The following is a 288,358-nucleotide window of genomic DNA, read 5'->3' as shown; positions in this document are numbered from 1 at the left end:
CTACAATGCCTTCGGTAGTTTTATGTGAAGTGCTTTCCTTATTTCTTTTAACTTACAACACCTCTGCTCTCTCACTCCACTGGCCTGAGAGGCAAAGCAGAGTGGCTGATACCATGCAGTGCTGAAAGCTGCCTTCTCTTCAGAAGCCTTGGTTCAGAGACTTGGTTCCTGTGTCAGGTTCATCACACCTCCCTCCCCTTTGTTACAGGATCTCCCAGAAGGCTTCAAAACCCCACAAGCAAATCGATGCCTGCTTGGTTCAAAGTTCTACTCATAGACGTGATCAAACACATCTGAACACCAGGGATGGGTCCGGTTTAAGCTCACGCTGGAACCCTCCCTCCATGCTGCCACTGATGACCCGAGTGTCATGGATCACTTTGTAGGAGGAGGTGGAAAGGAAAGACAACTGAAAAATGGATGGCATCCCGGTGGTGTCTTTACCCAGCTGGGTGACAGGGCCCTTCATTTTTGTCTATACAATGAAGATATTGAACAAGATGTTCTTTCAGGGGGGACCCACAGTATCTTATTTCCCCAACCAGAGATTAAACCTACACCCTTTGCACTGGAAGAGTGAAGTCTTACCACAGGACCACCGGAGAAGCCCCTGAACAGTTATGTGCCTTTTCAACACTAACATTTCCTGATTCTGAAGAATAGCCCCGAGAGGGGACAGCTCATATATCCTTGAGAAAAATATATATTCTGTACTGACAGGGTACATTTTTGAGGACCGTAATTGTGCTTTTCCATTGTTGAAGACATTCTGCATTCCTTCCTCCATCTACTGATGTTGAGAAATCTCAAGACATTCTGATTTTTGATGCTTTGCATGGAAATGTTCTTCCTTAAGAAACTTTTCTTTGCAACTCATGAGAAGTGCTTTATTGTCTCTTTCTGCTTTGCTTCATTTTCAGTCTGCATGCTTGGCATTCTGTGGACAGTTTCAACCTAAAATCTCACATCACAGAATTCTAGGAGATTTTCTGATATTAGTTGTTGGAAAATCTCTTCTTCTTCATTTTTTTGTCTCTTTTTATGAAACTACCATTATTTGGATGTTGCTTTTCCTAGACCTGTCTTCAAATTATCTTCTTTTGTTTCCATCCTATTTTCTGTATCTCTAAGTCCTTATCATCATCCTTCAAGTGTTCCAGAAGCTAATTGTAAAGATAAGCAGATAGAAAATAGAAAATAAAAATGAAAAGGCCAACAACATTTTAAAGCAATTATTCTCCAATTAAAAATTTTAAAAGAGGTGAATGAACCTAGAGCCTATTATACAGAGTGAAGTAAGTCAGAAAGAGAAAAGCAAATATATTAATGCATGTATATGGAATCTAGAAAGATGGTACTGTTAAACCTATTTGCAGGGCAGCAATGGAGATGCAGACACAGAGAACAGACTTAGGGACACAGTGAGGGAAGGAGAGGGGGGGATGAACTGAGAATAATATGGAAATATATACATGTAAAATAGACAGCCAGTGGGAATTTGCTGTATGACAACAGGGAACTCAAACTGGGGCTCTGTGACAACCGAGAGGGGTGGGATGGGGTGGGAGGTGGGAGGGAGGTATGAGAAGGAGGGGACGTATGTATACCTATGGCTGATTCATGTTGATGTATGGCAGAAACCAACACAATATTGTAAACCAATTATCCTCCAATTAAAAACAAACTAGTTTAAAAATAAAGGGAAAACCCATATATTCATATAGAAGTCCCTGATTTTGTAAATGTTCCATGTGTTTTGGAGAAGGATGCATATCATGCATTGGGATATTGTTTTTAAAGTATAAAAACGCTTCTTCCTTCTGCCCGTCTCCCCCAGCACCTTCTCCAGTTCTGCCGTGGGCACGCCTCTGCTAAGCAGTAACGCTAGGTGGCAGTGATTTCATGACTTACAAGGTTTCAAATTGGACTGACTGACAGCTTCATCCCTCAGAGAGATCCAAGGCTAAAGTGAAAAACCTGTGAGGCCCAGAGACACTTCCCCATTCCTGTATCCAGCACCACTGTGCCTCTGAGTGCTGTGTTCACGTCCCTCTACTTGTGGACAGATAAGTCAGTTCCAGGCTTCTGCCATAGGAACTGTAAGGAAATGCAGTAGAGGATATCACTGATCAGGCACCCTCTGTGCCCATATTCTGATTTATGCATGATTCTCAGAGTGATACGTAAAATATATACTCTGTTAAAAAAAAAATCACCCTAATTACTCCCGTTTGAGAACCGATCATAATGCCAGAGAGTCATGTTATGATAAGAACAACCGCAAGGACCTACTGTCTAGTACAGGGAACTATATTCAATATCTTGTAATAATCTATAATGGACAAGAATCTGAAAATGAAGATAGATAGATGATAGATGTATAGAATTTAACACTTTGTTGCACACCTGATATTAACACAACACAAATCAAGTCTACTTCCAAAAAAAAGAGTAATCACAAATTCACTTTAATCTTGTAAATAAAAATCATTGTAAACCATTCCCCAGTACTAAGAATTTGATGATCAGTTACAAATGACTTGCAACACACCATGCACAGGTGATCTTGAAATGCCAGGAGGAGCCTGGACTCCATCTCACCCACCTGCCGGGGTGAAGGCAGGCATTCACGATGCTCTGGGCATGGTACAACAGGAGAGGTCTGCAGAGATGAGCCGCTGGAAGACTGGCTAATAAGAGCAGAGCATCGGTATCGAACACATGAGGTACCAAGTAAAGTCATAGCTGGGGAGCATGAAGGAGACCCAGACACTGAAAAACATACCACATGGGACCTGATCACAACAGCTAGGTCTGATTTCTAAAGCTAGAGGATAAGATTAAGCTGAGCTGTTCTGCAGCTGAATCCCCAATCTAAACATTCACCAAACCCTTCGACTTAGCCAGACTACCCCCAAAGTCTGGGGCAAAGAGGACCACATGGGTGACGATTAAGTTACCCTGGACCAGGCAATGGGTGGTGGAGGAGGCTGCCCATGTAGGACAATACAGTGACACAGGCTAGACATTTACTAGAGGCTCTGCCTTCGTCAAATGGATGAGTCCATTCACATAGCTCAAATTCCCCCAATTTTTTCCCGGTAGTCCCAGTGGTTAAGAATCTGCCTGCCAATACTGGGGACATGGAATCGATCCCTGGTCTGAGAACTAAGAGTCCACATCCATGAGGCAACTAATCCCATGTGCCACAACTACCGAAGCCTGGGTGCCCTAAAGCTCGTTCTCTGCAACAAGAGAAGCCATCTCAGTGAGAAGCCTGAGAGCCGCAACTAGAAAGCAGCGCTTGCTCAATGCATCTAGAGAAAGCCCACATATAGCAATAAAGATCCAGTAGAACAACAACAAGAATACTTGGTCTTCTCTGATAATAAAGTATAATAGAAGCGAAACAATAAATGTTTGCAAACTTTGATATATTCTGCAAAAATGAAGTGCTATTTATTAAAGTATTACCCTAAATAATATTATTTAGGATATAAACACAAAGATAGAGCTATGAGCATGCCTTGCCTGAAAGAATTAATAGGAGAAATAAATTCGGTAGCTGTAAAACAGTCTTAAGTATATGCTATGTGCTTCCACATTGCTCATTAAATGTCACGGAAGTCATATAATAAATCAGTTATTTCATTAACATCCCAGATTCTCAGATGATTTATATAGACACTACTGCAATCTGCCACTCATGCATTAAATAAATCTCCATCATTCTCTCCTTGAAGTTGTAAAAAGGCCCTCTCAGTTGGGTTCCCCGGTGAAGAGAAGGAAGGCTTTTTCATCCTACTGTACATTAGTCCACACAGCTCTGATGAACCGAGGAAGGAACACCAGGTGTACAGGCTTTGGATCTTATAACTGTGGGATTTCTTCTCCTCTGCTGCCCAGATAGTCAATGAGAAGAGCTTTCCTCCTCCACACTTCTCTTCCCCTGATTGTCTTCAAAAAATCGGAGGGCAACGATTTCTCTGGTCATCATGGTGGACCCAAAGCACAGTGCAGTTTGTTTCAAAGACTTAAGGAAGGAAAGAAAAAGATCCTAAAACCTCAAACAAGCAGAATCTGGAAGTTGATTTCCTTCCTACACAGACAAGCCAAGAAAAAATGGGAAGTACTTTAAGGATAAAAAAGACATTCTGGAGAAGACAGCAATCTTGGGCACATACGGAGGAGTTTCGGGGAGAACACATTTGCAAACAGCATCCGTTCATATATATCCTCTCCCTGTTTATATTTCCAGTGTCTTTAGAAGGAAAACTGATCAGAGGTAGTTTCAGAAGGGCGTGTTAAGCTTACTCACCAGTCCCCTTGGGACACGCTGGGACCTGGGACCCTCAGCTGCAGTGCTGCAAAGTTTGCACCTGACACACCTCTCCTCCAGCGACAAAATACAAAGAGACTATATGGGACTAAAAATAACCCTGTGCATGCGCATTTGGGGCAAATTCTGGACCAAAAGATACAAAGACAAAAAAACATCCAACTGCCATTTCTGAAGAGCGGGGAGCAAAAAACTGGATGTCGGGAACGAAAGTCCCCCTGTACTAAACACCACAAAGGGGTGGGCAAACCACCTAAGCCACCCCTAAAGCAAGACCTCTGGACACACCCATCCCCTCATCCCGTGTAAGGAACGAGCTCCCCCACCTTGGGAAGTGAGCAAGGCAACCTGTTTCTTGTTTTTGCTCCCTCCTGAAGCCAACATAGTAGCCCCAATAAAGCTTTGCCTGAATTTCTTGCCTTGTGTGCAATCAATTTCTATTGATTGGGAAAGGCCGAGAACCCTGGTCGGTATCACTCTCTGTTGAGGGTGATCAGCATCTCAGATTGTCCTCCTGTCTAGCATGGCTGCTCTGAATGGAATTCTATCCCCCAGAGTTGAAGCCCTTCACGCCCAGTGCTTCTGTATTTGGAGTAAGCTGCCCTGGAGTCTGTCATCCAGAAATGGGTGGAGCAGATGGTCAGTGGTGACTGAGGTGATATCTTCACATGTGAGAGCGTGAGTGTGGGGTGTGCAACAGTGACCCAGTAACACTGGCTCTCATAGAACAGACGTGTCTTTGTTTTTCCTTCAAAATCCTGGCTGACGCCAGGAGAAGCTCTGAGAAGGGCTCCAAAGACCCTGATCCCTCCCCTTCAATCGCTCATTCATCTGTGTCTTCACCACCCTCATGGCCACAGCCCCATGTCAGCTCCTAGGGAGAAGAAAAGGATAAAGTGGGTGGGGGATAAACAAGAGCTTGGGATTACTCGTACACACAAAACAGATCATCAACAAGGACCTGCTGTCTAGCCCAGGGAGCTCTACTCAATACTCTGATAAAAACTATAATGAAAAGAATCTGAAAAAGAATAGGCACACTTATGTATATAACGGATTCACTTTTCAACTATACTCCAGTATAAAATCAAAGCTTTTTAAAAAGAAAGTGAGTGGAATTTTTAAATTTTATTACTGGAGTATAACTGCCTTACACTGTTGTGTTAGGTTCTGCAGCACAGAGAATTGAATCAGCTATATGTATATATATATCCCCTCCCTCTCAAACCTCCCTTCCCCATCTCACCCCTCTGGGTCATCACAGAGTACCAAGCTGTGCAAATATATGTATATATATATAAGTATATATATATACATATATATATATGTATATATATATAAACACAAAAACACATCGTTAAAGAATATATGTTGATATATGTGTAAAATGTTTAACTTCTATATGGCAAAAAACTTCATAAATAAATAATAAAAATCTAAGTGACTGACCAAAAAAAAAGAAAGAAAGTAGGTGGTAAAGCATGGATCTTCCCCTTAAGAACCAGACATTATATCTATCACGTAACTTCCCAACCAGAGTTAAATTACAGGGCTGCACGCAGCTGAGAAGAAGCTGAGAAATGTCTGTTCCGGATGCCTTGTGCCCCCTAAAAGTCCTAATCCCAAGGAAGATGGTGAAAATGCCCCCTGCAGGGCAGCTAGCCTCCCCTCCCCTCCCCCCACCCCACACTTAGTGAGCATACAAGAAAAACCCCAAGGACTCTCAGAGAGAGCTTACAGGAACTTTAAAAAAGTGGATTCATATTCAGAAAATACTGTTCTGTGACCTTGTTTCTCACCCAGACTTTGCAAGTAGTTCAAAACAAGCACAAAGAGGATTGGTGGTGTTACCAAGTTGATTTATTTTCTGGAAACATAAGATCTTTCCAGAACTTCTTTATTAATTGACATGAGTAAATTTTTCCCCCTTTCCTGTCCATCAGACAGACACACTCACACCTCAGGATGACTAAGTGTTTTTGTAAGCAACCTCAGAAGATTATAGCTTCGAGGAGATAACTGGGGCCCCTCTCTGTGCACCATGAATGTCTGATGTGGATTTGGATGCTTTCAATACCAAGTCCAGCGTTTGATCTCCAGTTCCCGTATGTTTCTCAGAGGTAAAAACAGTAATCAAATAGTCCATCAATTCAGACTTTGGAAAATAGTATTTATGTTCAAAGTTCTTGCCACACTGGTCTTTCCAAACACCCATAATGAAAATGAGAGGTAAACTGACAGTTATCTGGGAAAGTTGTTAAAAGCACAGATTTCTGGTCCCACTTTTCCAATGAGTCATCAGTGAGTCTGGATTAGATTCCAGGGACCTATATTTTTCAAAAACATTTAATTCTTTTTTAAATTAAAAATGTTAAACATGGTCAGATTTGAAGTTCACAAGCTAGTCAAGAGACATTATTCCATGTTGCAAATAATTGTACTTTGATTTGTTGTTGTTGTTTGGGCTTCCCCAGTGGTTCAGATGATAAAAAATCCGCCTGCAATGTAGGAAACACAGGAAACTGGGAATCGATCCCTGGGTCAGGAAGATTCCTGGAGGAGGGAATGGCAACCCACTCCAGTATTCTTGCCTGGAGATCCCAAGGACAGAGGAGCCTGGAGGGCTACAGTCCATGGGGTTGAAAAGAGTCAGACACAACTGAAGTGACTTAGCACATATGCAATGGAAAGTCTGTTGACATGGGCCTGAGAAACATGTCCTGCTGAGGTCAAGAATTGATGGGGTGAGAAATCGTTCTTCAGGTAACACATAGAGGACTGTCATAGCCTTGGAGATGCTGTGAGGATAAGGACATTGGTGATGAGGGGTGTGAAGGGAGAGGAAACATGGTTCAAAACAAAGAAGATCCCCAAGATCAATCATGGGGTTTAGTAGCTAAGTTGTGTCCAACTCTTTTCAACCCCATGGACTATAGCACACCAGGCTCCTCTGTCCTTGGGATTTTCCAGGCAAGAGTGCTAGAGTGGGTTGCTATTTCCTTCTCCAGGGGATCTTCCCTATCCAGGGATTATTCTTGGCTCTTTTGCATTGCAGGTGGATTCTTTACCAACTGACCCTCCAGGGAAACCCCAGATTAATCACAGAAGAGACAGTGCTTGATAATGAAGTTCAAAATAGAACCACAGGTAGAGATTGGGCTTTCTGCTTCTGGTATGAATTAGGCCCCCAAGTCTAAAAAAGTATTTGAAAATGCAATACATTACATAAGAATATAGCATGTGTCAAAAGTCATACTGATGTGATGTTTATTAAAAAACTGATCTTTATTCTTTTAAAACATCTCATGACTATCATCTTTCAGAAAGTCCTGGGTCACCTAGATAACTGACCACCCAAGTGATCCTACTTCTCCCTTCTCAAACCCTAATTCTCACTCTTACATTCTAAAATAGCCAATAAAGAATGAACTCCCACATCCTAGACACTCCATTTTTCACCCTAATAAAGGCAGAGCCCCAGGTCACACACTGTCTCTGCCTGTGACCTCACTCTATGGTCTCTCCAGCATGACCTATATCCTCCAGGACTGGTGAGTGGTAAAATCTTGTTGCTCAAAGTCCCCTATGGTTTCTTGCTGAAGTTCATCCTTTGCTCATAAGACCCAAAGCATTGCTCAGCCATATGTAGTGGCCCCAGTGGGTGAAATGTCTGTGCAACTCCCTGTTAGTGATGTGTGCTGGCTGGCCACCATAGACCCTCCTAATCAAGGGCACTATCATCAATAGGCTCAGGACAGATGAAGAGTGGGTCTTTTAACAAATGGTGATGGAGCAATTGGGTATCCTTATGCAATACAATGTGTCTTGATGCCTACCTCACTCTGGATGCAAAAATTCATCTAAGGTAGATTAGAGAACTAACTGTAAAAGTTACAACTATAAAACTTCTAAAAGAGTCGTCAGTATACAGAAATTACTAGTATCAGAAAAAAGGTTCATGTATTGCTGAATTTTAAGCATATTAGCATGTGAGATGAGTGTAATTGTGTGGTAGTTTGAGAATTCTTTGACATTGCTTTTCTTTGGGACTGGAATGAAAACTGACCTTTTCCAGTCCTGTGGCCACTGCTGAGTTTTCCAAATTTGCTGGCATATTGAGTGCAGCACTTTCACAGCATCATCTTTCAGGATTTGAAATAGCTCAACTGGAATTCCATCACCTCCACTAGCTTTGTTTGTAGTGATGCTTCCTAAGGCCCATTTGACTTCACATTCCGGGATGTTGGTGATGCCATCCAACCATCTCATCCTCTGTCGGCCCCTTCTCCTCCTGCCCTCAATCTTTCCCAGCATCAGGGTTTTTTCAAATGAGTCAGTTCTTCACATCAGGTGGCCAAAGTATTGGAGTTTCAGCTTCAGCATCAATCCTTCCAATGAATATTCAGGACTGATTTCCTTTAGGATGGTCTGGTTAGATCTCCTTGCAGTAAAAGGGACTCTCAAGAGTCTTCTCCAACACCACAGTTCAAAAGCATCAATTCTTCTGCGCTCAGCTTTCTTTATAGTCCAACTCTCACATCCATACATGACCAACTCAATGGACATGGGTTTGGGTGGACTCCAGAAGTTGGTGATGGACAGGGAGGCCTGGCGTGCTGCGGTTCATGGGGTCACAAAGAGTCAGACACAACTGAGCGACTGAACTGAACTGAACTGAAATAAAAGGTTGATTAATTATATTTAATCAAAATTAAAAACTCATTAGAAACACAGTTAAGCATATAAAGGAACAAACCACAGGCTGGGATAAACTATTTGTAATACTTATATCTGAAAAAAGAGCCTGGAGATTTTATATATATATATCTCCAGAATATATAAACAGTATATCCAATTCAATTATTAAAAGATAATAAATAAAAACACAGGCAAAGCAATATGAAGAGACACTTCACAAAGGAATTTGTATGAATAGCCAGTAAGCATATGAAAAATGCCCATTTTGTTGTCATTCATGCATGCATGCTAAGTTGCTTCAGTTGTGTCCGACTCTTTTGCAACGCAATGGACCGTAGCCCGCCAGGCTCCTCTGTCCATGGAGTTCTCCAGGCAAGAATATTGGAGTGGGTAGCCATGCCCTCCTCCAGGGATTCTTCCTGACCCAGGGATCGAACTTGCTTCTCTTACATCTCCTGCTTTGGCAGGCTGATTCTTTACTGCTGAGCCACCGGGGAAGCCCCATGTTGTCACTGGGGAAATTCAAATTAAAGTCACAAAGAGGTATTACTACCCACCCATTTAATGGCTAAAATTAAAAATACTGGGCAATCAGAAACTGCATGTATTGCTGGTAGGTATATAAAATGATACAACATTTTGGGGAAATGTTTAGCAGTTTCTTGTAATGTTTCTATCCTATTACCCAGCAATTCTGCTCCTAAGTATTTACTTGAGAGAAATGAAAGCATATGCCCACACAAAGACTTGTAAATAAGTGTTTATAGAAGCTTTATTCATAATAGCCTCTGAACTGTAAACAACTCAAATGTCCATCAGCTGATGAGGGAATAAACCTCAAAAAGACAAAAAGTTTAGCGTATTCAATCACACAAAGGGTCCTTTCAAGAGACCAGGTGTGCTTCCATCAAACCAGAGGGTCTCTAGTGTATTCTAGGGAGATGTCCTTCTGCCATCTCACCAGCCTCCTAAGAGACAGAAATGATGATCCTGGAAACATCGGTAGGTGTGGCTTTATCAAATGGAATGAAATCCAGTAAAGTTCACTGAAGATTCACAGAACTTCTTAAGAAAACTGTTTCATCAGAAACGTTGCCAGCTTGGGTTAAGAGGGAGGAAGACAAGAGAGAATAAAAAGAGACTGCTGGCTTCCCCAGATTTTCTGGCAGGAAGCAGGCTAATAAAACTACTCAACTGCAGATGGGAGCCACTTTTCACGAAAAAGGAAAGAGGATTCAGGGGGTGGAACCAAGAGCCCAGAAGATGAATCCATGAGCCAGGAAAAATTATTCCCAGTCCTTGAAATCTAATCAGGAAATGCCCGTTTGCTCAGTTGGATTTCGGAACTGCCTTTAACAGATAGGTAGGTTCTCATCTTCCATTTTCTCATCTTTTGAACCATGATATCTGCATCTGTTACTCTGTGCCTGTCCCACCAATATACATTGGGAGCCAATGATTTGTGTCATTCATGTCGCATATCCACAGATGGAAAGAAATTGGGGCCCAGCAGTTATGCTCAATGGATTACATCTAGTGACCTTATTTCCACCTGGCACTGATTTAGATTCTGGATTTGAGCTGATGATGTTTAGATGAGATTTGGGACTTTGAATTGATGCCTTGGTGGGATAAGACTCTTAGGAACTTACGGATAATTTTACATTTGGGAGGGATATAAATGATGGAGAGACAGAGGGTGGGCTATGATAAGCAGAAATCTGACATGGTCCCCAAGATTCCATCCTGTGCTGTACACACCTTGTGTAATGCCCTCTGCTTGCCTATGGGCTTGAATTGCAAATATGGAATATGAGCTGACACACTCCCATGACGGGGTTACAGGTCATCTCACTTTGAGTGCAACAAAAAGGAAATCATCTTAGGTGGGTTTAATCTAATCAGGGAAGCCCTTACAGAGAAAGGAAGCAATAGTAGCCAGACTCCTGCTGGCCTGGAGGAAGCAAACCAATGTCCATGTTGTAAGCTAGAATAATCTATGGTGGCAACATGACCAGGAACTGTGGGTGACCTCTGGGAGCTGAGAGGAGTCCCTGGAAACAGCTATCAGGGAAAGAGAACCTCAGTCATACAATCACGAGGAAAGGACTTTTTCCAACAACCAGTGAGCCAATCAGAGCACTTTGAACCTCAGATGAGAGTAGACGCCCCAGTCAATAGTTTCATTTCAGCCTGGTGGGACCCTAAGCAAAGAGCTCAGTTAAGCTGTACCCATTCTCATGATCCAGGAACATTGTGAGACAATATATTTGTGCTGTTTTAAGCTACTAAGTTGTATAGCAATTTGTTACACAGCATAGAAAACTAGTATATTTTCTTTAAAAGATGATCTTTAAAAAATAAATATGGAACTACTTCCTTCTTCTTCCCTGAAATCACACCAAACATGCAACTGAGACTCAGACTAAGACAGAGATGAATGAGGTTCTTTACCAGCATCAGTTCATTACTGAGAATGGTGAACATGCAGAGTTACCTTTTACCATATTTTGAAATTCTAATATTTTAAGATAAATGGATGAAGAAATGGACAGGTAAGGGAGGTACAAAGGTCTTCCAAGAGCTCTCCCCCAGATTGAACTAATGTACTGCTACCATACTATTTTCATGGTTATTCTCTACTTCAGACCTCTCAGATTATCTATTTCATTCTTTATGAATTTTCCCTTGGAAGTGAATTGAACAGAACTGCTTCCTATGCAGCTCAGTTGGTAAAGAATCTGCCTGCAATGCTGGAAACCTGAGTTCAATTCCTGGGTCAGGAAGATCCCCTGCAGAAAGAAATGGCAACCCACTCTAGCATTCTTGCTTGGAAAATCCCAAGGACAGAAGAGCCTGGCAGGCTACAGTCCATAGGGTTGCAAGAGTTGGACATGACTTAGCACTATCTTTCTTTTTTTTCTTTCTTTGGAAGTGATGCATTCTTTGACAACATTCAGGGAATGGAAATGGTGAAGTAATAGCATTTCAAAAAGTGTCACCACTGGGGCAATCCCATTTCCTATGATATATCTGGGCTTTGACTATTCTTTGGACCAAAATATCATCATTTTAGTGCCTGGCTTCATCTACAGGGACTATTATCATGGGTTTGTGGTACCTTGATTAAAACATGATTCCAGACACCAATATTTTAATTGACCATTTGATTGAAGGCATAAAAGTTTTTGGATCTCAGGGGAACACATCACAGTAAGATCCCAGGTTAGTGAGAGATCTGTCTTTGATAAAGTCAGAGAAGGAGAATTGTGAAGGTGAGAAGGCCAAGGAGAAGAGTTTGACAAACACATTGTCATACAGATCATTTTTAGGGAAACAAATACATGGAAGTCAAGTATTTGGAAATTGATTTTTTAAAAACTGGTCTGTATATCACCTGCAAAGTTTTCATGGAGCCTTATTACTTAGTTCGGAAATTGCAAATTTAAATATTCCTGAATAAAAAGTCTAGGAATGTAATTTCTTAAGTATGGACCAGGACAAAATGTGCCTTATCCAGTGTTCTTGACTTAAAAGAGACATTTTTTAAAAATTACTGGAAATTACTACAATAAAACTTGATTCAAAACAACCAAGGTCTTTTAGTTTCATTTTAGCTGCACACCAGAAAGCCGTGTGGGGTGTGTATGTGTGTGCTTTTTTCAGTATGTCTCTATAAGACATATTCTGAAAAATTAGCAACTTAAACGGAACTGGTAATACAACTTTGAATATTTCTGCATTAGTCAAGTCTTATCTAATATGGTGGCTACACTGTCTTATCCAGGCACTAACACCAAGCTCAGGGTTGGTGTCCAGTCAAAATATCCCATTGCCCCTTAGTAAAAATCTGAGCATGAGGTTAAATATTACTTTATGGCTCAAAATATCATCATCCAAAAAGACAAATGAATCCAACGAGATGATCTCTATTTTGATAAGATCTTTAAAAGTAACAGTTAACATCTTCGTCCTTTTCATTCTGCTCTTTGACCTACAGTGTGATCAAAGTCAGGTTTTAGTGACTGTCAATAGAAAGGCAACATATTTTCAGGACCCAAAGTGAAGTTATAAATCTACTCTTTGTGGTGGTACAGATGGAAAGAAGTGTTCACTGCACAAAAACTCTGTGAGCAATTCAGTAACCTTCAGGGAGCTGCCATTTATTTTATCCAAAACTGAGAAAATCAAAACTTAATCCATCTCAAGGGAAGCCAAGGTAATGAAGACGGGCCAATAATATTTTCTTGATTCTGACATAACATTTTAGCTCTTTGATACAATAGCATGGCTGATTGAGTGAAATGTAGCAAGGAGTATCCTCCATATATATTATTATGACTTTCCCTTAGTTTTACTTGCTTGAGATGACCCACTTTTCAGTAAGCAACTGGCAAGTCTGTTTAATTTAGAAAGAGTCATGACCAGGAATTTTTAGAGCAAATTTCAAAAGCCATTTTGGGGAACAGAAATAAGCCTTAAATTTGGAAGATGTTACAAGTCAGGGTTGATCAATTGAGACCAGGATTCCATCTTCAGATGTGGATTGGAGCAGATAGGAAATTATTTTTGCAGTCTTGAGCTTTCCCAGACACTCTGGGTTTTTGCTTTCCTATTGCTTTCAATTAAAACCATCCAAACTGTAATGTAAATTTGAATATGATCTCTTGAGGGAAAAGAGTACAAACACCATCAGAGTATAAGCTCTTCATTTGAGTTCAAAGGAACTGCTACTAGATATAATAACTGTATATGTGCTCAGTCATGCCTGACTCTTTACAACTCCATGGACTTTAGCCCTCCAGGCTCCTCTGTCCATGGGATTCTCCAGGCAAGAATCCTGGAGTGGATTACCAGGCCCTCCTTCAGGGGATCTTCCTGACCCAGAGATCGAACCTGGGTCTCCTGCATTGGCAGGCAGATTCTTTACCAATTCACCACCTGGGAAGACCAGATCTAATAAATATGGAATTGTTTTTGCCATTTAGTGGTTTGGTGTTTCACATGGATGAAGAGTGACATTCTCAAGCCTATTACTCCATGGGGAAAGATGGTAAGTAAGTAGACACTTAGGAGTGGTCACAGACCTCATCCTTCGTTCTCAGTGCATTTGCTCCCTGGACACCTTTATTTATGCCCTGGTATCAATAACTGGTTACTTCTAAGTATATGCTAGGCTTCTCAGGTGGCACTAGTGGTAAAGAACCCACCTGCCAATGCAGGAGACACAGGAGACTCGGATTTGATCTCTGGTTGGGAAGATCCCCTGCAGAAGGGCCTGGCAACCCACTCCAGTATTCTTGCCTGGAGAATCCCATGGACAGAGGGGCCTGGTGGGCTACAGTCCATGGGGTCGCAGAGTCAGATGGTACTGAAGCAACTTAGCATGAGCATGTGTGAAAGCACATGTTAAAATACAGTTAGTGAGTGGTGACCCCTTTTAAATTCATGTTCCATAATGATGTCAATTTATTTGAACAGTTAGCTTAAAAAGCCATCATACTGAACTAGGCATAAGCACATTGACATGTAGGTGCCTTTTATAGCCCTGTTCCCTCTACACTCTCATCTATCACCTCCTCCTTAAACAGCAAAGGTTCCCTGGAAATGCCCCAGTTAGACATAATTACTAAGCATTTTGCCGTCATCTTCTAGATTAATTGACTAATTATACAACCTGCAGCAATGAGTCAAGATCTTGGTGAAACACCTGAAATGAGGTGTACAAATCCTTTTGTAAATTGCTTGAAATCAAAGCAAGCTCATCCCTATTGATAGATGAGATTACAGTTAAGTCAATCTCTCTCTTTTTGTCCCAGTTGTCGCCTTCTAAAAGGTGAGTGGGTGACTCATAGCTCTTGGGAATTAACTCTCTGAGACAGCATTGGACCCATTTTCAGCTTTACAGCAGTGGGCGTTTGGTCTGGTTCGGAACACTGGATATTATGTCTTCTCCTGGCATAGATTAGAAGAAGAAACATAAGCAAAATGTACCTCTTATGGTTGACAGCCATCCATGTCTAAAAGGATTAGAAAGACTTAGTAGTTTAAAAGGTGGGCTCCAAGGATAAATCACCAGCATTTAGATCCTGGTTCTTCTCCTTCTCAGTTGCATAACCTTAGGAAAATTATTTGACCCTTAAAATTTTTTTTTCTTTTTTAATATTGAGGTGTAGTAGATTTATAATATGTTAATATTTTCAGGTTTGCAGCATAGTGAATCACTAATTTTGTAAATTACACTCCACTTAAAGTTACTACCAAATAATGGCTATTTTTCACTGTGCTGTACAATGTTATCTGTGCCGCTTCTTTATTTTATACATAGTAGTTTGTACCTGTTAATCCTCTACCCCTATCTCCCCTCTCCCCCTTCCTTCTCCCTACTGGTAACCACTAGTTTCTTCTCTATATCTGTGAGTCTATTTCTGTTTTTTTTTATTATATATATGCTTGTTTGTCTTATTTTTTGGCTTAAGATACAAATGATAACGTAGAGATTTGTCTTTCTCTTTTTGACTCATTTCACTAAGAATAATACTCTAGGTCTATTCACATTGTTGCAGGTGGCAGAATTTCATTCTGTACAATGACTGAGTCATATTCCATTGTGCCACACTTTCTTTATTCATTTATCTGCAGTAAAGGAAGCTATCGACAAAACAAAAAGACAGCCTACTGGATGGGAGAAAATATTTGCAGATGATATGACTTTGTTATTGTTCAGTCGCTCAGCTGTGTCCTACTGTTTGCACCCCCATGGACTGCAGCATGCCAGGCTTCCCTGACCTTCACTATCTCCTGGAGTTTGCTCAAACTCATATCCATTGAATTGGTGATGCCATCCAACCATCTCACCCTCTGTAGCCCCCTTCTCCTTTGTCATAACCTCAATCTTTCCCAGCATCAAGGTCTTTTCCAATAAGTCAGCTCCTTACATCAGGTGGCCAAAAAAAATGATATGACTGATAAAGGGTTAATATCCAAAATTTATAAATAGCTCATAATAAAACAATATTAAGAAAATAAAGAAACCAATTTAAAAATAGAAGACATGAATAGACATTTTTCCAAAGAGATGACCCACAGGCATATGAAAAAATGTTCAACATTGTTATCATCAGAAAAATAAAAATCAAAACTACCAAGAGATATTGCCTCACATCTGCCAGAATGACTACCATCAAAAAGTCTACAAAAAACAAATGTCAGCAAGGATGTGGAGAAAAGGGAACCCTCCTACCTTGTTGGTGGGAATGTAAATTGGTGTAGCCACTATGGAAAACAGTATGGACATTCCTCAAAAAACTAAAGATAGAGCTTCCATATGACTCAGCAATTCCAATCCTGGGTATATACTAGAAAAAAATGAAAACACTAATTCAAAAAGACATGTATTCCAATGTTCATAGCAGCACTATTTACAATAGCCAAGATATGGAAGCAAACTAAGTACCCATCCCCAGATGAATGAATATTGATCATTTTAAGCTTTATCTTCCCATTCTGAAAAATGGGTGTAGTAATAGTACCTATCACAGAATGCTGTTTTGAGAACTCGTTGCTTATAAAGTGCTCAGCTGCAATGTTTACTAATGGTCAAAAACATTTAGCTTAAAGGGACTTCCCTGGTGATCCAGTGGTTGAGACTCTGTGCTTCCATTGCTGGGGACATGGGTTCGATCCCTGGTTGGGGAACTAAGATCCCACATGCCCCATAGTGTGGCCAATATTTAATTAACATTAATTAATTACATTTTTTAAAGGGGCAGGTAACGCATCTACTCAGCAGAGGGAAGGGAAAGTTTGCAACCTGAAAGCAGAGAGGAGGAATGAGAGGATGGGGTATCCCAAAATGACACACAGCTTGTCCCTTTTCTTCTTGGTTTTCACTGGCCCGTTCCTAACTACCTCCAAGCAAATCATTTCCGTTACAAGATTAATCTCTACTAACACATTTCACCAGATTACATGGGAAATTCATCATTTATAATGGGACTGGCTTCATGGACCCCAGGCTCAGGAGGACAACACAAGTGACAGAAAGTTCTCCTGTCTCTATCCTGCAGTTCAAATAATTTTTGAAGAAAGGATCCTGCTTTCTTATTCTGCCCTAGACTCTGCAAATTATGAAGACAGTCTTGCTCCTAGTATAAGTTCTGGGTCATGTTATACTAAAATGATATCCATTTCTTTCCAATCCTGAGTTTCATTGGAAACCTTATTTTACTATTATAAATTTAGAAAGTGCTGAGTCCAGCCAATCTTCTCAAATCCTGAAATTTCCACCCCTGCGCTTCACTATAGATGATGTCAGGACCAGTACACAATAAGCATGGATGGGAGGTCACACCAGCTTGAATTCCCCAAGATAAAGCTCACAAACTAGTAAGTCTGCTAACATAGTGATTCCCCAGCCTCTTTGGCACCAGAAATGGGTTTCATGGAGAGGGAAATGGCAACCCACTCCTGTGTTCTTGCCTGGAGAATCCCGTGGACAGGGGAGCCTGGTGGGCTGCTGTCCATGTGGTCGCACAGAGTTAGACACGACTGAAGCGACTTAGCATACATGCATGCATTGGAGAAGGAAATGGCAACCCACTCCAGTATTCTTGGCTGGAGAATCCCAGGGACAGAGGAGCCTGGTGGGCTGCCGTCTATGGGGTCGCACAGAGTCGGACACGACTGAAACGACTTAGCAGGAGCAGGAGCAGGATTGGGCTTCATAGAAGACGGTTTTTCCACAGACTGGGCTTTGAGGGGATGGTTTGGGGATGATTCAAGTGCATTATATTTATTGTTCACTGTATTTCTATTATTATTACATCAGCTCCACCTCAGATAACCAGGCATTAGATCCTGGAGGTTGAAAACCCCTGCTCTAAAGCTGATTTTGCATGTAAGTGGAGGAGAGCAGGGGTACCCTCTGTTTTCATGGGAGTTGCCTCCTTCCTTTCTCTACTATCTCAGATCCCTGGCCTCGTACCAGCTGGAAACACAGTTTAAATTATCAGTGCAGGGCTTCCCTGGTGGCCCAGGGGCAAAGAATTCATCTCCCCAAGCTGGAAACAAGGGTTCGGTCCCTGACCCAGGAAGATCCCACATGCCGAGGGGCAAATAAGCACAAATAAGCGTGAGGGGCACATGCACAACTATTGAGCCTGTGCTCTAGAGCCCAGGAGCCGCAACTGCTGAGCTCACGAGCCCTCGAGTCCGCGCTCCACCATGAGAGAAGCCACCGCCATGGGAAGCAAGTCACAGCTAGAGAGGAGCCCCCACTCACTGCAACCAGAGAAAAGCCCATGCAGCAACGAAGGCCCAGCACAGTCAAAAATAAATAGAAAGAATTATTTTTTTAAGAAATTATCAATGCATTGTCACGAACTGTAGTTTTCTTTTTAAAGGTTTGTACAGTCCTAGTTCTCCAAATGTTTCCACCCACAGTGGATCACTGGATCATCATGATATCCGTGCAGTAGGCAGGTTGGATCTTATAATGTCATGTGGCAATAATCTAAAGAACACATATGAGAAGCCAGGCAAATCAGAGTCTAATCTTGTCTGAACTATTTCCTTGTCTACAAAATAGAGTTCTGTAGAGACTGAACGCGGATATGTGTAAACTCTAAGTACGATGCCTGGTGTGTAATAGGTACTTGGTAGACAGGAGCTTGTACTGTATGCATGCTTCCCTGGGGGGATTGAGGACAAGCTTGGTCCTGATGAGGACCCATCTTGCATCATCTGGACCGAGACCTGGCTGTGGCAGTTCCCAGAATGCGCCATGCTCTCTCATAGCCCCTTGGTTTCTTATCTGTTGCTCTGCCCAAAATCACTGCTGCCATGTTCCACTGGCCACCTCCCACTTATCCTTCAGGCTCATTCTGTGTGGCCTTTTTTCTGAACCTTTCCCAGAACAGCCCTCCTGCGCTAGGTGATCCTTCTTGGGTTTCCATCTTCCTCTCTTCTTATCTCCATGGTTACACTATGTTGGGCTATAACTGTCTGTTCCTACTTTGTCACCTCTGTTGTCTCTAAACTGACCTGTGGGGCAGGAGCTTTGTCTTTAATCTCTGTTTCTGTAGCCTCTGAGTAGATACTCAATAAATATTTGCTCTTTATATGAATAAATACATAAATGAGTTTTAAAAGGTAAGGAGGAATTAATTAACTTGCTTTGTGTATGTGTCCCCTGGTAACAGACGTGAGGTGCAAACCAGCCTTTCTAACATCCTGGAGATAAGCCAGCATTCCTTTTTGAAGCTGAAAGCAGCAGGACACAATTTCTCTAAAGAAAAATGTTTCTTGACTTTGTTGAAATCTGGCCTGTGGCCCTGGTATAGAAATGGTAGAGGGATGAATCTGGGTTTGGGGAAGGAGCCTCCCTTGATTGCGAAGATCATTTTCCCTGGCACTAGTCAAAGCAGAGGGCAGAGGCAGCTGCGTGTCTCAATGACATCACTTGGCCCTGCCTTGCACAACAGAGGAAAAAACTGGCAGGGCAAGCTTCCAGATTATATACACACGACTGGGTCACAGTCACGATTTTCCACCCCTCTCTCCATCCCTACTGATCCCAACACTGAAAATGGCTCTTGGAACCCCGGATAAAACTGTCTGGAGGGACTTCCCTGGTGGGTCCAGTGGTTAAGACTTCACCTTCCAAGGCAGGGAATGCCGGTTTGATCCCTGATCATGGAGCTGGAATCCAACATGCCTCCTATCCGGAAACCCAAAACATAAAACAGAAGCAATGTTGCAATATTAAAGACCTTAAAAATGATCCACATAAAAAAAAAATCTTAAAAAAAAACAAGCCAAACTCTACATCAGATTTCCAGCCATGAATTCAAGGCACTGTTTCATTTCTATCTTATCCCTTTATGCATTCATTCCTCCCACCCAGCGTCCACCCAAGACACCCACACTTTTCAATTTGAGGATTATCATCTCTAGGCATTTCTTTATACTTAAACTATAGAGGTTCTTAAAGCTCTACAGCATTGCTTTACATTTTTTGACTTTATATGTTATATCATGATGTACGGATTCACCTTTAACTCTCTTCTGTTTTTCCAATATGATATTGTCAGACTTATACACATGGATATTTGCAGCTCTGAATGAGCAGCAAATCTCTTGGGTTAGCATCACACAGCACGGATGCTGGCTTGCGACATGCTATGTAGGCCTGGTAGACTGGGAAACAGGGGCATGTCACATCACTCACGGGGTTTTGCTGCTTCTCATCTCCAGGTAAACACATATCCAGGTGTCACCGGGCTGGGGCTAGCTGTGGTCTGTTTTATTACACATAAACTGTTGGAATATATAATCCAACAGTCTGTTGTTGCCAGAATAACAGGAGACTGGAAGTCAGAAACCTTGACTCTCATCTCACTCCTGTCATAAGAACCCAGGGGATCTCTGGCAAGTCGTTTCAGCTTCCCAAGCCTCAGTTCTTACGTGGAGCATTACTTGATTTCCAGAAGCCGTACAGGACTGCAGGAAACATTTATAAGGTAGAATGTGGTACAGTGGTTGAACTTTGTACAGAAGGACAGAGTGATAGTCACTTCCCAGGTGGGAGTGACCAGACAAAGCACCTAATTTTCTGAGCCTCACTTACCTCCTCCCCACAAACTGAGAAAATAATGATTCAATTAAGGAGCTTAGTCCAGGCTGACACATGAAAAGTCACCATTATCATGTGCTGGTCATTATATTTCTCTGGGCATCATCTCGTCTCATTCTTTAGTGTAATCTCGGCCCTTCTGAAAGTCTGCCCTGTACCAGTTTCTATGAGTCTTCAGAGCCTGTCTTCCATCTCCTGCTATGGAGTAAAGTATCAATATGATGATGCTTCCACCAGCCACCACTGGCATTCTGCTGATTCCGACACCACAGATAGGTATGCGCTACTTTTCTCATCACATTTCCCTGAATTAAAACAACAAAAGACATAACAAGAAAAAGAGGGGACTTCCTTGGCAGTCTGGTGGTTGTGACTCCACACTTCCACTGCATGCCACGTGGTGCAGCCAAAAACAAACAAACAAAACAACAACAAAAACAAACCCTCTCCCAGTTATTTTTTTTTGTTTTTTCAATTGGTTGTTAATGTTTATTTTCAACTCCTTTTCTTCTGAGCACTCAATAAAGTTGGGCTGGGAAATAAGAACCTTGCCTCTCCATCTCCAGCAAAGACTATTTTTGTTTCTAGATCTTCTGTTCCTTCCTTTCATCTCTTAAGATGAGCACTTTCCCAGGGAAGAGAAGCTGGTTTGATTCCTCAACAGCATCTGGTAGCCCTGCCTGCCTTGGCTCTGGCCAATGAGGAGCTGCCTCTAAGCTCTACCTGCCCTGCAGATGCCTGGGAGCGCTTTTCAGAAGTGCCTGTCTGTCTCCAGCCTCCTGAGGCCTGACCTTCAGTGCTTTTAAAAGAGACTTCTCAGTGCTTTGGGGACGGACAAAATTTCTGGCCTCGCTTCTATGCCCCTGGACATAGTTGGTGGGATGGTAGAATCTTTGCCAACAGAAATGTCTCCATCTTAATCCCTAGACCATGTGAACATGCTAACTTGCCAAAGGGGATTTTGCAGGTGTGATCAACTTGAGGATTTTGAGATGGGGAGATGGTTCTGGATGGTCAGGTGGGTCCAATGTAATCACAAGCGTCCTTGTAGAGAGAGACTAGTCAGGGTTAGGGAAGGAGTTGTGATGATGAGAGCAGAGACGTGGGTGGGTGTGAGGTGGATTTGAAGACATAATGCTGCTGGTGCAGGAAGGAGATGTGAATCAAGGAATACGGTGGCCTCTAGAAGATGGAAAAGGTACGGGCACATTCCCCCCCTGAGCCTCCAGAAGGAGCACAGCCCCACCATCACCTTGATTTTAGGACTTCTGACTTCCAGAACCATGGCACGATACATTTGTATTGTTTCAACCACTAAGTTTGGGGCAGTTTGTTGCAGCAGCAATGAGTCACGAATACAGAGTCACTAGCACGTTTTACATCTTAAACCCACTGCAGCATTTCTGTCTCCTTAAATCTTTTGATTCCTTCATCTGCCATGAGCCAAGGCGTTCTGGTATCTCAAAGTCCTTTCGTCCCATGTCTGTTTCAGTCAGCCCTCCACGCAAACCGTTTGCAGCTTTTGAACTCACACACTGAATCCAGAACTTTAGTAAGTGCTCCTGTTTGATAAATGCAGCCTAATCTAAAATGGTACTCCGTCCTTCCTGCACTATGCCCTTCAGAATCCACTCCTACCCTCTCTTCCCTGGTTACGCTGATATTAATTAGCACATCTTGCAATTCCTTAAGTGTGTGAGACTTTTCCCAGGTCAGGCTTGAAATTCCCTCCCTGAGTCTTGCTAGGGAGCCTGACGGCAGCCTTGTCAGAGTAGAGAAACCAGGACCCTGGAGGCAATGAGAGGACAGTCATCCCCCTCTTAGCTCATCACCCCAAGTGAGCGCATCCTGTGGAGTAACAGGGCGGGAAGGTCTTCTGCAGGTGAGGGCACTTCATTAAGGCTGTACACGTGTGCTCAGTCGTGTCCGACTCTTTGTGGGCACCTGGACTTTGGCCCACCCGGCTCCTCTGTCCATGGGATTCTCCAGGCAAGAATACTGGAGTGGGTTGCCATTTCCTTCTCCAGGGGATCTTCCTGACCCGGGGATGGAACCCATGTGTCCTGCATTGGGAAGTGGATTCTTTACCACTAGTGCCACCTAGGAAGCCCTCGTTATAGTTGGAATCTGCCTAAATATCCTCCTTCCACTCCGCTCTCTCAGCATTATCCTATTTCCACAAAATAAAAAAAAAAAGACAATATGGAGCTGGAAATGGACAATCTCTGATATAATTCAGCGACCCATGTAGGTAGGCCACATCTGATTTCTAGATGCATCAGCCTGTGACTACAAGACTTGAGATGTTTTCAGAGCATCCATACAATTTCCTTGGTTGTCTTTTTCTTAAAAATAGATTTTGAACCCTGAACTTACTATACATTTATTTATTTTTTTCCACTGAGCTTTCTGGCAGAATAAAAAAACAAAACAAAACAGCTTGTATTCTGTAGGTAGGACATCCTTGTAGCTTTCAAATTCAACCAGATAAAATCACATCTCCACATTTCCCAACTCTCCTGGGAGTACTAAGTAGTATTAGGGTAAAAGTTCAGTTGCAAAGAATAGACTCCATCCATGCTAGCTGGTTTAAGTAAGACCTTTATCATAGGCTACTGAACACATTCCAAAGTCATAGGGAAACTGCAGAAACAAATTCCGGACTGTACTTCCTTCTAGGAACAACTTTTAAATTACACAGCAGGATCTGGCAGCCATGAGAACTGTTGCTTCTGCCATGACTCAGCATCAGGAGGCTGCCAGCCCAGGGACAAAAGTGGCCTGCATGCTCTCTGGACCCAGAATCACACTAGCTCTGTTATGACCCAAACAGAAAGGAGGCTCCTTGCTCATCTCACATTCAAATCCCAAGCAAATGTTTCTGCTCAGCAGACCTACATCATATCCAGAAAACCCAAGGGCAAGGGAGTTCTAAGAGATGTGATCTTTAGCATCCCAATCTTTGCTCTAGGAAGGCAGGTAAAGAAACCCATCCACAGTGTTGGCTCACTTCCCTTGAGGATTCCTAGGTGAATTACTGTCAAGGAAAATGGTGCAGTGCTGGTAATCTGAACCAAGGGTCTGCTCTGGTGAATTTAAGACATCCAGGAACCTCTTGGCAAATCAGCTGGAAGTCAGAGCAAATTCTGAGAAGGAGGACCAGTGGTCTTGCAAGTGAGGAAGGAAATTCAACCTCAGTTCACCTAGGACTCGGTTCAGAAATTTGAACTCTGAATTGTGTTCCACTGTTATCATTTTGTGTTTTGGGTTTCTCTTCATAGTTTCTCTTATCTTCTTTTTTTTTTTTTTAAGTTCTCGAACTGCACTTTAGAAGGAAAGAGAAAAAAAGATTACTCTATTCAAGATAGCTGAAGCAATAGTGAGAAAGGAATGGGTCCTACCAGAGGGGAATTCCCTCCCCATAAGCTTCTCACTTTAAGAATTCTCAGCTTCTGTTGAATTTGGCAAAGGCGAGCATTGTTTTTGTTTTGAAATTTGGATCTATACGATTTGCTATGTGAAAGCCAGCGTGTTGCATAAATGCTAATTAATTACTCCTTATTTAAATAACAACAATCAAGCCATTGTTCAAGCTGTACTAATTTGCATATGCAAATAGTGTTTTTCTCTGCTACTCGAAACTCACCGATCACAGCTGCATGAAAAATGTCTACTTTATGAAGTTTCCATCGATCTTCACATGATAATGCTTAGTTATGCAGAACTGACTAGCATTTGCAAATGAAGAGATTCTGACTTTCATTTATGTCTACCTTTAGCTCCTAAAATTGCACAATTAATCCCTAAGAGGACTTATGAAGAGTAATCATTTAATAGGGAATCAAATAATAATACATTTAAACTGGGGTGCACATATGTGAATGAGCTTGAGAATGTGTGTGCTTCTGATGAGTTTGATTTCTGTAAGAGCAATAATCCCTGAGAGCCTGGAGCAGCTCACATGGGCAGGAGTCTTCCCGTGACTAAGACTGTTCTTCTCTTCTCTGCATCTTTTTCCACTTAACCAGAAGCATTTTTAAACTACTGTTTTGGGGACTTCCCTGGTGGTTCATTAGTTAAGACTCTATTCTTTCACTGCAGGGGATACAGGTTCCATCCCTGGTCAGGGAACAAAGATCCCACATGCCGGGTGGTCTAGCCAAATAAAATAAATTATACTGTTTTTCTACATTGAAACCATCAAATTACCCCAGAATTTTGCAATAAAGTCAGAGAAAGGCCATTATTTAATCATAGTTGAAGTGGCTACATAAGCTGTTTCAATATCTCCCACCAGAAACCATTGGCTCAAGGTTTTCTCAACACGTACCAAGACTGATTTGCTATCAGTATTTGAATGTATATTGCAGGTCTGCATATCTTAAAGAGAAACTGGCTCTAGGCCTCCAAACCCAAATCCTTAGTCATAAGAAACAGTTTTCCCCTCAACTGGTCCAGAAGCCAAATATGCTCTGAAGGTAAATTTGGGCATTTGTAAAAATCCAACATGAATAATTCTGTTAAAAAATAAAATCCAAGTTTTCTCTTAATTATGCAGGTCCAGTCACAAAACACATGGATCCTCTGGATCTTAAAAACTGTGTGATTGACCTGAGACTTTCTGAGAATTTCAAGATTAGCATGTGTGGTTGAATATGCAACTATCTCCAATTAAAACTTCCTTCTTCAGTATGGGCTATTAATTAATTTGTGATCGGTTAGCACATTTTCCCATGTTTCCTATCTAAGACACAGTCTCAGAGAGGAATTCTCCATGAAACATCTCGTCAATGATAATTTAAAGTACAACAGTGCATTTTAACTATTTCTTAGAGAACAGATGTGATTCTGAATTATCAGTTTTATTATTTATCTGCTTCTCTCTTCTGTCTTGTGCAGACAATATTTATCAACTGGATAGCTTCTCTCATATGATCAAGGAAGTAGTCACATATGCTTGTAGTGTGTAACTGGTAGAAAAATCCTAAGACTAAGGGGAGTTGATATATATTGTGACTGGCTAGATAAACCAAATATTTTATTGATTCTCATAAACTGTTAAAACTCATTCAGATGTTTCATGTTCTCAGATGGTTATCATTTAGAGACTCCCGGAAAATATATCAAAGGGCTCCTGGGGACATCAAAAACTTTAGTTGCAAATAACATCTATCTTCACAACAAAAAACACCTTCCTTGGCCTGGCTTCCTTACCTGGTCCTGTAAGGAGGGCGATGTTTCTCTATCTTCCTAGAATAAGAACTGACTCCAGTGAGAACCCACATAGGAAATCTACATATTTTTAGATTTTACCAGATTAATCAACCATGTTTGGTAACTTTCATGTACGTGCGCTAAGTCACTTCAGTCGTGTCCAACTCTGTGCAACCCTTTGGACTGTAGCCTGCCAGGCTCCTCCATCCATGGGATGCTCCTGGCAAGAATACTGGAGTGGTTGCCATGCCCTCCTCTTGGGGGTCTTCCGACCCAGGAGTCGAACCTGCGTCTTACATCTCCTGCATTGGCAGATGGGTTGTTTACCACTAGTGCCAACTTTCATATAGGCACATGTGAAAACTTGCTCCCACGTAGTTTTGGTTTATAAATTTCTTTATTACTTTATTTTTGGCTGTTCTGGATCTTTGTTGCTGCATGAGAGCTTTCTTTAGTTGTGGCAAGCGGGGGGCAGGGGGCTTACTCTCTAGTTGTGATGCGTGGCCTTCTCATTGCAGTGGCTTCTCTTGTTGTAGAGCATGGGTTCCAGGGCACACAGGCTCAGTAGTTACAGTGCATGGCTTAGTTGCTCCTTAGCACGTAGGATCTTCCCAGATCAGGGGTTGAACCTGTGTCCCCCGCATTGGCAGGCAGATTCCTAACTCCTGGACCACCAGAGAAGTCCCCACATTGTGAATCTTTCGTCTTTTGTCCAGGGGTGCCTTTGCCCATTTGATGGGGGAAGTCTGCGGGGCACTAGCCCTCTTGCCAGTGGGTGAATCGCTGGGACAACCCTTGACCTTGCGCTGGGAGCTGGCGACTAAGAACTCCATTTCTGTCTTGGATAGGCAATTCCAAGGAACATCCTGCAACCGTTCCTCGGGTGGTCCTTAGAGTTGAGCCTGAGCTGCCTACACAGTGACCGACTCTGTGATGCACCCTTCCGTTGCCTTTTCCACCCTCTCTCTCACTTTCTCCTCTGCTCCCCATTCCTAGACTCCAAAAGCACTTCTCAAGGTAAATTATTTCCATAAGGATTCTTATTTCTAGTCCTGCTTTTGGGAGGAAAACCAAGCTGAGGAAAAATGCCATGCTAAATTATTGAGTTAGACATGAATGAAGGATTCATGTAAAGTAAAGTTAAACTCTAAGACACGTACTTGCCACACCTGCTCTCCTCCACCCTTTGTAATGATTTAACCTCTAATCAGTAACTCCACTGAGCAACTCCACTGAGATGACTGGTCAGTCAGAAGTTGTTGTCATTATGTATGGTTTGAAACCAACAATGTACTTTACCTTGAAGTTCAGTCTATGGCTTATTCTCTCTAAAACTCAAGACAAATGCTCATTCTCATCATCTTCCATCATATCAACAAACTTATCTGAGTGTTTCTTCTGCATGTATGCATTTTCAAAATATGATCTAAGTCTTGGGATCAAGCTTACAATACTAAAATGTAAATGATAAAAAAAAGACCTAAGGGCAAAAGTTAATAATATGAAGTAGCATATTTCTACAACCTAAATAAACGGCATAAAAGATTGTTAGCTTTAGAGTGGCTGCTCAGGGAAGAGGTGGAATGTCTTCCACCTCTTGTTTGGATGTCCAAGGACTGAACAGGCAGAGGACTGAACAGAGAATTCCAGGCTGAAGATTTGTTTAAGCAAGAGTGCAGCATGGGATGTACATGGTGTGGTCAAGAAATAATTAGTCAGCTGGTGTAGGGGAGAGAACTTTTATGGAAGTTAATGAAGAAATTTGGAGACATAGGTTGGTTCTAAACTATAGGAAAACATAAAGATTAGAATGAGAAATCTGGATGCTTATTCCACAAACAGTAGAGTCTTTTTGACTACTTGGTTGAAAATGCTGCCAATAATGCTCGAAACTTTTAGACCAGGAGCCATGAGAAAATAACTCAGGTCTAACAGTAGAACACACACAAAAAAAAGAGATCATAGCCTATTCTAGAACCACACAACTCTCCCCTCAAATATTGGGAAGAGTAAGAAATGAGTGTGGGAACTTAGAATAACGCTTGAACAAAACAAGGAGAAGTGAAAGGCAAGACTTTATCATCTGAGTCCTAGTCTTCCAGGTATCTCAGGTATCTCAATGATAGCGGTGGTTTTTCTGAGCAAATTCACTACTTTTTACAGAAATCATTACCCCTAGATTCTAAGACTTAGAAGGTGCTTCTAAAAAAATGTAACCACATAATATATTCAAGATTTTATTTTTTTACTTGAAAACAATAGCTTTTTATTGATTTAAATTTATTTTTAATTGGGGGAAAATTGCTTTACAATGTTGTGTTGGTTTTTCTGCTGTACGACAACTCAAATCTGCCATAATCATAATATATCGCCTCCCCCCACCCCACCCCACCCCTCTAGGTCATCACAGAGCACCAGGCTGGGCTCCCTTTGCTATATAGCAACTTCTTACCAGCTATCTGTTTTACACAGGGCAGTGTATACATGTCAATACTACTTTCTCCATTCCTCCCACTCTCCCCTTCTGCCATTGTGTCCACAAGTCCATTCTCTATATCTTAGTCTCCATTCCTTCCCTGCAAATTGGTTCATCAATGCCATTTTTCTAGATTCCAAAGATACGCATTAATATACAATATTTGTTTTTCTGACTTCACTCTGCATAAAAAGCTATAGGTTCATCCACCTCACTAGAACTGACTCAAATCCATTCTTTTTATGGCTGAGTAATATTCCACTGCATATATGTATATTTAAGACTTTAAATGATAAAATAATTAGGCAGAATGGAGCAGGAAAGGGGATTTAAAATTCACAATAAGAGGATGGACTAAGCTGCCTCTTTCAAAATTTATTTTATTATTACTTCTTTTTATTTTACATTCTACTAAATTCGAAAAACTAAGATCATGGCATCTGGTCCCATCATATCATGGCAAATAGATGGGGAAACAATGGAAACAGTGACAGACTTTATTTTCTTGGGCTCCAAAATCACTACAGATGGTGACTGCAGCCACAAAATTAAAAGATGTTTGCTCCTTGGAAGAAAAGCTATGACAAGCTATGACAGCGTATTAAAAAGCAGAGACGTTACTTTGCCAACAAAGGTCTGTATAATCAAAGCTATGGTTTTTCCAGTAGTTATCTATGGATGTGAGCGTTGGACCATGAACAAGGCTGAATGCCAAAGAATTGATGCTTTTGAGCTGTGGTGTTGGAGAAGACTATTGAGAGTCCCTTGGACTGCAAGATCTAACCAGTCAATCTTAAAGGAAATCAGTCCTGAATATTCATTAGAGAGTATGATGCTGAAACTAAAGCTCCAATACTTTGGCCACCTGATGCAAAGAGCTGACTCATTAGAAAAGACCCTGATGCTGGGAAAGGTTGAAGGCAGAGGGAGAAAAGGATGACAGAGGACAAGATGGTTTGATGGCATCACCGACTCAATGGACATGAGTCTGGGCAAGTTCCAGGAGATGGTGAAGGATGGGGAAACCTGGCATGCTGCAGTCCATAGAGTTGCAAAAGGTCATACAACAGAGTGACCGAACAACAGCTAAATTCTACTAAAAAATTCATTCACTCAACAAGTATTCTTTGTACCCTGGAAGGTTTTCAGAACACAAGCTTCATTTCAAAGCTGGATCCAAGGTCATTTGCTGACCTTGGGATTTTGGCAAATTGTACACATTTTCTGGCTCTTAATTTCTCTTTATGTAATGATAAAAAGGGAGAAATAATATTCAACTCATAGTCTATTGTAAGAATTATGGTTATAAAATGACTATAGTAAGTGACCAATTAAAGGAATCTTAAAATTTTTAAAGTTTCACTTTCCATATTATCCAAAAAATATCCAAGTTTCATACTGTGCGATAGGGCATTAGGTAATCTTCTAGCTATAATTCAGCAATTGTGGTAGGCTCTGCCTATAAAAGTAAACTTGGCAAGAATTTCAATAGCTCTATTAAATATTTAAATTTCTGTAGGATACATAAATTCTAACTTATTGTACATTTGGGGGTGGCCAAGTCAGTCTCCATGGATTTGGTTCCATTGCTCCCCTCTTATTCAAAAAGAAGATAAACAGAAAACTATTTGTTTCTTGTAATTCTACTCAAATCACTTGGAATGTCTGCTTTCTAGTTTTTCACTGATTTAAAAATTCTTTCAAGCATTTTGAAACAAACAACAACCTTTATCTTTTCCCATTCTTCAAGATTCAGTTATTTAAGCTTTTAGTAAATGATCATTATGATTTTATTACACCAGTAACTCAGCCTAACATTTTCTACAACTAATTTTTGAGAAAAACGTTTCAATATTTAGGTTTCATTGGTGTTGTTTAGTCCCAAAGTTCTGTCCAACTCTTTTGCAACCCCATGGACCATAGCCCCCCAGGCTCCTCTGTTTGTGGGATTTCCCAGGTAAGAATACTGGAGTGAGCTGCCGTTTTCTCCTCCAGGGTATCTATGCAACCCAGGGATCGAATCTGTGTCTCCTGTATCAGCAGGTGGATTTTTTACCACTGACCCACCTGGAAAGTCTTTTAGGCAGAGATAATACAATTGATAAAGATTCCAAAAATTAGCAAAGACCTCAATGCTGATTAATACGCCTGTTTATTTTGACAGTATTATGGTTATATTTCTATTGATTTAAAAGCTTTGTACAATTGGAAAAATTGCACTTCAGAGTGACATTATCAGGTGTGACTTTTTTTTTTAGATAAAAAAAGCAACAAGAAAGCACATTAGAAAAATGATAGCCTTAGGTTCAAGAGCTGTTTTAGTCCAGAAATGGAAGAAATTCTACCATATTTACAGATAGTTGACATGTCTCCATCAGTTAGAAAGGAGGGCAAAGGTACATAGCAAAATGTGATTTCAATCAGTGGCTTGAGGTATCCAACAAAAAGATTTTGACCTTACAGTGTCTCCTTCCAAGGATGCTGTGCAAGCAGCTATTTTCTTCACAAAAAGCAAAAGCAGTCACTGTTCAAAACCAACATGGCTAGGTTGAAAAATATCAGCAACATCTGTGAATTTCTCTGCAAACCCATCAGCAGGAGCCAAGAGGTAATTTAACAACCAAGTGAGCAAAGTAAATGACTCTATAGAGTGCTCCTTTATACAGGAAGGACTTTGGGTGCTGATGCAATCAATCTCTCAGGATGTCCCACTGAATTTGCAGTTTCTTCCCCAAATGTCAGGCCAAGTATTGCTACTGCTGCTGTTACCACCTGGGTCTGAATGTCCCCTGCTTCCTACCAACCCATCCGCTACTCCATTCAAAGAGGATATCTCCACATTTCCCAAGCACATTGTCAACTTTCCCAGCTTCTTGTCTTTTTTTGTGCTATTGCCTCTTCCTAGAATGACTTGCGTTTATTTCTCCCCTTGGAGGAAGCCTACTTCGTCTCCCAGATGTTGTTCACAGCATCATCTCCCCTTGGAAGGATTTCTACTCACTCTGCCTGCCAGAGGCACATTAGAGTGGGATAATTAGAGTGTTAGTCACTCAGTCATGTCCAGCTCTTTGGAACACCATGGACTGCAGCCCACCAGGCTCCTCTGTCCATGGGATTTCCCCGGCAAGAATGCTGGGATGGGTTGCTGCTTCCTTCTCCATGGGCTCTTCCTGACCCAGAAATTGAACCCAGTCTCCTGCATTGCAGGCAGATTCTATGCCATCTGAGCTACCGGGGAGCACATTATAGGATAGTAATTTATCTTGTGTTATAGACTTCATTGTGTCTCCCCTCCCCATAATTCATATGTTGAAGTCCCAGCTTGCCAGGGTCTCAGAATGTAATTGCACTTGGAGACAGAGATGATTAAGTCAAATGAAGTCAGCAAGGTGGGCTCTAATCCCATACTGGAGTCCTTATGAGAAGAGATTAGCTGTGAAGGCACAGGGATAAAGCAGCCACCTACAAGCCAAGGAGAGAAACCAGCCCTGCTGACACCATGATCTTGGACTTTGTCGCCACAACTGTGACGGATACATTTCTGTTGTTTAAGGTGCCCTATGTGTGGTACATTGGTACCCCTCGTGAGAAATGGAATATTTCCTGCCATATCAGTAAAAAAACTCCTCACAGTCATCAGCACTTGAAACCCCCAAAGATGGTGAGCTGGTGAGCCCTGAGGGCACTCAGGATATGAAAACATAGCCCCAGATAGCTGAGGTGCATAGCAAAGGAATGATTTCCAGAAGCCCAGATTCTCGCATCTTCCTGTACTTAGAAAAGCACTAAATTCCTTAACTTGGGGTATCTGGTTTTAATTAACAATAATCTTTTGATGTTCAGACTACCTGCCCTTTGTTGCAAAACTTCTATATAACCTGGCTCCCCCCTCGTCTCCTTGGAGGAGTTCTTTCAGAGTTACTTGAGAGACTATCTCCTGGGCTTGAAGTTTCCACCAAATAAAACATAAAGCTCAACTTTTAGGTTGTGATTATTTTTCTTTTAGGTTGTGATTATTTTTAAAGTCCACTCTAGCAACCTACTTGTTTCTAGCTCCTCCCACTAGAATTTAAGTCCCAAGGGTCAGGGACTATGCTCATCCCCACAATATATACTCTGTAAGTATTGGTGATTTTAGTTAAAGTTCATTATAGAGAAAAATTACACGTGATATGGTTGGAAGGGAAGTGAGAGTTGGATTGTGAAGGCTGCTAACTGTTGAAGGAATTCCCGGAGGCTTTATCTGAGATATGATCACATGTATTTTTAGACCAATAAGTCAAGTGTCAAAGAACTGGGTTGTTCACTCAGTCATGTTTGACTCTTCGGGACCCCATGGACTGCAGGTACTGAGGTCTAGGTAGGTGTTAGTTTTGAGATGTCTACAGGTGTTCAGATGGGCCATTCCAGTAAAGAGCTAGACACTTAGAAACCAATAATGAGCTTTTCCAAACTCTACAGCATCTAGAGGATAAGAATGTGAAACCATCTGGGTATCATTTGGGGGGCTCTGAAGAGCTCTGGTACCAGAGTTCTTTGTGTCTCAATCCAGAAAAGAATTCAGTGAGGGGTGAAGTGATGTATTAGAATAGGACACTTGTGAAGTTTGCAAGGGGAAGGTGAGAAACGCTATGCCTGAGAACTGAGTGGGATACAGTTTTATAATCAAAGGAAAAATGGGGAGGGGGAAAAGAACTTTTTCTTGAATAGACATGCTTCTAACATCAGTTCCTCCTCCAGGTTGAGTAGGTGAGTTTTCTTGTTCCCACATGGTAAAGCTAGGTCCACAAATTATTGTTTTGTAAGGTGTGCAGAGAGCGTGCCTGAGGAATCATTAATTTAGCTCACTGGGCAGGATGTGGGTCTCATGCCACCATTGTTTTATTGTTTTGGGGGCCTGTCTCTTGTTTCTGTTGCATGATTTTGTTGCTAAGCAAGCCTGCTTGGTTTTGTGGTTAAGCAAACCTGCTTTCTTGAGTAATCATTAACTTACAGGGGTCTCCCATATTTTTCTACTTACAATCCCCTAGTGGGATTAACTATTTAATCATCTACTTGGTCCCTTTACTCTGTCCCTATCAAAGCTACGCATCAGACACTCTTGCAGGGCACTTAGATCTGCAAGAAAGAGAACAGAAGAAATCACCTTGCAGAATCTGTTCTGGTGACAGTGATAGCATCAGCTCTATGTTCATATGCTTGGTGGGAGGGTACTTAATTTCCACTCCTTGTGTTTCATTCCAAGTGCGGTTAATATTCATACTTCCAGGTTCTCTGCCCCTTCACTGTTATGACTTTAAAAACAGTCACAACCTTAAAGTTGAGAGTTATGTTTTATTCGGTGGGAATTTTTAGGACTTCAAGCAGGAGAGAGAGCATCTCAAGTCACCCTTGGGAGAACTGCTCTGAGGAGATGGGAGTCCAGAGGGAAAGAGTGAGGTGATACAGAAGTCTGCAGCAAAGGGGAGGTAGTGTGAACATCAAAAGTATTTTGTGAGTTAAAGAAAACCAGATATCCTAAGTTAAGGAATTTAGCACTTTTTTATGTATGGGAAGATGCAAAAGTCTGGGCTCGCTGAAATCATTCCTTTGATATACACCTCAGCTATTTGGGGCTGGTATCCTGGGTTTTCACCTTCTGAGTTTCCTCAGGGCTCACCTTTGGTGTCACTGCAATTGCCAGTGAGTGTGACATCCTTTGTTTACTGATATGGGTGGCAGTATTCCATTTCTCACTACTTATTTGTCTTATTTGTTGAGAACTCAGATGAAAGAAGGCAGTAATATTTATCAGGCCACCTTAAGATTCCCTCAGCAGATTCCTGGGCACAGGGTAAGCAGTGGGTTTGTGTACCAGGGCCTCTAGTCCTAAAGGATAATGTGTACATTCTTCCTGGCTACATGCTTGATTACACAGCCTTCCTAGAAAATACATGAGCTAAAAAGAAAAAAAAAATCCTTCAATAAATGTCTTTTCTACTTAAATTAGCTCTAATTAATTTTGTAATTGAGAACCCTATGCCAAATGATACGGTAATTTGGAGTTCCAGAAATATGGTCACCCTGGCTAGAACAGATAAATGGTGAGTAGTGTTGATTCTAGAAAAAATAATGGAGGATTTTAAGTGGTAAAGACAGAGCCAACGAGTAGTCAATGTCCTGTCTTAGGGAGAGAGTGCATACAGTAACAACAGAAGCTTTTTAGTTCTCTACAGAGGCATGTGCTTATAAAGAATGGGTATAGCATTGACCATGCTTGTGGTGCAGTTTGTTGTTGCTGCTGTTTTGTTTCATAAGTGGACCATTTTTTTTTTTTAATTTATTTCTTTTAGTTGGGGGCTAATTACTTTACAATATTGTTGTGGTTTTTGCCATACATTGACATGAATCAGCCATGGGTTTACATGTGTTCCCCATCCTGAACCCCCCTCCCACCTCCCTCCCCATCCCATCCCTCTGGGTCATCCCATTGCCCCAGCCCTGAGCATTTGTCTCATGCATCGAACCTGGACTGGCGATCTGTTTCACATATGATAATATACATGTTTCAATGCTATTCTCTCAGATCGTCCCACCCTCACCTTCTCCCTCAGAGTCCACAAGACTGTTCTATGCATCTGTGTCTCTTTTTCTGTCTCACATATAGGGTTATCATTACCATCTTTCAAATTTCATATATATGCATTAGTATACTGTATTGGTGTTTTTCTTTCTGGCTTACTTCACTCTGTATAATAGGCTCCAGTTTCATCCATCTCAATAGAACTGATTCAAATGTATTCTTTTTAATAGCTGAGTAATATTCCATTGTGTATATGTACCACAGCTTCCTTTTCCATTCGTCTGATGATGGACATCGAGGTTGCTTCCATGTCCTGGCTATTATAAACAGTGCTGTGATGAACATTGGGGTACACGTGTCTCTTTCAGTTTTGGTTTCCTTGGTGTGTATGCCCAGCAGTGGGATTGCTGGGTCATATGACAGTTCTATTTCCAGTTTTTTAAGGAATCTTCACACTGTTCTCCATAGTGGCTGTACTAGTTTGCATTCCCACCAACAGTGTAAGAGGGTTCCCTTTTCTCCACGCCCTCTCCAGCATTTATTGCTTGTAGACTTTTGGATAGCAGCCATTCTGACGGGCATGAAATGATACCTCATTGTGTTTTGATTTGCATTTCTCTAATAATGAGTGATGTTAAGCATCTTTTCATGTGTTTGTTGGTTATCTGTATGTCTTCTTTGGAGAAATGTCTGTTTAGTTCTTTGGCCCATTTTTTGATTGAGTCGTTTATTTTTCTGGAATTGAGCTGCAGGAGTTGCTTGTATATTTTTGAGATTAATTCTTTGTCCATTGCTTCGTTTGCTATTATTTTCTCCCATTCTGAAGGCTGTCTTTTCACCTTGCTTATAGTTTCCTTTGTTGTGCAAAAGCTTTTAAGTTTAATTAGGCCCCATTTGTTCATTTTTGCTTTTATTTCCAATATTCTGGGAGGTGGGTCATAGGGGATCCTGCTGTGATTTATGTCGAAGAGTGTTTTGCCTATGTTTTCCTCTAAGAGTTTTATAGTTTCTGGTCTTATGTTTAGATCTTTAATCCATTTTGAGTTTATTTTTGTGTATGGTGTTAGAAAGTGTTCTAGTTTCATTCTTCTACAAGTGGTTGACTAGTTTTCCCAGCACCACTTGTTAAAGAGATTGTCTTTTCTCCATTGTATATTCTTGCCTTCTTTGTCGAAGAAAAGATGTCCATAGGTGCATGGATTTATCTCTGGGCTTTATTTTGTTCCATTGATCTATATTTCTGTCTTTGTGCAAGTACCATACTGTCTTGATGACTGTGGCTTTGTAGTAGAGCCTGAGGTCAGGCAGGTTGATTCCTCTAGTTCCATTCTTCTTTCTCAAGATTGCTTTGGCCATTCAAGGTTTTTTATATTTCCATACAAATTGTGAAGTTATTTGTTCTAGTTCTGTGGAAAATACCGTTGGTAGCTTGATAGGGATTACATTGAATCTATAGATTGCTTTGGGTAGTATACTCATTTTCACTATATCAATTATTCCAATCCATGAACACAGTATATTTCTCCATCTATTTGTGAAGTGGACCATTTTTAAAGTCTTTTAGTTGTTACAATATTGCTTCCATTTTATGTTTTGGTTTTTTGACCATGAGGCACGTGGGATCTTAGTTCCCTGACCAGGAATTGAACCTGCACCTTCTGCATTAGAAGGCAAAATCTTAACCACTGGACCACCAGGGACATCCCTGTGGTTCAGTTTTATGAATTCTTTCCCAAAACGCTTTAGACAGATACTTCAGAATCCAAATTTTCTTTTTTCAGTTTTAGGAAAGCTACTATGGTACATATGCCATATGTTATACTGTGCCCGCCCTGTGCCGCACCCCCCACCCCCCCGTGAGGTCTGGGGAAAAATTCTATAATTGAATATTCACACTAAGTGGAATTGAGGCTACAAATAGATTCATGTCAACCTACTGAATGAGTAAAAACTCATTGATTTGGCATCAAACTTATGAAAAATACTGGCAGCTTTCTGAGGTTTGGGGATTTCTTAAATTGTGGTTACTTATCTATCCCTGTACTAAATTTACTCTCACCTCCACTCACTCATAGCTGACCTGGACTGCGTTTCCCAAGAAACTTTTATACTGGTAAGAGGATGAGATAACCAGCTGATGACACTAATCCCAACGGTCTTGGCGATAATATTTCCCAGAGTAAGTTTATATTCTTAAGCCTTGCCTTGACATTAAAGAATAAATCTATCCAACTGCCCATTTGACCATTACAAGTGTATATCTAAGGCTTCTCCAATGTAATGTGACCAAAATAGAGCCCTGAATTTCATTCCCATCACAGTCAAGGGGTAGCATCATTCATCCAATTGAGGAAGCAAAATCCACAAGACTCACCTTCATCCTGCCATTCTTTCGTTCCCTACGTTAAATGCATAAGCCCCGTATGTGGGTTTGAGTTATACATTGACATGTATTTCCCTTTCCAAGATTATTATTATTTTTAATGGGAGTATAGTTACCTTACAGTGTTAATTTCTGCTACACGGCAAAGTGAATCAGCCACACAGTATACACATATCCTCTCTTCCTTGGATTCATCTCCCATTTAGGTCACCCAGAGCACTGAGTAGAGTTTCCTGTGCTATTCAGTCTGTGGTCATTAGTTCTCTATTTCATACCTAGTATCAATAATGTATATATGTCAATTCTTACTCCCAATCCATGCCACCCACTCTTTCCCTTTGGGTACCCATATGTTTGTTCACTACATCTGTGTCTCTGTTTCTACTTTGCAAATAAATTCATCTATACCATCCAAGATTATTTTTAAACCTCTCCCACTCCAAGGCTTCCCTAAATTGGGTCCACTGGAACTCCAGTCAATCATGAGAAAGTTCCCTTCACTCCTTGACCACTTCTGTGCATGTGTTTTTCACTTCCTTGGATGGCTTCTGAGGACCCGTCTCACTGGAATTCTTCTCAAGCAGTAGTTGTGTTTTCCTCTTTGATATCCTTCATGCCATGGGGTCTTGAGCCTGGTAGATACTCTACTTATTCCGCACGTTGTCTTCCAAACAACCCTCTCTTCTGCCTCCCCAAAACTCCCTCTGTTTGAATTTTATGCCAGCAGATATTACCCTGACCCAATTTCCCCTCCTTGCCTTTATCCATCATTGTCCCTGGGACACTCTCCCAAACCATTTGGATCTTTTAGGGCCTCTCTCGCTGTCATTTCTCTAACAATATTTCTGTCTTTATTCCGCATCCATGTAAGTGATCCTTCTACTGTGCTCTCAGCTCCTTGGCCTTCTCCTCCTGTTTTCTCATCCTTTAAACTAACTCATCCCATGGCCCTCACCTTGACCTTGTCATTACAAATAACTTCAAGCCAGCCTTCAGTCCTTGACCATCAGTGTCTGACTTTCTAGATCACTCCTTCTAGTATTCTTGCTCCAACCAACCTTGCAAATCTTGCCAATGTAGGACCTTCAATCCACCTGTCATTCCACTGTCGTCTTCCATTCTTCTTCCCCTCACATCCCAACATTGACTTATTACTGGTTTTTATGGAGGTGATTGGATTCCAATTTTCTGAGGGAAAACATTCCATTTAAAATAGATGCTCTTTGTTTGTATCTGTAAACATATTAAATATTTCTTAAAATCACTGCAGATGGTGACTGCAGCAATGAAATTAAAAGACGCTTACTCCTTGGAAGGAAAGTTATGACCAACCTAGACAGCATATTAAAAAGTACAGACATTACTTTGCCAACAAAGGTCCGTATAGTCAAGGCTATGGTTTTTCCAGTGGTCATGTATGGATGTGAGAGTTGGATGGTGAAGAAAGCTGAGCGCTGAAGAATTGATGCTTTTGAACCATGGTATTGGAGAAGACTCTTGAGAGTCCCTTGGACTGCAAGCAGATCCAGCCAGTCCATCCTAAAGGAGATCAGTCCTGGGTGTTCATTGGAAGGACTGATGTTGAAGCTGAAACTCCAATACTTTGGCCACCTCATGCGAAGAGCTGACTCATTTGAAAAGACCCTGATGCTGGGAAAGATTGAGAGCAGGAAGAGAAGGGGATGACAGAGGATGAGATGGCTAGATGGCATCACCAACTCGATGGACATGGGTTTGGGTGGACTCAGGGAGTTGGTGATAGACAGGCTGCGGTTCAAGGGGTCGCAAAGAGTCGGACACGACTGAGCAACTGAACTGAACTGACAATGAGAAAGGACTAATTCAATCTAGTGTTTTCAGATCTGGTATACAACAATGTGACGATCATTAACAACATGATATTGTAGGGACTTCCCTGGTGGTCCAGTGGTTAAGAATCTGCCTTCCAATTCATGGAACACAGATTCCATCCCTGGTCTGGGAACTAAGATCCCATATGCTATGGGGTAATTAAGTCCAGGCATCACAACTAGAGAAGCCCTTGTGCCTCATCAAAGACCCAGCAGAGCCAGAAAAATAAAAAAAACCAATAGAGTATTGTATATATATATCAAGCCATCATATAGTATACCTTCAGTTCAGCTCAGTTGCTCAGTCATGTCCGACTCTTCGCCACCCCGTGGACTGCAGCCCACCAGGCTTCCCTGTCCACCACAATCTCCTGGAGCTTGCTCAAATTCATCTCCACTGAGTCAGTGATGTCATCCAACCGTCTCATGGTTAATGTATGTACTTTAAATATACACAATTTTTAATTGTCAACTCCACCTCAATAAAGTGGTGGGGATAGGAAATACATACATAAAAAATAAAGCATTTGCTCTTTTTTATTTGTAAATGGATTAACTGCTTCTTATGATAGGAAAGGACTTGTTAAATCTACAGCCATTCCATTCTTTCACATAAATATATGTGAATATATTTCATATGGGCACAATGTATTGTGATTAGCTACCTTTAATTAATTCATCTATATAACAAATTTTGTTTGAATGACTTCCATGTGCCACGTTGTCGGAGATACGATAGAACACAAAACAGAAACAAGAATCCTTGCTGGCTTGGGGTTTATATTCCAGAAAGATGAGCCTGAGAAGGGGACTAGGGAGAGGTGAAGGGCAGAGGGACACACAGCAATAGTGTGGGTGGGTGGATGGATGCAGGGGTGGGGAGGGTGCTCTTAGGGCTGTGATTTTAAACAGGGCCATCAGGGAAATGCTCGTTGAGAAAGTGATGACGAGACCAAAACCCGAAGGAAGTCTTGTGCAGATGTCCAGAGCTGAGGGTTGTCTGGTATGGGAGGAAACGCTCTGAGGCCAGTGTGGCCAGGCTGAGTGGTGAAGATGACTCAGAGAGGGGCCTGGATAGCAGGGCTGGGGCAGATGTCAGAAAAAGGCACCCATAGAAGGATGGGGTGAAGGAGTTTTATATGTGATGTGGGTGGCAAGGGGGTCCTTCTGGCCACCATGCAGAGGACAGGCTGCAGGGGCCCCTGGCGGCCCCACATTGACACAGATGCAGGTCTCATCACACGCATCTGTGCTCCTGTCTAAACATATACGTGCTGATACCATCTTGCTCTGTGGCAGATAAGAGCCTGACAGAGGTGGAACAGCCCACTCTGCCTTTCTTGTTCTCCTGTGTCTCTGTTCCCTCTAAGGCTGAATGCGCATGTGAAAATCACTTCTGTGTGTTCCTCTTGACACACTACAGAGCTGCACATACCATATTCTTCTTTGATTGTGATGGGTAAGGCAACCAGAAGAAAAACATTTAAATTATGTACTTCTTCCTCCGTTTATGCATCTTTCTCTGACAGCTTTCAGTTCAGGTCAGTCGCTCATTCGTGTCCAACTCTTTGTGACCCCATGGCAGCTTTAGCAGATGGCTTCTTGAAACAGTGCATGAGACTTAGTCAAGAGTGGTTTCCCCTCACTGCTAGGTCACGCGAACATCTGAAAAGCGGATTTCCAAGGTCAAAATGACAGTGTCTTGCGAAAGTGTCCTATGAAAACAGAATCTGCACAAGGCTTACTTGCATCTCTAATAGTTTTTGATGGTTCCACTTCAGAAAATCCAGACGGGGTTTTGGTTTGTTTGTTTGTAGTTTTTTTGTTTGGTGTTTTGGTTGTTTACTGCTTGCATTTCCTTCTGATACACTGTGAAATAAAGACATGGGCTCACATCATAAACTTAGCTGATGTTCTTCACATGTTTACTGAAGAATTCATTCATTTCAGATTAAACTCAGCTGATCACAGGGGAAGGTGGAACCCTTGTTGAAAACAACCGTGAAGATAAAATGCTAGATCGAGGAAGAGCTACTGGGAGCAGATCAACTTGCTTCAAGATGGGCTCTGAAAAGAACCACTCAGAGCTACCTGGGAAATGGGAAGGGCCACCTAGAAAGATATTTTCTCCCAATTTCCCAGAATTTGAATTTAAAAAGTGGCTGCTTGAAAACACACTGGAGGATGGAAAATGCCCAGGACACTGACACCTCTGCCATTCTGTGTCTACAACTCTATTTTCATGACAACAGATGTCGTCAGGCGCCATTTTCCAATAGCTTCTAAATGTGCAATGACTAACTGTGCTCTTCTCAAGAAAAAACTCTTCTAACACAAGTTTTCACTGTTAAAGGAACTCCTCACAAACACTCTGAGCTACACTTTTTCTATTTTCTAGTGGAAATTATAACCACAGGTTACCATGTTTTCTTTCCTGTGTTTGAAAACCACATGTGTTTGAGTGAAAACATGAAGGTGAATAATGAAATGGAAGACTTAAATATACCAGATACCTGTCACTGGAGACGAAAACATCTTTTTTCTAAGGGCTTCATCTGATGCAAGAAATCCTAGTATGTTGAAAATGGAACTTTGAGTCTGTCAATCTCAGCCAAATACAAATCACAGTTAATCATCCGGAGCAAAAAAATAAAAATAAAAAACAGTGACAGAATTTATTTTCTTGGGCTCGAAAATCACTGTAGATTGTGACTGCAGCCAGCAAATAAAAAGATACTTGCTCCTTGGAAGAAAAGCTATGACAAATCTAGACAGTGTATTAAAAACCAGAGACATCACTTCACCAACAAAGGTCCATCTAGTCAAAGCTATGGTTTTTCCAGTAGTCATGTGTGGATGTGAGAGTTGGACCATAAAGAAGGCTGAGCACTGAAGAATTGATGCTTTTGAACTGTGATATTGGAGAAGACAGTTGAGAGTCCCTTGAACAGCCTGGAGATCAAACCAGTCAACTCTAAAGGAAATCAATCCTGAATATTCATTGGAAGGACTGATATGAAGCTCCAACACTTTGGCCACCTAACTGGAAGAGCTGAAACTCGTTGGAAAAGACCCTGACACTAGGCAAGATTAAGGGCAGGAGGAGAAAGGGGTGGCAGAGGATGAGATGATTGGATGGCATCACCACCTCGATGGATATGAGTCTGAGCAAACTCCTGGAGATGGAGAAGGACGGAGACTTAACACTGACCACCAACAATGAAGAAAAACAAAATAGTTATTTGTCAGAATTAGGTTATTTTGTAGCTTACAGATGTTTTTAATTGAAAGGCACATTATGTAGTCCATCACTGCATTTTAGAGCTGGGGAAATTGAGCCCCAGAGAGGTGGTGGGACACCCCCTTATCCACTGGCTTACCAATGGTGAAGCCTAGGCATGCATCTGGAGTTTTATTTCTCTGAAATCCATAAGCTTTGCACACACCACCCTGTCTCTCTTTCTAATATAGGAGATGCTATTAGAAAGGTTTGGGAATGTATTGAGTGCTTACTGGGGAACTTTCACATGCTTTATTGAAATGAACTCATCCCTATAAGGTAGGCAAATGAAACAGAGAAATGTTGTAAAATGTACTGAGTCCTATGTGAGTGGGAAGTTTCAATGTCCTGGGAAGACTTTGATATCAGGATTTAGCTGCTATTGAAGGTAAAGAAGGGGCTTCCCTGGTGGCTCAGACAGTAAAGAATCTGCCTGCAAAGCAGAGACCTGGTCTCTGGGTCAGGAAGATCCCCTGGAGAAGGAAATGGCTTCCCACTCCAGTATTCAAGGGTGGTGATGCTTCTTGAAGGCTGAAAGTCAGAAACCAAATATGTTGACATTTACATTTTTCTAAATGCATGGCTTGAAAATTCTATTTCTCTGGCTTCCTCAGCAACACCAGGAATGCTCCCCAGGACCTCAATGACCCACTGTCACAGGAGGCATCCTGATAGAGGTTTGCATGAGGGGTGAAGACTGAAGGTAGGTTGGCCAACCAGGAGCCTGCAGTCCCTTTGAACCTGGACCGCAGGGACCTGCCTCCTGCCCTGTGCGCTTTCTCAAACCACACCCCTCACTGTTCTCAGCCCGGCTGGTGCCTCAGGCTGGCCGCTCCTTGAAAGATTCCATTTCTGCACTGATCCTGGATTTGGCCGTTGAGGAAACACAACGGACTGTCTGAGTAATGTGTACCTGGTGAAAAAGCACGGAGGGGCCAGTCCGTGAGATAACTAGTATCCAAATAACAAACCACAGATGAAACTCGTTCCTCATGAGCAAAGAAATATTTGAAAAAATGATAATATAACAAAGTGGGTGTTTCCCAAAGGATGTAAAAGCCTATCTGTCTTCAGTCTAGCAACACATCTTTCGAAAGAAACATTTTCTGCTGCTTAAATTAAAAGGCATGATTCAGTACAGTTGAACAATTCAGAAGCCAAGCAGATAAATTTTTAGTATCCAGTCCTCCTATGTCATTTTCTTTATTAACTCTCAGGATCTCCATCATTAGAAACCTTATCTTCAATTACCTCAAGTAGAGGTTATCCAAATGATTCTTTATTGCCTTTTTAAATATTTTACGCCAGTTATTTCATGATGCTTTAATTTCATACACATGCTACCTCCAAAAAGCAATGCTGATAGGCCACAGTGTTCAGCTGGACTAGAATTTCTGAGACACATGTACACACAGAGACAGAAAGAGAGAGAGACTACTGTGAGATCAAAAGGTCAGAGAAGCCTCACAGAGGAAGAGAAGCCTAGAATCAGAGCAGTGAGGGTCCAAAAGCATTCATCTTGTCTAACTCCCTCCATCATCAAACAAGAAAAAAGGACTCGGAAAATAATCAGTGACTTGTTTGACGTCACAGTGTCCTTGAGCTTAACTTGTTGGCATGTTGGACAGTTTAGAGAGAGACAGAGACAGAGAGGGATAGAGAGAGAGTGACAGAGACAGAGAAACATACAGACAAGAAAAACAGTCAGAGAGAGAAAGAACTAAGACATCTGCCACATGGTTTGCATTCACAGGGCTGGTGAATTCTCCATCACCTGGGACACCAAACCTATTTCTGGCTACAAAGGACTTTATGAATATGATAATAATATGTTCTGCTTTTAAAAACCCTATTTACATTCAGGTTTTATAAACTGAAAACAACAACAACAACAAAAAAAACCAGTTTAACATTTCTTCCTCTACCCCCTGTACTGTCAGTCTGTATCTATGCGCTTAGTATTTTTTGTTTTTCAGGTTCCACATAGAGAGATCATATGGTATTTGTCTTTCTCTGACTTACATCACTTAGCATACGCCTTTGAAGTTGTCCAGCCATGTTGTCACAAATAGCAAGATTTCATTCTTTTTTATGGTTGAATAATAGTCCATATATATTCCATTATACACACACACACACACACACACATATATATGTATGTATGTATATATATATGTATAGGCTTTCCAGGTGGTGCTAGTGGTAAAGAACCTGCCTGCCAATGCAGGAGACATAAGAGGACTGGTTTCATCCCTGGGTTGGGAAGATCCCCTGGAGGAGGGCATGGAAACCGACTCCAATATTCCTGTCTGGAGAATCCCATGGACTGAAGAGCCTGGTGGGCCACAGCCCATAGGGTTGCAGAGTCAGGCACACACACACACACACACGTATATATAAATCACCCACTTCACCAAATGTAAGAACTATGTAATAACTACTATCCTGACTTGTCATGGTATGAATTTCTTTTACTCATTTTTGAGCTTCTTGTAAATTAAGTCACACAGTATGAATTCTTCTAGACCTGGCTTCTTTCACTCAACATGACAATTATAAGAGTTGTTCATGCTACAGCTTGTTTGTTACAGTTTGTTAAACTTCACTGTGGCATTGTGAAATGTGATACATTGTGATTAATGTACAATTTAATTATGCATTCTACAGCTGATGGACACTTGGGCTGTTTCAAACATGGGGTGATAAACATGCTGTACACATCTTTTAGTGCAGGTATATATACATGTCTATGGGGCTTCCCTAGTGGCTCAGACAGTAAAGAATCTGCCTGCAATGCAGGAGACCCAGGTTCAGTTCCTGAGTTGCAAAGATCCCCTGGAGAAGGGAATGGCTACCCACTCCAGTACCTTTGCCTGGAGAATTCCAAGGAGCCTAGCAGGCTACAGTCCATGGAGTCACAAAGATTCGGACACGACTGAGTGACTAACACTCCATTATATCTATGGGTTGTATACTATATACTCCTAGAATGCCTGGGTCATGGAGTCTGTGAATGTTCAGCTTTTGTTAATACTGCCAAACAGTTTCCCAAAATTGTACTAATTTGTGTGAGAATTCCACTTTCTCCACATTCTCCCCATGATGTACATAATGGAGTCACTATGTTCAGAGTTACAAAGTAGACATAGCATTTTTGGAATTTTCTTTCTTAGCTGAGAAATAAAAGGAAGAATTGAAGTTTGGAACCATGCAAGAGGTCTCGATTCTATCTGAATGAAATCACAAGGAAAAAAGAAAGTGTGACTCTGCAAAAGGTAAGTAGAGTTTTGGGAAAACAAAAACATGTACAATAATTATTTTTTAATTCTTTTTCATGCTTTTATACTCTATGGAACATGGAAAGGGTTATAAAAACCTCAAGAACCTATGTTTAAAGACTTGCAGTTGATTATTTGGTTTCCTTGTCTCTGGTCCTCACTAAGCTCTGGCAGAAGTGGAAACTTGATAATATTGTAGCAGCTGGAATGTGGGGGCACCTCTTGCTGTTTCACTCAGAACCCTCTTTAAGTTCTTAATTTTTTAAGTCTTTGTAAGTTCCCTTGGCAGCTCAGGTCACATGACATGTTCTCAAGCAACGGTTTTCTTGTTTTTTGCTTGTAGAGAAACTTTTTTTAGTGTGATTACAATTTAATCCGATTTTCTGCGGCCCTTCATTATTTATTTAATCTGGCAATTCAGTCTCAATTGCCTTCTCCTGACCAGAAGTTTTTCCTTATGGTTAGAAGTGCATGATCCAATTAGTAAACTGGGAGTTGATGGTTTTCTTTCCTGCCAGTGAAAACTACTTAAAACAAGTTACATTTGAAAAAAAAAAAAAAAGCCATTCAGTGGAGTTACAAGGGCAGATTCAAACAATATCGTTTTTCTTTTTTCAAGGCAGGGGTCCCCAACCTCTGGGATCTGATGCCTGATGATCTGAGGTGGAGCTTACTTCATAATGATAGAAGTAAAGTGCACAATAAATATAATGCGTGTAAGTCATCCCCAAACCACCCCCCCACCCGTCTGTTGAAAAATTGTCTTCCACAAAACCAGTCCCTGGAACCAAAAAGGTTGGGGACTGCTGCTTTAAGGTACTTGGGGCAGGGGGATGGGTGTAATTTTTGTCATTTAGGAGAAACCCAAGCAGCTGGTCCTTTTTAGAGCAACAAGAGCGTTCCAGGGTCACCTGCCTAAAAGTCCTATTTGCAATTCTTTGACAAAACATCAGCAAATCAAGTAAAAATCAAACCAGCAACTTTAAAAAAGATCCTGTGGACTGTGAACTACCAACAGTGTGACACACAGAGTTTCAGCTTAAGTCTCAGAATTTCTGCTCTCAGTCTTGACTAGGATCAGATACCAAAGGGTGAACAGTCATCTTTATATTCTGAGATTAGGAGGACTTTAAAAGTTCTTTTATATACATTTTAATATTTTTAAAATTTTCCATAATGAATATTCACTGTTCCTAATTACTTTGTAATTAGGCAACATGTAGAAGTTATTCTTAAAACAATCCCCTAAATTATAGATAAAAGCATATAAGGAAATATACCAAAATGTTTATTGTGTTTGGATTGTGGAATTATGGGTAATCTTTTTTCTCTCTTTTCTTTTCTCTAATGTCTTGATCTGTGTGTACATGCAAATATATGCATAACTTTATCACAGGAAAACTAATAAACATTTTTCAAAATGGCATGCAGAATATGACCCCTATTTCTAGACTTTTTGGTGGTTGGAATTCTCTAGATACCAGAATTCTCTAGGGTTGGTACAGGTCCAAATGAGCACTGCCTGTGTCCTGATTCTGGCTCTTCCACTCACTTGCTGTGTGATCTTGGATAAGTTTCTTACCCTCTCTGAGGCTCAATGGTCTCATCTGTAAATTGTAAATAACACTATCCATTTTATAGGATCGTTACAAGGGTTAAACAAGATGATATATGTAAAATGGTACAGTGTGTTTTAGTCGCTCAGTTGTGTCCGACTTTTTGTGACCCCATGGACTGCAGCCCACCAGGCTCCTCTGTCGACTGAATTCTCCAGGCAAGAATACTGGACTGGGTAGCCATTCCCTTTCCCAGAGGATCTTCTCGACCCAGGGATCAAACCCTGGTCTCCTGCATTGCAGGCAGATTCTTTACCATCTGAGCCACCAGGAAGCCCAAGGACTTTAGAGATTTGACCTACTCAATCTTCCTTGTGAAACTGTCAAGATGTAATATCAATACCTCTCCTTTATTTAATTTTAAAGCAAAGAGAAGACTGTGAAATAATGCATGACATTTGTAGTCTATTTAGAAAGAAAAGCTTATCTTCCAATTTAAAACACCACATTTATTAGATTTTTGAGCAAATCTTCATCAAGTTCTAATATGACTAGTAGAACGATTAATTTATTTTTCATTATTTTTAATGTTGCATAAATGTACAAATATAACCTATTGATATGATTATTTAAATATTACAGATTTTCTTTTTGTCATCAGAGTACATTTTATTTGTGTCCTGGGCAATTCAGGTGTAAGGTTCACGCTTGTGTGTGTGTGTGTTTTATGTGTAAAATGGAGATAAAGCATCTGCTCTCTGGATGAATGCTGAATCCTAAATGTAGGGCTTTAGTTCTTTTTTGTTTGCTGACTCTGCCTAGTAACATGCAGGAAAAGAAAAGAAAGGTAAAAAGAAAGGGAGGGAGGGAGAGGGAGAGAAGGAAGGAGGGAAGAAAGAAGGGGAGGAAGAAAGAAAGGAAATATCAGTTTGGATCTACTTAGCACATACAAGCAAATACAACTTTAAAGAAATAACCGGTCTTGAGCATCACTATTTGGGGCTAAAAACAAACACTGTAGGGTTGAGATGCCTGCGTTGAGGGATAACATAGAAGCACGCAGCACACACATCTGACTCCCAGCACAGCCAAATATGGTCAATTTCACCTCATTAGACCACTGTTCTAACCACTGAGAAAAAAAAATTACATTTTCATTTCATGAAATATTTACTTTAAATTGAATAGTTGAAACTAGAGTGTAGTCAGAAGAGGAGAAACTCTTGATTGTCAGTGTTTTCCTGTGCCATAAGGGTATGATTTCCTTGAGAATATTAGAAATATTTGTGCCTGTGACTATATTAAATCAGCAAGAAGTACTAGAAGCAAGTTATATTAAATTTCCCCATCCCTAACAATTAGAACTTTTTTTTAATTGGCATTTATTCTCAGCCTTTTACAGCTCAAAAAAGAAAAAAATCTGACATGATACTCCATGTAGTCCAAAATAAATCCCTCGTCCCATTTGTGTGTGTGTGTGAATGGTGAAATAAAACCATGAATAATGTGTTTGAGAGGTGTGAATTGAAGGAGAAGAGAGTAATGAGGGGCAGGTGTGTAATTTGCTTTGCTCAAACCAGGAGACTGAGAGACAAGGTACTTTACTCTAAAGCAATGTGCCTTCATTGCTAGATTTTCAGATCTGAAGGCCACTGTACTATGTCCACTTGTAGAATTATAATGATCAAATTTATAAATATGACCAAAGTTTCATCTTCATTTCCTCCTCCCGGATTCACAGATTAATTCTCAGTTTTATTAATCCTTCCCGGGGAGGATTTCTCATCAAAACGTATGGTCTGCTGGACTTTCAGTTTGCTGCTGTTTTTCCACTGATGGAAGAGAATCATTAAAACAGTGCTCTGAATAGATGACTCTGTCTAGTCAATATCCCTTTAATTTCAGGGAAAGTTTTACATCCACTTGGGCTGTACTTATTTTGCTAATACAGCTGACCTCACCAAATCCAAAACGTATCTGTGGAACTGATCTTTCCTTTCACCCTAATTCTATCCTCAGATCTTACAAACACACCATAAGTTTCACATCTGTACCCATGTGAAAACAACACTGAAAATGCTACCATTCATTATCTGATCTGATACTTATGCTACAGTTAGAGTCTCTTTATGGCCAGGGATGACTTTGCTGTTGTTGTTGTTGCACTGGGTCTTCGGTTGCTTTCTCTAGTTGTGGTGTACAGGCTTCTCACTGCATTGGCTTCTCTTATTGCAGAGCACAGGCTCTAGGTGCTTGAGCTTCAGTAACAGGAGCACACAGGCTCAGTAGCTGTGGCTCTTGGGCTCTAGAGCACAGACTCAAAAGTTGTGGCGCAGGGGTTAGTTGCTCCATTGCATGTAGAATCTTCCTAAGGGACTGAACCCATGTCCCCTGCATTGGGAGGCAGATTCTTATCCACTGTGCCACTAGAGAAGTCCCAGGGATGACTTAAAAAAAAAAAAAATGGTGCCTAAAGATTTCAGAGGGCTTCCCTGGTGGCCCAGTGGTAAAGAATCCAGTTCCCAATGCAGAAGGCATGGGTTTGATCCCTGGGTCAGGGATATCCTGTGGAAAAGGCAATGGCAACCTACTCCAGTATTCTTGCCTGGGAAATCCCATGGACAGAGGAGCCTGGCGGGCTACAGTCAATGGAGTTGCAAATAGTCAGACACAACTTAGTGCTTAAACAACAACAATCAACAAGGATTTCAGAAGCCAAAATCAAAACATGTTAGCAATATTGTATCTTTATAACTCTTTACCTTTAAAAAAAAGAAGCACTTTCATGCTCAGTTCATTTTTTATGATATAATAATAATTGATGCTCAAGAAAAATGATTTGCTCTAGACATTTACTGCATCATAACAGATTAAAATTTTTACTTGTTTTATTTTATATGTCCGTATTACTAAGTGGGCATTTTGATACATTCTAATTCACAAATTGGCCATCTACACACGTGTTAACTCTTTTTAGAATGCTGTATTTATCAGGACATCCATAAACATACAGAATTCTTTACTGTTTGGAATCAGGCTATAATTTCAGCTCTTGTCTCTGTGTATGATGACAAAAATTAAGGCTCTGGGGGTCAAGAGACTGTAAGTCAAACCATACCCCACCCAATGAGTCTGGTAAGTCATTTATTTGCCCTATGAGGTTCATCTGTCATTTCTGTGAAATGAAGAGGATATTACTCATCTTGAGGGATTTGTTGTAAGAATCAAATTAAATAATTGAAGCAAAGTGCTGGATACTATGCCCAGACACATGCCATAAATGCACAGTAAGTGTTAGGTTCTCTCATAGTCTCTTTCTTTAAAAAAAAAAAAAAAGTATTTATTTATTTGGCTGCTCTAGGTCTTACTTGAGGCACACAGGATCTAGTTGTCTAACCAGAGTTTGAACCCAGGCCCCCTGCACTGGGAGTGCAGAGTCCGAACCACTGGACAACCACGGAAGTCCCCATCTCTTTCTTTAAATAGAGACATTACACCTACCTCCCCTACCTTGCCAAAGATTTTAAAATGCGCTTAACATGACTAAGCATGTGTGAACATTGTTCCTTTTCTAATTCAGGGTAAATTTTGCATTCTCCTTTCACCACTCCCCTCATGGTTTGGAAGAGTGGCTATCAATCTTATTATCAACAGTAATCAAGGTTTACTTACTCCGCAAGGGCAGGACCAATTTTTGCTTCAGGGTTTAGAGCTCTCATGTGGCAATAAAAATTTTCTAATGTTTAATTATCCTTTTTTTCCCCCACTTGCATGGCTAAATTTGGATTGAAAGGGGAAAAACAAATCTCCCTTTCCCTTGTCCAAGCTGTGGATTTAAAATACCTGTTTAGGGGACTTCTCTGGTGGTCCAAAGGTTAAGACTTCCCCTTCCAGTGTAGGGGACACAAGTTCAATCCTGGGTCGGGGAACTAAGATCCCATGTGCCACATGGCATGGCCGAAAAAAAAAAAAAACACACTTAAAAAACTACTACTACTACACTTTTCATTAGTAGCAGTGTTATTTTTATCGAGGTATAGTTGCTTTATAATATTATTTTCAGGTGTTATTGTTCAGTTGTTAAGTCATGTCTGACTCTTTGTGATCCCGTGGACTGCAGCACGCCAGGCTTCCCTGTCCTTCACTATCTCCCAGAGTTTGCTCAAACTCATGTGCATGGAGTTGGTGATGCCATCCAATAATCTCATCCTCTGTTGACCCCTTCTCCTCCTGCCCTCAGTCTTTCCCAGCATCAAGGTCTTTTCCAATGAGTTGGCTCTTTTTCAGGTGTCCAACATAGTGACTCAAAATTTTTATATATTATACTCCATTTATAACTATTATAAAATAATGGTTATATTCCCTGTACAATAAAATAGCTGTTTTTGCATATACCTCTTTTACCCATGGAGCTTCCCAGGGAGTGCTAGTGATAAAGAATCCGATTGCCAATGCTGGAGACATAAGCGACGTGGGTTCGATCCCTGCATCAGGAAGATCCCCTGGAGGAGGGCATGGCAACCCACTCCAGTATTCTTGCCTGGAGAATCCCCATGGACAGAGGATCCTGGCAGGCTATAGTCCAGAGGGTCACAAAGGGTTGGACACACTGAAACAGCATTTGGTCCTATCACTTCACGGGAAATAGATGGAGAAACAGTGGAAACAGTGTCAGACTTTATTTTTTGGAGCTCCAAAATCACTGCTGATGGTGATTGCAGCCATGAAATTAAAAGACACTTACACCTTGGAAGGAAGGTTATGACCAACCTAGATAGCATATTTAAAAGCAGAGACATTACTTTGCCAACAAAGGTCCGTATAGTCAAGGCTATGGTTTTTCCAGTGGTCATGTATGGATGTGAGAGTTGGACGGTGAAGAAAGCTGAGCACCGCAGAATTGATGCTTTTGAACCGTGGCGTTGGAGAAGACTCTTGAGAGTCCCTTGGACTGCAAGGAGATCCAACCAGTCCATCCTAAAGGAGCTCAGTCCTGGGTGTCCATTGGAAGGACTGATGTTGAAGCTGAAACTCCAATACTTTGGCCACTTCATGCAAAGAGTTGACTCATTGGAAAAGACCCTAATGCTGGGAAGGATTGGGGGCAGGAGGAGAAGGGGACGACAGAGGATGAGATGGTTGGATGGCATCACTGACTCGATGGATATGGGTTTGGGTAAATGCTGGGGGTTGGTGATGGATAGGGAGCCCTGAAGTGCTGCGATTCATGGGGTCGCAAAGAGTCAGACACGACTGAGCAACTGAACTGAACTGAACTGAAATGACTTTTCATAGCACACTTTTACCCATAGCTTAACTTTGACATTTTCTGAGCAAATTTACCCTAGACTCAATATGTTTATCAAATCTTCCATTAAGGTAGATCATTGTCTTCCAGCTCCATGCTGATTCTTCTGGGGATTCAGGTGGATCACTTTACAAACTCCTTAAGAAACTGTCCAATCTGGTTTCCTCCAAGTGGTGACTTTCTGCAGAGGCAGGAGGGTCCTTGTGAAATTATCCTTTGTTCAAACTGCGTGGTCATATCCTTCTTTTCCCTAATACTATCTTTCTCCAAATTAAGGCTCATAATAAGAATGCTTTCTCTTTTCAAAATTTACTGATCTATGTATCGTTCTTGGCTATGCTGGGTCTTTGTTGCTGGGCGGGCTTTCCTCTAGCTGTGGCAAACGGGCTACTCTCTAGCTGTGGTGTGCAGGCTTTTCATTGTGGTGGCTTCTCTTGTTGTGGAGCGCAGGCTCAGTAGTTGTGGTCCCCAGGCTTAGTTGCTTCAAGGCGTGCTGGGATATTCCCAGACCAGGGGTCGAACCTGTATCTCCTGCACTGGCAGGCTGATTCTTTACCAGGGAAGCCGCAGAACATTTTCTTTTTACAGATGGTCAACTTCACAGAAGAATGCCAGAGGTGGTCTCCTCTGGAGATAGACTATAATCACCCACTAGGTCCAAATTAAAAACAAAGATATGTCTCAGGTTCCCTATCACAAATCCTAAGTTGAAGGAAGATGGAACGCGGTGTCTCCAGAGATGAGACTCAGGAGCTAGGTTATTCATTCCTTAGCTCTGAATCCAGAGCAGGAGTCCCCCTCTTTCCCAACTAAAAAGAATGGAAGCAGCTGCTGCTCAGTTTATTCTCAGCGTGATTCCAGGAAAGCTGAGAGCAGAAGCTGAAGTGGGGAAAGAAGCAGAGAACCAACCGAAAGCTTGAGTGTGTTTAATGTAACGAGTGGAACCTCACCACCCATGTGTAAGCCCCCCAGGAAACGCCATTTCCTCTTCCAGGAAATAAAGGTGTGGAGAACTTCTGAGCAGCAGCCATTTATGAAACGATGAGACAGAGTCTGATACAAAACAGAAATGCCTTGTAGCCTAGGGAAGGAGAGGCCGGCTCTAGGCTACTGGGGTCAGAAATGTCTACAGGTATCTCTAACACCTACATGGAATGAGAACAAAGAGGGATGTTTTTCCTTTTAGTTGATATTCAAGACAAAACAGAACAAAAACAAATAAAACTCTTTCTAGACACATGATGAATATTGTTTTAAAAGATAGTCTTCAGATGAATGGGTTTCTAATTGTAGGACTATATGTTTATATAGTAGAGTAGCACGCGTCTCCAGGGACCAATTGTCCCAAACAGAGAGAAGGAGAAAGTGGAGCATATGGTCAAGGAATAGAGGCAGTATTCAACAGTGCCTAATGGGCTGCTTCCAAACGGCCTGAGTTGCAGTCCTGGTTATGGTATTTTATTAACTGTGTGGACACAGGCAAGCTGCCTAATCCTTCTAAGCTGCGTTATTCTCATCCATAACATAGAGATAATGATGATGACAGTGAGGATTTAATATCTATATCTTAAGATTTTTTACGAGGATTATGTGAGTAGTGCGTCAAAAGTGCTCATCACAAAAATAATGAAAAAAAGTGAAAAGTGCTCATCACAGTGACTGATAGCATATGGTGATGATTATCATCATTATTGTTTGAAACATCATTTATTTTGGCTGTGTGGGGTCTTCATTGCTTCTCAAAGGCTTTCTCTAGTTGCCATGAGCGGGTGTGGGCTTCTCACTGCAGTGGCTTCTCTTGTCGTGGAGCACAGGCTCTAGGGAGCGCTGGCTTCAGTAGCTGCCATGCATGGGCTCAGGCGAGTGTGCTCTCGAGCACAGGCTCAACATCTGTGGTGCTAGGGCTTAGCTGCCCTACGGCATGTGGCATCTTCCTGGACCAAGGATTAAGCCTGTGTCCCTGCATTGGCTGGCAGATTCTTAACCACTGGACCACTAGGGAAGTCCTGTTTGAAACTTTTTAAAAGTCACTGACTATTGACTAAATTAAGAGGACATAAGACTTTCCCTTGAGTGCCTACTTGAATTGGGTTGACCAGGAAGCTTGATCAAGCTTTTCTATACCATATTATGGAACTTTCTGGCCAACCTAATACTTAACCCCTTTCTCAAACGGTCAGTGAAAACTCCAGCCATGAAGAATGGATGGGTTTGCTGTCTCCTAGGCCCCGGAGCCTCTGGTGGCCTGCCGTCTCTCTTCTGTGTAACAAGTTGTGTTGAAGAATGGCTGGGAGAGAACCAAGGGGAAGGTGTCTTGAACCAGGAGGTTTCCCTTTGGCAGTCTGCAGAGAGAAGCCCGGCCGCTTTCTGGTTCTGTCACCTTGTTCTCAGCCATAGATACATTTTCCTACTAAATCTCAATAGCAAATATACAATGAGCACCTACTGTGTGCCAGGCTCTGGTGACATCAACACAGCTGAGGTTCTTCCATCATCACACCTCTTGACTATGACCTTCCAGGGGTGGCAGCCTCTCTGTTGGATGATCCTGGCCTGAGGGTCTGTTCAATGCTGTTAGATACTGATAAATGTCAGAGAGGGCCTACTCCTCGGGGAAAGTCTTTTTATCGTTAAAAGGTGTGTGTGTTTGCCCTGCAGAGTTCATGCAGATTAGGAGAACAAGCCAGCATATCTGACTTCCCAGCACAGGCCTGCCACAATGCAGCAATGGGAACTAAGCCACCAGATCCTTCTGGGCCTCAGGTTTTCTTCATCTTTAAAAGTATGGAACTAGCTGTAGTCTGAGGTCTTTTTCAGCTGATAGTTTATACTTCCGTGATCAGAAGCCAGCTGATCCAAGCTGAGGCTCTTCCATACCTTTTTAATCTCCCTCTCAAAAAAAAAAGGGGAAGAAGAAAAGGACTATTGTTCTATTTCTTAAGCTAATCTGGGTTTAGTATATTAGAGCAACAAGCACTTTAACCAAGTACATTTTAATCATTTTGCGTAATAATTCAGAGGGAACGGGCCTGCAGTGCTGGTAATCAGTAGTCTATCCTGAGTGAAAAATTAATTCTCTAGAGCACAGAACAAAAGCACCCCACTTATCCTCAGCAGGACCATCAGGACCACCAGTCAGGCGTGAAAGTCTTCCAATGACGGCACGGGTAACATGTTACACTGCAGCTTCAAGGGCTGTCAAGTTTAAAGCAATGCAACCTAGTACATTATACAAAAAAACAACGGTGCAGAAACAAAGTCGGAGGTAGGGTTATCCAGCACCAAATCTTTCTCGGGTGGGGCATTTTAAAAGAACAGGGCTCACCAGCCCTTTCTAGTGGAAAGGCTGGCAAACAGCTGAAGGTTTTTGTTTTTTTTCAACCTGATGACCTTGATCCTTTCCGTGGGAAGGCTCGTTTCACTTTTCGGTTGGGTTAGATGGAGAGTCACGTGGTCTCGGGGGCCTCCGCCCGCGCGCAGCTCAGCATCCCCGGCGCGGGGATGGGACCAGGTCTCGGGGCCGGAGCCGCCGCGAGCGGAAGCGCGGGGCGGGCCCAGGAGGAGAGCGGCGCGCGGCGGGCGGTGCGCGGGCCGCGGCTCCGGGGCGCGCGTCCGGGCAGCCGGCTCGGCGGCAGGGCCTCGGGGTGACGAGCGCCCCCTGGCCCGCGCCGCCCGTGCCCGCGCCGCCGCCCAGCCGCGCGCTCTGACCGCCGCCACAGGCAGGTAGGTCCCCGCGCGGGTCGACGACCGACCGGGAGGGCAGGGTGCCCTGCGAGGGGCGCGGGGAGGGGGGCTGCCACCCTTCTCGGGCTCCGAGCCAGTTCAGGACGGGGCGAGCGGCAGGACGGTGAGCTCGGAAAGGGCGACAAGCGCCGCAAACTTTGGGTCTAGTTTCCGCGGTTTGTGGCGCGCGGGACGCCCGGGATGCGCGGACCTTGGCCGGGCAGAGGCCGTTGGGGCTAGAGGCTGGGGCGCCTCCGCTTCCTTGTGGGCTTTTCTCTCACCTAAACTGCAGGGTGGGAGGCAGGGGAGGAAGAAGGTGGCGGAAAGTTTACTGTCGCCGGCACACCCTGGGAAGGAGAGCTGTGTGATGCGGTGGCAGCCTGTCCACGGAGGAAAATAAAGTTTTCTTGGCGTTTGCTCGAGAAGCAGACGGGGCTGCTAGCACTCACTTCTAAACGAAGCCAAGTTTCTTTCCAGGGCCCTGGGGCAAGGCGAGGTCGGTTTTGATAGATGTCAGAAAACAAAACAAAAACTGGTGCTCAATCCTGTAATCTTGGGGTGAGAGTGTTTTTCAGCTTTTGGGGCCACATGTTAAGAAACTAGAGCTAGTGCCTTTATTTTATTCGGTTCTCAAGAGCTCGGGTTATCTGTGAAATGGGCCTTTCATGCTAACGACTCAGCGTTCCCTGCGGGCGGCGGGCGCGCCTGGATGAAGACAGGCTCCGAGACGGGCTCACCTGGGAGATGCTGGGGTTTCTGCAAGGAGAAAGCTTTGTCCCTGGGCTTGTCCTGCTCAGAGTGGTGCTGATAAAAGGTGATTCAGTGGTGGACCGAGCTGACCAGGAGGGGGCTGGTGACACGGGGAGGAGAATGAGAAGGCGCCGCTCTGTCCTTGTCCGTGGAATGGTCCATCCCCAGGTATGGACAGCGTGCAGGTCCCCTAGGTGCCCTGCTCTTTCTCAACACAGGTCTGGTTGTTGCTTCCTTTACGTTGTTCTCTAGAAGATGTGACCACCACCGTCCTTTCCTGGTGGGGAAATTTGATAGACAAGCCCTTTTGGTAAAATGGTGGTGCCCCACTCCCACCCCACACCCCAACCCCGTGAATCACCATCTTCATTTCCCCCCGAACTTATCTTTTAACTCTTGTAAAATGGCAGTCTCACCGCCAGTGCTTTAATCTTTTTTTAAAAATGCTGTGTCTCCTGGGAAGGAGGGTGACATTTACTAATTTGGTTGCAAATTACTTCTGAAGTTTGTGTGCGGGCTATTTAGAATCCCTCGGAGATCAGCACCATTGTTTGAAGCAGATGTCTGCGGCAGGCTCTTCTTCTTAGCCTTTCTCATGTTGATTGAACGTACATACATTTAAAGATGCGGCATAGGAAGAGCTTCTAAAACCTTCAAAGCCTCAGCTGTGAAACTCCTCCAAGTTAGCAATTAAGTCTAAATTAAGTTGTTTTGTTTGGGGTTCCCCCCCCCACATAAACTTTTTCTCTGATTTCAAAAGCGACCTGTCCCCATCTCCCGCCTTTGTTTCAGCCCTCAGTGATTTTTCTTGTAAGCTTTTAAAATGTAAACTTCCAGGGAGGACTCTTGTCACCACCCTCCACCTTGTTGTGTTCACTTCCGCCACCGTCTTGTGCAGCGGTGGCTTGGGATGGCAGGTGGCTCATGGGCAAGCTTCTTTGTCCTCCCAGATCCTTCTCCCTTCTGCAGAAATTCGCTATTGTCTATTTGAAAGATACATAGACCAGTGACTAGAAATTTCTTTTGTTGAGGTACCCCTGGCCTTTCATTTATGCAGAGATATTGTTCAGTTAGTCACACCTTGGTCCTTCTTCAGATCTCAAAGGTGCCTTTCAACACTGAAATGAGCTTTCTCTTGTTAGTAGCAGGTCCTGGGATGGGCTCCCTGGAATAGCCCATTCGTCTCTGGCCATTTCTATAAAGGTCCCTCTTGCAGTTGTAATATATTCCCTCTCTTCTATGGAAAAGAGGAAATAATTCTGTGTAGTGAGTCTGGTGTTTTATCTGAAATTCCATGTGGACTGGGTCCAGGATTTTTTTCAAGAGTGTGGGCTTATAGTACGAATCTGTAACTGGCATTCAGGAGTAAAGCTCCACAAAATCTCCTTATAATGTGGAATTTGATGACAGGACATTTGCCTTCCTTTTAAAATAGGAATTGAAATTGGTACTACCTGTTCTAAATGGATTTGTTTTGGAGTTACTGATTGTGTTGCTTGCCCCTAAAAGTATTGTTGATGTAGAAATCTAATATAACTGTTAATAAGGATATTTTTGATTTCAGATGGCATCCTTTTTATAGAGTTCAATCTTTTATCATTTTCCCAAGTAATTTTCACAAATCATTTCATTAAAATAAAAAAATGGTTATATGATTAAAAGGCCCAGAGAACACAGATGTGTCATGTGAGTTCATATTTATATAAGTTTGTTGCCCCAAATCAGTTTGTAATTATAAGCAAGGGAATTAGTCTTGTGACAACATACATATGTTAAACTCATTCTTTCTGTTTCTGTCCATTAGTTTGGAAGTTTAAGTTTCTCGTTTTCAAGCAGTCATGCATCCAGCTTTGCTTTTTAATACCTATTCTAGCTGTCAAGGCAGAAATCAGGAGCAAATCCTAGAAAAACATGATGTTGAGGCAAAAAGATTAATTATGAAGTGTTTGCAATAATGGAAACCTCTTTCAGTATTTTAACCTGTCAACCATTTGTACACGATTATTCACATTGCTCGTCATCTGAGGATATCCTTGAGACAAAATGAGAACCAGAAGTTACTGAAATTAGGAATAGCACAGCCAAAGCCTGGAATCATAGATTTCTGCTCTGGGATTAAATTAGCAGATATTCAAAGCCACTCACTCTGGCAGTACATACTCTATAGGCCGATGTTACCTTTTGATTTTTTTTTCTTTGTTTGGTTTAAAAAATTGTTTTATTGGTGTATTGTTCATTTATAGTGTTGTGCTAGTTTCAGGTGTATAGCAAAGTGGTGCAGTTATACATGTACATGTATCTATCCTTTTTCAGATTCTTTTCCCATATAGGTAATACAGAGTATTGAATCTAGTTCCCTGTGTTATACAGTAGGTCCTTGTTGATTATCTATTTTTTATATATTAGTGTGTGTATGTTAATCCCAAGCTCCTAATATATCCCTCCACCCCACCCCCAGCATTTCCCCTTTGGTAACCATAAGTTTGTTTTCGAAATCTGTGAGTCTGTTTCTGTTTTGTAAATAAACTCGTTTATATAACTTTTTAAAAAATTATAACTTTTGAATTTAGCTAATCCTATTCATGGTAATCAGAGCCAACAGAAGCAGTAAGACATGATTTATTGATGTATTAGTATTTATAATTTATGTGCCAGATATTATATGGCACATAATTTTACTTATGTTAGGTAAACAGTCTCATTTAATCTTTGCAAAGTTTTTATAAATTTCATATCACCATCATTATCACCATCGTTGTCATTATCCTTGTTAGCATTCACATTTTGCAGTTGGGGACATGGAGGCTGAGGGAGGTTGAGTCACTTGCCCAGCTCTTAGCAGCTGATAACTGGTAGAATCAGGCATGTGTGATTGCCAAGCCGTGCCAAAAACCACAGAGCTGTGTAAACTACCAATTAAATTTTGTAAAGTGTGATAAAAATACACCTGACAAAATCTGCCATCTTAATCATTTTTAAATTTTAAGCAGGTCAGTGGCACTGAGTACATTCACACTGTCATGCAACCATCACCACCATCCGTCTACAGAGCTCTTTTCATCTTGCAATACTGAAACTATCTACCCATTAAACAAATAACTCCCCATTCCCCCTTCCTCCAGGCCTTGGAACCTCTGTTCTACCTTCTGTCTCTGAATTTGGCTACTCTAGGTCCCTTGTGTAAATGGAATCATACAGTATTTGTCTTTTTGTGAGTTGCTTATTTTACTAAGCTTAATGTCCTTCAGATTCATCTGTGTTGTAGCCTGTGTCAGAATTTCCTTTCTTCTTAAAGGCTGAATAATATTCCATGATATCTACCATCAGTTCAATGGACATGAGTTTGAGCAAACTCCAGGAGATGGTGAAGGTCAGGGAACCCTGGCGTGCTGCAATCCATGGGGCCACAGAGTCGGACACGATTGAGAAACTGAGCAACAACAGTATCTACCACAATGTATCTACCACATTTTGTTTATCCATTCATCTGTTCATAGTTGTTTGGGTTGCTTCCACATTTTGGCTTACGAATAAGGCTACTGTGAATATGAGTGTAAAAATACCCCTTCAGATCTCTGCCTTAAATACTTTTGGCTGTATACCCAGAAGTGGAATTGCTGGATTAGACAATAATTCTGTGTTTGGTTTATTGAGGAAGCCCCCACACTGTTTTCCATGGTGACTGTACCATGTTACATTTCTACCCACAGTGCCGGAGGGTTCAGTGTCCCCCATCCACGCCCATGCTCATTACTTTGTTGATTGTTGCCATCCTAATGGGTATGAGATGGTAACCAATTAACATTTTACCAAATCATTTGGTGCCCAACCTCAGGGGTTCATGGGTTGATGCTGCTTCTGAATTCTTTATTTTTTTTTTCCTATCTCATCCTGTACTTACGTCCCTTTTTATTTTTTTTTCTCTATTTCTTTTAACCTTGAAACATCCCAGACTTACAGAAAAGCTGTAATTACAGTACAAAGGGGAAAATCCTTTTACCCTTTTAACCCTACTGATGATGTCTGAGTAAGTAGCTGACCGGATGCCCTAGTACCTTATCAGTTCTTCCATGAGTATTTCCTACAAGCAGGAACATTCTCCCCCAGAAGCAGAGAATAGCCACAAAATTAGGAAATGAAGTTAATATGTTGCCTTTTTTAGTGCTGAATAATTGGAGGACTTATGACTCCAGCATCTCCTGCAGGACTAGGGAACCCACGGGCAGAAGGGCTTCTGCCCTCTAGAGAGAGCTGCCCCTGCTTACATAAAGTACCTTGTGGTTTAGCAATGAGCAGTTGTCGAGAATCAGGTAAGCATGGCATTCACTGTAATGATGCTAAATGTGTAGAACAGACACTTTGCAGACAATTAAAGGTTATCTTCTTGCATGTGGCCAAAACAAGGCAAATTCCCAGGACAGTGGAGAAAACCAGAAAGTTGATGGTTGTGCTTTCATCCACCAAGTTTTTGTTGGGAGCCTCAGAGCCATACACTGTGCTGTGTAACCATGGGCGAGATGCAACCAGGTAAAGGGGAAATTCTGAGTGTGATGATTTCATCATGTGTTATGTCAGTTTATAATATTACCGTGCACAACAAGATTACAGATTCATTTGTTTCCTCTTTGCTAGTATAAACTCCAAAAAGGTTGGCATTTGCCTGTAGCCCTTTTCCCAGCACCTACAGCAGGACTGGTGCCCAGTGAGCCTCCAGTGAACCCCCAGTGCAGAATGAGTATGCACGTGCTGACCTGGGCACACACATGGTGCCAAGGGAACACTAGATCTGGGGTGTCTGGGAAGACATCTGGAGAAAGTGGCAGCTCACCTGAGACCTGCAGTGCAGGTGAGGATGTTTTGGAAGGTGGGATTGCATTTTAGGATGGCCTGTGAGCATGACATCCTAGTAAGGCAAAGAGCAAACCCTGTCTGGTCTGAGCAGAGCAGTGAAGGAGGAGAGTGGGGTGAGCCCAGATGCTTCCCTCTCAAAGTGTATTGCTCACTACCACATCAACTACTGCTCTTTCGTTGAAAGTACGAAGAGTGGACCCTTAATCACTCTTGGCTACCATCTCCAGCCCTCTGCATTGTTCACACTGGGCATATGCTAAAATAAGCATCTAGCCGGTAGAGTCTTGTTGCCAAGATATAGGTGAGTTTCCAAAGCAAGCCAGGCACTGAGAATTCACCGTCAGATGACTCTTCACAGCCCAGGTGAGCAGGAGGCCGAGTCTTTCATGAAAGTCAGCTGACATGTCTCTCTTGCAGTTTGCGGAGAAATTCATGTCAGCTGTGTGGTAGCGTTTTTAAAGCGGTAGTTTTCAACTTTTTCCATTCTGTGGTCTGTTAATGTACTGCTTACAGTGATATAGAGATGGGCCTCTCATCTAGTGTTTTTTAAACTGCAAAGCACAATCATTATTGGATTGTGAGATTTGCGTTGCGTTGCAACAAGCAAATCTTTAAACATGAAATGGAACAGAAAAGGCTAGCATGCATTTCACATAGCAAGAGTAAATAATTCATGAAATTTGGGATCATGGAGTTTGGGACATGTGTCTTATGATCATCATAGACCTATGACCTTTAGTTTTCTATAATGTTCCTTTAAGTTGTAGAATCATACATGCTCTGGCCTGGAGGGAGGCAGAGGAGAGTGATATTGGTTGAGTGGGCATCATGCCAGGTATCTGGAGTACATGAGACCATTTTCTCCTAAAGTCCTGCCTGTTGAGTAGATCATCCACAGTTTACAGAGATGCTGAGGTGGGTAGAGGTCAAGAAGCTTCATCAAGGGTCCCACAACAAGTGACTAGCTGTGAACTCTGGTCTCTTGGCTCCCAATTTAAGCTCCTTTTACTGCCTCCCTGGTTTATATTCCCAAAGTTTGTTCATCAGTTGGCTGTTTGGGGAAGATGTCATCTCAAGGGGAGAGTCTTATAATCAGATTCCACGTTTGTTAAGAGGAATACCGACTTTGGGGTGTGCCCTGTCAGCTTCTTAAGGGAAAAAAAATCACTTAGAAAAAAATAGTATTGATTCAACAGACCAGAGATTGTGGGGCCTGAAGTCAACAAAGATGAAAGCAGCCCCTCCGCCCTCCCCTTGAAGCTTCCCCCCACCTCACCCCAGGCTGGGAGCAGCAGCTTGGGTGGGGCCACATGAGGTGATGTGCTTTTCTTTACAAAGCTGGGATCCCGGGGTCCACAGCTGAGTCCCCCTGTCTCCTTCTTCTGGTTCGTAGCCAGAGGCTGCTGCGCTTCTACTGGACAGAATCATATAACTGCAAATTCGTGGCGTCGGGGCTCTATGATTTCCAGCGTCAGCCAGGCCCTCCCTCAGACTTTGCCTAGTCAACTCCCTGCCCTTGTAGAATACAGCAGCCGTTTCAGACCATCCTGTCTGAAACCACTATCCCCTCAGCCTGCTTCACTGAGAAAATGGAAGTTTTCCTGATGAAAACAACCTAACCCTGTGATGACAGGGCTCCATGCCCAGCTCTGTCTGGATCTACCCTCCCACCCTTCCCGTCTTTTATGATTAAAAACAGAAGCCTCACCTTCTAAGGTTCATCCTCCACTGATGCTCTGGATTCCATTTATTCCTCCTCCGTGGAAGGAGGAGGAATCTCATTCTCTTGATTATCTCGTTCTGCATCTGTATTTTTCTTACCGCCCCCCCCCTCCCCATGCCTGGTCCCACCTCACTGCACAAGCATGCTGAAACCCCTTCCTTCTCGGAAGAAGAAGGCCATCCTTCTTCACCTTCCTCCAGCCACGTCCTTCTCTTTCCTCCTTTTCACAACCAGCCTCCTTAAATTGTCCTCTGCCCTCACTCCGTGTCCTGGCCACAGACATCTACCTATGTTGCCTCTGGGAATCTTAACACATTCATGCTCCCTTTTGCTTTATTGTTGTTCAGCCGCTAAGTTGTGTATTACCCTTTGCAGCCCCACGGACTGTAGCCCACCAGGCTCCCCTGTCCATGGCTTTTTCTAGGCAAGAATACTGGAGTGGGTTGCCATTTCCTCCTCCAAGGGATCTTCCTGGACCAGAGATTAACAGGCAGATTCTTTACCACTGAGCCACCAGGGAAGCCCTCCCTTTTGCTGACTCTTGCTAAATTCCACTCCTTTCTTCCTTGACTTCTCTGCAGCAGATGGAATACTGAGCACCTCTGCATTCTCGGAGCAACACCTTCATCCCACCCCTGCTTCCCATCCTTCTTCCTTCCCCTCTTCTGCTTTGCAAGCTCCTGCTCTCCTTCCTTTCCCATGGAAAGCTGATGTTCCTCGGGATTCTCACTCCGTGGGTAACCTCATGCCTCACTGACCTGAACAGCCATCCCCTTGCTGACCAATCCCTAACGGTGACCTCTCCAGAGTCCTTTTGTGGCTGCTAAACGGGTGCATCTACTACCACATGCCTCAGACTGCATGCATGGTCTTCCCCTTTCCCTTCCCACAAGATAACCTCCTTCCTGTTCTTTTCTGTCTCTGGCGCTGTGTCACCTGTTCTTGCATGAGCAGAAATCTGGGTGTTTTCCTTGACTCCTCACCTTTCAAGACTTTCAAGAGTCTTCTCCAATACCACAGTTTGAAAGCATCAGTTCTGTGGTACTCAGCCTTCTTTATGGTCCAATTCTCAGGTCCATACATGACTACTGGAAAAACCATAGCTTTGAGTATTCGGACCTTTGTCAGCAGTGATGTCTCTGCTTTTTCATATGCTGTCTAGGTTTGTCACAGCTTTCCTTCCAAGGAGAAAGCGTCTTTTAATTTCATGGCTGCAGTCACCATCTGCAATGATTTTGGAGCAGAAAATCATTTGGTGTAGAAAATAAAAACACAAGTGGGATCTGCACAAGTGGGATCATCAACTCAGTAGGTTTTGCCTGTGGGTCTCTGGAATTACCTAGATACATTCTACTGGAAGTTCAGAGTTGAAGGTGATGGAAAACATTTTACATGCTTAGAGACAACTTCTTACAAGGGAGAAAGTCTATCTCCCCATCCCTGTGGTGGACTTTTCTCCCCCTATCATCCTCCTCATTTCTCACCTTGCTGAGAAATGCCAGTAATGAAAGGAAAAGAGACTGAGTTAAGCATTATAAGGAAATAAAAAGTGGTACTGAGATATTCCAAAATTTCCCCCTACAAGCAAATGGATGAGGCAGGGGGTAAACATTGAATGCAGATATACAGAGAGCTTAAAATTATTTTAGTAAAAAGAAAATATCAAAGGATAAAAGAGGTTAAAATTTAATAGAAACGATATTTTTAAGGATCTTTCAGAACAAAATCATCATGATCTTAAACTTCATTAAGAAAGATAAAAAGATCAAAAGTGAAGGACGAAGTTCAAGAGTTAGGATGATCAAGGCCTGCCAAAGATTAAATAATTGAGAGCATTCAAAGAAAAATGTCTTAAAAGTAAAGAGTAAGAAATTCGTTTTAAAAAATACTTGTATTGGAGTATAGTTGCTTTACAGTGTTGTATTAGTCTCTGCTGTACAGCAAGTGATTCAGCTACACATACACATATATCCCCTCTTTTTGGGGTTTCTGTCCCATTTAGGTCACCAAGTTGAGTAGAGTTCCCTGTACTATACAGTAGATTCCCAGTAGTTGTCTGTTTTATACATAGTAGTGTGTATATATGTCAAAGAGTCTGACACAACTCAGCAACTGAACAACAATATATGTCAATCCCAGTCTCTCAGTTCACCCCACCCCTACTCCCCCTTGGTATCCTCACATTTCTTCCCTTCATCTGTGTCTCTACTTCTGCTTTGCAAATAAGATCATCTAAGAGTCATAAATTCTGTAGGACAGCGGTCCGCAACCATTTTGGCACCAGTGATCGGTTTTGTGGAAGACACTTTTTCCATGGACCGGGAAGTCAGGTGGTTGGTTTCAGGATGATTCAAGCGCATTACATTTTTTGTGTCCTTGGTTTCTAATCTAATGCCACTGATCTGACAGAGGTACTGGTCTGTGGCCCAGAGGTTGGGGGCCCTTGCTTTAGGGGACTTACTGAAAGGTAGAATAACCAAAAACATGAAACCAGAGGAGAAAAACACATACTCTTTTAAAGAAGATTAAAAATAAATCCCAGCAATAATAAAATGAGCACTCGCATGGGTTCCCAACTGCTAGTAAGCCATGGCTAAAACAATGTTAAGATGGGAGCTTAGGGTTTGGGCTTATACCTCAAAAGCCCGTGTCACCTCAGTGGGGTTTTAGAGGCAATTTTTAGAGTGCACGTCTGCGTGGATGCCATCAGGTTTGGGGGGAAATGCCCTGTGTGTTCCACTGGGACATTTCCATCCTGAGGGGGTGGTCACACCAGGGCAACCAAGGATTTACGCTCATCTTTGTCTGCCGAACAAGGGAGATGCTTTTAACTCTGTGAGGCTCATCATCCTTGCCCTCCAGAGCTCAACAGAGCCTCCACCCCAAGCATTCTGCTTTCCTCTGGGAAGTGGGAAGATCAGGTGGTACCTGGGTGCATTCCTCACCTTGTTCATGGAGCCTCTTCTCTGCCAGGGTCCACTTAGCAATTATCCAGGAGAGAGTCCTTTTCTGTTACATCTTTTCTGTGTAGCCTGTGATGTGTTTCCTCTCCTTCTTCTGCTTTCTCATGTCTCTGGGGATTTGTGATTCTATCTGGGTCATAAAAAGAGCTCAATAACAATATTTTTTCTAATTTTTATATATTTGGCTACACTGGGTGTTAGTTGTGGCATGTGGAATCTTTAGTTGCAGCATTTAGACTCATAGTTGAGGTAGGTGGGATTTAGTTCCCTGACCAGGGATTGAACCCAGATCCCCTGAATCGGGAGCAGGGAGTCTTAGCCACTGGACCGCCAGGGAAGTCCCGATGATGATACTGTAATTCAGTTATTATCTCCCAAGAAAGCTTGGTCAATGACCTTGTTGTTTATCATTTGCTAAGTTGTGTCCTACTCTTTGCAACCCCATAGACTGTAGCACACCAGGCTTCCCTGTCCTTCATTATCTCCCAGAGTTTGCTCAAACTCATGTCCATTGAATCAGTAATGCCCTCCAACCATTTCATCCTCTGTTGCCCCCTTCTCCTCCTACCCTCAATCTTTCCCAGCATTAGGATCTTTTCCAGTGAGTCAGCTCTTTGCATTAGGTGGCCAAAGTATTGGAGCTTCAATTTCAGCATCAGTCCTTCCAATGAATATTAAGGGTTAATTTCCCTTAGGATTGACATACACCAAGGACATGCACCCGGTCTTCTATTTCCTTCTCTTTCTTAAATTCTCAGCACAGAGCTCAGACTGCATCTTCACTTGCAGAAGCTGGGCCATCTCCTCATCAGAGAATAGATTTTATTTTTCTCTCATTGCCAGCATGAAGGAGTCTAATTACAAATGTCATGTTTTTCAGGACCTGCTCATTAGTACTAAGAGCTCTGAGCACTGTAACATTTGCCCGTGTGCTTAAGGTGAATGTTAAGAGTCTGAGAAGTGGTGCATGGGGCCAAGTGCATTATTACACTTCGGTGCATTGACTTCTGTTTGGCCAGACCCTGTACCGTGTTACCTGCTGCCCCCCTCCCCTCCCCAGCCCTGTTGTGTGTTACCAGTCCCTCCACCTTGCTTCCTAGGTCCCTTGCAATAAATGAAGACACATGGCAATTGGCATGCAAGGATATTAAGAATTCAGATTAGATCGTCCTTTTCCATAGCAGAGACTGGAGAGAGGCTATAGGATCTTGGAGCAACTTCCCCCTGCCTTGGTCCAGCTTTTCCATGGTCATGCAGTCTTCCTGAGCTGTCTGACAATGAAGGCAGATGGAAAGATCATAGAATTGGGGGTAGGAGACCAGTGTTCTCTGACCTGCTTGGCCATGTTGACCATAAGATGAGTGAGTTGGGTGAGGGGGTCTCTAGAATTCCTCCTGATCCTAATATTTTGTAGCTGTTCAGGGAGGTTGTCTGTTGAGATCTACACATTCCATTCACATCAGGATTTCCCCCAGGCACCTGGGTGGTGCAGTATCAAATTCATGTCATGGCTCCCAGGCTATAGTTAACCCATTCATTAGCCTGGGTGTTGAATATAGAGTACAATATGTCCCCTACATATGAATGAGTTCTGTTCTGAGAGTGCATTCATAAATCTAATTTGTTTGTAAGTCCAACAAAGTTAGCTTAGGCACCCAAATAACACAATTGGCTGTATGTTGTTGTTCAGTTGTTAAATCCTATCCAACTCTTTGTGACCCCATGGACCGAAGTGTACCAGTCTCCTCTGTCCTTCACTATCTCCTGGAGTTTGCTCAAACTCACGTCCATTGAGTCAGTGATGACATCCAACATCTCATCCTCTATCACCTCCTTCTCCTCTTGCCCTCAGTCTTTCCCAGCATCAGGGTCTTTTCTAATGAGTCAGCTCTTTGCATCAGGTGGCCAGAATATTGGAGCTTCAGCATTAGTCCTTCCAATGCATATTCAGGGTTGATTTCCTTTAGGATTGACTGGTTTGATCTCCTTGCAGTCCAAGGGACTCTTGAGAGTCTTCCCCCACACCACAGTTCAAAAGCATCAATTCTTTGGCGCCCAACCTTCTTTATCGGCTCTATAGTAACTGTACTGTAATAGTTTATAATACTTTTCACACAAATGATACATAGATAACAAATACAAAAAAAAAAAAAAACATTTTAAATCTTACAGTACAGTACCTTGAAAAGTATGCCAGACATGTGAACTAACTTACATGACTGGACATGTGAATGCATGTTTGCATCTTTGAAAGTTTGCAACTTGAAGGTTTGTATGTGGGGAACTTACTGTATTACTGATGGTTGGAACATGTACCTCTCACCAGTAAACGAAAGCGCAGTCACCCAAACACTGAAATCATTCTGTTCTCATTTAAAATTTTGCAGATTAAAGCTACCTGTGAAAACAAGGGCAACAGCACATTTTTCCTTCTCCTGTGTTAGTGGTGATGATAGCACAAGAAGTCTGGTAACAGCCAGTTCTCAAAATGCTGATTCTTCAAAAAGAACACCTTGATTTCCTCAGTGGACTTTGTTTCTGGAAGATAAGCTCATGAGGAATAGCAGCCAGATAGCATCTTCTCCGCTTTAAGAGTGGAAACTCTTTGTTCTTCTGCATCAGTCATTGGAGAAGAAAAATAAATTATCATGTATGTTTAAATGATTGAATTGCATCACTTCTTTTTTTTTAATATTTATTTGCTTATTTATCTTTGGCTACACTGAGTCTTCATTGCTGCGTGCAGGCTTTCTCTAGTTGGTGGCTAGTGAGGGCTACTCTTTGTCGCAGAACTTGGGCTTATTGCATTGGTTTCTCTTGTTGCAGAGCACAGGCTCTACCTTATGGGCTTCAGTAGTACGGTGCATGGGCTAGGGTACCACAGCAATCCTAGATAGTTTTTTTGAAGTCCTTATGATTTTGAAATAATTCAGGGAGAAATCACTTGCGTAATTCCAAGTTCTGACGCAGAAGCAGCTTAAATATTTGCCAAAAGTGCAGCACAAGTTACTCTCACCTTCCTCTGTTCCAGTAAAAAGAAGGAGTTTACTGCTGGGATTCTTTTTAAGTTCCTGGGCCCTGAGATGTGTTGTTATTTATAATACACTTGGGGTATTTGATGAAAGCGCTTTTGGAAAGAAAGCCATGTGAGCAGTAGGAAAGGCTTTGCATTACTTATTAAAATGAATACAACATTGTTGTTGCTGTTCAGTCACCCAGTGGTGTCTGACTCTCTGTGACCCAATGGCCTGCAACACGCTGGGGGTCCTTGTCCCCCACCATCTCCCAGAGTTTTCCCAAGGTCATGTTCATTGCGTCGGTGATGCCATCCAGCCTCTGATCCCTCTTCTGCCCTCAATCTTTCCCAGCATCAGGGACTTTGCCAATGAGTCATCTATTCACATCAGATCACCAAAATACTGGAACTTCAGCAACTTGCTTGACCCCAAATTGCCAGTATTGCTAAGCATAAGCTAGCACATAATTTTAGAAATTTTAATGAAGGCAAACTTAATCCATTAATAGTGTCCCATAGGTGAAACTGGTAGAGAGAAATGCCAATTCAATATTTGAATTTTATTATTTCCATTGAAAGGAAGAAGGGCAAGCCCTTCTCTTTTGAGAACAGGTTAGAGGTACTCAGAATAGAGAGAATATATCTTCATTAAATATACAAAATCAGGGGACTTCCTAGGCCATCCAGTGGTTAAGACTTCACTTTCCAATGCAGGAGGTGCAGATTCCATCCCTGGTCAGGGACCTAAGATCCCACATGCCTCATGGCCAAAAAAACCAAAGCATAAAATGGAAGCAGTAATGTAACAAATTCAGTAAAAACTTTAAAAATGGTCCACATTAAAAAAATCTTTTAAAACATAGTAATATGAAAAAAATAAATATACAAAATCATTTCCTCCTGGAAAAATATGGAAGATATTTTCTGGTGGAAAAAAATAACATAGACCTCTGGGTCTAAATATCTAGACCCCGAGAGAGATCACACCATTTATTCAACTACTGGTTTGTCTCAAGACACTTAGCAGTACAGCTAAGAAAGCAAAATAGAAAGAAGCATCAAACATTGTGCAAGTCCAAAAAGTAAGACACATGTTTGTTTGGATGTTTGTCTGAAAACTATCAATAGGAAAGTTCAGGCTGAATCCCAGGGAATTTTAATCCACACCCTGCATTCTCTTAGTTTTTTGCAAGATGGAAACAGAAGATTACATTTTCTAAGAACCAATTTTTTAAAAGCTTGAGCGCTAATCAGTTAAGTGTGACATAGGTTTGAAATTAGAGTTGGTGATAAGTAAGTAAGTGAAGTACAACTTAACACATGTTGGCAGTGAGCGGATCAGTGCTGTTGTCCTGAACTTGTTCAGGCTGCAGTGTACTATTAATATTTATTTGAACTAGAATATTGCTTTGGATATCAGTTGCTGTGTAGCAAATGTCCACAATACTTCGTGGCTTAAAACAGCACCATTTGATTTGCTCTTGATTCTGTGGCTCAGCAATTTGGGCTGGCTCTGCTGTTCATGGATTCACCTGCGGTCTCTCCTGAAGCTGTGCACAGATCTGAGATGGGATCGCTCACATTGGGTTGGCCAAAAAACTTGTTTAGGTTTCTCCATAATATCTTACAGAAAAACCCAAACGAACTTTTTGACCAACGTAGTGTACCATATGGACTTCCCTGGTGGCTCAGTGGTAAAGAATCTACCTGCCAATGCAGGAGACGTGGGTTTGATCCCTGGCTCAGGAGGATCCACTGGAGAAGAAAATAGCAACTCACTCTTAATATTTTTGAGTGACATGGGGCAAGGTAGAGAATGGCAATTCTTAGAATACTGACTCTAATATTCTTGCCTGGGAAATCCCATGGACAGAGGACCCTGGTGGGCTACATTCCACGGGGTTGCAAAGAGTTGGACATGACTGAGCGACTAAGCAGCAATAGATGACACTTGGCTGGTATGGCTGGAAGACTGAAACTCTCCAGCTCCTTCTCTTTCTCTCTATGCAGCCACGTTGGACTTCTTTTCATGGTGATTAGATCCTAACAGCGGAGAAGGCGCTGGCAACCCACTCCAGTACTCTTGCCTGGAAAATCCCATGGACGGAGGAGCCTGATGGGCTGCCGTCTATGGGGTCTCACAGAGTTGGACATGACTGACGCGACTTAGCAGCAGCAGCAGATCCTAACAGTGAATATTCTCAACAAAGGCTCAAACCTCTTAAGGGCCAAACTAAGAAGCCATGGAGCATCACTTCTGCCGAGATCTGGTCAAAGCCAGTCCCAAGTCGGCCATGATGACGGAGAAGGGGCTGGGCTGAGGAGCATCACTCGAGAGCTTTGGAATGGGAGGTGCTCTGGCAGCTACCCTTGGAAACACACGCATTTAGGCCATGAAAGGATAATATTTCACCACCTCACATTTCTTTTCTGAGATGGAACCTCTAGCCTCACTAGTGGCAGGAGAGTCTTGACGCAAACAAAAATCGGATGCCATTCTCTCCCTTGCCCCATGTCACCTATAGAATAAGATCCAGGCCCTTGATACAGCTCGCAGGTCCTTCCCTGTCTGTCCCCTGCCCACCTCTCCAGCCTCCCTCTCCCAAGGCCCTGAGCACCATCTTTTCCTTCCATGCCTCTTGGTTAGCACAGCTCCATGGGGGACCATACGCTAGAGATGCCCTTCTCCCCCTCGCATCCTCACTCGGCTGACCCCTCAGACATCACCGCCTCTGCGAAGGTGCCCTCACCCCCTGCTCTAATTAAAACATCCTTTCCCCCCTGAGTGAGTGCCCTGGCTTCCTGTACCGGAAGCCACCTTGGCAGTAACAACACCCCCTCCTCCCCGACCACACCGTGAGCTCCTTGAGGGCAGGGATCCGGATCTCTCTCCCCAGTCCAGCCCTGGGCTCGTCCCCCACTCAACAGGTGCTCAGTACATAGCTAGGACGTCGGTGTGATCTCTGCACAGGGTAGAGCAGTGGGGTGCTGGAGGGAAGACCAGAAAACCCCAAACAGGAAGACGGCGGGTGTGATGAGGAGGAGGTCAGAGCTGTGAAAGTAAGCCGTGTGACGGAACCAAAGGGGTGGATGCAGAACTGCCACCGTGCAGAGAGAGAAGGAGAACAGGCCAGACACACAGCGTGAGACATGAGCTTAGCAGCTGAAACCGAATGTTCAGCTAGAGCTCAGTGTCATGATCAAGAAGGAAGAAGCAGGGAGGAAGCTGCCATTGGACCTGGCCATGTGCATTACGGAGATACAGGAGCAGCACCCCATAAGGGCATCCCAGACCTGCCATGAAAAGGCGGGGCACCCCGATGCCAAACAGTACAGAACCTCGGTCCTCCGCCGCACACCTTCTCCAAAGGTGACTGCCTGGCCAAGAGGGCAGGGGAGAGGTTGGGCAAAGCGAAGACGAGGTGGTGCTTACTTCACTTAGGTGACTATTAAGTGACTAGCTCTCCTCCCCAGCCACACTGACTGACTGCATAACGTGAAAGTGAAACTGACTGTTGCACTCGACGCTGGTGACGAGGTTCAGGGGAAGTGGTGTGACTCGGGGGAGGGAGCGGGAAGGCCCACCTTGAAAGAGCAGAGCTGCTTTTTGACAAAACAACTCTAAAGGAAGTAATCATTGTGAGAAAATGTTTTCTGCTAAGTGGTGGAAGAAGCAAACACGATCGTCATTCCTTTGACTCTGTTGAATGGATAAACTCAAGACTAATAGTTACAACTAACTTGGATCGAGCTTTTTCTGCATCCAGGTACTGCTCTAATCAGCTTACATCTGTTAACCTACTTGAGTGGGTCCTGTTATTGTCCCCATTTTGCAGATGAGGAAAGAGTTAAACAGCTTGTTCAAAGTCACAGAGCTGCTAAACGGCAGAGCTAAGATTTGAACCTGGGCAGCTTGATGCTGTAATCTGTGTTCCTGATGCTCCACTTGGCTTAGTCTGAGATAGGCAATATACTGTATCTACTGACTCATTTTTTTAAAAAAATATTACCGGACAGTAGTGTTAATTCTAAGAAATGAGTTATGAGACTTCCTTCCCTCCTTATATCAGTTATGGTTTGGGGCACATTTTAAAATGGCAAAGTCTATCATCTGTGGACACACACACACACATATGTATGTGCTGACTACTGTAACTTGCAAAGAGCTGTTCAGAAGAAAGTGTGTTTAATTAAAAATGAGTGAGAAATGCAGCCAGATTAATCTCCTTTGGTAATAACTTTGAAGTTTGAAATTTGACTTTCTAAGGCAATTCTGGAAATGAGAGGAATGATATATTATGCTATGAGACATATTTATATTCTTTCTCAATATATGCCTGAGGTAACTTTGTAATCTGCTTTTAAGTCAGTGTGTTCGCGTATCTATGAAATCATTGGTAAGATTCAAATTATGTTTCTGATCCCTTTTATGTCTGTTATTTATTGTTGTTATTTGACAAGTTCTGAAGCCAAAGATTCCAGAAAGTTCAAAGCGATATCCTTATTCAACAAAACAATTTGTTTTGCCAGTATTTTCCAAAGAATAATTTTTTTAAATCTCAAAGTTCTGTACTTTATTATTTTTCTGGTTGGCTTGCAAAATAACATCTAGAAATATCATAGGTGTTTCATAGTTGAGCAAAGGGCAGTTTTCAGAGGTGGAATATAAATGTTAATCCTGAAAATGAGTTAACAGAAAAAATTGAAATAACCACTGAGATGCAGATGCCCATGATGCATTGTCTTTGGGGCAGAAACAAAGCGTATCTATGCTTTCTGGGGCTTCTGTTTTAGCCTTATCTTTCTGACCCTTATGCTTCTGACCCTGTGCAACCCTCCTGGGCCAGCACTTGGAGAAGATTTACGAGTTCACCCATGGAGGGAAGGAGGAGTCTGTGAACAGTACAGAGGGATTTGTTTATTATTGGAGCAGGCATTCTAGCAAATCAGAAGGTGGCAGCCTTTGGAGTGCTCCTTCCCACCTGATCTCAAAATACCCTCCAGTAACCACCTGAAAGTCCTCATTTCTTCCCGGTACCAGAAATTCTGCCAGCTAGAAATTTAAGACACACAGATCCTCTGAAAAATGCAAGTACCACTGAGATTGCCTGCACACGTTAGAGTGGCTTAATCAGTAACTTAGAGAAAGGGGGAACTTTTATGACTGGGAACAAGCAGGGAATTATTCAGTCCACAGGTAGTAACTGATCAAGCCCTTCATTGATCATTGTCAGTGATGGATGGGGTGTTGGGAATACAGGGGAGAAAGGAGAGCCGAAGTCCTAACCCTCATGGAGGAGAAAGGCAGTAAAAAATAAAAACAAACAAACAAAACCACAAAAAACAATATATAAGATCATCTAGCTCACGACAGTGCTGTGAAGTTACAGTAAAAAGAATGAAGAATTAGAAATTTCTGGAACCTGGCCTGTTCTTAGATTACTAAGTGCTTTCTTTCTATAGAGTGGGAGGGAGAGGAAAAATATCTGCTATGCACTCACTACCATAAAATCATGGGTAGGCATATGACACAGCAATCCCACTACTGGGCATATGCCCTGAGAAAACCATAACTGAAAGAGACACATGTACCCCAATGTCCACTGCAGCTCTTTTTTGCATTAGCTGGGACATGGAAATAGCCTAGATGTCCATCGACAGATAAATGGATACAGAAATTGTGGTACACATATACAGTGGACTGTTACTCAGCCAGATGAATTGATACAGAAATTGTGGTACATATATACGATGGACTGTTACTCAGCTTTAAAAAAGAACACATTTGAGTCAGTCCTGATGAGGCAAATGAACCTAGAGCCTATGGTACAAAGTGAAGTAAGTCAGAAAGAGAAGGACAAATATTGTGTATTAATGCATGTGTATGGCATCTAGAAAGATGGCACTGGTGAACCTATTTGCAGGGCAGCAGTGGAGACACAGACATAGAGAACAGACTTGCAGAAACAGTGTAGGAGGGAGAGGGTGGGACGAATTGAGAGAGTAGCATGGAAACTTATACATTATGGTATGTAAAATACATAGCCAGTGGGAATTGGCTGTGCAACACAGGGAGCTCAACCCAGTGCTCTGTGACAACCTAGAGGGGTGGGAGATGGGAGAGAGGTTCAGGAGGGAGGGGACACAGGTATATCTGTGGCTGACTCATGTGGATATAAGGCAGAAACCAGCACAATATTGCAAAGCAATTATCTTCCAATAAAAAGTTACCCAAAACACCCCCAAAAAACATGGTATAAAGAAAAAGAAGGTGCAGACAAGTCACCGGTGATGCAGAAACGTCCTGTCCTTCCCTAGTCCCAGGTGATGCAGAACCTTTATCTTCTCTGTTCATCCATGAGGCCTGCCCCGCCCCCTTTGTCACCACTGTTTTTTTTTTCTTTTATTTTTTTTGCTGTTACATGCCTGGGGTTAGGTTGTCATTATATATTTGTTATCTAAATAGATATATGGATTCTGACTATTATGATTCTGATTAGTAAAGAGGGTCTGTACCTTTCCAAGACATCCAGAACTTTTTAATGCCTCTTGCTGCTGTTTTAGCCCACAGGCAAATGAGTAGAAGGAAACTAAAGGGCTGTCTTAATTATTTCCCACCCCTGCAGCCCAAGCCCTCAGTCTGTCACTTCCTTTCCTTATTTTAATATCCACCTATTGGAGGGAACATGCTTCACTGTGCCTGAGAAAGCACGTGTTTGTGTGGGTGTGTGTTAGTTGCTCAGTAGTGTCTGACTCTTTGTGACCCCATGGACTGTAGCCTGCCAGGCTCCTCTGTCCATGGAATTTTCCAGGTGAGAATACTGGAGTGAGTAGCCATGCCCTTCTCCTGGTGATCTTCCTGACCCAAGGATCGAATCCAGGTCTCCTGCATTGCAGGCAGATTCTTTACCATCTGAGCCACCAGGGAAGCCCTGAGAATGCACTTGGTACTGTCTAAATAGTTTACTGGAAAAGGAATACCACTAGTCAATTTGAAAATAGTCTTTCCTCTCTTCTTTCCCCTAAGGATAAATACTCTTAGCGTTTTCTGATCTTAGTAATATTGACATAAAAATAGTGAAGTACAGAATTTTAGCAAGGACAGATGTTTTTCTCTTTAGATTCTTCATTTTTTAAATTTATTTTTAATTTTAATTGGAGGATAAGTGCTTTACAATGTTGTGTTAGCTTCTGCTGTGCAACAGTTTGAATCCACTATAAGTATATACATAGATCCCCTCCCTCTTGAGCCTACCTCTGACCCTCACCCCCACCCCACCCCTTTAGGTCATCATAGAGCATTGAGCTGAGCTACGTGTGTTATACAGCAGTTTCCCACTAGCTAGCTATTTTACACACGGTAATGTATACATGTTAATGGTACTCTCTCAATCTGTCCCTCCCTCCCCTTCCCCTGCTGTGTCTACAAATCTGTTCTGTATATCTAGACGCTTCTTTTTAAAGGCAAGGAAACTGGGGCTTAGATGAGATATTCAGGGTATCGCAGCTGGTTGGTGGGGGAGTCGAGACTACACTGAAGCTTTCATGACTTCCACTGCTTAATTCTGGCTGCAGAGGAGCCTTAATAAATACCAGTGGTCTCCCACCCCAACCTCAAAAATTGAACATCAACCTATAAAAGCTTATTTTTTCTCCTGAAACTAAGTGACCATATCATCACAAATGAAAGGGACGTGGTCCAAGAAATGATGCTCTTCCAGAAAGCAGGGGTTCCCCTAAGAACTTCTGCTCCCAGGGGCTCCCTGGAGTCAACCCATCACCTTTCTTTGTCCAAAGCGCTTTCTCAGATGTTCATGCTATACATCCCTGACACTTGCTTGCTAAATCATCAGGTTAATTTATTTACCCCATTTCTTTTATCTCAGTTTTCTGGTTGTATTTTATCTAAGTCATCTTTACTTTAGTTGAGCTAAAGCTGTGGTTTTGCAAATTAAATCAGTTGTGGGTTTCTGCATATATCTCCTCTCTATGTTTACTAAGCTTTTTTTTTTTTTTTTTTTAACTAACATTATAGGTTCTGTTTTCATCTTAGTAGTTGTGTGACGGAAGATTTGTTTTGCTTAAGTTTCTTTGAGACAAAACTATTTAGAGGAACACATTTTAAGAAACCAAAATATTTTTAACTGCCTGGTTTAATCGATATCTTTAGCCAAAGTTCAGTTTCTTTAAAGTTTGGAAGTTCATCCATAATGAAGAAATTGTGTGGTTTTTGAGTCTGGACTTCATACTGTAGGCAGAGAGAAGTTTTGTCTTTTTCAACATTGAACAGATTTTGGAAAGGCAGCTTTCATGGCTAAGGTGGACGAATAGACCGCATGCAAAGACAAGGAGGTCGGTAGTAATTAGGGAACTACTGTAATAATCTAGGGAAAAGGTCTGAAGTTGTCAAGCTAAAGGATTGGAGAAAGAAAGAAAGAAAGAAAGTGAAGTTGCTCAGTTGTGTCTGACTCTTTGTGACCCCATGGTCTGTAACCTACCATGCTCCTCCCTCCATGGGATTTTCCAGGCAAGAGTACTGGAGTGGGTTGCTGTTTCCTTCTCCAGAGGATCTTCCCGACCCAGGAATCGAACGTGGGTCTCCCACATTGCAGGCAGATGCTTTACAGTCTGAGCTACCAGGGAAGTCAAAAGCAATGGAGAGTAAAAGTCAAATACAAAAGAAACAATTGGATAAAACTGGTAGGTCTTGTTGCACAGTTGGATGTAAGAGGTAAAAATCAAGGAGTACTTATAGTTGATTCCAATATTTCTAGCTTGGAAGAGTCAGTGGATGGTAATTCCATTGAGCAGGACAGCAGAGAGAAGAGAGGCATGAGCATTGAAGAAAAGGTAGAACTCATATTTATTTTGGCTGTGCTTGAGCTGGCAGAAAGACACGTGGAGTGATCCAGTGTGAAGCTGAAACTATAAGACTGAAGGGCGTGCAAGTGTAGTTCAAGAAGAATGTCTTTTTGAAGTTATCACTAAGTAGAAGATCACTGAAGCCATCAATGTGGGTGTGATTAGCCAGAAAGGACTCAAGTCGAAACCTGGATGTGTTTCAGAAGTTTAGGTGAAGAAAGCTGAACTAACAGTAGTTGAAAGAGTGACCGGAGAGATATTAAGGGGAGGCAGAGGGGGAAGGACTGTGAGCAGTGCTGTGTAATATGGAGGAAGAAGATTAAGAATGAGCCACTGGATCTGGAAATTGGCGTCATCAGTGCCCTTGGGGAGAGCCGAGTCAGCAGAGTGGTGGTACAGAAGACAAAGGGAGAAGGTAGAGAAGCTGCCGGATGGTGAGAAGGGATGCTTGCTGCTAGGGGAGGGGAGACGTAACCACATCTGAAGAAGCAAAGTCACAGGTTGTCAGGCATGGGGAACACGAGCACATTTGTGAGTAAGGGTCAGTTGTTATTGTTCAGTCACTCAGTCTTGTCCGAATCTTTGTGACCCCGTGGACTGCAGCATGCCAGGCTTCCCTCCACTGTCTTTGAGGAGTTTGCTCAAACTCATGTCCATTGAGTCAATGATGCCATCCAACCATCTCATCCTCTGTCGCTCCTGGGTTGGAGAGGGGGTGAGATCACAAGGATGGTAGGAGTTGGGGGTCAAGGAAAAGAAGAGTTCCAGGGATGTGGCCCTGGAATGTGATCATACATAGGACACACCTGGGGGAGAACAGGTGGAGAAGAGGTAGGTTGAACGAGAGGGAAGGAAGTTGAGCAAGTTTATGCCTTGAGGCTTCCGTCTTCTCGTGAAATAGTTTCATCTCCTGAAGGTGGAGAACACAGAATTATGGTTTTGGAGAATAAGGAGAAAAAGTATGGGACAGCCTACTTAGCAAACAGGAAATGAAATGGACCAGGAATGAAATTTTATTAAAATATTGTTAGTGAATTCAGTAATAAATGCTTACATTATTTGTTGCTTTTTATTATGCTAAAAGTACACATAGCTTAATTTTTACCATTTTAACCATTTTTAAGTGTAGAATTAGTGGCATTCATTAGCCTTATCATGTTATGCAGCCATCACTCCAGTTATCCATTTCCAGAACTTTCTCATCACCCCAGCCGAGATTCTGGACAAAATTCCTCCCCTCAGCCACTGGTAATCACCACCCTATCTTCTGTCTCTGAATTTGCTTGTTTTATCTGTTTCAAATTATTTGTTGCTTTTAAAGCATAATCCATAAAATAAGAAGGAATAACAGGAAAGTAATAATTCTAACTGTAATGTTCCATAGATGGAGGTCGTTCTTAAACCATTCTCTGTTTTTAAAATCCACTTATAAAACATTAATGTTATAAAATTTGCATAATGCATTATCCTTAAAGTAACTCAAATTTACTTGGGAACCCCATAAATTCTACTTTGATTTTTTTTGACATGCACAAAACCGAATGTCTTTTTCTCCCATCTAAATGATAGCATAGAATTGCTGTTTGGTAAATATTTTCTGTTTAGCAATCTGTTTCAGAGGATTGCTTTATTCATCTGAATTTATATTGTCTGCAATAGGAGTTCCTAAAAATAGCTAATATATGCATCACTTAGACAAATCAGAGGTTTTCATACTAAGATATGCAAATAAATAACCACCCTGCTTTATATGTCAGTTAGAGGTGACAGGAACTGATTTTCACTTCTCAAGAGGCGGCTCAAGTAAATCATGATAGCTTTGGAGTCAGTTATTTTTAGTGGAAATAATCTTTCTTCCCAGTAAAAGTAAATTTGAATGTGATGCGTTACAAGAAATATCTTATATAGCAATCATCTTCCAGCAAAAGTTGACAAAATCCCAGGTGTTCCTCTCCCCATAGCAGTACATAGTGGATGTGGCTTTAGCATGTTCCTTCTAAATTTAGGGCTCTCAAGGGAAGTGGCATCAGCCACAGCATTTCCCCAGGCCCTGAAGCTAGCCACTGCCTCTAAATATTGCTGACCAGGCTATCAAAAAGGGGAACTATTTTCATATAATTTGCCTACCCCCATCTCACCTTCTCTCATCCAATCCCAACATCCTTTAATTCCTGGCTCAGAGCTTCACTTCCGTCCTAAAGCTGCTGGTGTGGACTTTTTCCTCTTCAGAAATTGTGGTGGTGGTGTTTTTCAGTGGCTAAGTCGTGTCTGACTCTTTGCAACCCCATGGACTGCAGCACACCAAGCTTCCCTGTCCTTCACCATCTTCTGAAATTTGCTCAAACTCATGTCCATTGAGTTGGTGATGCCATCAACCGTCTCATCCTCTGTCACCCCCTTCTCCTCCTGCCCCCAGTCTTTCCCAGCATCAGGGTCTTTCCTAATGGATTAGCTCTTCGCATCAGGCCTACTGGCTTGTGTTGCTTTATGTGTAAATCACATATCCCAGGCACACTGTCATCCTCTTAAAGTTAATGTGTTTTAATACATAGAATCATGGATGATCACCATTTTACAGATGAGGACTTTGGCTGCAAGGAGATAAAGTAACTTGGCCTGAGGTCACACAGCTGAATTCAACAACAAATGGTTGAACTGGGCGTTGAAGAGAGGAAAGTGAAATAGGTGTGTTTTTTCCCTAGAATTACTTGAAGGAGCTCTGCCAGAGTTTGTCTTTGAGGCTGTTGTTTTTGCTAATTCTATCTCTAACAAACACCTGTTTGTTCTGGAGGCCTTCTCCAGATATAGGATACAGTTCCATACTATTAGTTATCTCTCAGATTTTTAAAAATTATCATCATATTTCCTGCCTCCCAGAGATAATCTTGGTTACAGTTTTAGGTGCTGGAAGCTAGTAACTCATTTACAGATTGTACATTTGAGAGAGCAATTTGACAATAACTATGCTATAGTCAAAGATGTGTATACACCAAAATGCTGTGGTTCTGCTACTTTGCGCATATTTTGTAGAAACCTGTGGCAAAGCAGATATCTGCAAGAATGTTCACAACAATATGATTAAGAAAAGCCAAAAAAATTGAACACTGGCAGAAGAATAGATAAAAAGATTGCAGTATGTTTATTTCAGTGAAATTCTAAGGAGCAGTGATTTTCAGTTGTGGTCCAGAGATCCCTGGAGATCCTGTTGACTTCTTTCAGGGTATTTCCAGATCAAAACTCATTTCACAGCATGACTATGACCTTTTTCACCTTTTCGCTCTCATTCTATACGGTGGAGTTTTCCAGAGGCCATATGTTATGATAGCAACAGACTGAATGAAGAAATAAGAATAAGAAGCCAGCTGCCTTCTATTAAGCCAGACATGAAGGAGATTTACAAAAGTGTAAAACAGAACCACTTTTCTCATTGCCTTTTGTGTTGAAAAAGTATGATTATTTAATCATAAAATATGTTATGTTAACATTATATAATGGGTTTTATTATTTTAAATTGTTGTTCTTCATTGTTCAGTTGTCAAGTCATGTCTGACCCTTTGCGACCTCATGGACTGCAGCATATCAGGCTTCTCCATCCTTCAGTATCTCCCTGAGTTTGCTCAAACTCATGTCCATTGAATCGGTGATGCCATCCAACCACCTCATCCTCTGTCATCCCCTTCTCCTGCCTTCAGTCTTTCCCAGCATCAGGGTCTTTTCCAATGAGTTGTCTCTTTGCATCAGATGGCCAGAGTATCGGAGCTTCAGCTTCAGTATCGGTCCTTCCAATGAATATTCAAGGTTGATTTCCTCTAGGATTGATTGGTTTGATCTCCTTGCTGTCCAAGGGACTCTCAAGAGTCTCTCCAGCACCACAATTGGAAAGCATCAATTCTTCAGTGCTCAGCCTTATTTATGGTCTTAACTCACATTCATACATGACTACTGGAAAAACCATAGCTTTGACTAGACAGACCTTTGTCAGCAAAGTGATTTCTCTGCTTTTAAATACACTATCTAGGTTTGTCATAGCTTTTCTTCCAAGGAGCAAGTGTCTTTTAATTTCGTGGCTGCAGTCACTGTCCAAAGTGATTTTGGAGGCCAAGAAAATAAAATCTGTCACTGTTTCCATTGTTTCCTCATCTGTTTGCCATGAAGCGATGGGACTAGATGCCATGATCTTCATTTTCTGAATGTTGAGTTTTAAGCCAGCTTTTTTATTCTCCTCTTTCACTTTCATCAAGAGGCTCTTTAGTTCCTCTTCACTTTCTACCGTAAGGGTGGTCTCATCTGCATATCTGAAGTTGTTGATATTTCTTCCAGCAGTCTTGATTCCAGCTTGTGTTTCGCTCACCCCAGCATTTCACATGATGTACTCTGCATAGAAGTTAAATAAGCAGGGTGACAATATACAGCCTTGATGTACTCCTTTCTCAATTTTGAAGCAGTCTGTTGTTCCATGTCCAGTTTTAACTGTTGCTTCTTGTCCTGCATACAGATTTCTCAGGAGGCAGGTAAGGTGATCTGGTGTTCCCATCTCTTAAAGAATTTTCCACTTTGTTGTGGTCCACACAGTCAAATGCTTTAGCATAGTCAATGAAGCAGAAGTAGATTATTTTTTAATTCCCTTGCTTTTTCTATGATACAATAGTTGTTGGCGATTTGATCTCTGGTTCCTCTGTCTTTTCTAAATCCAGCTTGTACCTCCGGAAATTCTTGGTTCATGTACTGCTGAAGCCTAGCTTGAAGGATTTTGAGCCTAATTTTGCTAGTGTGTGAAATGAGTTCAATTGTATGGTGATTTAAACATTCATAGACATTGCCTTTCTTTAGGATTAGAATGAAAACTGACCTTTTCCAGCCCTATGGCCACTGCTGATTTTTTTCAGCATTATTTTCTGATATGGCAAGTATTGATTAACTGAATCCACTTAAACCAAAGCTCTTCAGTAGCCTCAGTAATTTTTTAAAAGGTAAAGGAATCCTAAGACCAAAAAGTTTGAGAACCACCTCTATAGAGTGAATAAAATGACTAGTTGAGATTACATGTACCAAGAAAAATGAATCTCACAAATATAAATGGAGTTGCAGAAGAATGTAAATAACAGTTTATATATTGAGTTTTAAAGTCAGTTAAATAGGCAATAGTAGAATAGAAATAGATATATAGATATTTATTACATGTATAAAAATGGAGGGAATAATGAACTCTGGAGTCTGGATAGTAGTTCTCTTGGTGAGAGTGTGAAAGGGAATTCAGTCAGGAGAAGGATATTGGAAGCTTCAAATATATTGGTTAGGTTTTCTGTTTTAGGTTGGATTATAGATATTGGGTATTCATCAAGTTATTTTTTATATTTTATACACCTGAAATGTTTTATAGTACAATTTTAAAACTAATAGCTATATACAACACAACAACAAAAAACAGAGTCCAACTTAAAAAATCAACGAAGGACATGAATAGACATTTTTCCAAAGATGATATACAAATGACCAAGAAGTATGTGGAAAGATACTCAATATCATTGCAAATTAATACCACAATGAGATATCACCTCACACCCATTAGGATGGCTACTTCGAAAAAACCAAGTTTTGGTGAGGATGTGGAGAAGTTAGAACCCTTGTCCTTTGTTGTTGAGACTGGCACAGCCACGATGGAAAACAATACAACAGGTCCTCAAAACAAGTAAGACTAGAATTACAGTGTGATCCAATAGTCATCTTTGTGGATATTCATTCAAAAGAATTGAATGCAGCATCTTAAAAAGATATTTGCTCACCAAATCTCGTAGCAGCATTATTTGCAATATCCAACAGGTGGAAACAACTGTTTCTATTCATCATGCAACTGACAGGTGAAAGGATAAACATAATGTGACATGTACGAAGAGTATTATTTGGCCTTAAAAAGGAAGGAAATACTTCAATAAAAAAGGAAGAATATTCTGACATATGCTATGACATGGGGTTGAATAATATTCTACTTTAACCTTTTTAGGCTTCAACTTTCTTTTCTGTAAAATGGGATCAGTAGCCCATTCTTCAAAGGTTGATGTGCGGATTTAATGAGAACGTGAAAAATGATGGCCAGTGCCTAGCACAGAGCTTTGGCCCATGCATAGTCATTTCCTTCTCTTCCCTTTCTAAATTATAAATGTCATGAGGATCAGGTAGAAGAAATACACTTTTCTCATTTCCCTAGTTCCTTGTGTCACACATTAGTGACAGCATAGTCATTATTATCATGTTTAATTGAGTTGGAGAAGCTCCTGCTTCAGTAATTTAGGGATCTGTTCCCAGCATCGTAAAAGTGATTGTCTGTTTCACTCTCTCCTGCTCCTCTCCCCTAACAACCCCTACCACCAATACATCAATAACGTGAGTGAAAGAGTAGCAGACCCTGTCACTCAGGAAAACAAAGCTGATTTGATATGTTAGTTGGATTGGATCTCTATTAGGTGAGAGAGAATGTTGAATAGTTATCTGATCAATGCAGGTATTGAGGACGAGCAGAAAGAATCAAATTGCAAGTCAAGACCTAGTTTCCAGTTATCTTAATTTGTAATCCTCCTTTGGCCTGAGTCGATAAGAATTAATCACTAGGGAGTTAATTATAGTGTCACTGGTTGCTGTTACCAGTGTGTTGTGGTCCTTGATTAGATGGGCAAATTGGTACTTAAGCTGACTATGTCATTAGAGAGGCAAGTCTGAGGGAGAATCTTGAGTGGAGTTGATTTCGGGATGGAGACATCCGGCCATCCACAATCTTTCTGGAATAGATCTCAAATAGGTGCAGGAGTGAAGCTTAAAACTGGGACTATGACAATCAGTTTAACTTCTTTCAGATTGATTTACCCCCATGGTTTGCTCCAACCCTCTCTCTCTGAAGCTCTCCCCAAATAGTAACTTAACACATAAATTGTTTGTCCTGAGAATGTTTTTCTTTAATATGAGTTAATGACTCTACCCTCAATTCATAATAGAAGTATGCTCAGGGAGAAAAGTGAAATTTTTGGAAATCTGTCCTTAAAAGAATCTTGCCTGTCTAGACTGAGAAAGCAATGAATATAAGTTTATTATGTAGAAAATGTCTATTGTATTGTCTCTTAAGAAAAATTAGGTAACTGGTTAAAGTTTGTGAGTATTTTACTAGGCACCTGAAATAATATAGCTTTCCCAGTTTTCTGAAAGTAAAGGTGTCATCTGTGTCACAGACTAGGCCTCTGCCTGTTTGATTGATAGACTCAAGCACAATAGAGCTCAGGGAGACCAACCCCATAATTGACTGGAAAAGAAAGAAATGCTTTGTTTATGCTAAACTAAACCCAGAAAGCAAAGTAATTTTAGGACGTACAGACTTGGGGGTCTGTCTGAAAATAAAGGGTGAAACATAATATTATACAAACAAACACATTCTTCCTTTTCTTCCTGGGATCTCATCCTCAGCAGTTACACAGGATCTTCCCAGAGGATAGAGTAGGTTAGCAATTAATTAGGCAGCTTTGGAGACAAACAGAGCAATGCTAGGTGCCCCGGTCATGGGTGGGGCAGGTAGGGGCCCAGAAGTGCCTCACATCTTTAGATCTGTCCTGCACATGTTGATAAAGATAGATATTAACATGACACTGACATTTTTGCGGTCACCGTTTCTTCCAAAACATACAGACATTGTGACTCCTTTGTACTTTTAACTGGAAGGAAAGTAAGTGTAAAGTAGTGAAGTGTTAGTCACTCAGTCATGTCCAACTCTTTGTGAGCCCATAGACTGTAGCCCGCCAAGCTCCTCTGTCCATGCAAGAATACCTCCAGGCAAGAATACTGGAGTGGGTTGCCATTCCCTTCTCAGGGGATCTTCCTGATCCAGGAATCGAATCTGGATCTCCCACATTGCTGGCAGATTCTTTACCATCTGAACCATGAGAGAAACCAAAGTAGTGAAATGTCAGAATAAATAATTTGTTTTAAGCACATTTGATAAATTGGAGGGTACATAAAATAATTTAAATAGTTAAAAATATGTTGTCTAGGGGCACTCACCTTTAAGAATAGACCCTCTGGCTGCCTGGGGCATGTGGATGCTGAATCCTGGCTCCTTTTCTTTTTCAGCTGCAAATCCTCATGTGAGATGTTTAACCTTGTAACCCAAGCCCACTTTTTTTCATCTGTAAAGTAGAGATGATGATTTCTATCTTGCAGAGCTGCTGTGGGCATTTTTTTTTTTTGAATTTCACATATTATTTGTATTTACTTATTTTTATTGGAATATAGTTGTTTTACAGTGTTGTGTTAGTTTCTGCTGTATAGCAAAGTAAATCAGCTATATGTGTACCTGTATACCTTCTTTTTTGGATTTCCTTCCCATTTAGGTCACCACAGAGCACTGAATAGAGTTCCCTGAACAATACATAGGTTCTCGTTATCTATTATAACAGATATAATAAATAGTTATTTATACATAACATCAGGAGTGTTTACATATCAGTCCCAATCTCCCAGTTCATCCTGCCCCTTGGTAACCATAAGTTTGTTCTCTACATCTGTGACTTTATTTCTGCTTTGCAAATAAGATCATCTGTACCATTTTTCTAGATCCCATATATATGTGTTGATATACAATATTTGTTTTTCTCTTTCTGACTTCACTCTGTGTGACAGTCTCTAGGTTCATCCACGTCTCTGCAAATGGCACCATTTTGTTCCTTTTTATGCTATGGGCATTCTTTTAGGTGGTTATAAAGCACTCAATCTAGCACACAATGAATAGTAACTAGTCCTAATATGTCTAACTCACATTTCCATTGTAAAAATCTGTCACACACTTAACACATCCATTTAAGGCTTAAAATAGTCTCAACATATAGCAAACATTTCACCAAAATATATTTTCCCAAGGTAAATTTCTATCTCTTACTTCCTTATGGAATTTTCCATACATTCCAGGCTAATCAAGGATGAAGGGTAGACTGTATTAATGAGGTGTTTGATTTACTGTAGGAACGTAAAGTAATAAATGGTATAATCAGTTTTACTCACCTAAGGGAAAAATGGAAACTTGCTCTGAAACTACACACAAACCGTTTGAAAAATGGTAGCCCTTAGGGCTAGAGATGACTCCCCTTCCCATAATGGGGAGGACTGGCATGCTGGTTTCCAGTCTTGACAGCCGCCTACACAAAGCATAAGACAACCAAGATCTCTCTCCTCTGTCAGGAAGGATGCACTTGAAGCTAACTAATCAGGACCTAGTGTATAGCGCAGGGAACTGTACTCAGTGCTCTGTAATGGCCTACATGGGGAAAGAATCTAAGGTAGATTGGTATATGTGTATGGATAACTGATGCACTTTGTTGTACAGGTGAAACTAACGCAATATTGTAAATCAACTACACTCCAGTAAAAGTTTCTTTTAAAAAAATGAGTCAGGAGGGCCATGAGTGGAAAGACCCTGGCACCTCCCAGGTTTGGTCTTCATTCCACCACTGGTGTGTGTTTCTCTGGAGAGCAGCCCTGCTGGGCACACGGTGGCCTTGTCAGAAACCTGCTCCGTTAGGAGTGAGTTTATTTCATCATCAATGACAGTGTTTTAAGTTTCTGGAGGTGTGTGTTTGCTTTCTTATGTAACCACAAAACAGCGGTTAGTTTCTCTCTAATAGATAAGAGTGACAGAAGCTGCTGTTGCCTTTAACATGATGTGTGCTGTCTTATTCTGAGAATGAACTCGGTGAGTTTAGTCATGGCAGACCCAGTCGTGACTTCTTCCTCTCTCCCCTTTACCCAGCACTGGCCTACCCCGTGTCATTTTCCTCCTCCGTTTGGGAAGAGAAAGACAGGATGGAGGGCTTAGCAGAAAGTGGCAGGAAGCATGTGCCAGGCTGACAAGCCTCTTAGATGCCTGGGCTCCTCCTGTGTGACTTTTTCTTCTTTTCTTTTTAAAACCAAACACAGCAGGATGTGTGCACACCAATTACTGAGCACACAGAAACGTGGGCACTGCTATATTGGAAGAACAACTTTCAAAGGACCGAGCCAGCAACTGGCTGCCTCCCTGCCGGGTGTTTAAAGGGCTGTGCTCTCCTGGGGAGAAGAACTGACTTCTTAACCCAAGACTTTCTCAGCGCACCACAGATGGAACTCCGCATAGGGAAAGAACATGTCGGTAGTGGGTTTCCTACTAACTTTGGGACCTTCTGCACCAAGGCTAAAAACCTTAAAAAATTTTTATTTTATTGTTTTTGGCAGTAACAATGAAAAGAATGTGAATTTGACTTTGAATACCTTACACCTTATGGGTTATGTATTTTTCCAGCGGTATCTTAGGAATCCCTCAGTAAGCTATGAAATAGGTAGCCTTCATCACCTCCATTATTTTTACATGAGGAATTTGAAGCACAAAGCAGGCAAGTGACCTTGTAACATCAAATTCTTCGACATTAAGCTGATCTCCTGACGTTTTCTTTTATAAAAAATTTTATTGAAGTGGAGTAGATTTACAATGTTGTGTTAATTTCCTCTGCAAAGCAGTTCAGTTATACATATATATTAATATGTACACGTATGTATATTCTTTTTTAATTAATTTATTTTAATTGGAGGTTAATTGCTTTACAGTATTATCATGGTTTTTGCCATATATCAACATGAATTGGCCACAGGTATGTTCTTTTTCATATTCTTTTCCATTATGGTTTGTCACAGGATACTGAGTACAGTTCCCTGTGCTATACAGTAGGACCTTGTGGTTTATCCATCCTGTATATAACAGATTGCCTCTGCTAATCCCAGACTCCCAATTTTTCCCTCCCCACCCCTCCCTTGGCAACCATAAGTCTGTCCTCTGTATCTGTGAGTCTGTTTTTGTTCCATTGACATGTTGATCTGTATCATATTTTGGATTCCACATACAGCTGATATGGTATTTGTCTTTCCCTGTCTGACTTACTTCGCTTAGTATGGTAGTCTCTAGGTCCACCCATGTTGCTGCAAATGTTATTTCACTGTTTTTGATGGCTGAGTAACATTACATTGTGTATTTAGGGCTTCCCTGGTGGCTTGGTGGTAAAGAGCTTGCTGAAACAGGAGACTCAGGTTTGATCCCTGGGTCAGGAAGATTCCCTGGAGAAGGAAATGGCAACCCGCTCCAGTGTTCTTCCCTAGGGAATCCCATGGACAGAGGAGCCTGGTGGGCTACAGTCCATGGGGTTGCCAAAAAGTTGGACATGACTTAGTGTCTAAACAACAATGTGTGTGTGTGTGTATCTTTATCCATTCATGTTCTTTATCCATTCATCTGCCAATGGACACCTAGGTTGTTTCCATATCTTGGCTATTGTGAATAGTACTGCCATGAACATAGAGTACATGTATATTTTGAATTGTAGTTTCAGCTGGGTATATGCCCAGGGGTGGGATTGCTGGATCATACGGCAACTTTCTCACATGTGCCCCTATATGCTACAGTTGAATGTCTAAAAATGGGTGGAAAGCATACCAGACAATCCCGTTGCCAACTTACACTCAGATGCTGCTCTTGTCCTAGAGTGAGAGCTGTTAACCCTGAAGTTAGAGATGCCAGGTTATTGATCCCATGGTTTCTATCAGGGGTCAATATTCTATATTGGCTCAATATTCAATATCTCTATATTCACATTTTATTGCTTCCACTAAAATGCAAGTATTTTGAGGATGAAGTACTATGATCCATGCTCCATGAGTACTGATTGTGTGAATGTAATGATTGAACAGATCATACAGATTGTAGGTTATTCCCATAATATCAGACTGCAGGGGATATTTCTCCAGGATGACAGGTGTCTGTCTGTAAATGCACTGGCTTCAGCAGGACGGTGAGTGCAGCTAGCAAACTGGGAAGCCATCACACACTCTAGGGTGTTGGGCTCCCAAGTAGACCAGAGAGCTGAATCTGCTCCCTCATTTTATAGGCAGAGAAGCTGAGACCCACAGAAAGGAAGAGATTTCCTCTGAGTTTATCCCCTTAAGCTTTGCACTGGCCTCTTCATTCTTAGGGAGAACCCAAGAGCTGGCCACAGTTAGAACTGTGGTCCACTTGCATGGTCCAATCTCCTGGCTCTGATTGGGAGTCAAGAATATGAACATGTTGAAAAGATGTAGTATCTTTGCTGGGCCTTAAACTTAGTCATTCAGAAATGCCCTTGAGTTCAGCATTTTCATAAGTTCATATAGAAATCAGATGTTCTTTAAAGAGTAGGGGAAATCATTCGAATATGACTATTTTGGGGGAAAGAATGAAGAGAAGCTGTTATTTCACATGGAAAAGAGAAAGCTTAGAGGTTATTTTAATATGTAGATCAGTATAAGAAGGATCATTGAAAAGAGTCCTAACTAGCAATTTTCTAATCTCCATTTAAAAGAGAGAAAGAAGCTGGTAATAAAGCAGGACATTTTCTATTTAGTTGTTTAAAAAAAGTAGTAATCAGAAGGACTTAGCATAAACTTACTAAACTTCATGCCAAACTCACCTAATTCCGTTTTTATAGAGTTACCAGGCAGGAGAAATACTCAGAAAGCGAGAGAACATTTTTATGTCAATAAAATATTAACAGGATGTCTCATAACACTCCTGTTAAAGATATGAAAAACAACTAAGAAACAGCAATTCATTTCAAATTCAAGAAAGAGGCACCTTAACTGGCAGGTCATACAAGTCTTCTGTCCTAATCAACAGTATTTGTAGCAATAAATGACCTTAGTGAAGACTTGGAAGAGTCAATGTATATAAATTTTGAAAACTCAACATCCTCCAAGTTCTAATGTATGTTACTTTTATTCACTGATGAGGCCCGAAGTTACAGTGAAACAAAATAATTTGGATCAACAGAAAGGAAACTGGGGCTCTAATGATTAAATTCACTAATATTTCTTCCCCAGTACTAGAGGACCATAGCTAGATACTTAGCCATATCACTTTAATAACTGAAATCATTAAAAATAACCTAAAAGTACTTCCCTTGAAGGCAGAGGAGAAGAGGGCAACAGAGGATGAGATGGTTGGATGGCATCACCGATTCAATGGACGTGAACTTGGGCAAACTCTAGGAGATGGTGAGGGACAGGGAAGCCTGGTGTGCTGTAGTCCATGGGGTCATGAGGAGCTGGACGCGACTTGGCGACTGAACAACAACAACTTACCTTTCAAGTCATTTGGAAATAGTTGAAAGTCGGCAACTTAGAACCTGAACTAGGAGAATCTGAACCTGACTCCAACTCAGACTTTGCATAGTGGTGGGGAGAGAACTGTATTTTTGGACCATGTCAACTCAGCAACATCACCATGACATCACTGCTAACTAAGCAAGGACATTCCTAGCTGTTTCAGTGCCACCTGGGTTTTTCTGAAAGCAGAAGGAACCACTTCCTGTGCTCTTCAAACCCAGTCATGCAAACTGTAGACAGTGTTGATTTTTGAAAAATTGCATGACATGAGAGTTGTGAGTCAATTTTTATTTGGAACAAAATGAGAGCTATAGCCTGGGAGACAGCATCTCATATAGATCTATGAAACTGCTCTAGAGAGGCAAGGGGAAGGTCAGTATAAATGTGATTTTGGTGAAAGAGGAATACATGCAATCAAGCATATATATTTTTGCAGAAGGTTTCTGCTAGTCACGAGGAGCAGTCATCACCATGAAGGATTTTAGTGCTTTTCTAGATCTGAGGAGATACAAGATAGTCTTAAAAACTCAGCTTCTGAAAACGTCTAGCTATCTGAAGACCTCTCATGCTAGTTTTCCCCCGAGCACAGTGTCTCATTTTTGCTCTCCATTCTACTCTTTTCAGGGGGTGTTGAAAATCAGCCTCTGCAACAGCACATGATTTAATACTTGTAGAGGTGGCTGTTGTTGTGTTTAGTTGCTCAGTCATGCCCAACTCTTTACAACCCCATGGACTGTAGCCCACCAAGCTCCTCTTGCCTGAAAAATCTATTTCAGACAAGAATACTGGGCTGGATTGCCATGTCTTCCTCCAGGGGATCGTCCCAACCCGGGGATTGGAACCTGTGTCTCCTGTGTTGTCAGGTGGATTATTTTACCACTGGGCCAGCAGGGAAGCCAATGTGCCAATTTGTAATTGGCAACCGGAAACTCAAAACTTGTTAATATTTCCTAATGGAGCAGCTTTTATAAGATGTTTCCTCTCTCTCTGCTAAGAGATAATTCCTGTTAGAATGCCTTCTATCTCCCATCAGAGCCAGCCTGGCTTCTTTAATTTACTGAAAGCCTAGCAAGGAATCAGTGGAGACAGGCTGGGCTAGGCTTGCATGTCCATTTCCTGTAGCCCCAAAGTCATCCATCCCAAGGCCCCAGTCATAGCAGTCCCAGAGTTTGGATGCTGGCGTGTAGCACAGTGGACCATCACCCTAGAGAAACATCTCTCGCTTCAGAGTGTTAGCACCAGGGCGAGACGAGGGGCAATTCAGGCAGGAACTGAAGGCAGACCTCCGGGGAGGCTGCTAGAGCCGTGATCCATCCTCTCTGCTCTTGGAGGCAATGTGTCCTTCCCTCCCCTAGAGAGATGTGGCAGGAAAACCAAACCCCCTCCTTCCTCTCATCCTTCCTCTTTGCCCAGAGGCCAGATGTCCTGTTCCATGACTTGGCTTTTATTCCTGTTCCATCAGCAGCGAGGAAGTCCTGAATGGCAGAGGGCAAGGAGGGGTGGCATCGTGGACAAGGAACCAAAAAAGCAGTGTTCCTCCAGCCTTCCCTGACCCGGGTCTGCAAAGACAAGAAGGGTAGCTTTATTGTGGAGAGAAACTGAGGTGCAAGTATCTTTTGACAGCCCTAGAGAAGCATGGGATGAATAGTACCTTTTAATAATTGTGTAACAGAGAAGGCAATGGCACCCCACTCCAGTACTCTTGCCTGGGAAATCCCATGGATGGAGGAGCCTGGTAGGCTGCAGTCCATGGGGTTGCTAAGAGTCGGACACGACTGAGTGACTTCACTTTCACTTTTCACTTTCACGCATTGGAGAAGGAAATGACAACCCACTCCAGTGTTCTTGCCTGGAGAATCCCAGGGACGGGGGAGCCTGGTGAGCTACCGTCTATGGGGTCGCACAGAGTCAGACACGACTGAGGTGACTTAGCAGTAGCAGTCTTCAATAAAGACTAGCTGCAGAGAACCCAGTGGAAACCCAACTCATTATTTTTTTAAGCACTAGATTTTAAAAAAATTTTTTTAATGTTCATTTATTTGGCTGCACCTGGTCTAAGTTGTGGCATTCAGGATCTTTAATTGTGGCACATGAATTTAGTTGCAGCAGGTGGCATCTAGTTCCCTGATCAGGGATTGAACCTGGGCCCCCTGCAGTAGGAAGCAAGGAGTCTAAGCTGCTGGACCAAAAGAGAAGTCCCCCCAAAGGGTTCTTGTGTCAACGTAACTCATCTAATTCAATTTCAATTCAGTTGCTCAGTCATCTCCGACTCTTTGTGACACCATGGACTGCAGCATGCCAGGCTTCCCTGTCCTTCACCAACTCCTGGAGCTTACTGAAACTCATGTCCATTGAGTCAGTGATCCCATCCAACCACCTCATCCTCTGTCGTCCCCTTCTCCTCCTGCCTTCAATCTTTCCCAGCATCAGGGTCTTTTCCAGTGAGTAAGTTCTTTGCATCAGATGGCCAAAGTATTGGAGTTTCAGCTTTAGCATTAGTCCCTCCAATGAATATTCAGGACTGATTTCCTTTAGGATTGACTGGTTAGATCTCCTTGCAGTCCAAGGGACTCTCAAGAGTCTTCTCCAGCACCACAGTTCAAAAACATCAATTCTTCAGTGCTCAGCTTTCTTTATGGTCCAACTCTCACATCCATACATGACTACTGGAAAAACCATAGCCTTGACTAGATGGACGTTTGTCAGCAAAGTAATGTCTGCTTTTTAATATGCTGTCTAGGTTGGTCATAGCTTTTCTTCCAAGGAGCAAATCTTTTAATTTCATGACTGCAGTCACCATCTGTAGGGATTTTGGAGCCCATAAAAATAAAGTCTGTCACTGTTTCCATTGTTTCCCCATCTATTTGCCATGAAATTATGGGACCAGATGCCGTGATCTTAGTTTTTTGAATGTTGAGTTTTAAGCCTACTTTTTTACTCTCCTCTTTCACTTTCATCAAGAGGCTCTTTAGTTCCTCTTCACTTTCTACCATAACAGTGGTCTCATCTGCATATCTGAAGTTGTTGATATTTCTCCCAGCAATCTTGATCCCAGCTTGTGCTTCATCCAGCCCAGCATTTCACATGATGTACTCTGCATAGAAGTTAAATAAGCAGGGTGACAATATACAGCCTTGATGTACTCCTTTTCCTATTTGGAACCAGTCTGTTGTTCCATGTCCAGTTCTAACTGTTGCTTCTTGACCTGCATACAGATTTCTCCGGAGGCAGGTAAGGTGGTCTGGTATACCAATCTCTTGAAGAATTTTCCACAATTTTTTGTGATCCACACAGTCAAGGACTTTGGTGTAGTCAATAAAGCAGAAGTAGATGTTTTTCTGGAACTCTCTTGCTTTTTTGATGATCCAACGGATGTTGGCAATTTGATCTCTGGTTCTTTTGCCTTTTCTAAATCCAGCTTGAATATCTGGAAGTTCTCAGTTCACATACTGTTGAAGCCTCACTTGGAGAATTTTGAGCGTTACTTTGCTCATTTGTGAGCTGAGTGCACTTGTGCGGTAGCTTGAACATTCTTTGGCATTGCCTTTTTTGGGGATTGGAATGAAAACTGACCTTTTCCCATCCTGTGGCCACTGCTGAGTTTTACAAATTTGCTGACATATTGGCACTTTAACAGCATCATCATTTAGGATTTGAAATAGCTCAACTGGAATTCCATCACCTCCACTAGCTTTGTTCATAGTGATGCTTCCTAAGGCCCACTTGACTTCACATTCCAGGATATCTGGCTCTAGGTGAGTGATCACACCATCGTGATTATCTGGGTCATGAAGATCTTTTCTGTACAGTTCTTCTGTGTATTCTTGCCACCTGTTCTTAATATCTTCTGCTTCTGTTAGGTCCATACCATTTCTGTCCTTTATTGTGCCCATCTTTGCATGCAATGTTCCCTTGGTATATCTAATTTTCTTGAAGAGATCTCTAGTGTTTCTCATTCTATTGCTTTCCTCTATTTCTTTGCATTGATCACTGAGGAAGGTTTTCTTATCTCTCCTTGCTATTTTTTGGAACTCTGCATTGAAATGGTTATATCTTTTCCTTTTCTCCTTTGCCTTTAGCTTCTCTTCTTTTCTTAACTACTTGTAAGGCCTCCTCAGACAACTATTTTGCCTTTTGAATTTTTCTTTCTTGGGGATGGTCTTGATCACTGCCTCCTATACAGTGTTATGAACCTCTGTCCACCTTGAATCTATTTGTTACTTCCACTCTATAATCGTAAGGGATTTGATTTAGGTCATATCTGAATGGTCTAGTGGTTTTCCCTTTCTTCAATTTAATTCTGAATCTGGCAATAAGGAGTTCATGATCTGAGCCACAGTCAGTTCCCGCTTTTGTTTTTGCTGACTGTATAGAGCTTCTCCATCTTTGGCTGCAAAGAATATAATCAATCTGATTTGGTATTGACCATCTGGTGATGTCTATGTGTAGAGTCTTCTCTTGTGTTGTTGGAAGAGGGTGTTTGCTATGACCAGTGCATTCTCTTGGCAAAACTCTGTTATCCTTTGCCCTGCTTTATTTTGTATTGCAAGGCCAAATTTGCCTGTTATTCCAGGTATCTCTTGACTTTCTACTTTTGCATTCCAGTCCCCTGTAATGAAAAGGACTTCTTTGTTGGGTATTAGTTCTAGAAGGTCTTGTAGGTCTTCAGAGAACTGTTCAACTTCAGCTTCTTCAGCATTACTGATTGGGGCATAGACTTAGATTACCGTGATATTGAATGGTTTGCCTTGGAAACGAACAGAGATCATTCTGTCGTTTTTGAGATTCCACCCAAGAACTGCATTTGACATAATTAAAAATAATTAATTAAAGGACAGAACTTATCATACAGGAGATCAAAGAGCTCCATGTGCTTTCAGGACAGACCCTAGAAAGGAAGAGAACGCCTCAGTAGTGAGCTCTCAGGGTAGCATTGTGGTGCTGGAGTCTGGTCCCTGCTTCCCCACCATTAGCTGTGCAACCTTGGATGCATGTCCTTGCCTCTCTGAGCCTGTTTCACTCTCTGTAAAATATGGATGAGGGTACCACCTTGGATGGGTCACAAGACCATGGCATGAAGCACATGTAAAAAGGACTTCTAATTATGGTCAGATTTTGCTATTCCTTCTTCTCACTAATTTCCCTGAGAGGGAAACTGAGGCACCAGCTAACAAAACAGCTTATTCTCCGTTCTCTTTAGAACAAAATGAAATGTTAGTTTTAAACAGGAGCAAAAGTAAGAAAAGAATCTCCCACTTTCTCCAGCCAATCCCGTGCCCACAGCGAAGATCAGGGAGAGGACTAGGTCATCTTCTTATACTTCCACTGTTCCACACCCAGGAACCCGCGCACGTCAGCCCTTGCCTTGCTGTGTCTCTTAGGCCTCACTGACTTGTTCCCACCACAACCTGACCAGGACTCACTTCACTCTGAGAGGTCAGGTTGGGAGATGCCGAGAATTAGGGGCCGTATGTTTTTCCAATATAGCGTAGGTTTTGTCTCGAGGAGGGAAAGTTGGTGCCCTGGGTTCAGCCTTTTCCCTCATGTGGCCCAAGGGCAGGACAGAGGGACCGGGGGACCTGACACATTTCCTTCTGCTTTCTCTCCCAGACTTGCTGACTTGTTACCCAGACAAATACATCTGATTTTCAGATTTTTAAACCTCAGGAAAATATGTGTCCGGAGGATGGTTCTGGCGCATTCTGCACTGTCACAGGTGGGATGAGAGCAGGACATTGAGGCCAGATGCACAGTTTGGTTACCATTGTCAACATCCTCTCTTTTGCCCCTTGTTAGCAGGACAGGGAGACTTGACTGGTCCATGTGGGGAGGAGAAGTTTTTAGAGTAGAATAAGACAATTCTCTTTTGTTATGAGGACAGTCCTCTCATCATTCAGGAAACTCTCATCAGTTATTTATTCATTTCTTACTCATCTCGTGAAGTGTGGTGTCTAGTAGTCTGTGTGTCTGGCTGCTGTTACAGGCCTCCAGTTCTCTCCCACAGGAGCCTCCAGGCTCAGGTGATCAAAGGCATTGTCCGGGTGATTCAGCACCACCACCTCCAGGTTCTAACTAGTGGCAGGAGGCAGGTGGGCCCAACCTGGAAGCTGTTCATCAGTTAAGCTCACTGGCTCTTGACCACATCCAACTGCAAGAAATTATGCAGGTGGTGAGGTGGTGCCATAGGCTGCCCCCACCTTCAGATGCCCTCTGTGGGAGACCACCAAGTTGCATGCTTCCTCTTCTTCCCCTCATCCTCCTTTTTCTCCTGGGTCACCTTCCCTGGCATCACTCTCCAGCCGCACCTGCGTCTCCACCCCCCAGTGCCTTCTGTTGCCATCTGTCATGTTTTCCTGCTTCACCCCTGCTCTCCATGCTCAGCATCACCTGCGGGTGCAGCTACCCCACTCCTGCCCACCTGCCCAGAGCCCTTCCCCCTAGGTCTTACTTCTCACTGCCTTGGCCATGGGAGCCCTGCAAGTGACCTGGAGCTGGAAGAGGAATTGATCCGATCCCACTACTCCATAGGAAGAGGGACCTCTGAGTCTTCTGTCCTGGGGTGTGTTCCTGAAACCCCAAATGGAACTTTAGGGGGCAGTTGCTAGGAAACCTGTTACACTGAAGGTGGTTTCATAGTACCGTTCGGTACTTTCAAACATGTGCATATGTCCATTCAACATCATGAGTAACATTTCTATGGAAAAATAATATATACTCACCTAAACTACCTAGGAGGAAAAAAGGATGACAGAGGATGAGATGATTGGATGGCATCATTGATTCAATGACATGAATTTGAGCAAACTCTGAGAGATAGTGAAGGACAGGGAAGCCTGGTATGCTGCAGTCCATGGTGTCACAATGAGTCAGATACGACTGAGTGACTGAACAACAAAACTACCTATTAATGAAGTCGTGGACCGCTCCTGTTTCCTAAATTGGGAATCTCCTCTGATAAGGATTGGAGGGTTCTTTAAATCAAAAGGCTTCGGTTTCTAAGAACTGCCCCCCAGCACTTTCCGCATGCAAACCTCCCCATTGAATTGGTATTAACAAGAGTGACTTGTTAAAATCCCAAATGTTATTGAAGCTCAGGATCTGAATGTGTGCCAGGTGGTACCCTGGGGCCGGGCGTCCAGTGGTCTTGCAGTGGAAGGAAACTGGATTTGGAATCAGAGGGCTTAGGCCCTGTCACTCACAAGTTCTACAGCCTTGATAAAAGTCTCCACTTCTCTGATTCTTCCTTCTCTGTAATGGGAACTGTCCATCCTATGGCACAAAATTGTTAGGTGTAGAAAATGAGTTGATTTATGAAAAGCATTTTCCCCTTTTTGTTATACAGGATCATTTTTTAAAATTAGTATTGCAAACCTCTCAAAAATAACCATTTAGAATCACCTAAAATTCAATCCACCTAGAGAGTGTGTTTTGGTCCAAAGTTTTTCCCATTAAAATTTATGCATGCAAATGTATTTTTTTTTAAATGAAAGTCTATAATTATACACTAAGGTTAGCATATCTCTATTTTAATTGTAGCCTGTAAATTGAGTGAATAACTGTCTACTGATTGTAAAATATTCCACTGTATTTATTTGTCATAATATATTTAAATAATAGCTAATTTTTTTGACAGGCTGTTCCCGGTTTTAGTAGGCCATGCCGCAGTAGGCATTCTTGTTTATATACCTTCATATACTTGCCTTATTATTTCAGTCATTTAATACATATTTTCTTCTGTAAAGATTGTACAGGTCCCTTATCCAAACTATTATAGCTAAATCTGTTTTACAATTTGTATTTTATAAAAGTAATAAATTATACTGTTTAGTACAAAATATTCCCAGTAGGCTTTGTGTGTGTGTGAGTGGGGGGAGGGGGATAAGGTATTAACAGTTATGTTCAATGGTATTAAATAGACCATGAGTAGTCCACATCAGATTTTGCTACAAAATTAGTTTGCACTAGGTTGGCAAATTGATGATTTCATATTTTCTTTTCTCCTTGTACATTCAATGATTAAAATTTTACTGTAAGGAAGAAAAAAATTAGTTTTCACTGTAGAAGCATTTTTTCCTATTTCCAGAGCTTTTTGTATTTTGGAATTGCAGAGAAAAGATTATTATGGAACTGACTAATTTACATTTCTTTACTTTCTAGTAAAATTGAACTTTCTTCATGGTTTTCTTTTGCCTTTATAATCATTTTGCAAAATGTATGCTCTTAGCCTTTGCCTATTTAATTGGGCAAATAGTATTTAATTATTAGGCTTTACCTTTTATTGATATTTAAGATCTTTCATGTATTTGTTTGTCAAATATTTCACTACATATTTTATAATCATGTCTCCCATGTTGTGATTTGTCTTTAATGTTTAACACTTGTACCTTTTTAGCTAAAAGAGGATAGAAGTGTGTTTCTGTATGAAGCTTGTCTGTGGTATCATATTTGAGAATCCTTTCTAGTTCTAAAAGGATATAATCATTAATCTACATATCTAGTACCTTTAGTAGTTTTAGAGGTTTTTATTTCTACATTAATGTCATCAGTCTATCTGAATTTTATTTTGATGTCAGCTTTCATGAAGGTTTAGCTGAGGGGCACAGCCCATTTATTAAACAATCTTTCCTTTTCCCCAGATTTTTCTGCCATCATTGTACACATACTTTCATAAATATTTGGACCTATTTCAAGACATCCTGTTTCATTCTGATGATCTGCCCAACTCTTCTGCTCCCAGCGCCGTGCTGTTTCTATTACTGCATCTTTATTGTAATGTCTGTCAGGCCTGGAGGGGGAGGACAAATGGGTGGAGCACAGAATCTTTAGAAGAGGCAAACCATTTAGTCTGATACAAGAATGATGGATACATGTCATTATATATTTGTCCAAATGCATAGTATGATAGCACCAAGAGTGAACCCTCATGTAAACTCAGGACTGTGGGTGATGGTGGCATATCCATGTACGTAACAAGTGTACCATCTAGGTGGGGGGATGTTGGTCATGTGGGAGGCTGTGCACAGGGCGGGCAGCAGGTATCTGGGAAATCTCTGTCCTCTCTTCTGAATTTTGCTATGAATATAAGGCTGCTCTTAAAAAAAAATAAAACAACTGAAGGCTATTAAAAACAAATACTGGACATTACTCCTAAAATCACAGAGCTTATATTCAAAGGGGGAATATAAAAAAGATAAATAGAAAACTAAAGGAGATTGCATTTTCACAGGTTACAGAGAGCAGAGAGCTATGCTTCTCAAACTGGGATGAAGGACCAATTTAAAAAAAAAAATGAAAACAGTTTCCAGTATCTTTCAAGACCAGCAACCTCTCTCTTAACTTCATCTTTGAAAAGCTCTGTATAAGCTATCAGTGCTATATGCATATATTATTTGCCACTAATCTGTAGTGGATTCTTTGTCAAAATGAAGATACTTATTCACTCCACCTGCCTTCTGCTCTGGAGAACAATGATAGTCATGAACTGCTGTGCTGTTCTCTTAAGACTGTTGTCTGTAAGAACAGGCTGAAATGCATTTCTCACAATAGCTCTGATCACAAAATAATCTTGATAGCTCACTGAAGATTCACCAAGGAAAGTCAGAGCTTGGCATCTGCAAGAACTCTGTCCCATAATCAAGTGCTGCTTTTACTTCTTACCATTTTTTTTTCTTCAAAGAAACAAAGCTTTTGATCTCTTCCTATTTTCTTTGTGTATGATGAATACAGGAAAGCCCCCCCCACCCCCCGCCAGACTTTGGAATATGAATAATCAGCAGTTAGCTAGGTTCACTCATTAACTGAATGCTTGGCTACTGCACATGAAGCTGCTATACTGTCCAAAGTCAGCAAAATTAGGGTACATCCCAGATATTAAGACTGAGGGTCTGACATTTGGTGGTGTAAACAGTCTTTAAATTAAGAATTACTAATGTTTTGTGCAGGAGAAAATCCAATCATTTGTTCAAATCCATTTTTCTTGGAGTGATATCTGCAATAAAAGCACAGTGGAAAGATGAATAAATAATGATCTAGGAGACCTGGACCCTAGTAATACTTCTTCCACTAATCAGGTAGATTTGATCACTTGCCTTAATTTTTCTGAGACTCAATTTCCTCATCTTTTATAGGAGTGGGTGGACTGCTTGACTACCAAGAGTGCTTTCAGCTCTCAAAAAGAAAAAAAAAAAGGACAGATCCACTGATTTGTTTACAGATTGATTCATTTTCATTCATAACCATTGTATCCATTTATGTATTTGAAACACTTGTAGAGAGTTGTATTACATGTCAGTTACTGTGTTACTAGTGGCCACAAAGGAGAAGGTGTTGTGGGATAGAGACAGACCCATTCTCCCAAGTCATCATAGTCTCTTCTTGTGGGGCTAGAATTCACTCAATATGAGGGAGGGATGAGAGGCAGGGAGGAATGAAGAGAGAGGATTCTCTTGGCATCTCCACATTTAATATATTTATTTAATACGTAGAACAGAGCTTTTCACCCTCAGCACCATTGATGTGTTTGTTGTGGGCAGCTGTCCTATGTGTAGGTTTGTTTGCAGTGTCTCTGGCCTCAACCTACCAGTTGCCAGTCCCACCCTCTCCAACCATATGTGACAACCAACGATGTCCCCAGACATTGCCAAATGTCCCCTAGAGGCAAGGTTGCCCTGATTGAGAGTCATTGATTTAGAATCGCTGTGCTAGACACCAAGCAAATAGAGATGAGAAAGACACAGCCTGGCCTGGAGGCATTTGCTCCAGGGTGGTGCTTCCAGAAGCTAAATGTGCAGTGGGTCAGTAGAGGGCTTCATGGAGGAACCCACTCCCCAAATTTCTAATTTGATGAGTCCAGGTGGGGATGGAGGGTTTGCATTTCTAAAGCCTGCCCCGCCCCCTTGCTAGTTTGGATGCTGAGGGTCTTCCAGGATCACACTTTGAGAACTGCTGGGCTCGGGGGTTCCCATCTCCCAGGTGGTGGGTGTCCACTGCAGTTGTGGCCAAGAATACAGATGTTCCCACCCAGTCAACTAGTGTCTTCTGAGAATCAGAGTACCCTGTGGTTTTTAAATTTTTTAAACCCCATATGGGGCTGTTTAACCCACAGTAAATCTGAGAGGTAGCAGGAGGAAAAACCAGGGGCAGACCTCCTAAGCCAGGACAGTAACAGAAGGGTGCTTAGTGTCAGAATCTTGACTTCATTCTGAATGAACAGATGAATAGGTGGATCATGGGCTTGTCTTGGCACCTAAATAGTATCTGATTTCAGTTTCCATGGAGTCTAAGCTCCGATCACAAACATGCTTTTACAACCCAGTCATTTCTAAGGTGGGGACATTTGTGGGCCACAAGAAGGGGTGGGTGGCTCACACATCCACCCTCCATCATCTGAGCCCCACCCTGCCTCCTCTTCCTGGTCCCGCCCTTGGCCATCCTGTCTCCTGGTCTGTGGCAGTTACTCCCCCAGCAGTACCTGTCCTGCTGGCACACACAGGGCTCTCTGGGTAGGTTATTCTTTACAGAACTGCTAGTTCATCTTTGGACTGAACATCGCCTGCTGTGGTGATACTAACAAGTACTGTATTTTCTTTGAAAAATTGTCACACACCCAGGGAAGGAAGTGGGGTGTGGTGTTTGAGTACTACTGGGGAGACAGGGGTGTTTTGCCTCTGCTGTGCCCAGGAGCAACAGCCCACTTTGCCATCTCTTGTTTTGTTTTTTGATGCTGAGACTGCATTAACCGGCCACATCATTTTACTCACAGGATGAACGGCAAGAAAGTGGAGTCCAGTCCCTTCTTTAATCCCTCTAGGCAGGAGTGGGCTACCCCATGCTGAGGTCCCAAGACTCATTTAGACCCTGTTATGTCTATCCAGCACAGGGCTTTATACCTAGTAGGCAGGTTTGCAAATATTGATGGCAAAAAAAAAAAAGCGGCCAGTAGTTTAGGTGAGTTCTAGGCCAGGTCAGATAATTCACTGAATTATCATCAGTCATTAATTTCATCAGGGAGAATTTCCAAGGATGCTTTGGGAAAGTTCTATATGATATAATAGCTACCTTTTTCATCACTGTTGTAAGCATTTCACTTAATGGTTAATTCATTTAATCTTCATGATAACTCTCTGAAGCAAGTCTGCTATTTTCTCCATGTTGCAAAAATGGTAACATTGTTGCCCAGAGATGAGGTCCCTTGTGTAAGACTGTGTGGTTGAGGAAAGTTGGATTTTGTACCATGGCTGTCTTGTTGACACACCGGTGGGCTCCTACCTGTGTCCCTCCTCCCTCATGGCACACAGTCATGTCAAGGGAAAGGGACAGTGTGGCCAGGGCTTCACCTTGACCATCTCAGTTGAGATGTCCTTTGACCAAGGCCTGGACCCTGGCTCTGACTGGATGTCCTGCATTCAGGTGGGATGTTTTTCCTGCCTGAGTATCCAACAGGCAGAAGAACTCTTCATCTGGTGCACTAGGAAGATCCCAAAGCATTCCGTATGTGTCATTAAAGCTACTGGGTTGATAAGATGGTAGAATCACTGAGAAACTCATCTCTCTTCTTCCAGCTTTACTGAGGTATAATTAACAATTAAAAATTGGATATATATTTAAGATGTATGACATGATAAACTTGATATAGTGAAATAATCACCGCTATCAATTTAATTCACATATCCTTCACTTCCCATCATTACCTTTTTCTGTGTGGTAAAGTGTCTTTGTTCTTTTTAAATTTTGGGCTGCACCACTCAGTATGCAGGATCTTAGTTCCCTGAGCAGTAATTGAACCTGTGCCCCCTGCAGTAGAAGCAGTCTTAGTCATTGGACCACTTGGGAAGTCCCGAGAGTGTCTTTTAAGAGGAAAATTTGACATAAATTAACAGACCCATCCTTAAACCCTCTTTCTGTATGAGGCAGCATCTTTAGGCTCAGTAAGTGGTCACCCTACAATGGATAGGAAGGAACGCCGAGGAGACCAACTTTATATGAAGCAGTGAGTTTTGCTCTGGACTCTGGCTCCAGGAATCATAACTGGTATCAGCCAGCCACCAGTAACAGCAGGAATGAAGAAGACGCAGAGGTGGACAGTACACATGTATTACCCCCTGGGAAAAATCACCCAGGTCAGCAGCTTTGACCTCACTTCCAAAAGAGAGCTTAAGTTCTGACAAGAAACTTCAACTCATTTATATTGTTTGTGTGCGTGCTAAGTTGCTTCAGACGTGTTTGACTCTTTGCGACCCTATGGACTGTAGCCCACCAGGCTCCTCTGTCCATGGGATTCTCCAGGCAAGAATACTGGAGTGGGTTGCCATGCCCTCCTTCAGGGGATCTTCCTGACCCAAGGATTAAACCCACATCTCTTGCATTTCCTGCATTGGCAGGAGGGTTCTTTACTGCTAGCGCCACGTTACCCACCCTTTAACTCTTCAAGTTATGGCCAAGTAGTAGAGGACAGATCATTAAACCACAGGTTCCAACAAAATGAAATGTCAAGTTAGTAACCGAGGTAACTGAGCAAGTAGGCAGCCAGGAGGCTACTGGGAAAGCCTGTCTGACAGCTGTTGTGGGTCCTTTCTAATTAAGGGCTGGTTGAGCAGATGGAAACAATCTATGGGGAACTCTTCAGGCTTTCACTTCCTCCCTGACCTAACCTTGAAGTGGTTTTCTAACAAGGAATCGTTGACTAATTTGGGTGGAGGCACTGAGCAAGCAAAGCTGGAATCCAGGTTCTGTTGCTCACAAAATATCTGACCTTCAGCTTACCCACTCAGGCCTCAGCTTTCTAATCTGTAGAATGGAGCTAATTATACCTACCTTGTGGGCTTGGTGAGAAGGTTGAATAACACAAGCTGTGGAAAGCTTCAGGCAAAATTTTGTGAATTGTAGAAGATCCAATAAATAACCCTCGAGGCTATGCCTGTGCTTGTACCAAATAGATCAGAAGAATGAGAGATGGAGAAGAAAAAAAAAATCAACTTGATAAGTGATAAAAGGCTGGATTAGTAGATATGGCCAAAGCATCCAAGCAAATAGGTTGGTGGTTGTTCACAGGGTCATAGGCAGTGCTGGGCGATGGCTGGCCTCCCAGGATTGGCGGGATAGCTCTGCCCCGCTTATGGTACAGCAGAGGAGAGTAGAGAAACACAGTCTCTGAAAATTGGCAGATCCCTGAAAAGAGTGGAGGGGGCTGGACTGGGCAAGCATAGGTTATTCTTCTATAGTTCATCCTTTGGGTAAATCACTCCTCTTCTTGTGGAAAACAGGAAGGGATCTCTGGATGAGGTGGGGCAGAGGTGAGGTCCTTGAAAGATGAGAAAGGTTGAAGGATGTGCCTGAGTGTAGGTGGTGGAGCACACACATGGAAGGAAGGTATAAACAGAGCCAATGAGATGGATCGCTGGGGTGTGTTCAGAAAACAGGCTGAGTCGATTGGACAGAGACGATTGAGTATTTGTGCAATTTGGTCAGAGCTGGGCTTTCATGGGACTGTCTGTTCATGTCACACATTCAAACTAGTGTCAGAATAGTAATAATGCCACACAGGTGCTTTTTTCTAAATTTCACTATTTGTTTTATTTCTACATTTTTTGGCAGGAGAAGGGATGTGTTCTGTTTGCTCAGGCTGCCTCTCTGTCTCATAAAGAAATGTGAGAGCTGTAGATGTATCTTCATTTGCCAGAATTTGCCTGATATTTACCAAATTTCAGCTGAGCTGATGGATTGGGAGCCCACTGAATTTTTTTCTCATTCTCAAGCTTACGATTGATTTGCTTGTGTTTTCTCTTCTGTTGATACATGTTAAGGTTTTGGTGTTTCTGTGAGACTCTCCCTGTCCTTAAGGCTCCTCCAGCTAAATTATAACAATACAACCGCTGTCCAGATTTTTGTAAAATAAAGAAGTATGTTCATTCTTACTTGACTTGCTGCAGAGGAAGTGAAGTCTCGACATGTTTTTGCTGACGAGCATTTAGAGAACTTCTCCTGCTTCCTATTCCATGGAATTTCCCCCCAGCTGCTTTCGTTATGTAGTGGCAATCCTTCAGGTCACCATGAAAGTATTTGGTGGGTTTGAATGGTGGCGAGTGAGTCATTCTAGGTAAGTAGGTCAGTCAGCACCAGGCAGTCAAGAGACCAGAATTCTCCATTTGATCTTTGATGGTGTATGACCTCGAGCACACCACTGAGCAGTGAGCCTTGCCCATCTACCTGCCTAGGAGGAAAAATGAGACCATAGTTAAAGGGGAAAACAGTGAGCTGTAAGAGTAAAGACCCTGCACAAGTTTAAAGTACGCGTTATGACGATATTTCACAGCTGGGCTAGCTAAAGCGCAGAGGGCTGAATGGACACACTGCTAGGTCATCACGACGGTGCTGGCATCATGATTACTCCATTAGGGGAAAATAAGTGCTTTAGAAGAGATACCCGAAGGGCTTTATGAGAGCTCAGTGGCGGAGTGCAGAAGAAGATCACATAATTCAGCCCAGATAACACTCCTAAAAGACCATTTCCATTCACTTTCTACCCTTTTCTGGTACACACTAATAGTGCTCATAAAGTACACGAGGAAATATATCAGAGTTGCAATAATAATAACTTTTTTTGAGAGTTGACTGTGTGCCAGCCCTGCTCTCAGTGCCTCCCTGTGTTTTCTCATTTCATCCTCTTCACCCTTTGAAACAAGTAACAACATTATCACCATTTTCCAAAGGAGAAGACAGACTTAGAAAAGTTAAATAGCTCTTGACGTTGAGCTCATAATGGCATCGATTCTCTGCCTGTAACAACTCCTGGCATGTTTCCTTTGTATTGATTTCCTCTGTAACTGTCTGCCACCTAATCAGACCATAGAATACCCTTGCAGGTAAAAGAAATGCATGAAGATTAAGAGGGGATGTAAAATGTTGCTTTGGAAAATTAAATTCCTTAGCAAGGAGTCAGTGAGCATCTGCTCAGTATCAGAGAGAAGGATTAATCCTCGGAGGTATGTAGATGATTAATTAGGACCTGGTCTCCGCCCTCAGAGCCCGAAGTCTTGTTTGGGAAGACAAACGTGAATGAATCAATCAAATAAAGCATTATGGGGCAGTATGACCGTGTGAGCACTGGTCTTCTGAACCCCGCATTCCCCAAAGGAATGTGGTAATAGAGGAAACCCTTTATCACAGCTGGGGTCTAGTGAGGAAGGCATCCACATGCACTCTTTCTGGAAGGCTTTTGCTAGATATACTGCATTAAACCAGAGAGACTTCTGTAGATTGAGTCCCACGCCTCTTCTGAGGATATAAGTATACCCCACCCTCTCTGAGGATTATGTTGGAGAAATCCTGGTGTGGCCCTTCTATGTCCCCAAGATTTGGAGGCTGAGAGCTGAAGGCAAAGAGAATGGGAGTTACAGGATTGACACCATTCAGACTTTTGAAATGGCAGAGGAGAGGCGAACCACTATGACAGGTGTGTCTCACATGGTACCCAGGGACCATGGGAGGCTGAGTAAATTCCACCAAGATGTGAGGGTGGGGGCAGTGATGGAGGTGAGGGAAGAAGGGCTTTTCAGAGGAGGTAGAGACTGAGCAGGAACTTGAAAGATGAGAAAGTGGGGGAGGAGCAGGTGGAGGACAGAGGGGACTAGGAAAGCGGTCCAGGGAGAGGGGCAGTATTGTGAGGCACCTAGAGCCAGGAAACAGGATGACACATGGGAGAAGTGGCAGGAGCTCTGCGTCATCTTAAGGAAGGTCCTTGGGGCTGCAGTGTGGAGATCCGACTGGAAGTGAGAGGTGACTGGGCTGGAGAGAGACAGTAAGCTGCTACGTTGGGTCTAATGAGGGATGATGCAGAATGGAGGTCCCAGGGAAGGAGGGAGAGGAGGAGGGGAAGGAGAAGAGAAAGTTGGTTGTGGCAGATGAGAGAAAGGGTGATGTCTAGGCGGGGTGCTAGGCCAGGAGTCCTGGCACCAGTCACTGGGCAGATTCCAAAGGCAAGGCAGTGAGTCCCCTGAAGACCTGGCAGGTCAAGGGTCCCTGGGAGCTGTCCAGGGGAGTCCTCAGATGAATGGTCTGTAGAGTGCCCTGCCCTGTGCTACCAGGACAGCCTGGGCTGGCCAGTCACTTTTTTTATTTAATTTTATCATTTATTTTTGGCTGCTCTGGGTCTTCATTGCTCTGCGTGGGCTTTCTCTGGTTGTGGCACACAGGCTTCTCATGGAGGTGGCCTCTCTTGTTGCAGAGCATGGGCTCCAGGTCATGCAGACTCAGTAGTTGTGGTGCACGGGCTTAGTTGCTTTGTGGCATGTGGAGTCTACTCAGACCAGGGATTGAACCCATGTCCCCTGCACTGGTAGGCAGGTTCTTAACCATTGGACCACCAGGGAAGTCATGGCCAGTCACTCTCATGCACACATTGTTGTAAAAAGCAAGGTCACAGTGACTGGCAGTAAAGAGATTATAAAATGTACACTCTGCAGAGAGACTGGGGGAGGACAACCCTGATGGATGAGATTCCAATGCCTGTATTTCTGTACAAGAATAATTCTCCCTTCTATTTTAACCCAGGGGAATCCCCTTTCTCCCTTACTGTCCGCTCTGAGCACAAGAATGTTTCATGTTAATTTCATCTTCATGTCCTAATTACACATCTTCTTGGCTCTTGAGATTTGCATATATACATATACATACATGCTTGTGTGTATGTGTGTTCAACAGGACTGTGGAAATTTACGCTCACAACAGCTTTGTAAGATAGCGTACGATGCATGTTGTCCTTGCCAGTGTTAGGTAAGACCATGTCAAAAATGTTTGCTAATTGCCCAGGTGAAGTAATGTTATTGTTTTGTTTTATATTTTAAGCATTTTACATATTTTATTATTATAGTTTGAAATGAATTTTAATATACCTTAAAGAAAATGCATTGTTAAATGCTAATGTTACTTTTTTTCAGTTATTTGCACCAAAATTTCAGGAGCATTTAAATGCTACAGAGTGACAGATGTTCTTTTTTTTTTTTTTTTAAAGACTCTGACCATCTCCCTTTAGTAAATTGAGGCTATTCTTGTTTACTTCAGATTTTAATTCAGTATTTTATTATATGGATTCTCCATTTCCTAATATATATTCTTTATATAACCTCTGAATTTATAGTCTATGCCTTGAAATGCCAGTAGCATATTTCTTTATTTTGGTTCTTAAATTACCATGTGGAAAAATTGACATTTATTTTGGGTGAATCATTCTGTGTATTTACATCTAGATTTCTGTGACTGCCACCACAACCAGGCTATAAAACAGTTAGACCTTCCCCCCAACCTACACATGCCATTCCTTTATAATCACATCCTGTCCTCTAACCAAACCACTGCTAACCACTGATTTTTTTCTCCATGTAGCTTATCTTTTCAAGAATGTCACATAAATGCAATTATATAGTATCTTGCTTTGTTTTTGCATTTCTTAAATTGCTCACAAGGCTGGAAATTTTCCTACAAACTAGCTACAACTATGTTTTTTGTATTTTATACATTTGTGTCATTGTCACTTATTTAGTTGGGTCATGGGTAGTGGTTTGGGGTATTTTTTCCTACACATTTGTGTATACTTATTATAAAAGAATGATGATCACTTATTTTCTGTTGCATTTACTATAGATATTTTCCCTTTTTGTTATTTTCTTTAAATAGTAATCTCTTACAAATAGTAATACCATTTGATCTAGTAATATTGGAGTTCTCTAGTGACCTAGTCTGATGCAATCTTCCTAAATTAAAAAAAAGATTGTAAAAGGTGCTTATCAGCTAATTTCTATTATGGAATAACTGGACACAACCTCAGTATATAACTATAAGACTTTAATAAAGCAAATAATGGAGCCGTCCCTCGATGGGATATCATGCAAGAATTAAAGGATGCCTAGGAAGATGGCATAGTAACTTGGACAGTCTTCGTGGTAAAATGTTAAATTAAAAGTCAGATATAATCTCATATACACAGTATGAGCATGAAATATAAAACAAAAACACAAACCCATTAATTAAAATAGACTAGAGAAAATCCATCAAAATAATGAATGCAATTTGCCTCAGGTAAGGAGAGTTTTACTAACTTAGTGTATTTTCTTCATTTCATGATAATTGCCTATTACTGTTTTTTTAATCAATTTTTATTGGGGTATAGTTGCTTTAAAATGTTGTGTTAGTTTCTACTGTACAGCAAAATGAAACAGCTATACATATACATGTATCCCCTCCCTTTTGGGTTTCCTTTCCATTCAGAGCACCACAGAGCACTGAGTAGTGTTCCCTGTGCTACACAGTAGCTTCTCATCAGTTACCTGTTTTATACAGAGTGTCAGTAGTATATGTTAATCACGATCTTCTAGTTCCTCCCACCCTCCCTTCCCCCTTACTATCCATATATTAATTCTCTACGTTTGTGTCATTATTTCTGCTTTGCAAATAAGATCATCTATACCATTTTTCTGGGGATTCCCTGTTAACTCAGTTGGTAAAGAATCCACCTGCAAAGATGGCAGAGGAATAGGATGGGGAGACTACTTTCTCTCCCGCAAATTCATTGAAACAACATTTGAATGCTGAGCAGACTCCACAAAACAACTTCTGAACACTGGCAGAGGACATCAGGCACCCAGAAAAGCAGCCCATTGTCTTTGAAAGGAGGTAGGACAAAAGATAAAAAGAGAGACAAAAAAGTTAGGGACAGAGACCCATCCCGGGGAGGGAGTCGTAGAAGAGGAGAAGTTTCCGAACACCAGGAAACCCTCTCACCAGTGGGTCTGGGGGAAGTTTTTGAATCTCGGAAGGCAACATAACCAGGAGGAAAAATAAATAAATAAAACCCACAGATTACGTGCCTAAAGGCAACTCTCAGCAGAGAAGTACCCCAGACGTTCACATCTGCCACCAGCAAGTGGGGGCTGAACGGAGAGGAGTGGGCAGCATTGCTTAGGGTAAGGACCAGGCCTGAATGCCCTGAGGGCGATCTGAGGGAGCTAATGTGAGATAGCAACCTAAACTGTGGGATAGCCAGAGAGAGAGAGAGAACTATCCCACAAAAAGCCCTAACCTAAGGCACTGCCGCCCCGCTCACAGAACAAAGGACTGAGCAATACCAGAGAAGAGCTAGCCGGCTGCGGGCCAGCCCATCCCCCGCCAGATGCAGCGGGCAGGCGGGTGCCAGCCAGAGCTGGAAAGGGGCAAACTCGGCCCCAGAGAGGGCATCCCCTACCAAACTGCGAACCGGCTTCCAGTTTCTAAGCAAAGACTTCCTGAGACCCCGAATGGTTGACATCCACTGGGAGGGTCGCAGCCAGAGATCAGCCCCCCAGAAGAGACACATGGCACGCCGGAGACAGGTGCACCCGGAAACTGAGCGACTGGGACTGGAGAGGTGATAAGATGCATCGCACCTGGGGAGAGTGTGCTCACCAAGCACCTGGTTGCCTGAGCTGCTCGGACGGGGGAACGGCACAAAACACAGGCCCAACCAAGTCTGCGTCTTTGTGGAGTACCTGAGAACCTGAACCTGAGCAGCTTAGACCTTGGCAGTGCACGCAACTCAGGGCCTGCAACCTGCAGAGCAACCTGAAGTCTGAGCAGTGTAGACTGGGAAAGCACACACGCCATGAGCGGGGGCAAACCCAGTGTGGCCAAGACACTCCGAGTACTCCCCACACATGCCAGTGGTATTTGTTTGCAGTGTTCCTCCGTCCCCAAAGCACGACTAAACAAGCAAACCTAAACAAGAGACCACCTCTGCCCCCTTGTGTCAGGGTGGAAATTAGACACTGAAGAGACCTGCAAACAGAAGAAGCCAAATAAACAGAGGGAACCGCTTTGGAAGTGACAGGTGCAACAGATTAAAATCCCTGTAGTTAAAACCGACTACATTGGAAGGGGCCTATAGATATTGAGAAGTATAAGCTAGAACAAGGAACTATCTGAAAATGAACTGACCCCACACTGCCCGCAACAGCTCCAGAGAAATTCCCAGATATAATTTTACTATTATCATTCTTTTTTTTTAATTTTTAAAATTTTTTTCTTTTTTATTAAGTCATCTATTACTCCTTTAATTTTCATTTTTATAACCCCCTATTACCTTGCAAAAAAAAAAAAGACCTTATTTTTTGAAGCAAACTTCATATATATTTCTTATACCTTTTGTGATTTTGTTTTTTTTTAATATTGTATTTTTAAGAGTCTAACATCTACTCTAGATTTTTAATCTTTGCTTTATAGTATTTGATATCAATTTTGTACATTTAAGAATCCAGTCTTCAGTACCCAGTTTTACTCAGGAGTGTGATTACTGGCTTGATTACTCGCTCCCCCTTTTGACTCTCCTTTTTCTTCCCAGGTCACCTGTATCTCCTCCCTTCCCCTTCTCTTCTCAACCCAATTCTGTGAATCTCTGTGGGTGTTCTGGGCTGTGGAAAACACTTAGGGAACAGAGTACTGCCTAGATCTATCTCTCTCCTCTTGATTCCCCCTTTTCTCCTCTTGCTCACCTCTATCTCCTTCCTCCCTCTTCTCTCCTCTATGTAACTCCGTGAACCGCTCTGAGGGTTCCAGACTGTGGAGAGCACATAGGAAATTGTTTACTGGCTAGATTGCTCTCGCCCCTTTTGATTCCCCCTCTTCTCCTCCTGGTCACCTGTATCTCCCTCCTCCCTCTTCTCTTCTCCATGTAACTCTGTGAACCTCTCTAGGGGGTCTCTCCCTGTGGAGAATCTTTTCACCATTAACCTAGAAGTTTTATTATCAGCGGTGTATAGATGGAGAAGTCTGGAGGCTACTGTAAGACTAAGACTGAAAACCAGAGGCAGGAGGCTTAAGCCCAAAGCCGGAGAACATCAGAGAATTCCTGACTCCAGGGAACACTAATTGATAAGAGATCATCCAAAAGCCTCCATACCTACACTGAAAGCAAGCACCACCCAAGAGCCAGTAAGTTCCAGAGCAAGACATACCATGCAAATTCTCCAGCAATGCAGGAACATAGCCCTGAACATCAATATACAGGCTGCCCAAAGTCACACCAAACACATAGACATCTCAAAACTCACTACTGGACACTTCATTGCACTCCAGAGAGAAGAAATCCAGCTACACACACCAGAACACCGATGCAAGCTTCCCTAACCAGGAAGCCTTGACAAGCCACTCATTCAGTCCCACCCACAGGGAGGAACCTCCACAATAAAGAGGAACCACAAACTGCCAGAATACAGAAAGGCCACCCCAAACACAGCAATCTAAACAAAATGAAAAGGCAGAGAAATACTCAGCAGGTAAAGGAACATGATAAATGCCCACAAAACCAAACAAAAGAGGAGAACATAGGGAGTCTACCTGAAAAAGAATTTAGAATAATGATAATAAAAGTGATCCAAAATCTTGAAAACGAAGTGGAGTTACAGATAAACAGCCTGGACACGAGGATTGAGAAGATGCAAGAAATGTTTAACAGGGACCTAGAAGAAATAAAAAAGTCAATTAATAATGAATGATGCAATAAATGAGATCAAAAACACTCTGGAGGGAACCAAGAGTAGAATAATGGAAGCAGAAGATAGGATAAGTGAGGTAGAAGATAGAATGGTGGAAATAAATGAAGCAGAGAGGAAAAAAGAAAAAAGAATCAAAAGAAATGAGGACAACCTCAGGGACCTCTGGGACAATGTGAAACGCCCCAACATTCGAATCATAGGAGTCCCAGAAGAAGAAGACAGAAAGGCCATGAGAAAATACTCGAGGAGATAATAGTTGAAAACTTCCCTAAAATGGGGAAGGAAATAGCCACCCAAGCCCAAGAAACCCAGAGAGTCCCAAACGAGATCAACCCAAGGCAAAACACCCCAAGACACATATTAATCAAATTAACAAAGATCAAACACAAAGAACAAATATTAAAAGCAGCAAGGGAAAAACAACAAATAACACAAAAGGGGATTCCCATAAGGGTAACAGCTGATCTTTCAATAGAAACTCTTCAGGCCAGAAGGGAATGGAAGGACGTACTTAAAGTAATGAAAGAGAAGAATCTACAACCCAGATTACTGTACCCAGCAAGGATCTCATTCAGATATGAAGGAGAATTCAAAAGCTTTACAGACAAGCAAAAGCTGAGAGAATTAAGCTCCAGCAAACCAGCTCTTCAACAAATGCTAAAGGATCTTCTCTAGACAGGAAACACAGAAAGGGTGTATAAACTTGAACCCAAAACAACAAAGTAAATGGCAACAGGACCATACTTATCAATAATTACCTTAAATGTAAATGGGTTGAATGCCCCAACCAAAAGACAAAGACTGGATACAAAAACAAGACCCCTATATATGCTGTCTACAAGAGACCCACCTCAAAACAAGGGACACATACAGACTGAAAGTGAAGGGCTGGGAAAAGATATTTCACACAAATGGAGACCAAAAAAAAGCAGGAGTAGCAATACTCATATCAGATAAAATAGACTTTAAAATAAAGGCTGTGAAAGGAGACAAAGAAGGACACTACATAATGATCAAAGGATCAATCCAAGAAGAAAATATACAATTATAAATATACATGCACCCAACATAGGAGCTCTGCAATATGTAAGGCAAAAGCTAACAAGTATGAAAGGGGAAATTAACAGTAACACAATAATAGTGGGAGACTTTAATACCCCACTCACACCTATGGATAGATCAACAAACAGAAAATTAACAAGGAAACACAAACTTTAAATGACACAATGGACCAGCTTGACCTAATTGATATCTATAGGACATTTCACTCAAAAACAATCAATTTCACCTTTTTCTCAAGTGCACATGGAACCTTCTCCAGGATAGATCACATCCTGGGCCATAAATCTAGCCTTCGTAAATTCAAAAAAATTGAAATCATTCCAATCATCTTTTCTGACCACAATACAGTAAGATTAGATCTCAGTTACAGGGGAAAAAAATACTAAAAATTCCAGCATATGGAGGCTAAACAACACGCTTCTGAATAACCAACAAATCATAGAAGAAATAAAAAAAGAAATCAAAATATGCATAGAAACGAATGAAAATGAAAACATAACAACCCAAAACCTATGGGACACGGTAAAAGCAGTGCTAAGGGGAAGGTTCATAGCAATACAGGCTTACCTCAAGACACAAGAAAAAAGTCAAATAAATAACCTAACTCTACACCTAAAGCAACTAGAGAAGGAAGAAATGAAGAACCCCAGGGTTAGTAAAAGGAAAGAAATCTTAAAAAAATAAGGGCAGAAATAAATGCAAAAGAAACAAGAGAGACCATAGCAAAAATCAACAAAGCCAAAAGCTGGTTCTTTGAGAAGATAAATAAAATTGACAAGTCATTAGCCAGACTCATCAAGAAACAAAGGGAGAAGAATCAAATCAACAAAATTAGAAATGAAAATGGGGAGATCACAACAGACAACACAGAAATACAAAGGATCATAAGAGACTGCTATCAGCAACTATATGCAAATAAAAGGGACAACTTGGAAGAAATGGACAAATTCTCTGAAAAGTATAACTTTCCAAAACTGAACCAGGAAGAAATGGAATATCTTAACAGACCCATCACAAACATGGAAATTGAAACTATAATCAGAAATCTTCCAGCAAACAAAAGCCCACGACCAGACAGCTTCAGAGCTGAATTCTACCAAAAATTGAGAGAAGAGCTAACACCTATCTTACTCAAACTCTTGCAGAAAATTTCAGAAGAAGGTAAACTTCCAAACTCATTCTATGAGGCCACCATCATGCTAATGCCAAAACCAGAGAAGGATGCCACAAAAAAGAAAACTACAGGCCAATATCACTGATGAACATAGATGCAAAAATTCGTAACAAAATTCTAGCAAACAGAATCCAACAACAAATTAAAAAGATCATACATCATGACCAAGTGGACTTTATCCCAGGAATGCAAGGATTCTTTAATATCTGCAAATCAAGCAGTGTGATACACCACATTAACAAATTGAAAGATGAAAACCATGGGATTATCTCAATAGATGCAGAGAAAGCCTTTGACAAAATTCAACACCCATTTATGATAAAAACTCTCCAGAAAGCAGGAATAGAAGGAACATACCTCAACATAATAAAAGCTATATATGACAAACCCACAGGAAACATTATCCTCAATGGTGAAAAATTGAAAGCATTTCCCCTAAAGTCAGGAACACGGCAAGGGTGCCCACTCTCACCACTACTATTCAACACAGTTTTGGAAGTTTTGGCCACAGCAGTCAGAGCAGAAAAAGAAAAAAAGGAATCCAGATGGAAAAGAAGAAGTAAAACTCTCACTGTTTGCAGATGACATGATCCTCTACATAGAAAAGCCTAAAGATTCTACTAGAAAATTACTAGAGCTAATCAATGGATATAGTAAAGTTGCAGGATATAAAATTAACACACAGAAATCCCTTGCATTCCTATGCACTAACAATGAGAAAACAGAAAGAGAAATTAAGGAAACAATACCATTCACCATTGCAACAAAAAGAATAAAATACTTAGGAATATATCTACCTAAAGAAACAAAAGACCTATATATAGAAAACTATAAAACACTGGTGAAAGAAATCAAAGAGGACACAAATAGATGGAGAAATATACCGTGTTCATGGATTGGAAGAATCAATACAGTGTAAATGAGCATACTACCCAAAGCAATCTATAGATTCAGTGCAATCCCTATCAAGCTACCAACAGTATTTTTCACAGAACCAGAACGAATAATTTCACAATTTGTATGGAAATACAAAAAACCTTGAATAGCCAAAGCAATCTTGAGAAAGAAGAATGGAACTGGAGGAATCAACCTGCCTGACTTCAGGCTCTACTGCAGAGCCACAGTCATCAAGACAGTATGGTACTGGCACAAAAATAGAAATATAGATCGATGGAATAAAATAGAAATCCCAGAGATAAATCCACATACCTATGGACAAGTTATCTTCGACAAAGGAAGCAAGAATATACAACAGAGAAAAGACAATCTCTTTAACAAGTGGTGCTGGGAAAACTGGTCAACCACTTGTAAAAGAATAAAACTAGAACACGTTCTAACACCATACACAAAAATAAACTCAAAATAGATTAAAGATCTAAATGTAAGACCAGAAACTATAAAACTCCTAGAGGGAAAACATAGGCAAAACACTCTCCGACACAAACCACAGCAGGATCCTCTATGACCTACCTCCCAGAATATTGGAAATAAAAGCAAAAATAAACAAATGGGACCTAATTAAACTTAAAACCTTTTTCACAACAAAGGAAAGTATAAGCAAGGTGAAAAGATAGCCTTCAGAATGGGAAAAAATAATAGCAACTGACAAAGAATTAATCTCAAAAATATACAAGCAATCCTGCAGCTCAATTCCAGAAAAATAAACGACCCAATCAAAAAATGGGCCAAAGAACTAAACAGACATTTCTCCAAAGAAGACATACAGATAGCCAACAAACACATGAAAAGATGCTCAACATCACTCATTATCAGAGAAATGCAAATCAAAACCACAGTGAGGTACCATTTCACGCCAGTCAGAATGGCTGCTATCCAAAAGTCTACAAACAATAAATGCTGGAGAGGGTGTGGAGAAAAGGGAACCCTCTTACACTGTTGGTGGGAATGCAAACTAGTACAGCCACTATGGAGAACAGTGTGGAGATTCCTTAAAAAACTGGGAATAGAACTGCCATATGACCCAGCAATCCCACTGCTGGGCATACACACCGAGGAAACCAGAATTGAAAGAGACACATGTATCCCAATGTTCATTGCAGCACTGTTTATAATAGCCAGGACATGGAAGCAACCTAGATGTCCACAGGCAGACAAATGGATAAGAAAGCTGTGTTATATATACACAATGGAATATTACTTAGCTATTAAAAAGAATACATTTGAATCAGTTCTAATGATGTAGATGAAACTGGAGCCTATTATACAGCGTGAAGTAAGCCAGAAAGAAAAACACCAATACAGTATACTAACACATATATGTGGAATTTAGAAAGATGGTAATGATAATCCTATATGCAAGACAGAAAAAGAGACACAAATGTATAGAACAGTCTTTTGGACTCTGTGGGAGAAGGCGAGAGTGGGATGATCTGAGAGAATAGCATTGAAACATGTATGTTATCATATGTGAAACAGATCGCCAGTCCAGGTTTGATGCCTGAGACAGGATGCTCAGGGCTGGTGCACTGGGATGACCCAGAAGGATGGGATAGGGAGGGAGATGGGAGGGGGGTTCAGGATGGGGAACACATGTAAACCCATGGCTGATTCATATCAATGTATGGCAAAAACCACTACAATATTGTAAAGTAATTAGCCTCCAACTAAAAAAAAAAAAAAAAAAAAGAATCCACCTGCAATGCAGGAAACCCCGGTTTGATTCCTGGGTCGGGAAGATCCCCTGGAGAAGGAACGGCTACCCACTCCAGTACTCTGACCTGAAGAATTCCATGGGGTCACAAAGAATCGGACATGACTGAGCAACTTTCACTTTCACATACCATTTTTCTAGATTTCATATATCTATACATTGTATTTGTTTTTCTGACTTCACTCTGTGTAACACCCTAGGTCCCCATTGTTCGTAGCAGCACCATTTACAATAGCCAGGACATGATCCCCTAATGCCAATACAGAAGGAGGGAAGATCCTGAGTAGCTCAGGAATAAAATGCTACTTTTTGCCTTAAAAAGGCACCCCTGAGCTTGAGGCTTTATTGAACGATGTGTGAGGTGAAGCACACAAATTCCAGTTCTGCTTTCTAAATGTCAAAATGTCAGATACCGTCCCTGGGACCAGGCCTTTAGAATGAGAGGCATTGGCTTTGCTACCAGATAGATGGATGTAGTGGGCAGATGGTCAAAACGCCCATGTGTGAGGGGATAGGGCAGGCAGACTGGTGAGGGAGCCTGGATTGCTTGTGGATAGGACGTCGGGTGATGTCTACACCAGCCCTGCGGGAGGAGGGGATTTCACTGCAACTCACTTCCTTACTGTGATAGAACTACTTGGGACCCTACAGCCTTCTGTCTGTTCCCCAGACAGATTTCCCCAGGTGCTCATTGAGCGCTGTTGCCTAATTCTGAGCCCAGCCTGGAAATAGCAAAGTGACACGTTGTCAGTAAAGGTCAGAGTGCTTGTAACTCAGACATTATGAGTCAGTGATCCCTCCGGGCTCAAGTCAGAATGAATTGCTTACCTTCAGCTTGTTTTGAGGAAATCTTCAAAGAAAAGTCCACACGTGGTAAATAGTCCCATAAATGATGCTAGTTCTTGGTGATTGGCCTGATCAGTGGAAGAATATAAATTTGTCTGAATGATCTTCATGACCCAGGAACCCCAGGGGGAGAGGCAAAGGGGGTGTCAAGTTTTCTCTGGAGAATTCTCAGTTCTTAGACAGGCTTCTACCCCAGAGTTCTAAGCTCAGAGGGTAAGGGGGCTCCCTAAAGACAAACCTGGAAGTCATCTCACTGCTAATCCATTGGAATGTGTTTCAGAGGCTAGGAACATGAGAAAAATCGTGATGATTCTGTGACCATCTCTTTTACTTAAACGTGCTGAACTGCAGGAAATTGGGACTCTCTTAATCGTGAAATTAACAGCAGTTTTCAAGGGCCCCTGATATGTCTCGCTGTTGGTTCAAAAGAAAAAAACAAACAAACCCTAAAACCAGCAGCATTCCAGAGGGCTGGTGATCTTTCATGGCTCTGCTGGCTTCAGATGATGGATTCAAGATTTCCAGTTGTGTCATCAATTCTGGCATCTGGGAGCCTGTTACTTTGAGTAGTTTTGTTCTTTTACACAAAGATAGGAGAGATGGCCAATGCTTTCTTCTTGATACTGGGTTGGTCAAAAAGTTCCTATAACCTCTTACAGAAAAACCCAAATGAACTTTTTGGCCAATGCACATTCCCTTTGGCTTCCTTAAGAATGTTTTGGAAAATTCATGAGGTGAAATCTGCTCAAGAGACAGGAAGCAAGAATGTAATTTTATCACTAATTATTGATACCAGGTAATAGTTTCAGATTCATGGAACCTCATGGAAAAGTAGGTAAAAAGGGGGGGAGCTTTAGTTGAAGTAAATGGTCAAACAAAGGAAAGAACAGTAGATGAAAAATCGGACTAGAATCCCTGACTCTGTAGCCAACACTAAGATGATTTTCGCCAACATCTCCCGGAAAGTGCAATTATTAGATATTTGACTTTTACAAAGTCCTTTGTTTCTCTTTCCACAATGAAGTTGCTATTTTATGGGGTCAGTGATTTACGGTTTTTAAGTGGTTCAAACTGTTCAAAAGCTCTTTAAATACATACATACATACACACACACACACACACACACACACACACACACACACAGAGAGATATATATCTCTGTGTGTGTCTAAAGTAAACAGATCAGCTGCTAAATAAATGCCCAGAGCCCATTCCATCACACACACAAATAGCCCATGTAAGAATTTCACAGTGTCATATTTAACTACTGTGACTAAAATAGAGTCACTGTTTATAAACTCATTTTCTTATTACTGTGTTGTTTCCTGGGTACCTACTTGACTAATAGAAGAAATGAAGTGTTGGAATGCTTTTGTGTCTCTCTGCAACTATTAAATATAACTCCATTCAGTTAGGAATGGGACTTAGGTCTAACTGACAGGGTTAAATAACCTTCGTCCAGGACGCCACTTTCTCTGGCACGTCAGCTTGTGGTTTGGGGTGAGCCCAATAATGCACCATGCAGAAGGGGAAGTAAAACATTTGTTTGGATGGATAGTTGAGCCACTCGACGCTCTGGCTTTCAGAGATGACGCACTGGTTAAGAGGGATGCAACACCCAAAATAATATATTTTACAGTCTTCAAACAGCTGTTGTCTTCTGTCGCTTTGCAGGGAGTGACCATCATGTCACCGTTTCTCCGAATTGGTTTGTCCAACTTCGACTGTGGGTCCTGCCAGTCGTGCCAGGGTGAGGCGGTTAACCCTTACTGCGCTGTGCTTGTCAAAGAGTATGTTGAATCAGGTAAGCTTGAGTGGGTGTTGGACGTGGAGGGTGGGGGAAGAGGAAGACCCTGCAGTGAACTGGGAAGCAAGGCCTTCCAGGATCTTCAAGGTCACCTGACTCAACCTAACTTTCCAGCTCAGGAAGCGAATGCCCAGAGAAGCCAAGTGCTTTCTCACGGGCACATGGGCTTAGTAACAGCCTCTGAACTAGACCTGGTTGCCTGCCTTATGTTCTAGGTCATGGTCCCATTTTCCAAATAAACAAAGGGAAGGAGAATTGAGTTGAGGACATTATGTGAGGAGTTAACGAAGGAAAAAAAATCTACCCAATGAGCTAAAGTAGAACATGGTACAGTATTGTCTGATTGTTTTCTATGATTATAGACAAAGTCTGCATCGTCTTGCATTTTGAAAAATTTTAGTTGGAGAATACTTACTTTAGAATGTTGTGTTGGCTGCTGCTATACAACAACGTGAGTCAGTCTTAAGTATACATATGTCCCCTTCCTCTAGACCTCCCTCCCACCCCTCCAGGCTGTCTCAGAGCACCAAGCTGAGCTCCCTGTGTTATACAGCAGATTCCCACTAGCTATCTGTTTTACATATGGTAACGTATATGTTTCAATGCCACTCTCTCAATTTGCCCTCTCCTTCCCCTACTGTGTCCAAAGTCTGTTCTCTGTATCTGCGTGTTTATTCCTGCCCTGAAAATAAGTTCATCAGTACCATTTTTCTAGATTCCATATATATGTGGGATAACATATAACAAATATATGACACAAAAACAAATATATGGTATTTCTTTTTTTCTTTCTGACTGACTTCAGTCTGTATAACAGGGTCTAGGTTCATCCACCTCACTAAAACTGACTCAAATGCATTCCTTTTATGGCTGAGTAATATTACATTGTCTTAGAATTAATGCCAAGATATTTTACTGCTTCTTTGATCAAGTTCAGATAAATAGTACAAAAAATATAGGATTAGCCATTAGAGTTCATATTTCAGAAGACTTCCTTTACTGAGACCCCGGGTGAGTTACAGAATTTTGTCAGATTTAAATATTCATGAAAATTTCATGGGGAGGAGGAAAGCATGACAGTCTTTCAAGATTCCTTCACGGGTTTAGATCTTTCCATTAAAATCATCCTACTCTGGCTTGTCTAATTTACTGGTACAGCAATTTAACTAGTGTGACCATTTGAGCATGGTAGTACCATGGAGTCAAGGAATTTTTCTAAATGAAATAGTAATTAACATCAGTGTACACTGTAATAAGTGAACAGACAAAATGAGTATTGAATGGACATTTGGAATACCGTCTTCCACTTGGAATGCTGTCTTCCATTTGGAAGAATGAATGAGCATAAAGCTAAATTGTTTAATGAACTGACTGCTAAAATATTTTAAAGAAATTTGATAATATTTTAACCAATTTATTTCCTAAAGCACATTAGAAATGATAATGTGAGTAAACAATGTCACTCAGGAAAAATAAGATAATCCTATTCTGTCTAGAATATTTTCATGATCACTTAAACTGCTCCTACCCTCTCTGATCCCTGCCTCTGTATTTTAAAGTTCTCATGGACTTTCTAAAACCAGAAAGAAAAGGAAAAGAAAAAAAAAAAAAAAGCAGGAGGAAGTTTACATCCCATGGTTTTCCCCTCCTCCCTGCCTTTCCCTACCTCCCTACACACCTTTCTGGTTTTAGCAGACAGACACTTGGTAGGGAAGTCTGATTGCCACCGATGCAGTCACAGGAATGATAAGAAGCCACTACAGTGCATTTACAGAGAAGATATTTATGGAGCACGTACTGTATACTGGGCCAGAAGACATGCCTTTCCTTCAGAATTCCTCTCCTAGCAGAAGATAAGCAAAAAACAGAAAGATCACATAGTAAGTCATGTGCAGTGAATACATCAAAGCAGGGTCATGGGGGGAGAGAAGAATTGGGGCTGGAGAGAAAGATGGAGAGAGAAGGTAGTCTTGAAAAAGAAAAATTGAGTGACATTCCCGGGTGCAGGAGGAACCTGATTTTGCAATTGACGACCTCCAGCTGGATGTGTCCAGCTCAGAACCCTGGGGTTTCCAATCCTGGACGCTGGCTCTTCTTTCCCTTAAAAGACTTCTCCGCGCTCAACTGGCTTCCGCCTTCCAGCCCGTGAGCACATCAAAGCGGAGGAGACTGACTGATCATCTCAACAGTTCCCTTCTGCCCAGAAATCTCTCCTGTTTAGTTAACAGTGAGAATGGCACTTGCTCCCAATCTAAAACCTTTCAAATGTCACCGAAATCTTTGAAGTGTGCAATGTCTGAGTTTTTCAAAGCTGCTTTTTGACTTAATGGGTCCCTTGGATCTGGGTCCCTTTACATTCACAGGTCTCACTGACATTTGCCTCCTGGGAGCCTTTTTTTAAGTATGTATTTCTTCTTTTTGCCTTGCCTTTGAACTTGGTCTAATCAGCCACATGAATCAAGAGGACATGTTGGAAAAGAAGTTTGTTTTTCTGAAAGATTAGCCTGTGGAGCACAGAGGTTTTTGTTTTTTCATTTTGTTTTAGTTTTGTCCTGAAAAGAAATCTCTCTGAACATGGTATTTAAAACATTACTTCTGTAGAGTTTTAGCAGTTTTCCGTGTTCAGGATGTTAAGGCTGCATTTTACGTAAAGCAAAGAACAGGGGCAAATAGGACACAGTGCTGTCAGTCTGGGAGCCTTTGAAAATAGTAAACCCCACTGTAAATAGACAGGCTCTTGAGTTCTCATTCTCTTTGTAAACGATGACAATCTTTACTGAATGAAAATGTGAAAAATGCTGTGGGAACTTCTGTCCTCTTTCTGAGTGTGCTGAATGATAATGGTTGAAAGAAGTTAAAGGAATTTTGAGAGGTAGCTTGAAGCCTGTGGAAGTAAAACATTACTCTGATTGCTAATATTGCCATGGCTTTTTTTTTTTTAAGTCCAATCCTGAGTTAAATTTCTATTCAGTTCAGTTCAGTTCAGTCGCTCAGTCGTGTCCGACTCTCTGTGACCCCATGAACCGCAGCACGCCAGGCCACCCTGTCCATCACCAACTCTCGGAGTCTACCCAAACCCGTGTTCATCGAGTTGGTGATGCCATCCAACCATCTCATCCTCTGTCGTCCTCTTCTCCTCCTGCCCCCAATCCTACCCAGCATTAAGGTCTTTTCCAATGAGTCAACCCTTCGCATGAGGTGCCCAAAGTACTGGAGTTTCAGCTTCAACATCAGACCTTCCAATGAACACCCAGGATTGATCTCTTTTAGAATGGATTGATTGGATCTCCTTGCAGTCCAAGGGACTCTCAAGAGTCTTCTCCAACACCACAGTTCAAAAGCATCAATTCTTCGGCGCTCAGCTTTCTTCACCGTCCAATTCTCACATCCATACATGACCACTGGAAAAACCATAGCCTTGACTAGACGGACTTTTGTTGGCAAAGTAATGTCTCTGCTTTTAAATATGCTATCTAGGTTGGCCATAACCTTCCTTGCAAGGAGTAAGCGTCTTTTAATTTCATGGCTGCAATCACCATCAGCAGTGATTCTGGAGCCCCAAAAAATAAAGTCTGACACTGTTTGCACTGTTTCCCCATCTATTTCCCATGGAGTGATGGGACCAGATGCCATGATCTTGGTTTTCTGAACGTTGAGCTTTAAGCCAACTTTTTCACTCTCCTCCTTCACCTTCATCAAGAGGCTCTTTAGTTCTTCTTCACTCTCTGCCATAAGGGTGGTGTCATCCGCATATCTGAGGTTATTGATATTTCTTCCAGCAATCTTGATTCCAGCTTGTGTTTCTTCCAGCCCAGCGTTTCTCATGATGTACTCTGCATAGAAGTTAAATAAGCAGGGTGACAATACACAGCCTTGACGGACTCCTTTTCCTATTTGGAACCACTCTGTTGTTCCATGTCCAGTTCTAACTGTTGCTTCCTGACCTGCATACAGGTTTTTCAAGAGACAGGTCAGATGGTCTGGTATTCCCATCTCTTTCAGAATTTTCCACAGTTTATTGTGATCCACACAGTCAAAGGCTTTGGCATAGTCAATAAAGCAGAAATAGATATTTTTCTGGAACTCTCTTGCTTTTTCGATGATCCAGTGGATATTGGCAATTTGATCTCTGGTTCCTCTGCCTTTTCTAAAACCAGCTTGAACATCTGGAAGTTCACGGTTCACGTATTGCTGAAGCCTGGCTTGGAGAATTTTGAGCATTACTTTACTAGCAAAATTTCTATTAAACAAACCATAAAAATATTCCCCTTCCAATTCCATGCTCAACATTGTTAGAGTTTATACCTCTCACAGCCAGGTTTACCTAAAATGTGAAGTTTCAGCTTATTCAAATCCTTGTATACCTCCCAAAGAATAATTTAGCAAGTGTCTGATGCCTGTTCTCTTTTAGCATCGTGCGTCAAGAGTTAGAACTGCTTTGTTTCGCTGCTTTCAGTGACGTTTTCTTTTTGCTTTATCAACATGTCTGATAAATCTTTGCTCAAACTGCCGCTTCGTGTGCTTATGATCACAAGAATCAAACCCTGAAATACAGCTGCAGTTTTCTGCTCCTGCGACGACTAAAGAATAAATACTACAGAGAATCCAATATGGATGGAGGATAGGACAACACTGCTGTATCCCACTAGTAATCACTTTCCCTGGTGGTTCTGGGATGAGTCCCTTAAACTTTATCATCCTGCCCTTGGTTCTTGTCACCAACCATTTGCAGGCCCCCCACTCCCCTGCAGGTCTGCAGCCTGCTTCACTGACTCCGGGGATGACAACCTCTATCTCTTTGAGATACTTGTTACTTTTTGCTTAGGGTGCATGGTTTATGTTAAAATGTATTCTCATTTTGAGAAGAAAATAATGGTTCATGATATTTTAAAGGTTTTGCCTATTAAAGGTATTTATGTTGAGCAGAAATTTAAAAAATATCTTTCTAAAAGAGCACTCAGTATAAGCCTGAAATTAAGTCACTGTCTTTTTCAAATCAACACACAGTAGTTTTATATATTTTTTTTTACTAGATACCAGTGAAATTGAACAGTCATGTGTTCACCCTTAATACATTAACACAGAAGGATCCCCAAAGGCATAAAAGTATAAAACCTGTTAAAAAAAAACAAAGAAAAAAACAAAAAAAAGGGGGAATCTAGGTCACTGTCCTCTACCAAACGTACCAGGCTTAGCTGCTGGGTTCTTTATATTTGCTCAGGTGTTCAGACTTCAAAAGTAGCAACTGATGAATAGAAAAAGAGTATTGCCAGTGCAAGATGCCAGATTTTTTTGCATAAATTATCCAGGTTGACTTCCAAGTTTTAGTACATTACCTTGCATGTAGATCTTGGAACCATCTCATTTTGTCCTATTTTATCTCTAATTCTTTTTTTTTTTTTAACTATTTTTTTATTGGAGTATAGTCGATTAACAACGTTGTGATAGTTTCAGGTGCACACCAGAGTGATTCAATCATGCATGTATACATATCCATTCTCCCCCAAATCCCTCTTCCATCCATGCGGCTACATAATACTGAGCAGAGTTTCCTGTGCTATACAGTAAGACCTTGTTGGTTATCCATTTTAGATATAGCAGTGTGTGCATGTCCATCCCCAACTCCCTAACTATCCCTTCCCCCCATCCTTCCTCCCTGGTAACCATTAGTTCATTCTCTGAGTGTCTCTAATTCTTGTATGTGTTATTGTTGTTCTCTCAAAAGACTTATATAGTCCTCGAGAGCAGAGAGAATGGGTGAATTATTTCCCAGAATGGGCTGAAAGCATAATGAGAACGTATCTTTCTGTTCCTAGAGAATGGGCAGATGTACATCCAGAAAAAGCCAACCATGTACCCACCCTGGGACAGCACTTTTGACGCCCACATCAACAAGGGAAGAGTGATGCAGATCATCGTGAAGGGCAAAAACGTGGACCTGATATCCGAGACTACCGTGGAGCTCTACTCCCTGGCTGAGAGATGCAGGAAAAACAATGGGAAGACAGAAATATGGGTAAATAGCCAAGGCATGAGCTTCATTTATGTGTATATTCCATTAAGTGATAGGTACCATCATAGCTGAAGACTGGTACAAAATTTCAATGTCATCCTGAAGGTTGACATCCCGAAGGCCTTGAGGAAACTGACTCCCTACCACTGACTCATTGGTGGCTCGATTGTGACAATGAGTATTCATTGTGGACTATAGAACATAGCTCAGACAGTAAAGCATCTGCCTACAACATGGGAGATCCGGGTTCGATCCCTGGGTCGGGAAGATGCCCTGGAGAAGGAAATGGCAACCCACTCCAGTACTCTTGCCTAGAAAATCCCATGGACGGAGGAGCCTGACAGGCTACAGTCCATGAGTCGCAAAGAGTCAGACACGACTGAGCGACTTCACTTCACTTCATAGAACATACTAGCATACTCAAATTTCTTTGATTCTTGTGTAAAGGAAATAAGGTCTCTTAGGGTGTGAAGAACTGTTATTGATCTATAACTGTTAAAGTCAGCTTGGAGATACCACAAAATTTTCATAGCGTGGGAACCTACCTGTGATCTGTGTATCAAGATATCACGTGCATATCAAGATATCTAGATACCTACATGATATCTTGATAAACTATCTTATATAAGATGCTGGATAGATAAGTGAGAAGAGAGCAAAGATCCATTTAATATCTCAACCCCTGTAATTTTTTTTAGTCATAACGTGTTTGCTTAGCTTGTTGTTGTTCAGTGCTCAGTCGTATTTGACTCTTTGTGATCCCATGGACTGCAGCCTGCCAGGCTCCCCTGTCCTCCACTGTCTCCCAGAGTTTGCTGAAATTCATGTCCATTGAGTCAGTGATGTTATCCAACCATCTTATCCTCTGCCACCCCCTTCTCCTTTTGCCTTCAATGTTTCCCAGCATCAGGGTCTTTCCCAGTGAGTTGGCTCTTCGCATCGGGTGACCAAAGTATTGGAGCTTCAGCTTCAGTCCTTCCAATGAATATTCAGGATTAGCTTACTTTGCTCTAAAAAGTACATTATACACAATTCATGTTACCACACAGATTTTTGAAAACTTTGATTCTAAACATTTCTTACCAAAATAGTTATAAAGTTAAAGGGAGAAGTAAACTATGAAAGCATAAAAAATTCTTATGAAAATTTCTGGGGTTCAAAAATTAAAGAAAACATATGAGTAAAAGCTACTTTTGTATGATCTGAAACCCACAAAGTGTTTTCAAATGTCTGCATCCTTTATGCAAAGGAGGAGACTCTTACCTTTCAGCTTCATACTTCCTATAACTCAGATTCTTAAGAACTCCAGCCAAAAGATTTTCAAATGCCAGTTTTCAAAATGGGAATGGTATAAGCCTAAAACCTAGTTTTTTGTGTCAATTGTATATTTTTTGCCTTAAAAAAAAAAGAGGTACTTTTTAAGAAAGTAGATCTATCTTTGTTTGCATCGCTAAAGTAATCTTTAAAGATAACAATATGTCAAGATTTTTTTTCTTAAAGTCCCCCATGCTTAGATGTATTTAGATGATTTAGTTCAGGGTGTCTGTGAACTCATTCAGCATGGTGAGAGATCACAGAAACAGAATTCCTCTTAGGTAGCTGGTTTTGCAAATAGGAAGCAGATAAATAAGTGGGTAATGTCACAGGTATGTGATTTAGTGGTAAAGGTTTACACAGACCTGTTGGGGGAGAGGGTGAGGCTGCAGATACCGCTGAGTCATGCAGCATTTGACCAGACTCAGAGAAAGAAGAGAGAAACTAGAGAAAATCTTCCTGTTTTTCCCCCATTCCCATTTATTTTCCACTTTCTGCCACATTTTTTTTAAAGGGAAGAGTCACCAAATCTCTTATTTTTAAAGTAGCATACTATTGATTTCCTTTTCAATGAATAAAGGGATAATTATTTTTTGAATTCGTTTATTAAGCATCCTTGACAAACAAGTTGTTTTTCTATTTATACCTCTTAAAGTTGCATTTGCTTTCTTGCCTAGACATTTTTCTTTAACTTTATTCTTGTCAGACTTTCCATGTTTTTTGCATATTGGGATTACTGAAACATGAGCCCTCGGATCCACATTTAACTACTAGCAACCTTCTTATATTTTCCACCTTTGTTATGTTCAAGGTTATTTCCAAGTTCACTTTTATTTATCATGTTTAAGGGCCAACAGATTGCTTTGGACTTAGTTTCCCTTGCTTCTGTTGAAATCTGCTTCCTTAAAATTAGTTTCTCTATTAAAAAAAAAAAAAGATTTTCTCAGAGTTGCCTCTTACCTCCAGAGTCACCATCCAGTTTCCAAACATCGATATTTTCTTTCTGCTTTCCCAAGGTTGTCCCTGCTGGTGTGGTTATCCCCTACTCACTCGTAAATGTGACAGGATCTGACTTTCTGTGGATGTTGTTTTTTCAGCAGCTCACTGATTTCATTTCCTCTGTCACCACTAATTCCTGAATATTGATAACATTGTAGTCATCTGGTACCAGTTTTTCCTACTTCCTCTGGGAATGAGACCCTATCCCTTGCTCTTCTAGTTTTATTTTTGCCTCCATTATTTATTATTCCATAAACCAGAGAATAATGGTATATGTACTTGATGTCAAAAGCCCTTCTCTTTTCACTAATCTATTTAAGCCATTTAAGAGTCAGACGCAATATGAAAGTAATTAAAATAGTAAATATGTGGATAAATGTAAATAAACATTTGATGTAGAAAAAAAAAAAGAGTCAGACGCAACTTAGCAACTGAATAAGAACAAATTTAAGCTTTCATGGGAATGTGTGGTTAACCAAGTGGTACAAGCTTGTCACATCTTGCTGTACCATTGGCATTGCTATTATGTCAGTTTCTCCAGTATCTTTAAAGTTCTGTTGGAAGGTACAAGGTCACCATGACTTTGAATTATTTAACCATGATTCATATTCAGTCCTGAGTTCAACCAGACCCTTCTTGCTATTTTTCAGTTATTCTAGTTGCCCATAGATGTAATGATCAGCAATGGCCTTCAGTTCATCTTTTTTTTTTTTTCTTTTTAGCATGTGAACAATGCTGTGTTACAGTTTAGTTATATTATTAGTGGTTAGTCAGGTCTTCTCAATTTGCCATTTGCCCCTTATGTCACATCACGTAATCCACATCATCCCTTAACAGGTCACTTTGTCTGGTCCCTTCTACATAATGATACTGAAATGTATATATTTTTAATCCCTTCCTTGACCAATCTAATTAAAATTTCCCTTAGTAGACTGTCCAGCACTTTCCAAAGAAAGCACGTTCTCCGTGTGAAAGTAAAAGGTCACTCCCATTTAATACCCCCATTAACCTACAGACCCTGGTGGCTCAGCAGTCAAGAATCACCTGAAACTCAGGAGATGCAGGGTCAGGAAGATGTCCTGGAGGAGGAAATGGCAACCCCCTCTGGTATTCTTGCTTGGGAAATTCCATGGACAGAGGAGCCTGGCAGGCGGCAGTCCATCAGGCCACAGAAAGTTGGACATGGCCTTAAGGAAGTTTTGATCTCCAAATCAAATTCATGAGCTGCTGAAGTGTTTTGATAAAAGAAAGGTTATATTTGTGGATGCTGTGCTATTTTGACGATGGCATGAGTGAGCAAGATGAAAAGGAACAGGGCTGTGCTGGAAATCTCCTGCCTCATCCAGCGCGCCAGTGGGGATGTTGTCCAGCTCAGCACTGTCTCACGCTCTGACCTGTGTTTCCTTTCTTCCTTCCACCAGTTAGAGCTGAAACCTCAAGGCCGAATGTTGATGAATGCAAGATACTTTCTGGAAATGAGTGGCAAGTGGCATTTCTTATTCCTATTTGGGGATGAGGTGGGCATGTCTCTTCTCCTTTGCAACTTATTTCACTTTTTCGAAAGCAAAGAAAATGGAATCACAAGGAATTTCCTTAAAATTTCCAATAATGCTTGAGCATGAGTTGAATATACATTCTGTGGGACCAGATACACGTGGCAATATAAAACATTTATAGCATTTACTTTTGAAAAACTTTTTTTGTTTATTTTTGGCTGCACTGGGTCTTCATGGCGGTGCTCAGGCTTTCTCTTGGGGACGTATGCAGGCTTCTCATTGAGGTGGCTCCCCTCGCTGCAGAGCCCCGGCTCTAGGGCACATGGGCTCAGTAGCTGTGGCCCACAGGCTTTAGAGTGTGGGCTCAGTAGTTGTGGTGCATGGGCTTAGTTGCCCTGCTGCATGTGAAATATTCCCAGACCAGGGATCAAACCTTTTCCCTGCATTGGCAGGCAAATTCTTAACCACTGGACCACCAGGGAAATCCAGCATTTATTTTTACATAGTGTAAATGCATATGCCCAGTGATTTTCTAGTCTGTCTATATTTTCATTTGGGAATTTACTATAAACACCAGAGGTTCTACTAATGTGTTGCTCTGTGTGTACACACTGTGTATAAATAGTGTGATGTGACACGTAGTCACTCCATCAGAATACAAAATGAATAAGAAGCTGATAAATACTTTCCTTAGCCCTAGAAGAACAGAGTACTAATGCTTCAAGTTAGTCATCTCAAATGCTTTTAGGAACAAGCAAGGAAAACAATGTGTCACTGAAGACTTTCATTTGCATCTCACACACAGACACCGTTCATAGAAGTTACATTTATAAGCCATGTGTGTGATGTCTCAGACAGCCTGTCAGTTCTGCCTGTTGCATTTATATCCTGTTGTCAAAATGCTGACTAAACGAATCAAATGCTACTACTCTTAAATCTTTTTTTAAGTATAGTTGATTTACAATGTTGTGCTAGCATCAGGTGTAGAGCAAAGCGATTCAGATATGTCTGAATGTCTGAATATATATATATACACACCCTGCACACACATATGTATATATACTTTCACATCCTTTTCTCTTATAGGTTATTACAAAATATTGGGTATAGTTCCCTGTGCTGCACAGTAGGTCCTTGTTGAGTGTCTATCTGTGTGCATACATTAAGCCCATTCCTATTTTATGCCTCCATGCCCTTCTCCTTTGGTAACTATAAATTTGTTTTCTAAGTCTGTGAGTCTATTTCTGTTCTATAAATAAGTTCATTTGTATCATTTTTTTAGTGTGGTGTCATATAATGTTTGTCATTCTCTGTCTGACGTACTTCACTTAGTATGATCATCTCTAGGTCCGTCTATGTTGCTGAAGATGGCATTACTTCATTCATTTTCCTGTTTCACTGAGTACTTAGGAGGTGCTCAGTGAATGTGTGTTGAACTATTGAGTTGGGCTCACTCTGGCATTTAGAAATGCCTTTTTTTTTTGCCTTTGGTTCCCACTCAATGACTGTCTCAAATATTCCCATAGTCCTTGGTTGCTGAGGGAGCTTGTTCTCTTCCTCTTTGAGGGCGGCGTTACCAGTGTGGTAGAACTGGGAGAGACCGTGTCTTCTGTGTGTGTCTGCACTCTGGGGCGCAGCTGCTTTTTCCTGCTCCTCGGCCGCTGAGGAAGCCCCTCCCTCTCTCGGTGTCCTGGCTGTCGTCACTGGAGGTGCTGTAATGCCAGTTGTGCTTCCTCTCTGGCGTCTTCAGCTTTTCCTTCTCTCTTTGGTTTCCACCTCATTGCCAAGACATGCGTAATTATGCTATCTTCTCCAACGTGAAATAGATACGGTTTAAAATGTTTTTTATTGTGATAAAAGTCACATAATATATACTATTTTTGCCATATTCAACGGTACAGTTCAGTGACACCAAGTCCGTTCACATTGTTGTGCAGCTCTCCCATCATCCACCCTCCTGAGTTTTTCACCTTCCTAAACTGAAGCTCTGTTCCCATGAAACATGAACTCCCCATCCCCATCTCCCCACCCATCCACCCCACAGCCCCCGGCATCTACCAGTGTGCTTTCTGACTCTATGAATTTGACTACTCTAAAGTACCTTGTATAAGTGCAATCAAAAAGCATTTGTATTTTAGAATGCATTTTAAATTTTATTTATTTTTAATTGAAGGATTATTGCTTTACAGTATTGGTTTCTGCAAACACAAACATGAATCAACCACAGGTATACACATATGTCCCCTCCCTCTTGAACCTCCCTCCCCATCCCACCCTTCTAGGTTGTTACAGAGCCCCGGTTTTAGCTCCCTGTGTCACACAGCAGAAGGTTAATTTAACGTATGTCCTAGGGCTTCCCTGGTGGCTCAGATGGTAAAGAATCTGCCTGTAATGTAGGAGACCTGGGTTCGATCCCTGGATTAGGAAGATCCCCTGGAAAACGGAATGTCAACCCACTTCAGTATTCTTGTCTGGAGAATTCCATGGACAGAGGAGCCTTGCAGGCTATAGTCCATGGGGTCGTAAAGAGTCTGACACAACTAAGCAACTAATACTAACAAATGTCCTACATACAGATTACCTTCTTTTTTTTCCCCCTCTGTGCTATACAGTAGGCTCTCATTAGTTACCTGTTTTACACCTAGTACTGTGTCAGTCCCAGTCTCTCAGTTTAAAGGTATTTTTTTAAACCTTTTTTCCTCCATAAGGCTTTCTTTCCTTTCATTCCCTGACACATTTCTTGAGAAATTAGTTTAATATATTACTCCTTTTTCCTTCACTACTCTATCAGCCCTTAAACCCAAAGAATCTGGCTTATATTTCAATCCATCTGCTAAATGGCTTTCTCCAAAAGAATGAATCCTCAAAACAAATGTTTGTTTCTTAAGCTTCAATTCCTTTGACATCTTTCTATCTGTCAACGCTGAGAAACCTTTTCTTTCTTGGATTGCTTGATGTAATATTATTCAAGTTTTCCTCTTAATTTTTCAGCTGCCTCTTCATGGCCTCTTTTGTAATTTCTTTTCCTACCTCCTAAAAATACGGGAGTTCTTGTCTCCAAGTCTGTTCTTTGTGTGAGTGCCATCTCTTCCTGACTTACCCATTCAAACTTAGGGGTAACATCTCATAATTCTTTATAATATCCTGGATAGCAATTTGCTTATAGCTCCCCAGGAAATGTGTGACTTAATTGACTACAAACAAGTGATAGGTTAAACTAAACAAATAGATTAGGCACCATTACTACAAAATAAATAACCAAATATATAAAAATCAGTGAGCTTATTCAAGCCAGTGAACAAACAGAAGGCCAAATTACTTCAGAAATAAACAGTAATTACAAGGAGAAGTTTTAAAATTCTGCGCTTTTATACATTTACTTTCTTATAAGGATTGAAATGGTCAGAGGATAAAGGAATTATAGCAAGGAGCAAGGGAATGAATTCCTTATCTGTACTCTCTGACATATTTTTAAATGTACAGTGTTCTAATACACAGACTATTTTATATTTATAAACATACAGTTGTATATAGTCCGGACTATTATTTATAATAGTTTGTTAGACTGTTCAGTCAGTAAAGAATCTGCCTGGGTTCGATTCCTGGATTGGGAAGATCCCCTGGAGAAGGAAATGGCAACCCACGCCAGTATTCTTGCCTGGAGAATCCCATGAACAGAGGAGCCTGGCGGTCTGCAGTCTTTGGGGTCGCAAGAGTTGGACACAACTTAGCAACTAAACCACCACCATATAATTTTTACATGATTATATTTGTATATTTTTCACAGTAATATGGATAGGGTTCCCAGAATAATTCACCTCCCTCCCTGAGTTCAAAAGTAATTTTGTGCTTTATTTCTTTTTATTTCATCAGCACCAAAATAGAAATGAGTCAGAGCTTCCTGACAAATGGCCTCCTGTGCCAGTCCTGAGTTGTAAATAGATCTCTACACTTAGACCAGAACCTATGGGAGAAGGCAGTTGCCTCAGTGACCCTAAATCTAACCCCTAATTAACAGAGGCTAATTTATTTCCAGCCCAGTTCCTGAACAAAAGACCTAAATCACCTAACCTTGAAGTATCAGGCAAAGTACTAAACCCTATAAGGAACTCTTTTTCAGGAATGCTTTATTATTATTTTCTTTAGAATATAGTTGATTTGCAGTGCTGTGTTAGTTTCAGGTATACAGCAAAGTGACTTTTTTTCTGAGAGTTTGGGGTTTCCATAAAACAGGCCTGTGGACTCTTGAGGAGAAGACTTCAGTCTTGAAATGAGTGCTGGCACTAGGCTGGATCGTGGAGGAGGGTCTCCACCTCCGTGACCCTCCCCCTGCCCCGTTGTTTACCCAGTGTGTTTCCAGCCTGACCATGAAAAGGGGTGGAGAAGTTAAGATCCTCTGGCAGGATCGTTTGCCTCAGGTGTGTTGTCCAGCCACTGCCATGGCTTAGCCTGAAGGGAAACAATTTGGTTTAAACATTGTTAGCTCTCTTCATTTGTGAAACATGAGCCCCTTATTCTTGCCAAACCTCCATTTTTTGTATTTTAAAAAATAAGTAGAATAAGTAATCCAAGAATCTACTTAAAATTGCAGTTGTAGGAACTAGAATCATTAAATTCATTACCCTTATTTTAGTGATGATGACAGTTTTGTTCATTCTGTCACCTTTACCATGTCACTCTCTCATGCATGCTGGAGGTTCCATTGCACTGTTTAATCATAACTACCTTGCTATTGTGTATTTTGGTTTGGGGACCTGGGCTTCAGCCAGGGCTAATATTCTCACTGGTATTTCTCAGAATTCTTCCAGCCTTTTGGGAAGCTGTGGGTACTGTGGACAGTTACTACCCAGAGTACCTTCACCAGCATCCAGAGCCCAGGGTAAACTGAAGAAATGTGAATGTGATGATTTGATGTAGATGACTAGGTAACATCCAGGATTATCTAGACATTTTTTAGTTGCAGTCATCTGTTCATTTCTGGCGCTTTCCACATTGATCTGTATAGTTTATGGCTGCTGCATCTGATTCCCATGGGCTTCAGGAACCAAAGCATAAATAACTTCCCAAAGCTCTTCTGCCTTCAGAAATCTGGCCAGCTCCTGCCTGTCTACTTTTTTTTTTGTCCATAAACAACCAGATATAAAATTTCCTGGGACCTAAAAATATATATATATATTGTTTCCAACTTACTGTTAGTACCACATCATTCTTTAGAATTACAGGCAAAGTATTTGCCACTTCCTGCCTTTTCTGGCTGACTCATCACTGACAGTGACGAGGAGAGGTCAATAAATACCTTAAATGTTCCAACTTCTGGTTTTAAAAATTGAGAGAGGATGGAAGGATCGAGCCAAGAATCCAGGCTCGTTGCTCCAATCCTGTAACAGTATACCCTCTGATAACTCTGTTATGGGACTAAGGAAAGACACTTTGTTTTTACCAAACTTTAGAAGTACTGGGTTGGCCAAAATGTCCATAACATCTTTTGGAAAAACTCAAATAGGCTTTTTGCCCAACCCAGTACTTGGGGTGTTAATGGTCTCAATGCTTGTCTAGTTCCTCATCCATCTCTGCCCCTTCCCCACTTACCCCCACCCTGGTCGCCCCCAGCTGTGACAGCCATATCACAGAAGGTCACTGTCACTGCCCTCTTCCTGCAGACACAAAGGACATGAACGAATTCGAGACCGACGGCTTCTTCGCTCTGCATCACCGCCGAGGAGCCATCAAACAGGCCAAAGTCCACCACGTCAAGTGCCATGAATTCACAGCCACCTTCTTCCCACAGCCCACGTTTTGCTCCGTCTGCCATGAATTTGTCTGGTATGGTAACTCGCATGTGATGCCAAGCTTCAGGTTATGCCTTGTGTCACATCTTTTTTTTAATTTGTTTGTTTATTTGGCTGTGTTGGGTCTTAGTTATGGCACACAGGCTTCAGAGTGCCAGCTTAGTTGTTCTGAGGCCTGTGGGATCTTAGACCCCTGAGCAAGGACTGAACCCCCATCCCCTGCATTGCATGGCAGATTCTTAAACACTGGACCACTGGGGAAGTCCCACGATGCAGCTTCTTAACCCACCAGGCCTGGCATGTTCCACCTTGGGGGAGTGTATGGGAATAGGTACTACCTGAGAGTTTCCAGTGGCCTCACCGGGATTGAGAAGGCTCAAACGGTGTGATTCTAGAGAATATTTTCATAGTAGAGCTCCTGTAGAGCGAGGAATCCAGCTCCCTTAGGAAAGATTTCAAGGAAACTTTGGTTTCCAATTAAATGGGAAGCTTCTGGGGGTGAGTGGGGAGGGACAGAAGAGGGAGAGATCTTTATTGTAAGCACAGTTTTATAGTCAAAACTGCCACCAGCTCAACAGCCCAACTGTGCTGCTAACTAAATGTCTGCAGAAGGCAACACTTGCCCACTGGAGCTGATGAGTTTCTATGTTTACAAGGCTCTTGGGTGTCTTAACAGCCCTCGAACAGAGATTGGTTCAAGCCTCAGTAACCACACAGTGAAGGCTACGGTAGACTGGAGACTCAAAATGACTCCTATCTCTTGTTTCAGCCTCCCCCACTCTTTTGGGGTCTTCTCTCTTTTGGGTTCTTGCAGGATCTGTTAATGCACAACCTCTGGCTTCACCAGGGTATCCAAAGGTCAGGTAGACTTTTGGTGGATTTCCATCAACTGTCTTTATCTAATGACTTGAACGCCTTTCTTTCTAATAGTGAATGTTCACAGAATCAGTCTGAAGGTTGAGAATTTATTAGCTGCAAATGTTCTCAGATACTCAGAAAGAGGAAATAAAGCGTTATATGGATATGTTTGCTTATCTGTACTGAACTTAGTAAGACAGTGAAAATTTTTAAGTGTAGACATGGAAATTTGCTACTAGGAGCCTGTGATCCATTTTTTGGTTGGGCATTTTTTGGTCTGCATGTTTGTTTGGAAAATATGCAAATGAAAGGGAAATGAACAACTCCTCATTTATTGAATGTTTAGACTTTTCACAAAGCAGGTCAAAATAAGAGCGCACATAAACACTCTTGGCTAATAATAGACCAGGGCTGTTGATCAGAAAATGCTATGTGAGAGTAGGAAGCTATGAGAGCTTGTTCATCTTTTAAATGTTTTTGTTTTTGGTACTACAGTTGACTCTAAAGTCCATATACATATTCAAACATGTGCTTTATTGCAGGGGTCTGAACAAACAAGGCTACCAGTGTCAACGTAAGTAAGAAGGATTTCTGTTGTACTAGCATCGTTCCTTTTGTTTAGTTGTCCCTTAACTTCTGAAAATCTCAAGCTGTAGTTATTTCTTTTCAGAATGTAATGCAGCAATTCACAAGAAGTGTATCGATAAAGTAATAGCAAAGTGCACAGGATCAGCTATCAACAGCCGAGAAACTATGGTACGGACCTAGATTCGCCTTTGTCTGAAATATGATGATTTCATCCTGACATTACCTTTAACAGGCCACTAATTCTTTTTTAAAGGACTTTTTAAAAAATTCTGTTGCTGTGTGTGGGCTTTCTCTTATTTCAGAGAGCAGGGGCTACTCTCTAGTTGCGGTGCTTGGGGCTTCTCGTTGTGGTGGCTTTTCTTATTGCAGAGTATGGTCTCTAGGCTTGCAGGCTTCAGTGGTTGGAGTGCATGGGCTTTGTTGCTCCACAGCATGTGGAATCTCCCCAGACCAGGGATCAAACCCATGTTCCCTGCACTAGCAGGTGGATTTTTATTCACTGTACCACCAGGGAAGCCCAACAATGCCCTAATTCTTGTTCATAATGCACAATTCTTAAATTTTTCCATGCACGTCAATATCCCTGAAATGCTTTCCTCTTTAGTAATGATTGTTACTGAGACCCAAAACTAGTGTCTCGCCCTCTCCATGTTTAATCTCCCCATAGATCAAATCAGAATCCTAACAGAGGCTGCTTCAAATTTTGAGGATTATATGAGGTATTACACATGTAAAAGACAACACAGGTGACATATTTGTCACAGCACATGGCAGGACTGTTCTCTATGCCTGTCTCTTCTGTTCACATATAACAAGTGTGAAAAGTCTTCCCACTTCTCACACTAATAAACCGATGCCTCTAGAGGAGGCATTATATAATATCTTCCAAAGGTGAAAGCACTAGTTCTAGGTTGAAAGGGAAAAGGAAATATTTATGTTAAATAGGAATGGAAGTCCATTGACATAACTCCCATTTAAACAAATAACTCTGGTCTCCTTCCTGAAATATTAGCCCATCTAATATTGGCAGCAGACTCTGAAGGCAGCAGACTTCAGCTATCTCCAGGTTACCTGATAAGAGTATCTCGTGCCCTTGACCTAGGACAGCTAATATCTTCCTGTCTTCATTGGATATGACTATAAGGCTTGACAAGTAAAAATCATGACTTCCAATACACATCATTGCAATGTTTTTATTATTCTGTTCATTCTGCAAAAGTCTCTGCTAAAGAAATGAAAAGTGGGGAACCCAGGACACATGAACCATCGTACTCTCTTGTTCCCTTTCAGTTCCACAAGGAGAGATTCAAAATCGACATGCCGCACAGATTTAAGGTCTACAATTACAAGAGCCCAACCTTCTGTGAGCACTGTGGGACCCTGCTGTGGGGCCTGGCCAGGCAAGGACTCAAGTGTGACGGTGAGTCCCACGCAAAAGGTGCTTGGGGTACCCACCGACAGAACCTCCAGGAGGTGGATTTGCAGCTTTGATAAGAGGATGAGGGATGGAGGGAAGGTGGAGATGACTTGCTTGTTCAGCCAGCCCAGAAGAGCCCTGTGGTCCTGAACAAGAAGTTCCCGGATAACAAGCCACTGCTGTTCTTTTCCTTCCACCTGCCACCACCCCGTGTCTTATTTCCCAGAGAAGTGCACAGTCATTCAGGTCCCGTGTCCAGGCCCCTGGCCTGATGCCTTCCTTGGCCCCAGTCCTGGGGAGCAAGGAGGCGGCATGCTCCTCTGACTGGTCCCCTGCCCTGACCCGTCCCTTCCTGACTCTGGTGGCTCTGGCCATGCCCCTGCCACTCTCCCTGGAACCAGCGACGACCATTCTGTCTGTGACCCCATTGAGGAATGAACCTGGCACATCTGCCGGGCTGCTAAAAAGTCCTGTATGGAAAAAGTCCCTGGCTTAATTAATCTGGCACACCTGTCCCCAAAGCATGCTGTGAATTCCAGCTGCACAGTTTAAGTGTTGGAAGTGTTAGTCACTGAGTCAGGTCCAGCTCTTTGCGACCCCATGGACTGTAGCCCACCAGGCTCTTCTGTCCATGGAATTCTCCAAGGCAAGAAGAGTGGAGTGGGTTGCCATTCCCTTCTCCAGGGGATCTTCCTGACGCAGGGGTTGAACCCAGGTCTCCTGCATTGTAGGCAGATTGTTTACCATCTGAGCCACTGGGAAAGCCCGCACAGGGAGAGGCCCAGGATTGCTCCTCCAGGTGACCTGATCACAGAGCCTGAGCTCACTCCCCTTTACCCGTCCAGTTATTCAGCCTGACCCAGAGGAAAAGCCAGACAGCTTTCTTGCTCTAAAAGCCCAGGTTGCTAAGGCAATAACCTTTAGAAACTGAGATGCCATTTCACCAGGATTAGGGGGTAGGGAGGGAAAATTCCAACAAAAACTATCAAAGCCCTTCTGCCTTTGGAGTGGGGACTGAGAGGGGACAGAGCCTAGATAACGTGTTCAAAACAAAGGTGCCCCACTCAGCAGGGAGCATTTTATTCTCAATTAAAAAATTTTTTATTGGAGTATAGTTGATGTACAGTGTTTTGTTAATTACTGCTATACAGCAAGATGATTCAATTATATATATATATATACACATTATATAATGTGTATACATTTATATGCATTTTTTAACATACTCTTTTCCATTATGGTTTATCCTAGGATATTGATTAAACATGCGTTTGCTAAGTCACTTTAGTCGTGTCTGACTCTTTGCAACCCCATGGACTGGCGTGTGCCAGGCTCCTCTGTCCTTGGGATTCTCTAGGCAAGAATACTACAGTGGGTTGCTCTGCCCTCCTCCAGGAGATCTTCCCAACTCAGGGATAGAACCCGTGTCTCTTAAATCTCTTGCATTGGCAGGCAGGTTCTTTACCACTAGTGCCACCTGGGAAGCCCACTGATTAAACATAGAAACCACTTTATTTTTTGTGGATCACCCCATTTTAACTTATGCCACTGGCTACTGTGTGTTGGATCTTTTAAGTGATAAAGAGGGCTGACCTAAGCAGGAAGGTCACCCTTAGCTGCCTCCTTATCCACATCCCAGGTGTATCTGCAGGTCTGGTAGAGCCTGGAGTGACATCTTAAAGAAGGCAGGAGATGTTAGGTTTTTCAACTCATTGCTGAAGGCAAACCCACAGGTAGTCAAAATTCAACTGAACCACCCTTCCACCGCCCAGGGGACCACCACACACTTTCCTGTCTACATCTGCTCAATGGTCCGAGGGTGGGTGGCCTGGCATTGTGTAGACTGTCTCTAGGAGTTCACAGGCAACAGGTAACTTGGAGGGTTTCTGAGTGGACAAACAGGACAGGAATAATCAAATCCACACGTGATGGCACCTCTATTCTGATGGTCTTGGACATCAGGGTTTTCTTCCCTGGAGCCCATCACCCCACCTGCAGAGGCTGTGCTCATCCCCGCAGTAGCTTGTGCCTCTGAGCTCAGAACTTCCACTAGGACTCCTTGGCATTATTCTGTGGCTTCCACGCCCTCCTCTGTTCCATCCTTTCCTAACATTCTTTCTTCTCTGTTCCATTCTTTCTTTCATTTCCCATCCTCTGGCCTTCCTTACTTTCCCTCCCTCTCCCCCTCCCCCATTTTCTCCCACTCTTTTCCTTCCCCCACCCCGAGTCATTCTCTGTTCTTGCTGAAACCCCGCTAGGCGGGGTACTGTCTGCTCCTTCCTCATGCCCTTGTCTGCGTCTCCACCTCCCACTCTCTGTCTCACTCTCTCTTCTTGCTCTCCTGTAAGCCTCCTGCCTAAGTGTGGTCCCCTCTTATCCTGATCCTGTCCCCTTCCTCTGGCTGCTGAAATTCACATGAAATTAGTCATCAGAAGGAACTGTTTGCATTCACAGAGGTTCAGTTATCACCTACTAGGTTAGTAACAGGCTTCTGACATTTTGATCCTGGTGGGCAGGGAGCTTTTGTTCATGGCACATCAGAGAGGAGCTTAGATCTGGTACAATTTTAAACAGTAAGATGCTCAATCCCTGCTAACTGCCTCCCTCTGCCTTGCTGCCGTGGGTAGGAAATGGGAGCTGAGGCTGCCCAGCATAAAACCTGCATCTGGGAGCCCAGGAAGAGTCAAGTAAATCAGGCAGTATTCAGAGGACAGAGGCCATTATAAGGAGCATAAAGGTTTCACTTCAGATGGGTTTTTTACAACTATCTATGGTTTATACTTACTTACATAGAAAATGCTATTTTGTTTTATTGTGAACGGTCTGTTTACCTAGTGAAAACTAAACGTAAAGACAGCTATAGTATCATCTAAATATTTCAATAATATTTTTAAAGATGCAAGAAAAGTTGTATTTGGTGAGCACCTTTTGAAGGCCAATCACTGTGCTAAGTTTGTGCACACAAATGGGCTAATAATAAAGTAAGAGGATGAAAACAGCATGATTTTATAGCGTCTCCTGCCTAGTTCCATTGTAACAATCCCTATTGAAAGACCTTTATAGAATCTAGCAGGATGTGAGATCACAGTTCTACATGCAGGTGTTGGAACATTTTGTTTTTTTGTTGGGTTTTTTTTTTTTTTTTGGCATAATGGTGATGTTTCATAAGCAGAAGTTGAATTTTCTAAGACTGATAACATGAAGCAATAATTGTCTTTACACAGCCATACAGACACATGGCCCACAATACAAGAAGGCTCCCACAGTCACAGCTGTCTTTAGACTAATGAATCCAGAATTGTAGGCCTCAAAGTTGGAAGCCTGTATTTAGCCTGGTGAAGTAGCCCACCTCTCCCATGTGGTGCGAACCTGGTCTCTGGACACCTCCACTCCTTTACCCCCACCTCTCACACCTGCATAGCCCACTCCACCTTCTCAGTTTCAATTTAGGCTGAGGCTGCACCCTGGGCTTCAGCCTAGAGGGTGGAAAAGCCCCTTGCAGCTCATCTGGCAAAGGGGATCCTCAGCTCCAGTCTAGAGTGGGAGTGAATGACCTTCCACCCAGCAATTCACATCACCACCAACTGATTCTCCCCTAGAATGAGAGCCAACATCAGTTTTTATTCTCAGCAGCAGCCCAGTTTAAATGCATTTTTAAAGAGGAAAGAAAAGTTGTATTTGGTGAGCACCTTTTGGAGTCCAGTCACTGTGCTAAGTTTGTGCACACAAATGGGCGGCAGCCTTCCTTGTCATCAACAAGGCTCTGGCTATGCCTCGAGCAGGAGTCATATCCAAGCATCATGCCAAAAAGCACCTGCTGTGTGCATGAGTATCTCAGTGAAGCGGAGGTGGATGCTGGCATCATCAAAGCACCGCCCTAATATCTGTCTTCATTGTCTCCCTCTGCGGGGAAGATGGAGCTGGGGATTTGCCAATTGTCTGTTGCACGTACATGCACCCAAAACAGATCGTGTTCAGACTGCCTGGAAGTTGGTTCTGTCGCCCTTGCTCATGGTGTTGCTTCTTCCTTTCAGCATGTGGCATGAATGTGCATCACAGATGCCAGACAAAGGTGGCCAACCTTTGTGGTATAAACCAGAAGCTGATGGCCGAAGCACTGGCAATGATTGAGAGCACTCAGCAGGTAGGAATGGCTTTTAGGGGACAAGTCCCCACAGTTTCAACTCAACAAGGACTATTTCAGTCCCTTCACTCTTGGATTTGTAGCAACTGTATGGGGCAACATGGAATCTGTTTCCAAGCACTTGCCTTGACCCTGGCTTTCATCTTCATGTCCACATCCCCACTTTGAGATGTTTATTTAATGCATTTCACTTGTGTGGATCTTTGTAAGAGCTTAAATTTTTCATGGAATGAGCAGGGGTGAAAACAAATGTATTCATTAAAATTATTAAAGATTCATTGCTAGCTTTATACCTGTATAAGATGACTATGTAATAGTTTGTGGGAAAAACATTTGCTGGAATCATTTCCAAAATGTCCCCAAAACACTGAATCTGAGGCAGCTTTGCCTTTCTGCCCAGTAGCATGCTGAATCCTCACATCCATGAGCAAACCCTCTCTGAGACTTGGCTTTGGAACTTCCCTGGTTGTCCAGTGGTTAAGACTTCACCTTCCAATGCAGGAAGTGTGAGTTTGATCCCTGTTCAGGGAGCTAGGATCCCACATGCCTCGCACCAAAAAACCAAAATATAAAACGGAAGCAGTATTATAACAACTTCAAGAAAGACTTTAAAAATGGTCCACTCTAAAAAAAGAAAAAATCTTAAAGACTTGGCTTTGCCTAGTTGAGCTATTTTTCCATCCATTGGTCTTTGATTCCTATTTGTGACTGAGTGCTGTGGGTAATGGCACCCCACTCCAGTACTCTTGCCTGGAAAATCCCATGGACGGAGGAGCCTGGTGGGCTACAGTCTATGGGGTTGCTGAGAGTCGGACACGACTGAGTGACTTCACTTTCACTTTTCCCTTTCATGCGCTGGAGAAGGAAATGGCAACCCACTCCAGTATTCTTGCCTGGAGAATCCCAGGGATGGCGGAGCTTGGTGGGCTGCCGTCTATGGGGTCGCACAGAGTCGGACACGACTGAAGCGACTTAGCAGCAGCAGCAGCAGCTGTGGGTAGTGTGGGAAAAAACAGTGAGCCCCCAGAAAATATGAAGGAAGTGAGCATGCTTTGCTGGTGCATAAATATAATAGATGTTCACAGGGTATGGGATCCTAAGAGAGTGCCGAGGAGGAGGAGAGTTTCAGTTATCCTACATGTTCAGGGATCTGAAATGGCTTCGTGACCATGGACAGCAGCACGCATGGTCCTGTCCGTGGTGGGTGGATAGGTGGGTGGTCTGACTCTTTGTTTGTAACCCAGGCTCGCTGCTTAAGAGATTCTGAGCACATCTTCAGAGAAGGTCCGGTTGAAATTGGTCTCCCATGCTCCATAAAAGGTGAAGCAAAGCCGCCGTATGTACCAGGACCCGGGAAAAAAGGTAGCTATCTCTATTCACAGTGGAATTTTCGTCAGTAATTCATCTTGATTAACCTTAACCTGAGTCCAGGACTTTCCTGGTGGCTCAGAAGGTAAAGAATCTGCCTGCAATGCAGAAGACCCAGGTTTGATCCCTATGTTGGGAAGGTTCCTTGGAGAAGGGAATGGCTACCCACTCCAAGTGGATACCCACTTGCCTGGAGAATTCCATGGACAGAGGAGCCTGGCAGGCTACAGTCCATGGGGTCACAAAGAGTCGGACACAACTGAGCAACTAACACTTTCACTAAGACTTTCTGGGTTAAAGTCTCCCTTTACCTGGCCTGATAAATGATTCTTTTCTAGTTAGAAATTACCAACATAACCACCCTCAAAGAAGCTTCTACTTCTAAAAGTAAAACCAAAATACACCCACTAGAAAACCTTTGTAAGTGGACAGGGGTTGTTGGAAGTTGAAGTGGGGGTAGAATATGGGGTATCTCTGGAAGAAATAATTGCGAACTTTTCCTTAGAAATTTAGAATGTTACTCCCTGCCATGGTCCGACAGTTTTACAAAACTAAATCCTCCATAGAGCCAACCAGTCCATCCTAAAGGAGATCAGTCCTGGGTGTTCGTTGGAAGGACTGATGTTGAAGCTGAAACTCCAATACTTTGACCACCTGATGCAAAGAGTTGACTCATTGGAAAAGACCCTGATGCTGGGAAGGATTAGGGGCAGGAGGAGAAGGGGACAACAGAGGATGAGATGGCTGGATGGCATCACCGACTCGATGGACATGGGTTTGGGTGGACTCCAGGAGTTGGTGATGGACAGGGAGGCCCGGCGTGCTATGATTCATGGGGTCACAAAGAGTCGGACACGACTGAGCAACTGAACTGAACTGAACTCCCTGCCATGGTCCGACAGTTTTACAAAACTAAATCCTCCATAGAGCACTATGGTAGAAATACCACAAACCATCTTATTCTGTACTTTGAGACTTTACTGGGAAGTTTAAGATTAGAATGGGGAAGAATAGCCAACATCCTTAACATTTATGACATTATGGAAGTTCATCCAGCCTCCGGTTGGAAGGTGCTTTTTGACAGGATGTGATTGTGTGATTCTTTTTCTTTTTTAATTTTTATTTTTTTAACACCAAAAACATTTTGTATTGAGGTATAGCCAATTAATTAATGTTCTGGTAGTTTCAGGTGAACAGCAGAGGGACTCAGCCATGCATATACATGTGATTCTGAATAGTTTCAACATATATTATAAGATCCTTATTTTCTTTGGACTTAGAATATGAAAGACAAACCTAGAGTGGTAAAGAATCTTCCTGCCAATGCAGGAAATGAAAGAGATGCAGCTTCAATCCCTGGATGGGAAAGATCCCCTGGAGTAGGAAGTGGTAATCCGCTCCAGTATTCTTGCCTGGAAAATTCCATGGACAGAGAAGCCTGGCAGGCTACAATCCATGGGGCTGCAAAGAGTTGGACAAGACTGAGCACACACACAATTCCAACGGCAAAAATGATAGGATAATTATGTGCTATGAGGTGCCATCATGTGATATCCCAGTAGATAAATGTGTCAATCAACATGTTATGCATGTTAAATTAGCACAATGTAATATATTAAGTATATTTCAGTTTTAAGAAATGTTATAAGAAGGTTCCAGAAAAGTTGGTCTACACCTTCTCTGGCATGGGGTGAGGAATAAATTGTCTGTAAACTTTTTTAAAGAAGTGTTTGGATTAGATTTGGGAAAGGTCTCTGGGTAGACCATGTCTCAGAGACAGTCAAAGTAGGCAGCATCTTGACCTGAAGACTGTAGCGAATGATTCCATTCGGGTCTTTAATGATCTGCTATCCAGCTCTTCTTCCCTACATGGTAGGCCACAGAAATTGATGCCATTATGCCTGCAAGCCACACAAGCAATGGGGAGTCATTTTCCCTCCAGTTCAGCTAAAATCCCTATATGTCCGTGATTCAGCATTATCCAAAATGCTTGTTCCTACTCTTGTGCTGGTTGGAATCTTTCTTAACCTGACATTTTCCCCAGTCTGTCCCATAAAGAGACACGGTCCACCCCCCAGATGCCAGGCTTCCAGGCAGGAGGTGCTCCTTTTGCCCTGCAGGAACCCCTTTCTGAACTGTGGCAGATGAAGCTTCAGAACAGGATATGGAAAAGAAAGCAGGTTCTCAGAATAGCTAGGATGACCCTCCACTGTTCCTTATTTCCTTTTAACCACTGGCTCGTCATTTTCAGAGCCTCAGGGGATCTCCTGGGAGTCTCCCTTGGAAGAGATGGAGAAAGTATGCCATCGTCAAGAACCTGAGCCAAACAAAGAAAGAACTTCTCTACATATGAAACTCAAAATCGAGGATTTCACCTTGCACAAAATGTTGGGGAAAGGAAGTTTTGGCAAGGTACGATACTGTATGTAGGATTCTGTGGGCCAGATGAGAGAAACTGAGAAGCAAAGTTCTGGCCAGCGGAACTGAGCTGGTGGGACCAAACCCAGGCATGGGTGTGCAGAGAGAGCCTTCCTGGGCAGGAACTGTGATGTGATGTGATGTGATATATGTTAGAGGGCAGAGAGATGTCTGAATAGTAGGGACCCAGGGGCTTCCTTGGTGGCTCAGACGGTAAAGAATCTGCCTGTAAAGCAAGAGTCCTGGGTTCAGTTCCTGGGTTGGGAAGATCCCCTGGAGGAGGGCGTGGCAACCCACTCCAGTATTCTTGCCTGGAGAATGCCCGTGGACAGAGGAGCCTGGCGGGCTACAGTCCATGGGGTTGCAAAGAGTCGGACACAACTGAGCGACTAAGCACAGGGAGCTCTTGGGAGCAGCAGCCTCTACTCCCTGGGGAAAAACAGTTCCAGCCATCTCACTTTAAAGGTGTTCATCCCACCAGCATATGAGTGTGGTATCTTCAGACACCAATGAAGCGGGAAGGTGCCCCAGCCAGTTCCTGTCTCAGATATTTTTGTTTCATTGGTGGTTTTGTTGTTGTTTTGCTCCTTTCTTAAACCCAGAGTGTGGTTTTACTTTCCTTATGATTTTTTTCTCAGTCTTGTCTTCGCTTAGGGCTACTGTAGTAAAACACCACAGGGGGGCAGCTTCAACAGCAGAAGTGTATCTCCCCCAGTTCTGGAGGCTGGACATCCAGGATCAAGGTGTGGCCAAGGCTGTTCCTCCTGAGGCCTCCCACTTTCCCAGATGTAGTCGCTGTCTTCTTCCTGTGTCCTCACATGGCCATTCCTCTGTGTCCCGATTCCCTCTTCTTATGAGGATGCCACTTCTATGGCATCAGGGCCCACCCTAATGACCTCATTTTAACGTAATTATCTCTGTAAAGACCCTGTCTCCAAATAAGGTCACACTCTCAGGTGCTGGGGGTTTAGGACTACAGCACGTGAATTATTAAGGCTCCCCTGGTGGCTCAGATGGTAAAGAATCTGCCTGCAATGCGAGAGACTTGGGTTTGATCCCTGGGTCAGGAAGATACCAGAGGAGCCTGTCCATGGAATTATTTGGAAGGGACACAGTACAGCCCACAAATATAGCCATAACTTGAGTGTCTTAGGAAAAGTTTCTCCTCTCAATTATTCCTGCCACTCACTCAACGTATGGGCTATCTGTCATGGAGCGCGAGGAGGAAGAAGAGGAAAACATAATCTAAGAAATTATAATCAACTATCAGTGACGAGAAGATTTTCAAGTCAGTGATTGTAGAGGGATGTCGTGGAATACAGGTTTTTAGGTTATCTTGGATATTAAGGATATCTCATGTATTAATGAAATTCTCAGCTGTTTTTAATTATATTGAATGTGACTTCTGAGAAAATTTTAGCCAGAGACTACTGTCCCATGAATTTGTGCAACCAAGGCCAGCATTATGCTCAGCACCTGCTCACCAGACTTGGGCTATAAAACTTACCCAGTTTAATAATAAACAAGCTGAAATGCAACTAGGTCTTGCCATAGCTGAATGACTTTGTGCTGCTAGTAGGGGTTGGGTTTAATACCAAGGAATCACCTTTGGCAAAACCTACTCTGCCCTGCCAACTGTAGCCAATAGCTATTAATTCATTTCAACAATAGCACGAACCATCACAGGCTCACATGGTGTTATTCTGAGTGCAATAGGCAGTTTTACAGCCAATCTTCATTAAAATGTAGCATCAATTAATGTGCAATGATAACCTGTTACCAAAAATTGGAAGGACATTATAGAGATGGAGATTGCTTTTTCGACTTCTTAGTTTAAGGCTGGTCTGGGGAATGTTTTATTGAAAAAAGCAGTTACCAAAACAGAATTTCTAATTGTTATAGAAATGGTTTTCTTTGTTCTCTGGGTAGATGTCTACTTTTCAACAAGGTTAACACAGCTTTAAGTTAAACCTACCTGCCTTAGTAAATAACCCAATGGATAGCTGAGAGCTTCAGCAGCCTTGGCTCTGTGACCAGAGCACTAAGCTCCTCCCCATCAGAATCCCAGATCCCTGCACCCCGAGGGGACTGCACTGTGGGGGCCCAACAAGGAGGGGAAGCCCCAAAGCAGAATATATTTCCTCTTCTTGAACTCCAAACTTGTTCTTGTTTTTCTATTTTTTCACTCTGTATAGATATGTTTCCTCACCAAAATGGTAGCCTCTCTATTTTGGTTCTCCATTGATTTTAGGCCCAGGAGAATAAATGGCATGTTTTCTGGGGTTATGCACGTTATTTCTGTGATGGCTCAGACGGTAAAGAATCTGTCTGCCGTGCAGGAGACATGGGTTCAATACCTGGGTTGGGAAGATTGCCTGGAGAAGGGAATGGCTACCAAGTCTGGTATTCTCACCTGGAGAATTCCGTGGACAGAGGAGCCTAGCAAGCTACAGTCCGCGGGGTCGCAAAGAGCTGGACACAACTGAGTGACTCACACTTTCACCTTCGTGCCTGAATTCTCATCTAAGCTCTACCCTCTCTATCAAGCCAGCTACACCCAAAGCTATGTGTCTGCACTGTATTATTTTAAACATAGACACATGCATTTTCACTATTGGTGTGTCATCATTAACTTCAGCATCCCTTAAAAGTCACTAAAAGAAACAAATGATGAGTGGGTTTTTTGAAGTATAGTTGATTTACAATATTATATTAGCTTCAGATGTGTAACATAGTGATTCAGTAGTTTTATAGATTCTAAGTTATTACAAAATAACGGCTATGTTTCGCTGTGAGATTCAATATATTCCTGTTGCTTATTTATTTTACACAGAGTAGTTTGTACCTCTTAATCCCATGCCCTTGTCTTGGCCCTTCCCCCGACTGGTAACCACTGGTTTGTTCTCTCCGTGAGTCTGTTTCTGTTTTGTTACACACATTCATTTTGGTTTTAGATTCCAATAACTCATTCAGAAAGCATTTTATAGTTCACAAGTCACTTTCCCCCTGGTGTTTGATTTTCACAACAGCCCTGTAAGTCAGCAGTGTGGTGATAGTTATGGCTTTTCCACATTAGGGAACCAAAGCCCAGGGAGGTTCATCTGTGTGCCCACATTCCCACAGCTGGTAAATGTCTGCGAAATGAGGCCGGAGCTGCGGCTTTCTGTCTCCACGTGCCGTATCCTCACTACTATCAGTTGTCTGTGGCTGCATCATCTGCAAGAATGCAAGTTGGAGAAACTCTCCATTCTATGCCATCTGGTGTCCTGTCTTATGCCAGAAATTGAGTGGAAAAAGTCAGCTTTGGAGTCAGATTTTCCACTGAGTAGCTCCGTGAGTTTGAGAAAGTTACCCTTTGACCCTAGGTTTCTTTTATTGTTACTATCTGTATTGCAGAGTGTTCTGAACCAAGAATTAAATAGGTACTAAAATTAGATAGCATGCATAAAGCCTGTAGCAGGATGTCTGACACATAGTAGGTCTTGAAGATAATGTTAGTGTCTGTGCTGTCAGAGGAAATCCTGTGAATTCTTTAAGTACTTCAGGACAGTTGTATTTCTCACATATGCTTTTTGGCCTTGAAAAAGTGGGTAAAACATGGAGTAAGGTTTTATGCTCATCTTCATTGATTATTTCAAAAGCAGTCAAGTCTTCCTCTTCATTACTCGCTGCTATTTCCTCAATACACATTCTTCTCTGATATTTTTTTATAAACTTAGGTCTCTGGGCAGACAGGATACTTTTTAAAAAATTTTATTGGAGTATAGCTGATTTACAGTGTTGTATATCTGTTGTACAGTAAAGTGAATCAGCTGTACATATACATATATCCCCTCTTCTCTAGATTTCCTTCCCGTTTCGGTCCGAGCACTGGGTAGCGTTCCCCCAGCTATATAGTGTGTTCTCATTCCTTATCAGTTTTATCCATAGTAGTGTGTGTGTATCAATCCCAACTTCCTAATCCATCCCCCTTGATGTCCATGCATTTGTTCTCTACATCTGTGTCTCTGTTTCTGCTTTGCAAATAGGTTCATCTGTACGATTTTTCTAGATTCCACTTTTCTAAATAGAATCTTTCCAGGGGCTGAGAATAACCCATCTGATTTTGTGAAACCCTTTGAAAGGTAGAGTGGATGAAGCTGTTAATAGCATCCCACGCCAGTAAAACTCAGTTTGTCTCCATAAAGGGGATAGAGGAGGATTGGAGAATTAATTGTTTCCTCCCCCAATACATCTCTCTCAGCCCGTCATGACTCTTCTTTATCGAGTGTCCATCCAAATTCTAAAAGAACACTGCTGCTTCTCCTTCCTTCCAGGTCTTCCTAGCAGAGTTCAAGAAAACCAATCAATTTTTCGCGATAAAAGCCTTAAAGAAAGATGTGGTTTTGATGGACGACGACGTGGAGTGCACAATGGTAGAGAAGAGGGTCCTCTCCTTGGCGTGGGAGCATCCGTTCTTAACGCACATGTTCTGCACATTCCAGACCAAGGTGAGGTTTCTGCCCAGATAGCCATTCATCTCTACATCCTCAGCCAGTAAGTCTGGGCTCCTGCAGAGCAGGAGACATGGGGTGCTCCCTCCATGTATTTCTTCTTTATCTTTGAGTCCACCTTCCATCCATCCAAATAAGTTTCTTCCCCTCTAAACAACCGTGGAAGGCTTGCTTAGAATTTTCTAATGCGGTTGACTGGGAAAAGGGCCTTGCTTCTGGTTTTGTTTGCTTGCTTTTTAGAATTCAGTTTAACTTCTATAACAAGGATTCTAAGCAGTGTGTGACTTGCTTAACAAAGCAGTGCTTTGTGAAAGGGAAAAGGCGTGACATCTGTTCATCTATCATATATATGTTTCAGGGGACAAAATTTGGAAAAATAGATCAAAATGTGTGTGTACTGTTATTTCCCTTTATAAGGCCAGTAGAAGATCATCCTTTAGAGCATGCTTTACCAGGCACTGAGCAGTCAGGTAAAACTGATTTTTTTCAAAAGTGCCTCTTATTTTGGGAGAATGTTCCTCCTGATCTTCTTTTTCTTTAAAATTAAAAAAAAAACAAAACTTTTTTTCTAACTCAAAAGTTGTTCAGGATCACTTTAGAAAATTTGCTTATATGCTCAAAGAAAATCGTATATATCCCATTACTTGGGTATACTCGCCGTTACTATGTCAAAGTTTATCCTTCCAGATTTTCCCCCCATTGGGTTTATAAAAATAAAAATAACCAGCTAGTGTAATAACTCCTGCTCTGTAACTTGCACTTTAACACTCTGTACATTTCCTGACATCTGTAGATATCTTCTGCAATGTGATTTATCTCATTAGGCTATTTCTAAGGAGAAGGCAATGGCACCCTACTCCAGTACTTTTGCCTGGAAAATCCCATGGATGGAGGAACCTGGTAGGCCGCAGTCCATGGGGTTGCGAAGAGTCAGACACGACTGAGCGACTTCACTTTCACTTTTCACTTTCATGCATTGGAGAATGAAATGGCAACCCACTCCAGTGTTCTTGCCTGGAGAATCCCAGAGACGGGGGAGCCTGGTGGGCTGCCGTCTATGGGGTCGCGCAGAGTCGGACACGACTGAAGCGACTTAGCAGCAGCAGCAGCAGCTATTTCTAAATTTTGTTCTGATTTAAATAACACTGAAATGAACATCCCTGTAGATCAGTCATCTGATCTACATATAAACATAATGGTTTTCTATTTTTCTACTGTACTTGACCCCGTCCCCGTGTGTGTAGCCTAGAATTGTGTTGTATGTAGCCAAGAATAATAAGCAGACCCATGGGGAGCTGTGTGGTTAAGATCCAAAGAAAATGAGGAAGTTTTTCTCTTGTTCTATTTCAAGCCTTGATGATAATGTACTACCTTAGTATAAGTAGCATCCTCTGCCTCCAGCCACAAAAGTGTTAGTGGGGAAACTGGGAATCAGCCAGTAAATGTGGACAGTCACTTAGGGATTTCATCACCACTTCTCCAGCTCCCAACAGACTCTCAAGTGTTTAATTAGGGAATAGATGAATAAATGTACTTAGCTAAAATGGAAACCCAGACCATGAGAAAGCACTCAGTGATCACATACTATACTTGAAGCATTGTGAAGGACGTACAAATAATACAGTCCCTGACCTAGAGAATTTCATACTCTGCAGAGCTGAAATAGCTCAGTTGGGAGAGTGTTAGACTGAAGATCTAAAGGTCCCTGGTTCAATCCCGGGTTTTGGCAGGCAAGCACTTCTTTTGTGGCTTCCCTGGTGGCTCAGATGGTAAAGCGTCTGCCTGCAATGCGAGAGACCCAGGTTCGATCCCTGGGTTGGGAAGATCCCCTGGAAAAGGAAATGGCAACCCACTCCAGTACCCTTGTCTGGAAAATTCCATGGACATAGGAGCCTGGTAGGCTACAGTCCATGGGGTTGCAAAGGGTCAGACATGACTGAGCAACTTCACTTTCACTTTCAAAGAGGTAACAATGATACTTCTAGCCGTGGTAAGTAATATTAATTGCAGAATGCTGACTTTTAAGTACCAGAGCTGAGAAAAACTAGAAATTAGAATTTGAATAGGCAGTAAAGGTCTTGGGCAAGAGAAGTGTAGAGGCTATAAGAAGGCATGAAGGAAGAAAGGGATTGTGATAAGCTGTTTAAGTAGGCTTATGTTTTACAGCAGGAAGGAGTTTGGGATTCCTGGTAATGAGGGTTACAGAGATTTCCTGCTAGACGGTTCCTCCTGGAGATCATAACTATCTGTTGGTCTGGGATGGTGCAGATATTTTACTGAAAGACAAAATAAGGAACTCTGCCCAGCTCTCTTGGTCTGTGTTCTAGATTTGCTGTGGACCCTGGGGGTTACTTAGTCTCACTTTTCCTCTTGAAATATTGTGAGGCTTTTATCAAAATGCTAAATGCACCTCAGACCAAGCTTCTAGGAAATCAAATTTCTCTTGGCACCTTTCCCTGCTGTTGTTTTTTATTGGAATATAATTGCTTTACAACGTTGTGTTAGTTTCGGCTGTACAATGAAGTGAATCAGCCATATGTATCCATATATCCCCCTCCCACCCCTCTAGGTCATCACAGAGCACGGAGCGGAGCTCCCTGTGCCGTACAGCAGCTTCCCCCTAGCTGTTTTTATGTATTTGTTTGATTGTTGTTTTCATATCTTACAGAGAAGGCTACCATGAAGTCCATCTCATAGAAAATAGGCATATTTCTGTCTCTGATTGTCAGTTCTCAGGGGTTATTTACACTTTTCCTTGTTATAGGAAATGCTCTTAAAATTCCAAGCCTATGGAATGCTTTACCAAAACCAGAGCAGTAAATGCACGAGAAAAAACATTAGAGAGTGTACATGTAAAATGTAAAAATCACTGTCTCACTAGATTTCAAGGAGTTAAGTTCTTTTAGAGATAAGAGGTGGTGGGGAGGGGGAGGCAAAGCTTACATTACACTTTCTGAAGGACCCGCAGTTGTTTTGAAACACCTTGATTTTTAATTTTAGTTGGTGTATAGTTGCTGTGCAGCACTATAAGTTATAGGTGTACAATTCAGTGATTCACAATTTTCACAGATTATACTCTATTGATAGTTATTTATAGTTATTATAAAATATTTAGATTTCCCATGTTGTATAATATATCCTTGTAGCCTGTTTTATACCTAATAGTCCTGATTTATTTAAATCTGGTATGTCAAACAAAATAACCAGATGCCACAGGTGAGTGTAAAAAGCAGCAATTTACATGAATAATGATTTCCTCTGGGTAAGTTTAGAATATAGTCATTTGGGAAAAGGGCCTTACTTCTGGATTTTGTCTGCTTGCTTATTGTTTAGAATTTGGTTTTAACTGCTATAACAATGAGGATTTGAAGCAGTCAAAGACTGCTTTGTCTACTTGAATTTTTTTGTGATTCCATACAAATTTTAGGATTATTTGTTCTAGTTCTGCAAAAAATGTCATGAGTATGATAGACATTGCATTAAATCTTTAAGATCGTTTTCAGTAGTAAGGACATTTTAACAATACTAATTCTTTCAGTCCACGAACACAGGGTATTTTCCACATTTTCTTTGTATCATCTTGAATCTCCTACATCATTGTCTTTTAGTTTTCAGAATACAGGTCTTCCACCTCTTAAATTAATCCCTAGGTATTTGATTCTTTTTTGATGCAACTGTAAACAGGATCATTTTGCTTTTTCTTTACAACAGTTCATTATTAGTATACAAAATGCATTGTATTTCTGCGTATCAATTTTGTATTCTGCAACTTTATATTAGCTCTAATAGTTTTTTCACCGTATCTTTAGGGTTTTCTATGTATAGTGTCATATGATCTGCAAATAGTGACAGTTTTACTGTCTCCTTTCCAATTTGAAAAGAGTTCCAGGAGCTCCCCCACATGTTTGGCAGATGCCTTAAGGTTAGTAAATGGTCTAAGTGTCCTTTAAATCACTGTTTTTTTTCCACGTGTCCCAAGGTAGGCAAGTCTGTGCACAGGGCTCTCAGGGGTATCCTTTCTACAGCAGACTACAGTGTCAGAGGTGGATCCTGGTTTTCTTTTTAATTGGAAGATAATTTCTTTACAATGTTTTGTTGGTTTCTGCTATACAACAGTGTGAATAGCCGTAAGTAAACATACATCCTCTCCACCCACCCCTCTAGGTTCCTGGTAATGCTGGGTCTCTGTCTGTCTATCTTTTCTTGAGCGGAAGCTGTTCAGTCAGCCCTCAGTTCTTCAGGAGGAATTGCTTTCTGTGTAGATCAGTGTGTCCACGGGAGGAATATTTTAACTGTGCTGGCAAATTAAAATCTATCAGAAACTAATCATAAAACTTGGAAAATACACTTCATAAATCACTTTGGAAAGTCACCGTTAATTCAACAAATGTGGTTTCTTGTGGACCTACTGTTTGTTAAGTTCTATATTTCCCCAACAGAGGCAAGACTCAAACTATAGGTACTCAGTAGCTAGCTTGGAAGAATAGTAGTCTGCTTTCTTGATTTTAAGATGCTATTAGTATTAGATGCCCTATTTTCTTGATACACAAAATTATTTTAAAAACTAGGAGCCATGTCTCTGAAATTGTCTAGATGTGAATTGACATGTATGTCAATTAGAAATTGCATTGACTACTAGTAATAGAGACTGGAAACAATGACTTAAATGAGACAGAAGTGTTTGTCAGTCTCTTCATATGAAAGGAGTTAGTTCCATGATGTCTGAGACCCAGGAACCATCTACTGCACTGGGTTCTCGGCCTGAAGAGTACTCCTCAGTCCAGTATGGCTACTGGAGCCCAGCTGTCACAGCCACATTATAGGGAGGAAAGAACAACCCCGTGCCTGCTTAGTCTTCTTTATTAAGTCACTTTCCCAAAAGACTTACAAAAAGCTGCTGTTTACCTCTCTCCCTGACTCTTCTATAGCTCTAAGGAGAGCTGGAGAGTTGAATCTTTGAGATGAGCACACTGTCATCAGAATAATATTTTTTGCTAAGAGAGAGAGGCAACCAGACATTTCTGTTTCAACATATTTTTAGTTTAAAATATATGATTCAAACTAGCTTTATTGAAGTCGATTTAGCACCAGATAATTTCCTAGGAACCTTAAATAAGATATTTAATTCTGTAATCCCAGGAAGTAGATATTATTCCATTTTACCTATGAGAAAACTGAAGCTAGGAAAGATGAACCTTGTCTTAAGGCCACTGAGATGGAAACAGCATGCAATCGTACTGGGGCATCTTTGTCCAGATATGGGATTCCTAGATATTCATACCATGTAAGTGTCTTAGTGATATGTCATCTCTGTAGTATCTAAATGTTCACCTACGGGGGGAAAAAAACACACAGAAAAATAGTTTTCTTCTGTTTCATTGTACTAGAGTAAAAGTTCAATAACTCAAGAACCCAAAGTTTCTCTGATCTAACTCTGATAACCCTAGGTGAAAAAAAAACAAGGATTTGGAAAGTGTTAAAAACACAAAATTCAACTGAGTAAATTTAGAGATCTAATAATGTTTTTTTCAGTAATTCATGAATGGAGCAGCATCCTATTTAGAAAGCAGAAAGGAGCTCTGAGGACCTGTATGAAATGGAAGACTTTTATGGGCAGAAAGTGGGGAGTAACAAGGAAAGAACAGACTGTTTCAGGCAAGGTCACTTCCTCACAAGTGCTGATCAGGAAGTTCCAGACTGGGGAAGGTTACATTCCTGGGGAAGGTTGGGTTGCAGGTAGGTTAGATGTTAAGTCTCCATTTAGAGATGTGGGCTTAGCACGAGTAATTCCATTTGGGGATTATTTTATCAACAATCACCCCCTCCCCTTTTGATCAGACCCTCAGCTTAACTGGGAGATGTGATCAAAATTTAAGGTATTAGCACTACTCCCAGCTGCCGTCCCCATGGTTTTGGATGATCCTTTGTGTGCTATTCACAGGCCACAGGGTCCAGGGTCACCATTTTTAAGTCAGGCATCCTTACCTGAGGGTCAGTGCCTACAACCGTGAATTTAAAGCCTTTGAAAGAACACAGCATTCCAGGGAGACTCTTGTGACTATGGAAAGTAGGATAATTCCCAATAGTTGGAGTGCTCCCAAACTAATGAAAAAAAAAAGAAAGATTCCATTGAAAGAGTCACCTTTTCAAGCCAAGTAGGTTGTTCAGTATTTTTCTGTAACTGAGTTTCAGCTTCCACAGACATGTTAATCCAGGTGCCACAGGTTGTCTTGACTAGTGAAGTAGAATCTTGCCAAAGGAAGCAGGAGGTTACTCTTGCTATGTGTCCCCTCATTGATGTAGAGCCTGAATAGAAAGTTCCCCAAGTTTGGGGTGGTTAGATAGAGGGAGGGAAACAGACCGGGGCTTTCTAACATCATGGACAGATTAGAGTTTCTGATGAGAAATCCAGCGATTGAAAAGGATTCCACCCCCACACCCAAGCAATAGCTTGGGAGATACAGATGACGGTGTTCTCTTTCCAAGTCAATGCCAGCGTCAAGAAAAGGCACTGAAGAAGAGAGAGTTGCATGTTTGGCTACCCAGTGATGTACCTCAACATTGGCTACTTCTCTTCCCAGTCGATTCGATTCTGAGGTCTTGAGTGGGTGGACAGGACCCAGTATCAGGTGAGATGTACACCCAAGGTTCAAATCCCTCAAGTTTGGCTCCCATCTGGTTAGTGAGGAAGATCTGGGTAGTCCCTTGCCAAGAGACGCAAGGGCAGTCTTTGTTCTTCAGGATCCCAAATCAGAAGGGTGGGAGGAAATTGGAAACAGTAGTTTGGAGAGTCATAACCAGTCAATTGAGGCAATTAGGGATATTCAAGATCCACTCCAGGTTACAGGGATGTAACAAAGCCTCCAAAGCAATTACCAGGATTAAACTCTGATATCTACAGAAATACAGTTTTCTTCTCTATAATCACTCTTCTCTTAACCAAAGAGCATTAACAGTAAACCCAATTTGTTTGCATTAAACTTGGCCTGATTGATTACATAAGTGCAGCAAGAATAGTGCTGGGCCATTTATATTCTTTTAAAAACTGTTTCCTATAAAGGAACCTCAGACTGAACTCTTAAGCCTCTGAAGCCAGGTAGCCAAAATCTCACAATCCAATTTTACCTGCAATACCTATAACTTTGGGTGAGTTCCTTTTACTGAGGTCTAAAAAAATATTCTGGAGTTCCTTGGACCTACCAGGAAATTACCTTTTTTACTCACCTGTTTAGTTCCCAGGAATCTTGGTACCAGTCCAATTTTTCCAAAGGACTTTATCGACTCCCAAAAGTGAATCTTAGTTATTGTCAGCTGTCTGGTCATATCTGAGTCTATACACATCTCTCTCATATATACCATTACAGTCAATGCCATGGTAATAATACCAATGTAATAAATTGTGCTCTGTTACAACGACAGATTCTCACTAAACTTATGTAAAATAGCTATTTTGCCTTAAAAAGAATACTCGAGAGTTTCTGGGTTCTGGAAGAATCAGAGAAAATGTTTCATCTTTGTTTACAACGGTATACTTTACCTCATTGTTGGAGGTCATGTTACCGCAAGAGCAATCTCAAATCTGGAAAAACAAAATATTAAGGTACCAGCAATGTTTCAAATAAGAAATTCTAATCATCCTCCTCAGTTCATTCAGTCTCAAGTTATTAATTCTTGTTCTACTTGAATCCAGTTTTTCATTAGTTCTGGAAATGTTTACCCAGTTGAGTTGTATGAACCAAAGTTATCACTAACCTGTATTTGTCAGAGTCCTTTTCATGAATTTCTTTAAAGATGAAGCACTTTTGAAGAAATACTTTTGCAAAAGCATCTGAGTAAAACAATAACTCTCTGTAAATGACAGAGTTACAAATGACTATAGTTAAAGATCTGATAAGAGTTCATTTGATAAGGAAATAGTTATTCTGTGATAAACATTTTAAGATGGTAACTGGAAGTATGGCTGATTACATTATCCCAGGACATATGAATTTTGAGAATACTTATATATCTATAGAAATACAACCTAAAGGAAGCTTGGTATTACCTTTCATGTGACAGGGCTTCCTATGCAATTTAATGTATCAAATAAGCCTAGTTAGTTTATCATCTCCCTTTTTCTAAGGAGAGAAAACAAATCTTTTGAAATGTTCCAGGGGCTCTCTGGAAAATCTCAAAGTTGGTTTGAGGTCAAAAAGATTACATTTAGAATTTGATTTGGGAGAAGTTTGTCAAAAACACCAAAAAGTTTAAAAATACTTGGTCAAATAAGATCATAGTTCACTGTGAAGTAATAGTTATCCATTCAAACAAGGGGATAAAGACTTTGCAGGTAAATATAGAAAGTTGCATAACTATTAGAAAGATGGTAATGATGACCCTATATGTGAGAGAGCAAAAGAGACACAGATGTAAAGAACAGTCTTTTGGACTCTGTGGGAGAAGGCGAGTGTGGGATGATTTGAGAGACTAGCATTGAAACATGTATATTATCATATGTGAAACAGATTGCCAGCCCAGGTTCGATGCATGAGACAGGGTGCTCAGGGCTGGTGCACTGGGATGACCCTGAGGGAGGGGGTGGGGAACACATGTACACCCATGGCTGATTCATGTGAATGTATGGCAAAACCACTACAATATTGTAAGGTAACTAGCCTCCAATTAAAATAAGTAAATTTAAAAAAAAGAAAGTTGTGTAATTGTTTAAAATCTTTTAGTAGAGAAGACTCAGAATTACTCAAGTAATCAAAGACCTAATAAAGATAATGGGAATCACAGAAATTTATTTTGAAGACCCTTTCACAGCTGCTTGTCAGAAGTAGACCGATAGTGCAAAAGAAATTTTCCTTTTAAGAAAAAGCAATTTTAATTTTGACTAAAACTCTTTTTTACTTAAATAAATTCATTTGGATCATGGATAGCCGAACCACGCATAAAATTCAGCTCCCAAGACTCTCTTTCCCACAAACTTTCTACAGTTGTTTCCTATGTTTATTCCCTTTTTCCATTCTGAAATAACAACTCTGCATTTAGGACAAAATTGCCTTCTTTTTCCTCAACAAAAATACATCTCTGTTCTTCATACCTACCGTTGTCAAATCACACATCCTACTGTCCTTGCATCCAGAGATATCTCCCCTTACTGTTTCTAATAGCTTTAATTATGTTTAACCCTAAAAATACTTAATTTTAGTGAAAATCAAATAGCAAGTACCTATAAAGTCTTATGTTAGCAGCTTTTCTTATTTTGTAGCTTGACAGTTTTTAAAATTTCTTGAAACATGTTTTCTGATAGTAAATATTTCAGTATGGCACAAAAAAAGTTTACTAATAGACCCAAAAATCTTTAGTTGGTCTGTAAAAGCCCAAAGTAGATAAACATGTATTCAGTAATTAGTGTTTCAGTATTTTATCTTATTTGTAAATTATCTAGATATTTAATGACTATCCACAATTTAACTTAGCAAAACTTGGGTTTCAGATTACCACAAAGTTTTGAGGAAACTATTTTACAAGTTACCTAAAACCTGTTATCCCATTTACATCAATTTGACTCATTTGTTCTCAATAATTATATTTACACTACCCACAAAAGCTTTATAAGACATTGGACAAGTCATCCATCACCCCCTAAGATATTTTTCTTGCTGAGAAACTTTGTAACAGAAATAACATGAACTTATTTGACCAGTAAAACAAGCAGAATAAAGTTACACGTTTGCATTATGTTAATGATAATAATTCAGAGCATGTATTTTAGTTAACCCAACAAACTTCAGCAAGCTTTTATTTACTAAAGATTATCTCTGCTCATGTGAACTTGAGAAGCATTTGGACTAGTTTCTGTTATAGGTATACTTTGCTTTATTGAACTTCACAAATACCTCATTTTCTTCTTTAATAAATTAAAGCTTTATGGCAACCTTGCATTGAGCAAGTCTGTTGGTGCCATTTTTCCAACAGCATTTTCTCACTTATGTCTGTGACACATTTTGTATTCTTGCAATATTTCAGACTTTTATATTATTACATTATAGTCTTCTTTGATATTACTGTTGTAATTGTTTTGGGCATCATGAACTATGCCCATGTAAGACAGCAAACTTAACACATCATTGACCAGAGACGTATAAATACATCTTTTGTTACATGAATGTTATTGACCAGAGATGTATCAGTATATGTTTAGAGCATGATACAATTAACAGCAGATGCTAGAGCTTAAAAGATTGATCAAGAATTCAGTATATAACTTATGGTTGTTGTTATCGTTCACATTTTGCTCTGTTAGGTTTTTGGTCCAATTTGTGTCTATTATAAATACAAGTCTATTACCATAGAACTTTCAAAAATGATGCATTACAAAATTTCTTATTTCTAAAAGAGCCCCCCACAAAGATCTACCTTAACAACTATCAGGTAAAAGAACATATTCTAGAGGAAATAATATCCATAGGACTAAAAAGAATGTCTCCAGAAAGTGTAAGGTCTGCTCTTCCAGGGGCAAGCACAGTGAAGCCCAGTGTGTTTGTAATACATGTTCTGTCCTTGCACAGAGGTGCCTCCTGTAGCACCTATCACACACTCAAAATACTGTTTATTTCAGTTGCTCAGTTGTGTCTGACTCTTTGCAACCCCTTGGACTGCAGGACGCCAGGCTTCCATGTCCAACACCTACTCCTGGAGCCTACTCAAACTCATGTCCATTGAATCAGTGATGCCATCCAACCATCTCATCCTCTGTCGTCCCCTTCTCTTCCTGCCTTCAGTCTTTCCCAGCACCAGGGTCTCTTCCAATGAGTCAGTTCTTTGCATCCAGTGGCCAAAGTATTGGAGCTTCAGCATCGATCATTCCAATGAATATTCAGGACTGATCTTTAGGATGGACTTGTTGGATCTCCTTGCAGTCCAAGGGACTCTCAAGAGTCTTCTCCAACACCACAGTTCAAAAGCATCAATTCTTTGGCGCTCAGCTTTCTTTATACTCCAACTCTGACATCCATACATGACTACTGGAAAAACCATTGCTTTGACTAGACAGACCTTTGTCAGCAAAGTAATGTCTCTGCTTTTTAATATGCTGTCTAGGTTGGTCATAGCTTTTCTTCCAAGGAGCAAGCATCTTTTAATTTCATAGCTGCAGTGATTTTGGAGCCCAGAAAAATAGTTTGTCACTGTTCCATTGTTTCTCCATCTATTTGCCATGAAGTGATGAGACTGGATGCCATGATCTTAGTTTTCTGAATGTTGAGTTTTAAGCCAACTTTTTCACTCTCCTCTTTCACTTTCATCAAGAGGCTCTTTAGTTCTTCTTCGCTTTCTGCCATAAGGGTGGTGTCATCTGCGTATCTGAGGTTATTGATATTTCTCCCAGCAATCTTGATTCCAGCCTGTGCTTCATCCAGCCCAGCATTTTGCATGATGTACTCTGCATATAAGTTAAATAACCAGGGTGACAATATACAGCCTTGACATACTCCTTTCCCGATTTGGAACCAGTCTGTTGTTCCATGTCTGGTTCTAACTGTTGCTTCTTGACCTGCATACAGATTTCTCAAGAGGCAGGTCAGGTGGTCTGGTATTCCCATCTCTTGAAGAATTTTCCACAGTTTGCTGTGATCTACACAGTCAAAGGCTTTGGCATAATCAATACAGCAGAAGTAGATGTTTTTCTGGAACTCTCTTGCTTTTTTGATGATCCAACGGATGTTGGCAATTTGATCTCTGGTTCCTCTGCCTTTTCTAAATCTGGCTTGAACATATGGATGTTCACGGTTCATGTAGTGTTGAAGCCTGGCTTGGAGAATTTTGAGCATTACTTTGCTAGCGTGTGAGATGAATGCAATTGTGTAGTAGTTTGAACATTCTTTGGCATGCCCCTTCTTTGGGATTGGAATGAAAACACGTTTTCCAGTCCCGTGGCCACTGCTGAATTTTCCAAATTTGCTGGCATATTGAGTGCAGCACTTTCACAGCATCATATTTTAGGATTTGAAATAGCTCAACTGGAATTCCATCACCTCCACTATCAGAATGCTTTAATAAGACACGTACAAAGTTTCCAATAAATGTATTAAGTGCACAAAAAGTGTTGATCTTTACTCAAACGTGAGTGTTTCAATCACTCACATAGCAAATCTCTGGCCGGGGGTGCTGGCTTCTGCAAAAACCCCCCGGTTGATAACGTGTTAATTGGCACATGCTCAGTGTGTCCCGACTGCTCCACTGACCAGCGTTTCTCTGTCTCTCCCCCTCTCTTTGGGTCCCCCTAGTCTCTGAGGTACAAAGTTGAAAGGAGACCAGTTAATAACCCTACAGTGGCCTCTAAAGTTTAGTGAAAGGAAAAGACACACATTACTCACTTTTAAGTCAAAAGCTGGAGAAGGCAATGGCACCCCACTCCAGTACTCTTGCCTGGACAATCCCATGGACGGAGGAGCCTGGTGGGCTGCAGTCCATGGGGTCGCGAAGAGTCCGACACGACTGAGCGACTTCACTTTCACTTTTCACTTTCGTGCATTGGAGAAGGAAATGGCAACCCACTCCAGTGTTCTTGCCTGGAGAATCCCAGGGACGGGGGAGCCCGGTGGGCTGCCATCTATGGGGTCGCACAGAGTCGGACACGACTGAAGCGTCTTAGCGGCAGCAGCAAAGCAAAAATAATGAGGCTTTGGGATGAAGGCGTGTTGGAAGGTAAGATAGGTCGAAAGATAGGCCTCTTGCACCAACCATTAGCCCAGGTATGAACATAAAGGAAATTAAAAGTGCGACTCCAGTGAACACAGGAATGATAAGAAAGTGCAACAGCATTGTGACGGCTACAGAGGAAAGTTTAATAGTCTGGATAGCTCAAATCAGCCACACTATTCCCTTAAGCCAAAGCCTAACCCAGAGCAGGGCCCTACTCGCTCTGTCTATGAGAGCCAAGAGAGGAAGGGAGTGTCAGAAGGAAAGTCTGGAGCCAGCAGAGGCTGGTTTGTGAGGTTTAAGAAGCCATACACGTAACATGAGAGTGTAAGGTGAAGTGGCAAGTGCTGATGTAGAAGCTACTGCAAATTATCTAGAAGGTCTAGCTAATTAACAAAGGAGGCTACACCAACAGATTTTCAGTGCAGATGATACAGTGTTCTATTGGAAGAAGATGCCATCTAGGACTTTCATAGCTCGAGAGAACTCAGTGCCTGGCATCAAAGGACAAACTGACTCTCTTGTTAGGTGCTAATGCAACTGTGACTTTAAGTTGAAAGCAATGGTCATTTACCACTCCAGAAAGAATTATGCTAAATCTACCCTGCCTGTGCCCTGTAAATGGAACAACAAAGCCTGAATGACAGCACCTCTGTTTCCAGCATGGTTTACTGAATATTTTAAGTTTACTGTTAAGATCTACTCCAAAAAAAAGATTCCTTTCAAAATATTACTGCTCCTTGATAATGCATGTGGTCTCCCAAGAGCTCTGATGAAGATGTACAATGAAATTACTGTTGTTTTCATATCCGCTAGCACAACTTCCATTCTGCAGCCCAAGGACCAAGGTGTGATTTCAATTCTCAAGTGTTATTCTCTAACATATACATTTTGTAAGGCTCTGCACCACAGATGTTGATTTCTGATGGATCTGGGCAAGTCAGTGGAAAACTTTCTGGAAAGGACTCACCATTCTAGATGCCATTGAGGACATTTGTGATTCACAGGAAGAAATCAAAATATCAGCATCAACGGGAGTTTGAAAGAAGTTGATTCCAACCTTCATGGATGACTTTTAGGCATTCATGACCTTGGTGGAGGAAGTAATTACAGATGTGGTGGAATTAGAAGTAGAGCCTGAAGATGTGACTGAATTGATGCAATTTCATGATAAAACTTTAATGGATGAGGACTGACTTCAATGGATGAGCAAAGAGTGGTTTTTTTTGACTTAGAACCTAATTTTGGTAAAGATACTGTGAAGATTGTTGAAATGACAACAAAGCATTTAGACTGTTATATAAACTTAATTGTTAAAGCAGTGGCAGGGTTGGAGAGAATTGACCCCAATTTTGAAAGACGTCCCATGCATAAAATGCTATCAAATAGCATTGCCCACTTTGGAGAAGTCATTCATGAAATTAGTCAGTCAATAAATCATTGTTGTCTTATTTTAAGAAATTAGCATAGCTATACCACCTTCAGCTGTCACCACCTTGATTAGTCTACAGCCACCAACACTGACGTAAAACCCTCAACCTGCAAAAAGATTATGACTTGATGAAGGCTCAGATGGTGAGCATTTTTTTTTAGCAATAAAGTATTTTTAATTAAGGTATATACACTTTAAAGCATAATGCTATTGCATACTTATAGCCCATAATATAGTGTAAACATAACCCTTATATGCACTAGGAAATAAAAAAATTCATATGACTTGATTTATTGTGATATTGGTTTTATTGTAGCTGTCTGAAACTGAACCTGTAATATTGCTGAAGTATGTCTGTGTATTTCTGGGAGTTTTAGGAATACTTATTTCATATAAGTCCTTAATTCTCTTCAAACCAATTAAATGGAACTTTTTTTTTCTTAACAGTTTTAGTAATACCATTAGGAGAAGAAAAATACCATACACATACAACACATTTATACAGATACATAAACATAAAGAGAGGTGCAGACAGAGACCTTATAGCTTTCATTTTAAAATTAATGGCATGAATCAGGTACAGTAGTAAGAAATTTACCATTTACAAAAGAGCCTGAATCTAAGTTGTTTACCTGGTAGAGGAATAAGTTAAGGTTAACTGCTCAGATGGCTAACGCATTTTCACTAAAGTTTGTGGGGAAGACACGTAGGAGATTTTTTGTTTTGTTTTGTTCACCTAAGTTTCAAATGGTAGAAAGCAAAGAGGAATTAAGGAGCTTCTTGGTGAAAGTGAAAGAGAAGGGTGAAAAGGCTGGCTTAAAACTCAACATTCAAAAAACAAAGATCATTGCATCCAGTCCCATCACTTCATGGCCAATAGATGGAGAAACAATGGAAACAGTGATGGCCTTTATTTTGGGGGGCTCTAAAATCACTGCAGATGGTGAATGCAGCTATGAGATTAAAAGACACTTGCTCCTTGGAAGAAAAGTTACGACCAACCTAGACAGCATATTAAAAAGCAGAGACATTACTTTGCTGACAAAGGTCTGTCTAGTCAAAGCTATGGTTTTTCCAGTAGTCATGTATGGATGTGAGTTGGATCATAAAGAAAGCTGAGCACTAAAGCATTGATGCTTTTGAACTGTGGTGTTGGAGAAGACTCTTGAGAGTCCCTTGGACTGCAAGGAGATCCAACCAGTCCATCCTAAAGGAGATCAGTCCTGAATATTTATTGGAAGGACTGATGCTGAAGCTGAAGTGCCAATACTTGGGCCACCTGATGCGAAGAACTTATTCATTGGAAGAGACCTTGATGCTGGGAAAGATTGAAGGAAGGAGGAGAAGGGGATGACAGAGGTGAGATGGTTGGATGGCATCACCGACTCAATGGACATGAGTTTGAGCAAGCTCCGGGAGTTGGTGATGCACAGGGAATCCTGGCATGCTGCAGTGCATGGGGTTGCAAAGAGTCTGACAGGACTGAGACTGAGGGACTGAACTCAAGTTTCAAATGACCTTCCCCCTTTTATTTTCTTACTGATAAAAAAGTTTAGATAACGTTTACATTTCAAAGGCATGGGGATAGAATGCAGGTTCCTCCAAGAAGGATTTTGGTTTCCTAAGGCCAGAATTTTTATACTATTAATACATACAGGGCTTTTGAGATAAATAGGGGAGGTTTGTGGCCTTGGTGGAAGGAATAGTTGGATTTTGAATTGCCTCTAGAGCTGAACTTCTAGTTTTGCAAAATTTATGAGATCATGACAGTAGCTCTTAATTCCTCAGAGAATTGGGCTGCAGCCTAAATGACAGCTTACATTGATCCACCCCCATCCAACTAGATTATCCTTAATTCACTTTTTTTCCTTGTATATCAGGGAGAAGATTTCTAACTAAAATGGATATCAAAAGATTTCTGTGTTCTGGAGTTAGAGCTGTTTACCTTTGGAATGTTTTAGTAAATCCTGTCACAAAGGCTATAGGTTTTTCTTTCCCTCTGGGGGGTACATCGTTTTATTTTGGCTTAAGGGAAGAGGCCTAAAAGAAAAAATTTCCATGATGCTGTCAGTATCAACTGCCAATTTCTGACCAACTTCTTATCACTGAGCTATTAACAAAAAAAATCCTTGTAAATATCTCACCAGTTTTCATTCGGGGCAAACAGCAAATATTTCTTGCAATATTGAACCATTCCTTTGTACTTAAGATGTGTCCCCAAAGTGGATATAAAAGCTACTGTCTTTTCCTCTCTTTCTCATGGATTGATAAAGATCCAGGAGAGCTGATTCAGGGAAGAATTCTCTCCTGAGCTGCCTTCTGCCAGTTTTCCTGGGATCCCATCTGCAGGCTTGAAGTGGGGTATACAGTAGAGAGGGTATCTCTGGAATCTACCAAAACTCGGTCATTGTTTCTCATTAATTTAAATTTTAGTTGGCCTTAGCTGCTTAAGGGAATAATGTAGCAATTTACCAGAAAATCCCTCAGAGTCTCAACAATCCTGGGTGGGGCCTTTATGGGGGTCTTCCATTGAGGGTAGACATGGGGCTGTCTGTAAGTCCACTGACTTGGTGGACTTTTGTTTATGATCTTGTGGTCTCTTTAGAGTAGAAAGGCAATTTAGATCAGATCACTAGAATGAGTGTCCAAATAAAGGAGGACAGAGGGGAGCAGTAAAGGTTAGGTAATGTCTGTCTTACAGTCTGTTTTAGGTACCTCCTGTGTCTTGAGTATTTCATTAGCCTGTTGCAACAACTTTTTAAATGAAGCTCCTTTAACATCTTGAAGCCTTTTGAAGGCTTCTGCATCCAGCTAACACATCATTAACAGGAGACATATTAATCCATCTTTTGTTACCTGAATATTATTGAACAGAGACATGTCAATATGTTTTTAGAGCATGATACAATTAACCTCACTGTGCAGAGTTGTTAAGAGCTTAAAGCTGATCAAAGATTCATTATACAACATGATTGTCATTATCATTCACGTTTGGCTCCATTAGGCTTTTGTTCCAACCTTATGTATATTATAAACACAAGTTTATTACCATAACATTTTCAAAAATGATGCATTGGGATATTTCTTATTTCTAAAGAGCACACCCCCCGCCCTCACGCAAAGATCCACTTTGTTGACTGTCAGGTAAAATAGAAGAACATATTCAAGAGGAAATAACACCCGTAGGACCCCCCCCCAAAAAAAAATGCATCCAGCAGTCTGCTTTTCCAGGGGAAATTGCAGTGAAAACCAGTATGTTTGTAATAGATGTTCTGTCCCCTACACTGCAGTGTCTGCTACACTCTGCCTGTCACCCTCTCATGAAGCATTCGAATGCTGTAGTAAGACATGTACAAAATTTCAAATAAATACATTAAGTCCAAATTAAAAAGTTGTTGATATTTACCCAAATGCAGGTAGTTCAATATTCACTTACGTAACGAATTGCCAGCCACAGGCATTAGTTTCTGCAAAAAAAAAAAAAAAAAAAAAACCCAGTTGATAATGTATTAAAACAGGTATCCCCATTCTGTGTGTTTGATTTGGAAGGTCTTATTTTCAAGTGCACTTTTTAAATAATCTCAACTAACTTTCTCCATAATGGCTGTGATCATTTCCCTGAGGGCTGGTAGGACCCTCAGCCATAAAGGTAATTCAGCCACATTTCTGTCCAGCCATATTTTGGCCCCCAACCTGACACAATAAGCAGGTGGCACACTTAACTCTTTTAGAAATTAAAGGTCCCATCTTTTTCTGGCTGAGCGTTTTGGGTCTCTCAGAGATGGGTGAGAAGAGGGGTGTGCTATGGGGCTTGTGTGGTTTTTATACAATGCACATACCTCATTGCGTGGATGTTTTGAGGTGGGCAGGTGACTCAGTGTCACTCTAACCCATTCCATAACTATCCTGTCCTAGCCCAGGAGTCTCTGGGCAAGGTGGTGAGCATTCTAGCAGCTTTTGAGTACTCGATCCATACCCACCAATTTTGTGGCTTTTCTTGCCTCTGAAATTCCCATCAACAGTAGCCTTTATCTACATAAGGCAAACAAATGTGCACCTTAACACACCAGGAATAACCAAGAGCTGTCCTTGCAGCCTGGCCAAGATAAAGACCTCACATACCACCAACAGTTCCCAACATGGAACCTGGGACTGGGGGAAGGAGTGATCCAGCAAACCCCAAAAATGGAGAAACACAACTGCCACCAGGAGCTCCCAGCATGGGATCTGCAGGGGGATTCCAGCACATGGGGAGCTCCAGCCTAGACCACCAGCAGGTCCCAGCACAGAACTAGGGGCTCCAAGCAAACAGGGGACTGGAAAGCCAGTTAAATGTCATCAGGCGCTCCATGCAAAGAGCAGAGCTCAAAACCGAGGGAAACTCACCCACAGCCTTTGTAATGGTGGGAGAGAGAAGTCAGTGGTTTCCTACCTGTGTTTCTCGTTCTCCTCAAAGCTATCAGAAATTTCCTTCAAATCCTGTCACCAAACTTGTTAAAACACAAAACTGGGCTGAGTATAGTTAGGACTCTAATTGGCTTTATTCAGTGATTCCTGAATTGGGCAGCATCTCAATTAGCAAATAAAAAGGATTTCTGAGGAGTGTGGAAGCCTTTATAGGCAGAAATTGGGGAGGGACAAGGAAAAGGCAGATTGTTTCAGGCAAGGCCACCTTCCCTTAGGGGACAAGAGGGTTTGTATCAGGCAGCTGACCTCACTCACACTGACCAGAAAGTTCCAGATTGACCAGTTGAGACTGCATCGCTGGGGAAGATTAGAACTGCAAATACATTAGGTGTTAAGTCTCAGCTGGTGATGTGGGCTTAGCACAGGTGACTCTATGTGGGTACTATTGTCTCTTTAAAAGAAAAAAAAAAAAAAAGGAAAAGATGCCTCTGTCATGGTCCAAGCATGGGTTGGAAAAGAATTTCCACATTACAGAATAACCTAGAGCCTATTATACTGAGTGAAGTAAGTCAGAAAGAGAAAAACAATGATTGTATGCTAACACATATATATGGAATTTAGAAAGATGGTACTGATTAACCTATTTGCAGAGCAGCAAATGGAGACAAAGACATTGAGAACAGACTTGTGGACACGACTACAGGGGAGCAGGAGAGGGTGGGAGGTATGGAGAAAGTAACATGGAAACATACATGACAATACGTAAAATAGATAGCCAATGGGAATTTGCTGTATGACTCAGGGAACTCAGACAGGGGCTCTGTATCAACCTAGAGGGGTGGGGAGGGAGGTGGAAGTGATATTCAAGTGGGAAGGGACATGGGTAAACCTATGGCTGATTCATGTTGATGTTTGGTAGAAACCAGTGCAATCCTGTAAAGCAATTATCCTTCAATTACACATTTTTAAAAAGTTAAAACACTTCCAGGCACAGGGTAATTCAGAAAGGAGTGAGTTTGTTAAGAAGAAAGAGCAGAAATAACGAGGGCGCAGCAAGTAGAGCAGGCTGGCTCAAGGGAGAGCCAATGCTTTCATGGGTTAGTAGCCAATTTTTATAGCCTCAAGACAAAGACAGTTCCTGCTGCAAGGGTGGCATTAGTTAGGGATTGGTTAGGGTGGGCATTTTTACCTAATAGGGGGTCAGGGAGCTGCCAGTTTAGATGAGGGGCTCATGGCAACAGTTACTATGGGGCTCAGTCACTTCCAGAGATGATCTTGGTTCCGGGCTCTGCACCTGTGACCTTGGTATGGGACTCCACAGGATCTAACACTTTGGGTTTGTTTTTTTCTTTTTTTTAAGGAAATAATCTTTCCTTAGAAATGAAAAATAAACTGTGGTCTACATTCATCTGTGTCTCCTTTGAATCCTGAAAGGCCCATCTGTATTCAAGTGTTGGGTTGTCCAAAACGTGCATTCCAATTTTTCTGTAAGATCTTAAGACAAAACCCAAATGCGCTTTTTAGCCAACACAGTAGTTTCAGTAGCTTTACAATGTCGCACCTACGAGATGTTTTAGATTACAGAGCATATCTCCAGGACCCTCCCCCTTCTTCAGGCCGAATGTGAGTGAACGCTCAGCTGTTTTGCAGGTGTCCAAATGCAGGGTCCTCAATTTGACATAAGGAGTGAGAATTCATGTGTTTACGCCACTGCCCTCCACTTCCGCACACCCTGTCTGAACCAGGTGACTCTTCTCTGTCAATATTACCTTGCAATGTCTCTTTTATGAAACAGAAAACTGAGTTTCACTTTCCCTTCATAATAGAACACACAAGGCTGGCCTTGCCACAGTCATTCCTCCGCTCACGAATTCAGAGCGAGAGTTGATGCCTGACACTTCCCGTGACTTTCAACAAATCACCTAACATTTCTTTGTAACCTTGATTCTCCCCCTTTTAGCCTCCAAGGGGACAACATTAAAGAATATATAGCATTTTCAGAGAAGTTTGAATCCTTTGTGGAGAAAAGTGCCATATGAACTACAAGTTATTATCTGAAATAGAAGAAAAACTCCTTCAGCATGGTAGTTTAAAAAGAAAAAAAAAAAGGTCAAACCGTGAGAATTCCCATAGTTTGAAGGTAAAACCCATTAAGACTGCTGGAAGGTTTTTAATGTCAAGCATTTCATTCAGAAACTCCCTCGTCTAAAGCTTGCAAAAACGCTTTAATCCATAAACCCTCCAGTTGAGTTAGGAGTGCTGACAATGATCACAGTTTGAGCAAGGAAAAGAAAACCACATAAACCACATCCTCAAAAACACTTATCCATGAACTGAGATGAGAATTAACTTTTTATGTTGTCCCCATTCATAGGTAACTCTGTTTTAAAAAATTTCATAAAGTAGTTAATGTTTTTTATTTATTCTTTAATTGGAGGAAAATTACAATGATGTGTTGGGTCCTGCCATTTGGTAACGCAGTTCAGCCATAATTATACATATTTCACCTCCCTCCTGATTCTCTCTGCCGTCCCCCAACACACCCCTCTAGGTCATCACAGAACACCAAGCTGGACTCCTGTGTTATATAGCATATGTCTCTTTTCTTTACAGGACTCTGCCAGGTTTTGATACTATGAATGCTTGAAAACTGTTATTTCAGAAATTGCCCTTCACTCTGACGTGTTTCAGATGCCCTTTCTATGCAACTAAACTGACTCAGCAGATGTTCGATTCAAAATTTACAAAAAAAAAAAAGAATAGTTTAGTGGGTGTATAGTAAATTCCTGTTGTACTCAAAACTCTAGCCTCAAAACTCCCACCTTCTCCCAAGACGCTGATGGTAACAGGTAATTAATGCACACATTTGCAGGAACTCTGCCTGCATGTGTTGCCTGCTGAGTTGAAAATGCCATGCCCTTTCCACACACCTGCTCTTAAGCTCACTGATGTTTTCTCACCTTGATGTGATTTGTGTAACGTTTCTTCTTCGAGGCTCACGTGCCCATATTGTCAGTCAGTTCCTGCACTAGCTATCCTCCCAAAGCCCCAGACACCAGCTTCCCACAAAACACCAGCCTTTTGCATCTCCTTCGAGCGTATCTGGAAAGAACCTCTTGACTGCTAATCCACTCTGCCTCCTTTGAAGGCTCAAAGAGGACCTCCCCCATAAAAATCTTTCAGATTCACCAAATCCTACTTAATTGCCATTATCTTTCACCTCCTCAGGCTTCTCAGCTGATAAAACCCAGAAAGGTGGTTTGTGTTCCTGTGGTTTGCCTTTCTGTAACTGCGTTCGTATGCATCTTTCCATTTCTCCATGTAAATCGTACTTTCCCTTGATATCAAGAAACATGCTTTCTTTTTTTAGCTGGAAACGTGTGCAACGTTGTGGAGGCTAGGGGTTGAAGTGGGTAGCGTGCTTTCCCCATGTGGCCACTTAACTGGAGCGAGATTTGGAAGAATTCTAAAGACATCACATACCTTCTTGGTTGTTATGAAGGTATATTTCTATATATATATTTCTCTCTATATATGTATATATATATAGAGAGAGAGAGAGAACACATAGGAATATAGAACATGTTTCATTTGTTCTAACAAAATACTAACAATACACATAATAAAGGTAACTATATATGGAGTTCTTACTCTTTGGCACAGGGCTAAATATTGATCTGGAGAATTTCCTTTTAGATATGGACCAACTGCCCTTCATTCTTCAGGGTGCACCGTCCCACACTTGCCACTGGCTGTAATAGGACATACCCAAATGTTGAGCTGAAGTCTGTTCTCTAGTTTCCATATTGTTATACTGTCATCTTGGATGTTACAGCACTTATTACGTATGCTTCAAACATATGATTCTCTGAAAAGCATACTGGTATACTTGGATTTTTTCTTTTTGGCCACCCCGTGGGGCATGTGGAATCTTAGTCCCCTGTCCAGGGATTGAACCTGTGCCCCTTGCATTGGAAGCACAAGGTCTTAACCACTGGATGGCCAGAAAAGTCCTTGTATTGGACATTTTTAATAAATATTTGAATTCTAATTATTTCAAACATGCAAATCTTATATAAAGTTTATTACATTAACTCACTAGACCTTGGGAGAAAAAGAAACCTGAAAAAATGACTGTAATTATTCTTTTCCTCCTTTTATTTTTTCTGGAAAGGGAATCTATATTCCTGATCTTATTTGCATGATATTTGCCACATTCTCCATGTAGTCTCAAAATTATTACAGGTTTGATAAAATCATAAAATCTCTAATGCTAAAAAGTTTTCGCTTTGCTGATAATTATGCACATTTGGCAACTGTTCCCTTATTGGTTCAGTACTTGACTCGCTAGTCATCGTTACTGAATAATTTCCCATGTTCTTTATTTTCATTGTCCTGTGGAAAGCAAATGTAATCCTTCTAAGGAGAAATCGGGTAGAAGCCAGATCATGTTAGGATAAGTTTACATTTCCCTTTTACCAATTCTAGAATGTTCATTCACAAAATGTCTTTTAAAGAATAAGCTCATGTTGTAAGTCCTGATGTGTTGAGAGCCCTGGGTCTTGTAATTCCTCCAAAGGACACTAACATGCAAACACAGTCATTTTCTTAAATCTGTCACTTTAATCTTACATTTAATCATCTTTCACATTGTCAATGTAAACTTTTACTTTAATGAGGTTTTCCCTTTTAGATGTTTTTGTTATCGATTCTTTTTTAAAATTTGTATTATTTTGATTAAAATGTTGTAAGAAGTATTTTATCAGATGACTCAGATTTTATCAGGGAGTATTGGGTACTCCCTGTACCTGGTCATGCTGTCTTCATAATGCTAAGCCTACCAGTTTCAATGTAGTTGAGCTAAAAAAGATAGCATCTTACTTTACATCAAACACTGAATCGAGATGTCCATGCCAAATAGCAAACCCCCATGGTAAATACAGAGAATCTATACTATACAAACATCAGGTGATGGAAAACTCACTCACTCATAAATTCTTATGGAAATTTCATTAGTATTTTCCCTAGTTATAAAAGTAATTACACCAAAATATACTTTAAAAATTGGAGAATACACAAAAGCATGAAAGAAGAGAGTCATTTCTAGTTATATCATTCAAAGGTACCCAGAGGTAGGATTTTTTAGTATTTCATCTTTTTTCAGTATTAATTTCTCATTGCTATGAAGGGGGGAAAGATAACTTTTAAATCTTCAACAGAGTAGATCACTTTCACATCAAAACCGTATTCCTTAAAACTTGTCTTTTGTGTTAAAATTCAGTCTGTTCCAGGAACCCTTCTGTGCTTGTGAATGTATATTTCTCAACATGCATGTATATTATGTATAATAATTACAGTCATAAATAACAGCTGATGTTTATAAAGCATTTACTGTGTGTGAGTCCATGTTCTATGCATGTTGCATATTTTAAATCATTTCTAGGCATGTTATGTATTTTAGGTCATTTATTCTTCATAGCAGCCTTCTAAAGTAGAGACTATTATCATCCCCGTCTTACAAACAAGGAAATCGAGGTCACCCCTGCAGGGGTCACAGAGACGCCAGAGGTCACACAACTGTCAAGCAGGGCAGCAGTTTGGGAGCAACGTCCATCAGCCTAACTACACTATTTCTTCTTAGCAGAGACCCAGTCATATCAGGGAAAACAATTTTAGAATTCATGAACTGAATCCCTGCTAGCACATGTTACAGAAGAAGAGAATTTGTTAGTTACTACAAGATGACCCTGTGGGACAATTAAGCCAGAAAATAACAACTGAGCCCAAGTTCTGGTGCAGGTACAAGCCTCTAGAAACTTGGGCACTTTATTTCTGACACATTTTAACAAATCTATGGAAGGCAGTGAGCTTTACTAATTAGAACTTACAGTAGAAATATAAATAGGCCGTACGTAATGAATGAGTCTGTGTCCTGCAGGGAGCCCTGCCTCCCTCACACACATACGCACCCAACATTTAGATATCAGAAGTACACGTGATTATCTTTGGGTTTCTTTGTTGGCTTATTCTTTTTGAAAAAAGGAAATAAACCTGTTTCCTAGGATGTTTTAGCTTATGGCTCGGTAAACAACTAAGGAATAAATTAAGTACTCCAGATTCAGAGTGACTCCAGTCTTCTAAATTACAAGCATACCTAAGACACTGAGTGTTCTCCTGACCACACGGATGCAAGCGTGTGCGTGGAGCCACAGGGCATGTGGGTGAGCCCTGCCCAGGTGCTGAGCAGGTGTGCCTCGGCGATGCGAGCTCTGCCCTAGGCTGGGTCACTCACTGGTTCTATGAGCTCCTGGCATGGGCAGCCCTGACCTCGGCTCCATACTCTTCCTCCCCACCCCAGAGATGCGGATGTCCAGGAAGCAACTTGCTCAGTCTGTAATTCCAAACCGAAACCTTGCTTTTGGGGGGACATTAAGTAGAAGTAAAGATGTAAATCTCTGCAGAGGTAGTCAGCTCTCTGAAGGGGACTCGCCTCCACCCTGACTCTCGTCCACACTCAGGGCATCGACAGAGTAAGTAACAAGGGTGCGATCCACCAAGGTGGAGATTCAAGTGCAATATCTAGGTTAAATTTAGACCTTAATGATTTCAAGGATTTGGCTTTGAAAACCACTGAGATGAATACGTATCTCTCGCATGAAAAATGATTTTTTTTCCAATTCTTAGATTAGCAAAGTGTCTAAGTACTTCTATTCCTGTATATAGCTGTGACCTGCCTTCTTCCTTTTTAGTAGTATAAAGTGCTTTTACAGCTAAATTTTATATAAATATTTCACAAAGAAGATGAATACAAAGGAATTTAGATGTTAGAGGCCCCCTAAATCAGTCTCTCATATTTTTATGAGTATTGTGTTGGGCAAAAAGTTCATTTGGGTTTTTTCATAACATCTCACGGGTCAACCTGAACGAACTTTTTAGTCAACCCAAAACACAGGAGAACAAAATACATCCCATTAGCCAAATGATGAAAGATATTTGTAGATGCTCTGGAATATACAGTACTTTGCACACAAACACACAGAATCCTTTGCTGTTCTGAAGTTTTGAAAGTACTCAGTATTTAACTGACTTTACACTTTGCTATACAGTAGAAACTAACATTGTTGCTTTACAACATGGTAAAGCAACTATTCTCCAATAAAAAGTTTAAAAAATAAATGACTCTACAAGAATAAAGACCTTTCTTAAAGGGAAAAAAGAGAGGACCACAGAGCTTTGAATACCCATCTGTCTACAGCATGTGTGTACACATCCTTGGTCACTTCAGTCGTGTCTGACTCTTTGTGATCCCATGGACTGTAACCCACCAGGCTTCTCTGTCTATGGGATTTCCCAGGCAAGAATACTGAAGTAGGTTGCCATTGCCTCCTCCAGGGGGAACCCACATCTCTTGCAGCTCCTGCGCTGCGGGAGGATTCTTTATTCCTGAGCCTGTTCACAGCATGTTGTTGTGGTTCCGTCGCTCAGTCATGTCCCGCTCTTTGTGACCCCATAGACTGCAGCACGCCAGACTTCCCTGTCCTTCAGCATCTCCCAGAGCTTGCTCAGTCTCATTGTCCATTGAGTCAGTGATGCCATCCAACCATCTCATCCTCTGTTGTCCCCTTCTCCTCCTGCCTTCAATCTTTGCCAGCATATCAACATTAATTATTGCCTTCAGTTGTCAGAGAACCACAGCAAAGCAGAAACTAACTCTGACTCTCTTGCTTTTGTGGGCCAGGCACAGAACAGCATGTATTCCATCGATATATTTGCAAACTGGGGAGCTGAGAGATAAACATTATTGAATGATGTATCAAATGCTTTCTTGTTAGCCAGAGGTTCTTCACTGTATCACTTCTTTTAGTGCCCATAATCAGGGTACTGGCAAACCCCAATGAAAACGGACTTCAGGGACTTCCTGACAGTCCAGCAGTTAGGACTCTGCGTTCTCACTGCTGACGGCCCAGATTCAATTCCTGGTCAGGGAACTGAAATCCCACAAGCCATGCACCACAGCCGAAAAAAAAAGGTTTTAAATGAAAAATAAAACTGACTTCACTGATCGGATGGAAAGATGCTCAATGTTTTCTTGTGTCATGAATAAGAACCTTTGCCACTCCCCTGCTGGAGGGAGCATCCTAAGTAAGGCAACCTTCCTCTCATAAAATTCACTTTTTCATGGAGCTACTTGACAAAACGGTGTGGTTTTGCCAGCTAAGTAGGCAAAATGAAAGACTCACCGAATGCTCGGACTAGGGGGCAAATCCTAGAGGTTATTGAATTCTAATTCTTTGTTTGGACTCTTTCTGAAATCAGAAATAATACACTCTGAGCAGGCCTGCTTGAGTTCTTTATAAGAGAACAAAACACACGATTCAGAAACAAAATACAAAGGCCAATCGAAAAGTGATTCACCTGCACTCTCGTCAGCTCAGAATCACACCAGCCCACTCCGTCCTAACCCATTCTGCTTCTCAGCCCTTGGCTCGAGGTGGCATTGACTTAGATGTTCAGGCAGTCAGGACGAGGCTCACAGAGGTATTTGCCCCTAGGCTGAGCTCCATTGACAAAACCAGTAGATGACTTAAACAGGAGGAAGCCCTCTGACCTCTATTTTGTGACCTTCTTACAGGTGTCATGGTAGTTAATTCTGTTTAAAAAAAAAAAAAGTCATCCAGGTGAGGTTCACAGGTGCAAATTTATGTGCAGACATGCCAGCCATCCCCACACTGAATAGATTACTAATTCTGTGGTTCATGAGGACTCTCAAAATCAGGATGCTCATGCGTGCGTGTTCAGTTGCTAAGTTATGTCCGACTCTTTGCGACCCCATGGACTGTAGCCCAACAGGCTCCTCTGTCCATGGGATTTCCCAGGCAAGAGTACTGGAGTGGGTTGCCGTTTCCTCCTCCAGGGGAGCTTCCTGAGTCAGGGATGGAGCCCATGTCTCCTGCATTGGCAGGCAGATTCTTTACCATCTGAGCCACCAAGGCAGCCCCACTTTTACCATCCTACACCCTTGTCAGTTTCAGTAGGTAGAGACCACCCCGCAGTCAGGTGGGCAAGTCCAGGTGGCCCCTCCCTCATGTTGTGCCCCCATCTGCTCCACTGCATCGGCACATTCAGGCGTCCAACATCACACTCACCACCACCCCCAATTTCCCAGACTTCTTGGGGTTCAGAAATGCTGCAGATCAACTAAATTATCTTGCTAGCCTTTTTATAAGGGGTTTCAAGACAGAACTGGTTCCTCTGAAATAATGAAATTCCTTTGGAAAGTAAAGTAACATCCGAAAGAGAAAAACAAATATCGTATATGAATGCATGTATGTGGAATCTAGAAAAATAGTACTTATGAACCTCTTTGCAAGGCAGAAACAGAGACACAGACGTAGGGAATGGACATAGGGACACGAGGGAGGAAGAGGAGGGTGGGATGAATTGGGAGATTGGGCCTGATATATACACACTACTCTGTGTAGAGTAGATAGCTAGTGGGAAGCTGTTGTATAGCACAGGGAGCTCAGCTTGGTCCTCTGTGATGACCTAGAGGAATGAGATGTGGGTAGGTCCAAGGGGGAGGGGATATAGGTATACACACAGCTGATTCACGTTGTTGTAAAGCAGAAACCATGTGAAACACGTTGGTGTAAAGCAGCTATACCCCAATAAAAAAAATAGTCCTTGTCTTCTTGTCTTAAAGCAGCTCACAGTGGGATTGTTGTGTCTTTCTGCAGGAGAACCTCTTTTTTGTGATGGAGTATCTCAACGGAGGAGACTTAATGTACCACATCCAGAGCTGCCACAAGTTCGACCTCTGCAGAGCCACGTAAGAGCCCTTTGTAGGGTTGGGGCTCCCCCTTGTCTGGTCGGGGCCTGGGGTCCACTGTGCCTGCACATTGCTTTTTCCCACATGCTTTACTCAGTGGACCTAAACTCCAGGGCGAGGTGACCCCAGAAACACATCCAATGAGGCACCTGTTTTCCCAGCTCCCAAAGCTTCCATTCAGTTATTTTATTTCATTGTTCTGCCTCGAAATCAAGTACTTAGTTTAAGGAACCACCCCAATTCATCAGCCTTCTATGTCACCTGAACGTAGAAGGAAGATTTGCCCCTTGAATGGAAGTCAGATGGAACTTAGATGGGAAAGGGGTCATGGGTGGGATGTCCACAGGGCCCTTTCAAGGGAAGCTCAGAGTAAAGCATCAAGCATTCAGCTCTGGGGGCAGGAGAACTGGAGAACAGGAAGAGACATTTGCTTTCTCTCGAGAATAAATCTCCACCTTCTTTGGCGTCAAGCCACCCTAGAAGCTGGCTTCCCAGGTGGCTCTGGTAGTAAAGAATCCACCTGCCAATGCAGGAGAAGCAGGAGACTCAGGTTTGATCCCTGGGTCAGGAAGATTCCCTCAGGTAGGAAATGGCAACCCACTCCAGTTTTCTTGCCTGGAAAATACCAAGGAGAGAGGAGCCTGGTGGGCTACCGTCCATGAGGTCGCACAGAGTCAGACACCACTGAGCGACTGAATGCACACACAGCCTGGATGCAGGCGAAATCAAGCAAGGTGGGCTACTAGGGGGACTGTAGCAGAGCCCACAGAACTCTCTGCATCCTGCCTCTCTCCAGCCTTCTTTCCTGAGTCATCAAACCCCTGAGACCTTCAAAAACTGTGCCCCTAGGCCCACTTAAAGGTGTGGGTATACACCAGCCTTCTTCGCTGAATGCTCAACAATCTCCCACTCGCTCCTCACAAACACTCAGAGTGGTTCATGTCAAGCTGCATTGACAGACTTTTCCAGCAGCTTCTACAGAAAGCCTGGCTGAAACGTCCGTCTTGTCACATCCAGTGGATAGCTCGCTGCTGATCTCGTGGTCTCCAGGACCCGTCAGCCAAGTGCCAGGGGATAATTTTACGGGATTTCTGCAGCACAGAAATCTTCATGCATTTTTCTGCTAAAAGGGTTCTCCTGGTCCCCTCCAGATCTGTTAGGTGTGGGAGGCACCACAGACACACTGTCTGTCTGTCCTCACTGCCTCCCAGGAAGGGATTCCTGCATTCCTCTCCAAGATCCAGCAGACCGCACTTGCGGGAAATTCTCCCTTATATCTAATCCTACTAGTGATGGTTAAACTCACTCATCCAAAGATGAATCACTCATCTTTGAAGGTGGAGAGCACAGGATCACCCCATAATGCAGGCATATCTCCTTTTATTGCACTTCATTTTATCATGGTTTGCATATACCCTGTGTTTTATTTATTTTTAATAAATAAAGGTTGTGGCAACTCTGTTAGATGATGGTTAGCATCTTTTAGCTGTATTTTTAATTTATTTTTATTGACGTATAGTTCATAGCAAGTATCTTTAATTAAGGCATGTGCATTTTTTAGACTATTGCATACTTCATAGACTAGTATAGTATCAATGTAACTTTTGTATGCATAGGAAAACCAAAAACCCAAAAAAAAAAAAAGGTCTGCTTTACTTCAGTGGTTAGAACCGAACCTGTGGGATCACTGAGGTCTACCTGTATGCGTTCCTCCTCTCAAACTGCATCTTTTACATGTTAACAAGTCAGGTCCATGTGGAATCTGGGGTCCAGGTAGATTTTAAAAATAAAAGGCAAGATTATTACATTATTATTACATTCAGTGTTTTTGAATGTTCTCATAACCCTCCAAAATCATAATTCAAGCATTCTAGTTCACAGTATAAGAAGAAGCACTAGATACCAGCTCTGTTTCATTCTCTCAGGGCTGAAGCTGGTTGTGTAGAATGGATGCGGTCTTCCTTTTGTTAGGATTAAACAAAATTCCACATGTACATTTAGCAGAATGCCACACGCTCACTCTGTCTAAAGGGGAACCTTTTTCCCACTAAACATTTCATGTGGAACCTCAATTTTCCTTCACTCAGGTTCTACGCTGCCGAAATCATCCTCGGTCTGCAGTTCCTTCATTCCAAAGGAATTGTCTACAGGTAAGTTGGCTCTTTGGGAACAAGCCCTGGGATATCGGGATTCCCTGCTCTGGATGGTTTAATCATCGTGCTTAGGTGACGGGCAATGGCAACCCACTCCAGTACTATTGCCTGAAAAATCCCATGGACGGAGGAGCCTGGTGGGCTGCAGTCCATGGGGTCGCTAAGAGTCAGACACGACGGAGCGACTTCACTTTCACCTTTCACTTTCATGCGTTGGAGAAGGAAATGGCAACCCACTCCAGTGTTCTTGCCTGGAGAATCCCAGGGATGGGGAGCCTGGTGGGCTGCTGTCTATGGGGTCGCACAGAGTTGGACACGACTGAAGCGACTTAGCAGTAGGTGACGGCGGGGGGTGGGGGTGGGGGGGAGGTGGTCAGTGTGCTTTTGTGGTGCAAAGTTATCACGGATACTGATTTAACAACCAAGGAGGAAATTCCCATCTCAAAGCCGAGGAGCTGCGATCGTTCTGTTCTTTCTTTCCTTTTCTTCTCCCTCTCGCCTCCCTTTGTCTCATTCCCTCCCGTTACTTTCTCTCTGGCATCTTACTGTTGCTTTCTCTCTGTCTCCTTTTCGTTCTTGCCTGTATTTGCATATTGAGTGCCCTCCTGGGTGAGGGCGGAGGGAAGTTCTTCCTTGAACACTCGAACACGCCTGTTAAAACCTACGTGCCTACACCTAGTCACCATACCCAGGACACCACGTATCCCCTTTCTCGAGCGGATATCCATCCAGAACTTACTGTACACCATCATCTCACAACCATCTTGGATAAAAGCTAATGTACTTCAGTGTCCATTTCTCAAGGCACCCTTGAACTCATTTAACATACAAATCTTCAAAGGCTTAGTTATCTAGTTTCCAACTCACTGCAGATTAGAAGGAGAGATAATTTTTTTTATATATAAAAGAAAGGAGCTAGACAGGATGCCGGCTGAGCAGCTGGAGGCCTGCACAGTGACCACAGTGAGAAGAGACAGCTGAGGACCCGACATAAAGGGAGAAAGCAGGACAAGCTCACGGCCCCAGGAGAAGGGGATCACCTGCTCTCCCGTGACCAGTGCTCACAGGAAGGACCCTGAGTCATTAGGAAAGGCTAAGTGATGCTCCGCACAAATTGCTGAAGACAGCAAACTGTGTATAATGTGGTCCAGAAGCATTCCATCCAGGATGGTCTGTACCAGTGTTTACAGAGTAGACTGAAACTCTGCTTGGAGAAACCTCTCTACTTCCAGAGGGTGCAGCCAAGCGTGGGCACCCTGTTTAGACCTGCCAAACCAGAGACTCAGGGGAGGTTTCAGCACTCATTTTCCTTAAGCAGTCTCTCTGACATCCTTTGGATATACCTTTGTTTTGGGTGGGGGTCTGTCTACAAAACGATAGGTTAAAAATCTGACACCATTCTTTAATCTTCAGGAAACTGAGATCTGACCACCAGGATAGTGAAAACCCTGATCAGATTCCGTGGTTTGTTTTCCTCTATCTGAAATGCCTGCAATATCCCTAAAGTATACCTATACTGAGGCCCTCTAGATTGTGTGGGATGGACAGATAGGAAAAGAGGGAGGAAAAACAAGGAAGATCAAAGAGAAAGAGAGCTCTTAGAGCTGAAAGGGACCTCATGCCACCAAACCCCACATGCCCCAGTGCAGGCTGCTTCTCCACATTCTATCTTTTCATCTCTTGTAAATTAACACTCAGGACAAAAAGACAATGAGGGTCCATAAGTGTCTTTAATATCATAAGTTGTATGGGAAATCATGTTTTCTGAAGTGTGCTATGCGCCTCTAAGAAAGAACACTATGTTTATTTAGCAGTGTACTCACAGGATTGTAGGAGATCCTGGGAAGTCACTGAATAATTTGAACTGAGGGATGACATCTAGCAGGTGCACGGACACTGAGATTGGCCTTCAGAAAATCTTTAACCTACAAGGTGCATTGTAACCTTACTCACTGACACTCACTGGGCCACTGAATTAACAAGGAGATTCTATTAGTTCCCTTTTTCTGTCCACTGATGATTGGTTTCAAAGGGTTGCCACAAGATTTAGCACATATTTGATGACTTCAGCCAACAGAATTTATTCCCTCCCAGCTCTGGAGTCCCAATGTCCAGAATCAAGGTGTCCACAGGGCCACACTTCCTCTGCAAGCTCTTAGGGAGGGTCCGTCTGACCTCTCCCAGTTTCTGGCGGCCCTGGGGGTTCCCAGGCTTGGGGTGTCCCTCCCATCGTCCCTCAGCCTTCTCCTCTCCCTGTGTCTCTTCCCTGCGTGACATTCGATTTAGGGACCACTCAGATAAACCACGGCTTCCCTGGGGGCTCACTGGTCTCCTGCCAACGCAGAGACATGGGTTCTATCCCTGGGTCAGGGAGATTCCCTGGAGAAGGGAAAGGCTACCCATTCCAGTACTCTTGCATGGAAAATCCCACGGACAGAGGAGCCTGGTGGGCTACAGGTCATGGGATCACAAAGAGTCGGACACAGCTAAGCAACTGAGCAACAACGGATAATCGAAGATGATATCATTTCAAGATCCTTCACTTGATTACATCTGCAAATACTCTCTTTCCAAATAAGATCTCATTCATAAGGTCCTGGGGGTTAGGATAGAAACATCGTTGCTGGGGTGGGGGGTTCCATTAAACCCACCACACCTGGTAACTCACCCACTGAACACACAGCCTCTGTTAAGCATCATGGTGGATACTGAAGCTATAGAAGTCCAGCCTCTGGATACCTGAGGAAGTCACTTTCTGGGTTTTTACTTTGTTTGGGGTTTTGGGGTTTTTTTGAAGGTAAAATATAAGGACATGAAAAGACATGAACAGAAAACTCTTAGAAAGTCCAAGCGAATAAGATTCTAATGAAGAGGGAGACTCTCAGACAGACATGCTCAGCCTGGGGTCCAAGGCAGAATGTGAGAGGTCTGTGATCATGGGTGAGAGAAAAAAGTTTTCTTTTTCACTAGACTCTAATTGACATTTCCCCCAAGTCTAAATACAGGCAACACATCACAATGAAAGTGGGTTTAATTACAACTAAGGAACAAAGCCAAAGGCCTGCCTAAGGAGAAGACAGACATATCGGAAGTTTGTAGTCCTCATTAATGAGAGCGTGACAGCATTTGAGTTAGGATGGGAGAAACAGAACTGATACTGATGTGAATGTGAGATACACATTCCTGTACCGTGGGAGCATCCACACAACTGGTCAGACAGACTGTCCACGAGGCATTGGTGCCAGAGGTTAGCACACTGGTCCAGATGTAAGACGTCAGTTCTGGGGACAGTTGCTAGCAGCATCCATCCACCAGAACAGAACTGTATCCCCTGCTCTCTGTTCCTGGCTGATCCGCTCACACAAGGTGAGAAAGCACTGAAAGGGAACCATTCTCAGGGCTTAATTAGAGCAGAAAATTAAGTGGTGAGGTAGTCACCGGCTGGTGATGAATTCATTTAACAAATATTTATGGAACGATTGCCACATGCCACACTCTTGTCAGAGCATTGCTGTACAGCAAGTAACAATACGTATTTCCACCCTCATAAAGCTTAGAGTTTAACAAGAGAGAGAAATAGCGATGGAACTTTAGAATGTGGATACCGATTACAAGCAACGTAAAATCTCAAACTCTTGCTTAAGCAGAAGCTAGGTCTCACTGAATGAATGGGCTTCCCAGGTGGCTCAGTGGTAAAGAATACACCTGGCAATGCAGGAGATGTGGGTTCGATCTCTGGGTCAGGAAGATCCCCTGGAGAAGGAAATGGCAACCCACTCCAGTATTCTTGCCTGGAGAATACCATGGACAGAGGAGCCTGGTGGGCTGTACGGTCCATGGAGTCGCAACGAGTCAGATACAACTGAGTGACTGAGTAACAACTACTCCTTAATAAGTGGGAAAGGGAAATGGGTAGCAGCCAGCCTTTTCCTTGATGAGTCAGGTTTATCTGCACCCCTATCTGCATAGAAGTGAACGCATGTACTGTTGTTTAATACTAAATACCACCCGACCCCAGACACACCAGGCTTCATTTCTTGAAGGCCCCTCTTAATATTGAGGGGTGCTGCTTTGCAGAGATGACACACGACCTTTATGCATCCCCATCTCGACACCTGCTCAGCCATTCTACAAGAAATACGGATGGAGCTCTTGAGATGGGCCAGGCACTGTGCTGGGCATAGAAGATACAGAACTCTATCAGAGTGAAAGAAAGAAAGAGAAGTCGCTCAGTCATGTCCGACCCTTTGCGACCGCATGGACTGTGACCTACCAGGCTCCTCTGTCCATGGGATTTTCCAGGCAAGAGTACTGGAGTGGGTTGCCATTTCCTTCTCCAGGGGATCTTCTCCAGGGGATCCTCCCAACCCGGGGATTGAACCCGGGTCTCCTGCATTGCAGGCAGACACTTTACCATCTGAGCCACCAGGGAAGCCTGTCAGAGCTGGGCCCAGAAATAGCTTACCTAGCTGCGAGGGGCTATAATAGATCAAGTCCTGGGCAGAGACGCTGGTCACGGAGGAAACACCATGGAGGAGAAGCAGTGAGCCCCTGAGCCGTGCTGGGGATGAAGGGCTGAAAGGAGGGAGGAGGACCAGCAAAGCACCCACGGGTGGCCTTTCCAGCTGTGATGGGAGAAGACGCACGCAGGTCCTTCTACTCTGCCATCTTGATTTGAAAACCCCGACGGGACACAGAGGCCACCGTGTCCGGCTGTGTCCTGTCTTACACGGCAATCCCCTGTCAACAAAACTGCCTTATTAAAGTGAGAACCTGCTTTGTTTTTCAGGGACCTGAAGCTGGATAACATCCTCTTAGACAAAGATGGACACATCAAAATTGCGGACTTCGGGATGTGCAAGGAGAACATGCTGGGAGACGCCAGGACCAACACCTTCTGTGGGACCCCTGACTACATTGCGCCAGAGGTAGGGTGCACCCCTGGCCCCTCCCCACCTCAGCATGCCCCGGGCCAGCACCGCTGTCTCTGCCTCCCCTGAAAAACCAAGACTTTATAAAGTGCTTTGGTGCAGGAGGTGTGTTTGTTAATCCAAATATTTGACAAACGCAGCTGCACGAAGGCGCTGCTCTTGTCTCCTGGCGGATGGTAGCAGCCCTGACTGCAGCATCTCGCCACACGTGAAAGACTCAGCAGGTCCATCCTGTCCTGGCTCCCCCCACCCCAGCCTTAAAATGTATTCACCCCACTCAGACCAACTGAAAGCAGCCACTGGAGAAGAGCCAGGTGGACCCTGAACAGGCTCATGGGGCATCCACCTGTGTTCAGTGGCTTCATTTGGGACCAGAAACACCCAAGTTGTGGTTTCCAGGCTGTGTCCCATGTGAGCCTGGAGAGCCCCACATTCTCGTGTAAAATGAGGACACTTCTGTCTTGTGCTATCTTGTCACATGGAAGAGCCTCTGAATGTTTAAAACAGAAATAAGCCATTGCTCTTGTATTCTGAGCCCCTGGAAGTGCAGCGTTTGCTCAAAAGGCATCCTTCAATCCTGGTTTGCCCACTGCCTGCTCCCCCCATTTCTGGATTCTATGCCAGCTGCCCACCCGGGCAGATGAGAGAGACACCCCCTTGCCATGTGGTCCTTCTCGTACCATAAACTTGTCATCATGGCTTTTCTTGGAATCACTCTGCACCATTGGATGATTGCTCTAATGCCAGTGGCCGTTTCTTTCTTTTTAAAAAATATTTATTTGGCTGCACTACACCTTAGTTGAAGCATGCAGGATCTTTTTTTTTTTGTTAGTTGCAGCACGTGGGGTCTAGTTCCCCAACCAGGGATTGAACCTGGGTGCCCAGCAATGGGAGTGGGGAGTCTCAGCCTCTGGACTGCCAGGGAAGTCCCAGGACTGCTGTTTATTCACTTTTTAGACACCTTATTCTGGAATAATTACAGACTCACAAGCAGTTGCCAAAAGTAGTAAAGAAACATCACCCATATCTACCCTTCACCATTTCCCCTGCCAATTCCATTTTAAATAGCTATGGTACAATAGCAAAACCAGGACAGTGATGTTGGTACAGGTGTATATGGTTCTGTCTCGTCTTGTCACTTGTGTAGGTCAGTGTATTCTTATGCACTTTTATATCCAAGGATGGAGCACAAGGCTTGGCACATTAAGGTGCTAATAGATACCTTTTCAAAGAGTGAATGAAGAATTGTTGATAAATGTGTGAGTGCTGAAAGTGAAAGTGAAAAGTGAAAGTGAAGTTGCTCAGTTGTATCCAACTCTTTGCGACCCCATGGACTGTAGCCTACCAGGCTCCTCTGTCCGTGGGATTCTCCAGGCAAGAGTACTGGAGTGGGGTGCCATTTCCTTCTCTAGGGGATCTTCCCGACTCAGGGATTGAATCCAGGTCTCCTGCATTGTAGGCAGACGCTTTACCATCTGAGCCACCAGGGAAGTCCATGAGTGCTGACTGGTTGTTTGATAAACAGTGATGGGCCTCTGGTTTCCAAGGTAAAACAAATTTAGTGACAGATCCCTATCATCACTGCCAAAGTAACAGCAGCATCTTCAGTCTAGGAAACAGGAGACTGTGCCCTGCACATTTGTATTTAGTCTTGACTGCACCTTTTTTAAATGCAAGCTTGGCCTCTGGTGGGCAGACTATGGCTTTAACTGTCCTGTCTGCTGCTACTACTGCTACTGCTAAGTTGCTTCAGTTGTGTCCGACTCTGTGCGACCCCATAGACGGCAGCCCACCAGGCTCCGCCATCCCTAGGATTCTCCAGGCAAGAATACTGGAGTGGGTTGCCATTTCCTTCTCCAGTGCATGAAAGGGAAAAGTGAAAGTGAAGTCGCTTAGTCGTGTCCAACTCTTAGCGACCCCATGGACTGTAGCCTACCAGGCTTCTCCGTCCATGGGATTTTCCAGGCAAGAGTACTGGAGTGGGGTGCCATTGCCTTCTCCGGGAACTGTCCTGTCTACCCATGCCTTATGCCATGCCCTATCTTGGGCAGTCCTTCCTTTTCAATCTGTTTTCTTTGGCATCTTCCAGAATTTAGCCTCAGAGACTGGCTTCTCTCTGCAACTTCAGTCTCATTCTCACATCTTCAGTCATGCTTGTCTTCACACAGTTCCACTCCTGGTCCTTTTTCCTCCCGTACATTCTCCGTGAGCAGCAGCTGTATGTATGCCTGTGATTTCCCATCACTACAGCCAGCCCAGACTTCTTGCTCCAGACCAATATATCTGTTTTCCTGCTGAGATCTCCAACTGGCACAGGCCATTCAAACATAGCAGGTCCCAAACCAGTTCTGTTCTTTCTTGACCCTCCCAAATCCAAATGCCAAGACCCTCTAAATTTAGACCTCAGGACTTCACACATCTATTCTCATCCCTCCCCAGTCTTGTGAATTAAGATTCCCCCCTCACCTTGATTCTTTTTGATGCTCAGAGTGAATCCCGTTGTGAATCAAATCTGAGCTTCTCCAGTCCGTCCTCATCTGGGGCAAAACAAATTTAGCAGAAAATCCCTGTCCAGGGCCTCGGCACCTCTGGTTGGACCCCGGTGACACCTTTTGACCTGGTTTTCTGCTCCAGGACCACCCAACAGCCAGTGCATCATTACATATTTTCACTTTTAGGTCATCCTTCATCAGTTAAAAACGCATCGCCAGCATATGTGTATTTATTATATAGTATCACCAGCTAGTACAGTGTATGTTCTAAAACATGCATAAAAAGGAATTGGCTGAACTTAAGATGAAATAGTCTTAAATAACTGTGAGTATTCATAGTACATTTTATGCTCTACTAAAATCATGAGACTCAATAATTTTTTAAAATCTTGGCTTAATACTTTGTGACTGGCACTCAAAATACTGGTTCAGTTCAGTCGCTCAGTCATGTCTGACTCTTTGCAACCCCATGGACTGCAGCACAACAGGCTTCCCTGTCCATCACCATCTCCCAGAGCCTACTCAAACTCATGTCCATCGAGTCAGTGATGCCATCCAACCATCTCATCCTCTTTTGTCCCCTTCTCCTCCCGCCTTCAATCTTTCCCAGCATCAGGGTCTTTTCCAATGAGGCAGTTCTTCCCATCAGGTGGCCAAAGTATTGAAGCTTTAGCTTCAGTATCAGTCCTTCCAATGAACACCCAGGACTGATCTCCTTTAGGATAGACTGGTTGGATCTCCTTGCAGTCCAAGGGACTCTCAAGAGTCTTCTCCAACACCACAGTTCAAAAGCATCAATTCTTCGGCGCTCAGCTTTCTTTATAGTCCAACTCTCACATCCATACATGACCACTGGAAAAACCATAGCTTTGACTAGACGGGCCTTTGTTTATAAAGTAATGTCTCTGCTTTTTAATATGCTGTCTAGGTTGGTCATAGCTTTTCTTCCAAGGAGCAAGAGTCTTTTAATTACATGGCTTCAGTCACCATCTGCAGTGATTTTGGAGCCTCCCCAAAAATAAAATCCATCACTATTTCCATTGTTCCCCATCTATTTGCCATGAAGTGATGGGACTGGATGTCATGATCTTAGTTTTTTGAATTTTGAGTTTTAAGCCAACTTTTTCACTCTCCTCTTTCACTTTTATCAAGAGGCTCTTTAGCTCTTCTTTGCTTTCTGACATAAAGATGGTGTCATCTGCATATCTGAAGTTATTGATACTTCTCCCTGCAATCTTGATTCCAGCTTGTGCCTCATCCAGTCTGGCATTTTGCATGATGCACTCTACATGTAAGTTAAATAAGCAAGGTGACAATATACATACAACCTTGACATACTCCTTTCCCAATCTGGAACCATGTAGTTCCATTGTTCCATGCCTAGTTCTAACTGTTGCTTCTTGACCTGCATACAGATTTCTCAAGAGGCAGGTAAGGTGGTCTGGCATTCCCATCTCTTGAAGAATTTTCCACAGTTTGTTGTGATCCACACAGTCAAAGGCTTTAGCGTAGTCAATGAAGCAAAAATAGATGTTATTCTGGAACTCTCTTGCTTTTTTGATGACCTAGTGGATGTTGGAAATTTGATCTCTGGTTCATCTGCCTTTTCTAAATCCAGCTTGAACATCTGGAAGTTTCAGTTCACATACTGTTGAAGCCTAGCTTTGAGAATTTTAAGCACTATTTTGCTAGTGTGTGAGATGAGTGCAATTGTGCGGTAGTTTAAACAGTCTTTGGCATTGCCTTTCTTTGGGATTGGAATGAAAACTGACCTTTCCAGTCCTGTGGCCACTGCTGAATCTTCCAAATTTGCTGGCATATTGAGTGAACCACTTTAACAGCATCATCTTTTAGGATTTGAAATAGTTCAGCTGAAATTCCATCACCTCCACTAGCTTTGTTCATAGTGATGCTTCCTAAGGCCCACTTGACTTCACATTCCAGGATATCTGGCTCTAGGTGAGGGATCACCCCAGAATGTTTATCTGGGTTGTGAAGATCTTTTTTTTTTTTATAGTTTTTCTGTGTATTCTTGCCACCTCTTCTTAATGTCTTCTGCTTCTGTTAGGTCCATACCATTTCTATTCTTTATTGAGGCCATCTTTGCATGAAATGTTCCCTTGGTATCTCTAATTTTCTTGAAGAGATCTCTAGTCTTTCCCATTTTATCGTTTTCCTCTATTTCTTTGCATTGATCACTAAGGAAGACTTTCTTATCTCTCCTTGCTGTTCTTAGGAACTCGGCATTCGGGTGGTTAGTTTCTTTCAGTTTCTGGTTTTAGTGGCTCATAGCTAAAAAAGAGCCCTCAGAAAGACGCAGGGTAAGATAGATGCTACAAGGTGTATACAAGGCAGTGTTCATGGTTAAGAATAGAGGATGTAAGTCCAGAATTTACAACAGTGTTTTTGATACACCTGATTTAGCCAGCTTCCTACCATAACTAATGAGATGATCGTTTTCAGCCTGATGATAAAGTGATAAAGAGCTGGGACTAGGAGTAAGGCCTCTGCACTGCCATCTTTGGCTTTACATCACTTAGCATGGTCTTCATCCCAAGTCTCTTTGCAGATAACTTTTTAAGGACCCGCCATTTTGTGAAAATGAGCTTAGTTCAAACAGAACCCACCAATCCGTTTAACCAGGCCTAGGACAGAGGTGATGCCACACCTAAGGATAGTGAGTCATCACAACGAATACACCTTATGATGTGCTAAAAACAGATGCCCTAGCTGACACACCACCAGCTCCTCCTGAGATGAGGCTTCCCACTCCCCTCTCAGGAAACATAGTCCTTGTTCAGGTCTCTAAATGAGGGCACCGATGTCCCTCAGAATTTTTTTAAACTCGCAGAAATACAAAATCTAGTATCTTCTTCCTACATCTTGTGGCATCGTCTAGGTGACCCCTGGAGTGCCTTGAACTGAGGGCCACTCCTCCACCACATCACCAGATTTCCCTTTCTAGTGGGAAAACCTGTCATGCCACAACTTTGAACATCTTCAGGAGGTCCCCGTTATCATCTGGTACAAGCCAAAATCCCGAGTGGAGGTCCTTAACCGTATGTCCTGAGAAGTCCATCTTCCCTCATCTCTCGTGGCCCTGAACTGGGCACTTGGCATCCTGGGTCTGATCACCCCCACTTCCAGAGACATCTTTTCCCTGAAGAGGCTTCTGGTTTCTTACACTTATCAGTTGTTTCCTCCTCTGTGCTACCACAGCTCACATGTAATTGATTTGCCAATAAACTGAATTTCACACCGTTAAGGACCACGATTTATCCACCTTAATGTCTAGGCTCCTCCCCCACCACTCAAAGCACCTGTCACCTGTTCCCTGGATGTCTGCACCCAGACCTGAACCCCAAATGCCTAACTCTAAACCTGTGCTGGATTCCCCCACTTCTGGACCTCTTTTATACAAGCAAGCTCCTTAGCCTCTCCCTTTTCCATCAAAACCCTACCCATTTTCCAAAGCTCCACACACACACCATCCACGGGCCTTGGTGAAGTTTTTCCTTCATCTCACTCACTCTCCCCCGGGACCCCAAAGATATAGGCAGAGATCTCAAAACAGAAGAAATTAAGGCATTCAGTGTAGTGTCAGGAATGATGCATGAAAAAGCAGACTGTGCTCCTCCAAACCAGGGAATAGTCCCAGCAATCCATGCCTCCTGGGGTCCTCTCAAAACCTCCCTTGTCCCCTGTCACTGTTACAAGACCAAGGGTCTGATGTATAATTGGAGGTCTACACTCATTTTGACAAAGAATAGGAAAACAGTAAAATAAGGAGACCCCCTACTTTCTAACATCTACCAGCCACTTAGTCAGGTGGAATTTTAATACAGAGAAGCCGCACCTGGAGAAGGCGGGAGACACGCTGAGTAGAGGCACTGGTGGTCACTCGGTTTTCTAAGGACCCTTTCTCTGCTGTGTACATCACCCAGTGAGCCATGTACAGACCTCAGATTACTAGCTCCACAAGGCAGATGGAATTGCAGCTCTCCTTTGCCCTAAGAGAAAGAGGGACTCTGACATGAAGTGGTAACATCATGATTACCTGAATTATTTTGAATAAAGATGGGGAGGACACGGGACAAAAGACAGCATGGCCAAGATCTCAGGGTATGAGATTCAAAAGGGGCCACTCCAGCCAGTGTTTCTCCACCAGTTTCTTTAAAAATATAGACTAGTTTGAGCATGGCCAAGTTAGAGCAAAGTTTCAATCCTGGAGACATTATAATAGAAAAGGAACATTGAATAGTAAGACCCCAAAAGACCAGGGTTCAGAACATAGCTCTTAACTAACCAGGAGACCTTAAAGAAGACATGTAACCTCCCAAGGTCCAGTTACTGTCCTTTGTTAAATAGGGATAAGAGGACCTACCCCAGACGTTCTTGTAAGTAACACACAAAGTGTGGGGAAACGCCCAGTACCCATCACAGACGTTTACAGATTTTCTGTTCATACCGTGAATAACTGAATTGGCATTATGCTTCTTTCTCCTAGCTCAAGACTGAAACTCTTTATCACCTAGCCCTGGCAGACTGAATTTCCACCTTAACTGTCTCCTGTCCTCCAAATTTCTTTTCGTTAATCCAACGCAAATGAAGTTGCGTACCAGGATGTGATGCTCAGAGCGGCTTCAGGTTGCCCTGGGCTCCCCCTTGTGGCATGTTCTGGGAATTGCATCTGAACCAGGCCCCTCTTAAGGCAAATGCAGCCGAACTAAGATGGTGCTGTGTGCACTCATCTTTATTTCATCATTCTCCCTAGGTCTACTTTTACACTATTCCTTAAGGTTATTTTTTTAATTTAAGATTAACTTTGGTGTTCAAATATTAAGGCCAGTAGATAGCATTTTTATCCTGGAAGTCAGTGGCAGATTGAAAAATTCTGTTTGCAACTTGATCTTTATTCTTTGTAAATATCTATCAGCTTGTTGTCCTAGTCTCTCTCAGCATAGTCACAAAATTTGACTTTTCATAACCATGACCGCTTAGGTTTAAGGGGTGGACTTGGTCAACCTCCTTGGCTGCTTGGTTAGCTACAAAAACTTTATGTAAAGACTCAGGACCATTTGCTTAGGTTGCTTAGTCACTCAGTCATGTTCAACTCTTTGTGAATCTTTGGACTGTAGCTCACCAGGGTCCTCTGTCCATGGGATTCTCCAGGTAAGAATACTGGAGTGGGTTGCTATTTCCTCCTCCAGGGGATCTTCCCAACTCAAGGACTGAACTCATGTCTCCTTTGTCTCCTGCGTTACAGGCAGATTCTTTACCTACCAAGCGATCAGGGAAGCCCCAACACTTAACAGAAAGTCCATAAAATGCATGGGTTTGGTTTAGAGGCACTGAAGGGCATAGATACACACCAGCTCTCCTAGGGCTGAATCTGTCACCCACATGCTCCCATCACAGATGGGCAGATGAAGGGTGATGGTACAATTTAGTTGTTTCACTTAGGTGGGGGAAAAAAAGAGGTTTATCTCAAAAATATTTGCTTAGTTTGGGCACTGCCGACTCATTTCTATCTGATCATTAACTTCTCAAAAGATACAGTTTTCAGTGTAATGTTTGCTAAAACCATGCTCTGTCCTCGTGAGTTATATCCTGGGTAGCCTTGAAAAGTCCATGCAAGGTTTTCTAGTCAACCTCATTTTTGTTCTCTGTGTCTCTGCCTCCTGGTCACACAGATCCTCCTGGGTCAGAAGTACAACCACTCTGTGGACTGGTGGTCCTTTGGTGTCCTCCTCTACGAGATGCTAGTAGGCCAGTCACCTTTCCACGGGCAGGATGAAGAGGAGCTTTTCCACTCCATCCGCATGGACAATCCCTTTTACCCGCGATGGCTCGAGAAAGAGGCAAAGGACCTTTTAGTGAAGGTAAGAAGTGAAGTCAAGGAGACTTTTGTAAGATTACTACTAGGTTTTCTGATCGTAAGATGTTAGGGAAAGACTGGAACAAACTTTTTGACCAACCCAATACGTAGTAAACAATAATTGTTCTGAGCCAGCCTTAAAGGGGATGCTTGCTGTCTGTTTTAACTGAGGCACCAATAGGATGAACATGAGCTGTCAAAATGAGTGTAAGATAGACCCTCACAGCATAATTTACAAAAGAAATCTCCAGCAACAATCCCTATACAGTCTATTCTGTCCACTTGAAACCATAAAATTCCTAGAAGAAAACAGACTTCATCAGCATCAGTCTTAGCGATGTTTTGGGGGATCTGGCTCTATAAGCAAGGGAAACAAAAGCAAAAAAATAATACGTGACAACATCAAACTAAAAAGCTTCTGCACAGCAAATTAAATCATCAAAATGAAAACTTTGAATGGGAGAAGATACTTGCAAATCATATATCTAATAAGGGATTAATATCCAAAATACATACAAACAACCCAATTTTTAAATGGGCAAAGGAGGATCTGAATAAACAGTTTTCTCAAAGACATACAGGTGGCTAATATGTACATGAAAAGATGCTTAACATCACTCACCAGGGAAACGCAAATCAAAACTACAATGAGCTGTCATCTCGTACCTGTCCGAATGGCTGTTGTCAAGAAGGCAAGAGATAAATACTGATGAGGATGTGGAGAAAAGGGAACCTCATGCACTGTTGTTGGGAATGTAAATCGATAGGTACACTATGGAAAACAGTATGGAGGTTCATCAAAAAGGTAGGAATATAACTGCCATGCACTCATATGGTCTTCCACTTTTGGTTATTCATCCAAACAACATGGAAACACTTATTGGGAAATATATATGCACCCCTATGTTCACTGCAGCATTGTTTACAATAGCCAAGATACGGAAACAACCTAAATGTTTATCCATGGATGAACAGGTGAAGATATGGTGTGTGTGTGAGATGTGTATAATGGAATATTACTCAGCCATGAAAATGAAACATTGCCATTTACAACACCATGGATGGATCTAGGGGGTATTCTAGTTAGTGAAATAAGTCAGACAGAGAAAGACAAGTACCATGTGCTTTCACTCATGTGAAATCTAAGAAAACACACAAAACAAGCACAATGAAATAAAAACAAACTCATGGATACAAAGAACAGATTAGTGATTACCAGTGGAGAAGAGGGCTAGGGTATTGGGCAAAAATAGATGAGGGAGGGTCAACTATATGATGATGGGTGGTAGTTAGACCTCAGTGGTGATCGCTCTGTGATGTGTACAGATGTCGAATTATAACGTTGATCCTGAAACGTAATTAAAAATCTTCCCCTTACCCTGGATGAAGATGTGGATAAGATGTGTGGCTCTCTGCTCATTCTTAGATAAAAGAAAAAGTTCTTGTCACTCCTATGTCAGAAAACACTGTCTCTGCTGAGAAATTGAAGCTGTTCTGGCCAGATATAAGTCATTACATCAGTCTTAACTCGAAAGCAAAGAATTCCAGCTCCCTTTCCTCTGGCCAGGTTCATGGCTGGCAGCTGCTCGCTTCTGGAGAAGAGAGTGTAGTTATAGAGTACCAACTGTGTGTGCATTTCCTACCTTTCCAGCTCTTGGGTTTCTGCTTCAGACCGAACACAGCGAGAGAACAGAGAGATTATGAAGAGAAAGAACTGCTCTTATATGACTGGGGGCTTCCTGCTCCTTGAATCTGGTGGGTTTTAAAGCTAAGACTTTGAAAGTTCCCTGGCGGACCAGTAGTTAGGACTCGGTGCATTAACAATGCAGAGAGCCCAGGTTCAATCCCTGGTCAGGGAACTAAGATCCCACAAGCCACATGACATGGCCAAAAAAAAAAAAACCGAAAGATGAAGCCAAGGCTTTGTATGGGATTCTACCAGGTGTCTTGGAAATGCCTGTAACTGGAGACAATTTGCACTGAAGCCCTTGAGGTTCAGGCTGTTAAATTCATCCCTCAGACCAACTTCTGCATGAAACCTTAATCCAGCAACACTCCATCTGGGTGAGACTCCTGCTGAGCAGAGTCCACGGGCTGTCCAAATGGATGCAGACCAGCCCTCCTGCCACGTTCCTGACCCGTGTCCACAGGAGACATTGGTGTATTTTTCACCCAGAACCCTTGATACTGCAGGCTCTTATCATCTTAGCAGCGATCTCCAGAATTTACTATCAAAGCAGGAGTCAGACCTCACCTGCAATAGAGCAGACTTAAGCCTTGGCAGACTTCCCTGGTGGCTCAGTGGTAAAGAATCCACCTGCCAATGCAGGAGACGGAGGTTCGATTCCCAGTTTGGAGGATCCCACATACCGCGGAGCAGCTGAGCTTATGCAGCACAACTGCTGAGCCCATGAGCCCATGGTCAGCAACAAGAGAAGCCACCGCACCACAGCTAGAGAGTACCCCCTCTCACTGCAGCTAGAGAAAAGTCTACACAATGAAGACCCAGGACAGCCAAAAATAAATAAAAATAAGAAAATCACTTAAGAAAAAAAGAACCAGAACCCAGTGCTACAGACTCCAAGAATCACTAACCGTGAACCAGGAGCGCCCAGGGCAGCCAGTCCATTGCAGAGACATACGGTGCACTGGAAAGCTGTCATTAAAGATTTAAACTTTAAGTCCAAGTTTACCTCTTTTGAAGATGCAAAATACCATTACAGTGTGATTGGAGTAAGTTGTAAAAAAAAAATATAATTAAACTCATGCTCCTACAACATGCTAATTACATATCATGATAAGCACCTACATTTGCTGAGCTGTTCCAGCGACTGTGTGGATCAAAAAGACCCACAAGTGTTACCAAGAGGCAGCAGATCTTAGAACTGCAAATACAGGTGTTTTTGAACAAAACAGGGTTTTGATTTCTGACAACTCGTATCAGCTAGCTAAAAAGAAAGTCATTTAGGGAAACAATTTTTAGCTCTGCTCTTCTTATAATGAAAAGGGGATGAGAATAGGATCTTTCAACAACAGATGCCATCAGTGGTTTTAAATCCAAACTTCGAAGATTATCTGGCCTATCTTTTTTTCACCAGTCTACTTTTTTCTCATGAAGAACTACTCAGAATTAAATTTAAACGGCGTGATACACTTCTGCCTCTCATCTGACTGTCAGCTTGTCTAGGATGTTTCATACGTAGAGGCGGCTGCGGAGTTCTCCCTGAGGAATCAAGGTCTTGAATCTGAACTGCTGACAAGGCCCCGAGAGGAGACCCAGCCCAAGGTTGATGGTATTTAAAAATCTGAACCAGTACACCCTCAGCTTGCACTTTCTGATGGATCCAAACAGGCAGTAAACTTAGAAAACTCCCCAAATGACCAATTAAGTTCACTTCTAATGACTGAACAACACATCTATAAAATGAAAGCTAATTTCAAAATTAACCAATTTAAAAAAAATATGACAACAGTAAAAATAAGTTACAAGGATTGGAATGTAAATGATTTCGCTTTCCATAATGGCAACTTCAGGCACTGTGACAGTTGTTACATTTATTTTACACTCTGGCTCTTGGAAGGACTTAATTGAGGTATGTTAGTTGGTTCCAGCTGCTGTAACAGAACACTGTAGACTGGGTGAATTAAACAACAGAAATTTACTTACTTACATTTCTGAAGGCTTGGCAATCCAAGGTCTGGGCCTGGTAGGGTGGGTTTCTGGTGAGAACCGTCCTGCTTGCAGTCACTGTATTTTCACGTGACAGCTCTGACACCTCCTCTTATAAGGACTCGCCTATCAGATCAGCTCCACCCTCATGACCTCATTAACCTTAAGCATCTCCTTACTCCCAGTTCACTCACACTAGGAGTTCAATACACAGATTTTGAAGGGACATGGTTCAATCCATAGCATGAAGGCTGCACTCCAAAGGCCTGGACTGGCAGAACTCACCAGAAAAAGAAAGTGAGGAAAAAGCTTGGGGGGTCTGAAGCTGACATTGCAGCTACCTTTTCCATAAAGCTGAACACCTGTGCCTCCAAACCCAGCTCCTCCCAGCTCAGCAGAGGAGACGTCCCAGCAAGGGCACAGTGAGGGTGTAACCCAGACCAGGTGGAGATGATGGAAGTAAGTCCACAGAAAGACACTGGGGGTGGGGTGGTTTCCAAGGAGAGGAAGATTGAGGAGGAAGAAATGATTGCTTCCTGTTGGAGGAGAAAGGATGCAGTGGAAAGTGCAAGATGGAAACTAACTTTATCAGCTCAGCTCCCAGGACCTGGGAGAACTATCTAGAGAAAGGGCATGGGCCTTTTACTTACTAACTTAAAGTTTCCACCTTTTAATTACTCAGAAATTAAAAGGACAGAACTATTGATTCACCAAACAAGTTGGATCACAAGGACATTAAAGTGAAAAAAGAAAAAGTCAATCTCTATAGGTCACGTACTGTATGAGCCCACGTCTGTAACATTCTTGAAAGGACAACATTGTGAGTTGTAAATCGGATTAGTGGTTCCCGGGGGTTAGGGATCATGGAGGCAGGGGAGTGACTATCAAGGGGAACCCCATGGGAGATCTTTGTGGTGATACAACAGTTCTGTATCCTGTTTGTCTTCATGGCTACCCAGACCTCCACATGTGACACAGTGACACAGGACAAGACACGTACGTTGTACCCATGTCAGTCTCCTGTACTGTTGTCATGATGGAAGCACTAGGGGAAACCAGGTAAAAGGTGCACAGGACCTGTCTGTACTCTCTTTTCAACTTCCTGTGAATCTACATGTATGATCTGAATGTTTGCATACTCCCAGGTCATCATATGTTTAAGTCCTTGAACTCACAAAGTGATGTTATCGGAGGTGAGGCCTTTGAGGGGTAATTAGGTTTAGATGAGGTCATGAGGGTGGGGTCCTCAAGGTGGGATTAGTGTCCTTACAAAAAGACGGAGGGGAGAGAAAAGAGATCTCTCCCTCCAAACACGTGCGCCAAGAAAAGGCCACATGAGCCCATAGCAAGAAGACAGCTGGCTCCAGGCCAGGACAAGAGGTCTTACCAGAAACTGACCATGTCAGCACCTTGATCCTGGACTTCCCACCCTCAGAACCATGAGGAATAAACGTCTGCTATTTAAGCCTCCCAGTCTGGGGCATTTTGTTACAGCAGACTGAGGCACTATAATTATTTCAAAATAAAAATTTAAAAACAAAACTAAATCTAAAGCTAAATTCTAGCAAATACCTTCCTCCCCCCTAAAAAAAAAAAAAAAAAAGTCATCTGCAGAGTTTCAGTGGCAGGGAAAAGATTTGCTGTGAATGTAGAAAGTGAATTATTTGGTGAATAGAGCAGAAACAAAGATAATTAAGTATAAAGCAGGGGAAGAAAAAGAACCAGTTGTTTAAAGAGGTTTTAAATCCATGTGGAGCAATCTGGGCTTATTCTTTCTCATGTGAGTAAGTAAAATGTCCATGTTCTTGCTCCGCGGGAAGATCTCCCAGGTTCTAGGAACTGGGCTGATAAAAATTAGTTTCCATTTTGCGATGTGCTGCTTGTAAGACTGGCCTCTAGTTTCATCTCTGTGTCTCTTTTGCTCTATAATTTTAATCCAACAGCCTTCACATCCTTGAGCTCCCTTTTCTGTAAAAACCAAAGGTATACTAATGAATCATTTCGAGAGAAACTCCCTCTAGGGAGTTACACCTACTGTTGTAAGACCCAGAAGTAATGGGTCCTCTGAAAAAGTTGGACAGAGTATTCACTGGCATCTGTAACGGCAGTGGTGTCTGCACTGGCCTCTATCCTCTGTAGTCCTGCAAGGGCGTGGATGCATGTAGCTCACTGAACAAATGCACATCAGGAGAGGCTGTGCCCCAGCAAGAATCACAGCTGGAAAAGGGAGCCACTGACAGAACGAAAAGACAGACTACTGGTTGGGAGGAAATGCTTGCAGACGGTCTGATCAATGAGGGATTGATAGCCAGCATATGTAAACAACTCACACAATTCAGCATCAAAAGAAAAATAACCCAATTTAAGAATGGGAAGAAGACCTTTTCCAAAGAAGAAATGAGGATGGTCAAGAGGCACATGAAAAGATGCTCAACATCACTAAACATCAAGGAAACACAAATCAAAACCACAATGAGATATCACCTCACACCTGTCAGAATGTCTATTGCAAAAAGACAACAAAAACGTTGGCGAGGAAGTAAAGAGGAAACTCTCCGACACTGTTGGTGGGAATGTAAACTGGTGCAGCCATTATGGAAAACAGCATGGAGGTTCCTCAAAAAACTAAGAATATTTATAATAGCAAAGACACGGAAGCAGCAACCTGGGACTTCATCAATGACAAATGAATAAAGAAGATGTTTTATATATGTATATATATATATGTATGTATGTGTGCACATATATACATACACACACAATGTAATACATACATATACATGCACACATACATACACACAATATAAAACTGTTTAACCATATGGAAAAATGAAGTTTTGCCATTTGTAACAACATGAATGGACTTAGAGGGCATTATGCTAAGTGAAAATAAGTCAGACCTTGTCGCAAAGGGTTAGACAGGTCTGAGAGACTAACACTTTCACAGAAAGGTAAATACTATATCACTTATATGTGGAATCTTAAAAGTACAGCAAACTAGTAAATATAGCAAAAAAGCAGCAGACTCACAGATACAGAGAGCTAGTGGTTACCAGCAGGGAGGAGGGAGGGGTAACATGGGGTGGGGGAGGGGAGGCACAAACTCTTAGGTGCAAGATGGGCTAGAAGGATGTATTACACAACATGGGGAATACAGCCAATGTTTTGTAATAACTAAGTGAAAAGTAAACTTTAAAAATTGTGTGAAATGTCTTTTTTAAGGTGTAAAGAATTACAGCTGGGACATGGCTGTCCAGTTGACGGTGGTCAGAGACATGCCCCTTTCTTCCTCGTTTATTCATCCAGGGTGTCCTGTCCGTTTGTTTGGAAAATGATGAAAAACTAATGATCCCAAACAGAAATACCTCTCCCTTTAGTAGAAAGAGCCGTCTGAGGAGGGACTGAGGTTGGAGGGGAGATTCCAGTGGCAGATGCTAAGCCTGGGGGTGGAGGGGAGGGGGACATCTGCAGCGTCTTAGCACTGCTTTCTTGCCTAGACAGTCAAATACATTTAAACAAACTCCAGCTGCATCCTGGCCATTTATGTAAGAGATGTCCTTTTTCCTACAAATGTAAACCACACTTATGGCAGCTTTTATGGACAAAATCAAGTCTTTCTCTGTAAACATTTATTCCTTTGGTGCAGCCTCCCCTGTGGCAGAGACAATGACCTCCCACAAGGTCAACGGGCATCTTCAGGACCAGGGTGGGGATGATCAGCTGCAGGGCAGAAAAGATGATAATTTACTCATCTGTGCAAAACTAGAAAGGATTTTGAGTCCTGAAGCTGGAGATCATATTACCTTCTCATTATTCCTTTTATTGTCTAAATTTTTTTTTTTTTTTTTTTTTTTTACATTTCACAGGTACATCTGCTAGGTTCAGAAAACTCTTTCTCATGATCCTCTTGGAACAAATGCCCCATGTTACTGGGGGAAATGAACAGAAAACTAGTGTGTGCACACTTGGCCTCAGGCAGCTATTATACTTCTAACCCGATTCCCTGAAGCATTTAATTATAACAGCACGAGGCTAAGCTTTTCCTTAGAACTCAACTGTGACCCTAAGAAAGCAGCTTTGTAAGAAATCAAACTCGGTTGATGGCAGTCAACCAGACAACAAACACGCTGGTCACTTACTCTCTGCTGGTGTGTTTTGCAGACCAGAAAATAGCGCATACCTTCGTGTGTGTGTGTGTTGTTGTTGTTGTTGTTGTTGTTGTTGTTGTAACTCACAAAACAGTCCTGTAAGGAGGATTCACTCACCTTACTGATGAGGATTCTGACTCAGAGCATCTGTAACTTGCTGGTGGCCTCATGAATAACACAGGGCCAAGCTGATTTCAATCGAGGTCTAGATAATTCAAAAAATAGCATTTCTAGAGCAAAGCTCAGACTCTGGAATATTCAGTAGACCTGTTGCCACTAGTTTGACTTGAGTCGATAGTTTAAGACAGTTGTAGAAAAAGCAGGCTCTGAAATCAGGTGGCAAGAGCCAAACTCCTCTCCTAGTGGAGTCAAGTCATGCGGTCCTGGCTCCCTGCACCTGAGGAGCCTGGTTCATCCCATTAGAAGTAACTTCTCTTTCTTTCATTCTGGGGTAATGAAAATGTTCTAAAATTAGATTGTGGTGGTGGTTGCACTCTGAACATATTAAAAACCATTGAATTGTAAAAAAAAAAAAAAAAAAGAAGAAGTAACTTCTCCCCTTCTGCTCCCTTTCAGCTCTTCGTAAGAGAACCTGAGAAGCGGCTGGGGGTGAGGGGAGACATCCGTCAGCACCCCTTGTTTCGGGAGATCAACTGGGAAGAGCTGGAAAGGAAGGAGATCGACCCGCCATTCAGGCCTAAAGTGGTAAGGGGCCCCTGGGACCCTGAGGTCCTGCCAGCACCGTCCTCACATCACACTCAGGCTGCCTGGACCCTGACTCCTCACCCACCCTCTGGGGTGCTGTTCTTGGAAGAAAGTCTTTTTTAACCATAATCAGGCTATGGGGCTGGGGAGGGAGATGTTACTCATTTGCTGTGTCAGCAAATGTAGCTGCATGAAGAATGGATCACTGAGTATACAGGCCTTAGACTGAATATGTGTGTGGAGGGGTGACCCTCAGATGTGATGTGGAGCTTTGCACAGATGCATTAGGCTTTCAGGGTCAAGTTTGTGTGACCCAAACCTGAGCATAAACCCTGCCTCCTTTAACAGGAATTTTGGAGCCATGCGTTCTATGATATTTATGAAATTTTCTCTGACATGTGTCATCTGGTCATGTAACTACATACCCTAATGGTAATTGGTAGATGTTTTTTCATATAAGAAGTAAGCTGGTGCTTAGAAAAAGACAGGTCTCTAAATTCCACTGGCAAGAGTCACCAACCTCCCTGAGCAAGGGCAGAACTTCCTGGGTCACTGTAAAATGAGGCAGAGTTGAGATAAAAAATGTTCTGGAGGTAGATGGTAGTCATGGTGACTGAACACATGAATGCACCTGAATTGTATACTTAAAAAGGGTTAGAATGGTCACTTTCATGTTATGTACATTTTACCACAATTAAAAAAATTTTTTTTATCATGGTAAAAGTCACATAACATAAAACATACTATTTTAACCACATTTCACTGTTCAGTGGCACTAAGGACATTCACAAGGTTGTGCAACCCTCACCATCATCCACCCTCCTGAGTTTTGCACCTTCCTAAACTGAAACTCAGTCCCTGTTAAACACAAACTCCCTAATAGTACATATATACAATGGAATATTACTCAGCCATAAAAAGAAGCGAAACTGTGTCATTTGCAGAGACATGGATGGAACTAGAGACTGTCATACAGAGTGAAGCCAGAAAAACAAACATCGTATATTAATGCAAATATGTGGAATCTACAACAATGTACAGATGAACCTATTTGCAAGCAGAAACACAGACCCATGTATTTGTAGAGAGCAAACATATAGATTCCAAGGGGGTAGGGAGAGTAGGGTAGACTGGGAGATTGGGATAGACATATATATCACAATTTTTTTAAGAGTAAAGCAAAGTGGTGGATTTGCCAGCTCTACCCCCATTCCTGGTGATTCTGAAAATAAGATGGCAATGACCTGGGTGGATATGAGCCATCTTTGCACAGAGGTGGCATAGGCTTGTGGATTTCAAAGCAGTGCATTCACTGTAGAAAATGTCTTCTGTTGTTACTTGTGGTGGTGGATGGCCAGTTGGGGAAGAGTGTCCCCGGGCCAGGAAGAGTTAGTTATTCTCAACATTTTCTTAAGCTCTGGGGATGTTCTGAGGGTCCTACAGGGCTGACCCATAGCAGTCTTCTTATTTGTAACAGCACCATTTCTAATACACGGGTTAATAATTTAGAGATAGTAATTTCTGCCTTGTTTCAGCTCATCAGGGCGATGTCATTTGTCTCGACTTCCGTGATGGACTATGATAGACTTGATATTTTCTGCACAAAAAAATCAGACCTTTGATCTACTCTTTCCTTGTGGGACATTTATTTCCCTGACCTGTGGTCTAAGCAACTGTTTGTAGGCATAGGCCAAAGAACCATTGGCCTCAGCAGCTCTGGGCGCCTCTTTGGGAAGGGCTGACTCTTAGTCATGCTCGTATAAGGGTGACATTGCATAATGGTTGCTCTTAATCTTAGAAACTAGAAGTGTACACCATACTGAACAGTATTTATGAATAGGTCTGTTTTTGGTCATGGGCACCAATGCATCAGGTGGCATGAAGGGAGGTCACCCTAATCTGTCTTGTCTATGGAAGACAGCCCAGGATATTTAATAATAAAATTAGCATGGGATTCTTTTCCCATTCAGGCCATTAAAGAGTAGAGTTCCCTGTGCTATACAGTAGGTCCTTATGAGGAATCTAAAAAAAGAGTAATTTTATGTATTAATATATATATATATAACTGATTCATTTTGCTGTACACTTGAAACTAACATTGTAAATCAGTTATACAGCAATAAAAATTTTTAATAAAAAATTAAATAAAATGACTTAAAAATAAGATGACTCTGGATAGGGAATGAACAGTAGTGAAGGATGTTGACAGAATAGGGATGTATAATCTGCAAAGCTCCTCCCCTCCCAACCCCAACCCCCACCTCCCACCACTCCTCCACCCATGGTCCCCTGTAGACTAACAGATCAGAGGTCAGATTGGGTCTGACCATTTTCCCAAAGGTTGCCAAGCCTGCTTCACGTAAACTTATTTGAATGTGCAAGTCATAGAATCCCTCTATATGTATTTATTATACTGTTGATAACAGTGATGATCCAGGATCTGAGAGACGGTCAATAAAACTCCCATATGATCACCTACAAGTGTTACTTTAGTTTACTTAGTTTAGATGCCAGCTTTTTCACATGCAAGTTATTGCCCTGATGGTGAAAACAGAGATAATGAATTCAGTGGCTGATCTTCTTCTCTTTTTCTCCCCACCACTTAAACTTTGATCTAGAAATCGCCATACGACTGCAGCAATTTCGACAAGGAATTCCTGAATGAGAAGCCCCGGCTGTCATTCGCAGACAGGGCACTGATCAACAGCATGGACCAGAACATGTTCCGGAACTTTTCCTTCATGAATCCAGGGATGGAGAAGCTGATATCCTGACCTCACCTCTCCAGAGGATTTGTCCTCTTCCCTCTGTGAACTCGTTCAAGCGGACACTCCTTGGGTTCCTTTTCAACTTGGAAAAGAAAAGAAACACTCAACCATACAGGCTGAGCCCCTTGGAGCTCCTCAGCAACTTTGTGTCTGTAGCAGAAACTAGCTCTGCTTCACTGATGACCATGGCCAGTCTTGAAGTTAGCTCCTTACTCACTGTAGCTATTTACTTGAAGATGGTTCTCCATACTGCGAAAGATCTGAAAACTGAACTCTGCTCTGAGTTATGACTCTTCACCTGGGCACCAACTCCTGGTGCATGACCTATGTGTTGACTCAAGGAGCATAGTCCGAACCTCTCAAGACCGAAGACGGCACGTTGCCTGGCGTAGCACTGGATTCCATTCAGCCACAGACAAGTCACCACTAACCCATTTCATTCTGTTCATACCTGTGCAAGTATAAGGGGGAAAGGGTGGGGGAAGCCCTGAATAGGTTCTTACGGGAACTCTTCATAATAAACATAGCTTATAACTCGAGATTTACAAATCCATTCATTCTGATTAGTGAGGAAATGCATGGGAGAAAGGAAGGTGGGGAATGTTGGGGTCATTGATATGGAAGGTTGACTCGACCCCTACTCTCGTTACCTTGTCAATGTAGAAATTAGAATCCAATAAAGATTTGATCATAGAATCGTTTTACTCCTGCCAATAAAACTTTTCCACCCATCCATTCTCAGTTGATTTCAGTATCAGTGGCAGTTTCTCATTATCATCCTCACATTAGAACAGGAGAAAAAAAATGAAATGTGTAATTCTTCTAGAGAAAAGAAATCCCATTCCTTTCTGATACCATTACGGATGTTTTGATGACTCATAAGACTCTTGAGAGAGACATCTTTCAGGATAAATGAACACCCATGCATGCTATTCACAGTGATCTTATTTAAAAAGAATTCTAGCTATACATGTTTAAAGTATCTGTGCTGTTTGTATATTTTGATAAAATGTTGTGACTTCATGACAAAGAGATGGATGCATAAAAATGGAATAAAAGAAAGAAAGATGCCTCTTCATAGTTTAATTCCCTACTCATCCTCCCCCCCACTCCCAACTTGGTTCTGTTTGGGTTATCATCAAAATATAGGTAGCATTGAGGTGATGTTTTAAATTTTGAGAATCATTCAAAATCCCCAACCAGGAGAGAGGCTCAGATAACCCTGAAGTTATTGGTATTATATTTCTCTTTCTCTTTCCTACAAGATTTCTTTTTTTTCCACTCACTTTCCAACATACTTTATTCAGAATTCCCAACAGAGGCTTCAAAGGACCTGTGGGATCAGGTCTTTAGTCTCACACTCTCAACTTTGCTCCAATGACTTGAGTCATAGTGGTCTCCTCATCACGCTAGATGTAGTTCTGCCTCAGGGCCTTTGCACTTCCTGTTCTCAGCACCTGGAATGCTCTTCCCAATAAGATTCTTTGAAGGAATGATCTCCAACCCCCGAATTCAGCTCTGCCTCCCACCCTCTCCCCTGACACTGCTTCCTCCTATGACAGCCTTCTTTCCGGTTCTTACGGAATGTTCTAGATCCTTATCTACCTCTCTGCCATTTTTTATACAAAGGAAGATGCTCTGTTTGATCTCCAGCCCCACGGACATCCTGACCTTTCCTCTTTCACCACCTCCACCTTTGATTAACCCCCCACCCCCAGCTGGCCTCACTCCTTCCTTCTTCCCCAGATCACCTCTGAGGCCCCTCCCCTCCTCACATTTTTTTTTAACGTAGTTTTCTCCTACCCCATGCCTTTAAGGATCCTCAGTGCAAATCATCTCAATCCTCATCTCCAGTTTAGGCTCTCTGCCAGGCTTCACGCAGGTTCCATTAACACGTCCTGTTTTAAGATCTTTCTCTTACTTCCTAATTCTAATAACAGCACCATCATGGACCTGGTCATCCAGGCTCAGGGCCACAGAGTTCTTGTCAACTATCTGCTCTCCCTTTCTAACCTCACTCCCTCTCTCCCTCCTACAAAATCCTTTTGAATCTGCCTCTGCAGTCTCTCCAAATACATACTTATCTCTCCTTTCTCCCCTGCTAATCGTGCCTGGATTATTTAATAGTCTATGAACCAGTGTTCCCATCTTAAGTCTCTGTCTACATTTTAATTCGCATGTACAATATGTAAACCGTAGGGTGGGAATAACTTTTCCTCTACCCTCTTATGTTCTGTGCCCAAGGGCCTGTGAATTAAGTTGACAAAAGCCCAATGAGCAAAAGAAGCATACTTTTATCTATGCGTGTAATGTGCGTACATGTGGGAGAGCTCTGTGATGAGGCACTCAAAGCAGTGGTTATGATTTGGGGCTTAAATAGCTAACTTACCAGAGGAAAGGGAGGAAAAGGAAAAGTCTCCAATGGAAAGAGCAAATAGATTTCAGGAGACAAGAGAGTTTGCAGAGGTAGGTTTGCTCTTAGTCTCACTCCTGGAATCAGACACACACCAAAGAAGGAATCTATGGTGGTTGTCACTTCTCTGAAGTGTCTGCTTTGAGTCAGCTAAAGGAAGCTCCAGAGAGGCCTCTTTCTGCATCTACTGCATCTCAAATATCTTTAGCTTAAAATAATTTTTACTGTTGATGAAAAAAATAATTTTTACTATTTATGAAATATGCAAGTATTATCTTCAGAAATCAAGGTTTTTATACCACACCCTTATATTCACAATGTTGTGCAGTCTTCCCTGGCAGAACCCCATTCAAGGCCCCCCATCCTGTCCCCAGACACCCTCTCTACCATCCGCTCTTGCCTCTGCCCTCCACTCAGCTGTGCTCCCATCACTCCAGAGAGTTCTTAGCACTGCCTGTGAACCCCCATTACTTCCTGCCTCTGGGCTTTCCTGAGGCTAGTTTTTCTGCCCAGATTGTCCCCGTCCACAAGTTCATGTCCTCCTGTTTCTCAAAATCCACTTATGTATCAGGTCTGCCATGAGGAGCCCTCTTTTCCTTGCTGGTCCCCAACCCAAGCTGGTGTATCTCTTGCCACTTTAAGCTTCCATTCTACTGTATTTCTCTCCACATCTCCAACACACCCATCATTTTCCATCAAGCTCTACAAGCATCTGCTTTGCCTCTGTTTCTAGACTGTAAACCCCCGATGGCAAAATCTCTATCTAGTTTGTCTCACTTCCCACATTTCCTTTGTATATTCAGGCTCAAAAAGAGCTGTCAGGCAAGTTGAGTAAGGAATGTACGGCACAGTGTGTGAATAGTGATCCCTCAAAAGATATGTCCCCCAGTACCTGCCCATGTGACCTTATCTGGAAAAGGGGTCTTGGCAGATGTCTTTAAGTTAAAGATCTCAAGATGAAAGCATCCTAGATTTTGTAGGGCTGGACCTGAAAGCCAACGTTGGGTGTCCTTATAAGAAACTCAGGGAGAAGAGGCAGCTGGGGACAGAGACAGGAAGGAGTGAGGCAGCCACAGACCCAGGAACACCCGGGGCTGCGAGGAGTTGGGAGAGGCCAGGATGGAGCCTCCTCTAGAGCCTATGGAGGGAGCGTGGCCTGCCAACACCCTGGCTGACCATCTGGCCCCCAAACCGAGAGAGGGCTTCCTGGGTGGAGCGGTGGTAAAGAATCTTTCTGCCAATGCAGCAGATGCAGGAGTCAGACATGACTGAGCGACTGAGCACACATACAGGCCCCTCCCAACCTGAGGGAGAGTACATTTGGGTCGTGTTCAAGTCATCCAGCCTATGGTCACTTATGACAGCAGCCGCAGGAAATGGATGCACTGTTCACAGAAGCCAGCAGTGGGTGCGCTGGGAGAAGGCGGTGGTGAGGTTCAGGCCATCCTGTCTCCAATACAGACAGGACCCTCCCCACCCCTGCCAGACCCTTACATCCCTTCTCCTGCAGCAACACCTCCACCGTCGCTCAGCTCCTTGTCACGGTTCTGACTCTTGCCTGCGTGTTTCTCCCGTCACCTCGTTTCTCTCGCCGGCTTCTTCCCTCCCTGGCCTCCAGGATCCTCTCTGACTGCAGAGCTCGTGGTTTTTCCACACACACAGGAAGAGGCCTCTGTCCGGCTCTCGATTTGTGAGTTGGCAGCTGTTTCTTCCTGCCGGTGGAACATCCGCACTGTGGTTTATAAACCTGTCAATATCGTCAGAGGAAAGACTCAGAGACACTTGTGAACGTGCAGGAAGGCTGTCTATTCAAGGGGGACCATCGCGATGGGCGTAGGGGCCAGCATGGGGAGGGGGGCTGCATGGGAAAGTGAGGGTTTACAGACAAGAAACAGGGGGGCAGGGCAGTGGATGGAAGATTACTAAGAGGAAACAGCAGGGGGAAGGGGGGCTTCTGGCTGATCCGACCTAGCGGGACTCTTGCGGAAGGCAGGCCAGGTGAGCAAACCTCACCTGGGGGGTAAGGGATCAGATGTCAAGAGTGGGGGTTCTGGATGTCGCAAGATTCTTGCAAAATTGGACGATGCAGAGACAAACACAGAAGCCCCAAAGTCATGCTTACTTGAAAAAGATTTCAGGGAGGCTGAGTACAGTATCATCAAGGAGAGAGTCTCTGTTGGCATTTAGAGCAAAGATCCTAGCTGCAGCCGCAAGGGCTTTGGGATTACCACCAGTCCAGCCTTCCTCTCGATGCCAGAACTACTTCCACGCAGTCCTGAGAGCTTGCTACGCTCCCTGCTGTGAATATGTCTGTTGAGAAGAGATCGGTTCCCAGGATCCCATGTGTCAGCTGAGACATGCTGGGAGCATGAGGAACTGTGGAGAGCACGCAGGATTGGGAACCGGAGAGACCTGAGTTCAAGCCCCAGTTCTGCCATGATAAACTTCCTAGCCTCACTTAACTTCCTGGATAAGGTTTTCGCGCCCATAAAATTGAGCTCATTGTCCATTATGAGACTGGGAGATGCTCCTGCACAGCGGGGGGAGTCAGTGGATGCTTCCTAGTGAGAGTCACTGGAAATTTTCAAGTTGATCATGAACGTGACGGAGGATTATCTATCTATCCATCCAGTCATCCACCCATCACATCTATCTATCATATATCTATACTTCAGCTACTGATATAAATATTTCAATATATTGATAGATATTAATAGGTGTGATGGATGAACGGATGGATAAATAGAGAAGTTAGTGTCACTGACCAGAAAAGTACATGAGCGTCAAATGTCCAGATGCTGCAAACACTTGGATAAAGAGTTTGAAGGTCATTCCACAGGCAAACTGGAGACACTGAAATTATGCCAACAAAGCACGACAAAATCCTCAAAGCATAGCCACCAGAAGCATACATTTTAAATTTTTAAATTAAAATAAACAAGTTTTCTGCCAACCTGGAAGTGAATTTTCTGCAATGAAGACCCATTTCTTCTATATATAAGATCATATTATCTGAGTTGGAAAATATCAATAAGATGGAGGACCAAGAGGTCTCAGCCCTTGTACCTCAAAAACAAGAATCTAACAACTACTCATTGAGGAAAAGAGCTCTGGAGAGTTCCAGGGTACAATTAAGAAGCCATAACAAGCCGTGTGTATGTGCTAAGTTGCTTCGGTCACGTCTTTTTGTGACGCTATGGACTGTAACCTGGCAGGCTCCTCTGTTCATGGGATTCTCCAGGGAAAAAAAACCACTGGAGTGGGTGTCACTGAAGCTGTAAAAAGCCAGTGGAGGGGGAAACTGGGGAAACTGGGGATGGCCACACAGAAAGCTACGGAAGGTGTTTAACCATGGCTCCCCTCCTCAGACGGGTGCCGCTCAGCACCAAGAGGATCCCTGCAGACACAGCTTCTCTGTTTGGGGGCCTGTGGCCCACCCCACCACTGCAGGGGGATAGTGGTTAACATCCAAAACACTCTACGTAAGGAACTCATACAACAAAGACCCTTGAGAGTCCCTTGGGCAGCAAGGAGATCCAACCAGTCAATCCTAGAGGAAATCAACCCTGAATATTCACTGGAAGGACCGATGCTGAAGCTCCAATACTTTGGCCACCTGATGTGAAGAACTGACTCATTGGAAAAGACCCAGATGCTGGGAAAGATCAAAGGCAGGAGGAGAAGGGGGAAACAGAGGATTAGATGGTTGGATGGCATCACTTACTCGATGGACATGGACATGACAAGCTCCAAGAGTTGGTGATGGACAGGGAAGCCTGGCGTGCTGCAGTCCATGGGGTCACAGAGATTTGGACACGAGAGCAACTGAACAACAATGAACTGCATACAACTCAATAGCCAAAAACAAGTTAAAATGGGCAAAATATCTAAATAGACATTTCCCAAAAGAAGCCACATAATTGACCAACAGGTCCATGAAAAGATGCTCAACATCATTCATCATCAAGGATATGCAAACCAAAACCTCAAAGAGCTATCACCTCACCTGTCAGAATGGCCGTCATCAAAATGAAAAGAAGTATGTGTCGGCAAGTATGTGGAAGAAAGGGAACCCTTATATACTGTTGGTGGGAATGTGAATTGGTGTAGCCTCTCTGGAGAACAGTATGGAGGCTCCTCAAAAAAGTAAAAATAGAACTAAATAGAATATGATCCAGCAGTTCCAATTCTGGGTATATACCCAAAGGAAATGAAATCAGTATCTTGAAGAGATATTTGAACTCTGTCATTCACTGCAGCATTGCTGACGATGGCCTAGATGTGGAAGCAACCTAAATGTCCACAGAGGATAAAGAAAAGTATGGTGTACATATACAAGGGAATATTAGTCAACCTTAAAAAAGGAAATCTTGCCACTTGCAATAACATGGATGAAGTGAGAGGATATGATACAAAGTGAAGTAAGACAAACACTCTATGGCCTCACTTATATGTGGGATCTAAAATAGTCAAAACTCATAGAAGCAGAGAGTAAGCAGAGGGTTGCCAGGGGTTGGGGGAGGAGAAATGGGGAGATACAGGACAAGGGGTACAGAGCTGCAGTCATGCAAGACGAATATACTGTGGAAATCTAATGTATAGCCATGTGACTATAGGTAAGAGTACCACATAGCACACTTGAAATTTGCTGAGACAGTAGATCTTTAGTGTTCTCACCACAAAAAAGAGGTAAGTATGTGAGAAAATGGGTAAGTTAGTCAGCTCAACTGGTGACCATCCCACAAGGTACACGTGTACCAGAACATCAAATTGCACACCCAGCAGGCACACAGTATTTGTCAATTATACCTCAATAAAGCTGGAGAATATTTTTACTTTAAAAAAAAAACTCAAAATATAATTACAATGAGGTAAGTAATCTCTATATTTTAAACGAGCCTCATACGGGCTTCCCTTGTAGCTCAGTCGGTAAAGAATCTGTCTGCAGTGCAGGAGACCTGGGTTCGATTCCTGGGTTGGGAAGATCCCCGGGAGAAGGAAATGGCAACCCACTCCGGTGTCCTTGCCTGGAAAATCTCATGGACAAAGGAGCCTGTTGGGCTGCAGTCCACGGGGTCGCAAAGAGTCGGGCACAACTGAGCGATTAACACTTACTTACTTATACATGCTTCATGGGAAACGAGTAGAAATGGCCAGCAGTTGGAACATTCTTTAGTACTACCCTTCTTGGGAATTGGGATGAAGACAGAGGGTGACAGAGGATGAGATGGTGGATGGCATCACTGATTCAACAGACATGAACTTGAGCAAACTCCAGGAGATGGTGAGGGACAGGGATGACTGACATGCTTCAGTTCATGGGGTTGCAGAGAGTCAGACACAACTTGGCGACTGAACAACAACATACGTACTTCATACAGCTGCTTATTTTGTGTCAGCAAGTTTTATTTAATGAATGAAGGAGCATGTGTGTTTCTTAAACTCTTTACACCAGCAGGTCCACGAGGCATCAGGGCTAGAAAGGTTGAGTCACTTTTTATGGACGTATATTCTTTGCACATGGGAGCTTTTCCCCTCTGCCTGCATGTTACACTATCAACATTTCTATCCTGAGCCTACGACTCACCTCCTCAGCCAATCCTACCCTCATAGCACACAGCAGAACCATCCTCACTGCCCTCAGAGACTTACCCAGAACTCTCGACCCTTGGCACTTACTTAGCAAGAAAAAGTAGTCGCATGTGCCCTGTTCACCAATGGCTCAGCAGGTAAAGAATCTGCCTGCCATGCAGGAGACACAGGATACGCGGGTTTGATCCCAGGAACACCCCCTGGAGAAGGCAATGTCAACCCATTCCAGCATGCTTGCCTGGAGAATTCCATGGACAGAGGAGCCTGGCGGGCTACAGTCCATGGGGTCGCAAAGAGTCGGACACAACTTAGCACACACACAGATGTCCTGTTCACCAACCCGTCAGAGCCTGCTTAGCCATTCCCTTCTGGTTTAAAAAGACATCCAACTCAGAGTCACTTTATTTCTTTTGAGCTCGAGTCCAGCAAGAGATCAGAAGTTTCTCTATATTAAAGCTTTTATACTTTTATAAGAATTCAACTCCTTGAGCTATATGTTGGCTAATCCCTTTCAATGTTTTCAGAGTCAGAGGGGCCAGAAAAACACACTCATGATAGACACTTGCTCCAAAGTTTCAACAAGGTAGACATCATGGTTCTTTGGTTCCTGCAATAACTGGAATTAAGAAAAAGAAGTCCACATAGAGAATAAACTGGTGGTTGTCAAGGCAGAGGGGAGTAGAAGATGGGTGCATAGGGAGGTAGGGGTTAGGAGATGCAAACTCTTCTATATAGAATGACTAAACAAGGTCCTACTGTATAACAGTGAACTATATTCAATATCCTGTAATAAACCATAATGGAAAAGAATATGCAAAAGAATGTGTGTGTATATATATATATATATGCGTGTATAATTGAATCACTTTGCTGTACAGAAGTAACTGAAGTAAATCAACTTCTGCTTTACAGAAGTAAATCAACTATACATAAAATAAAATTCTGAAAAAAGAAAACGGTGTCCCAGACATCTAACACACTTGTCAGGGGACTGCTGGTGGAAGGTCTTGCAGGAAAGAGCAGAGGGTTATAACATCAAATACTTCCTTTTGAGAAGCCAGATGGCCTGGGCTGTGACTTGGCTGTGTGAACACCTCCGTTTGTGCTGTGTAAATGGGCCTAGTCTCCTGACCTTCCTTGTAGATTTACCACTCGAGTTCTGAGCAATGCAAAGAGGTGCTGCCCAGGTGTCTGCCAGTCCCAGGGGAACCATCTGCTACCCTTTGAAATGTGGGGGATGGGGGCATTCTTGTCCTGGTCTCCAAATGTGTTCCAGGCTACTTCTCCAAAAATGTCTAAGAACAGGGCAAGAGGGAGGAGGGAACACCCCCTACTCCCACTAAAACAAGCAACTCAATGACACAACCAACGTCAGAACCAGCTCTCCAGGGGCAAACCTGATCAATAACACTGCTAAATGTTCTCTTAAAGCTAGTTTTGCTGTTGTTCACTTTTACCTGATTGCATGCCCACAGATGGCTCCCGGCAGCATCTGAGTCTAACTAAAGATAGTCACCCCTTTTCATGTGTCTTTTGCGGGCTTTGCACCCAAGCTCATCTATGACAGAGAGGAGTGCATTACCCAGTGTGGGGTTGGTGTTCAGTCGATAAATCCCCATAAGTTTACAAGGGCTGTTTGCAGACTGCATCCATTCTGATTGGCCGGTGCCCATGCTGAAGGGTGTTTAGATATTTTGAACCTCAATCCTGAATGTGGGTAAATGGGAAGGAGAAATGATACCCACTTGGCAATAAAGGCCTGTAAGTTTCCTTTCTTCAATCATTAAAATTCAGAATCTAGGAAGCAACCTAAATGCCCATCAACAGAGGAATGGATAAAGAAGACGTGGTACATATTTATAATGGAATATTACTCAGCCTCGAAAAGGAACAAAATTGGGTTATTTGTAGAGACATGAATGGACCTAGAGACTATAATACAAAGTCAGTCAGAGAAAAACAAATACTGTATGTCAATGCATATATATGGAATCAAGAAAAATGATACAGATGAACCTATTTGCAAACTGTGAATAGAGACACAGTTGTAGAGAACTAATGTATGGGGGTAAGAGGAAGGGGTGGGATGAATTAGGAGATTGGGATTAACACATATACACTACTGATAATATATAAAATCAGTAACAAATGAGAACCTACTGTACAGCATAGGTAATTCTATTCAGTGCCCTGTGGTGACCTAAATGGGAAGGAAACCCAAAAGAGAGGGCATTTATGTATATGTATTATAACGGATTCACTTTTCTATACAGCAAAAACACAACATTGTAAGGCAAATATATTCCAATAAAAATTAATTTTAAAAATTTAGAATCTAACAAACCATGTAAAAGTAGATAACACAGCTGTTTTTAAAATGAGCACAGAACCAGCAGTCCTGTAATTACTAATCCTGTTTTGAATCAGCTTACCATTCTCCTCCAAAACCACCTTACTACGCCACTCAGAGGGTACCCCACCATCCCCCTAGAGACAGACCACATCAAAATGGCAACACACTGAACGAAGAACCTGCTGACACGTTTAACAGTGGAGGAGGAAGTCAATGTCAGTATCTTGGCTGTTATAAAAATATTTCAGATGATTCCATCCCATGTGTTTTTCTAAAAAATTGTGGAGCACAACAATAAAAATCCATGCCACCAAATCACCCAACTAGTGTGTGGGGGGGAGGGGGGTGTCTATGCATTGTTTTCAGATTTTTCCCACCAGAAGTCCACCACCCAATTTCTCTAGATATTATTATCCTACTATCTTTTTTCCAATCATATTTCTATTCCCTGCCAAATACGTGGTTTCAGAATGTGGTGCTTAGTCACTCAGTCGTGTCCGACTCATTGTGACCCCACAAACAGTAGCCCACCAGACTCCTCTGTCCATAGGATTCTCCAGGCAAGAATACTGGAGTGGGTTGCCACTTCCTTCTCCATGGTGGGATTTTGTGATACAAGATGTGTTTCTTGTGATTCTAAGTTGCTACCCTAACTCATTGTGCAACTGGAAATTCTTCTGACACTCTATCTAAAATAAAGTCTGGTGGGACTTCACTGGCAGTCCAGCGGCTAAGTGTCTGCCTTGCAATGCCGGAGACGTGGGTTCGATACCTGATGCGGGAACTAAGATCCCACATGCCTCAGGGCAACTAAGCCTGGGCCCTGCGTGACACAATGAAGATCCACATGCCACAACTAAGACCTGACACAGCCAAATAAGTAAATAAAAATAAATATTTAAACAAAAATAATAATAAGAGAAAAAACGTCTAGCACCTTACATTTCTAAATCAGACCAGTCTTGAATAAGACAAAACAAAGAAGGAAATACTTAATTAAAAGTGAGGTGACTTGCCAAGACGAAGTGGCAGGCCATCAAACTGGAGGAAATGAGGAATTCTGTAGGGGATGGATTATTTATGTAGGGTTTCATTTCAGAAGAGTAAAGAAGACATTGAAAGCATTTGCTTATCCATAACTAGGATGCTCCCACCCCCTGCTCAGTGAGGGAGGCGAAGTGAGGGGGGAAAACTGTGTTGGTCTGTCTGATCTTGGGCTGGGGAAAGAATATGCGGAGAAAGCCAGGTTAATTATGTGCTGGGGGTCAAAACCTAAAAAAATGACTAAAATGAAGGAACAATCAGGTAAAGTTAGCCTCTCCAGCTTCAAACTAACCTATGATGCAGCCACTCTGATGATTTGCTTTTTTTTTTTTCCTGCATTTTTTGTACCACAATGGCCTACATGAAGAGCAACCTACAAATGCTTACGAACAGCAGACTTATGAAAAGTCTGATGAGGAGAACGAAATACTGCAGGGCCCAAGGCCTTGGGATGCACTAGTTACCTTAAGGCCATAATAAAAGTAGGTTGATGGTCTGACAGGTGTGCTGTGAAATGATCATGACCTTATTGAGGCTACTGTGGTATTTTTTTTAAAATGGACACTCTGCTGTAATGAACACTGAGAACCTCATCTAATGAGGAGAAAATAGGTGCCTGTTCTCAGAAGCGCAGGTGCAGACGTTGGGGTCCCTTGTTCTGAAAATAATGTAAAGACTCCAGAGCTCTAGATCCTTGGGAAGACAATACTGCTCCTTCCTGGCTCCTGATGAAAAGCTGAGATGTTTGCCAAACGCGCCCACTTGGAGGAGGAAGAGGGTGGAGGATGGCCTGCTGGCAACCACGGCGGGAAGTGAAGCGTGTAGACGGAGGACTGGAAATGTGTGGGTCATCGGTTCTGACATGGCTCTGCTTCCAGTTCACTGTGAAACTCTGAACAAGTTATTCAGTCCTCAGGGGCCTCAAAATGAGGGAGGGTCAGAAAGATGCTATCTCAGGGCCCTTTTAGTTTGGGCACTTTCTGGTTCTCATCTGAGTCAAAATCCTGAGCAGCCACAAAGGTTGGTGAGCAATATTTTCCACACACACAGACACTCCGATTCCACCCTTTGCAGGCATGAGGGCACCTGTGGGCCCCCTCTTCCCCCCTTGGCACCCCCTTCCTCAACTTGGGCCCCTGCGCACACCCCACCCAGGTACCCAGTGTTCACCTGCTGCCCAGAGACCCCCAGAAGGACCCCAGCAGGAGACACTTCTGAGAGTCGGCTCTCAGAAATAGTAACATCCAACTCTGCATTCCCCTCCACGGTGGCCAAAATCATGTCAAATTCATAATCGAGTTTTAATAAATAGTGAATCTGTTGGATGACAAATGATATTACTATTTACTTCCTATTTTAGAGTGTACAAAGGACACATCAAACTTTTCTTACAAAAGCCTTCTGAAATTGGACTGCAAATGTATCTATTTGATAGGTGAGGAATCAGGACTTCGCTGGTGGTCCAGTGGCTAAGACTCCACGCTCCCAATGCAGGAGCCTGGGTTCAATCCCTAGTCAGGGAACTAGATCCCACATGTTGCAACTAAGAGTTCACATGCCGCAAATAAGACCTAGCACAGCCAAATAAATAAATATTTGGGGGAGCTCAACCTGGTGCTCTTTGACAACCTAAAAGGGTGGGAGGTGGGAGGCGGGAGGTGGGAGGGAGGTTCACAAAGGAGGGAACATATGTATACCTATAGCTGATGCATGTTGGTGCTTGGCAGAAACCAACTCTGCATTTATCCATCCTCCAACTAAATTAAAAAAAAAAAAAGCGAGGAAGCTGAAACTCAGAGACACAGAAAATAGTCACCAAATGGAGACTTGAACCCAGATCTCTCAGCATCCAATCTTGCTTTGTTCCAGATTATACTCAGCCTTCCTGCTGTATCTCCCCTTTAGGGCTAGAAAGACTTTTACACCAACTCTCAGGTTCAGAAGTCACACCTGGTCTCACCTGTTTCATGTCTATGGAAAAGAAACATGGAGAGAAAGTCTCACGCAGGCCTGGCCCTCTCACCAGCACCCCCAATTCCCTCCCACGCTGTTCCTTCCAGATGGACTCAATCTTGCCAACAGAAGTGAGAACTTTTCCTTGGGCCCCGGTCAAAGGTGTTGGGAAAGGGACATCTGGGTTTCTTTTAGGAAGACATGGACTCAAGAATTCAGCTGTTCTAAGGGAGCCTTCCCTGCTCATGTGGACAAATGAGGAGGCATGGGTACCTCCTGTGCAAAAGATGTGGGCCATTAAGGGTGATGCTATTTTTAGGTGTGAAAAGTTAAGCAATTATATTATAAAATACATAAATTTTTTAAAAAGTACAGTTTAAAAAACTTTACATCTTTTATACCAAAAGAAAGGGGTTCTTAAAGAAGTTACTCTCTAGGGTTTGGTCCTTGGTTTGGAAGTTGTGGAGTTTTGGTATTTTTTTGTTAAGTGCTTCAAGAATTCTTGGTCCAGGGCTGGTGATGCTGCGCCAGTTTCTTAACTTGCTTGTTAGCAGGACCACCTGGCGCAGCTGCTGGGCTGGGGCTTTGCCCAGCAATGCTGAGGTGTGGAAGTGGCAGCCGGAAACGGGCAGCCAGAGGGGACGGGTCTTTGCACGTGTCCAGAAAGTGCAGCCACAGATTTCAGGATTCAGAGCGTCTGTCCTGGGCAGACTCACCAAGGACTCCCAAAAGAGGCATCAGCTTTTATCACCTGCCCAGCCCAGGAAATGCCAGGATCCACTCAGACAGCCCAAGATGAGGCAAACTTCTCCTGCCAGTCCTTCCTCTCTACTTACCCTCTTCCGATTTGGGGGCAGAAACCATGGTTATTGAGCCAGAAAAGATGATGGAAGCTTGGGGAAGTGACGAAGCCTGGAGAGGAAGCCTGCCTGTTTCTCTCCTTCTCACCCACGCAGCGCGCTCTGCCCACCTGAACCAGAGGAGAGAGAACAGATGCTCTGAACAGATTGGTGATTATCTCATGTCAGATGGTAAAGAATCTGCCTGCAATGCGGGAGACCTGGGTTCAATCCCTGGGTTGGGAAGATCCCTTGAAGGAGGGCATGGCAACCCACTCCAGTATTCTTGCCTGGAGAAACCCCACGGACAGAGAAGCCTGGCGGACTGCAGTCCACGGGATCGCAGAGAGTCAGACATGACTGAGTGACTAAGCACAGCACACAGCACGTGGCACCCCAGGTGGCACTAGTGGTAAAGAACCTGTCTGCCAGTGCAAGAGATGTAAGAGACTCAGGTTTGATCCCAGGGTCCGGAAGATCCCCTGGAGGAGGAAATGGCAACCCACTCCAGTACTCTTGCCTGGAGAATCCCATGGACAGAGAAGCCTGGCGGACTGCAGTCCATGGTGTCACAAAGAGTTGGACACAACTGAAGACACTCAGCACGCATGCATGACACCACACAGTTAAGTTGCTGAAATGAGGCTCAAGGGAAGACAAGAAGAGACCAGAGGACATTTTCAATCACCTAAAAATAACCAGAAAAGTCATAGGACCTAGGAGATTTCAGAAGCTGGAAGAATTAGCCCCACAAAGCAGGTTTGAATGGATGGTAGGCCAAAAATAATAAGAAATGGTTTTTGTTTTGTTTTACCCTGAGTTCCTTCTCTTTATACACAAACATGTATTGAAGCCAAGATAAGGTTGCACTTGGCATCACAGCACTCATGAAAGATGTCGGCTGCATCAGTGACCTGCCTTTTGTCACCGACCCTGCCACCCTGGAAGGGGCTTAATAAATATTTGCTCAATGAAGGAATGCATTGGACCATAGATGAGCACCCACCTATGATCACCCATCAGTGTGGCTGGTTGACAAGAAGGCTTGGTGGGAAGTATTTTGCCGAACAGTGACTGATTCATCTTTGGTATCAGATTCTCTGTCTTGGGGAATTTTAGGAAGATGCAGAAACCAGTGGAGCAAGAGAGGAAATGTCAAACCAGAGGCCACGAGGGAGCAAAAGGGGTGAATAGCAGAAGCTGGGAGGTAGAGAGCACCCAAAGAGGCAATAGAGGAGGGCATGGTCTGTTCCCATAACCCCTGGAGTTGGGACCAAGAGCTAATAACCTGTCCTGTGTGCACCTGGAGTTGCTCTAACATCCTGGGGTTATCGAGGGGTCCGTAGGCTACGGGGTATTTTGAAGGCAGTCCTGGGGTCAACCCTGTGTAGGCCCTTTAACTCACCAAACCCACTCTCACTCACTCAGGGAGCCATCTTGACAGAGGAGGGGTCCCCAGTCAGAAGGCGGGCCTGGAACTGAACCGCCTGGACGCCGCCATTCCCGCAGTGATGCTGGCTGGTCTCCATGAAGGCTGACAACAGGGAAGAGTCCTGGCTGCCTTGTTTCTCCATGTTTCCCCCAAAGCCCTGCGCCCAGAGAGTCCTGTGTGTGTCTCTAGGGTGGGGGTGTGTGTATGTGAGTGAGGGAAAGAGATTGATTAAGTCCTAACACATCAAACCACACAGCTATTAGCATCAGATAGGCTGACTCACGGTTCCCTGCATACCTACTGTGTATTCCTGGCCCAGCACTTTCACTCATGTTCTCCTACCAGCCTGAAAGGCCCTCTCACATCTTTTAAACAACCCCAAAACCAACTGACCTCCCCGCAAGGCTCAGCTGAAGCTCCATCCTCCTGCACGAGGCCTTTGTGGCTGCATCAGGAGACACTGCTTGAGGACGCTCCCTCCACCTTCTGCCTTTTAAATTAACAAGAGTTGAAAGCAGTCTTGAACAACCAGAGCCCGGAGATCCTTGGGGCTGGAGTAGGCACCCCCCGAGGCAGGACTCACTGTCAGAGAAGCGCGCTCACAGGGTGAGCAACTCAGAGTCACTCTGGGGGCCCATCTGGCAGGTGGGGTGACATCCCCCAGGGAAACAGGAAAGGAGTGTATTTCCATCTCCAAGTCCTCTGCCTTCTGTATCATTTCTCTGGCTGATGAAGCTGCGGGAGTAGAATCCATCATGAGAATGTAGTCACTTCACTGGCTGACATGGCTGTTGGGCCAGCCCCTAGCTGGCAAATTGGGAGTCAAAGATTTCCTTATGGAAAAATCTTGCCAAGTACTGTGCTAAGGGCTTTGTGGACATTTTTTCCACTTAGAACAACCCTATAAGGACAGCATAATCACTCCCACTTTATAAATAAGGACACTGAGGCTTGGAAAGATTCTATATTTTGCCCAGAGTCTGTAAAAAAAAAAAAAAGAGAGAGAGAAAGAGAGACCATTTGATTGCAACACCTGTGCCCTCTATCAGAGGATGCATCAGGGCCAAGCAGGTGGGTTCTGCAGTTAGATTGACCAATTCACATCCCAGCCTCACCACTACATAACCTAGAACTAGTCACTTAAATGCTGGGCCTCAGTGCCCTTATGTCTAGGATGAGGACAACAACAGGGCCAATGTTAATGGGGACATGATGAGAAGTAAATGAGATATAACTTGCAGAGCTCTTAGAAGACCACCTAATGTATACTAGGCAGCCACTAATCCATCAACATTGTTATTATACTATATTATTGTTATAATACTACATTATTGTTATAATATTCCCAACGAAGAATCTAGAGATCTCTTTTATAGGAAAAATAATTCTATCAGAATTATTTCTATCTAAATTAATTCTATCTGAATTCTATCACCAAAGGAGGGGACCAAACTTAAATATAAACAAACAAACACACACAAAAAAACCCCATAAATTCAACCTCGTTGATGGTACATAACTATAAAACCAAAGATGTGGTTTGTGAAAGTTAATGCAATTAAACTGTAAAAAACAATATTCAAATTAACAATACTAATTTTACATGATGATGACATCGAGAGATTGAAACTAAATCAACACTCCCAATGTAACTGTGTCCTGTTGACCACAGTGTAAAATCTTTTGCGTTTATCGTGGTTATATGACTTCATGCACACAGTGTGATGACTCAGTCCATCCACTGCTTTTCCCTACTGCAACTATCAAAGAGGAATCGGTTATGTGTCTTGATGCATTTGACCTTCATTTGTCATAAATTCACAAGCACACTTCAGCTCTTTTGCACATGACAAAGTAATTCCATTGGGGCCAACATACCCATGAACAAAATGCACCACAAGCTGTGTGTTGCAACACTACCTGATGTAACTTTCTGCAACCTTAGAAATGTATAAGGTGCTGTGAAAAATGACAGCCAATTGTCATATCTAGCTATTGCTTGAAATGTGGCTGAGGATGGTACTCAGTTATAGGTAGTCATCTGTATGATCCATAATTTATATAAAAACTATACATATACCTACCAGAATAACATACATACATATGTGTGTACAGACACAAAACTTTCAAATGTGTAGCAAGAATCTTCAGACCGCTGATAATTTTCCAGTTTGCAGGATGCTACACTATAGTACACTGTATTCTTTCTGTTGGGAAGATTCATTCAGGTCCAGCCCTAGATGCCAAGGTCTCTTCTCCCCAAACCAGACCTGGTAGTGGGTCAGAGGTAGAGAATCTAATAATATTGCCATATTCTGAATTTACCAGGCTATGCCAGGAGCTTGGGGGTTACATTTTAAGAGAGACCTCAAAGAACTAATACTCTTTGAGAGGAGGGTTAGCAAAAGAGTAAAGAGAAATCAAATTAAGTCAGATCAGAAAAGTCAAAAGAACTAGAAAGTGAAAGTCGCTCAGTCGTGTCTGACTCTTTGTGACCCCATGGTCTATACAGTCCATGAAATTCTCCAGGCCAGAATACTGGAGTTGGTAGCCTTTGCCTTCTCCAGGGGATCTTCCCAACCCAGGGATCAAACCCAGGTCTCCCTCATTGCAGGTGGATTCTTTACCAGCTGAGCCACAAGGGAAGCCCAAGAATACTGGAATGAGTAGCCTATGCCTTCCCCAGAGGATCCTCCAGACCCAGGAATTGAACCGGGGTCTCCTGCATTTCAGGCAGGTTCTTTACCAACTGAGCTATCAGGGAACTAGAGATGTTGCTAATTATTAGAGACCTGCAAATCAAAATTATAATGAGATATCACCTCACACCAGCCAGAATGGCTTTCATCAAAAAATCCACAAACAATAAACAATAAATTATAAAATGGGAGGGTGTGGAGACAAGGGAAGCCTCCTACAGTGTCGGTGGGAATGTAAATTGGTACAGCCACTACAGAGAAGAGTGTGGGTGCTCCTTAAAAATCTAAAAATAGAGCTACCATATGACCTTGCAATCCCACTCCTGAGCATATCTCCAGAGAAAAACATGATCCAAAAGGATACATGCACCCCAGTGTCGACTGCACCAATATTTTACAATAGGTGTGAAAGCAGCCTAAATGTCCTTGGGCAGATGAATGGAAAAAGAAGATGTGGTAAATATACACGATGGAGTATTACTCAGCCATTAAAAAGAAAGAAATAATGCCATTTGCAGCAATGTGATGGATCTAGATTGCCATACTGAGTGAAGTAAGCCAGAGAAGGAGAAATACCATTTAATATCCCTTATATGCAGAATCTAACAAGAAATGCTACAAATGAATTTATAAAACAGTGATAGAGAATGAACTCATGGCTGCTGAGGGGAAGGGACAGTTAGGCAGTTTGGGATGGACATGTACACATTGCTATATTTGAAATGGATAACCAATAAGGACCTACTGTATAGCACAGGGGACTCTGCTCAAAGTTAGGTGGCAGCCTGGATGGGAGGGAGGTTTGGGAGAGAATGGATACACGTATATGTATGGTTGAGACCCTTCACTGTTCACCTGAACTGTCACAGCGTCATTAATTGGCTACACCCCAATATAAAATAAAAAGTTCAAGAAAAATTAAAGCAATTTAGGACACCAAAAAGTAAAAAAAAAAAAAAAAGAACTGGAGACGTGTGGCTTGGAGAAGACAGTGTAGAGAAGGAAAGGAAAAGCTATGGTCCTGTGGACAAATGTTTGGAGGCTGCAGTTACAGGAAGCAAAAATGACACGTTCACGTTTCAGTTCACTTGAAGTTAGAGAAAACAGAACACTGGCACGAGTGAAAATGAGATCGACTGTGATCAGCTTGAGATAACATATGTGGGTTGTATCTCAACCAAAACTGAAAAGAAAGACTTCTAGTGACCATGTTGTCTATATGAATAAAGACACAGGGTGCATTGAACACAGTCCTCATTCACTTCCTTCTTAATGTCACTTAATTTTTAAAAGAAAGATACATTCTTTAAAAGAACAAAGTGAACAAGGAAAGAAGCAACAGAGGTGAGAGATGTTAGCAAATTTGGAAGCTGGAAAACAGTTGAAGGAGACTTGGCACAGTGAAGACAGAAATCCTAAACCTGAGACCTATTTATTCCATAGAATATCAGAAGGGAACAGAAATGTGAATTGGACAAAAGATCCTTTAGGTATAAGGTGGAGATGAAGCTGGAGGTAAAGGTTGAAACTCTTTAAAGGGAGTAAGATTTTCTGGGCAGCTTCTCCACGAAGCCAAGATTCTACCCTGAGAGCCAGCAGAGAACTAGAGATGTGCTCTACTAGAAAGGATGACCTTGACTGAGAAGATCTGGACTCACAAACCCTTCCCACCCCACAGTGGAGGATGCAGAGAAGTCATGATAACAAAAAGTGGGAGATTAAGTTAAAGCCCAAAGATTTACTGGGGAGACCATCCCCCACCTCAGTCCCTCAGTTCATTTCCAGAGTAATTATTTCTCCCGTGGCTGGACACTATAGGATTCCTTTTTGAGAAAACTGATCAGCCCAAGAGAAAAGGTCAGGAGATCCATCCATTTAGGGACCTCCACGGAGGGTAAAGGGCCCGTTTACTGCTAAGTGAGCCTACTAATGTATAAGCCCATTCCAAGATCTCAGACTTCCCAATCATCATCTTAGTGTTTCACCAAAATATAAACAGATAACTAAACCGCCAAGCACTTGAACAAAAGCACTAGCCTAAAAGGCAGAAACTGAAATAACATGGTTTATAAAAAAAAAAAAAAAACTGAGGGAAAACAAAAAACAACAGATATAAGGAACAGAAGAAAACTAAATAATAACAACAATTATTATCTTCAGAAACACAAAAGGAAGCATTGTGTCCATAGTACATCCATGAACAAAATGGATGCTATAAAAATGCAAATAGCATTCAGAGAAGAAAAAACTATTTGGGAAATTAAAACACTGCTAAGAGAAATTTTTAAAAAACTTTATAGGTTAAAAATAAAGCTAAATCTCCCAGAAAAAGGAAAGCTTAGAAATGTTAGAAAAAATGTTTCAGGGCTGAGGTTCAGTGTCTAAACAAAGGAGTTACAGAAGGAGAAATAATGAAAAGGGAGGAAGTTCTGAAAGAAATAGTACAAGAAAATAACTCAGAGCTGAAATACTGTTTCCAGCTTGAACAGACTATTTTGACACCCAGTAAAATTAATGGAAGAAAAAAAAACCTCTCATCAGAACACATAATAAAGAAATTTCAGAACACGGGTTACCTGGGGAGAGAGGGTGGGAGAGGGAGAGAGAAAATTGATCCAAAAACCTTCCATATGATCCAAAAACCTTCCATAGAGAAGAAAGAGGCTACCTACAATTGCTGACTGTTTATAATGCTGAAAGCTATAAGACAATGGAACAATGTCTTCAAAACCCTGAGAGAAAACAAATTGAACACATAATTCAATAACTCACCAAATCTCCATATTCCAAGTATGGAATTTTATGTTCAAATTTGCTTGAAGAAAGGAAGAAAGAGTGGAACTATATGTAACTTTGTTCTGTATATTCCAAGTCTCCTGCAAATTATTATCTTAGTTTCATAATTTAAAAAAGAAAAAAAAGAAAGGAAGAAAGAGAGGACAGGAGGCAGGAAGGACAAAAGAAAGAAAGAAGCAGGCTCCTTGAGAGGTAGGAAGTTCCCTGGAGCTGGGACTAATCAAGCAGAATGTATAGCCACTTTTTCGGAGGGATTTAGAGGATTTTCAAACTTGAGATTCTTGTTGTGATGGGACCAGTCACCAAATCTCCCTATAAACTCCAAGATTCTATAAGGAGCTAACACAGTTTGGATGAAGAAGGTTCTGGAATCAAGTGCCAACAGTGGAGGGTTGGTGAGCACCCTGTAAGGAGTAGCAGACAGGTTCCCCTCCCGCTGCCTGTAGTAGCCCAAGGAGCTGGGGAGAGAAAAGGAGAGGGAAGGAAGCAGGCTTTACTCTCTTCCTGTTTCTTTTAAGGAAGTCAGAGAGGCCCTGAGCGATGGGAGAGGGAGTACATGGGGGTTTACACCAGAGAGTGCTCTAAGCATACCTGTGAGTTCTCAGGTTGTAGCATTCTCCAGTAAGAGACAAATACCAAGAAATGTTACCATCCTAAAATTTTTTCATACTCAAAGTCTGATTCTGCCTCACAGATTTGGGGGCTGCATCTTTTCCTTTCTTTTTAATAAACCCAAAGTTTCTTTGAATTCACATGTGATCCTTTACAATACAAACAGCAGCATGCAATTAATTTAAAAACAGGATGTTGTTATTTGGAAAAAGTCAAGTTTAAAATCCAAACTGGAAGAGGATTTCTTTGCCACGGCTCATAGTAATGACCACACTTTTTTTTTTTTTTCCAGTGCCACAGGCCTTAAGCAGCCTTGGGCATCCAATCAAAGACACAAATCTGAAAAACAAGTGGAAAATCTAAGTCCAACAAAGCCTACTCAGATTTCAGTCTGTATTTCAAAACATCAACAGATGACATCCACTCATCAACAGAAACTAGAAACTACTCATTATGAACTGCCCCCATGGGTCACACAGGTTTTACAGGGCACCAACTCCCCCAGGACAAGATACCCACTCATTGTTGCCATGGAAATTGTTCTCCTAAGGTTTTCCCCCGTGATGTCATTTGTTGCATGGTAAGGTGGAGACCTCTAGTGTTCCTAAATGGTATTTCCCTCAAGAATAAATTACACTGTTGGCGTCTATGATGGCGATTTATCAAGGGGAAAATAAATTCATTACCAACTCAATTGACATGAGTTTGAGCAACTCTGGGAGATGGTGAAGGACAGGGAAGCTTGGCATGCTGCAGTTCATGGGGTCACAAAGAGTCAAGCATGACTGAGTGACTGAACAACATCTGGGTTTGATCCTAAAGCAGCTACACTCTAGAGTAGAATAAAAATAAGAATCTTTTGCATTTTGCACTCATGATCTGACTGGTCAACAATATCAAGAATCAAAATTGCTTTATCATGGTGACTATTTTACTCCCCTAGAAGGTATATTTGCCAATGCCATGTTTGTGCATGCTCAGTTATGTCTGACTCTTTGTAACCCCAAGGACTGTAGCCTGCCTGCTTCCTCTGTTCATGGGATTTTACAGGCAGTAGTACTGGAGTGGATTGCCGTTTCCTACTCCAGGGCATCTTCCCAGCCCAGGGATTGAACCCAGGCCACTTGCATCTCCTGCACTGACAAGCACATTTCTTTACCGCTGCACCATCTGAGAAGTCTGCCAAGTAGACTAGAAACTGGTCCATCTCTTTTTCAAAAGAGAAAAATGCAGACAATTGTCAACAATGTAGCCCTACCTATACTGTGACCCACCAATCCCAGTATGGAATTTCAGGTGAGTAACTGAATGACATAACAAAAAATCTGTCCTTTCCCCACTGGCTTAAAATTCTATGCCGTGTATTATCTTGTCACACATAACTTTGGATACCCTCTGTTGTAATATATTGAGCTATTCATTCTTCTACCAAGAACCAACTGTTTAAATTTATATCACTTTATAACATGCTGATATCTTGCGAGGTAATCACTCCTTCAAATACTCCTTGCCCATTCTTATATATTTACCATTACAAATTAAAGTTAGCTTTAATCACCCTTTTAAAACTGCCACTTTTATTGGGATTGCACTGAAATAAACTGACTTGAGGGCAATGAATTTCTTTTACATTGTAAAGCACACTCCAAGATAACTAAACTCTCCTTTGCTCGGATATGGCTTCTTACACTCTTCTTACCATTAAGTTATCACATTTAAAAGCCTTTTCACCATCCAGCTATTGCCTGTGTTCATAGGCTGATTTTACTGTTATTAACTGAATACACTCGACAGATACTGAGACATCAGGCATTATTATAGATGCTTATTTAAAAGGGTTAATACTTGTATTTAGAAACATGCCTGGCTATAGTAGGTAAATATCATGTTAGCCATTGTCATCAGCCTTATTATCACTATATAAAGTGCTACACCTTTGGGTGTAGCATTCATGAACCCAGAGATTGTCACACCAAGTAAAGTAAGTCAGAGAAAGAGAAACATCATATGACATCCCTTAGATTCAGAATCTAAAATGAAATAATACAAATGAACTTATTTACAAAACAGAAACAGACTCACAGACTTAGAGAACAAATTTACGGTTACAGAGCGGGGGCAGGATCAGAAGGCATAGTTAGGGAGTCTGGGATGGACATGTACACACTGCTATATTTAAAAGAGATAGCCAACAAGGACCTTCTATATAGTACAGGGAACTCTGCTCAGTATTATGTGGCAGCCTGGATGGGAAGGGAGTTTGGGGGAGAACGGATACATGTATGGCTGAGTCCCTTTGCGGTTCACCTGAAACTATCACAACATTGTTAATTGGCTATACTCCAACATAAGATAAAAAATTAAAAACAAAAAAAACCTTTGCTGCATCTTTTTGAACTATGTTAAGAAACAGCAACTGGGTAACACTGATAAGTAGGCATATAAGGTAAATTATGTGCTGGACCAGGGAGGTCAGAAACATTTCCTGTAAAGGACTAGTATATAGTAAATATTTCAGTCTTTGCAGGCCATAGTCTGGATGGCAGTTACTCAACTCTGCTGCAGGAAAGAGATCAGAGCCAATCTAAAAACAAACAGGTGTTCCATTAAAACTTTATTTACAAAACAGAGTTTCTCTAAGGACTAGCAGTTGCCAATCCCCCAGACAAAATCAGGAAGTCAGTCACATTGGTTTATGATGTCCCTCTGTTGTCTTACAACGATCCTTTTTGTCTTTTTTACAGTGACTTGGCGTCATAGGAATTTGTCTCACCCTCAGGTGAGGATTCCCTGCTCTTGGAGGATCCCCATGTCAGAGTGATGTCTCTGCAATAACTCCTGGGCAATGGCAACTTTTCCTAAGGGGAAAAGGGAAAACAATGATGATAGCTAACATCTTTGAGGGTTTCATGGGCTCAGAAACCTTCTACATGCTTTAAATGCATTGATTCATTTCAACAGGTGGCCAAAGTATTGGAACTTCAGCTTCAGCATCAGTCCTTCCAATGAATATTCAGGACTGATTTCCTTTAGGATTGACTGGTTTGATCTTGCTGTCCACGGGACTCTCAAGAGTCTTCTCCAATACCACAGTTCAAAAGCATTAATTCTTTGGCACTCAATTTTCTTTACAGTCCAACTCTCACATCCATATATGACTTCTGGGAAAACCATAGCTTTGACTAGACAGACCTTTGTTGGCAAAGTAATGTCTCTGCTTTTTAATATGCTGTCTAAGTTTGTCATAGCTTTCCTTTCAAGGAACAGGCACCTTTTGTAATTTCATGGCTGCAGTCACCATCTGCAGTGATTTTGGAACCAAAAAAATAAAGTCAGCCACTGTTTCCACTATTTCCCCATCTACTTGCCATGAAGTGATGGGATGCCATGATCTTAGTTTTTTGAATGTTGAGTTTTAAGCCGACATTTTCACTCTCCTCTTACACTTTCATCAAGAGGTTCTTTAGCTCCTCTTTGCTTTCTGCCATAAGGGTGGTGCCATCTGCACATCTGAGGTTATTGATATTTCTGCCGGCAATCTTGATTCCAGCTTGTGCTTCATCCAGCCCAGCATTTCTCATGATGTACTCTGCATATAAGTTAAATAAGCAGGGTGACAATATACAGCCTTGACGTATTCTTTTCCCAATTTGGAACCAGTCTGTTGTCCCATGTCCAGTTCTAACTGTTGCTTCTTGACCTGCACACAGATTTTTCAGGAGGCAGATAAGGTGGTCTGGTATTCCTATCTCTTGAAGAATTTTCCACAGTCAAAGGCTTTGTTATCACACAATCAAAGCCACAAGGGGAGCCCAAGAATATTGGAGTGGATAGCCTATCCCTCCTCCAGGGGATCTTCCCAACCCAAGAATCGAACCGGGGTCTCCTGCATTGCAGGCAGATTCTTTATCAACTGAGTTGTCAGGGAAACCTCCACTCCCCCCCCCAAAAAAAAGAGTATTTATTGCCTAAAAACCTTTGGATTTTTCTATAAAATACAAAGACCAAGCACTTAGTCCCTCTAATAAGTTGTAGTGTTCCTCAAGAGGAGTTATTGGCTTTTAAGGAAGGACCATTATTTGCTGGATAAAACAGCTCAACTTATTGTAAGACATTTTGCCCCCCTGGCTCCCCAAACACTAAATGCCAACAATGCCGAAGACCACCATTCCTGAGATCATTTTGAAAAACCAAAAATGCCCCTATGCATTTCCAAACCCCACTGCCACTTAAAGCTGCTGTTTGGGGTCAATCTTAGCAGTTGTTGACCAAGAAACATAGCTTCACCTTCTGTCCTAGATTTCCTCCCAAGAAGGGCAATAAGCATTGAAGAAAAAGGTATCTTCTTGTCAGCCTCACTCAGCCACTATGATGAAGAATCCCAAACAGAGAACTAGCTGTGGTCTCTGGCACCTGAAATTCCAATTTAGGAGCTGTGTTCGTTTACTTAAGGATTTATATCCCTTAAAGGCACATATCCTGCCAAAGTGGTAACATATTAAATAACTCATAAATATTTCTTAATAAGAACAAATTACAAATCATCTCAAAATCAACCAATCCATACATGAAGACCTTTAATGAGAACTGAGTACCCAAAAAGTGTTAAGAGGCCAGCTTGTGCTATGTCTACACAACTTTCTCCCACAGTTAATGAGTTACTGCCAGACTTCTTCTAATGGAGGGTAACCCGAAGTTAAATGAGTTCTCTTAAATTTTGTGTTTGTAATGGCATCCACCAGTTTTTTAACACATTTCACCAAAATTAGGATGAACGAACCTTTCTATGTTACATTCATACTTGTAATTTTGCCTTTGGAGGAATTGCATGAACAAAGAAACTTCATCTTGGTCTGCTACCTTAGTTCTAGTGATTTCACCCCTTCCATGAAAAGTATAGCTTTTCATTAGATCAACATTCTTCCTATTATATATACCCTTCTGTAGGTTTACTCATTTTAACCTACATGAAGGAGAATATATTCAGTTCATTTCAGTTGCTCAGTCGTGTCCAACTCTTTGCACATAGACTGCAGCATGCCAGGCTTCCCTGTCCATCACCAACTCCTGAAGCTTGCTCAAACTCATGTCCATCGAGTCAGTGATGCCATCCAACCATCTCATCCTCTGTCGTCCTCTTCTCCTGCCTTCAATCTTTCACAGCATCAGGGTCTTTTCAAATGAGTCAGTTCTTCACCTCAGGTGGCCAAAGTATTGGAGTTTCAGCTTCAGCATCAGTCCTTCCAATGAATATTCAGGATTCATTTCCTTTAGGATTGACTGGTTTGATCTTCTTGCAGTCCAAGGAACTCTCAAGAGTCTTCTCCAACACCACAGTTCAAAAGCATCGATTCTTTGACACTCAGCTTTCTTTATACTCCAACTCTCACATCCATACATGACTTCTGGAAAAACCATAGCTTTGACTAGACAGGCCTTTGTTGGCAAAGTAATGTCTCCGCTTTTTAATATGCTGTCAAGGTTGGTCATAGCTTTTCTTCCAAAGAGGAAGCTTCTTTTAATTTCATGGCTGCAATCACCATCTGCAGTGATTTCGGAGCCCCTCCAAAAAAGTCTGTCACCGTTTCCATTGTTTTTCCATCTATTTGCCATGAAATGATGGGACCGGGTGCCATGATCTTAGTTTTTTGAACGTTGAGTTTTAAGCCAACTTTTTCACTCTCTTCTTTCACTTTCATCAAGAGGCTCTTTAGCTCCTCTTTGCTTTCTGCCATAAGGGTGATGTCATCTGCATACCTGAGGTTATTGATATTTCTCCCAGCAATCTTGATTCCAGTTTGTGCTTCATCAAGTCCAGCATTTCTCATGATGTACTCTGCATATAAGTTAAACAAGTAGGGTGACAATATACAGCCTTGATGTACTCCTTTCCCAATTTGGAAAGGAGTTCCATGTCCAGTTCTAACTGTTGCTTCTTGACCTGCACACAGATATCTCAGGAGGCAGGTAAGGTGGTCTGGTATTCCCATCTCTTGAAGAATTTTCCACAGTTTGTTGTGATCCACCCAGTCAAAGGCTTTGGTGTAGTCAATAAAGCAGAAGTATATGTTTTTCTGGAACTCTCTTGCTTTCTCTATGATCCAGCAGATGTTGGCAATTTGATTTCTGGTTCCTCTGACTTTCCTAAATCTAGCTTGAACATCTGGATGCTCTCAGTTCAAATACTGTTGAAGCCTAGCTTGGAGAATTTTAAGTGTTACTTTGCTAGTGTGTGAGATGAGTGCAATTGTGTGGTAGTTTGAATAGTCTTTGGCATTGCCTTTCTTTGGGATTGGAATGAAAACTGACTTTTTCCAATTAACATACAGAAACCTCTTGCATTCCTATACAATAACAATGAGAAAATAGAAAGAGAAATTATGGAAACAATTCCATTCACCATTGCGATGAAAAGAATAAAATCCTTAGGAATAAATCTATCTAAAGAAACAAGAGACCTATATATAGAAAAGTATAAAACACCAATGAAAGAAATCAAAGATGACACAAATAGATGGAGAAATATACCGTGTTCATGGATTGGAAGAATCAATATAGTGAAAATGAGTATACTACCCAAAGCAATCTATAGATTCAATGCAATCCCTATCAAGCTACCAACATTATTTTTCACAGAACTAGAACAAATAATTTCACAATTTGTATGGAAATACAAAAAGCCTCGAATAGCCAAAGCAATCTTGAGAAAGAAGAATGGAACTGGAGGAATCAATCTACCTGATTTCAGACTATACTACAAAGCTACAGTCATCAAGACAGTATGGTACTGGCACAAAGACAAAAATATAGATCAATGGAACAAAATAGAAAGCCCAAAGATAAATCCACGCACCTATGGACACCTTATCTTTGACAAAGGAGGCAAGAATATACAATGGAGAAGACATTCTCTTACAAGTGGTGCTGGGAAAACTGGTAAACCACTTGTAAAAGAATGAAACTAGAACACTTTCTAATAGCATACACAAAAATAAACTCAAAATGGATTAAAGATCTAAATGTAAGACCAGAAACTATAAAACTATAAAATCCTAGAGGAAAACATAGGCAAAACACTCTCTGATATAAATCACAGCAGGATCCTCTCTGACCCACCTCCCGGAGTAACGGAAATAAAAGCAAAAATAAACAAATGGGGCCTAATTAAACTTAAAAGCTTTTGCACAACAAAAGAAACTATAAGCAAGGTGAAAATACAGCCTTCAGAATGGGAGAAAATAGTAGCAAATGAAGCAACTGACAAAGAATTAATCTCAAAAATATACAAGCAGCTCGTGGACTCTGTGGGAGAAGGCGAGGGTGGGATGATTTGAGAGAATAGCAATGAAACATGTATATTACCATATGTGAAACAGATTGCAAGTCCAGGTTCGATGCATGAGGCAGGGCGCTCAGGGCTGGTGCACTGGGATGACCCTGAGGGATGGGATTGGGAGGGAGGTAGGAGGAGGGTCAGGATGGGGAACACATGTACACCCATGGCTGATTCATGTCAGTGTATGGCAAAAAACCACTACAATATTGTAAAGTAATTAGCCTCCAATTAAAATAAATTAATTAATTTAAAAAATAAAAATTAATTTAAAAAAAAACTGATTTTTCCAGTCCTGTGGCCACTGCTGAGTTTTCCAAATTTGCTGGCACATTGAGTGCAGCACTTTCACAGCATCATCTTTCAAGATTTGAAATTTCTCAACTGGAATTCCATCACCACCACTAGTTTTGTTCACAGTGATGCTTCCTAAGGCCCACTTGACTTCACATTCCAGGATGTCTGGCTCTAGGCGGGTGATCACACCATTGTGGTTTTTTGGTATAGTTCTTCTGTGTATTCTTCCCACCTCTTCTTAATAGCTTCTGCTTCTGTTAGGTCCATACCATTTCTGACCTTTATTATGCCCATCTTTGCATGAAATGTTCCCTTGGTATCTCCAATTTTCTTGAAGAGATCTCTAGTCTTTCCCATTCTATTGTTTTCCTCTTTTTCTTTGCATTGATCACTAAGGAAGACTTTCTTATCTCTCCTTGCTATTCTTTGGAACTCTGCATTCAAAGGGGTATATCTTTCGTTTTCTCCTTTGCCTTTAGCTTCTCTTCTGTTCTCAGCTATTTTTAAGGCCTCCTCAGACAGCCATTTTGCCTTTTTGCGTTTCTTTTTCTTGGGGATGGTCTTGATCACCACCTCCTGTATAATGTCATGAACGTTCATCCATAGTTCTTCAGGCACTCTATCAGATCTAATCCCTTGAATCTGTTTGTCACTTCCACTGTATAATTGTAAGGGATATGACCAGGGTCTCCTGCATTGCAGGCAGAATCTTTACCAACTGAGCTATCAGGGAAGCCCAGAGAATATATGATGGTTATCAAAACTGTGGTGTGGGAAAGTTCTTTCAGAAATAGCTAAGGTGAATTTCCAATTAGAGATGTCAGAAAACATATGTAAAATGCACAAGAAATAAATACTCCCCTTTCAGAGGAGAGGTGGTGAACACCTGTACTAAATTCTGTTTTATGAGGGTCTAATGGCACCCCACTCCAGTACTCTTGCCTGGAGAATCCCATGGACGGAGGAGCCTGGTAGGCTGTAGTCCATGGGGTCGCTAAGAGTCAGACATGACTGAGCGACTTCACTTTCACTTTTCCTGTTCATGCACTGGAGAAGGAAATGGCAACCCACTCCAGTATTCTTGCCTGGAGAACCCCAGGGATGGCAGAGCCTGTTGGGCTGCCGTCTATGGGGTCGCACAGAGTCGGACACGACTGAAGCGACTTAGCAGCAGCAGCAGCAAGAAGAAACACACATCTGGATTTAATCTTTCTTCCATGAGTCCTCTTTAAGCCAGCTCAGTTTGGTTGGTAGGAAATGTCCTTGGTCATGTATGACCCTTACACTGAATGCCTCCATTATCATGAAAATGAAAACTGCACTGAAATACTGTTACACATCTACCAGATGGACCGAGCTTAAGTTGGAGAAAGCAATGATACTGCAAGAATTCTCACCTACTCTTTTTTTTTTTTTTAATCAATTTATTTATTTTAGTTGGGGGCTAATTACTTTACAATATTGTAATAGTTTTTGCCATACATTGACATGAATCAGCCATGGGTTTACATGTGTTCCCCTACTCTTGATTGGAGTGTAAATTAGTAGGATTGCATTAGAAAAGACTTAGGCATTGACTATAAAGTTAAACTTGAATAAGCCCTGCAACTCAGCCATTCCATTTCTAGAAAAATTCTTGCTTAAGTTATTAACCAGAAAGAATAAGAATGTATTTAACAATAGCAATATACATGATATGTAACATATTATACGAAGTATAGGGATATGTATATAACAATACATATTATTCATAGTAGCAAAAACCTAGAAACAACCTAAATGCTCATCAACATTTGAAAGGATAAATAGTAACACCTACTTGAATAGACCTGAATGTTAACCATCAACAGCTTCTCACAACTCCAAGGGAAAGATAACCAGATTTTATGTCATGAAAGAACAGAACACTATGTCTAATGTAGCCTGGCCACAGGTAAATAAATAAATAAAATCTGAGTCTGGATAAAGCTCTATATCCAAATATTAATTTACAAGAAATACAGAACACAGAATAATGTGTCAAAGTATATCCTGGTGACGTGATCAGCAAGATTCAAAGTGGGCAATTCTATAAAACAAACGTTTTCTTCAACAAATAATGGCAAGGGGCAGGGTGGAAATAAAACTATAGATTTAAGAAGACACCAAAAATGTCAGTTAATCACAGTGCATGGACCCTATCTGGATTCGGATTTTTTTTAACTATAAAAAATACACTCAGAAGTGACATGAGTCATTGGGAATTTGAACATGGACGATCTGACAGTACTAAGAATTATTGTTAATCTTGGCATGATAATAGTACATTTTTATTCTTTTAATTCTTTAGAGAAATTTAGAAATACATATACACTATTTCATGTATCTAGAGACACAAGGAAATGATGATGATATACAGGATTTGCTTCAAAATAATACCAGTGAGAATGGGTCAGGTGGGAACTTGGATGAAACAGGATTGACTGTGAAATGGTAATTATTGAACCTAGTGAGTACATGGAGATTCATGACACCACTCTGTATTTGTGTATGGTTGGAATTCTCCATGTAATAAAAAAGTTGTTGAAACAATTACGTATTTATTTATTCAGTGAAATATAAATATAGAAGTTGAAATAAACAATGTACATTTCATGCATCAGCATGTTTCAATCACAAAGACGCAGGGTTGAGTTAAAGAACTTAAGACATGAGTGAATATATACACTGATTCCATATGTGGAAAGCCCATGAACAAAAGTAAAAAAGAAATAAAAAGTTAATTTAAAAAAATAAAAGGAAAGAAATTAAAGCTCAGATAGTGGTCACCTATGGGAGATGAGGGAGAGACACAGAGGATTCCTGAGATATAGTCATGCTTCACTTATTGGCCTTTTTGGTGAACATATGGATTTTTTTTCTCTCTAAATGGTACACTTGTAGTTTATATGCTCTTTGTTATATATTTTTTTAAAAATTCTTTAAAGAAATCAAAATATTTTACCACCAGCACATCGCCAACCCTAGGAGCCTTGCAACATCACAAGCTAACTGAGAAGTAGGTGTATAGCTTGCCAAATTTAAATGAGACCTCCTAAAGATTAGCATGCCAAGGATTTTTTTTTAATGTTTCACGATTCATAACCTATTCAGAACCTTCAGGGGATAATTCATACCAGAAAACAGAGCCGTACTGATTCCTGTGAGTTAATTATACAAATACCAGAAGACGTTATAACTGTTTTTGACAGAAATATCTCTAAGCTGTACTGTGCAGTTTCCTGAGTTAAAGTTCGATTTGTCTTACTGACTCAGGGTAAGCCTCAGAATGAAGAATGAATCCCTGTACTTCCAAGGGAATTGTAAGTCTTGTCTACACTGAGGATTATTGACTGAAAGACTACTGCCTTCCACAGTAGTTCTCAAACTCATGTAAAAAAATAAGAAAGAAAGAAAAGAAATCCCATGTTTATGTGTGAAGTTTTGATTACTAATTTATTCAACAAAATGTACCAAGTGTCCAGACTTAGAGACTGAACTTGTGGTTCCCACGGAGGAAGGATGGGGAGAAGGGACAGTTAGGCACTGGGGATGGACAGGCACACTCTGCTGTATTTAAAATGGATAACCAACAAGGACCTACCGTACAGCACAGGGAAACCTGTTCAGTGTTATATGGCAGCCTGGATGGGAGGAGAGTTTGGGGGAAAATGGATACATGCATACGTACATATGGCTGAGTCCCTTTGCTGTTCACCTGAAACTTTCCCAACATTGTTAATCAGTTATATCCCAATACAAAATAATAAGTTTAAAAAACTATAGTGAGTGTCATGGCAGAGCTGGCTATCCATTCTCTAATTCCTCTTTCCTAATTCCTGAGCACACAGTTAGGCTGGACTTCACAGTGCTCCTTGCAGTTAGATGAGGCTGTCTGCCTAAGTCCTAGCCAGTAAAATGTGGGAGAAAATAATGTTAGTTTCTTCTAGGCCTGGCCCATGAAACCTCCCATAAGACTCTCCACTCTTTTTTTTTTTTTTTAACTTTTGAAAGTTAATTTATTTTAATTGGAGGCTAATTACTTTACAATATTGTAGTGGTTTTTGCCATACATTGACATGAATCAGCCATGGGTGTACATGTGTCCCCCATTCTGAACCCCTCTCCCACCTCCCTCCCCATCCTCTCCCTCAGGGTTGTCCCAGCGCACCAGCTTTGAGTGCCCTGTTTCATGCATCGAACTTGGTCTGGTGATGTGTTTCACATATGGTAACATACATGTTTCATTGCTATTCTCTCAAATCATCCCACCCTCGCCTTCCCCACAGAGTTCAAAAGTCTTTTTCATATTCGTGTCTCTTTTGCTGTCTCGAATATAGGGTCATCATTACCATCTTTCTAAATTCTATATATATGTGTTAATATACTCTATTGGTGTTCTTCTTCCTGACTTACTTCACTCTGCATAATAGGCTCCAGTTTCATCCACCTCATTAGAACTGATTCAAATGCATTCTGTTAAACGGCTGAGTAACATTCCTTTGTGTATATGTACCACAGCTTTCTTATCCATTCGTCTGCAATGGACATCTAGGTTGCTTCCATGTCCCAGCTATTGTAAACAGTGCTGCGATGAACACTGAGGTACACGTACGTGTCTCTTTCAATTCTGGTTTCCTCGGTGTGTATGCCCAGCAGTGGGATTGCTGGGTCATATGGCAGTTCTATTCCCAGTTTTTTAAGGAATCTTCACACTGTTCTCCATAGTGGCTGTACTAGTTTGCATTCCCACCAACCTTGTTAAGAGGGTTCCCTTTTCTCTACACCCTCTCCAGCATTTATTGTTTGTAGACTTTTTGATAGCAGCCATTCTGACCGGTGTGAGATGGCACCTCATGGTGGTTTTGATTTGCATTTCCCTGATAATGAGTGATGTTGAGCATCTTTTCATGTGTTTGTTAGTCATCTGTATGTCTTCTTTGGAGAAATGTCCGTTTAGTTCTTTGGCCCATTTTTTGATTGGGTCACTCATTTTTCTGGTATTGAGCTGCAGGAGCTGCTTGTATATATTTGAGATTAATTCTCTGTCAATTGTTTCATTTGCTATTATTTTATCCCATTCTGAAGGATGTCTTTTCACCTTGCTTATAGTTTCCTTTGTTGTTCAAAAGCTTTTAAGTTTAATTCAGTCCCATTTGTTTATTTTTGCTTTTATTTCCATTACTCTGGGAGGTGGGTCAGAGAGGATCCTACTGTGATTTATATCAGAGAGTGTTTTGCCTATGTTTTCCTCTAGGAGTTTTATAGTTTCTAGTCTTACATTTAGATCTTTAATCCATTTTGAGTTTATTTCTGTGTATGGTATTGGAAAGTGTTCTAGTTTCATTCTTTTACAGGTGGTTGACCAGTTTTCCCAGCACCACTTGCTATAGAGAATGTCTTTTCTCCATCATATATTCTTGCCTCCTTTGTCAAAATAATGTGGTCCATAGGCGCGTGGATTTATCTTTGGGCTTTCTATTTTGTTCCATTGATCTATATTTCTGTCTTTGTGCCAGTATAATACTGTCTTGATGACTATAGCTTTGTAGAATAGTCTAAAGTCAGGCAGGTTGATTCCTCTAGTTCCATTCATCTTTCTCAAGATTGCTTTGGCTATTCGAGGCTTTTTGTATTTCTATACAAATTGTGAAATTATTTGTTCTCAGTTCAGTTCAGTCACTCAATCATGTCCGACTCTTTGCGACCCCATGCACTGCAGCACGCCAGGCCTCCCTGTCCATTACCAACACCTGGAGTTGACTCAAACTCATGTCCATTGAGTCAGTGATGCCATCCAACCATTTCATTCTCTGTTGTCCCCTCCTCCTCCCACCTTCAATCTTTCCCAGCATCAGGGTCTTTTCAAATGAGTCAGCTCTTCGCATCAGGTGGTCAAAGTATTGGAGTTTCAGCTTCAACATTAGTCCTTCCAATGAATATTCAGGACTGATTTCCTTTAGGCTGGACTGGTTGGATCTCCTTGCAGTCCAAGGGCCTCTCAAGAATCTTCTCCAACACCACAGTTCAAAAGCATAAATTCTTTGGTGCTCACCTTTCTTTATGGTCCAACTCTCACATCCATACACGACTACTGGAAAAACCATAGCTTTGACTACATGGACCTTTGTTGGCAAAGTAATACCCCATGTGGGGTAAGAGATACCCCACACCCAAGGTCAGGAGCAGCAGCTGTACTTCGTTGGACCAGCTGTGTGGAGATACCCCACGTCCAAGGCCAGAGAAACCCCAATACGATGGTAGGCGCTGGAGCAGCTGTGAGGAGATACCCCACGTCCAAGGGCAAAGGAGAAGCCCCAGTAAGATGGTAGGAGGGGCAAATTCGCATTTAGAATCAAACCCATTCTTGCCAGAGATCCTCAGAGGGCTCAAACAAACCTTGTGCATACCAGGACCCAGGGACCCCACAGAGACTCAGACAGAACTGTGTTTGAGCCTCTCCTGTGGAGGCACAGGTCAGCGGTGGTCTGCTGCAGGGACAGGGGCTCTGGGTACAGGAGACTTGGGTATGGCATAAGCCCTCTTGGAGGAGGTCGCCACTAACCCACCATAGAGCTGCCAGACCTTACACAGGATTGGGAAATAGACTCTTGGAGGGCACCAGAACTCAAGAGAAAGGAGCAGTGACCCCACAAGAGACTTACTCGGACTTGCCTGTGAGTGTCAAAGAGTCTCCAGAGAAGGCATAGGCCGGTGGTGGCCTGCTGCAGGGTTGGGGGCACTGAATGTAGCAGTACATGCATGGGATCTTTTGAAGGAGGTCACCATTATCTTCAGATAGTGGCCCCAGGTAAATAGCAAGGAGAGAACACAGCTCCACCCATCAACAGGAAATTGGATTAAAGATTTACTGAGCATGGCCCCACCCATCAGAACAAGACCCAGTTTCCCCCTCAGTCTCTCCCTTCAGGAAGCTTCCATAAGCCTCTTATACTTCTCAATCAGAGGGCAGACAGTCTGAAAACCACAATCACAGAAAACTAATGGATATAATCACATGGACCATAGCCTTGTCTAACTCAATGAAACTATGAGCCGTGCCATGTAGGGCCACACAAGACAGATGTGTCATGGTGGAGAGTTTTGACAAAATGTGGTCCACTGGAGAAGGGAATGGCAAACCACTTCAGTATTCTTGCCTTGAGAACACCATGAACAGTATGAAAAGGCAAAAAGATAGGACACTGAAAGATGAACTCCCCAGGTCAGTAGGTGCCCAATATGCTGCTGGAGATCAGTGCAGAAACGAATCCAGAAAAAAATGAAGAGACGGAGACAAAGCAAAAACAATACCCAGGGATGGATGTGACTGGTGATGGAAGCAAGGTCCGATGCTGTAAAGAGCAATATTGCATAGGAACATGGAATGTTAAGTCCACGAATCAAGGCAAACTGAAAGTGGTTAAACAGGAGATGACAAGAGTGAATGTTGACATTTTAGGAATCAGTAAACTAACATGGATTGGAATGGGTGAATTTAACTCAGATGACCATTATATCTACTACTGTGGGCAAGAATCCCTTTGAAGAAATGGAGTAGCCATCATGGTCAACAAAAGAGTCTGAAATGCAGTACTTGGATGCAATCTCAAAAATGACAGAATGATCTCTGTTCGTTTCCAAGGCGAACCATTCAATATCATGGTAATCCAAGTCTATGCCCTGACCAGTAATGCTGAAGAAGCTGAAGTTGAATGGTTCTATGCAAGGTAATAGAGGTTATAAAAATGAAAATTAAAGGATCAATAAAGAACTTAAAAATTAAAAAATTTTTAAAATTAAGAAATGATAGTAGTAAAAATATATCTAGGAATTTCTCTGGAGCTGTTGTGGGCAGTGTGGGGTCAGATCAGTTTCAGATAGTTCCTTGTTCCAGCTTTTACTTCTTCTCAAGGTCTATAGGCCCCTTCCAATGCTTAGTCAATGTTAACTACAGGGTTTTAATCTGTTGCACCTGTCACTTCCAGAGCGGTTCACTCTTCTTAGTTTATTTTGGCTTCTTCTGTTTGCAAGTCTCTTCAGTGTCTAATTTCCACCCTGACACAAGGGGGCAAAGGTGGTCTCTTATTTAGGCTCACTTGTTCAGTTGTGTTGTGGGGAAGGAGGTACACTGCAAACAAATATTACTAGCGTGTGTGGGGAGTGCTCACAGTGTATGGACCACACTGGGTTTGCCCCAGCTCAAGGTGGCATGTGCTTTCCCAGTCTACACTGCTCAGGCTCCAGGTTTCTCTGCAGGGTACTGTCCAAAGCAGGCCCTGCGTTTCAAGTATTTCCTAGGTCTAAGCCTCTCGGGTACTCTGCAAGGGCACAGACTCAGTTGGGTGTGCTTTTTGTGCCCTTCCCAGGTCTGAGCAGCCCAGGTGACCAGTGCTTGGCGAGCACACACTCCCCAGGTGCAGTGCATCTTATCACCTCCTAGGTCCTGGCCGCTCGGTTTCCTGGGTGTGCTGCAAGAGTGCTATCTCAGATGTGCTGTGTGTCTCCCTTCTGGGGAGCTGATCTCAGGCTGTGACCCTCCTGGTGGATGTCAACCGTCCAGGATTCCAGGAAGACTTGGTTAGCAACTGGGAGCCTGCTCACAGTTTGGTGGAGGATTCTGGTCTCTGGGGCCAAGATTGCCCCTTGCCTTCTGGTTCTGGCTGTCACCTGCCTGCCTCTCTGCCTCCAGCGGTGGGGAGGGGCCTGTACACAGCCGGCTAGCTCTCCTTTGCTGTTCGCTCAATCCTTTGTTCTGTGAGCTGGACAAGCTGCCCGTTAGGTTAGAGCCTTTCATGAGAAAGTTCTTTTTTTTTTCCTCTCTGGCTATCCCACAGTTGGGCTGCTATCTCACGTTAGCTCCCTCAGATTGTCCTCAGGGCATTCAGGCCCTGTCCTTACCCTAAGCATGCAGCCCACGGCTCCCTGTTCAGCCCCTGCTCGCTGGTGGCAGATGCGAGCGTCTGGGCCACTTCTCTGCTGGGAGTTGCGGTTAGGCACATATTCAGTGGGTTGTTTTTTTTTTCTCCCAGTTATGTTGCCTTCTGAGATTCCAAAACTCCCCACAGACCCACCGGTGAGAGGGTTTCCTACTGTTCGGAAACTTCTCCTTCATGACTCCCTCCCTGGGATGGGTCTCTGTCTCTAACTCTTTTGTCTCTCTTTTTGTCTTTTATATTTTGTCGTACCTCCTTTCAAAGAGAATGGGCTGCCTTTCTGGGTGCCTGGTGTCCTCTGCCAGCATTCAGAAGTTGTTTTGTGGAAGCTGCTCAGCATTCAAATGATCTTTTGATGAATTTGTGGGGGAGAAAGTGGTTTCCCCGCCCTATTCCTCTGCCATCTTGGGTCCGCCCCCCTCCACTCTCTTCTTTCTGTCTACCATGACATTTGCATCTACCAAAATCACACATTAAATATGGCAGTGCCTCTACTGACCTGGTTTTTTGGATACTGCATGGAGTGCAATTTTCCAGCCAACCAACTCTCCATCAGGAAAACACATTTTACAGAGACACCATATGATGCTGCAATCCCACAAATGGGCGTATTTCCAGACAAAACCATAATTCAAAAAGATACATGGGAATTTGCCCGGTGGTCCAGTGGCGGAGACTCTGCACTCTCCAATGTGGGGGGTTGTAGTTCGATCCCTGAGCAGGGAGCTGGATCCCATATGCTGTAATGAAGGGTCCCAACAGCTGCAACAGAGACCTGGTGCAGCCAAATAAATAAATATTTTTTAAAAAAGATACATGCACCCTATGTTAGCAACACTATTCACAATAGCCCAGACCTGGAAACAACCTAAATGTCCATCAACAGAGGAATGGATAAAATGATATGGTACATATATACAACGGAATCTTAGCCATAAAAAAAGAACGAACTGTCACTTGCAGCAACATACAACTAGAGATTATCATACTAAACAGTCAGAAATAAAAAGACACACTGTATGATATCACTTATTTGTGAAATCTAAAATATGACACAAACTTATCTATGAAACAGACTCATAGACATAGAGAACAGACTTATGGTTGCCAAGGGAGGGTAAGAGAGGGATAAATTGGGTATTTGGGGTTAGCAGATGTAAACTATTATATAAAAGATGGAAAAGCAACAAGGTCCTACTATAGAGCACAGGGAACTACATTCAATATCCTGTGATAAACCACAATGGAAAAGAATGTAAAAAAGTATATATATATATATATATGTATGTATGTATGTATGTATGTATGTATAACTGAATCACTTTGCTGTACAGCAGAATATAACACAACATTGTAAGCCAACTGTACTTCAATTTAAAAAAAAAGAACATACATTTTGAACTTAACATGAGCCCAAAAAAGGGAAGTTCTATTATGTTGGCACTTAGAGATCTTCTCTTACAACAGCGCATTGACTAAACAACACAAGGACCCACCCTAAACAAAACAGACACTGGTTTTCTGTGCACATGGAGCTTACAGTCTGGTAAAGCAAACAGAAGCATGTACAGTGAGTGATCACATTCAGTGCTTTGTAAAGGAGGAGGAGGAGGAGAAAGAGGGATTTATGAGAAAGAATAAGAGGAAAAGATTTTTTAAATAGGAGATCAAGTAGGAAGTGATACAGAGACTTGATGAGCAAGTAGGAATTTATCAGATTTGTTTTAAAAAGAGAAGAGTTTGTCCACCAAAATAAAGAGCAATTGTGAAGCTACTGGAGTGGAAAAGAGGGTGGCACACTGATGAATCTGGAAGAAGGTCAGTGTGGCTGGAGCTTGAGTTAAAAGATACAAACGGGGCACAATGTGTAGTGGCTTCTAGCTTCTATTAAGCTAATGCTATTTCTTATTGCAATGGGAAGTTACTCCAAGTTCTAAGCATGAGAATAATGAGATCAGATTTATATGCATATATAAAAGCTCCTTGGACAGCAAGGAGATCAAACCAGTCAATCCTGAAGGAAATCAATCCTGAATACTCATTGGAAGACTGATGCTGAAGTCGAAGCTCCAATTCATTGGCCACCTGATGCGAAGAGCCAACTCATTGGAAAAGACCCTGATGCTGGGAAAGAGTGAAGGCAGAAGGAGAAGGGGGTGACAGAGGATGAAATAGTTGGATGGCATCACCGATTCAATAGGCATGAACTTGGGCAAACTCCAGGAGATGCTGAGGGACAGGGAGGCCTGGGGTGCTGTAGTCCATGACGTCTCAAAGAGTCAGACACGACTTAGCGATTGAACAACAACAATAAAAGCTTTCTCCATGTGATATAGGGACAATAGTCTGGAGAGGAGAGGAATAAAACTTGGAAATCAGACAGGAAGCAAGTGTCCAGACAGAGGGGAGGCAACTGTAAAGACAGAAAAAACAAACTTGGATTATATGTTACAGAGGGAATTTACAGGATTTGGTGATAGACTACAGTCAAAGCAGAAAAGAGAGATGCCAAGAGCAAGTCCCAAGCTTCTGGCATGAGCAGATGTTAGGGATCATTACTTAAACCAGGAAAAGAGGAGGTCTGGGGTGAGAAAGCAAGATGAGCAAGTAGTGATGTTCATAATAGTCAGCAGGTGATCCTGGAGATTAAAGAGTTGGGGTGAAAATTTAAAAACTGGTCCTAGAGATCTGATGTACAATATAGCGCCTACAGTTAAAAACATGGTGTTCTCAGTTGGTTCATGTAGTTAAACATTTGCTAAGCAGGTAAGTCTCATGTTTTGTTCTTCAAACGAAATCAAAACCAACCAAACCAACCAAACAAAAATGATGACTGAGGAGCAAGAGGGAAGTTTTTGAGGTGATGTTTATTACCTTGATGGTGGTAATGGTTTCAGAGGTGTATGCATATGTCCACTCTGGTTAAGTTACAGACATTAAATGTGTCCCTACTGCTTTATAAGGCCATTCTATCATTTACCAAGTTTCCATACATACACAGGTCCCTCCAGTGGCTCTCTCCCTTTGTTCTTTGTTTCTCTCTCTCTCTCCCTTCCTTCTCCCTCCCCCCCTTCATATGCACACACACTTTTATAAATGTGTCTCGATGTCTAGTTTCACCATTATCATCCCTTGCCCAGCCCTGTCCTTTTTTCAACTTTGTCTTGCCATTCTTGGCCTGAAAATGCATGTGCATCTGGGGATGGACAGAATGCCTGATACCACGGAGGTGCTCAGTGAATGTGTGCAACGGACAGTTGGGTGGGTGAACTATTAAATCCTTCGGAGTCATCTGTTAGAAATGATTACTCTTTATGGACTTGTAAAATATATGATGCCTGCGGTTTTTAAACTTCACTCATCTATCTTTTCACAGGGCGTTCATTTTACCTCTGAGAAAATAAAAGTTACACCATTTTGCATGTTCAATGCGTATTCGTCTCTTTCAACTTTATGACTGTCATCTCATCAAAGCAATTGTTCCAGTCTCTTGTTCATTCCACTTTGTAGTTGCAAGTACAAGTAATTAACTGTGATTAAATCATCAAACCTAAAATGAATATCTCCCAACTTGCATGAAACATCCTCATTAATCTTATACTAAGTCAACCAACCATTTGCATATTGTTCTAGAAAAGTGCTGCTAAAAAGAATTCTAGTTTCTCATCTGCCTTGGCATTGATGAATGAATAGCCTTTCTAATAGTGATGCTTGGGGTGGCTGGTCCCTCGGGTGAACACTGTTACTAGCCTTGCGCAGAGCTATCTGTTAGTGTCATGACACTTGTATTAACCAGGATTCTCTTCATAAGGAGAACCCACAGGATGTGTACAGATATACAGGAAGAGATTTATTATGAGAGATTGGCTCATGAGATTAGAGAGGCTGACTAGTCACACAACCGACAAAAGAGAAGGAAAGCCTCTGGTGTACAGCTGGCCCTCAAACAACACAGGTGTGAATGTCATGGGTTCACATACAAACAGATATTTTCAGTAGTAAATACTACAGTACTATTTACAGGATCCTGGTTGGTGGAATACATGGATGGTGCAGCAGAGAAATCGAGGAGCCTCGGCTATGGAGGACTCACACATATAGAGGTGAGTTACACGCGGGTTTTCAACTGAAAATGAAAGAGGGGCCGTGAAATCACACTGCTGGCCAGAAGTGAAGCCAGCTTTTGAACCCAGGCAATCTGACCCGATGGCCCATTGCCTTCGACAGGGAGGAATTTGCTATTTAATAAATGGACCTAGGGTAAGTGATTATCCATAGAAAAGTGTAATTAGTTCCCAGCCTCACGTCATACACAAATATTAATTGCAGATGAAAATTCTTTTCAACTTTCAAGAGCAAATAGTAGAATATTCATCTGTCTTAAAAGTTAAAAAGGGATTACTTAAACACATCACAAGATAAAGCAAGCCATAAAGGAAAAAACATATATATATACACATATGAATTTGAGGGACTTCCCTGTTGGTTCGGTGGTTAGGCCTTTGCTTTCCATTGCAGGGGATGCAGGTTCGATCTCTGGTTGGTGAGCTAGGACCCCACATGCCTCACAGCCAGAAAACCAGAACATAAAACAGAAGCAGTATTGTAACAAATTCAACAAAGACTTTAAAAATGATCCACATCAAAAAATCTTTTTTAAAAAGTCTGTTTACATTAAAAAGTAAGCGAAAGACAAGTCACACACTGGAAGAAAGTGTACAGCCACTGGAGATTTCTTATATATTATAAATAAACAACTCATACAAACAAATAAGAGAGACTCTGAATCCGTAGAAACTAGAACAAGGATTGGAACAGGCTCTTCACAGAGAGGAGACTCAAATGGCAAAAGTATGAAAACATGCTTAACCTCTCTACTAAGGAGGGGAGAACTGATTTTAAAATATAAAGTAACATTTCACATCAGACTGGCATGAAAAATTTAAGCAGACAAGTGTTGGTGAGTATCTGAGGAGACGGGAACTCTTGGACATTGTTCGAAAGAGTGTAGATGCACACTGCTGTATTTAAAATGAATAACCAACAAGAACCTCCTGTACAGCACAGGGAACTCCGCTCAGTGTTACGTGGCAGCCTGGATGGGTGGGGAGTCTGGGGGAGAACGGACACATGTATGTGTATAGCTGAGTCCCTTTGCTATTCACCTGAAACTACCACAATATTGTTAAGCAGCTACACCTCAGTACAGAATAAAAAGGTTAAAAAATAATTTTAAGGGTATAAATTCGTAAAATTATTGAGGAGTGTAATTTGCATTAAAGGTGCTGTGACTTAGGTGGTCAGATATAACTCTAGATAACGAAATCTCACCGTCAACACTCGTCAACGTTTCTAAACTGTGTGTGGAAATAATCCCACCATTTTCTGAGGGCTTGGGTGCCGACTGTTGCACCTGCATTATTTCATTTAAGAGGGTGGGCATGCTAAGTTTCTTCCATCATGTCTGACTTTTTGCAACCCTGTGAGCTGTAGCCCACCAGCTCCTCTGTCCATGGGATTCTCCAGGCAAGAATAGTGAAGTGGGTTGCCTTGCCCTCCTCCAGGGGATCTTCCCACCCCAGGAATTGAACCCACGTCTCTTATGTCTCCTGCATTGGCAGGCAGGTTCTTTACCACTAACGACACCTGGGAAGCCCCTTTAAAAGGGTGATCACTGTGTTATTGTACAATTTAGGTTTCTTATTGCATCCAGAAATTCCGAGTTAATTGACTCTGCAATTATAATTTTAGACACTAGAGGGAGACTTACGCTAACATTATTTCACAGGTTCAGGCTCAAAAAAACACTGAGCTCCACTGTGGAAACTTTGCCTTTTCGAGATGCCCTAAAAAGTAACCTGGAGACTGGACTACAACACAATTCTGAAACTTAAAAGAATAATCCTAGGATGGTGTTTGATATAAGTATCTTCTAAAGTCTTTTCAGTTCTAACATGTTGGTGTTTTTCAGTTGCTCAGCCGTGTCCGACCCTTGGCGACCCCATGGACTACAGCATGCCAGGCTTCCCTGTCCTTCACCATCTCCTGGAGCTTGCTCAAACTCATGTCCATCGAGTTGGTGATACCATCCAGCCATCTCATCTTCTGTCGTCCCCTTCTCTTTCCCAACATCAGGGTCTTCTCTAATGAGTTGGCTATTCCCATCAGGTGGCCAAAGTATTGGAGCATCAGTCCTTTCAATGAATATTCAGGATTTCCTTTAGGATTGACTGGTTGGATCTCCTTGCAGTCCAAGGGATTCTCAGGTGTCTTCTGCAATACCACAGTTCAAAAGCATCAATTTTTTGACCCTCAGCCTTCTTTATGGTCCAAGTCTCATATCCATACATGACTACTGGAAAAACCATAGCTTTATATGTACACTTGCTGGCAAAGTAATGTCTCTGCTTTTTATTATGTTGTCTGGGTTTGTCATAGCTTTTCTTCTAAGGAGCAAGCATCTTTTAATTTCATGGCTGCAGTCCCCATCTGCTGTGATTTTTTAAACCGAGAATCTTCTGAAATGTACATTTTAAGTCCATACCATGCTTCAGACTTTGCTGTTTTACAAACCAATCTCAGCTTCAAAGGGCACAGTTCTCTTTAATGCTTTTTCTCCACTTTGATAAAATGTGAACAGGCCCACAACAAATGGTCAAGCTTCCCTGGAAGATGGCCCCTGGCCATGCCAGCTCTAGCAGCCAATGTGCCTGACCTGGAATGCCACCGAGCTGAAGTCATTGTTCCAGCCAGAGGGTCTCCTTGGCAATGGATGTCTTAGATGCTGGGGCTGTCGCTGTTCCCAGGGGCTCAGTGGGGAGCATGGGCAGTCTGGGAAAGTAGCTGGTACTCCGGCAATGTCAGTTCAGAGCCTGGTGCCCCCAGGAGTAGCGGTCTCCCCCTACACTCAACCCAGAATCTTGCAAATGCCTTTTTGGAAAAGCTGGATGAAAACCTGAGTCACCTACTAGGAGTGGTTCAGAAGACACTAGACAGATTCCGTCTTCCCAAAATTCTGCCTTCCTACTCACCCAGTTTAACATTTCACTATTAAACATCTTTTTTGTTTGTTATTTTTACTGAGCTATAACTGACATAAAATATTGTATCCACGTTAGGGACTTCCTTGGTGACAGTGGCTAAGACTCTGTACTCCCAATGCAGGGTACTCAGGTTTGATCCCTAATCAGGGAACTAGATCCCACATATTTTAATTAAGACATCCTTCATGATGCAACTAAGACCTGGGGCAGCCAAATAAATATTTTCAAAAAACAAACATTGTACCCATGTTATTTGTACAGCATAACAACTTGACATGTGTATACACTGCAAACTCATGTGATCACCATAATGAATTTAGCTAACTTCGTGGATCAAAAAGTTTTCGAGAGCTCCGGGGCTGAGAGCTCCCAGGCTGAGATGCCGATGGCATTGGGTAATTAACGCTTAGTTATCTTCAGTGTGTTAAGTGAAGACCTGCCAGAAAAAGTACAGGCAAAGCCCAGGGATGGGCTACAGGGGATGAGGTGTGTGTGTGGTGGGGGACGGGGGGCAGGGGGTGGGGAGGGCGGAGCAGGACACAGACGAGAAGAACAGCTTGTGAAAGCCCAAGGAAAAGCCAAACACAGATTTATCCAATGCACAGACTTGCCAGAAGGAAAATGACTGCCGAGTACAAGCAGATCTGCTCTGTACCCACACATAAATATGGAAGACGCAATCCACTGTCTTAGAGTTTGGTACTAAAGGGAACTTTTCATCTAAACTTTATGCAGGAATTTGAGTAAGTCCTCCATTTGTTATCTGCCTCCATTTCCCTATAAGGTCATGCTCTTTCTCCTTAATAACAGCAAAGATTTTGCCTTTAACTAACCTTGATAAGGGCTTCCGTGGTGGCTCAGCAGTAAAGAGTCCACCTGCCAATGCAGGAAACACAAGAGACCCAGGTTTGATCCCTGGGTCAGGAAGATCCCCTGGAGGAGAGCATGGCAACCCTGGAGAATCTCCATGGACAGAGGAGCCTGGTGGGCTGCAGTCCATGGGGTCACAAAGAGTTGGACATGACTGAAGCGACTGAGCAGACATGCATGCAACATTGGCAAAAAAAAAAAAAAAAAAAAACGAGTAAAATTCTGTATTTTTCATTCTTACTACTAAAACTGTAACCATAATGGCTGAAAATTGTCTCTAGGCTATCAGATCTATGGGTACTTTTTATCAGAAAGTTTCTCTTTTGTTTTTTTTTCTTGCATCTGTAACCAAGTATCTTCTGTCTTTTCTTCATACATACCTTTATGTCCAATTTCTCACCATAAAAATAACAAAATCATGAAGACTTTCCTCAAAACCTTTCATATCACATGCATCTGTTGGCCTAGAAACTAGACTCAGAAAACAATTAATATTTGTGCCTTTTTTTCCAACACCCTTTCCAGCATTTGTTATTTGTAGACTTTTTAATGATGTCCATTCTGATGACTATGAGGTGATACCTCATTGTAGTTTTCATTTGTATTTCTCTAATAATTAATGATGTTGAGCATTTTTTCATGCACCTACCAGCTATCTGTATATCTTCTTTGAAGAGATGTCTATTTAGATCTTCTGCCCATTTTTTGATTAGGTTGTTTGATACTGAACTGTATGAGTTGTTTGTATGTTTTGGAAATTAAGCCTCTATTGGTTTCATCATTTTAAAATATTTTCTCCCAGTTCATAGGCTGTGTTTTCAGTTTGTTTATGGTTTCCTTTGCTGTGCAAAAGCTTTTAAATTTAATTAGGTCCCATTTGTTTATTTTTCCTTTATTTTCCATTACTCTAGGAGATGAGACAGATCCCAAAAATATTGCTGCAATTTATGTCAAAGAAAGTTCTGCCTGTTTTCCTCCTGGAGTTTTATAGTACGTTCATTCATTCTTGATATAAGCAATTATTGAGCATGAACCATGCCCCAGGCATAGGGGACACAAAAATAAATTCACATAATTCAGCCGTGGCTATAGAGAGAAACACTAATGGCAGTCCAGTGCCCTTGGATACAATCCTAAGAAGTACACAGATAAAAATCACCCTGCATTCTATACGAAACATTCATATGGTAGCTTCCCCAAGTTCCCTCAAGTCCCTAGCATGGGGAGAAGCACTGTTTCTCTGGCTATCAAACACCTCGTCTGAGATACACCAATGCCAGCCATAAGCTGGGAGAGACCCAGGAACTCTTGGTCCAGTGACACTGAGTTGCTCTGAGCAACAACACAGTAGTAATGGAAACCTGGATGCTAAGCTAGACTCTGGGTAGAAGATGGTAGAATCGAGCTACTTCAATCCTGGTGTAAAGTGAACATGCTAGAACCCCTCCCTTCCTTTTCTGATCTCTGAGTGGCAGGCATCACCAAGACTGAGTCTGGCCATGTTTGGCTGGTAGCAAATTCCTCAGTGTTTGTTTGATGACAGTGTCACTGAGAAGTCTGACTGCCGCCCTACCCTGTCTCTGAGTGTTTACCATCTGCAAATTGCTGGAAACAAAATGTTCTAGCACAGAGGTGAGTGATCTCTGTAGGCGAGAGAGCAACCCTCAGGGATGAGCCTGCTTCATGGTGTCCCTGGCAGGGCAGATAAAACAAGAAATACAGAAGCAGTAGTGAGAGATTAGAGACAGGAGGGGAAGGAGCTGGAAGGAGGGAGGAAGGAAAGGGTGAATGTGGTCAGGATATAATGTTGTTGTTGTTCACTTGCTCAGTCATGTCCAACTCTTTGTGACCCCATGAACTGCAGCATGCCAGGCTTCCCTGTGCTTCACCATCTCCCGGAGTTTGCTCAAACTCATGTCCATAGAGTCAGTCATGCTATCTATCTATAGATAGATACAGAGAATGTGTAGAAAAAGTTGCCCCAGCCCCTTTATGGAGTCTCAAGTGCAAAATCACTCTTAACCCTATATGAGAAAATCAGAAATGGGAAGAGTGATTGCTTCCACTCTGCCTTTGATTTTTCTTTTTTGCCACACCACAAGGCATGCGAGATCTTAATTCCCCGTCCACTGCAGGGCCTGAGGGTTCAATCCTTACCCTCTGCAGTGAAAGCACAGAGTCCTAACCACTGGACCCCCAGGGAATTCCAGTTCCTTTGAAATTTTACTTTCACTCTTCCTTTGAAATTCTAAATCCTCTTTTTGTTGTTGTTGCTGTTGTTTTGGTTTGGGTTTGTTTTTTTTTTCTTCCCTTTGGTACAAAGGGGTGGCCAGAGTGTCCTAAGTGGGAATAAAGAACACAGAGGTAGAAACCTGAGCCAGGCTATTATCTTTGTGCCCTTGGTGGTTACTACAGTGTTTCACTTTATTAGGCATGAATGAGAACAGGATGTCCCAAAGGCACTCTCTGCTAGGCCCCAGTAGCTGTTCCCCAAGCCGGTGGGGGTTCCTCTGTCCTTACTCTTCCCTGTGCCAAGGATCAGGCCAATGAAAACTGAGCACAGGTCAGGTACTTAGCAGATTTTCGGCAGGCTGTGAAGGGGAACCCTTGGCATGTTTTTCCCACTGCTTTTTCCTCCTGTCCTTCAGCTCTCTCCCAGGACTCAAGCCCGGTCAAAACCCATGAAGCTCAAGCTCCAATATCTTATTGCAAAAATTCAGTGAGAGACAAAGGGACAAGTAAGAGGTGGGACTTGTTAGGATTCAGAGAGAAGCCCACTCTTGAGGGTGTGGGCCATTGCCTAGGACAAGGGCTCAGGCAATGGAATGCAGCCTGGTTAGGTTTTGTGAGAGGGGTGAATTCATATGCTAATGAGTGGGTAGATGATCCCAACCACTGGGAAACCACCCACTCCTCCCTCTTTTGACAATGCCTTGGAGCTGTCCTCAGTGAAACTCAATGAACCTAAGTCATGCCCTGTGGGACCACCCAAGATGGACGGGTCATGGTGGAGAGGTCTGACAGAATGTGGTCCACTGGAGAAGGGCATGGCAAACCACTTCAGTATTCTTGCCTTGAGAACCCCATGAACAGTAAGAAAAGGCAAAAAGATAGGACACTGAAAGATGAACTCCCCAGGTTGGTAGGTGCCCAATATGCTACTGGAGATCAGGGGAGAAATAACTCCAGAAAGAATGATGGGATGGAGCCAAAGCAAAAACAATACCCATCTGTGGATGTGACTGGTGATAGAAGCAAAGTCCGATGCTGTAAAGAGCAATATTGCACAGGAACATGGAATGTTAGGTCCATCCTGCTGCTGCTGCTGCTAAGTCGCTTCAGTCGTGTCCGACTCTGTGCGACCCCATAGACGGCAGCCCACCAGGCTCCACCATCCCTGGGATTCTCCAGGCAAGAACACTGGAGTGGGTTGCCATTTCCTTCTCCAGTGCATGAAAGGGAAAAGTGAAAATGAAGTTGCTCAGTTGTGTCCGACTCTTCGTGACCCCATGGACTGCAGCCTACCAGGCTCCTCCGTCCTTGGGATTTTCTAGGCAAGAGTACTGGAGTTAGGTCCATGAATCAAGGCAAATTGGAAGTGGTCAAACAGGAGATGGCAAGAGTGAACATCGACATTCTAGGAATCAGTGAACTAAGATGGACTGGAATGGGTGAATTTAACTCAGATGACCATTATATCTACTATTGTGGGCAGGAATCCCTTAGAAGAAATGGAGTAGCCATCATGGTCAACAAAAGAGTCTGAAATGCAGTACTTGGATGCAATCTCAAAAACAACAGAATGATCTCTGTTCATTTCCAAGGCAAACCATTCAATATCATGGTAATCCAAGTCTATGCCCCGACCAGTAACACTGAAGAAGCTGAAGTTGAACAGTTCTATGAAGACCTACAAGGCCTTTTAAAACTAGCACCCAAAAAAGATGTCCTTTTCATTATAGGGGACTGGAATGCAAAAGTAGGAAGTCAGGAAACACCTGGTGTAACAGGCAAATTTGGCCTTGGAGTACAGAATGAAGCAGGGCAAAGGCTAATAGAGTTTTGCCAAGAGAACACACTGGTTGTAGCAAACACCATCTTCCAACAACACAAGAGAAGACTCTACACGTGGACATCACCAGATGGTCAACACTGAAATCAGATTGATTATATTCTTTGCAGCCAAAAATGGAGAAGGTCTATATAGTCAGCAAAAACAAGACCAGGAGCAGACTGTGGCTCAGATCATGAAATCCTTACTGCCAACTTCAGGCTTAAATTGAAGAAAGTAGGGAAAACCACTAGACCATTCAAGTATGACCTAAATCAAATCCCTTATGATTCTACAGTGGAAGTGACAAACAGATTTAAGGGACTAGATCTGATAGACAGAGTGCCTGATGAACTATGGACAGAGGTTCGTGACATTGTACAGGAGACAGGGATCAAGACCATCCCCATGGAAAAGAAATGCAAAAAAGCAAAATGGCTGTCTGAGGAGGCCTTACAAATAGCTGTCAAAAGAAGAGAAGCCAAAAGCAAAGGAGAAAAGGAAAGATATTCCCATCTGAATGCAGAGTTCCAAAGAATAGCAAGGAGAGGTAAGAAAGCCTTCCTCAGCAATCGATGCAAAGAAATAGAGGAAAACAACAGAATGGGAAAGACTAGAGATCTCTTCAAGAAAATTAGAGATACCAAGGGAATATTTCATGCAAAGATGGGCTTGATAAAGGACAAAAATGGTATGGACATAACAGAAGCAGAAGATATTAAGAAGAGGTGACAAGAATACACAGAAGAACTGTACAAAAAAGATCTTCATGACCCAGATAATCACGATGGTGTGATCACTCACCCAGAGCCAGACATCCTGGAATGTGAAGTCAAGTGGGCCTTAGAAAGCATCACTATGAACAAAGCTAGTGGAGGTGATGGAATTTCAGTTGAGCGATTTCAAATCCTCAAAGATGATGCTGTGAAAGTGCTGCACTCGATATGCCAGCAAATTTGGAAAACTCAGCAGTGGCCACAGGACTGGAAAAGGTTACTTTTCATTCCAATCCCAAAGAAAGGCAATGCGAAAGAATGCTCAAATACCGCACAATTGCACTCATCTCACATGCTAGTAAAGTAATGCTCAAAATTCTCCAAGCCAGGCTTCAGCAATACGTGAACCGTGAACTTCCAGATGTTCAAGCTGGTTTTAGAAAAGGCCGAGGAACCAGAGATCAAATTGCCAACATCTGCTGGAACATCGAAAAAGCAAGAGAGTTCCAGAAAAACATCTATTTCTGCTTTATTGACTATGCCAAAGCCTTTGACTGTGTGGATCACAATAAACTGCGGAAAATTCTGGAAGAGATGGGAATGCCAGACCATCTGATCTGTCTCTTGAGAAACCTATATGCAGGTCAGGAAGCAACAGTTAGAACTGGACATGGAACCACAGACTGGTTCCAAATAGGAAAAGGAGTCCGTCAAGGCTGTATATTGTCACCCTGCTTATTTAACTTATATGCAGAGTACATCATGAGAAACGCTGGGCTGGAAGAAACACAAGCTGGAATCAAGATTGCCGGGAGAAATATCAGTAACCTCAGATATGCAGATGACACCACCCTTATGGCAGAAAGTGAAGAAGAACTAAAGAGCCTCTTGATGAAAGTGAAAGAGGAGAGTGAAAAAGATGGCTTAAAGCTCAACATTCAGAAAACTAAGATCATGGCATCTGGTCCCATCACTTCATGGCAAATAGATGGGGAAACAGTGGAAACAGTGTCAGACTTTATTTTGGGGGGCTCCAAAATCACTGCAGATGGTGATTGTAGCCATGAAATTAAAAGACGCTTACTCCTTGGAAGGAAAGTTATGACCAACCTAGATAGCATATTTAAAAGCAGAGACATTACTTTGCCAACAAAGGTTCTTCTAGTCAAGGCTATGGTTTTTCCAGTGGTCATGTATGGATGTGAGAGTTGGACGGTGAAGAAAGCTGAACGCCGAAGAATTGATGCTTTTGAACTGTGGTGTTGGAGAAGACTCTTGAGAGTCCCTTGGACTACCAGGAGATCCAACCAGTCCATCCTAAAGGAGATCAATCCTGGGTGTTCATTGGAAGGACTGATGTTGAAGCTGAAACTCCAATACTTTGGCCACCTCATGTGAAGAGCTGACTCACTGGGAAAGACCCTAATGCTGGGAAAGATTGGGGGCAGGAGGAGAAGGGGATGACAGAGGATGAGATGGCTGGATGGCATCACTGACTCGATGGACACGGGTTTGGGTAAACTCCGGGAGTTGGTGATGGACAGCGAGTCCTGGCATGCTGCGATTCATGGGGTTGCAAAGAGTTGGACACGACTGAGCGACTAAACTGAACTGAGAAAAGGAAGGAAGGAGATAAGGCTTTGCTTCTTTTTTTATTTTGTAGTTCCTGTGTTCTTGCAATAACTTCCTACTGCAAAAAGTGTTTGTGTGTGTATGTGTGTGTGTATATATATATTTACATTACTGTTTTATCTTTATATGTACAATATATAATACATGTTACTAATTTAGTCACTAAGTCATGTCTGACTCTTTGCAACTCCATGGACTCTAGCCCACCAGACTCCTCTGTCCATAGGATTCTCTAGGCAAGAATACTAGAGTGCGTTACCATTTCCTACTCCAACCCAGGGATCAAACCCACGTCTCCTATATTGGCAGGTGGGTTCTTTACCACTGAGCCACCAGGGAAGCCCTTACCACCGACACTGGTATATTATAATACATTTAGAATATAATGACACTGGTATAAAGAATAATATAGATCGTAATTCTGGACTTGAGTCTGTAGAGGGAGACAGAGAAACATGAGAAAAGCTGCAGTTACTGCCAACACACACAGTGCTGTCAGACTTAATCAGGGCAGGGAATGGATTTATCTCACAGACCAGGCAAGATTAGAAGTCAGAAGTGTCAGTTCTGCCTTCCCCTTAATTTGAAACATGAATCCCACCTTTAGTCAGCATGTGTGTGTGTGTGTTAGTTGCTCAGTCATGTCCAACTCTTTGCAACCCCATAGACTGTAGCCCACCAGGCTCCTGTCTATGGAATTTTCCAGACAAGAATACTGGAGTAGGTAGCCATTTCCTTGTCCAGGGGATCTTTCCGACCTAGAGGTTGAAGTATAATCTACACATTTTTAAAGAATCAGTAAGAAAAAAGCTGCGTACCACAGGGCAATGCAGAATTGCTGCATCCATGTCATGAAAGGGCTGTCAGGTCATCTGGTCGACCCTCTCAGCGGCTGCTGTGCAGTGGCAGGAGAACATGTAGGAACCAGAGTCTGGAGCCAGCTCTCTCTAGTTATGCAACCCTCACTGAGTTATTTGTCTTCTTAGAAATTAGTTTTTCGTCATCAAAAGGGTAAGAGACATTGTTTCTGCCTTGTTTTTTTGTTGTAAAAACTGATAAAAGGAAAACTTCACTCATAAAACAACAAAGAAGTCCCTGGATATAGATCCAATTATTACTGTGACCCATGTGTTCAAGCCGTGAGTTGTCTACTCACCGTAAGTTCTATAATAGAAGGGAAGGAACTAGGGCTGCTTCTCTTAGCATCTAACATGGTACCTGGTAAACAGGACATAAATTTGATTTTTTATTTGAAAAAGTAAATACACTTCTATGCAGGTAAACTATACAATTTAATATCTAAGTCTTTTCTTCTTCTCCTTCTTCTTATGAAAGGGAGTATTATTAGTAACTACTCCAGGAAACAGAACCAAGGCAGGTCTGTCCTGAGCCAAGTGGACATGGGACACGTGGTTACTCTACTTATGTGACACTTACTATGAGGTGGACACTGCCCTGAATATAATACAGTATGAACTCACTTAACTTCACAGTAATCCAGTTGAGGTTGGTACAATGATCAACCATATTCAACAAATATTTAATGAGTAGCTTCTACATGTCCCAAGTCTTCTAGAGTCTGAGAATACATCAAAAGACAACAACCACAAAAACAATGATGTGTCCTTTATGTGTGCTCAATCACTCCAGCCTCTGCAACCCTATGGACTGTAGCCCTCAAGTCTCCTCTGCTCATGGAATTTTCCAGGCAAGAATACTGGAGTGGGTTGCCATTTCCTTTTCCAGGGGATCTTCCAGACCCAGGGATTGAACCCATGTCTCCTGCGGCTCCTGCATTGCAGCTGGATTCTTTTCCACTGAGCCACTGAGGAAGTCCCCTGTCCTTTGTGGGTGGGAGTAAGCAATAAATGTAATCAATAAATATATTACATGCATACCAAGAGGTGACAGTGCTGTGGATAAAAGAAAGAGATTTGGGGAGTGTTGAATGAGGGCATTTGGGCACAGAAATACCATGCACATGGCTTCAATTCCACCTAAGGTCATCTGTCTCCAGTTGTTGCCCTTAACTTTGTCGCTGTTTTCTCTTTCAGTTCTGATGTGCCCCTAACCTTGCACTACATTCAAATACATTTCCTCCGTAAGTAGCAGAGAGGAGCACACAAAATCGAGTCACCCTTTCTGGACATCAACTCGGTAGCCTCCATCCACACCAGACATTGGCCACCTCTGATGACTTGCTTTGGGTCACAGCTGAGTTCACACTGCACATGGGGCCCCTGTAATTGCCTGCTTGCCCTGCAGGAATGAAGGCTCTGCCTCAAGAACTCTGTAGGTTTGGGGAAATGGCCAGATAAACCCACCAGATAGGAGGAAACACATAACCCTGAGGAGAAGGGCTAGGCTTTCGGACCTCTCAACTGCTTAAACTAATTCTGGCCTCTGAGTAGGGCTGAGCCATGGAAACCACATGATGCTCAACTTCCTCTGCATGCCCCGCACCTCCCCACCCTGCTCTCCGTCTCCCGTTGAGTCCTTGCCCTTCCTCATCTTGTGACTCTGGCAGAACTCCAGGGTGCTTATTCAACCTGTCTCCAGACACCCTGGGCCAAGAAAGAAAGAAAGGGTAAGAACAGGCTCCAGGGCAAAGCTTGCTGCCAAGAGTACTGTCAAAAGCCCGACCGAGGCCAGGCAGGGAGCACAAAGGAATCTTTAAAAGTGAGCGTCACCCCCAGAAGGAGTTTGAGCACTTTCTCAGCCTTCCATGGTGAACTGTGCCCCCCACCAGGCTTCACACCATCTAGTAAGCAAATCAGAGCAAATGTTTTGAGGGCCTATGTGCAAGGCACAGTGTTCACGGTTATTTACTTTTGTGGACACCATAGCTTTCATGCAAATCTCTTCCTCTAGGCTTTTTCTTCATACCTATAAAGTAAAGGAGTTTAAGTTGACAGTGTCCAGAAAGGCAGCAATGATAGTCCGGCCACTTCTTTGCCAGACTGTGAGCAAACTGAATTCAGGGACTGAGCCCTATTCTGTTTATTTTTCTCTCCCCAGCTTGTAGCACATGCCATGATGTGTGGGAGAGGCCAGGTAAATGTCTGTGGAACAAATCAACTTCTGAAATAAGATTCTTCAGGAAGGTCTCCAAGACCAGCCAAAAGCCGACTCATGTGCTGTTGCAGATGCATGAGAGAGTACAGCACATACAGCGTCCTTACTGTTGGACAGCTGGGCATGTAAAGCTGTGGACCTTACCAAAGAACATCAACTGATATCTCCAAACCCTTCAAAATCTAAAAGTATGTATGAATTCACAAACGATAAGGCATACAACACTTTCTTTAAAAACAGGCCTCATTGTTTGAAGAATTACTAAGCTAGAGGAGTCATATTCCCTTATCTCAAAACTTACTACATAGCTACAATCATCAATTTGTGTGGTACTAGCATCCAGAGAGATACAGAGATCAATGAAGCAGAATGGAGAATTCAGACATAAGCCTTTCATTAGTGGCCACTTATTTTCAACAAAGGAGTCAAGGTAATTCAATGAAGAAAGAACAGAGCTTTTCAATAATTGGCGTTGAGAACCACTGGATGTCCCAACATGGAAAAGAATCAATCAGAACTCCCTACCTCACACCATACACAAAAATTAACTCAAAATGGATCACAGACCTAAATGAAAGAAATTAAACTAGAAAATTTAGAAAGAAAGTTGGGAGTAAATTTTCATGACCCTGAGTTAGGTAATGATTTCTTAAACACCAAAAACATACTGGCCTAAGGCTAGGGATTAGGGGAATGGAGCAGGCGGGCAGGTGATAGCAAGCGGATTTAGAGATTCTTTTCAGGGTGATGAAAATGCCCTAAAATTAGATTGTGGTGATGGTTGCACAACTCTGTAAATATACCCCCAAGTTTGAATTTTGCAATTAAGAAGCGTACATGGAGTGATTATATGACTTAGAGCTCAATAAAGGTTGTTTAAAAAATAACTTTTAGGGAGACTTCCCTGGTGGTCCAATGGCTAAGACTCCTCCCTCCCAATGCAGGGGGCCTGAGGTTTGACCCCTGGTCAGAGAACTAGATCCCACATGCTGCAACAAAGAATTCACATGCCGCGACTATGACTCAGCACAGCCAAATAAATAATAAAATAAATATTTTAAAAAATAACTTTTAGGGATCGAAAACTTGTTTTTAGCTAAGAAGTAGAACTGATTTGGGAGCTCTAGAGGTGACTTTTTAAATGAACTATTCATTCAAGTGTGATATTAGCATTTAGATTCCAGAGCAGAAATAATATCACTATCAATAGCTATTTGATATGAGGCAGTTCTAATATCTGCTAAAAGTTTTGTCCCTTGATCTGGAAGGTCTTACTACATGGGGATTCCATTAACTCTGCATGTATCTTACTGATAGAGAGAATTAAGGAAACATCATGGTGGTTTATTTAAACCTGTCATGATAGCTAAAAAAAAAGTGGGAATTGGGGAATCAAAAGGACAACTTCTGAAAAATATATTCAGCATAATGCACCAATAGCCAGCACCTCAAGGATGTTGACAGCACTGAGAGCAGCACTGACATGGCACAGGGAAGATCCTCGGAGATATTCACAAAGAGAAATGAAAGAAGTAAAGACATGGAAGCAACCTATGCCTATGGACAGAGGAATGGATAAAGGAGATGTGGTACATATATACAGTGGAATATTACTCAGCTGTTAAAAACAACGAAATAATGCCATTCGCAGCAACGTGGATGGATGGACCTAGAGATTATCATACTGAGTAAAGTCAGTCAGACAGACGAGGGGAAATATCGTATGACATCCCTTATATGTAGAATCTAAAAAGAAATGATACAAATGAACTTACATATAAAACAGAAAGAGACTCACAGGCTCAGAGAATGACTTTATTCATTGCCAGGAGGGTAGGATGGAAGAAAGGGATAGTTAGGGAGTTTGGGATCAACATGTACACACTGCTATATTTAAAATGGATAACCAACAAGGACCTACTGTATAGCACAGGAAAGTGCTCAACATTGATACATGTGTATGTATGGCTAAGTCCCTTTGCTGTTCACCTGAAACTGTCACATTGTTAATTGACTGTACCCCAATACAAAATTAAAAGTTTTTTAAAAATGAAAGAGGTATTTCTGGAGAACAAAATTCAAGTATTTGACCCATCCTATCCTGACTTGTTTTTGAGAAAACATATCATAAAATTACCCATGTTCTTGGAAGCAACATAGATTCTCCTTCTCCTGTTAGGTTTTCAGCTGTAATTACCTCTTATCTGAATCAGCTATTGAGTGAAAGTCATTTAAGTCACTAATTCAACAGACTCTCCAGTGTGTATGCCCATTGCAAAACCTGGTACATGTATTTATAACACTTGAGTGAGGAACCATTTCCCCAGGTACAGACCACCACTGTTGCCAAGCTGTGTCCGCAGTCAAAAAGAGGAACCACACGGCTCATTGGAGCTGACAACCAGCCAGCGGATCCGAGGTAGGTTCTTCCTGCATTTTTAGATACGTGTGTCATCTTTCTTTCCCCCTCTACTCCAGGAGACAAGCAGCAAGTTAAAAAAAATGACTAGTCTAGTTTAAGGCCCCAAGGCATCCAGGGTGTTCTGCTTGCCCTATGAATCAGCAATTGAAGTGTGGAGACACCATGCATCTAATCTGGATATCAGGCCTCCAAACCTAAGACAAGGAGGCAGGTTTCCCTGATGGCTCAGTGCTAAAGAATTCGCCTGCCAACGCAGGAGACATGGGTTTGATTCCTGCTCCAGGAAGATTCCACATGCCAAGGAGCGACTAAGTCTGTGCACCACGACTACTGAGCCTGTGCTCTAGAGCTTGTGCATCATGACTACTGAGCCCACGTGCTAGCGCTACTGAAGTCCAAGAGCCCATGCTCTGCAGCAAGAGAAGCCGCTGGAGTGAGAAGCCCGTGTACTACAGTTGGAGAGTAGCCCCCACTCTCTGCAACTAGAGAAAAACCCACCCAGCAAGGAAGACCCAGCACAACCAAAAATAAACAGATAAAATAAACAAGGAGGCAGATGGGGAAAGGACTATTGTCAAAGTAAAATCACTCAGGGCTGTGTTAACCCCTACCTACCACCAAAGCTAAGGGCTAGAGGGAAAAGAGTCTTCACAGATGAGCTAATCAGATTTAACAATCCTACATAATGACTGTAGCAGTCACTATGTATTCTAAGGCATCACTTCTCCCTGCACCTTAGTATGCAGAGGACCCCAGAGGTGTGGGTGAATGGGGATTCAGTGGATATAAATACATGCTGGGAACACCCTCCCCACCCCAGTCCACTTTCTGCATTTGGCTCTCAGAACTCACAGTCAAGCCTTAACCTCCACCCGCCCAGGCAAGAGATCTGCTGAGTTTTCTGTAGGCTCTGCTCCAGCCAAGAAGGCAGGATAGCAGGATGGCTGAGGGAGCCCCCCAAACTCAACAGCTCAGCCAGACCACCCTCCTCCAAAGTTCACTTAATACACTTCATCTACGTGCACTCATCTCTCCCACAGCACAGATGCCAACTCTAAGATACTAGGAAACAGTCACAGATTACCAGACAGCTGGAAAAAACCTCTCATGAGACAGAGGCCAAATCAAATAAACAGGGGAGAGAAAGCAATTTTGAGGGAAAAAAAAAAGTCTATATATGAAGGGAAGATAAACTTCCAGAAGAGAAGCTATCCCTAGGATCTTTGGAGAGCTAAAAGAAGAAACAGGAAAATGAACTGTGAAAAGCACACTTAAAGAATGACCCCCCAAAAAAATCCTTGAAAATTAAAAACATGAGTACAGAAATTAAAAAAACAAGAGAAGAATTAGAACATAAAATTGAGGAAACATTCTACAAAGAGAAAATGAAATAAAGAGATGGATAAATAAGAAGCAAAAGATAAAATAATTAGAGGATCAGTTCAGGTGTCCCATGCCTGAATAACAAGAATTCAGAAAGCAACCAAAGTAGATGAGGGAATCATCAGTGAAGTAACTCTAAGACAATTATCAGAACTGAAGAATGCAATTTGAAGATGAAAAGGTATCACTGAATATCCACAAAGATGAGAGAACCAGACCATGATATATTAGCCCATCATTGCAACACACCAGGAACAAGAGAAGTCACTAAAGCAGGGGTCCCCAACCCCTGGGCTATGGACGTTGACCTGTCCATGGTCTGTTAGGAACCGGGCCACAAAGCAGGAGATGAGAAAAACAAAAGCCATCCCCACCCTCCCCAATCCTTGGAAAATTTGTCTTTCATGAAACCAGTCCCTGGTGCCAAAAAGGTTGGGGACCGCTTCTCTACAGGCTTCAAAACATGTTGTTTTCAAAGGTTTGGGAATCAGGATGGCATCAGAGCTCTCAAGAACATCACAGGATGCTAGAAAGCCACAGAGCAGTATCTTCAAACTCCTGACGGGAAAGAATTCCCAACCAGACTAGTGCATCCAGATAAAACATCATTCAAAATATTGGGATAGAATACAGACATTTTGGGACCCTCATGGTTACAAAAAGAAAAAAAAAGAAATCCATACCTCCCAATGCACCATTCTCAAGAAGGTATCTGAAGACTCTCCACAAAACTGAAAGGAAAATCTGAGAAAGAGAAAATGGAAAATAAGGAACAGATGATCCTACATCCGAGCACGTAAGAGCATCCCTGGGAAATGGTGGAACGAGATCTCAAGATGCCAGCCTGCCCCTGGGCACAGGGTTCAGCTGGTCAAGGGGGCGGAGCAGCTCATCAGAGGCCCCAGAAGAGACCTCCTTAGGAGGACAAAATAGATGGAACACTGACATCTCTCAATGTCCTAAGCGGAGATGTCGATGAAAGAACTTGGAGTTTCATTAGTGACAGGTGCCTGGAAAACCAAGGAAATAACAAGCTTGATTTCCTTTTGAAGAAAACAAAAATTTGCATCAGAAAGAAGAAATAGCTAAGGTTGAACATTAGGGGAGGAGTATATGGAAGCTCTGTACTATTATCACAACTTTTCTACATGCCTAAAATCAATTTAGGAGAAAAAGGAATTATAGTGCATGCAGCAAACCATCTCCTCGCTGAGGGCAGGCAGCTATGGGCCGTGAGCTGCCCTGTAGAAAGGCCTGGCAGGGCAGGGAGCTGGTATCTCCAGCCAACAGCCATGTGAGTGAGCTTGGGAAGGAAACCCCCCACACCCTGAGTTGATCCTCAAGATGACCACAATGGCCTTCATGAGACCTTGAGCCAAAGGTCCTAGCTGAGCCACACCTGGCCTCCTGACCACTGAAACGGTGAAATGTTTATCTTCTCAGCTGCTAAGTCAGGGGTGCTTGGTTAAGCAGAAATTGATAACTGATATAGTACACTGCCTGGCCCTGTATGTACAGTTGCCCCTGAACAACTCGGATGTTGGGCACCGACAGTCCACACAGCTGAAGATACAAGAATGACTTTACAGCCAGCCCTCTGCATCCACATCCGCATCAGATTCAACCAATCACAGACCGTGTAGCACTGTCGTGGGCATTCAGTGAAAGAGATCCGAGCAAAACTGGGTGCAGTTCAAACCTGTGTTATTTGAGGTCACCTGTTTCAAACCTAGGGAAGACTAAAAATTAATCTGCCCAGAGCCTGAAGGGATACAGGATGAGAAGGCTGTGAGCACCTGGTGGGAAGGACAGCTAAAGGCTCAGCTTTAACGAAGTCGAAACTGGTGTTGCACCAAAGACACAAAGTAGAAATAAGCAGTAAAATCAATAAAAGTTACTGCCTCTTCAAAGAAGAGAAGGGTTGGATGGAGAAATGCTGGGTATTTTATCATGAACCTTGTGTGACTATTTGACTTTTTAACCTTGGTGCATGTATAACTTTGATAAAAATGTAAGCTTAACAATTTCCTCACCACACAATTCAGATGTGGTTCTTTTTTTTCTTTTTGTCTCATCTAAAACTCTTTTTTTTTTTAATTTCACAGAGTGAAAAGGCTCAGGCAGTTTTCCTCCAATAATTAATTCTTTATACTATGTTCTGACCTTTGAGTTTTCTTTCAGTCTTTTCTAGTTGGTAGACCCTCAGAAGTTTTCACTCTGTATCAAAGCTTCTTTTTTCCCTAAATCACTAATCTTTCCAGTTTTTTTTTCTTTTCTTTGACTGTGTGTATGTATGTGTATACATATGTGTGTGTGTGTATGTATGTGTTGTGTGTATGTGTAGGCATGGTGTACGTATGTATGTGTGTAGGTGTGTGTGTGCATATGTGTATATGTAGGCGTGTGTGTAGGTATATGTGTGTGTGTATGTGTATATATGTGTATGTGTGTACATAAATGTGTGTGAGGAGGGATCTTTTCCACTTCTCCCTTCCATCTAATGAAACAGAAAGCCCCACAGTTGGATTTGTAGTGTTCCAGGATCTGGCTAGTGCCTGGCACATAGAAGGCACCCGGTACCTGTTATGTAAATAAATGAGCCTCCAAATTGAGTTCAATCCACTAAAGAGGCTGGAAATGCAAGAACTGGTGGCACTGAAAAAGAAGGGGTGAGGGAAGACCCTCGGCTCACAAACTCACACCCTGTGCAGGGCTGTGCCCATGTGGATTTGGCTCCAGGCTGAGCAAGGTGACAGCAAGCTGATGGCCACAAGGAGCAGGGGAGGGGCCAAGGCTGCCTCCACAGAGATGCTGTGTTTGTGCAGACCAGTAACCAGCTCCCAGCGTCAGGGAGGGAGCAGAGCTCATCCCTGGAGGTGGAATCCACTTCCCTGAAACAAACACAGGACAGACCTGGATGATGCAGGGCAGCCCAGGAGTGGAGGAAGGAGCCACTAGCACATCAGGACCTGACTTCTGCCTGGGGAGGTGCTGTTGATCAAATGGGGTCAAGGAAAGTGCCCCAGTGAGCCAGGCCAATTCTGGTTAACTCAGGCCACCAGGAACTGGTGACTCTCTTCCTTATGAGTTACAAGGTGTGGAGACTGAAGAGAACTATTCAATTTTAGAAACCAGATTACTTGATTTATGTCTGCCTGTCCCTCTCAGCCCCCACATCCAGGGGTGTAAACGCCTGTCTACTTTTGCTTCCCAATAAAATCCTGAACATCATGCTCCATGCCTGGAACATAGCAGGTGACCAGTAAATATTGGATGGATGGATGAGTGAATGAATGAGTGAACAAATGAGTGAGTGAACAAGTGAGTGAATAAATGAGTGAGTGAGTGAATAAGTGAGTGAACGAGTGAATGAATGAGTGAACAAGTGAGTGAATAAATGAGTAAGGGAATGAGTAAATGAATAAGTGAGTGAGTGAGTGAACAAATGAGTGAGTGAATAAGTGAACAAATGAGTGAATGAACGATACCTAAGAGCTTGTAATGGAGAGTTCATTTTTTTAAATTTATTTATTTTTAATTGAAAGATAATTGCTTTACAGAATTTTGCTGTTTTCTGTCAAACCTCAACATGAATTAGCCATAGGTTGCCTGGAAAATCCCATGGATGGAGGAGCCTGGTAGGCTACAGTCTATGGGGTCGCTAAGAGTCGGACACGACTGAGCGACTTCACTTTCACTTTTCCCTTTCATGCACTGGAGAAGGAAATGGCAACCCACTCCAGTATTCTTGCCTGGAGAATTCTAGGGAAGGCGGAGCCTGATGGGCTGCCGTCTATAGGGTCGCACAGAGTCGGACACGACTGAAGCGACTTAGCAGCAGCAGCAGCAGCATACATATATCCCCTCCCTTTTGAACCTCCCTCCCATCTCCCTCCCCACCCCACCCCTTTAGGTTGATACAGAGCCCCTGTTAGAGTTTCCTGAGCCTACAGCAAATTCCCGTTGGCTATCTATTTTACATATGGTAATGTAAGTTTCCATGTTACTCTTTCTATACATCTCACCCTCTCCTCCCCTCTCCCCATGTCCATAAGTCTATTCCTATGTCTCTTTCTCCATTGCTGCCCTGTAAATAAATTCTTCAGTGAGAGTTCATGTTTAATGGGGACAGAGTTTCAGTTGAAGAAGGTGAAAAATTCAGGAGGTGATGATGGTGAGAGTTGCACAACAATGTGAATGTACTTAGTGCCACTAAACTGCACAGTAAATATGGTTAAAATAGTATATTACATGACTTTTACCACAATAAAAACAAAAATTAAAAAAAAAGAAATCTCATTGCATGAAAGGTTTCCCCTTCATTTTTAAAGGATGGAACAGGTTCATTGGAGTTGAGTGTTTGATTCAAATCTCAGTCAGCAGGTAGCAGGACTGGAATTCAAACCTGGGAAGACGTGACACTCCAGACAGATGCCCTGGGTTTGATTCCTGGATGTCACCCCGTCCTGGTGATGTGACTAAAGCTGGCACTCACCCTTCCTGACTCCTACCCACCTGCCTGGAAGGAGGTGATCAGGACACCTCTGCAGACGGTCGATCCTGGGAGGAGATGATCTGGTATAGGATAAGCAGGTAAATGAATAGCTCAGGTACAATGTAATTGCTCCTTGAATGTTCACTCTCATTAAAACAGTGCTACTTGGGTGGGAGGGGAGTTTGGAGGAAAGTGGATACATGTGTATGTATGGCTGAGTACCTTCGCTGCTCAACTGAAACTATCACATTGTTAATCGGCTATGCTGCTGCTGCTGCTGCTAAGTCGCTTCAATCGTGTCCGACTCTGTGCGACCCCATAGACGGCAGCCCACCAGGCTCCACCGTCCCTGGGATTCTCCAGGCAAGAATACTGGAGTGGATTGCCATTTCCTTCTCCAAGCATGAAAGGGAAAAATGAAAGTGAAGTCACTCAGTTGTGTCCAAAGCTTAGTGACCCCATGGACTTTAGCCTACCAGGCTCCTCCGTCCATGGGATTTTCCAGGCAAGAGTACTGGAGTGGGGTGCCATTGCCTTCTCCAGTTAATCGGCTATACCCCAATACAAAAGAAAAAGTTTAAAAAATAAATAAGTAAAAGCACATTCACATTTTAAAGGAAATTAACTGTAAAAGCCCTTTGGTATTTAATGCTTGGTAAAATTTGTTACTTTGGACTCAACTGGACTCAAACACCCTGATCCTGGGAAGGATTGAAGGCAAAAGAGAGAGTGGCACAGGATAAGATGGCTGGACAGCATCACCAATTCAATGGGCATGAACTTGGGCAACCTCCTGGGGATAGCAAGGGACAGGGAGGCCTAGTGTGCTGCAGTCCGTGGGGTTGCGAAGAGTCGGACATGACATAGCAACTGAACAACAAAATTTGTTAACTGGTAAAATTAGATAGATTTTTGATAATGGTTGCATGCTCTATACAAATATGTTTATCGATAAAAATAAATAAAATAAAACAGTGCTGCCTCTTTCTGCACACACACTTAACACCATCCTTGGCTCTCTCTCAAAACACAGTCAGGCCTCAATGAACACAAAGGCTGAGCTAACCTAATCATTACCCATGACCAAGCTTGGTGGGTAAACAAATGAACGCTTTCTACCTTCCATGAGATGCACAATCAAGACTGCCACTCTTAGAAATGACTCTGAAAATAACGAAACCCACCATTTATTGGAGACACAGAGTCTTTCCCACACACCCTTCCATGACTTTCTAGAGTCGACGATTCTGTGCTGGTGCCTCCTGCCCCAGAAACATGTCTTGCTTCCCCTGAGAAGGGTTCTGGTTATTTACCCAGGACTTGCTTTCTCTCCAGACCAGTGCTGTTCAATAGAAACACTGGATTAGCCAATAAGTTCATTCCATTACATCTTACAGAAAAACCCAAATGAAATGAACTTTTGGGCCAACCCAATATAATGCAAGCCACATTTATAATCATAAACTCTCTAGTAGCCACATTTTAAAAAGTAAAAAGAGCAAGTAATGTCAATTTCAATAATACATTCTATGTAGCCCATTCAGTTCAGTTCAGTCGCTCAGTCGTGTCCAACTCTGTGACACCGTGAACCACAGCACGCCAGGCCTCCCTGTCATCACCAACTCCCGGAGCTTACCCAAACCCATGTCCATTGACTCATTATGTCCACTCAATGACTGGTCCAACATGTAATCAAGATAAAAATGATTGGTGAGCTATTTTATCTTTTATTTTAGTACTAAGTCTTTGAAATTGGTGTATATTTTATACTCGGGTACATCTCAATAGGGACTCACCACATATCAAGCCCTGCTAGCTGTGAGTAGCCAGTGGCCCCCAGCGCACATCTCTAAGGAATCCTAAGGGTAGGAGTCTTGTCTGTCCTGTCCAGCATTGTAGCCTCAGGGCCCAGCACAAGGTCATTATAGAACCCAGTATACAGAAGGTACTCAATAAGCACATGCTAGATGATTGGATGGATGAATGAATGGGATTTCAAATGCATCATTAATTTAAAAAAAAAAAACACTTAACCTTGGTCCTACATGTGAAATGGGCTGCATGGCCCAGCAGGTTCACAGAGATCTGGGCAGTGGGTCGTGGTCATGACTGTGACCTATGTTCCTAGACAGAAAGGTAATAGGCTTCAGTAGAGAGGAAACAATAAAAGTGCCAGAAACATGTTCTAGCCTGACCTGGGTTCTTTTCGACACTAGTCGAATTTTCCCATCTCGGGAGGTTTGGGAAGGGAGAGTGGGGGTGAACCTGAGAACATTTGAACCCTAACTAACCCTGCCTTCCTCCAGCTGTGGGACCTTAGGCAAATGACTTCACCTTTTTATAGCTCAGTGTTCTCACCTGTAAAACCTCATTCGGTTGCTCTGATATCACCTATATGTGGCGTCTAAAATATGACACACATAGGGACTTCCCTGGTGGTCCAGTGGCTAAGGCTCTGGGCTACCAATGCTGGGGGTCCAGGTTCAATCTCTGGCCAGGGAATTAGATCCCACAGGCCCCAACTAAGGGTTCACAAACTGCAATTAAAGAACCTGCTCATGTGTAGCCAAATAGATATTTGAAAAAATAAAATAAAATACACAAATGAACTTATTCACAAACAGAAAGAGACTCACAGACATAGAGAACAAATATATGGTTACCAAATGAGAAAGGGGGTGAAGGAAGGATAAATTAGCAGTTTGGGATTAACAGATATACACTATTATATGCAGAATAGATAAACAATAAGGTCCTAGTGTATAGCACAGGAAACTATATCCTGTAATAAACTATAATGGAAAATAACCTGAAAAAGAATATATATATACACATATGCATAACCGAGGGCTTCCCAGGTGGCACTAGGGGTAAAGAACCCACCTACCAGTGCAGGAGACATAAGAGACACAGGCTTGATCCCTGGGTAAGAGGATCCCCTGGAACAGGGCATGGCAACCCAGTCCAGCATTCTTGTCTGGAGAATCCCATGTTCAGAGGAGCCTAGCGGGTTATGGTCCATAAGGCCACACAGAGTCAGACATGACTGAGCAGCTCAGCACGCATGCACACACATGCATAACTGAATCACTGTGCTATATACCTGAAACTAACATGCATTGTAAATTAACTATACTTCAATTTAAAAAGAAAGAATCCAAGTGAAGTGCTTAGGGTAAGGTCTGATAAAGAGAAGCACTAAGTATGAGCAGCTTTTATTCTTCTTCTTTCACATCCTCCAAGTCCCTATCAGCTCTCCTCTTCCTGATGTTGCCAATTAGAACCCCTGTGACACAGCCACGGGGCCTCTTGCTTAACCAGTTTCCTCGGCATTCGCTTCCTCTTTTCTTCATCCTCCTTTGTTGCTCAACCTGCCACTATTTGATCTGTTCCACTTTACTTTTCCACTTTGCTTCTTAGCTCTGGGACATCTTCTCCTCCATGAGCCAGGTAACTCCCCCCAAACTACCTCCATATCATCATCTTCCTTAAGACATCCTGGTTCAGAGTCTGGAGAGCGTAAGTTCACCAGAGACGTTCTGTCGGCTTCTTGAAGAAAAGGACAGATGACATCATCACCTGCATCCTCCTTCTCCTCTGTGCAACAGCACACCTTAGCTATCATGGGTGTATCACCCACCCCAGCCCAAGAGCCTAAATGGCCCCTGGGGATGGAGGCTTGGACTACACCCAGGGTAATAGCATGAAGGAGTTAAGTGAGAGGGCTGGTAGCTAAGGACACACACCACCATCTTACAACAGGCACCCAGAGAGCCCGTCCACGACAACTGAGGTCATGCCTTTATCCTCAGTGGCATTTCTACTGAACAAGCCGGGCCAACTTCTCCTTCCCTCTGACTCTGTTCTTCCCATGGACTCTAGTTTTTTAAAACGCATTTTTGAATTGACATATAGTTGAGGGCTTCCCTGGTGGCTCAAATGGTAAAGAATCTGCCTGCAATGCAGGAGATCTGGGTTCAATCCCTGGGTTGGGCAGATTCCCTTGGAGAAGGGAATGGCAACCCACTCCAGTGTTCTTGCCTGGAGAATTCCATGGAGAGAGGAGCCTGGTGGGCTACAGTCCATGGGGTCTCAAAGAGCTGGACACAACTGAGCTACTAACACACACATAGTTGCTGTACAAGAGTATGTAAGTTACAGGTGTACAATATAGTGACTCACAATTTTTAAAGGTTATACTCTATAGTTACTATGAAATATTGGCTCTGTTCCCTATATTGTCCAATATATCCTTGTACCTTGCATGATGCATGCTCAGTTCCTCAGTTGTGTCTGACTACTTGTGACCCCATGGACTGTAGCCCACCAGACTCCTCTATCCATGGAATTTCCCAGGTAAGCATACCAGAGTGGGTTGCCATTTCTTTCTCCGAGGGATCTTCCCAATCCAGGAATCAAACCCGCATCTCTTGCATTGACAGGTGGATTCTTTATCACTGAGCCACCTAGGAAGCCCTATCCTTGTAGCTTATTCCATACATAATAGTTTGCACCTCCATTAACAGTTTGTACCTCTTACTCTTACCCCTCTATTGCTCCTCTGCCTGAGTAACTGCTAGTTTTTCTGTAAACCTGTGAGTCTGGTTTAAGGAGCAACACCAGCTGTCATCTTGCCCAAAAGAGCCACAAACCCAACGATCACCCCACTGTCCCCTGGCCAGCAACCAGGGAAGCGACTTGACTCCATACAAAATATTTATCCAAGAAGTATGATAGCCGTTGGCTAAACCCATCAGCCTGGCTCTTTAGGAGACCCAGAATGAAGAATATGGAAAGAGTTGACTAGTCGGGGAAGAAGAAGCGGCCAAGCCAAACACAGATGGAGAAGCAGAGACACCACGTTAAGGAAACACAGAGTGTTCACCCTCTAGGTCACTTCAGATGTTCATGAGCAAACTGAGAAATTGGGTGTGATGTGATCATAGCTTCCTGGTTACACTTACAAAACTGGAGCAACTTTACAGTCAATGTCCATCTGGCCTGCATTGCCTCAAAAACACTACCTGAGTCAGATCTTACCTGGGACACTTGATGGACAGGTGGGTGCCATCCCAGGGCAGCAAGAGGGAGGGGAAGGGAAGTGACAGGGCGGGAGAAGCAGAGCCACACAAGGGGCGTGCTATTCAGCGTCAGGGCCTCCAAAGAAAACTCAGCTGGTAGTTCCGTCACGTGGGACCTATCAGGGAAGGTCAGAGGGCATCACTGCCCCCGGGACACCTCAAGAGCAGGGAAGGAGGGGGCTGGGGAGGGAGGGAGAGGAATTCACACAGCAGCTGCGGCACATCCCCCGTCTCAAGGGTCAGGGCTCACTACACGGGCATCAAGCCTCCCCCTCTCCACCCTACACCTTGGGCTGTCTTCACCCCCTGGAGCGTGAACTCACGTGCACTTCTGGTTGATCCTCCCTCCCGTTAGCACCTGGGAACCCACACCGCACAGTGCAGCCCTTCATCTGACCCGGATGTAGTGGGAGCAGCCAGGGCCACCATGAGCCCCACGGACTGGGAAGGGGGATTAGGAGCCAGAGAAGCTGCAGCGCCCAGCAGCTCAGAGTCTGGGGAAGGCAGGTGGGACCAGGGAGACTGGGGGGTGCATGCCTGCATTCAGCCCAGTGCATTCCTTTGGAGTCACACATTTTCCTTTTTACAGTTCAAATAGCTGAACTCAAAATGCACACTATGTCAGTATCACCCTCCTTGAGCTTCAGCATCGCTATAATTCCTTCCCAAATCAGCTCAAGTAGAATCTGTTCCAGTTGCACACCTTCTGAACACAAGTCATCCTACTACAGCCCCACCTCCCTGATAAACCCTCCACACAATCCTTAATCCAACATGTGCAGAGCCAAAGACCGAATATTCCATCCAGAGGCAAAGCACCCATGGTCAGACTATGGGCCCCGATAATCATACATGGAAACTAGAATGACTAGCATCATCTCTCCCCCCAAGCCCAGAACCTCTACATTCCTGTTGGGGAGTGTTTACAAAAGCCATATGATGCTTTTTTTAAAAAAAATAAATACTTCAAAGGACATGGCTTAGGCAATGACGTGTAAAATTCAAAACACTTCTTTACATCAAGTCGCCTGAGAATGTGGATATGGGGTGGGGGCTGTGAGGGGTGGTGGGGAAGTTTACAAGTGAAGTCAGGGAGGTTGGTTTCTAGTCCTGCTCGGGCACTAACAGCTGTGTGCCGTGGGTGGTACCCGACAGCATCCTCCTCCGTAAAGAAGGGAGTGAGAACAGATTCCCACAGCGCTGGCATCCTGTGATTCTATTTTCCCATGACCGAGCCAAAGAAAGCACTTCGTTTCAAAGTCCGTTACTCCAGTTTTCAAAAATCAAGAACTCCTTGGGTTTAAATTCTTTCAGATAGAGTAACACACACTCTAACCAGGGTCCATATAGTTTGGCAGTCACAATGCAGAGTTTCCTTTGATTCTAATGACCTTCATGGCTGTATGACTAGAGTCTGAAAGTCTGGTTGCCTGGGATGGCTTCTCCCACAGAAACAGGGAGCTGCCTCCCCTAGACTACAGGTTGTCTGTTTATAAAACAGACTGAACAGTGCTGTTGAAATCCTCCAGTGGGGCTCTGATGCTGTAAGCAGGCTACCCCTCAAATGTGTATCCATAAAGGCTTCATCTTCAAATAACTGGGATTCTGCTAGTTCTGGCCACCAACTCACTATGAGGAAAATATCACAACCAAAATGAAAGAACTGAAGATCAAAGAAAACAGGAAGGAGACGCCTGGGCTGCCTGGACTCAGCTTGTGAGCCATGTGGGAGGGACAGGGCAGGATGTGATACACAGTGCAGAGAGCGTGGAGACGGAGCCCACCCTGCTCTGAGATTCAGGAGTCGTCAGAGAGGGTCAGAACGCTAAAATCTAGGAGGTACAAGTCCATCCCATCCGGGAAATGTAGACTCGGAGGGCTGGCCACTAAAATGTCCTTCACTTCCATGTAAGGTATGTCCTGTTTTGCAAGTACTAAATATAGTACCAGCTATAAATGGCATAGCCAAACTGGAAGGAAAGAGACCCTCACCCTGGGTAAAACTTAAGATTTCCTTACAGGTGAACAAGGAAAACTTTCGCATGGTTCTCAGTAGATCTCTAGATCAAAAGAACACTCAACAGTCTCTGTAAATATCATAAGAGTTAAGAATTTCTGTTATAGGGGACTTCCTGGTGGTCCAGTGGCTAAGACTCTCCACTCCCAAGGCAGGGGGCCCGGATTCAATCCCTGATCAGGGAACTAGATCCCCCATGCTGCAACTAAAGATTCCTTGTGTTGCAACTAAGACCCTGCACAGCCAAATAGAAAAATTTTTGAAAAAGAATTTGTTATAAATTCATATGAGACACAGATCTCATTAAACAATGCTAGATTCTTAGTGATGTCGCTGCAGAAGTACCTACGCACTGTTTTGAGTTAAAACAATATTTTTTTAAAGGTGTTCTCCATTTGCAGAGCTGACACACTGGCAATGAACCATCTAAATGTTTAATGAATGACAACACATGGCGAGCACGACCCGGAGCAGAGCCTGAGGCCACAGGAGAAGGGAGAGGCAAGGACTGACAGGGCAGGAGGTTGGGCTGTGGGAGGCAGTCTGGCTGGCAGGGGCGCGGGGCACTGACGCTGCGAGGGGGCAGGAGACCCTGGGAGTGGGCCTTGAGGGCCACAGGAAAAATCCTCTTAACTGTCCACAGCGGTGCCTGGGGGCTCTGTCCCCTAGTGGAAGTCCGGCTCCCCCAAGAGTCACCCTGCAGAATGAATGGGTTTTGTTTGGCTTCTCTGAGATGCATCTCAATACAAGAGCTTTTGCCTGGAGTGAGTCAGAAGCAGGAAAGTCTCCAGCCTCACCCCAGCTGGTACTTTTCCATCCCTTCCCCTGGATTACATAACAGGCCACATTTTTAGAAACTTAGTTCTAGCTGCAGAGATGTCTGTGCAAAAATTCCAGCTCCCCAGTCCTCAGACTCTCACAGGTTTAAGAAAGAGGATGCTGATGTTTACTCAGCTCCAAGGAGTAGGAGTTGGAGAATAACGTATCTTCTTATGGAGTCTAACATGGTCACCTGGAAATAGCTCCTTCCTACCTTTTGTGTTTAGATAGGGACACGGTCAGAGAACCTACACATGGCTGGGCTTTATCTTGTTTCCAGAGAAGCACTTGGGAAAGTGCCCAACTTGGATGTAGTGTTATATACGGAGGTATGACATTAGCTGCAATTCATACTAGCATGTAGATGATTGACTGAAATTCATCCTAGCATGTGGATGATTGGCTGCAATTCACACTAGCATGTGGATGATTGATTGTAATTCACACTAGCATGTAGATGGTTGGCTGAAATTCATACTGGCATGTAGATGATTGATTGCAATTCATACTAACAAGTAGATAATTGATAGTAATTCATACTAACATGTAAAATGGTTAATAGAGAAAGGAAATTTCTTGGGAATATCTGGAGAAGACTGGGCTCCTGAAATAAGGAGAGACTGAAGCCAGAGGAGAAAAACATGTTGGCAGAGATGGAGGAAAGGGGGCTCCGGGTAAAAGGAAAACAGAGGCAGATACAGCCTCAATGACCATCAGGTTCATTTTGCCTGAAGACAAGTTACAAGGACCTAATTCCAGGTCTCTCTTTTCTCACCTCACCTGCTAGAATGTCAGCCTCATCCTCTTGGAGCCATTTGTCCAAAGCAGCCCCTTGTCTCTGGTGACAAATTCTGACCAAGTCCTCTCTAACCTAAGTGCCTGGGAAGGAAAAAACAACAGCACGAGGCCACCTTGCCCTCAACGGAGCTTCAGGCAAAGCCACATGCATGGGGAGAAGTGTCTCCTTGTTTAATATCTGCTCAGCTGCCAAGGATCATGAAACCATAGTCCCAGCTCCAAACCCTGAGCCAGAGCCAAACAGGAATGGAAAGAAATGAAGGAGCGGGCAGGACACTGTGGGCTGCAGCTGTGCAGACATCCCTGTGGGCCAGGCCACTGCCCTTCCTCCTCATGCCTGCGAGCGCTGGCATCTGGCATGTGTGCCATTCCCCGGGAGCTTCCCATGAAAAAGGTGCACTGTAGGGTAATAATGTCACATCAACTTCTTGGAGAGCTCAAGCTTAGTTGTGGCCTAATATGTTTTCCGGCAACTCATTTCTGCAGCAGTGGCCACTGCCTTCTGGTCCTCTCGTCTTGCACAACCTTCCAAAGTGCCAATGGGACCTCCCTATACCCTTGGTGTCAGGTGAAGCTACATTTCAGATGGATGTGCAGCTTAGACCCTGAGAAGCAAATTAGGGGAGAGGGGGAAGGTCCTGATATATTGATGGAAGTCTGCAGACCCCTGTCCTTGCTTCCAGAACAAAGAGAGGCACGTGTAGCATAGTTGTCCTGCGCCCCACAGGGCAAGTGGCTTTCCTTCAGGCACCCTCTCTGCATGACAACTGCTACAGGGCAATTGCAGCAACTGATCTCCCCTTCCAAAGATTCAGCCATCCAGCCAGTCCATGGAGAGATACAGTGACCCCTAGTTTTTCACCTAATAAATATCTAGTAGCAGGTACACATTGAGCCCCGGCTGTATGCCGAACATGGGACCAGACACAAGTCACCAAAGAGAAAAAGATGTGCTCCCTGCCTCCATGTCCTAAAGACTCTGACAGTCTAGGTAACAATGGTTATATCTCTTCCCAACTCTGTGTTCAGAAGATGTCACATGGGCAGCTTGAAATCAGTCATGTGCGAGAATTTACACTACAGAAATGGGCAACCACTTCAGGTCCGGGTTTTGTTATTGCTGCTTTGGTTTCTATGGTGTGCTTTTGTACATGATTATGTTTGAGGTGGTTTGCCAGCACATCACTATATAACGATGGTGCAATTGAAGATCTAGAGCAGAAAGCACATTCTTCTGCCTTAAGGGCTGGGGTAAGGCTTTTACACAGGAGAGGGCATACTGGGTGTGTATTTCAAACTGAGTAAGATTTCACCAGGCAGCAAAAGAGGAACAAAGAATTTCAGAAAGAATAACCTAAGTCGAGGCACAGACGTTTCTAATTTAAAAAGCTGTAGAGATTCAGAGAAGAAAACCAATACAGTCTGATGTGCTGCCCAGGGAAGGCAATTGAGCTTGAAAGAATAGGATGGGTCTTTGGCAGATGTGGCGTAGGGATGGGTAGGGAGGAAGGACATGAGTGTGGAGCAGATGTTTCAGGTGAGGTAAGAAAAGGGAGACCTGGAATTGGGTCCTTGCAGTCAGGAAAAATTAGGTCCTTGTCATCAGGAAAAATGAAATTGACAGTCATTGAGGCTGTGCTGCTAAGTTGCTTCAGTCGTGCCCAACTCTGTGTGACCCCATAGACGGCAGCTCACCAGGCTCCCCCGTCCCTGGGATTCTCCAGGCAAGAACACTAGAGTGGTTGCCATTTCCTTCCCTAGTGCGTGAAAGTGAAGTCGCTCAGTCGTGTCCGACTCTTTGCAACCCCTTGGACTACAGCCTACCAGGCTCCTCCGTCCACGGGAGTTTTCAGGCAAGAGTACTGGAGGCTGTATCTGCCTCCATTTTCCTTTTTACCTTGAGCACATTTCATTCCAACTCTGTCAACACATCTCCGCCTCCAATCCCTCTTTATTTCAGGAAACCAGTCCTCTCTAGATGTTCCCATGAAACTCCTTTTCTCTATCAACCATCTACATGCTAGTATGAATTGCAATCAGTCATCTACATGCTCAGATAAATTGCAGCTAACATTCTACTTCTATGTGTGACACACATTTAAAATCTCCAACTGGGCACTTTCTTAGGTGCTTCCCTGCAAGCAACAAGATAAAACCCAGTCTGATCAGCATGGAGCTGGGCAGCTCAGCTTAGCTAGGAAGAAAAGACTGATACCTATCTCTTCTATCCTTCCAATCCTTGGAGTCCCCATGGTAGATATTACATGTAAATAAGAACACTGAGTGAAGTTGCACAGAAAAACTATAGCTTCCATGTGTCTGCACATCATAAAGATCGAGCAAAGATCTATCTCCAGTTCAGACTCTGATGTTATCAGTATCGCCCCCAGGTGAGAAATTCCTTACTTAAAAAGCACTACTTATTCCCTTCCTTTTCTCCAATAACACAAATAGTGAGCAGAGAAATTCTGTTTTTATGGTTTAAAAATTAGCACAAAAGACCGTCACATTAAAATGGCCAAAATCCAGAACACTGGCAACATCAAATGCTGGTGAGGATGTGGAGTGACAGGAATTCTCATTTGTGGCTGGTGGGGATGCAAAATGATACAGCCACTTTGGAAGACAGTTTGGCAGTTTCTTACAAAATTAAACATACCCCCTACCACACAATCCAGTAATTATATTCCTTGGTATTTACTCAAATAAGCTGAAAACTTCTGTCCACACAAAAACCAGCACACAGATGTTTATAGCAGCTTTATCCGTAACTGCCGAAATTTGGAAGCCACTAGTATGTCCTTCAGTGAGTGATGGATAAATAAACTGTGGTGCATCCAGACAATGGAGTATTATTCAGCGTTAAAAAGAAACGAGCCATCAGCCAAGAGAAGACACCGAGGAAACTTAAGAAGCCAATCTGAAAAGGATGCACACTATACGATTACAACCATGTGACATTCTGGAAAAGGCAAAACTATACAGACAGGAAAATGATCAGTGGTTGCCAGGGGCTAGTGGGGAGAGAGATGAGTCGATGGAGCAGAGAGGATTTTTTAGGGCAGTGAATACAATGTTACAATGATAGATGCGTATCATGATACATTTGTCCAAACCTACAGAATGTACAACATCAAGCTGCTGCTGCTGTTGCTAAGTCGCTTTAGTCATGTCCGACTCTGTGCGACCCCATAGATGGCAGCCCACCAGGCTCCCGCGTCCCTGGGATTCTCCAGGCAAGACACTGGAGTGGGTTGCCATTTCCTTCTCCAATGCATGAAAGTGAAAAGTGAAAGTGAAGTCGATCAGTCGTGTCCGACTCCTAGCGACCACATCAAGAGTGAGTCCTAATGTCCACTGCAGACGTCGGGTGATGATGACCTAGGTTCCTCAGTTTTAACAGGTGCATCACCTGGTCGAGGAAGTTGATCACAGGGAGGCTGTGCCTGAGTTGGGGCTGGGGGTGTATGGGAAATTTCTGTACTTTGCCCTCAATTTTGAAACCAAAACTTCTCTAAAAAATAAAATGCACTTTTCCAAAAAGATTTTAAAACTTAAGGGAAACAGCCAGAGCTTTCAAGGGGTCTCTACTCCACCCACTACCCCCGGCCCCTGAGGAGGGTTTGCCCCCCACCATATTCCTGGGAGCCACCAGATGGCGCTGCTGCAGCTGTCAGCGCTCCCATGACTCTAGACCAAATTGGTGAGGAGCCTGGTTCCAGCAGCAAACGCCTGGCAAGGATTTGTGTCAACATGGGGGCTAACAGATTCCTCAGGAGGGCTGAGATGAAGCTGGGAGAGTGAGGAGCAAGTAGAGAAAGGAGAAAAGAGATATCTGACGGGGAAAGGAAAGTGATGATCAACTAAAAGTTGGCTCAGAAGGCATCACGGTGTGACATCACTAAGACTTCCGCATGGACAGTTTTATTTAAAAGGGCAGAAAAGAAGAGCATATTAGGGGGATGCTGTTCCATCTAGCTTGTGTGTGGCTTTGGAAGACGGTTTAAGAACCCGCCCTGGACTGGAAGGAGACGGTGAGCACACATGGTTCAGCTCCAGGGCAGACAGCGCACATGCCCCGGGTACCACTTCCCGGTTGCAATCTCCTGCCTTGCTCCTCAGAGCCCTGGTGTCTGGCTCCTGCCTCTGCCATACACTGCCTGGGCCTTGCCAAGCCTCCTGGTGATGCATTTGTAAAATGAGGATAATATTACCACTGCCTTCTCATAGCCATTCTGAGATCATTTGTGTGAAAAGTATCCTGCAACCGGAAACCTTTGCAATCATTATTTTTACCATCATCACACTCTGCACAGCCCCCACTTCCAACAGCTCTTCCCACACCCACAGAAGCATCACAGTCACCATAGCTGTGCTTACAGGGTGTTTTTTTTTTTTTAATTTATTGACGTATAAACATCTACTTCTGCTTTATTGACTATGCCAAAGCCTTTGACTGTGTGGATCATAAAAAACTGTGGAAAATTCTTTAAGAGATGGAAATACTAGACCACCTCACCTGCCTCCTGAGAAATCTGTACACAGGTCAAGAAGCAACAGTTAGAACTGGACATGGAACAACAGACTGGTTTCAAATCAGGAAAGGAGTACGTCAAGGCTGTCAACTTGCTTACTTAACTTATATGCAGAGTATATCATGAGAAATGCTGGACTGGATGAAGCACAAGCTGGAATCAAGAATGCTGGGAGAAATGTCAATAACCCCAGATATGCAGATGATACCACGCTTATGGCAGAAAGCAAAAAAGAACTAAAGAGCCTCTTGATGAAAGAGGAGAATGAAAAAGTTGGCTTAAAACTCAACATTCAGAAAACTAAGATCATGGCATCCGGTCCCATCACTTCATGGCAAATAGATGGGTAAACAGTGGAAAGAGTGTCAGGCTTTATTTTTGGGGGCTCCAAAATCATTGCAGATGGTGACTACAGCCATGAAATTAAAAGACACTTGCTCCTTGGAAGAAAAGTTATGACCAACCTAGACAGCATATTAAAAAGCAGAGACATTACTTTGCCAACAGTGGTCCGTCTAGTCAAAGCTATGGTTTTTCCAGTAGTCATGTATGGTTGTGAGAGTTGGACTATAAAGAAAGCTGAGCGCTGAAGAATTGATGCTTTTGAACTGTGGTGTTGGAGAAGACTCTTGAGAGTCCCTTGGACTGCAAGGAGATCCAACCAGTCCATCCTAAAGGAAATCAGTCCTGAATATTCATTGGAAGGACTGATGCTGAAGCTGAAACTCCAATACTTTGGCCACCTGATGCAAAGCACTGACTCATTTGGAAAGACCCTGATGCTGGGAAAGATTGAAGGTGGGAGAAGGGGACAACAGAGGATGAGATGGTTGGATGGCATCACCGACTCAATGGACATGAGTTCGAGTAAACTCCGGGAGTTGGTGATGGACAGGGAGGCCTGGCGTGCTGAAGTCCATGGGGTCGCAAAGAGTCGGACACGACTGAGAGACTGAACTGAACTGAACTGATTGACGTATAGTGGATTGACAATGTTGTGTTAGTGTTTTGGCATTTGGCTTGGCATGCATGCTTATTCATGTCTGACTCTTCTGACCGCATGGGCTGTAGCCCACCAGGCTCTTCTCTCCGTGGGATTCTCCAGGCAAGCATACTGTAGTGGTTTGCCATTTCCTTGTTCAAGGCATCTTCCCAACCCAGGGATCAAACCTGCGTCTTCTACATTGCTGGCGGATTCTTCACCACTTGAGCCATCAGAGAGTTTCTGCTGTACAGCAAAGTGGCTCAGTTATATGTATATATATTTTCCATATTCTCTTCCATTATGGTTTATCACAGGATATTGAATATAGTTCCTTGTGCTATACAATAGGACCTTGTTTTGCATCCATCTTATATCTAATATATGATATATAATATATAATAGTTTGCATCTGCTTACCCCAAATGGTGGGGAGTTTGGGGTCTAGTGGGATTTTAAAACCCTCATTGTTGCCTTGTGTGAATCACTGCAATAATCCCCAGACCAGTCTCCCACTTGGCGTCTCTCAAAAGCCACCCTACCAAAGGTCGCCAGATCTCTAAAGCAGGGCTCAAGTCACGCTCGCTGTCCATTGCTCTGACACCTCCAATAGCTATCCCATCATCTTCCACATGGAAGAAGGTCTCCTAACCTTGGCCCCTGGGGCCCTGCAGTTCATCACAGCATCCTCCCCTTCCACGCGTCTCCCTGTAGTCCCAGCGAGTGCCCTGGATCCCTGGACCATTCACTTAGCCTGGCCTTCCACCTCTTGCTCAAGCTGCCATGTAACTCCTTTTCCCACCTACCAGCCTCTCCTGGAAAAATCTTAATGCAACCCCTAACTCTTCTAGAAGGACCCTTTTGACTTGTTTCTTATCTTTTGACCACAGTGCACGGCATGTGGAATCTTAGTTCCCTAACCAGGGATCAAACTCTCAACCCCAGCATTGGAAGCGCAGAGTCTTAGCCACTGGACCACCAGGGAAGTCCTTAAAAGGACCCTTTTTTATAGAGGGCTTTCATGATCCTTGTTCCCTGATTCTACCTATCACTGAATTCCTCCCAAATCATACAGGTTTCATTTCTATCTCCGAATTACTGAGTAAGCCTTGTAATACCAAACCCTGAATGAACTGATTTAGGGTTTTCATTTCATTCATCTTCTGGCCAAAGCATAAAGCTCTGAAGAGTGAGTGCTAGCTGGGTTTTCATTCTATGCCCACCGTCTCCAGTACAGCTCTTTGCCCTTAATGAGAGATCAATACATTTTTGCTGAATTGACTTGAAGAAGCAGAAGAGGGCCAGGGTCTGAAGGGACTTCAGTTAGATTGGTGAAGATGGCAGGGCTAATCGTTAAGAATTTTAATTCAGTGTGCGATGAGTATAAACCACTTTTTAAAATATGCTCAGTATCTGTGCAAGCTTTTTTCCACCTGATAGTTACATTTTCCTCCTGTAAATTGCCAGCAATGACTGAAGTTTCTATGTGGCGGTGTCTCATAAGTATAATCTGTAGAAATCAAGGTGGCTGCATTTCTGAGCCCCTGTTTCTAACAGCTCTTTCTGCTTCCCTCCACATGTTTTCAGGGTTTGATGAGAACATTTTTCTGCAGCGGTGGTTCTCCAAGAGCAAGCCTCAGACCCACAGCATGAGAGTCACCTGGAAACATATTAGAAATGCAAACCATCAGGCCCCCCACCCCCACAGACCTACTTAATCAGAAACCCATGGCAGGGGTGGCAGGCAGGGAAGAGAGCAATCTGTGTTTTAACAGCTTTTCAGGGATCTCTGATGAAAATTAAACCTAAAGACACCGGTTCTTGACACTTCCAGCTCAGAAGGGTGGTCCATGGACCCGCAGCATCCACATTGCCTGGGAGCTTGAGAGAAACACAAAATCTCAAGCCTCACCTCCAGCTCCACTGAATCAGCATCTGCATTTTAACAAGACCACTGATGAGTACTTGGCAGGCTCAGAATTGAGAAACGCCCTTCTAGAGCACTTTGGAAAAAAGATGCCTTCCGTTAGGAAACTGTCATCAAGGGCTGTGGATGATCAAAATGGTCCACATTTCTACCACTTCTTCCACCAAGGGTTGATGTCTATGTCCCATTCCCTTGAGAGCATTGGCCAGTGACACGGTTCCAACGATAGATATAGCTGTGTTGATGCTGTCTAGCTCTCAGGCTGGGCTTTGAAAGACCTGAGGTTTCTGCCTTCATCCCTGAGAACAGCGTCTTGTGGGACTTAGTCAACACACTGTCAGAAGCCCCTGGAGATGCCGGGAGGAGGAGGGGAACTAAGACTGTCTGGTTCCCACTCCCACTGGCTCTCCTCTGACAGCCCATCTCCTCTGACAGCCATGGGAATAAGCCGTGGAGCATG

At 42.5% G+C, this 288,358-nt stretch overlaps 1 protein-coding gene and 2 non-coding genes across 21 annotated transcripts; 2 read left to right on the top strand and 1 right to left on the bottom strand.

Moving 5' to 3' along the window:
* Nucleotides 1-56,088: 56,088 nt before the first annotated feature.
* PRKCQ (protein kinase C theta) lies at nt 56,089-208,807 on the top strand. Of its 19 annotated transcripts, none has more exons than XM_081556654.1 (19): nt 56,089-56,302; nt 113,434-113,615; nt 121,606-121,735; nt 127,555-127,754; nt 131,486-131,546; nt 137,221-137,383; nt 138,750-138,781; nt 138,878-138,963; nt 140,086-140,215; nt 144,247-144,356; nt 145,601-145,718; nt 147,976-148,136; nt 152,459-152,632; nt 180,899-180,990; nt 183,078-183,140; nt 187,933-188,071; nt 196,260-196,448; nt 204,839-204,967; nt 207,586-208,807. In XM_081556654.1, exons 3-19 carry the CDS (start codon nt 121,618-121,620, stop codon nt 207,739-207,741), a joined length of 2,121 nt encoding a protein of 706 aa, XP_081412780.1. In that variant the 5' UTR covers nt 56,089-56,302; nt 113,434-113,615; nt 121,606-121,617; the 3' UTR covers nt 207,742-208,807. The 19 variants fall into 19 exon arrangements, with proteins under 19 accessions (XP_081412780.1, XP_081412792.1, XP_081412774.1 ...); XM_081556653.1 differs by lacking the exon at nt 56,089-56,302 and adding an exon at nt 56,306-56,426; XM_081556663.1 differs by lacking the exon at nt 56,089-56,302 and adding an exon at nt 56,306-56,426 and having other exon boundaries at nt 131,486-131,550.
* On the top strand, nt 154,292-154,364 carry TRNAF-GAA (transfer RNA phenylalanine (anticodon GAA)). Its single transcript has one exon. It is a non-coding gene; the product is annotated as a tRNA-Phe (tRNA).
* TRNAC-GCA (transfer RNA cysteine (anticodon GCA)) lies at nt 187,504-187,575 on the bottom strand. Its single transcript has one exon. It is a non-coding gene; the product is annotated as a tRNA-Cys (tRNA).
* Nucleotides 208,808-288,358: the final 79,551 nt, after the last annotated feature.

This window comes from Giraffa tippelskirchi, chromosome 13 (genome assembly GCF_054371585.1).
Source record: "Giraffa tippelskirchi isolate mGirTip1 chromosome 13, T2T-mGirTip1v1.2.pri, whole genome shotgun sequence".
Taxonomy (NCBI): domain Eukaryota; kingdom Metazoa; phylum Chordata; class Mammalia; order Artiodactyla; family Giraffidae; genus Giraffa; species Giraffa tippelskirchi.
The sequence above is the reverse complement of the archived record's forward strand: the minus strand, read 5'-3'. Positions and strand labels throughout refer to the sequence as shown.

Coding starts and splice junctions, on each gene's coding strand:
- PRKCQ (XM_081556648.1), top strand. CDS start 121,618: ATGTCACCGTTTCTCCGAATTGGTTTGTCCAACTTCGACTGTGGGTCC. Junction 137,384..138,749: donor GTCTGCCATGAATTTGTCTG/GTATGGTAACTC, acceptor GCTTTATTGCAG/GGGTCTGAACAAACAAGGCT. Junction 196,449..204,838: donor CAAAGGACCTTTTAGTGAAG/GTAAGAAGTGAA, acceptor GCTCCCTTTCAG/CTCTTCGTAAGAGAACCTGA.